We start from the raw sequence: 288,358 nt of genomic DNA on the forward strand, positions 1-288,358 counted from the left end.
CTGGCCTAAAGTCAAGGTGTCAGCAGGGCTGCATTCCTTCTGGCAGCTCTAGGGGAGAATCCTATCCTTGCCTTTTCCAGCCTCTAGTGGCCGCCTGCTTTCCCGGAGTCGTGGCCGCTTCCTCTGTGTCTAAAGCCAGCAGCACAGCACCTTCAAATCTCTCAACTCTGACTCTTCCGCCTCCCTTGTTGACATTTAAAGGACCCTAGCGGACTCCCCTGGCGGTCCAGTGGTTATGACTCCACGCTTCCACTGCAGGGAGCACAGGTTTGATCCCTGGTCGGGGAAATAAGATTCCCCGCGTGGCCAAAAAAAGAAAAAGGAAAAAAGGACCTTGGTGATTATATTGGGCCCCTCTGGATAACCTAGGCTGCTCTCCCCACCTCAGAGTCAGAGAATCAGCAACCTTAATGCCCCCTTGGTGTGTAAGGTAACACAGAACAGGTTCCAGGCATTAGGATGTGGACATCTGGGGAGGCTATGATGCTGCTACCACACCTCAGTCCGTGTTGGCAGATGATGGTGGGCCTGCAAGCTGAGAGGTCAGACGCACTCTCCTGTTACCAGCTATAAAGTGACTCACAATTAGTGAAACAACTAGCTCAATTCATTTTGTTACATCTCAGGCGATATTTAGACTTAGAGTTGCCTCTGACTTTATTCCCTATTTCTATCCTCGCATCTATCTAAAGCCAGACCATGTACTTTCAACCCCCTTGGTCCCTGAATGGAAGAAAGGGAGATATTTATTGGGGGCATATGTGCCAAACTCTGTACTATTTATCCTCCCCACAACCTTATAAAATTGATAGGCTTGGTTTTTTAGGGTTTTTTTTGTTTATTTTGGGTTTTTTTGGGGGGGGGGTCGTTTTATAGATGAGACTAAGAACCAGAAGTGTTTTTTTTAGACAATATTTTCGATAGTATTTTTTTAGACAGTATTTATCAACAACTACTGTCTACTATGACCCAGACCTGTGTCAGCTGATCTTTGTTGGGAAACAAAACTGAATAAAACAGTGGCCTCCTTTGAGTGTCTGGCCTAGTAGGAAGACAGTTCAGTTAACTGGTAATTCCCATGCAGGGTGCACCCTGCTCTAATAGAGGCAGATTGGGGGGCTTTGGGGCCAAGATAGGGGGTCAAGGAGGAACTTCTTGGGAATGCAGTCAGAACTGAGTTTTCTTAGTTAAATAGGAGTTCGGTGATATCAGGGGAATGTACATTCGAACCACAGTGGGATACCACCCCACACCAACATATTGGCAAACCTTTTAAAAGTCTGGCAGGGCTTCCCTGGTGGTGCAGTGGTTAAGAATCCGCCTGCCAATGCAGGGTACATGGGTTCGAGCCCTGGTCCAGGAAGATCCCACCTGTCACAGAGCAACTAAGCCCATGCGCCACAACTACTGAGACTGTGTGCCTAGAGCCCTATGCTCCGCAACAAGAGAAGCCACCGCAATGAAGAGTAGACCTGGCTCACCGCAACTAGAGAAAGCCCACGCGCAGTAACGAAGACCCAACGCAGACCAAAAAAAAAAAAAAAGGCACTAATCCCATCATTTCAGGGCCCTAGCCTTATGACCTTATGACCTAATCACCTCCCAAAGGCCTCATCTCCAAATACCTCAATACCAATTTGAGGGTTAGGGCTTCAATATAAATGGTGGAGGTGGGGGGAGAGACACAAACATTCAGTCTATAATAGTGGGTTAAACATTTGATTTAGTAATTTGGAAAACCAGAAGCCTGCAAGAGGTGGGTTTCCAGTGTATTTGGAGATCTTCCCTTCCTTCCTCCCAGCTCTCCTCACCCTGTCACCCTTTCACCCCAGGCTCATCCCCTCGTGGGTGTTAGGATGGCTGCTGGGGTTTCAGGCATCACATGCTCACAGTTCAGTTGGAAGTTATTAAGCTGGGAGGGCAGGATGGGTTTGGGATGGGAACTAGTAACTCCTTGTCTACAGACAGGTCTGCCTTTTATCAGGATGGGAAGTATTCCCTTTATATTTCACTGGCCAGACTTGGGTCATAGGTCATACCCAGGGCAATCACAGGCAAAGGGGCTTAGCCATGATTCCCATCCCCGTCCCCAACTAAATCAGGGGTGGGTTGAGAGGGGATGAGCCCGTTGGATATGCAAACCCTAACAAAATGAGCAGGAAAATAAATATTGAACAGGAATCAAATGTCCTAAATGCCTTTATCATCAGCTACTGCCTTGATTTTCACAAGCGGTGATTTAGCTGACAGAAGTTAAATGTTACTGTTAATATAAAGCAAGGGCGGAAGTTCCGAGGGCGGTATCAGAACACTTGGTTGCCCTACAGACGGCTGGGTAAGAACGGAGTGAGGAGGGGTTGCTAAAATGTGTGGGATTGCTCGGGGTTGGAGACGTCAAGACCAGGGAGGCCCAGGGGGCCTGGGCTTCTCCCACCGCCAAACTTTTCTGGGAAGGAAAACTGAGGGAAAACAAATCACGCTGAGTAGTTGAATTTCCCTAAACTTTTTTTTTTTTTTTTTTTACCCTGCATCTCTAATGTCAGTATGGTAGTTTCCTGAGCAGAGCACGTTCTTTCTGCATAATCCATTGGTGGATTTCGACCCCAAGTGGCTGGGGACGTGCCCGGTCGCCCTGGCCCTACCTCGCCGGCTGGCGGCCCGGGAGCCCAGGTGGGGTTCGGGCGGGGCGGGGGGGAGGACCCGGCTCCTGGCCGCGCGCCGCCCTCCCCGCCCCCCACCCCACGCGCGAGGCCTTGTGGGTAACGCGGGGCGCCAGGTGACAGCTAATGGCGGCGGCCGCCTGAGCCGGGCGGGCGGCAGACCGGTGCCGCCAGAGGCGCGCGGCTGGACCTTCCGGGGCGCCGCTCCCCTCCCGACGGCGGCTTCCCCGTGGCGGCGGGCTCGGCGCGCCATGGACAGGCCGGCGGCGTCGGCGGCGGCGGCGGGGGGCGGCGAGGGCGGCGGGGGCCTGGGCCCGGGGCCGGCGGGCGGCAGGAGGCCCCCTCGGGTCGCGGGGGCCCCCGCCGCCGGCTCCCGGCAGCCCAGCGTGGAGACCCTGGACAGGTAAGCGGGGCCCGGCCGCCGCGGCCTCCCGGTCCCCGATTCCCGAGGGCCCCGCGCGAGGCCCGGCTGCCCCTTCCTCGCGCGCCGGGCCGAGGCCAAGCTGGGGCGTCCCCCTCCCGCGTCCCCTCTGGAGCCCCGGGAACCCCCGCCTGGTCCCTGGGGCCCGCACCTGGCTCACTTCCGCCTCGCGCCGGAGCTCCCCGCACCCTGAGGGGCTTCACAGGTGTCAAACCGCGTCCCAGGCCGCCTCCTACTGCACCTTGGAGCCACCTCGGCAGCCCTTGCCCCGGCCACGAATCGTTTGGGAGGAAATTTCACCCCGGCTCCCCTTTTTTAGCGTGACCTTGCCTCGTGTGGTCTGAAGACCCAAATCCCGCCGCCGCTGCTTGGGGTCTTTGATGCTGGGGTTGGTAGGGGGCAGTTGGGGGACAGAACCCCGTGGGTGTCGGGCTGGCGCAGATAGAGGCAAAGATACCCTCATTTGAAAAGCTGGGATGGAAAACTTCCAAACTGCTCCTGATTCGAGAACACATCATCGTTTACTTTCAGTTCTTCACACTTTGAAGGAACCGGTTCATTGTTTTCACAAACACGTAAGGCTACTGCTTCTTAGGCAGTCTGAGAACTAAGATGAATCAGTTAGAAGCACAAACCGACCAGATCCAACTGGGAGGGCCACCCTGACACTCTGGACAAGGGGTGGGTGATCCCATAGCCTGGAACATGCAGCTTTTCCACATCTTGGCCATTTCGCTGACGCTAAAGTGCAATTAGGCGAGACATACTGTTGTAACGCCACTGGGTCAGTTTCAGATGCTGGTTCCTGCCTGTCAGAGTCACACCCCTGAGCTGAACTTTTGGGAGTTTCCAAAGGCAGAGGAACAACAAGAAACATTCCCTTTGTTTCTACCTCAGTGTAATTACAATGTATTTTAATAAAGTAATTACCCAAGTGGTCAGCTTCACTGAAAACTAATCACAGTCAAGACAGTACGTGGAATGGTCAGGGTTTCACTCATCTGCAGATACTCTGCAATGTATGAGGGCTTGGAGAGTCAGAGAATAATGCCCGACGGCTTTTGCTCTCTGGCTTACCATCTAGTGGAGAATACAAACAAACCAGCCATTGAAATCAAGTGTGATAAGTGCCAGGGTGGAGGTACGCTTGGAAGTGCTCTGGATGTGGTGTGCGTGGGAATCATCTGAGAAGCTTTTTAAGAACTCCAGGTGGCCAGACCCCAGTCCTGAGGCTTCTGATTTAGGAGGTTTGGGTGTGAGGCCCAGGTGTTAGAATTTCTCAATCGTGATCCGCTGCCTCAGTTGTGATCCACTGCACTGTGGTACACGGAGGTGGGATATTCGCTTCAGTTTTTAGTGGCAGGACGGGGGCAGGGGACGCTTTTTGGCCACAGGAGTGGAACGTGCAGCCATGTGGGCTGGATGCTGGATGTGGGGAACTGATAATAGAGAAGACTTGTGGGAAGGCAGGAGCTAGATCCTGAAGGGGCCTGTGTTCCTTCCAAGGAATTGTGCCTTTGTCTTCTGGGCCGATGCTTCTCTGCTCAGTTCTGTATAACCTGAGTCAGGATCACCTCCAGTGCTTGATTGAAACGCAGACTCTTGGATCCCACCCTAAATCTAATCCACCATCTCCTGGGTAGAGCCTGAAATTCTGCATTTTTAATAACCACCTTAGCTACAAGTAGGGTGGACTTTGTGGTCTCTTTGGCACCAGATGGTACAGGGTACTGGTCGAGCCAGTGTAATTATCAGTAGCATCCTTCTGCAACTCACAATAGTGTCTTGGTTCGGATGAGAAATTATATGGTCACCCTAGTTATGGGGGGCACAAAAGGATTTCCATCAGGGGAGCTACAGGATGGGGTAGGCATTTGAGAACAATTGCTGTGCAGTAGTGTTGTGAATGGACTGCAGGTGGGCCGTCTCACTGAGTTGGGTTAAGTTGGTTCTGGAAATGCTAATCTCTCAGTCATTTATTCTGCAAATATGAGTGCCTGCTCTGTGGCCGGCACTGTGTTAGGCCTGAGGATACAGCAGGGAGCACACACGCACAAATCCCCGCCCTCGTGGAGCATCTTTTTAGTGTGAGAGAGAGAGACAAAAGAACACGTCACACGTGTTCTATGTTAGGTGCTGGGGGAGAAAAGTCAGCTGGGAGCGGGTAGGAAGTGGTGGGGCTGAGCACTCTGGGCAGTGGTTGGAATTTTGTGCCGGGTGGTCAGGAAGAGCGTAGTTGAGAAAGGTGGCCTTTGAGTCACACCCCAGAAGAGGTGAGGGGCCTAGTCATGCACATATCCAGGTGGCAGCACAGGCCTGCGCTCCCTGAGGCGGGAGGGTGAGCCAAGGGTTCAGGGGTCAGCCAGGAGACCAGTGTCACCAGCAGGGAGGGAGCTAGGGAGACAGCAGTAGAGGACAAGCTCAGAGAGGTCACAGGGGCAGATGCTGTGGATTTCAGGACGCTCTCCACGGCTGCTGTGTGGACAACGCACCGGAAGGGGAAGGAGTAGAGTCAGAGTCTAGCAGGTGGGAGGCTGTCGCAGTTATCAAGGCGAGAGAGGATGGTGGCTGCGACCGGAGCCGTGGGCTGGAGGAGGGGAGAAGTGATCCAATTCAACATATCAGTTGAAGAAAATCTGCAGGGTAGAGCCAGTAGGGTTTGCAAAGATTGGTTGTCGGGTAGGAGAGAAGAAAAATCAAGGACAATCCCAATGTCTTCGGCTTGCGGAAAACAATGTTGCTGAGATGGAGAAGCTTCCACGTGGAGTGGGGTTAGGAAGTTAGCAGGCTCTCAGCCCTGGATTTAACAGTAATGAGATGTCAGTTGGATTTCCCAGAGCACATGTCAGAGAGGCAGTTGGTTTATTTAAGCCTGGAGTTCAGGGCTGGTGTCTGGGCTGGAGTCACCAGCATAGAGGTGGGGCTTAAATTCACAAGGCGGGAGAACACCAACAGATGATGGGCGTGTGGAAAAGCTAATTGGGATAGGGATGGGCAAGGTGCGTTCTTATGATACTTAGCAGATAAGAGTGACGAGACTCGGCGAGCATTCAGATGTGAGAGCGAAGTGGGGCCTGGGCTCCAAGGTAAACCCCAGCTTTGGGGCCTGGGGCCCCTGGATGAGGCTGTGCCTTGCCCTGACTTAGGAAACGTGAGGGCTGGAGGAGCAGTTTGCAGGCTGGGCGGCTGATGCTGGTCTAGACACGTGGAGCCGGCAGGGTCTCTGGGACCGACTAGTGGAGCTGTCTCATGGGTTCCTCGGCGTCCAGATCGGGGAGTCCAGGCTGCAGAAACAAAGCTGGGAGCTCCCAGACTGCAAGTGACTGTTGCCACCAGGAGTGTGGAGGGAGACTGCACTGACCAAAGAGCAGAGAGGGGAGAGGAGACGTGGCCTTCCTCCTCAGTCCCGTCGTTGTGACCGGCTCTGGTTCACGTTCTTCTTTTAAGAGACCCCCAGAGTAGACCTTGGCTCTGCAGCTGTGGCTCAGCCGTGGACCGTGGTCCCTCCCCTCTCTTCTGAATACCGTACTTCTCTTAATGCTGACGGAGCTGTGGGCCTGCGAGAGGATGTGGCTCGCTCAAGGTCACGGAGCTAGCTGGTGCCAGAAATAGGACCCGGAGCCAGGCCTCCTGTCTACCAGCCCACCATGCCACACTGTTTATAACTCTGTTGACCAGGATGCTTCTGGTTGCAGGTACCAAAAACACAAATCATTCTAGCTGCAGCCAAAAAGGAAGTGTGTTGGCTCCCATCACTGCTGCAGCCAGGGCGAAAGATGGTCGCAGGCACATTCAGAGCCAGAGTTGCAAACTGTGGATGAGGCTTCCCATCTCTGTTTTCTTCATGTCTTACTCTCTATCTCTGTGGGTGCCTCGAGGTGGTGGACGTGGGGAGTGGCCTCCGCCAGTGCTGGGGGCAGGTCTACACAGCTCCAGGTCCAAGAGGAAAGCTTGGGGTTACTCCCCTCCAAGTGGAGCAGAATCCTATGAAATGCAGAGGGGCAGCTCCCTACCGTGGAGAGAAGGGTCCTCATTAGAAGGAAGGGGAACGGAAGCTAGAGGATAACAGCAGCCCCCTCCAACCCACCCCGTCTGCGGTGGGTGAACAGGTGGGTTCCTGCTGTTAGATTTGCGCTGAGGCCCAGGTGCTGGCAGAGGAAAAGGCAGCTTGGCAAGAAAAGTATGGGAGAACCGGACAATAAAGGTGCCTTAGCCTTTAAGAGGAAACTGATATCCCTCCCTTTCCCCTCCTTCTTCCTCTTAGTTATTAATTGTGGTAAATAGAGTCTTGGTGTATGACGGGAATGTCTGCCCATTTAGCGAATGTTTTGACTTATATTTTCGGCCCCACAGATAACTACTAGGCTGCCCTGGTCAGAGAATGCAATTTAGATCGCTCGTAGAGCACATGAAATGTCTTTATTTCACTAGTTACGTTATTTTACACACTGCCTGGGGATTCCAGGTTTTTTTATCCTTCCAATACACGAGTGTGGATTTAATTAGTGATGAGATTTTCAAAGGTCTGGAACACTGTTTACAGTGAAAGCTACCTGCAAGGTAGACTTTCATAAGTATCTTTTGCCCTTTTACTTGATTTCTTCAGTGCTTTCATGAGTTGAGAGAGGAGCCTGGCCTCTGGAGGCAATTTTTAATTCCCTCAGTGCTTACTTTGCTTACGTGGTCCTTTAAGTCAGGTGAGCACAGCCCGACCACTTACCAGCTGTGTGACCTTAGTCAAACGCTAGGGCCTTAGTTTTCTCCTCTGTAAGGTGGGTCACCGTGAGGCTCGGGTGAGGCTGTGTGCAGAAATGTGTTGAACATTTGAGAGCAGCACACAAGCGCGAGATGCCATTTTCTCTGCGTCCTTGTGTTCTCGTTTAAGGCAGTGGCGAGCGTCTGTGGCGCTGGCCTCTGTTTCGCCCTGTGGTTCGGTGAGTTGGTCACCGTTGGTGGTACCATATCCTGGAAGGACAGCCCCACCACTTTCTGACGGGCCATGTCACCACTGCACCTCAATTTTCTCATCCCAGAAACCTGTTGGCTCGTCCCCGTTCTGCCTTCTTATCACATGTGGTTGTCAGGCTCTGATATCATAATGGACTGGAAGAGCCTTTTGTAAGTTGTCAGAGCACGTACAGAAATGTAAGGTCTCATTATTACTACACACAGGACATAACTTTTCTAGTCTGTTCTTTTTAAAATCATACAATCAGCTTTGCTCCATTAAGAGTCACTTTGATTCACTTGAAATTACATCGTTTTCTAGATTTAAAACCACCAGCATGAAAGTGATTGCATTTTTGAAAAGCATATGCTGTAAGATAAATATTTCACTTTAGAATTTATTTTCTACTTACATTAAGAATATTCACTCTATATAATTGTAATTGAGTGATATTTTATTAAATGCTAGAAAATAACATGCTTAACTGTCTGAGGCCTAGAATCTTAACCTTAAAATAAATTGGTTGATTCATTTCAAGTCAACCTGGAACCTAATCTTACTTCCTAGTGGTCAGTCGATATTTCAGTTCTTATATTAAATGTAAAGGTAACCAAATAGTCTAATTAAAGTTCATTCTCTAAAAAAAGAAATGTACATATATCCCTAGTCAGTGCTCATTTTTCTCACTCAGAGGCTATGTCTTAAAATATTTTAATTGCACTATTTCTTTTAGTCCTACAGGATCACATGTTGAATGGTGTAAACAGCTTATAGCTGCTACAATTTCTAGTCAGATTTCAGGTTCAGTGACATCAGAAAATGTATCCAGAGATTACAAGGTAAGCAGAATTGAGTCCTTAATTCATTTTCAATATGCTAAGTAGCCAAGAAGCATTGCAGTTTTAATTCGAGTGAGACTTTGGCCCCTTGATGCTCACCGGCCATTTCCTTGGGAACAAGGGTGAAAGGTTCTCTGTTGTTAGAGATCTGAACTTTAGAAGAGACATTTTTACCAGTATCTAGTATATGTGATCATAGTTTTATAATTGAGAGGAAAAGCTGACTTTAGATTATGATCATTCTTTTAAAAATCCAGATCCATTTTATTATTTTATTATATATTGTATTTTTAGATTTGATTATAATAAATGCCTATATTTTCTTTATTAGTATTCTGAATTTCAGAAAATGTCTGATAGATAGTATTTCCCTAACTTCACAATTTGTTTCTGTATTTATGTACTACCTATGGGTTTTCAGCATTAATATGTGATACTAGAATGCAAAAAACTTGCAAAATCTCAGGAATGTTGTATGGGCAGCCTCATTTTTTAGTCCTTATTGAATTGAGAAATCTCTTCTTGTTTATTTTAAAAGTTGGATTCCCTGCTTATTCTAAAGTTAAGAGTGATAAGCTCCTTGTCAGCAGAGACTGGGGCTCTTTTTGTCACCACTGCTCCCCCAGCACGATCCTGGAACATAACAGGTGCTCAATAAATTCTTGTTGAATCAATTAACAAATAAAACGCTTGCGTGCTCCATCTTTGTTAAGGCTAAAGACTAACTTTGTTTTAATGTCAAGAAACTATTAACAGGTACATTAAGTGAAACCATGTTTACATTTCAGTAGTACAGTTTGCTTGAATTGAGGATTCAGTTTATTATAGTCATTTTTGCCCACTAGTAAGAGAGAATAGATTTTCACAAGTATGTATGAATTACATTTTAGTATCCTGTCCTACCCTAGGTCAACGGCTCTCAAAATCAGTCCTTGCCAGGCATCAAATCTTACAAAGAGTTCAAGAGCTACGATAACGATCTTAAGTCATTCTTAATAGCTGTCCGTGTTGAAGGGCTCTAGCCTCACTTTCTCTTTAGCCCGTCCTGTAACAAGTGCAGAAACTGACTCCAGGGGCTGTGTAATTGAGATTTGGCTATGGTGCTGGACTTGCTTCGTCCAAACCATTGGATGCTGTTGCTTATGCCTCCCAGAGGAAAGCATGGCTGGAGATGAACAGAAATTGGATAATATGGCCAGCCAGAAGAGTGGCAGTATAGTTCTTGATAGGTTTCTCCGCTATCTGGTTTCCATATTTGCCCACGTAGGAGGAGCTGGGGCTCCTGTTCCTCAGAACCTGACTGGGCAAAACGTGACTGCTGTTTCCAGGTGGGAGAAGCATTTGCTGCATCACCTATGCCTCAGTGGCTGGTCACTGGGCAGCTGCTGACCCCACTGGTCCCAGGCGCCCTCTTGCCCCACGTTAGCGGAGAAACTGCCCTACTGAGTGGAGAGGCTCAAGGACCCATATTGGCAGAGAATAGCTCTTAGACCTCGGATTGATTTTCTTTATGGACAATTATGTGTTAACTGTAAGGTTTTCATTATGGTTGAATAGTTGTTAGTGCTGTGTGGGTTCTAGAAAAGGGTGGTGACTGTGTGCATAGCTGTCTAACCTCTACATTAATAGATAAGACTGAATCTATACTTTAACATGAAGCAACTAAGGTTTTAAAAAAAATTTTTTAGTTTATTTACGAATTTTGTATAGCAGAATTAGCTCGTGTTGGAATGGTTTAACAGATGGTATTCAGAGAAAAAGAAGGCTTTTCTATATTTTGTAAATTGAATTTTAAGTACCTACATCAGATCATTGCTAAAGCTTTAGATGAATTATTGTAAGAGAGCATTTTTTAATCATTGTCTTTGTTAGATTCGCCCTGTAACCAAGTCTGCAAATTGGGTGTTAAATTTATAATTCAGGAGTTGTTATGTTTTCTTCAAGGAGAGAGTTCTTTTAAATAATAAAAGCATAAAATATTTCTAAACCACAGATAATTTTACATGCTATGTGTAAAGTAGTTCTTAGAATGAGGGTAAGCAGCGTGGGCCTTTGGGACACCTCTGGCATGGGAGCCACGCATGGGGTTGGCCCTGAAGAAGGTCCAGATACAATTCCTTGAGGATTTAATGTGCAGTCATCCGTTGATAATATTTGAAATTATATATTGTGCAAATATCTTATTTGAAATACGCACTCAACTTGGGGGTTAATTTATTATAGGTTAAACTCAGTGTCAGTAATGAAATGGGAGCAGATGTTTCTGTGGAGCAGAGCCCTTGCACCTCGATTTGGAGCGCTGACTGTGTTCTCAGTTGTAGGCTGCAGCAGCAGCCTCATCAGCCCTCTAGCACGTGCAGCACTCTATGGTTTTGTAATACTCTTTTGACATATCATCCATTTACTTCTTAAAACAACCCAGTGAGATGGCTTTTATTATAATCATCATTTAACAGATGAGGAAAGCAAGGCTCAGAGAGGTTAAGTGACTTGCTTAGTATCATGCAGTTAGACTTGGGGTTTGAACCCAAGTCATCCTATTGAAAAGCTAGAGTGATTTTTAAAATTTTGTACTGCCTTCCTGTTCACTGTTTTTCAAAATGTGGCCCTTGGGTGTTCCCGCACCAGCACTCCCTGGGGTGCCTGCAGAAATGCAGCTTCCATGGTCCCCGTCCCCTCAGTGAATCAGAATCTCTGAAGGTGGGAAACAGTGTGTCTCATGCATTTCTTTCTTTCTTTTTTTTTTTGATGGTGTATTGTTACTTATTTTTACAAGATTGGGATTATATCCTACACATTATTGTTAAATTTGCTTTTTTAAAATTGGAGTGTAATTGTTTTACAATGTTATGTTGGTTTCTGCTGTACAATGAAGTGAATCAGCTATGTGTATACATATATTCCCTCCCTCTTGGACCTCCCTTCCACCCCCCACCCCATCCTGCCTATCTAGGTCATCACAGAGCACAGAGCTGAGCTCCCTGTGCTATACCACAGATTTCCACTAGCTACCTATTTTACACGTGACAGTGTATTTATGTTAAACCTAATCTCCCAATTTATCCCCTTCCACCCCTGTGTCCACACGTCCGTTCTCTACATCTGCGTCTCTATTCCTGCCCTGGAAATAGGTTAATCTGTACCTTTTTTCTAGATTCCACATATATGCGTTAATATACGATATTTGTTTTTCTCTTTCTGACTTACTTCACTCTGTATGACAGACTCTAGGTCCATCCACCTCACTAGAAATAACTCAATTTCGTTTCTTTTTATGGCTGAGTAATATTCCATTGTACATATGTGCCACATCTTCTTTATCCATTCATCTGTTGATGGACACTTAGGTTGCTTCCATCTCTGGGCTATTGTAAATAGAGCTGCAATGAACATTTTGGTACATGACTCTTTTTGAATTATGGTTTTCTCAGGGTATATGCCCAGTAGTGGGATTGCTGGTCGTATGGTAGTTCTATTTTTAGTTTTTTAAGGAACCTCCATACTGTTCTCCACAGTGGCTGTATCACTTTACATTCCGACCAACAGTGTAAGAGGGTTCCCTTTTTTCCACACCTTCTCCAGCATTTATTGTTTGTAGATTTTTTTTTAATTTTTTTTATTTATTTACTTATGACTGTGTTGGGTCATCGTTTCTGTGTGAGGGCTTTCTCTAGTTGTGGCAAGTGGGGGCCACTCCTCATCGCAGTGCACGGGCCTCTCACTATCGCGGCCTCTCTTGTTGCGGAGCACAGGCTCCAGACGCACAGGCTCAGTAATTGTGGCTCCGGGGCCAGCTGCTCCGTGGCATGTGGGATCTTCCCAGACCAGGGCTCGAACCCGTGTGTCCTGCATTGGCAGGCGGACTCTCAACCACTGCGCCACCAGGGAAGCCCCTGTTTGTAGATTTTTTGATGATGGCCATTCTGACTGGTGTGAGGTAGATACCTCATTGTAGTTTTGATTTGCATTTCTCTAATAATTAGTGATGTTGAGCATCCTTTCATGTGCTTCTTGGCCATCTGTATGTCTTCTTTGGAGAAATGTCTCTTTAGGTCTTCCATCCTCATGTATTTCATCATTCATTCATTCATTTATTTAATTTAATTTTATTTCATTTTTGGCTGTGTCGGGTCTTAGTTGCAGCCCGCAGGATCTTTGTTGCAGCATGTGGGATCCTCCGCTGTGGTGCGTGGCTCCTCATTGCAGCGTGCGGGTTCCAGAGCCCATGGGCTCTGTAGTTGTGGTATGCGGACTCTCTAGTTGTGGCCTGCATGCTCAGTTGTTGCGGCGGGTGGGCTTAGTTGCCCCGCAGCATGTGGGATCTTAGTTCCCCGACCAGGGATCAAACCTGCGTCCCCTGCATTGGAAGGCAGACTCTTAACCACTGGACCACCAGGGAAGTCCCTATTTATTTCGTACAATAAATTGTAAAAAGTTCAGCTTCCCTAGGTTTATATCTGTTGAAATTGGTGATGAGACCATACATTTCCGGTACATTCCCACAAACCTGAATAATTAGCAACTCATGTTAGATTTTAGAGTACAATTGTTTTATTATTTACCCATGTCATAAATTGACAGTTAGCTTAGGGTCAGATCACCCAAGGTGTGGTAAGAATATCACTGGAATCACATGAGATGAGTTTAGATGATATCCCCATGGACATGTTTTAACAGTTATGTAATTATTTTAATGTGTAGTAGGAAACCTGGCACATCAGACTTGTGATTTAATGGATATTATTGCTTAAAGCCAGGCGAAATATGAAAAAAGAGTGGATTTAAAGTCAACATAAAGGGTTTCCCTGGTGGCGCAGTGGTTGAAAATCTGCCTGCCAGTGCAGGGGACACGGGTTTCGAGCCCTGGTCCGGGAAGATCCCACATGCCACGGAGCAACTAAGACCACACACCACAAAGAAGAGTAGCACCCACTCGCCGCAACCAGAGAAAAGCCTGCGCGCAGCAACAAAGACCCAACGCAGCCAAAAATAAATTTTAAATAAATAAATAAATAAAGTCAACATAAAGATAAATACTAATATTACTACAGGTGATATGCATATAGCAAACCAGACTTGTAGAGGTGTTATATAAGATGACAGAAGTTTGGAAAACATTGTCCCTGTTGAAAGAGTAGATAGCTATTATGTGGATTATGGATTAACTAAATTAATAAATGTATGCCTTAATGCCAAGTCATCCTGAAGATTTACCTGATAATTAAGACTACTAGAAGAAATGTAATAAAATGTTTTGTTTGCCCACCCCCTTACTACTAACTCAGTTGCTTCCATTTTTAACAGGCTAAGAGAGTACAGATCTCTCTCTTGAATTTGTCAAAACATTTAAGAACAAGATCTGAATGTAATGTTCCAAAGATTAGATGAAAAAATACAGTTATAACTTGTAATGAAATATTTTTAGGAACTATTAGCAGAAGTGATACAGTTGATCAGCTTCCATTGTTTGCAAAGCAGAACTAGGCCAAGAAGAGCGAACATGGTGGAGTAGTACAGACGGTACTGGTTAGCTTTGTGACCTTGTATAACCTCTGAGTGCCTGTTTCCTTTTGTGTAAGGTTAAGAGAATTTGGTTTAGATTTGAAGTCTCTAAATTCCTTTCTTTCTAGAACATTCTTCAATTCTGTTTTGTCCAAAAGGATTTGATTCTGGCCAGCCTTCAGGAAATTAGGACACTATAGTTTTAATGTGATCATACTCTTTCCTCTGGCTCCAACATCATCGTCATCAATCATCATCATCACCACCACCACCACCCCTCTGTCCCTCTCCTCCTGTTTCTCCTACTGTCATCCCTGCACACACATTAGCTAGATCTCTTCCATAAACATTCTGAAGAAAAAGGAGAAAATGGAGAGAGTCCTATACTAAATTTAATCATTTAATAGGTTAGTACAGTGATTAAACTCTGGATCCTAAACAAAAGTTTCCAGAAGGGCTTTGGAGGGAAGTGGGATGCAATGTGTGGGAAAGCCTTCATTATGCTTGAGCTCGGTCTTAGTTAATGCTTCTTTTTTTTTTTTTTTTTTTTTTTTTTTGCGGTACGCGGGCCTCTCACTGTTGTGGCCTCTCCCATTGTGGAGCACAGGCTCCGGACGCGCAGGCCCAGCGGCCATGGCTCATGGGCCCAGCCGCTCTGCGGCATCTGGGATCTTCCTGGACCGGGGCACGAACCCGTGTCCCCTGCATCGGCAGGCGGACTCTCAACCACTGTGCCACCAGGGAAGCCCAATACTTCTTAAATTTAGTACTAGTCTAGAAGGAGGGAAGCTTGAGCACGATCTTTTCAAATCCATGACCATAGTCCACTGTTAATAGCTTGGCCTCGTGATCTGTTTATTAAATCAGAGTTTGCAAACACAGATGTCTACAGGGTATAGCTAACAAGCTAAACAGACATGGCTGTGGAGAACTGGAGACTGCAGCATGTCCCCCTAAAAACAATTAAATTACAAAAACAACCCTGCTACTGCCTGTTGGAGCAATAGGCCTCCAGTTTGTAACCACTGTAATGTCAAAGTACTATCCTATCTCTCAGGATTACTTGTGGAGTAGAATTATTTCTTAAAAATATCAAGATTTGGGCTTCTGCTTCTGGAAAGATGGAGCAGATGTACTTTTTTCTTATTTTTCACTCTCAGTACAAATAAAAACCCTGGACATTATCTATAAAATAGACGTAAGAATGCCTTGAAAGGTAGAGAGAAGAAGGCAGACTAGTTAGGGACCTCAGGACCTAAGGAACGACAGGGTGGTGCTATCCCTGGGTTATGTTTTTGCCATATATAACCCAGACTTGTTGCTGAAGAAGCCAGCAACCCAGAAATGCCAACGGGTACAGACAAGAAAAGCCTAGTCTCTCTAGCCAAAGGACAGGAAGGGGGCACCCGAGTAGAAAGAAAACTTTTAGACACTAACCACTGTACTCTGGCCCCACACCCACCCCGCCAGCAAGGCCAAGCGGGGAGCCTAGATTCCACTGTTGCCAGGCTGTGGCAAGGCACAGTGACCCCTGCAGCTGTGGTGTCAGAGGCCTGGTGGAGAGTCAGGACTTTCACTGCCGCCCACTGGCAAGGAGGCCACACCTCCACTGTGGTTACAGTGGTATCAGTCATGAGTGCTCCTGCCACTGCCAGCTGGGCAGGTATGGGCAGAAGCCTAACTGGGAGCTAGAGCTCTCACCCCGACCCAGAAGTAACTAGGAGACCTCTGTTCTTGGATGGCAGCGTTGGCCAAGAGGGGAACCTGGACTTGTACCCACACCTGGCTGTAATGAGGCAGTGCTCACTGCCCCTCTTCTCCTGGAGCAGCGGCAGAGAAAGCAGCTACAACAGAAGGGTTACATAGGACCCACACTCTTATAGTATTCAAAATGACCAGATTTCCACTGAAAATCACTCATCATACCAAGAGCCAGAAAGATCTCAAACTGAATGAAAAAAGAGAATCAGTAGATGCCAAAACCGAGATGACAGATGTTAGAATTACGTGAAAAAGATTTTAAAGAAGCCATCATAAAACTGCTTCAATAAACAATTACAGATCTGCTTGAAACAATGAAGACATAGAAAGTGAGAGACAAGAAACAGGAAAGTTTCAGCAAGAAAATATGAGATAAGAACCAAATGGAAATTTAAAAACTGAAAAATATGATAAAGAAACAAAAAACGAAACCAAACAAACCACCAAACCCTCAGTGGATGGGTTCAACAGCAGAATAGAGAGGACAGAGAAAAGAATTGGCTAAATCTTAAGGGAATTACACTGAGTAGAAAATGCCACTCCCAAGGGATCACATACTGTATGATTTCATTTGTGTAACAGTCTTCAAATGACAAAATTAGAGAAATAGAGAACAGATTAGTGATTGCCAGGGGCTAAGAAGGGGAGGGGCTGGGAGGGAAGTGGATGTGGCTATAAAAGGGCAACATTAGGTGGTGAGGAAATTGTTCTGCATCTTGGCTGTGTCAGTGTCAGGGTCCTTGTTCTGATATTGTTCTATAGTTTTATAATATGCCACCATCGGGGAAATTTGGTGACATGGTACACTGTACATGGAATCTCTTATTCCCACAACCACTTGTGAATCAACAGTTATCTCAAAATTAGAAATTTAATTTTTAAAAAGTCAAGATTTTTACAGACTGCTCAACGACTCTATATTGCATGTAGAATAAATTTTGATTAATATTTCTAACAACTCATGATATATCAGAAGTATTATTTAAATGGAGCATATAGTTATGTGAATAAAGATGTTAGAATCTGGTTACTGAAAAGGGTATCAGCAATTATCCTGTACTAGTTCAATTGCAAGTATGCTCATCCCTTTTGTACATGGCAGTTAGGGCCAGCATGCTTCATTGGACGGCTCATTGGTCACATTTCCTGGAGGGCTTTAGAGAGGGGAGAATGATTGTTTCAGGCTAGGGTTTGACAAAAGAGTCAGGCCAGGTTCAGGTGTGGCTTTTTTCCGAAAGACCAGGGTTGTATTTGGATGACTGGTTGAGATTTGTATTGGCCTGTCCTTGGCCTCTGGCTGCAGCCGGTGGTGAGGAATAAGTTGCGCAGACTCCTCCTTACTGAGGCTCCTGCAGCAAGCGGAGCGATCTCCTGACCCAACAGGTCAAACCCTTTAACTCATTTTGTAGTGGTCTGATTGCTAAAGCAGAATTACTTTATAGACTTTATGCCTAAAACAGAGAACAGTGGTGTTTTTACTCCACTATTACAATCTTTTCATGAAATGAAGCCTCTTAGAGGCGTAAGCCCAAAGATAACTCATTTATAAAAAAAAAAAAAACTGATATTTATTTCACTTAGAATCATATGGTTTATCAAAAAGATCATAAAATTTGGAGTCGGGGCACTTTGCCTTGAGTCCAGCCCTGTACCTGACTGACTAGCTGCCCAACAAGTTACTTTACCTTGCTGAGCCTCAAGTGTCCTCATCTGTATAGTGGGTGTTACAGCAGAGGCTTAATGTATTAAAAAGGGCAGCATATGTATGAAATGCATACAGTGCTCATTTACTGTATGCTATTACTCTATGAAAATGTATATGATATGTAAAAATGACTACAATAGGAGTGTATTGTAATTGCTGAATGCCGGTCCACTTCCATAAATGTGATGTGAGCACCTAACGTGCAGGAGCGGGGCTGGGTTGGGCTGCGTGGAATTCATAGAAAAGAGACTCCAAAAAATACAGTACAGGGCATTCTGGGCATTAAGCCTTGAGGGCATTTGTCAGCCTCCTCAGAAAGGGGACAGGTTTAGGTGGGGCTGTATGGAGATTAAGAGCGTGGGCACTAAAACCAAGTCAGCTTGGGTTTGAATCCCCACCCTCTTAGAGCACTTGTGACACCACATGTGTGAGTTTTCCCCCACACTGATGAATTCTCCACAACCAGCTGAGTGTTCTCCAATTCAATTTGATTCTGATACTACCAGAGTTAGTGCACACCCCACAGGTTAAGGGCTCAGTCCCACAGAAGTTCTCACTTCAGATGCCAGTTTCAAGTAGTGGGTACCCAGGTTACCCACAACTTCTGCTTAGCTTGGCTACAAATCGGGGGTTCCCACAAGTCCCTCCTTGAGTCCGATCATTTGCTAGGAAAACTGACAGAACTCAGGTACACACTGAGGTTTACCAGTTCATTGTATAATAAAGAATATAAAGAATGATACAGCCTGTGCGGCTGTCTGAGTTCTCGAGGGCTGTCAGCACTGGAGGCCTATTTGCCCCCCACCGAGTTTAGGTTGGGGAGATGTTTTCTGAAGTCTTCCAATGAAGTTTAAATGACTCCTAGGGTTTGAGGGCTGGTCAGGACCTCGCAGCCATTCGTAGACTCGTTTCCTTTTGTACGTGTAGAAGCTGAGGCCAAGTGCAGGCACATGGAGGCCCCAAGTCTGCCGGTGAGAGCTGGCCCCAGGCCGCCTGACTTCAAACCACCGCTCTCTGGCTTCGAGCAGATTCAGATTCAAGAAAAAGGAAACGAACCTCTGTGCGCCGGAAATGGCTTATTTCAGGAGAGAGGAAAACCATAAAGCAGAAACACATGGGTATCAACTCAGGTGACCTCCATTGACCTTTCCGGCCTCCGACCAAGAGTAGCGAGGACTTACATACAGCAGGTGAAGAATTGTGTGGGTGGCAAAGCAGATGATCATCCTGCCCCTTTCCTTTTGATTTATTCTCCTTCCAGTAGCAAAATGCATGTTGACAGCGGTATATCTCCTACACCTAAGGCCCAATTATGCTGCTTGTGAATGCTGCTTTCTAGTTGTCAATTGTTACTATCACCTTATAGACAAAACATTCAAAATTAATTGCAATTACAGAACAAAAGTGAAAATAATACCCCGTTGGAGCAGAGGTTTGGAGGGAGCAAGGAGATGCGAGGGAAGAGGTCGTGGTGTTGCTTTCTTCGTCCACCCTTGAGGGAGTTAAGAGAAAGCAGATGAACATTTGAAGGCTTTAGTTAATGTGGCTTAATTACAGCAGTGCTAGGCTGAGGCGGTGTAGTAGACCCTCTGGGTATAAGTACTTGCTCTGAAACCTTGAACTTGGCCAGATTACTTAACTGTGCCTTGGTTTTCTCATCAAAAAATGGGGCCAATAATAATTTTTATCTCACAAGGTTGTTCTGAGAATGAAATGAGTTAGTATATACAAGGTTCTTAGAAGAGTGCCTGCCACCGAAACATTATTTCATGAGCTTTTTTAAAAATGATGCAGCTGCTGCAGAAGGACAATGATAAAAAAATAAAAATTACAATTTCAATCAGCAGAGATTGGGAAGAGGGAGGGAGTAGTTTGAGAAAGCATGTTTTCTCATGTAGCTAGGTCACTAGGTACTGTTTAAAGCTGACAAATCAAGAAGTAGTGGTGTGGGCATACTCCTGGTTACGGAGGCACAACCCTCGGAACTAAACAAAGTCTCGCTAAACGTGGTTAGCACTGACAGATGAAGCTTGGCAGGGGAGACTATTTTGACTTTATTACCACGTATGTCCCATTTTGAGTTTTGTATTAACATAAGCATGCACTTTATTTATTTTGTACTATCCTGTTGTAATTAACAAATGATAAACTTCACATATTTAAAGTGTACAGATTGATAAGTTCTGATCGGTGCCCACGTGTGAAACAAGCACCACAATTAAGATGATAAACATATGCATCACCACCACCCCCTCAAAAAAAAAGAGCTAGGTTTAAGCTTCTTAGTCTAAGTACTCTATATTAGGAACTTCTGGGCTTTAATTCCCTTTGAGCTACAGCATCCTTTAATTCAGATACCTTTTTTACTTCAAAGAGTATTTTTTTTTTCTTTTTGTGGTACGCGGGCCTCTCACTGCTGTGGCCTCTCCCGTTGCGGAGCACAGGCTCCGGACGCGCAAGCTCAGCGGCCATGGCACACGGGCCCAGCCGCTCCGCGGCATGTGGGATCTTCCCGGACCGGGACACGAGCCCGTGTCCCCTGCATCGGCAGGCGGACTCTCAACCACTGCGCCACCAGGGAAGCCCGAGTATTTTCTTTTAATGGTAACAATGATGAACTCTATATTCTCATATTCATGTGGTCTTCTTTTATGAGTAAAACCTATAAAGCTAATAAGAACCTACAGTGATTTTTTTTAAGTGATCTGTTTTCCATAGAAACTACAGTGTTTATCGTATGTAACAGTGATCAGATTTCAGACTCGAGAGTGGGGAACAGATGATTCATATCTTCCTCAGACTTTTAGCACTATTCGCTTTTCAAAAGTTCCATCCGTTCTCTGGGCTGTTTCCCCGAACGCTCAAGCTGCACGTTCAAGTAGGAGTCACAGGAATGACCTCTCTAAAATCAGTGTCCCGATTTAGTAAAGCTTGGCTTTCCTTGCACAGAGGCTGGCCTCCCCTCCCCTCCCCTCCCCTCCCCTCCCCTCCCCTCCCCTCCCCTCCCCTCCTCACCAGCTACCCTTTCCCAGCTGAGGCCACCCCTTCCCCATGCAGTGGGGCTGGGCTGGTGTAAGGGACGGGCACCTTCTCCCTGTGGGGCGGCCGCATCGGGGAGTTTAATTCTGGAGTCCCAAGTGCGAATTGGAAATAGAATTCCTATAGAAACCAGATTAAGATTTGTGCTTAACTAGGCTTTATGGTCCCATTAACGCTGTGGCTGAGCTGTGCTCTGCGCCAGCTGTGGGCGCTTTTGTGGTTTCTTGGTTCGGTTTTGTTTTGTTTCTGTGGGCTGGTTTGGGAGCAGAACCACCTTTTTATATCATTGTTTCTATGCGGAAAATGCGTTCAGTATTCCAAACAGACACACAAATGAATTTTTCACACACGGCCTGTTCACACTGTCTTGTAATAGCCCTTGACAGAAGGGGTTTGTGTTTAAAATAATGTCGTTTGTTGTAGCCTAAGGGCTATAAGTTTCTCCAAGTCATAGACTTGCCTGCAAATTATAGGACAAACGTGTTAGGATTGATTGGATATCGAATGGAACTTAGAGGGCAAATGTGTTAGGATCGATCTGCTCGGTTTTATTTGGAGTATTATGATGTTTCTTAGGGCATGGGCTGGCGAACTTAATGGCATCTTTCACAGGTCAATAGTGACGTGTCCTTGATGATGATGTTCTGTGTTTTAACTGACAGGTTTTCAGGAGGCCTGATATAAGGGTAAGGATATTTGGCTTTCGGCACATGGGCCTCCTCCTTGTGTGTTTCTGTGCTTTATCGAACACTTAGTCTATTTAGCGTTCTTTGCCTTCTCACTGATTTTATGAGTCACTCAGATCAGTTTGCTCTGCTGTGTCATAGCTTTCAGTGTTCACTAGAAATGCTTTATTTGTTACAATGTTTCTATGTGCAGAAAAAGCCAATGTGTGTGAGGGCAGGATGCTAAAATTGTTACCACTGTGCAATACTGACTTCTGTTGCGTTACATGAATTCTGACCAAATGGGTATTCATGGCACCGGGTTTATAAGGCTAGGCCTACAGAGTCTTCTTAATTTAACCTCGTTTGTCATGAAGTATTTAATAACAACAACAAGAACAACAACAAAGTGGTCAGTTGTCCTCCTTCATGAGTAGGAGATCTAAGTAAGATTTCAAGTCTTGATTACAAGATCAAGTAAGATTTCCTGTTTGCATGCTGAATCCCAAAAGCAGAAGTGCTAATCTTGAAGATAAATTTAGCAAAATCAGCCCCATTTAGTATTTCTTAAAATATAGAGGTAGCTGTTACAGCTAGTAGATTATAGTTTATAGTTTCCTCATGATTTTCCTTCCCTTTATTTCAGAATATTCATAAAGCAAGACAAAGATTGGTAATGTGCATGCATTTAAACCTGAGTATCAGATGTTGAAAATTAACCTATTTCCATTAAATGAAAACAATGTGGATTTTGACAGAATCATTTCATGACTTCAGTTTTAAAGTTTTAATCTTATTGAAGCCAATGAAGTAGTACAAAAATAAGCAGGTTAAATCAAATTCTTGTTATTCTAGTTGGTTTTTCTTTGTTTAATTTTGTTTTTATCATGTTTTCTTTTGCTCATGGGAATCATTTTTTTTCACTGATTCACATTGTTAAATATTAGTGTTTGGCTTTACACTTGCATGGACTTTGAAATGCTGTGGGGTTTTTGTTGTTGTGGTTGTTTAGTCATTCATTCTTCTGTTTTTAAAATTTTTATCAAAGAATGATTCCGTTTTCTTTGTATTTAAAAAAAGAATGTAAAATTTTAAAAACCTGGCTGCATTTAAAAATTGTCCTGCTCTGAAGGGTAGCAGTACCAACTGTGTACTAAATTCAATCTGATGATAAGGTATAAAAATATTTTAAGTAGCTATTTTATTGTATTGACAAAAATGAAAGGTGGGAAAGAGTAAATTCTTTTAAAGCTTTGCTACTTCTTCACTGATTGCCTCTTAAAGAAATGTAGTCATTAGAACCAAAGTTTCTTGAAGGAAAAATATATTGATGCTAAATTTTAATATTTTCAGCCTCAGAGACTTGATACAACTTTTAAAAGGTGTTATAATCTTGTCATCTTCAATATTCATGCTCATTATACCACCTGCTAAACTAAAAGTCCAAGTTTTTAGAGTTTCAAAAACTGATTCCATAAAGAAATTAAATTAAGAAGAGTATACATGTAAAGGGATTGGAAAAAATTTAGATAAAGATATGTGATCCTTTTCTTTGAAGCACGTTGATACTGTAATTAGAAAGATTTAATATGGTTTTGAGTCATAAATCACAATATTTAATTAGCAATAAGTAACAGAATATATGTATGTATCTGCATATGTATGACCCCAGCATGTGATATGCGCATGCACATGTGTGTGGAAATGTTGTTAATTCCAGTGGTGTTGACCCCTGGACAGCATAATAGTTCCTTTTTAAAACACATGTCTATGAACTGCCTTTGTATTTTGGCTTGATTTTGTTCTTTGCCCTCTGTGGTATGTTTTATTTTCTATGAGCATGTTACTTATGTGTCTGTTATTTTGTTTCTTGGCTGTATGCTGCAGTATTGCTTGATTTTAAAAAGACAGTACATTCTTTGAAACCCATGATGTTTGTTTGCTTTTCATTTTTCTACCCCAACACAAACACAGAATAGATACTCCATTTTAGGCTGAGGATGCTATAGATGGCCTACACATTCTTTCTTTAACTCCAAGGGGGAAAATGTTGGGATATGCAAAGCCGTGAAAGGTGTGTCGACTTTACATGCTTACTGTCTCTTTAAAAAAGAACTTGCGTCCTTTCACCTGTCTGTTTGCACGTGTTTCTCTTTCCCCTCTTTGCCTTTTCTTGTCCATGCACCTGGTGCTGTGCAGGAGATTCAGGAAGAACACAAGGGCTACCCTTCTGAAGCTGAAGCTGATCAGGTGGCAAGTTCTACGTGTTCATCTGTTTGTAGTTACAGATCGTGTATTTAGAAGCCATTTCATACTAGATCTCTAGACAATCAGCAAATGCTTTTTCCACTATAGTAGTACTCTCCTGTCCAAGTTTGGTAGATTCCATTATGACATTATTTGCAAAAATTGGTTTATCCAACATTTTGTCAACCAGAAATTTGTTCATCTCTGCTTCTTGGTTTTCCCAGGTAGATTTACTGATGAGGTTAATGAGCCTCAGTCATGACAGGATTCTGAAGTGCCTCCACAAAGACTTAGAGGGGACAGATGCATACGCCAAGGGTGCTCCTCGAGGGTGCAAACTTTGCTTTATTCAAATTTGCAAGGTCTGTACCCAGCACAGTGCCTGGCACACTGTAGGTGTTTGTGGAATGAGTCCATGTATTTTATAGAAGAAAAAAAATCATTCATCTAGGTTTCTTGAGTGCTTACTCTTTGCTCAGTACCTCTGGACTCTCAGGAGTTTTTTAAAGCAGCAGGATTTTCCCCAAAGCTTATGTATGAAACCTCTAGAAGAGCTGCTCTAGGGAAGCATGGCAAATTCCCTGTGCTCAGTTGTGCCTTTGCCCAGCCCACCCTCCTTTGGTGACCCTGGGAGCACCCTGAAGAGCCAGTTTGAAAAGCACTGCTTTCGGCAGGCGGCTGTTACAGAAACTATCCACCCAGCAGCCTTAGGTTCAGGAGGAGGAGAGAGTAGTGGAGAGGCCAGGAAGTTGATGGGCCTTCAGCTGGACCTTCCTTCCGGGTTGCCGGCACAGGGTTGGGATGAGATCATCAGAGAGAATTCCTCAACTGGGCAACACCTTGAGCAAAAGCACCAAGAGGGCTGGGTGTGTTCACGAGACACATTTTATCCATAAGGACATTCCTTCTTTGATTTGCTGTACATGGGTTGGATAAATCAAGGGTCAAATCATGTCCTGTGCAACTTGGAAGTTGCAGTTAAAGCTTAATATAGCACAAGTGTGAGTGCTATCTCCTAACACCAGCTTTATAGAGGGAATCTACTGTACTCGCAAAACAGTGAGCCTTTAATAGCCATTCTCCTCTCAAATTCCTATGCTAAAGCTGAATGTCTTTCCTGAACACAGCGAACCTTTTATGGGGATATCTGAAGCAGTAGGATCAATTGATTTGTTTTATTCTGATAGTTGCTTTTTCATCACTTAAAAAAGCATGTCCCAGATTTAATTATTAGTGAGAGGTTTGTCTCACTCTGTCTCACCAACACGTTCATGCTTCATATAATTGCACAAGTATTTCAAGCCAGATTTAACATGATTATCAGAAGAGAAGAGAAACCTTTGATCTCCAGCCTCTATCTTGAGAGCCTTGTACCTTCTCAAAATGGTCCCAATCACTGCGCCTCCTCCCATCAACGACATTTTATTAGTTAGTCCCAGGTTGAGGACTTTAAAGTGTTTGACATGACTTGCTATAAAGCTTAAAGTGAATCAGACTTCCCCTCACCTCTTCCAGATTCAGTTGATTAGAACAGCTTGCTTTAGTAAATATATTTCAAAATAACCTATTCCCATTTATTTTTAAATATCAGCTAAGGAATTTAAGTCTACATGATAATATTTACCCATTAAAATAAGCTTTAACAGTGTAACATTTGAAGTTATTTAAAACTTGAATATTGATTAAAATAGCTTTCTGACTTTGTAACTATATTATAAAAATAGTCACTAGTTTAGGCAATAAATTAAAGAAAGCAGACTTTCAAAAAAAGGCTTCTATTAAGATTGGTGATTTTTTTAGTGTTTCTAAAACTGGACATTTAAAAGTATAAATATTGGTTTATGCTTTATTGTGTCAAAGATGTATTTCCAAATCAGGTGTGAGTATGAATGCATCCACAAACACTTCTCCGTGTCCCCTTTAACAGTTCTCTGTGTCCCTAAAAATGTTGATTGAGAAGTGTCTTAAAAACCAATCTGAACACTAACACACCATTGTAAAGCAACTATACTCTAATAAAGATGTTAAAAAAAATTGAAAAATAAAAACCAATCTGGGCTAAAAATTTAAAATGAATAAAATTGCTTAGGGGAACCATGAACACTAATCTGTATGATTTTAACCATGTATCTTGAGGAGGAGGGTGGACTGTGTCATTTTGTGCCCTCCCCGAATGGACATACCTTGACCAACATTTAGCATTGAGTTTGCTCTTTATATTTTGACATTTTCCCTTCTTTATTTTATAAAATTGGATGAGCCTACTATATATAGTGTTTTTAAATGGACCTTTAAGTCCCTTTATAAAATATATTGAAATATGCTTATAACTGAAAAATAATTATTTTGAATTTTCAATAATTTTGATTAGAATTATAAAAGATATCAATTTTTAATATTTTGCTTCACAAAATTATGCTGAAAACTTAGTATTGTCTAATCTGTTTTCCGCTGAACACTAGAGACCTCCTGATGTTAACAGGTATTTTTTGGAGAAAGCCCCTGATGGACTAGGTAGGGGAAATGCAGCATACTCCAGCGCCCTCTGGCCAATTTGGCATGCATTAACATGCTAAAGCCTTGCCTCACCAAAAAAAAAGCAAAAAAAACCTAGCTAAACTTGTTTCCTTTAACCCAGCATTTCCCAAACTTTTCCCCAAAAGTCCTGTTCACATCTCTTGGGAATTTAATGCTCTATGAAACACAGCTTGGGAATTGCTGGGGTTTTGAACATCTTATTCTTATTCGTGACACGTTATGTCAGAGATGCCCAGGAGAAAGTGACCAGTTTCCTTGGCAGCATCTCACAGGGTGGCAGTACCTTGGAATAGGCACCGAGTTCAGGCTCTGGTCCCCAGCATTGTAGTTCAAGAACACCATTTTCTCAGCTCCCCTGAGTTATCTGGTACTATCCAACCAAGCTTGCAAGAGACTAGCTACTGGGCCGCAGTGCAGATCTGGACATTTAGAAATGTGGGCATGTATCTTTCCAGCCATCCAAGACATCCTTCTCCTAGTGGCATTGTAGCAGGAACGCTGATACCTCATTAGCAATTTGCTTGGTGAGCGTGGAATCAGCACAGAGTGAACTGACTTCGGAGAAGCCTGATGAACACACCCTGCTCCACAGGAGTGGGTGAAATACTCTTGTCTGCCAGATGAGGGCGCATTCTTTTGGCCTGAATGGGATACACACTGACAGGCCCACTCGCCCGTCCCACCTGTACGCTTTGTGCAGAAGCAGGTAGCTGGGCTGCAGTGCAGAAGCCTAGGGCTTTCCTTAGTAAGAGACCCCTCCCTGGTTTCTTGTTAATTAGACGCAGTCTCATAGCTGGGCCATTTCTACAGCTAACTAAGCATCTGCATCTAATGTTGATTTTATTGTATTAGTTTCACGCTCAGAAGGTAACCTTTTTTGACCTTATTTCCAAATTCTGGAGGCACCTTGTAATAGCTGTCTGTGTCATGATCACAGTATCTATCTGTCACGTCAAGCCATTTCTGTATTAATGCTTTCTAACTGTGAACTTTAAATATGTGTAACAATTTGCTAGACTATGCAGCATGGTGTCCTGTGATGCTGAGCTTTGAAACTGTCTTGTACGGGGAGGGGGGCATACATCTTGCACGCTTCTATAGCCTCGTAGCAAGAGCGCAGAACAGTACCATTCTTCCCAGGTCTACAGTTGGAAAGTGAGATTTACTCCTGTTTGGTTTCTTGCCAGGCTCTAAGGGATGGAAATAAGCTGGCACAGATGGAAGAGGCGCCCCTTTTCCCAGGAGAATCAATCAAGGCCATTGGTAAGTTTCACAAGTACACTTTGCTTATAGAGATCCATAAAATGAAATGGCACTTTACTCGCAAGCACAGATGATATATGTGCTGGAGATCAGCCAGACCAATTTAATTAGGGGACAGATGGACTAGACCTAGTCATTCTTATTAATGTCATCATGGCCTTAAGAGATAAGGGACTGTAGAGGATCCGTTTAAGCTCCGAGCAAGTCTTAGGTGGCAGTACCAACAGAAGAGGGGTCCAGCTTTTCCCCATGAACTGAAGGCTGATGAGACTCTCACAGTAATGTCAGTTTGCTGCTTTGTTGGAAGGCTTCACTATAAGGAAAACGTATTGACAGGCGATCCATATCATACTTTTAATGACAGTTTTGAGAACTTGGCAAAGACATTTTGGTGGCTTATAAGAGTCCAGAAAGTACAATTTTAGTGCAGGAAAAGGGCATGTGTCACCACCCTGGATTGTAAGGGCAACGGCCTGAGGCGGACTGCCGGGGCTGGAGGGGTGGGCAGCCGGCTATGGCCTCTTCACCTCACGATCACCAGGGTTAGGTTGGACGGCCTGGTTTGTGAGGCCGAGTGTCGCCTTCTTCCCTCATGGCTCTCTCCCAAAGGCACGTGCCAGGTCTCAGAACATGGTCATCTTGTGTTGGAGAAGCTGGGCTCTCCTATCAGGACCTCCAAACAACTACTCCTGCTGGACTCTGTTCAGCCCGACCTGAATTTTGAAACTGTTTTTCTCTTTGGCTTCTGGAACTTCATTCTGGTGCTCCTCTGGCCTCTCTGGGCTTTCCTCCTCTGCGAGCATTTCTAGCCCTGCCTCCGTGCTGCTCTGGGAACAATGTGACTACAATGCAGAGCTAATTATGTCATGCCTCTTCTTCTCCAGACAACAGACTGCACAGATTTAAAGTGAACGTGAATAGTTTTGACACATTTATACACCTGGGAAATGATCATCACAGTCAAGATAATGAACATACCCATCAGCCCCCAGAAGTTTCCTTAGGCCCCTTTATATCCCTCTCTCCCGTGCCTTCTCCCCCTTCCCCAGGCACTGTAGGCTAGTTGATATTTTCTAGAGTTTTATAGAAATGGAATCATTGAGTATGTTCTTCTGTCTACTTATCCCATTCTGCATAATTATTGTGATAGTCTTCCATATTGTCAGTGCCATGGGTCAGCAGTCATGCCTTTTCATCGCTGCGTAGTACTCCACTGTGTGGATACACCACAGTGTGCTTATCCATTCATCTATTGATGGACTCTTACGTTGTTTCTGCTGTTTGGCTATTACAAATAAAACTGCTATGAACACTCATGAACAAGTCTTCTCTGGCTTCGTGTTCCATCATCCTCGTGCACCCTTTGACCCAGCCACACTAACCTCTGGCAACTCACTGATCTCTCCTCCCTTCCCCTCCCCCGCTTCCCTGCTGAGTTAAGTCATTCCTTTTCTGAGCTCTTATCACATTGAGTCCACATGGTTCTGATAGCATTTATTAGGCTATATGGTAATTTTCTGTGTAGTGTCTCTCACAGGTCACCTGGTGGGCAGGAACCTTGTCCAGTTATACCCAGAACCCCAACAATAGGAGCTGCTCGGTATATAATGAGTTACAGAAAAGTTTATGCAAGCATTTTGAGAATTTGGCTGAATGACATCTTTAGTACCATTATTCATCCCATCGGACTCATCTGTAGCTGTGTCCATTCCTGCCATTTCAATGGAACAGCACTTTGGGAAGATTGGGAAGATGTGGTATCTTTGTGATAGGCGTGAGCTTCTTAACATTCATAGGAGTCATATATGTTGTTGATTTTGATGTGAAAGATATTGCTATTAACATTAAGAAAATAAAATTGATATGGAAGCTGATGAAGAATTTGAAGCAGTCTTTTCCCACTTCATTGATGTGGTTTTGTTTCTTGTCATCTGTAAAGCAGTTTCTTTGGAGGTGCATCAGGGAACAGTGTTTAGCTTTAGTTAGTTTTCATTAGCAGTGATTTATGAAATGGTAGCCCAGGTTCTTCAGAGTTTAATTAATGTGTTTTTGAATGTGATTAATTTATCACTCACGGAAAATGTGAACCACTTGGAAAAAAATTACAAAATGTAACTTATTATGAGGCCTTTTACTTAAAACCTCAAGTAGCAAATCAAAATTTTGTTTTAAAAAATGGAATTTTATTAAAAGACTATCCATCTATGCCTTTATTTAAAGTAATGAAAGAATTTAAATTCCTAGAAAACTGGAATCAAAAATTTATATATTTGGAAACTCATGTTAAGATTTATTGACACAAGTCAACGGCAGTAGATGATATTTTGGGGTTTTTCTTTCAGTGAAAGATGTCATGTATATCTGCCCATTTGTGGGAGCAGTGAGTGGCACCCTGACAGTGACAGACTTTAAGATGTACTTCAAGAATGTAGAGAGAGTGAGTATTTAAAAGTGTGTTTTATTTTTTTAAAAAAACTGCAGAAGAAAGTAAACAATAAAGAAGACAGTAAATAGTATCCTGAAATCCCATCACCCTGAGAGAAACAGAGGGTCAGTTTTAAGATGTGCGCATTTGCAAGCAGATTTTGTATCTTAAAAAAAAAAAGGCTGTTAAAGTAGCACTTTCACCTGCACTGGGGGTGAGGGGGTTGTTTAACTGTAGTCTCAACGTCTACTTCACAAAGCAGGTTATAAATCAGACTTCGGTGTCTTAGCCAGGACCAAGAGGAAATGTGAAGTAAGCAAAGGTGTTTTAAGCCAGCGAAGACTTAAAATGGGAAAGCTGTGTTAGCCGACACTGATTGGCATTCATGTTCATTTGTGAACCCAGGACCCGCATTTCGTCCTCGATGTCCCCCTGGGAGTGATCAGCAGAGTTGAGAAGATTGGAGCGCAGAGCCATGGAGACAACTCTTGTGGCATAGAGATCATGTGCAAGGTACGGTCCAGACACGAGGGAAACAGAGGGGGCGGCTAGCTTGGAACTTCTTCACAGCCTTTGAGTAAGAGTAAGAGTAATTCGGACATTAGTGACTCAGATGTTTTCAGGACCCAGACCTCTTCAACCTTTCATCAGCCAATTCAGACCATTATATAAGCCGTTGAAGTAAACCGCTTCTTTTCCATTGAAGTGTTCTAATTAACATGGACCTGTAACCTAGGCGGTGATGATATTTGTTACATTTCAGAGAAGTCAAGTGGAAAGCAGAGATCAATATTTTTTCCAGTTTGTAGTGATAAGACTAGTCTTCAGTCAGAGACTTCCTAAAGGGACAACAATATTCATAAATTCTGTGATTAAAAACACAGTTAAGTTTCTTGGCTATGTTGGAATTTGCACCTGAGCCATGCTTATTTTTGGTTTTTGCCCCTTCCTCCAAGGGGTTAAGTAAAATTTGTGTGACAGCTTTGATGAGGACTAGTAGTTTAAGAAACACCTTAACTGATGTTTTATTCCCAATGACTTTGCCTCATGGAATACAGTGTATTAACAAACCCACCTGAAATACCAGGCAAGAGATCCTGCCTACAGCATCATCAAGGTCCCTTCCCAACTTGGGGTTTGGATTAGATTCCTGCCAGTCTGTTTGCTTTGATCAAATCTCTGAGGAGACCTTCCTCTGGTTGGCCCTAGACTGCAGTTGAATCCACTTTTTCAAATAACCCTTTACTGTGCCAGGTCGGGAATCTGCTGGCTGACTAGGCTCACCTTGGTCACCACACGGCAGTCCTCCCCTAGGACCAATCACTGCTGTCCTGATTCTTAGTCCAGGGTGCCGCACGCAGAGCAGTGCGAAGCTGTTGCAGAACTGAAGCCAGAGGGGGGGTTTGATCAATTCTGCAATTCTGGAACAGGTCATTTCCCTACCTAGCTGCCCATTACCCTCGTGCTGGAGGAAAAACTTACGGAGACCCCGCAGCGTGAGCCGGACTTCCTTCCCTCGGCAGCTCCCTCCCCTTGTTCTTGCAATCCACGTTCCTAGAGTTGTGCACACTTGCCTTGTACCCCCCAATCTCCACCCCACACAAACTTCTGGGGTTTCACACATGCTGTTTCCTTTGCTTGTAATGCCTTTCCCTCTGAGCAATCCTAAATAGCAAGTCAGCTCAGTCAGTGAGCTGGCACGTGTGTAGCCACAGTAGCTTGGAGGGAGGGCACAGCAGGAACTTAATGTTACTTAGGCAGATGTCCTGTGGCTGTTTCCCTATGGTATTTCTTGTGGCTGGGGTGAGTTTTTGCTAATAGCTGCTTTAAAATGTTTTCCGGCCTAGAATTACCAGGGCCATGCTTAAACAGGTGATACGCAATTCAAAAAGTACAAAAACTGTGTGTAGTAAAAAGTAAGTTTCCCTCCACCCAACACCCAGCCACCCTGATCTGCTTCTTGCAGGCACCCACCGTTACAAGTTTCCACAGATGGTCTATGCACACAAGTATGTATTTGAAAATGTGAATGGTTGTATATTATATACACTGTCCTGCCCCCTTTTTCCCCCACTTAACCATGTATCTTGTGTCCCCTTAAGAGCAGTATATAACGAGCTGCTTCTTGTTTTTAACAGCTCTGTAGTATTCCATTAGTGGTACTACATAGTACATTTAGTCAGACCCTGTTTATTTATTTATTTATTTGTTTATTTATTTTAACATCTTTACTGGAGTATAATTGCTTTACAATGGTGGGTTAGTTTCCGCTTTATAACAAAATGAATCAGTTATACATATACATATATCCCTATATCTCTTCCCTCTTGCGTCTCCCTCCCTCCAACCCTCCCTATCCCACCCCTCTAGGTGGTCACAAAGCACCGAGCTGATCTCCCTGTGCTATGCGGCTGCTTCCCACTAGCTATCTATTTTACGTGTGGTAGTGTATATATATCCATACCACTCTCTCACTTTGTCCCAGCCTACCCTTCCCCCTCCCCGTATCCTCAAGTCCATTCTCTATTAGGTCTGTGTCTTTATTTCCATCTTGCCCCTAGGTTCTTCATGACCATTTTTTTTTTCAGATTCTATATATATGTGTTAGCATACGGTATTTGTTTTTCTCTTTCTGACTTACTTCACTCTGTATGACAGACTCTAGGTCCATCCACCTCACTACAAATAACTCAGTTTCGTTTCTCTTTATGGCTGAGTAATATTCCATTGTATATACGTGCCACACCTTCTTTATCCATTCATCTGTTGACGGACACTTCGGTTGCTTCCATGTCCTGGCTGTTGTAAATAGAGCTGCAGTGAACATTGTGGTACATGACTCTTTTTGAATTCTGGTTTTCTCAGGGTATATACCCAGTAGTGGGATTGCTGGGTCATATGGTAGTTCTATTTTTAGTTTTTTAAGGAACCTCCATACTGTTCTACATAGTGGCTGTATCAATTTACATTCCCAACAACAGTGCAAGAGGGTCCCCTTTTCTCCACACCCTCTCCAGCATTTATTGTTTGTAGATTTTTTGATGATGGCCATTCTGACTGGTGTGAGATGATATCTCATTGTAGTTTTGATTTGCATTTCTCTAATGATTAATGATATTGAGCATTCTTTCATGTGTTTGTTGGCAATCTGTGTATCTTCTTTGGAGAAATGTCTGTTTACGTCGTCTGCCCATTTTTGGATTGGGTTGTTTGTTTTTTTGATATTGAGCTGCATGAGCTGCTTGTAAAGTTTGGAGATTAATCCTTTGTCAGTTGCTTCATTTGCAAATATATTCTCCCATTCTGAGGGTTGTCTTTTGGTCTTGTTTATGGTTTCCTTTGCTGTGCAAAAGCTTTGAAGTTTCATTAGGTCCCATTTGTTTATTTTTGTTTTTATTTCCATTTCTCTAGGAGGTGGGTCAAAAAGGATCTTGCTGTGATTTATGTCATAGAGTGTTCTGCCTGTGTTTTCCCCTAAGAGTTTGATGGTGTCTGGCCTTACATTTAGGTCTTTAATCCATCTTGAGTTTATTTTTGTGTATGGGGTTAGGGAGTGTTCTAATTTCATTCTTTTACATGTAACTGTCCAGTTTTCCCAGCACCACTTATGGAAGAGGCTGTCTTTTCTCCACTGTATATTCTTGCCTCCTTTATCAAAGATAAGGTGACCATATGTGTGTGGGTTTATCTCTGGGCTGTCTATCGTGTTCCATTGATCTATATTTCTGTTTTTGTGCCAGTACCATACTGTCTTGATTACTGTAGCTTTGTAGTATAGTCTGAAGTCAGGGAGCCTCATTCCTCCAGCTACGTTTTTCGTTCTCAAGATTGCTTTGGCTATTCGGGGTCTTTTGTGTTTCCATACAAATTGTGAAATTTTTCGTTCTAGTTCTGTGAAAAATGCCAGTGGTAGTTTGATAGGGATTGCATTGAATCTGTAGATTGCTTTGGGTAGTATAGTCATTTTCACAATGTTGATTCTTCCGATCCAAGAACATGGTATATCTCTCCATCTATTTGTATCATCTTTAATTTCTTTCATCAGTGTCTTATAATTTTCTGCATACAGGTCTTTTGTCTCCTTAGGTAGGTTTATTGCTAGATACTTTATTCTTTTTGTTGCAGTGGGAAATGGGAGTGTTTTCTTAATTTCTCTTTCAGATTTTTCATCATTAGTGTATAGGAATGCCAGAGATTTCTGTGCATTAATTTTGTATCCTGCTACTTTACCAAATTCATTGATGAGCTCTAGTAGTTTTCTGGTAGCATCTTTAGGATTCTCTGTGTATAGTATCATGTCATCTGCAAACAGTGACAGCTTTACTTCTTCTTTTCTGATTTTGATTCCATTTATTTCTTTTTCTTCTCTGATTGCTGTGGCTAAAACTTCCAAAACTATGTTGAATAATAGTGGTGAGAGAGGGCAACCTTGTCTTGTTCCTGATCTTAGTGGAAATGGTTTCAGTTTTTCACCACTGAGGATGATGTTGGATGTGGGTTTGTCATATATGGCCTTTATTATGTTGAGGTAAGTTTCTTCTGTGTCTACTTTCTGGAGAATTTTTATCATACATGGGTGTTGAATTTTGTTGAAAGCTTTCTCTGCACCTATTGAGATGATCATATGGTTTTTCTCCTTCAATTTGTTAATATGGTGTATCACATTGATTGATTTGTGTATATTGAAGAATCCTTGCATTCCTGGAATAAACCCCACTTGATCATGGCATATGATCCTTTTAATGTGCTGTTGGATTCTGTTTGCTGGTATTTTGTTGAGGATTTTTGCATCTATGTTTATCAGTGATATTGGCCTGTAGTTTTCTTTCTTTATGACGTCTTTGTCTGGTTTTGGTATCAGGGTGATGGTGGCCTCATAGAATGAGTTTGGGAGCGTTCCTCCCTCTGCTATATTTGGAAGAGCTTGAGAAGGATAGGTGTTAGCTCTTCTCTAAATGTTTGATAGAATTCGCCTGGGAAGCCCCCTGGTCCTGGGCTTCTGTTTGTTGGAAGAGTTTTAATCACGGTTTCAATTTCAGTGCTTCTGATTGGTCTGTTAATATTTTCTATTTCTTCCTGGTTCAGTCTCAGAAGGTTGTACATTTCTAAGAATTTGTCCATTTCTTCCAGGTTGTCCATTTTATTGGCATAGAGTTGCTTGTAGTAATCTCTAGCCAGATCCTGTTTATTGATTGGACATTTAGGTTAGTATTTCCATTCTTTCACTGTTAGAAATAATATCACAACAATAACTTCCTCACTTCCCCAGTTGCTCTTGGTTTAATTTGTTTGTGGTCATATTTATTTTCAAATTTGATGTAAGGTTAAATAAGAATGAGATTTTTGTGTTTAGCTAACAACGTAGGTTTAGAAAGGTCAGGGGGTAGTGCTCAGATCAGTCCCAGGAAGAAACTGCACTGTCAGAGCCACCTTGTTGGCATTGCTCCTGACAACTTCCACTTGAGCTTTGGGCTGGCAGCTCGCATGGCAGGGTGCTTTCAGAAACTGATCTTGAGAAACAGCATTATACTTTCTGTAAGGAAGTCACTGAGGGTCATACATGACACACAGTCCTTGCTTTGAGTTCAGAGGAGAAACCTCTGTCGCATTTCTATTTGATGGATGGTGTGAATTCCGTAATTGACTCTTTTAGCAGCTTAAAGCCCACAACTGATTGATTTTATGGCACGCCTTTAGCAAGTAAGTGCACAGGACTTGATGGCATGTCTTTTATGTACTAACCTTATTCTTGGTTCCATCTGATGAGGTTTTTCCCCCAACACATCCCCTTTGTTCCAATTTCCTCACTTAATCTTTTATTATCTTGTTGGAGGTGCTTTGCGAATTGCCTCGGTATCCACTGGTGATTGGTTACAGGACACCCCCCTCCCCCCAGCAAATACCAAAATCTTGGGCGCTTAAGTCCCCTTATATAAAATGGCGTTAGTATTTGTATAGAGCCTACGCACATCCTCCTGTGTACTTTAAATTATCTCTAGATTATTTATAATACCTAATACAATGTCAGTGCTGTGTAGGTAGTTGTTGGCAGTCTGCTAATTCATGTTTTGTGTTTTGGAACTTTCTGGAACATTTTCCCCCTGTGTTTTCGATCTGTGCTTGGTTGAATCTGTGGATGTGGAGCCTGCAGATAAGGAGGGCCGACTATATTTCATGAGAAATGAATAAAAATATTTTATTTATCTCTTCATAGCATGGTGTCTACTTCATAGGTACTCAATACATGTTGAATAAACGAGTTTTTCAATTAAACTAATTGTTTAACAGGATATGAGGAACTTGCGACTTGCTTATAAACAAGAAGAACAGAGTAAACTAGGGATATTTGAAAACCTCAACAAACATGCATTTCCTCTTTCCAATGGGCAGGTAAGTACACCAAAATAAATCATTTTATGTGTGGGTCTGAATGCCTTTGTGGAGGTCTAAAAATTTCATGTTTAGCTATTCTTTCTTCCAGAGGTTTCCTTTATCTCTTTTCTCTCTTTGGTAACTAATATTAGAATATTTAAAATATGTAAGTTCTGTGTAGGATGAAGAAAACTGCCAATTTGTTGCTTCAAAATTTACAGATTAAAGTAGGAATCTTAATACATTCATCTCATAACTGAATGAAAAGCTTTAATAGTGGGCATATGACATAGCAAAGAAATGCTGACATATATATTTTGTGGTTTTGTATCCAGACACTCTTTGCATTCAACTATAAAGAAAAATTTCCAGTGAATGGATGGAAAGTTTATGATCCAGTATCTGAATATAAAAGACAGGTAAAGTGTGTTGCTTATCAATCGGAAAATAACAGGTTGAGCATCTTTTTCCTAAAAGGGTAGAAATGTAGTGGAGAAAAAAACCTTTTGAAACAAGTTGTCCATGGGTGTAACTCACCTAGCTTGTGGGTTCTTCAGCTCTGGATGTCCGTTCTCCCCATACCAAACCTTTGGTTATGGCACTGTTTGTTCTTCCTTTTTCCAGAGTACAAGTGGAGTACAGGGACGGGGGTTGACAAACCAAACCAGCCAGATGGTTTTTATTAGATATTCTGGTAGCAAATTGATGAGTAAGGATCAAAACCAATGGTTTAAGTTAGATTTTAAGTATATGGCATGGCTACATCAGTCTGATGAGGTATTCCTATACCTAGAAGCTCTTTAGTGCATTGTTAGTTTGAAGATATTCCAATAAGACATTATTTTCGTGACATTTACTCTTTGCCTGCACCTTATATTTGGTATGGTTATTTTATATTCCTTATTTTAGACATTTTTAAGAACTTTCTGCTTCTCTAAATGACTTCCATGGGTATTTTTAAGAACAGCACTATGCTCATTTGTTATAGAAAACGTGACAAGAATTGCATACAACTGGGATTCAAGTATACAATTTTCATGTTTTAGTATGTTTGGAAATTATGCTTCATTAGGTTTTTTTTTAATGAGTTAGGTAGGAAATGGGTTATATTAAATAAATGTATATTTAAACTTTTAAGTAGCAATGAACAATGAATTACAAATGGATTTTAGTAGAAAATAAGAAATGGGGACTTCCCTAGCGGTCAAGTGGTTAAGACTCCGCGCTTCCACTGCAGGGGGCTCGGGTTTGATCCCTGGTCGGGGAACTAAGATCCCACATGCCATGGCCAAAAAAATTAATAAATAAGTAAATTTTTGAAAAAAAAAAGAAAAGAAAAGAAGAAATGGATGTGGTTCATGCTTAGTACTTTTTGAAAGTGTAAAAGTGTGCTCCTCTCCACCCCCTGACTTTCCTCTGACACCCTGCAGGGCTTGCCAAATGAGAGTTGGAAAATATCCAAAGTAAACAGTAATTATGAGCTCTGTGACACCTACCCCACCATCATTGTCGTGCCAACTAGTGTAAAAGATGACGACCTTTCAAAAGTGGCAGCGTTTCGAGCAAAAGGCAGAATCCCGGTAAGTAATAAACATTGTCATTTAGATATAAATGTATACTGTATTCGATCTAATATGGAAAAAAGCAAGACAGAAAAAAATTAGTGAATCATCCTCGAGAAAATGCATTCTTTCTTAGATACTGAGTGCAAGGCTCTACCTATACTGGAAGGGGCACCATTGCAAAAGTAGACAGCAGCCAGCAGGGGGTGAAGTTTTTTAAACAGCTTTGTTGATATATAAAAAAAACTCTATGTGTTTAATGGATACAATCTGATGAGTTTGGATATATGTGTACACCCAGGATTCTATCACCACAGTGAAGCAGGGAGCGAACGTTTTTGAGACCCGAGTTTGTGTTCTGGTATAACCCTGAGTCACTTGGCTGCTGGAGGAAAATGGGAGGTTTGGGGGCTTAGCTTTAGATTTCATTAAGAGACTGTATATTTACTTTGTACTCATATGGCCACGTATGCCACTGTTGAGATCCAAAGGTGTTTTTAAATTAGGAAACAAAACTAGTCAATCAAATAGAAATGGGGCTTGATGTCAGTCATAGTTTGACTTAGTCTCTGGTTTTCTTAGAATCATAGAATTTTAAAGGTAGACAGGGATTCTTAGAGCTCATTTAGTCAGACTTCTTTCAGCCTGACCCAAACATTGAGTCCCAGGGCCACTATCACGCTGTCCTCAGGCTGACTCCTCCCCTTTGAGGAAAATATGCAGCAGCAGCTGTGCTTGAGAAGAGAACTTGTTTTCACTACCTGGTTATTAGAGCATGTATTATTTTAGGACCATACTAATATTTATGGCTTTCGAACACTAGGTGTTGTCTTGGATTCATCCAGAAAGTCAGGCAACAATTACCCGTTGCAGCCAGCCACTTGTGGGTCCCAATGATAAACGCTGCAAGGAAGATGAGAAGTACTTGCAAACGATAATGGATGCTAATGCGCAGGCTCACAAACTCATCATCTTTGATGCCCGGCAAAACAAGGTCGCCAGCACCAACAAGGTACATTATCGATACTGCTGCAGAAGTTTTTCTTCTGTACTGTTTGTAAATCATCATGCCATTCAAATAGCCCAGTGAAGGCGAACTCTTGCGGTGTAGCCCACAGCTGGGCCTCCTGGGTCCCTAGCCCTCGGGAATCCTGTCGTCTCATTGCCCCTCCACAATCCTGTCTGCTGAACTAATTAAGTAAAGACCCAGAAAGAGAATGATCGCCTAGAGAATCTAGTAAGTATTTTAATGAAAGGATCATGAGGCCCTTGGAAGTCCCTTTAACCTGTGAACTATGGTGATTACTTGATTAATTCATACCTGCCTGAAGTTCTGTTAGATTGGAGTCAGCTATGTGAAACAAGGCAGATACACAAAGTTGCCATCTGCACCCAGCTCCCATCTGATCCCCACCAGCTGAAGAGGCCCAGACTGTGTGGTCAAGCCTCCAGTACCCTCTTTCCAATGGGAAGGGCTCTGAACGGTGTCATTTCTGTTTCCCACAAATGACTTGCTGAGAGTGTGGTCCTGCAGGCAGGCCTCTGGCAGTCAGAGTCCTGACCCCTCCACAAGGAATTTCAGGTATGAGGATGGTGGGGACAGCCCTTACCATCTCATGCCTACCTGACGCTCAGGTAATAAACATGCAGTGAGCATGTACTAGGGACAAGGTGCTGGGGGAAACACCAGGACAGACAAGGCTACACGTAGGAGGTGTCAGCTCAGTGTTCCAGGGGAGCTCGTGCCGCTGGGCGAGGCTTCACAGAAGAGGTGACATTTGAGCTGGCCCTGGATGATCAGCGGGAAGAGACGGGCACGTCATTCTAGACAGCACGGGACCCCTTCAGCGGTGTGCCAGAGCATGTCATGCACGAGAATGGCAAGAGGGGGGGTGTCTGAGGGTTCCCCCGCAGTGTCCCCCTAAGCAGTGCTTGGGGGTCTTTGTTTCTCTTGGCTGCTTGTGCCCCTTCTTTGCTCACTGATGATTCCATCGTTGACCACAACCTCCAGAGAGCCAACGTCTTGCGTCCCCCGTTCCACTCTCGGGAGGATCCCTTCCCTCCTACTTCAAAGAGCAAACAAGCCGTCAGTTGCGCCCATGGCCCTTGAGGCACGTGCCTGCCATGGGCCAGGTGCACAAACTGCCAAGCAGCCCCCACCGTGAGGCGGAGGGGCGGGGGGCGTCCAGCGTGCTCTGCAGGAGCGTAGGGGCAGCGTGGTTGTTTGTACCTGACCGTGGGCAGTTACTGTATCTCTCTAGACCACGATCGCCTCATCTGAACTGGGAGTGGCAGCACACCTCCTTCCTGGTGTGGATGTGAAGGTTGCGTGGGTGCCTGTCCCAGAGAAAGCTTTCGGGTCAAGTTTGCCATCTCTGCTACTGACCCAGAGTGGACGGCCCCATTCTCTTGACTCTCATGACATCTCTGCCCTGGACCACTCCCTCTCTGCACCCTGGCTGGCTCAGCCTCCTTCACTGCTTCCTCTCCCTCTTCCCAACTGGCAGATGGCAGCACGCCTGGAACCCAGTCTGGGGTCCTCTTTTCTCCTTTGCCCAATCTCGCTGGGCTATCTCCTCCAGTGCCCTGATTCTCAACACTCCATATGTGTTCAGTTTGCCACCCAAGTTTCTATCCCGCTCTGATCCCTCCTGAGATCTAGATGGGATTTCCATCCCGTCGCCTGGTTGGCATCCCCTCTTGGCTGTCTCCCAGGTAACAAAACCTCAGTGTATCCAGACCAGCCTAAGAGACAGGGTAGTGAGAACCCTCAGCTTTGTGTTCAGTTACATGTGGGGTTTCTTCCCTGCTCTGCCACTTAGTGCTCGATAGAACTCTGAGCAAGTTACTTAACCTCTCCAGAAGCCTCTTCTGTAACGGGAGGTGACAGTCTCTCATGTAGAGGGCTGCGTAAGGATTGAAATTGGGTGAGGAGAATGCACAGTGCCGGGTGTATCACTATAGGATGCTGAGAGGCTAGCCCCACCCTGCTCCGGGGTCTGGCCTGGCAGTGAGTGGTGGTGTCAGCTACTGGGTCGGGGAAGCTGGGAGAGGACCAGGGTGGGGAGAAAGATGGGCAGCGCGTGAGCTTCCTGAGTTGCTGAACCAATGACCACAAACTTGGCGGCTTAAAACAGCACACATTTATTCTCGCACAGTTCGGGGATCTGGCAGCACTGTGCTCCTTCTCAAGGCTTCCGGGGAGATCCATTCCCTGTGTTTTGGGGCTTCTGGTGGCTCCTCTGTGCACATGGCAACCGCCCTCCAGTCCCTGCCCCTGTCTTCCCACGGCCGCCCCCTCATTGTATCTCTGGCTCTTCTCCTCCTCTCTCTTCCAGAGGCAATTGGGATGGCATTTAGGGCCACCCAAGGTAACCGCGTATTCTCACTTCATCTCAAGAACCTTCATCACATCTGCAAAGTCCTATTTTTTTTCCAAAAAAAGTCACATTCACAGTTGCCGGGGATTTGGTGTGGATATCTTTGTGGGGAGGGGGGAAGGCGGCATTTGTCAGCCTACCATGGGGAGTCACCCTTAATTAGCTCCCCTTGCTCCCCATGCCTGGCGGATCAGTGACCCCTGTCAGTCTTTCTCCATCTCTGCGTACTTCCTGTCACCACTGTAGTACTGTCCCCAGGAAATAAAAAAAGAAAAAAAATGAGAAAAGCTACATTCACAGAGGCAATCTCTAAACATCCAATAGAGCAAGGGCAGTGCATTATATTTTATCCCATGCAGAGGAGACAGGAGCAGGACACCAAACTGCACGTCTAGAATGATGTTAACTATAGTGGTGTATGTGTCTAGGAACCAGACAAGGATAGTTATCTGTCCAAGTTCCCATTAGCTCTTCTATATGTATCATGTCATCTGCAAGTAGAGAGAGTTTTGCTTCTTACTTTCCAGTCTGCATGTGTTTTATTTCTTCTTCTTGCCTAATGCCCTGGCAAGAACCTCAAGTACCATGTTTTGCTTTTTTTTTTTTTGAAGATCTAATTGGCTTTATTAGGCAATTCATGAATCTGGAAGAATCCCATCTAGCACCCAGCAGGGTACTTACTCTCTAGGACCATGTTGAATAGAAGTGGTGAAAGCAGGAATCCTTGTTTTGTTCCTAATCTTAAGGGGAAAGCTTTCAGTCTTTCACCACTGGGTATATTAGCTGAGGGTTTTTCATACATGCTCTTATCAGGTTAAGAAAATTCCCCTCCATTAGTTTGTTGAATGGTTTTATCATGAAAGTGTATTGGATTTTCAGAGGCCTTTTCTGTATCAATTGAGATGATCATGTGTTTTTTCCCCCCTTCATTCTGGTAATGTGGTGTATTACATTGGCTGATTTTTGTATGTAGACTACTGTAATGGAATGAATAGCATCTCCCCCAAATTCATGAACATCTGGGACCTCAGAATGTGACCTTATTTGCAAATTGGTTCTTTGCAGATGTAATTAGTTAAGATGAGGTCAGACTGGATTAGGGTAGACCCTAAATCCAATGATTCGTGTCCTAATAAGAAGGTGATGTAGAGACAGAGACAGAGGGAAAGTGGCCATGTGATGATGAAGGCCAAGATTGGAGTGATGCAGCTACATGCTAAGCAGCCCCCAGGATTGCCAGCAGCCACCAGAAACCAGAGCCTCTGGAAGGAACTAACCCTGCCAATAACTTGATCTTGGACTTCCAGCCTCCAGAGCTGTGAGGGAATCAATCTCTGTCGTTTTAAGTCACCTGCTTTGTGGTACTTTGTTACTGCAGGCCTCGGAAACTCATATAACCGCCTTACGTTTCTGGGATAAATCCCACTTGGTCATGATGTATAATTTCCTTAATATGCTGCTGGATTCAGTTTGCTGGTACTTTGTAGAGGTTCCCTTCAATCCTGTCTCCACATCATGGCCAGAGTGATTTTCTGAAGGTCCAGCTCTGTGTGCACCCTTAGTGCTTTGAGGCAGTGACATCCCATTCCTGAACAGGGCCTCTGAAGCCCTCCAAGCAGCGGGCTCTTTCCTTTTGGCCTCGCCACACCTCCCAGGCCCACCTCCCAGCTATGATAGGTGTCTTTCAGCTCCTTAAGCATATCCCAGTCCACGTAGCTAACCACTACCCCGTCCTTCGGATGGCACTTCGAATGGCACTTCCCCAGGGCGGTCTCTCCAGATGAGAGGAAGTCTCCCGTGCCGTGGCACTCTGCTCTTTCCTTTCCGTGGCCCTCAGCACATGGCGGATTCCTCATTCAGTGTGCGTCTTGCCCCTCGACCATAGGCCACATGATAGCAGGGACTGGAGGATCTTGAGCACAGCTGGATCCCCAGAACTGGGCCCTCACACAGTAGCTGCTCCCCGACTGGAACAAAGAGCTGCTGGCTGGTGGGCGGGGTCATCTCTCAATGGAGGACCTGAGGGTGAGTGGCATTGTATGTTAATTCAAAAGTCCAGACTCCATTATGGAGGGTTTCAAGTCAGCTTTCTTCTTGAGAAAGTGAACATGCAGGCAAGGAATTTCATTTTAACCTGTTGTAGTTGAGGAGCCTGTGTGGGGACGATAAAGCTCTGGAGCTCAGAAAAAGGTCAGTTGGAGGTCGAGTGGAGGTTGCAGCCTTGGAGGGGAGGGGATGAAGTTACCTAAGGAGCCTAGGTCATGTGAGCAGGGCCAGGCACCAGACCGCCGGAAATGCTGTCTGTGGAGGGTGAGAGAGGAACTCAGTGAAGGAAAGGGTGCTCCAGGTGGTCGGGAGGAGACCGCAGAGAGGAAGGGAGAGGTCCCAGATGCCAGGAGAGGAGGAATGTCCAGGAGAGAACTAGGGGGAGGGGTGTCTTAGCTTGGACAGCTGTAACTAAGTATCATAGGCTGGGTTGCTTATAAACAGCAATATTTATTTCTCAAAGCTCTGGAAGCTGGAAGTCTAAGATCAAGGCACCAGCAGATTCAGTGCATGGTGAGAGCCCACTTCCTGGCTGTAGTTCTTGCTGTGTCCTCACACTGCCAGAGCAGAAAAGGGCAAGCTCTGTGCCGTCTCTTCCAAGAAGGGCACTAATCCCATCGTGAGGCCTCCTCCTTCATCACCTAATCTTTCCCAGAGGCCACACATTCTAACACCATCCCATCAGGAATTCAGGATTCAACATGGGAATTTCTGGGGATTCAAACGCTCAGTCTGCAACGGGGGGAGGTGTGTGGACTTCCGAGTCTGAGGGCATGGGAAACCTGTCCTGACACTTGCTGCCTTTGGCCTTTGAGAGTTGCCAGCCCTCTCTGAGGCTTTGCTTTTCTCACCTGGGAATCCTCCCTGCTGCGTAGGATCAGCATCCCGGTGGGCCTTCACCAGGCGCTGAGCAGCTGGCTTGAAATCACAACCCCTGAGTCCATCCTTCAGCTGCCTCCATCCCAAGGGGTGTTAGGCTTTCTTCTCCCTGAGGGTCGAGGATGGCCCTGCCGCCACTGCTGCTATGAGCTGATCCTTGGGGACTTGGGGGCCAGTGGGGAACAGTGTCCAAACATCGCTGGCTTCCCTCTGGAACCCTGCTTTGCCCCCATAGAGAGAGGTGTGGCCAGAAGGTTCGAGTCTTTCAGAACTTTCTGAGCCCCCTCCCCCTGTTCCTGCTGGGGTATAGGTGGGGCCCCTTCTCACTGTCCTTCCCCCTCTTCTGTGTCCAGACCTCCGGGTGCCTGCTCTCTGTCCTAGCATGGAGTAGGCACTCATGCTCTTTTTCTCCCATGACCCCATTTTATGATTGTCATTTGTCTTGTTTGGAGCTTTAGTAATCAGTTTCCAGGCAACAAAGTGGCTTTAACTACATTCTCCTGGTTAACACCAGCCCTGAGCACGCCCGCCCTCCATGCTGCCCCAGCCTCAGGTCTCCCTCAGGGGTCCCTGCCCAGCTCGGGGCTTTTCGAGGTAGGTGCTGGGGGAGGTCATAATACATCAGTGCCCGAGTATGGGAGGCGCGCACCGAGCCTTGCACGGATTAGCGTTCATTAGGATCGTTTATTTAGTTAGTATTTAATCCCCACGGTGAGCCCCTGGAGGCTTTCCGGTGAGAAAGCTGGGCGCAGAGAGATGGAGAGGACCCATAGCTACTTGAGTGGCAGACCTGGGATGACGAACCCACGCTCCGTGCCACCAAAGCCTGTGCCTTTAACCCCTCGGCCAGCACTGTCTTCAGTGGGCACCGAGGATATCCTTTATGGAAACATCATCCTGCCACGCAGGCAGGACCAAGCTCTAGGCTGCTTTGGCCACAGTTTGTGTTCAGAGTGTTCTGTTGAGTGAGAGCGCCTCACGTCATCCTGTACCGGCCAGAGGACAGGCGCTTCCAGACCCGACGACGACATCTTCTTTCCCCGCCAGTCGTGTTTGCGGCTCCTGAGCTCGAGCAGGTCCTCGGCCCCTGCTCCGCCCCCGGTGGCTGGGCTCCGGTCCCCCAGCATGGCTGTGGCACGAGCTTGGGGCACACTCCCCTGTCCCCGCCTCCCTGCCTGGCCGCCCCAGGCCCACACCCAGGCCGCCGAGCAGGACCCCAGGCTCAGGCCCCAGGCCCTGGGCTCCTGCTGGGCTCCCTGCCTCCCCTGGGCCCTCCAGGGGCTGGGTCAGCCCTTTACAACTCTTTCTCTCCTGGATGGCCCTGCCCCACGCCCTTCGTCCTCGACCCTTCTGCACAGAACACACCCAGCCTCAGACGGGAACTGCCCCCCCACCCCGTCCCTACCTCCACGCCCCGGAAACTAGGGTGGCCTCCCTGCTGCGTCCTTCCCAAACCCCCTGCCGGCTCAGCCCGCCCTGGTCCTGTGCCCACTCCTTCCCGTGAAGTCTGTCCCAGCTGTGCAGATAAGCCCTCCCCGGAGTCACTGTCCCCGTCCCTTCACAGCTGGCTCCACCATTCCCCTACCCCGGTGCCCGTCTTGACCTGGACTCTTCCCGGTAAGGCCACCGAGGACCTTCTTGTCACGACCTCACGAGCTTTTGACACAGTGGGTACCCTCTCCTTTTTGAAAGACTCTCTTCCCTTTTCTCTTGATCCTCCAGTCTTTGGCTGCTCTCCTCAGTCTCTTTTGCTCTGCATTCCCTAAATGTCGGCCTTCCGCAGGCTCTGGACGTGACTGCTCTCCTCACCACACACGCTGTCCCTGAGCCCTGGACGCCGTCCCCAGAGCTGCCGCCCTGCCCCTCTTCTGTGCTCCAGAGCTGTGCATCCTGCTCCCGAGATAGCTCCACCCCTCAAAGCCCAGTGCCCTGTTCCTCCTCCGGAAACCAGTCCACAGTTTACAGTTCAGTGCCTTCTAGTCTATTCACAACCTTGTGAGACAGTCACCACTGTCTCATTCCAGAACGCTTCCATAGCCCCAGATGGAAACCCTGTGCCCACTGGCAGTCGCCGCCCATCCTCCACTCTCCTCAACCCCTGTCCCCAACACCTGTCAACCACTAATTTACTTTCCATGTAGATTTCCTTCTTCTGGACACTTCACACGAATAGAATCATACACTGTGTGGTTCTGTGTGCCTGGCTGCTTTCACTTGGCCTGACGTTTTTACGGTTCCTCCATGTTGTAGCATGTATCAGTACTCCATGCCTTTGTGTGGCTGAAAAACAGTCCATTGTATGGACACAGCACAGTTTATCTCCTCATTCATTGATGGACATTTGGGTTGCTGCCACCTGATACCCATTGTGGATATTCCTGCTATGATTTGTTGTGTACAAGTTTTCATGTGAATACCTGGTTTTAGTTGTGTGGGAATTGGAATTTCTGGACCAGATGGTAGTTCCGTGTTTAACTTTTTGAGGAACCATCAGACTTTTTTCCACAGAGACTGTACAATTTAAATTTCTACCAGCAATGTATTAGGGTTTCAATTTCTCTATATTCTCATAACAGATGTGTTTTGGATGTTGACCTCTGCAAAATATAAGCTAATTGTAGACCAGATTTTGTTATGAGATTACCAAGGGGTGAGCCGTATCCCCCTTTTTTGTTACATTTGCACTTTATTTTACTTAAATTACTTAAATAAATCTCACTGGGATTTACAAATTGTTTTATATAGAAGTTTTGTGGTAGTACAACTTTATTTTTTTAATATTTATTTATTTATTTATATTTTCGGCTGCGTTGGGTCTTCGTTGCAGCACACGGGCTTTCTCTAGTTGCGGTGAGCAGGGGCTACTCTTTGTTGCAGTGCGCGGGCTTCTCATTGCGGTGGCTGATCTTGTTGCAGAGCACGGGCTCTAAGTAGTTGTGTGCTTCAGTAGTTGTGGTGCCTGGGTTTCAGTATCTGTGGCACATGGCTCAGTAGTTGTGGCTCATGGACTCTAGAGCGCAGGCTCAGTAGTTGTGGCGAACAGGCTTACTTGCTCCGCGGCATGTGGGATCCTCCTGGACCAGGGCTCGAACCCGTGTCCCCTGCATTGGCAGGCGGATTCTTAACCACTGCATCAGCAGGGAAGTCCACAGTACAACTTTTTTATTCAGATAGATGGTAGAACATTTTAAAACCCAATTCGCCTTGTGTAAGATCCAGTTGTTAATCGTTTTTAAAACTGATGATGGGTAATGGAAGATTGTTGTGGGTTGAACTGTGTTTCCATGAAAAAAAGATGTGTTGAAGTCCTAACTCCTGGCACCTGTGACTGTGGCCCTGATTTGAAATAGGGTCTTTGCAAATGTAATCAAGTTAAGACGATCGTATGGAATTAGGATGGGTCCTAATCCAGTCTGACTGGTGTCCTTATAAGAAGAGATACAGACACAAGGAGAAGGCCATGTGAAGATGGGGCAGAGATTAACGTATCTATAAACCAGAAACACCTGGGGCCACCAGAAGCTGGAAGAGGCAAAGAAGGATCCTCCCCAAGAGGCTTGTGAGGGAACACGGCCCTGCCAGTACCTTGATTTTGGACTTCCAGCCTCTAGAACTGAGAGAGGAGAAATTTCTGTCACTTTAAGCCACTCAGATTGTGGTACTCCGTTCCAACAGCCATGGGAAACTCATACAAGGATGTAGGAGGCTTATTATAAACAGATGAGTTTGTCGCTTCGTTAATGGTCTCTATCTGGTTAACACTAGAAAGAACAGAAAAGTTAACTCAGATGAACTGACATGTATCTTTTGTTTTCACAGGCAAAGGGTGGGGGCTATGAAAGTGAAAGTGCATACCCAAACGCAGAACTCGTCTTCCTGGAGATCCACAACATTCACGTGATGAGAGAGTCGCTGCGAAAACTGAAGGAGATCGCGTACCCGGCCATCGACGAGGCGCGGTGGCTGTCCAACGTGGACGGGACACACTGGCTGGAGTACATTCGGGTACGGAGAGGGCCCGTCCTTTACGTGCTTTCTGCTTAAGATTTCTCTGCAGCTGGGCCATAAAGCTATCTGTCTGTGTCTATCTGGGTGGTTTCTTAGCATTGCAAGTGAGTGCATCTTTGCTGCGTACTTGGGCTTTCATAGTTTCCATGGGCAGCATCCAAACTGTGGTCTTTGCTGGGGGGGCTTTTGTGACATAACAGACAGAAATAATGCTTGCCTCAGATCAGGTTTTTAAAGTACTTTATGGCCCTTTGATAAAGGACCCTATTTACTACTGTAGTTTTTTCTTAGTGTAAGTTTCTCTTTTTTCCCTCCAGATACTAACGTTTCCTAGTGATTCTTAAATTGATTGCATTCTTGTTTGGTTCATTGACCTGAACTTCCAGTGTTCTCCACAGAATTCTTTTTGCTCTAATAGAAATTAAATGTAGCCTGGTTTAATGTGCCTTCTTTTCTGAAGATGCTTCTTGCTGGGGCAGTAAGAATTGCTGATAAAATAGAATCTGGGAAAACCTCAGTGGTGGTGCACTGCAGCGACGGTTGGGACCGAACATCCCAGCTGACGTCTCTGGCCATGCTGATGTTGGACAGTTATTACCGCACCATTAAAGGATTCGAGGCTCTCATAGAAAAGGAGTGGATAAGCTTTGGACATAGGTTTGCACTGGTAAGTTGAGACAGTGAGGTGCACACTTCATTATTTTGCTATATCATATGCATATTCGTATCACACATTACACATACACTCACACACACACACACACACACACACACATACACATACACACACAGGAGATGGCTTCGTGCTCTGTGTGAGACCTGAATTGCCATAAGAGAATGCCATGGACCTCAGCATTGTATGTTCCTGGCAGGGCAATCTTTTTTTTTTTCCTATGTAGGTATCCCTTTATTTTTGTAAAGAATTAAGGTAAAATTCATATAACATAGAATTAACCATCTTAAAGTATATAGTTCCATGGCATTTAGTGCATTCAGTGTTGTGCAACCACCATCTCTGTCTAGTTCCAAAACATTTCATCACTCCCAAAAGGACACCTTGTACACATTAAGTAATCATGCCTCATTTCCCTCTTCCCACCAGCCCCTGACAACCACTAATGTGCTTTCCATTTCCCTGAACTTGCTTACTCTAGATAACTGACATAAGTGGACTCATACAATATTTGTCTTGCTGTGACAGGCTTATTTCACTAAGCACAATGTTTTCAAGGTTTATGCATGTTATAGAACCTATCAGATTTTATCAGTAATTCCTTTTCATGGCTGAGTGGTATTCCATTGTGTGGATATACTGCATTTTGTTTATCCGTTCACTTGTTGGTGGACACTTGGGTTATTTCCATCTGTTGGTGATTGTGAATAATGCTGCTGTGAACATTGGTGTACCAGATTTTGCCATACAAAGTACCATAAGACTGGGTGGCTTAAACAGAAATTTATTGTCTCATCATTCTGGAGGCTGGAAGTCCAAGATCAAGGTTCTGGCAGGGTTGGTTTCTCCTGATGGCTCTCTCCTTGGCTTACAGGCAGCTGCCTTCTTGTTGTGTCCTCACGTGGCCTTTCCTCTGTGCACACACATCCCTGGTGTCTCTCTGTGTCCAGACTTCCTCTTCTTATAAGAACATGAGTCAGACTGGAACAGCCTCATTTCAACTTAGGGCCTTTAAGGATGTGATTCTCTCCCAGTGCAGTCACATTCTGAGGTACTGAGGGTTAGGACTTCAACAGTGCTGGACACACAGTGGTGCTCAGTTACGTGTATCCTCCAGTTTCAATCTTCTAGTGATCTTGTGAGGCAGCTGCTACCATGGATAGATGGGGAAACTGAGTATGAGCTATCTGCCAAGGTCACCCAGCTATTGAGGGTACAGCCAACCTTCAGGCAGGGGTTTCAAGCCTGTGGTCACTCACCCGCTCGGTCTGTCTACTGTTCCTTCCCTCGAGTTTCTGTGGATGAGCTCCTATCTGAAGCCAATTTCTGTCCTTGCCCACCTGTCCCGTGATCCGGCTCGTGGATGGTTCCTGCCTCCATCTCCCCTCTCCCCTTGATTGTTTCCATTGATAGAAACGTGCTGTTACTTATCCCACCCTAAAACCCAACCCTCTTGACTGTACTTCCCCCTCCAGGTGTCACCCTGAACATCTGCTCCCCACTACAACAAATCTGCACAAAACTAGTCTGTTCTGGCTCTCACTGTTTCTCTCCTTCTGGTCTCTCTTGAACCCGCTTCAGCCAGGCTTCCTCCTCACTCCCCCACACCTTCGCCCTGCCACTGCTCTTGTCACAGTCACCAATGGCTGCCAATCTGCTTCTCCTGTTTGGCCTGAGCATTTGATACTGGTCATTGCTCCCTTCTTCCGCAAACACTTTCTTCCCTTGGCTTCTAGGTGGCTACAACCTTCTGAATTTCCTTCTACCTTCTGGTCCTCCCTCTCTCCCCAACTTCTTTTTTTTTTTAACACCTTTATGGGAGTATAATTGCTTTACAATGGTGTGTTAGTTTCTGCTGTATAACAAAGTGAATCAGCTATACATATACATATGTTCCCATATCTCTTCCCTCTTGCGTCTCCCTCCCTCTCACCCTGCCTATCCCACCAAAGCACCGAGATGCTCTCCCTGTGCTATGCAGCTGCTTCCCACTAGCTATCTATTTTACATTTGGTAGTGTATATATGTCAATGCCACCCTCTCACTTCATCCCAGCTTACCCTTCCCCCTCCCCGTGTCCTCAAGTCCATTCTCTACATCTGCGTCTTTATTCCTGTTCTGTCCTGAGGTTCTTCAGAAGCATTATCATTATTACTATTTTTAGATTCCATATATATGTGTTAGCATACAGTATTTGTTTTTCTGACTTACTTCACTCTGTACAACAGACTCTATGTCCATCCACCTCACTATAAATAACTCAGTTTCACTTCCTTTTATGGCTGAGTAATATTCCATTGAATATATGTGCCACATCTTCTTTATCCATTCATCTGTCGATGGACACTTAGGTTGCTTCCATGTCCTGGCTATTGTAAATAGAGCTGCAATGAACATTGTGGTACATGACTCTTTTTGAATTATGGTTTTCTCAGAGTATATGCCCAGTAGTGGGATTGCTGGATTGTATGGTAGTTCTATTTTTAGTTTCTTAATGACCTCCATAATGTTCTCCATAGTGACTGTAACAATTTACATTCCCACCAACAGTGCCAGAGGGTTCCCTTTTCTCCACACCCTCTCCAGCATTTTTTTTTCTAGATTTTTTGATGATGACCATTCTGACTGGTGTGAGATGATGTCTCATTGTAATTTTGATTTGCATTTCTCTAATGATTAATGATGTTGAGCATTCTTTCATGTGTTTGTTGGCAATCTGTATATCTTCTTTGGAGAAATGTCTGTTTAGGTCTTCTGCCCATTTTTGGATTGGGTTGTTTGTTTTTTTGATATTGAGCTGCATGAGCTGCTTGTAAAGTTTGGAGATTAATCCTTTGTCAGTTGCTTCATTTGCAAATATATTCTCCCATTCTGAGGGTTGTCTTTTGGTCTTGTTTATGGTTTCCTTTGCTGCGCAAAAGCTTTGAAGTTTCATTAGGTCCCATTTGTTTATTTTTGTTTTTATTTCCATTTCTCTAGGAGGTGGGTCAAAAAGGATCTTCCTGTGATTTATGTCATAGAGTGTTCTGCCTGTGTTTTCCCCTAAGAGTTTGATGGTGTCTGGCCTTACATTTAGGTCTTTAATCCATCTTGAGTTTATTTTTGTGTATGGGGTTAGGGAGTGTTCTAATTTCATTCTTTTGCATGTAGCTGTCTAGTTTTCCCAGCACCATTTATGGAAGAGGCTGTCTTTTCTCCACTGTATATTCTTGCTTCCTTTATCAAAGATAAGGTGACCATATGTGTGTGGGTTTATCTCTGGGCTTTCTATCCTGTTCCACTGATCTATATTTCTGTTTTTGTGCCAGTACCATACTGTCTTGATTACTGTAGCTTTGTAGTATAGTCTGAAGTCAGGGAGCCTGATTTCTCCAGCTCCATTTTTCTTTCTCAAGATTGCTTTGGCTATTCAGGGTCTTTTGTGTTTCCATAGAGATTGTGAAATTTTTTGTTCTAGTTCTGTGAAAAATGCCGTTGGTAGGTTTTTTTTAAAAAAAACAAATTTATTTTATTTTATTTGGCTGCATTTGGTCTTCATTGCTGCTCACAGGCTTTCTCTAGTTGCGGTGAGTGGGGGTACTGTTCATTTTGGTTCGTAGGCTTCTCATTGCGGTGACTTCTCTTGTTGCAGAGCATGGGCTCTAGATGCACGGGCTTCAGTAGGTCTGGCTCACGGGCTCTAGAACGCAGGCTCAGTAGTTGTGGTGCACAGGGTTAGTTGCTCCGTGGCATGTGGAATCTTCCCAGACCAGGGCTCAAACCCGTGTCCCCTGCATTGGCAGGCATATTCTTAAGGACTGTACCACCAGGGAAGCCCACCATTGGTAGTTTGATAGGGAGTGCATTGAACCTCAATCAAAGTAGATTGCTTTGGGGAGTATAGTCATTTTCACAGTGTTGATTCTTCCAATCCAAGAACATGGAATATCTCTCCATCTGTTTGTATCGTCTTTAATTTCTTTCATCAGTGTCTTATAGTTTTCTGCATACAGGTCTTTTGTCTCCTTAGGTAGGTTTATTCCTAGGTATTTTATTCTTTTTGTTGCAGTAGTAAATGGGAGTGTTTCCTTAATTTCTCTTTCAGATTTTCATCATTAGTGTATAGGAATGCAAGAGATTTCTGTGCATTAATTTTGTATCCTGCTACTTTACCAAATTCATTGATTAGCTTTAGTAGTTTTCTGGTAGCATCTTTAGGATTCTCTATGTATAGTATCATGTCATCTGCAAACAGTGACAGTTTTACTTTTCTTTTCTGATTTTGATTCCATTTATTTCTTTTTCTTCTCTGATTGCTGTGGCTAAAACTTCCAAAACTATGTTGAATAATAGTGCTGAGAGTGGGCAACCTTGTCTTGTTCCTGATCTTAGTGGAAATGGTTTCAGTTTTTCACCACTGAGGATGATGTTGGCTGTGGGTTTGTCATATATGGCCTTTATTATGTTGAGGTAAGTTTCTTCTGTGTCTACTTTCTGGAGAATTTTTATCATACGTGGGTGTTGAATTTTGTTGAAAGCTTTTTCTGCATGTATTGAGATGATCATATGGTTTTTCTCCTTCAATTTGTTAATATAGTGTTTCATATTGATTTTGTGTATATTGAAGAATCCTTGAATTCCTGGGATAAACCCCAGTTGATCATGGTGTATGATCCTTTTAATGTGCTGTTGGATTTTGTTTGCTAGTATTTTGTTGAGGATTTTTGCATCTATGTTCATCAGTGATATTGGCCTGTAGTCTTCTTTTTTGTGATATCTTTGTCTGGTTTTGGTATCAAGGTGATGGTGGCCTCGTAGAATGAGTTTGGAAGTTTTCCTCCCTCTGCTATATTTTGGAAGAGTTTGAGAAGGATAAGTATTAGCTCCTCTCTAAATGTTTCATAGAATTCACCTGTGAAGCCATCTGGTCCTAGGCTTTTGTTTGTTGGAATATTTTTAATCACAGTTTCAATTTCAGTGCTTGTGATTGGTCTGTTTATATTTTCTATTTCTTCCTGGTTCAGTCTCAAAAGGTTGTGCTTTTCTAAGAATTTGTCCATTTCTTCCTGGTTGTCCATTTTATTGGCATATAGTTGCTTGTAGTGATGTCTCATGATCTTTTGTATTTCTGCAGTGTCAGGTGTTACTTCTCCTTTTTCATTTCTAATTCTATTGATTTGAGTCTTCTCCCTTTTTTTCTTGATGAGGCTGGCTAATGGTTTATCAATTTGGTTTATCTTCTCAAAGAACCAGCTTTTAGTTTTATTGATCTTTGCTATCATTTCCTTCATTTCTTTTTCATTTATTTCTGATCTGATCTTTATGACTTCTTTCCTTCTGCTAACTTTGGGGGTTTTTTGTTCTTCTTTCTCTAATTGCTTTAGGTGTAAGGTTAGGTTGTTTATTTGAGATGTTTCCTGTTTCTTGAGGTAGGATTGTATAGCTATAAACTTCCCTCTTAGAACTGCTTTTGCTGCATCCCATAGGTTTTCGGTTGTCGTGTTTTCTTTGTCATTTGTTTCTAGGTATTTTTTGATTTCCTCTTTGATTTCTTCAGTGATCTCTTGGTTATTTAGTAGCGTATTGTTTAGTCTCCATGTGTTTGTATTTTTTACAGTTTTTTCCTGTAATTGATATCTAGTCTCATAGCATTGTGGTTGGAAAAGATACTTGATACAATTTCAGTTTTCTTAAATTTACCAAGGCTTGATTTGTGTACCAAGATATGATCTATCCTGGAGAATGTTCTATGAGCACTTGAGAAGAAAGTGTATTCTGTTGTTTTTTGGATGGAATGTCCTATAAATATCAATTAAGTTCATTTTGTTTAATGTGTCATTTAAAGCTTGTGTTTCCTTATTTGTTTTCATTTTGGATGTTCTGTCCATTGGTCAAAGTGGGGTGTTAAAGCCCCCTACTATTATTGTGTTACTGTTGATTTCCCCTTTTGTGGCTGTTAGCATTTGCCTTATGCATTGAGGTACCCCTACGTTGGGTGCGTAAATATTTACAATTGTAATATCTTCTTCTTGGATCGATCCCTTGATCATTATGTAGTATCCTTCTTTGTCTCTTTTAATAGTCTTTATTTTAAAGTCTATTTTGTCTGATATGGGAATTGCTACACCAGCTTTCTTTTGATTTCCATTTGCATGGAATATCTTTTTCCATTCCCTCACTTTCAGTCTGTATGTGTCCCTAGGTCTGAAGTGGGTCTTTTGTAGACAGCATATATATGGGTCTTGTTTCTGTATCCATTCAGCCAGTCTATGTCTTTTGGTGGGAACATTTAATCCATTTACATTTAAGGTAATTATCAATATGTATGTTCCTGTTACCATTTCCTTAATTGTTTTGGGTTTGTTATTGTAGGTCTTTTCCTTCTCTTGTGTTTCCTGCCTAGAGAAATTCCTTTGGCATTCATTGTAAAGCTGGTTTGGTGGTGCTGAATTCTCTTAGCTTTTGCTTGTCTGTAAAGGTTTTAATTTCTCCATCAAATCTGAATGAGATCCTTGCTGGGTAGAGTAATCTTGGTTGCAGGTTTTTCCCTTTCATCACTTTAAATATGTCCTGCCACTCCCTTCTGGTTTGTAGAGTTTCTGCTGAAAGATCAGCTCTTAACCTTATGGGGATTCCCTTGAATGTTATTTGTTGCCTTTCCCTTGCTGCTTTTAATAATTTTTCTTTGTATTTAATTTTTGATAGTTTGATTAATATGTGTCTTGGAGTGTTTCTCCTTCGATTTATCCTGTTTGGGACTCTCTGCACTTCCTGGACTTGACTGACTATTTCCTTGCCCATGTTAGGGAAGTTTTCAACTATAATCTCTTCAAATATTTTTTCAGACCCTTTCTTTTTCTCTTCTTCTTCTGGGACCCCTATATTTCGAATGTTGGTACATTAAATATTGTCCTAGAGGTGTCTGAGACTGTCCTCAAGTTTTTTCATTCTTTTTTCTTTATTCTGCTCTGCAGTAGTGATTTCCACTATTTTATCTTCCAGGTCACTTATCTGTTCTTCTGCCTCATTTATTCTGCTATTGATTCCTTCTAGAGGATTTTTAATTTCATTTATTGTGTTGTTCATCATTGTTTCTTTGCTCTTTAGTTCTTTTAGGTCCTTGTTAAACATTTCTTGTATTTTCTCCATTCTATTTCCAAGATTTGGGATCATCTTTACTATCATTACTCTGAATTCTTTTTCAGGTAGGCTGCCTATTTCCTCTCCATTTGTTTGGTCTGGTGGGCTTTTACCTTGCTCCTTCATCTGCTGTGTACTTCTCTGTCTTCTCATTTTGTTTAACTTACTGTGTTTGGGGTCTCCTTTTTGCAGGCTACAGGTTTGTAGTTCCCGTTGTTTTTGGTGTCTGCCCCCAGTGGCTAAGGTTGCTACAGGGGCTTGTGTAGGCTTCCTGGTGGAGGGGACTGTGCCTGTGTTCTGGTGGCTGGGGCTGGATCTTGTCTTTCTGGTGGGCAGGGCCATATCCTGTAGTGTGTTTTGGGGCGTCTGTGAAGTTAGTGTGATTTTAGGCTGCCTCTCTGCTAATGGGTGGGGTTGTGTTCCTGTCTTGCTAGTTGTTTGACATAGAGTGTCCAGCACTGGAGCTTGCTGGCCATTGAGTGGAGCTGGGTCTTAGCATTGAGACGGAGATCTCTGGGAGACCTCTCGCCGATTGATATTACGTGGGGCCAGGAGGTCTCTGGTGGTCCAGTGTCCTGAACTCAGCTCTCCCACCTCAGAGGCCCAGTCCTGACAGCCGGCCAGAGCACCAAGACCCTGTCAGCCACACAGCTCAGAATAAAAGGGAGAAAAAAAAGAAAGAAAAAAAATTTTTTTTAATAAATTAAATTAAATTAAAAATTTTAAGTAATAAAAAAAGAAGAGAGCAGCCAAACCAATAAACAAATCCACCAATGATACCGTGCTAAAAACTATACTAAGATAAACATAAAAATCAGGAAAAAGTCAGTTGCATACAGTAAACCCCAAGTCTACAGTTGCTCCCAAAGTCCACCGCCTCAATTTTGGGATGATTCGTCGTCTATTCAGGTATTCCACAGATGCAGGGTACATTAAGTTGACTGTGGGGATTTAATCCACTGCTCCTGAGGCTTCACTCTCCCTAGCTTCTTAATGTTGGGGTGCCCTAGATCTCAGTCCTCACATCCTTTCTTTTCTTTCTGTATGCTTCATCCCTCACTGATCTCAGCCAGTCCCATGATTTTAAATGCATGTATTTCAAATCTGTCATCTCCTCCCCATTGCCACTCCATCCCCCTTAGTTCAGGCCTGGCTAGCACCCTCAGGACTATTATGGCAGTCTCCCTGTCTCCTTCCAACCCACTGTCCCCACTGTAGCAGATGGGGCATTACGTAAAGCAGATCTGGTGCCGACTCTCCCCAGCACAAACCCCTCCGAGTCTGCCCATGGCCTACTGGGTTGTGGGCAAACTCCTCAGCGCCACATTTGGGGCCCTTGGTGATCTGGCCCTGGCCCACCTTTCCAGCCTCGTCTCACCTCTCTCGCCTTGCCTCAACCATGCCCTGCTACTTGTGGCACCCCCGGTGGCCGCCACCAACCCCCCCACCCCCTGAGCCTCCCCACTGCTTCTCATAGAATCTATCCCTGACCAGCCAGAAGCAAGTTCCTCCTGGTCCTTCAAGTTCTATCTCAAGTAAGACCTCCTCCATGACTGTGACTCATGACTTTCCCGCCTAGCTTCCTCCTCTAGACCATCCCGGGATGGCTGCTTGTTCCTTTGCAGCCCCACCATACGCGTCTCAGACTAGGAAGCCCCGGCGCACTTTATCGCCTCTGTTATTTACAGGTCTTCTCCTGCGACTAAACCACAAGTGAATTATTCATTGAGCACAGATCCTGGGTCTCATGTGTCTTCGTACCCCAGGTTCCTAGCCAGGGGCCTGGCCTCCACTGGACCCCATGAAACCACCTGAAATCCTGAGGGCTGGGTGGGGGGTGCCTTGCACGCACCGTAAGAGTTCAATGCGTGTCTATTAAAAGAAAGAATGAATCTTAAGTTGTAAACTGTCAGTGCAAAACTTCCCCTGGTGCCTTAAATACTGAGGAGTAGGTTACACAAATTATTTTATAAAGGAGTACAGAAATAATGCAGTGCACGCAGCCACTCTGGAAAACAGTATGGCAGTGCCTCAAAAAATTAAAAATAGAACTACCATATGATCCAGCAATTCTGCTTCTGAGTATATACCCCAAAGAAGTGAAAACAGAGACTCAAACACTTATTTGCACACCCATGTTCATAGCAGCATGATTCACAGTAGCCCAAAGGTGGAAGTATCCCAGTGTCCATCAACAGATGAATGGTTAAATAGACTGTGGTCTATCCATACAGTGGAACGGTATTCAGCTTTCAAAGGGAAGAAAATTCTGACACCTGCTACAACACGGATGAATTAAGAGGACATTATGCTAAATGAAAGAAGCCAGTTGCAAAAGGACAAATAAACTGCATGATTCCACGTGTATGCAGTATCTAGAGCAGTCAAATCTGTAGAGACAAAGGAGGATGAGGGGATCCAGGGGCTGGGGGAGGGGAATAGGGAGTTACTCTTTCAGATTGGGAGGTTCTAGAGACGGATGCTGGTGATGGTTGTACAACAGTGTGAATGTACTTAATGCCACTGAACTATACACTTAAAATGGTTATGATGGTAAATTTGATATGTATATTTCACTACAATTAAAAGGTTTTTTTAAAAAGAAGGCAGTATACTGTTCCTTTGAGGTGTTTATGTTGACTTGGTCATTTCTTTCTTTTTCTGTCTTTCTTGGTGACGATTTCGTAGGCCCAGTATTTCTCGATCTTCCTGTGTGGTGATCGCCTTGTATATTCATAACTTTCTTTTTCGTCCTTTTGCTTAGTCATCAAATTACTCGAAGTTTTTGTTAGAATGCTCACTCCTGAGCTGTTTTTAACTTGACATTTTCAGTGTTTTTGTCAGTGCTGTTTATGTGTTTGAAATTATCTTTTACCTTTTAATGTGAATCTATTAACATCTTGTAAAATATCAAAAGGTATGATATACAATACTGGATATCAGTTATGTCTTAAAACTGGAAAAAAACCTGGAGATACAATCCTGGACTGCCTTGAAGACTCCCCATTACCATTTCAACAGTGAGGCTTTGAGGTTCTCTGAGTCATGCAGAATTGGCTAAAACTTGTAGACTGTTAATTGTTGTTTTGATTCTCAGACTTCCTGACATTTCTGAAAAATGGGGGAAAAAAACACACTTGTGGAGAAGACAGGCAGTCGTCATGTGCTTTGTGAGCTGCTAATTGCTGGTCCCACATTGACACCGAGCACTCGGTGTGGTGGCTGGGGTGGACTGAAAGGTCGGCTGGCCTTTTGCTTATGACTTCTCCATCTCCACTACACTAAAGGGTACTTATAAAGCAATCAACGTGTAAAAACAGGACGCTGAAATTTTGTTTCCTAAGTAATGGCAGTCGGTTCAAAGCAATGAATGCTTTGAGTGCCTTTTATGTGCCGGGAATTCTGTTAGGCCTCGGGACATATAAATGAGGCATGCTTCTTGCCACCAGGCAATTTAAAGTGACTTTTGAGAGGACCATGGCATACATTAAAATGTTTAACCTCTTGATTGTTTTCAGCGAGTGGGCCATGGCAATGACAACCATGCAGATGCTGACCGATCCCCTATATTTCTTCAGTTTATTGACTGTGTTTGGCAAATGACAAGACAGGTGAGAGATTTCAAGTCTATTTCTGACCTTTATAGTCTGATCCAAGCATATCTTAAAGTTGAAGACAAACTTTAATTTCAGGTTCATTTAAAGTGAAGATGTGTGTGTGTTAAATATGACCCCTTCTGTTATTTAACTTAGTTTGATTCTAATTACTTAGAAATATAAGCAGAAAATTGGAAACCAACTTCACACCAAAAGGTGCTTTTCTCCTGCAAGTGGTGTTTGTCCATCATGCTGTCCAGCAGCTGTGCAAACCCTGCCCCTCAGTCCTTCTCTTTCTTTCACTTGCCCTCTCTCTGTCAGGGTAAGCAAGCACAGCCTGCTGCTGGGCAGGTACTGGAAGATTCCCAGGTGTTAGAAATGGGGATGTGACTGAACAAAGGGGGTGGAGGCCAGGGAATCCAGGACCCTCTATGCCCCACCCCAGGACACAGACCCTCCCACCCCAAGGTGAGGAGGAAAAGGACTGTCCCAGGACCAGTGGCAGATAGGAAGCTGCTGAGCATCTTGTCATTTCTTACCCGGCAGTGCGTGGGGTCCTGTTAAGCCAGGTGGCCACGCAGGGGTCTCCCTTCCCTAAGCCAGTCGGCCCAATGGTCAGCAGGCCAGAAGGCATGTGCTGTTTCTTCCCTCATCTCCAGCGTCGAAACCCAGTTTGGGGTCTTACCCTCATGATAGGACACTGTGCCATACAAATGGACCTAGAATCAGAGCCAGAGAACAACCCAGAGTGCTGGAGAGAGCCAGAGGGCCAGAGACAGGAGGGAAACCAAAATAGAGGCAGAGATACAGTGAGAGGGACAGAGGCGAGGGAGGGGCAGAAAGAGCTAGCAAAATACAGAGCCCTTTCCAAAGTAGCTGCTTGGGTGGGATTATGGGGAAGAGAGGACAGAAAAGCATGGCCTGGGCTCTCTCCTTCCTGTTGACCTGGAGGTCTGGCCTTGACTGCTTCAGGCACATGAAGGGGACCATATCATATTAAAGATGCGCCTGCTTGGGCCCTGCCCCTGGATACCCTTCTTCCTGTGGGCCTGGGGAGAGGCCCAGGTGTGTGTAGTTCTTAAAAGCTCCCCAGGTGGTTCTGATATGAAAATGAGTTACAGGACAAGTGATCCAGACAAGTGGTTCCCAGTGCAGTCCTGGGGCCAGTAGCCTCAGCCTCCCCGGAACTAGAGATGCAGATTCTCAGGCCCTGCCCCAGACCTGCTGACCCTGGATGGGGGGCAGCACTCTGTTTCACAAGCCCTCCAGGGATTCTGCTCTACTAGGGTGCTGCTTAAACTTCACAGTGCACACAAATACCTTGGGGATCTTGTCAAAATGCAGTTCTGATTCATGGGTCTGGGGCAGAGCCTGAGAGTCTGCATTTCTAACAAGCTCCCAGGCTGTGCTACTGGTCTACAGATCACACTGCAGTAGCAAGAATCATGAGAGAATAGATAGATACACCTTCAGAAATTAGAAAAAAATTGGGGTTGCGTGGGGTTCTAAGCAGCCAAAGTAGATTTCACAGAGTCCTCAGGCCCTCCCTTAGAACTTCCTCGTACTTGTAGACCTAGCTTCCCCAAGCTGATTGGGCTCCTGCATCATCTGAGTGCTAGTTCATGGCTGATTCAAAGCAGCCAGTTAAGTAGAGGGGTGGGGGGTAGAGGAGGGGTGGTCTCAGCCGCAGGCACCCGATGGTATGAGTAACAGGGAACAGCAAACACATACTCAAAAGGCATGGACACTAGCCTGAAGCCTTACTGTTTTGTAGTGCCATGTACTCGCAATTTGTATTGATTCCAAGCCAGTAACAAAATTAAATGATGGTTACATTCAGGTTAAGACAAGAAGGTATGAAATACATTTCAGAAAAATTACATAAAAAGGCTGAACACAGAAAATAATCCTGATGCTTCTGAAGGGATAAGCACCATTTTTGTGGATGTGAAGTAGCTTATTCCTCCCAAATGCCTAAAGTGTGTGTGTGCGTGTGTGTGCGTGTGTGTGTGTGAACATCTTCAAACTGACTTCCATTCTTCATATTGCTTAGTGTCTATTTTCATGTCTGATTTATATAATTTTTTAATGTTTACTTGATTTTTAAGAAAGAAAGACAATGAGGGGTTTGGGTTAGAAGGTTTCAGATGCCTCTTACAAGCTTTAAGATTCTGTCCATGAAATGTGTATAATTAATTTCTTTTAAAATACCATTGTTATTGCATTAGAAGGAGACACACCAGTAATCAGTCTAACTATGAACTAAGTTACAAGTGAATGAGATATGTAGCTTGTCAGAAAAGATGCATTAATGTGACAAGATTAACTTATTTTTAGGTTTCCTACTGCTAAATCAAATAAGCTAAGTCAGTGTAACGTTGTTAGACATCTCAATGAAATGAACTAGTCTGTGTGCACAAATTGATATCAAAGGAACTGAGGGAAAAAGTCATTGAAGGACTCCAGAGAAGAGTCTCAAAGACATTCTGCAATAACCCCAGTTTAACAGACTTTTTACCCTTTTGGATCGGTTTAATAGTTGATGTTTTGTCCATCAAGAGGTGCAGAATTTCATTGTGGATTTCTATGGGGTTTTTGAGACCACACTTTTTAAAGTATATGGTATAGTTTCTAGGAGAAAAGGATAAAAGAAACTGTGAATCACAGAAGCTTAATCTTTTATTTGTATCTAGCGGTTGCTACTTCCTCTGATGAAATGTTTCCTGAACTGAGTTTAACACCACAATGCCCTTCGGATGCGAATAGCAGTCCTGACGTAACATGAATAGATGTAGCCTTTGTGTCCCTGTGTTTCGGGTGCCAACCGGCTTGGGCTGAGCCCCGCCCACCCTGACCTCCCATACCTGCTACCCCATTTGGCCGGAGTAAGGCTTGTAGTCAGTGGCGATGCCCCCCTCCACGGCCCGCCTAACCAAGCTCCCGGATCCAGAATGCGGGCTCAGGGTTAGGACTAAAGACTTATATGACTTCAAAAATATGTCAATAGAAGCTTTGCTGTCCTGTTGATAAATGTATATTTTTAAACGTTTGAAAATGAAATACAGACCTTCCATTTCTATCCTTGATTTAATTGCTTCAGTATATATGTAACTGTTATATTTTTGCTTAAAATTCATAAATTTCTTGGTGCCAATAACATAAATAGAGCATGACTAAGCTGCATAGAAAAATACTAGAAAAAATTGACATAATGTACTTGGCCAGATTTAGTTGATTTAGTTCATCATTGATTTGGTTCATCATTGATTTAGTTCATCTAAGAACAAGATTTTTTTTAAAAAGTTATGTGTTTCTCTGAGAGCAGTCCTTAAGGTAGAGACAGGCAAATCTTAATCTAGGGCAGCTGAGCAGAATTCCTTAGGCTGGCTAATGCCATAGCCTGGTGAGGAAAATAACAATTTCAGATGGAGTTTGGACAGTCCTGCATTGACCATTGTTTTGAATTGAGAAACTTGTCTCTGGTCTAGTAAAGTAATAAAGATAAGCTTAAAAAATAAGCTTTCCATCAGTGACTCTGGCTGTCACTCTAGCAATGACAGAATTAGTTGTGACAGTGTGCAAACGCCTCTGATTAGGGAATAGATCTTTAAAGTACGCTGATGCACAAAAATATGCTGGGTAGTTCTATTTGGTTTTGTTCTAATTGCCTTTGCTTCATTGAGTAGGTGATGAATATTTCAGTATGTTTTTACGTTAGAATTCTGGTACATGTAGGCTCCCAGTACATGCCTGCTGCTAGGATCATTATCATCGTCTCCAGATCGTCTCTATCATGGCTACTAAATGTCAGCTACTGGCTAGAACCTCACGGCAATGGTAATTCTTTGCTGGAATTCTGCCAGCCCCATTAAGAATTACCTGAAACAGCAATTGAGAGGATCATGTGGTTTTCCTCCTTATTCTGTTAATATAGCAAATTACAATAATAGTTTTTTGTTTGTTTGTTTTTGGTAACCTTGATCTTCAAATCTTAAACCAGCCTTGCATTCCTGAGACAAACCCCACTTGGTCATGTGGTGTTACCCTTTTTACATTATATATTGCCAGGTTCAGTGTGCTTACATATTGGTAAGAATCTGGGGATGTATGTCCATGGAGTTGTCTCTGTGGGAAGGTTTTTAATTTCGAGTTGTTTGTTTAATAGAAAAGGACTTTCTGTTTCTTCTTCAGTCACTTACCTGGGAATCCCCCTCCCTTCTCCGTGACTCAGAATGTGCTTCCACAAGGGAAGCTGGGACAATAGTAGGACTTGTCTCATTGGTTTCCATTCTGAGCTGGGGCGGGGTGTGGTTATCATAGTCCTGTGCTCCTGGCTGTTGCCAGTGTCTACAAACAGCTGGGTCATATATTTTGTCCAGCTCTCTAGTTGTTTCTGGCAGAAGGATGAATGCAGGCTGTTCTGCCACCGTGGCAAGAAGTGGAAGCTCCATAAGCTTTCTTAGGCACTGAAAAGTACAACAGTTTTTGTTGCTTTAGGTTGTTTCTCAGCCAGATCTATAAGCTTGGCCCGGAAACTAGAGACAATTAAGTTCTACATGGCCTCAGTTTTCCTTTTAATCTTTGACTATATTCCAAGTTGTAGCTTAGCTGTCTTTCACGAAAAAATTAGTACCAGTTTGTTTAGAAATTGAACTTAAATCTAAACCTTATTTCTCTCTCCATTTAAGTTTCCTTCAGCATTCGAGTTTAATGAACTATTCTTGATTACAATTTTGGATCACCTTTATAGCTGTCTCTTTGGGACTTTCTTGTGCAACTGTGAACAGCAGCGACTGAAAGAGGTAAGTGTATTATATCCTCTGGCTTTCCTGATTGCTCAAGTGCCTTTCCCATTAAGTGCCACTGCAGAAGGGGGACTGAATGGAGAGGGGACTTGGGTCTCGCCCTGCTGCTGTCTGTAAATGGAGGGGTTGCACGAAATGCCCTCCCAGGGTTCACCAGCCCCAGCGCATGTGCCTAATCTTCCAGCTGAGTTGACGAAAGCCCCTTCCTTTAAGGGTGCTGGGGCCCAGGGAGCCCACAGCTACCTGAGGTCTCTAGGGTCAGGACTAGACTCTGTACCCCCTAATCTCCAAAATGCCATGATCCTGCTCATCTTCCTCTGTGCTCTTGGGCAGAAGGGTACTGGGAGACCGTGGACAAGGAAGTCTGTAGATGAGCCCAAACCTCTCCCGAGGTAGCAAGCTCAAGTTTGTTTCCATCAGGCTGATAAAGGAGCAGTTACCAAGCTTCTCTGTTAGATTTACCTCTTCCTTTTCTCCTCACTTTGGGATAAAAGACAGAAATGATCAAAAGTGAGGAAGCATTGGGAGAAGGCAGCTTAAAGAGTGTCCTCTGGTTCATAGAAAAGGACTTCTGCCAGCGGGTTTAGTGTGCTAGAACATTCGAGAACTTAGGAGAAAATGGCAGGCCCCCAGAGCCCGCCTCCGTCTCTCTCAGCGCACAGCTGACCACTCCCTCACCCCATGCCCTCTCTGGTTCTCCCCCACCTCGCTGGCCTTCCCTGCTCAGTCTCTTTCCTTTTAACCCATCTCTAAACTTGGAGTCGCCCAGGCCCGGGTCCTCTTCTTGTTCTCTCTCCAGGTAACTTCATCTGTCTTGGGGATCCAAATGCTGTTTTCCTCTTCCTCCCCCACCCTTTTGCATCCCACTCAGTGGCACCTCTGCCCGTCTAGATGCTAAGGTCACATACATAGGGGCCATTTTCAATCCCTCCCTCGCCCTCACCTCAGCTGCCACGTTCAGTCCCTCAATGAGTACTGCCAGCCCTGTCCCCAGGATGGATTTGTAATCTGGCCACCCCTCACTACTCCGCCACGACAAGCCTAGTTGAAGCCTACCCAGCCCGCAGTCTTGCATCTGGAACTAAGGCAGCTGCCCAGAAACGAGCATTTCTGACCTCCAGTGAATCCAAGCATAGCGACCAGGGCAGCGCTCCCAAACTTCAGACTGGTCACATGCCTCTCCACTGTTTGAAACCTCCCTGTGGCTTCCCACTGTGATCAGGGTCAAGTCCACATTCCTGAGGGCCCAGTGTGATGGGGCCCTGTTAACCTCCTAATGAAGAAAAAGAATTTAAATGAGTGAATTTTATGGTGTGTGACTTATCTCAATAAAGCTGTTTTTAAAGAAAATGTCAACAGAACAATATGGTTCATATGTAGAATTTAAATCCTTATGGTTTATCTTTTTTTTTTTAAATCAAAATGTACTCTAAAAAATCAGCTCTCTTGAGATATAATTTACATACCATACAATTAACCCTTTTAAAGTGGACCGTTCAGTGGTTTTTAGTATATTCAGGGTGCAACCATCCCCACCATCTAATTTCATAAAATTCTCATCACCCCAAAAAGAAATCCCATACCCGTTAGCAGTCACTCCCGATTCCTCCCTCCGCCCAGCTCCCGGCAACCACTAATCTACTTTCTGTCTCTTATGAATTCACCTCTTCTGGACATTTTGTATAAATAGAATCATACAGTATTTGTCCTCCTGTGTCTGGCTTATTTCACTAAGCATACTGTTTTCAAGGCTCATCCATGTTTAGGATATACCAGTGTGTCATTCCTTTTTCATGACTGAATAATATTCCATTGTATGGACAGACCACAATTTGTTTATCCAGTCATCAGCAGATGGACATTTGGGTTGTTTCTACTTTGGGCTCTTATGAATACTGCTGCTATGAACATTCATGTTCAAGGTTTTGTGAGGACATATGCTTTCACTTCTCTTGGGGAGACACCTAGGAGTCGAATTGCTGGGTTCATATGGTAGCTCCCTGTTTAATCCTTTGAGGAACCACCAGACTGTTTTCCAAAGCAGCTGCAACATTTAACATTTTTACCAGCAATGTCTTAGGGTCCCATTTTCTTCACGTCTTTGTAGACACTTGTTATTGTTTATCTTTTTGATTCTAGCCATCCAAGTTGGGTGTGAAGTGGTATTTCATTGTGATTTTCGTGTGCATTTCTCTGATGATTAATGATGCTGAGCATCTCTTCAGGTGCTTATTGGCCAACTGTATATGTCTGTGGACAAATGTTCATTCAGATCCTTTGCCCATTTTTATTTGGGTTATCTTGTTATTATTGAGTGAAAGAGTTCCTTATGTATTCTTTACATATATAAGTCCCTTATCAGATACGATTTGCAAATATTTTCTTCCATTCTGTGCACTGTGTTTTCACTTCTTTGATGGTGTCATTTGAAACACATGTCTTTAATTTTGATGAAGTCCAACTTATCTGGGGTTTTTATGTTGTTATTATTGCTTGTGCTTTTGTTGTCATATCTAAGAAACCATTGCCTAACTCAAGGTCATGAAAGTTTAAGGCTATGTTTTCTTCTAAGAGCTTAGCTCTTATGTTTAGGCCTATTGTCCATTTCGAGTTACTTTTTGTTTTCATATCTAAGAAACCATTGCCTAACTCAAGGTCATGAAAGTTTAAGGCTATGTTTTCTTCTAAGAGCGTAGCTCTTATGTTTAGGCCTATTGTCCATTTCGAGTTACTTTTTGTATGTGGTGTGAGGTAACGGTTCAACTTCGTTTTTTTGCACGTGATTATCTAGTTGTCTCAGCACTGTTTGTTGAAAACATTGTCTTTCTCCCATTGAATTTTCTTGGCATCCTTGTTGAAAATCAGTTGACCATAAATGTGAAGGTTCATTTCTGTACTCTCTATTCTATTTCACTGATGTATATGTCTATGTCTGTCCATCCTATGCCAGTACCACCTGTATTGATTACTGCAACTTTGTAGTAAGTCTTGAAATTGGGAAGTGTGAGCCTTCCAAATTTGTTCTTTTTTCCTAAGATTGTTTTGGCTATTTGGTGTCCCTTGAATTATTGCTGGTGTTTCTCTTGTAAATATGAAATATAAAATATGAAGAGATCCTAATCTTCTAGATATAGATAACTTGGGGAGAAGTCAGCTGGCTTGGGAGCAGCAGAATGGTGGAAAACACTCCTGGCCTCACCGTTTTCTCACTTTGGCTTTGTACTTGATCCATGTTTCATGTCTATCTGCCCCATCATGCCTGTGGGTTTGGGTGCCTGCATTCCGATGAGCAATGCAAAGTTACAGTGTACTGTAAAATTGGGAGGTGGGGATCTATAATTTAATGATATATTCTCTATATAAGGCTTCTTCAGCCTGCCACCCCACAGGTTTTCCCCCAGATAGCCATGATTTTCCAGTGAAAGGAATCTTATCTGTGAATTCTACCTATGGTCCTTAATATTAAGGGTCACACAAGCAAGGTGCAAAAAAGAATAAAAAATGTATTTCTTAAATATGGGCCCCATCATCCTGGGATTGTTAGAAAGTTCTCATTCTGCCTTCAAACAGACACAGTCGCCAGATGTCATCTAACTCAGCAATACGTTTTTCTAGGACAGTAACTAGTTTGTTTTTGGGTCATGCATGCAGAGGGATGGGGTGGGACTTAGTAAATGTTCCTGATTTTTATCAGTTGAACCCACTTCATTATTCAAGTCCTTTTCTCCACGTGGTACAAATTCTTGAGGTTATGAAGGAAAGTTGAATTTATTTCAATGTATTCCTTTTTTGTTTTTCAGGATGTATATACAAAGACTATATCTTTATGGTCTTATATCAATAGCCAGCTGGATGAATTTTCTAACCCCTTCTTTGTGAATTATGAAAACCACGTCCTATATCCTGTTACTAGTCTGAGTCATTTGGAATTATGGGTAAACTATTACGTGCGATGGAATCCACGAATGAGGCCTCAGGTATCTTTTTATTTTTCTTTTCAAAAAAAGCATATCTTTCTGCCCAAGGAAGGATGGTGGTATAGAATTAAGTGAAGGTACACAGCTGATGAAGTGTTGTAAATTACTGCATTTGTCAGTCCTTCAGATGACTCGCTCGGTCACAGCTTATAGACTCTGGTAGCACAACAGAAAGAGGGCACGTGCCGAGTCACAGAGCACGCACCCCCTTGAGGAAGGTGTCGTTTCCCCCTCCCTTTTCACTGTAACATCTCCTGAGATTGAAAAAATATTACAGAACAGTGCACAGCAGGGCCGGGCAGCCGAGCTATGGTCGCCCTTGGTGTTCAGTGGCTGAGCTCTTCCAGGTGGGTGGCCGGGACATGGTGGGTGTGGTTGAGGAGAACAAGGCAGCCAGCCCTCACCTCCATGGGCAGATGGCTTTCTACTGAGGGTTCTGGGCTTTTTTCTTTTCTTTTTTTTTTAAGTTGAATTATCTTTGGGTTTACTGGCCGTGCGCCAGGAGCATGTCTCCAGGGCCCAGTTTGACCTCATCACTTCTGTCGGCCCCAGATGTGCAGATATGCCTTTCCTCTCTGCCCTCCTCCTGCTTGATCCCTCCCTCTTGCTCTATGCCTTCAGAGTCTCTCCAGGCATGTTTCATCTGTCTCCTTCTGCTTGGGCAGCCGTGACAAAGTCCCACAGACTGGGTGGGTCAAACAACAGAAATGTATTGTCCCCCAGTTCTGGAGGCCGGAAGTCCAAAATCAAGGTGTCTCAGGGTTGGTTCCTTCTGGGGGCCGTGAGGGCAGGATCCGTTCCAGGCCTCTTTCCTTGGCTTGTAGACGGCCATCTGCTCCCTGTGCCTTTTCGCATCATCTTCCCTCTATGTGTATCTGTGTCCAGATTTCCTCTTTTCATAGGGACACCAGTCATACTGGATTAGAGCCACCCTACTGACCTCATTTTAACTTTATTACCTCTGTAAAGGCTCTCTCTGCAAATAAGGTCACATTCTTTGGTACTGAGGGTTTGAATTTCATCTTATAAATTCAGGGGGGGGACACGTGTAATAGTCCCCAAGCCCCACTAACCATGGGGAGGACTGAACTGTTCATGTCCCTCTCAGTTGCGTGGCATGTGAACGTTGACAAGGCTGTCACTTCACTGACCTTCCCTACATGCTAGAAATTCGCTTGCTGTAGCCTTGGCTTTGGGCTCCGTCCTGAAAGGGCAGCCTGCCGCCTGGGGCACCAGTTCCTGCTTGTGCGCGGCTCACCGCTCACCTCTCCTCGCCTTGCCACTCGCCTCCTCTTTCCCTTACTCTGCTTCCTTGCTCCGTGCACCAGTTCTGCGAAGCTTCAGCTTTGGAAGCCCTTTTGTCCTCTAACCCTCTGAGTTGGCTGTGCTGCCCTGGAGACCTGAGGACTGTTCTCCAGAATGCCACCATCAGGGCCTGTTCAGCACAGTACTTGTCCTTCTCCCGCAGCAGCCCCTGAACCAGGCCTCCCGTCGCCCCCAACCTATGCCCGTCTCCTGGCCTGCGATGGATGCCGCATCCCGCCAGGGGCCCCTCAAACCCTCTGACCGCAGAATGCCTTCCCTGCCCTCGGTCTCACACCATGCCAACAGGGGATGCTCAGAGAACCTTTTCTTGGGAAACCTTCCCTGACCTGACCCGCCCCTGCACTTACTCTGAGGGCCCAGCTTCTGTCACCGCATACGAGGCAAATACCTAACGCGGGCATGGGGCCACTAGCTGCTTCCCACGTTGAAGTGGCCAGGGCAGTGGGCATGGCCAGACCAGTGCGGACTTGCTGGGCGCCAGCAGGGCCAGAGCACGTTTCTACCTACCGAACACCAGGGTTCTAGATGTAATGTGTGTTTTCAGTCGCAAAAATGCCGACTTTTAGGAGTTGTAAAATGTTCCCTTTATTGAACAACATCTGAAGTTGAGGCACAGTCTCAGCTCTTTTCCCATGAAACCAAACGGTATACAGTCAGGCCACTTGTTTGGTCAAAATACAGGTTTTCAGTTTCGTGGTCAGTAAGCCATCAGCCACTAACTTCAGGCATCCTGTGCTCACGGCTGTACCGACAAGCACCCCTCCTGTTAGTTCCATGGCACCTGGACAGTTAACAATCGGCTGTAGCCTTCAAAAGGCCGCCTCACAAGCATGGTACCCAAACCTGTCCCCTTCCCTCTTGTGAGTAACCCACGTGTCTTGTCTTGTGATTCTGGAGTTGTGCAGCCAAAGTCAGTCCCGCGACGGCCCCTTTGGCGCCTGGCAGCCTCCTGTCACCCGCCCCGCCCCCCCCCCCCCCCAGGCCTCTGGGTCTGTCATCTCAGCTCCCGGATTCCCTTCTCCACGCCACAGGGACAAGGTGGTGTTCATCGCCATTTCCCTCTCCTCTTAGATTTGGCATTCTGCAAGGCTGGCCCCTGACACAAGTGCTGTTATGAGATTGAATCACCCCCAGGCGAGCTCCCGGAGTGGCGCTCCGCCCTGACCCGGTGCCCTGAGCCGGCTCGTGGTCTTAGGCTGCCAAATTCAGGACCCCTGGAGCTCTGCTTTCCAGTCTTGAGAGTCACTTAGGCACCCAAGCCTTCTGGCAGCTTCTTCGTACGTGTTGTGTTGTTAGAAATACACCAGGGCTGAGGTCTCCTACCGCCCCGCCCCCCTCAGCCACCTGGCTCCCTCTGCTGGCGCTACCAGCCTGGCCCTGGTCACGAACTTGGTGAGGACAGGGCCCAACTCCTTCTTCAAGCGTGCATGCTGCACGCTCCTCTGTTCTTGAAAGCACTCGAATTCATACTCGTCTGAGCACACTCAGCTCAGGACAATCATGAGAAGCTCAGGCATTGCTGCTCCGGGATGAGGCTGTCGGGGGCGCCAGGGCCAGACCCCGACTCTGGAGGTGAGTCAGTGCCCGCTGCAGGGAAGGTCCCCAGCCTCCTGAGACCTCGCAGAGGTGCGAGTGGCAAGAGGATCCCTACAGAGCCCGGCACAGTGCTTGGAGGGCGGTCAGGGTGTGGTGTAGCTTTGTGCGTCCCCCCTGCATCTTCAGGTGACGCCTTGATCTCAGGGTCTGTGGGCCACCGCAGCTTTGCAGGAAGCTCACGGTAGCAGCGCAGCACAGGCACAGAGAGGGCAGCAGCGGGGCCTGGTCAGGGGATCAGCATGAAGGCTGGTGTCCAATGATGGGGCAGGGAGCCGGGCTGGGCAGAGCAGAGGTGGGGGGCAGAAAAGAAAGGCAGGGGCACAAGGTGGCTGGCCTCTTTGAGGAGGAGGGGCTAGGATAGCTGCCTGGAGGGGGCCGCCTGGGCCTCCATCAGAGGATGGCTGTGTGGGGACTCTTGTGGCGTTCTGTGTCACACATGCTAGCGCTGGGCAACTGGCCCCGAGATGAGCATTTTCTCAAACAAGCATGCCTTTGGTCTATTGTAAATGAAGATAAAGTGTGAGAAAAGATAACGAAGGCTGCGTGGAGACTAAGATGAGAGTCTCAGGCCTGGGCAGGTGTGAAGTCGTGTGTTACCCACGTGGCTCACCTCTCTCTGACCACAGGGCCTGGCTGTTAGTAATGGTAGCTTGATCGCCAAGTGACTGGAATCAAGTCCCACAAAACAAGAAAATACCCAGTAGATCCAAGGCTAAGAGGGGAGCTGTTCTCCACCTCCCAGCGGCCTCTGGAATCAGCAACAAACAAGGCAGCTTTCCTTGTTTTGGGGCCTTTGCCATCGGACTCCCACACTGCCCCCCCCTCCTTCCTGGGGCCAAAGTCAGGAGTGTGTTGGGAGCCACTTCTGTGTGGGTACCGAGCACCTCGTGTGTTGCAGACACCTGGCTGCCTCCCCCCGCCGCCCCTGCCTTGTCTGACTCTGTCGTCCCTGTCCCTCTGTCCCTCATCCCTCGCATGTGCTAACCTCTCTGGTCACTCACACTCGGGTCTCGGGTCTCTCTCACCTGTCTCCTACCTTCCCTCTTCGTCCACTGGGGTGACCACCACGGGCACCCCTGATGGGACGGCTCCCAGACTTCGTGGGGAGGTCATGATGAAACACGCAGGCATGGCAGGAGTGCAGAGTCTCCAAAAGGCCCCCGCCCAGAGCAAGTGCCCTTCCAGCCAGTCCCTGTAGGATGAAGCCCAGCCTGTGAATGAAAAGGGTCGGGGGATAGTGCCCCAGGCAGAAGGGACAGCACGCATGTGGCATCTTCCAAAACCTGGAAGGTTCGGGAATGCAGGAAGGGAGAAGAGACAGGACTTGGTGAGGGGTTAGACCACACAGGGCCTTGAAGCCAAGGTCAGGATCTTACCTTCAGGCTGGCGGGAAAAGGCCACTGGGGGCTGTTCAGTGGCGTCCAGGAGCCTGGCTGGGGCTCAGAACCCAGGCTGGTGGCTGCTGTGCAGAAGCTGGACGGGGGCCAAGGGGAAGCAGGGGGAGCTCCCCAGACCCCACCCCATACCCCCTTCACCCCTCAGGTGGCGAATTCCCTCCCCCGTCTGCTTTGCTCCACGAGGGCAATGCCAGGTGTGGGCTGTCTGGGCTGCGGCAGGTGCCCAGGGCAGCTTGTGAGCTGAGCGTGGGAGGGAGTGGGCGCTGTGGCCAGAAGAGTCAGGCTGGGAGGCCCCACGGCCCGGGAGCACCCTCCTCATCTTTCTGCTCTGCGCATCAACGGGTGCAGGAATCGGCTGAGGTGGGGGGCGGCGCTGGCGTGGCCAGCAGAGGCTTTGGGAACAGGGACAGGAGCCAGTGGCCCGGGCCCCTCCCCCGGCACTGCCCCCTCCAGGGCCTTCTGCCCGCGCCCGTCCTGGCTGATGAAGACACGTGGCTGCGAGGTGCTGGAAGTGCCGGTTTAACAGAAGGGTTTTCAGTCAGCAGCGCGATGTATGGAGATGCAGAAACAGAGGTGCAGGGGGTGTGCGGGGCCACAGACATCAATGCTGCTGGGTGGTGGCCTCAGCCGAGGTGCGCGTTAGGAGCACCCGCTGGGGAGGACGGCCAGGCCACGGCTCGCAGGGAGGGGCCCCTGTGCCCGTGGCGGTGAGGGCGAGGGCGAGGGGTGGGAGGCAGGGACCGGGCTGGGGAGCAGCGGCGGTGCTGACCCGCATCTCTGCCCGCAGACGCCCATCCATCAGAACCTCAAGGAGCTGCTGGCCGTCCGCGCGGAGCTGCAGAAGCGGGTGGAGGACCTGCAGCGGGAGGTGGCCGCGCGAGCCTCGGCCTCGTCTGAGCGGGGCTCCTCGCCATCACACTCAGTCACGCCCGTGCACACCTCGGTCTGACGCCGCTGTCCCTGCGGCCCGGGCGGGGTGCCTGCGACTTGTCCGGTTAAGGCCCGTGTGCCCGCCGTGTCTTGACGGCGCTTTCCACCAGTGACCGACCGTGTGCTAGGGGATGGCGTAAGTGCTGTTGTGTCGTCAACACCCTTTTCCCTCCTGCCAGTGCTTTCCCAGGGCCGAGTGGGGGACACTCAAGCGAGCGGAACGCAGGGCTCAGGCTCAAGGTGGGGAATCATCGTGACAAGCCACCCCGCTCCCCTAGAGGCCGTGGCCAGCCCCGTGGCTCCTTCCTGCCCTCTGCTGCCCTCCAGGGTTTCTCAGTTAACTCTGTGCCAGGGAAGACAGGCTGTTCCCGTCTTCCCCAGGGTCTCCTCACGCCAGGGGTCCTCCGGTACCACTTCCTGTTGTGTACATATAAGGTATTTTTAAAACAGAGAAACATGCCTTTATTTTCCTACGTCCTTTTTTTATGTTTAGACTAGTCACCCAAGGAGGCATCTGCTTGACGGGACTGGGTGAGGAATTTTTAAACCAAGCTCATGCTAACTTTTACGTGGTACATTTGAAGCACAATTTGAATGTGGCCACTTAAGGCCACGTGTTCTGTCCTCACCCGACTCTGGGACCTGCCACTTCCCCCTGCTGACAGCTGTCCGTCACGGCGGCTCTGCTCCCCCTGTTATCTGCTGTGTCTGAAACAATGGTCCTCGTTTTATCGAGATCCCTTCAACTCAGTTTCTTCCCGTCACTGCATGTCGGTATTTTAAAGCAACCACTGCGCTGTGACTTCAGATGCCGAAAGCAGAGCGCTCGCCTCCCTCCGTTTCCTCCTTGCAGAGCCCCTCGGGCCTCTCGTCCCCATCTCACACCTTCACTCACCGGCTGGGCTCTGGGACTCCATCAGTCTGGGCAGGAATTAATTGACCGTCAGCTGGTCCACCCACTAGAGCTAGAGCTCTGAGCTGCTCCGCGTGGCGCGTCACACAGAATCTTGCACATTTGCCCCCCGCCCTCCTCCTCGTGGTGCCCAGGGCCGTGCCCATTCCTGCCAGCCCTGCCCGGGACCCCAGCGCTGCAGGAATTAAGCTTGCCTTTGAGTGCGGGGAGCTCATTGGATCAGACCTGCATGCAACTGCCTTGAAGTATCTGGTTGGTTTCAAATTCCTGGATGCTACCCAAAGCCCTACACAGCGACCTGATTTTTGAAAACATCATTCTTAAAGGTTTTTTACACTCAAATACTTAGAAGAGTAGATGTTTTTTCAACTTGGAACCTTCTGATTCTTATAGAAAATTATCTGGTATCTATAAGGTATCAAATATTTATTCGAGGTAATTTGATAACCTAAAATCAATTCTCCATTTTTATCATCTAGGGAATTTGCTTCTAAACTGTGTTTTAATTGACGTAACTTTTGATTCATGCTTCCCATATAGCTGAAACCTTATTTATGAAGGGATAAACTGGATTATACATTGATATACTGATTTTTTTTAAATGGGGACCCATTTTTTCCCCCAGAAATATCACATAATCCCCAGCTGCACTAAGACTGCCAGCCTTGGTGTGGACTGGAGGATGCTTTTGACAGAGCCAGAGAAGCTAAGTGGGTCATTCTTGCCAATGTCAACGTCCTGGGTCCTAGGAGGACCCCTAGAAGCTCCCATTCCGTTTGAAAGCAGCACAACAGATCATTTTCCTTTGTGTGTTCTTAGCACAGAACTGTTTCTAAAACAACTTGAAGTACAGTTTTGTTACCTAGGCACTTCTTTTTTCGGTTTTATTTAAGTGTACTAGAATGTAAAACCTTTACAGTTCAGATTTTTAAAGACTGGTGCAGTATTCGTTCAGATTTTTAAAGACTGGTGCAGTATTGTATTTGCGTCATCTGATGCACTGTATTTCAATCTGTAATTAAAATAATGTTTGCTCCGTGGTCTCATTTTTTGTTGTCCTTTTAAGTTTTTTTTGGTGATTTTTCCCTTGTGGAAAATTAGTAAACATTCAATACACGTCATTTTATTACATGCCAAGCACAGTTAGTACATGTAAGGTACCCTTACATAATTTAATTCATTTACTAAGTTGTAAGTGCAATTTATCATAAGAGTTGAGTGTTTTGGCTGAAATGGATAACTATTCTGATTTTAAAATCTGAAACGCCCCTGCACCTTAACCTTGAGAAAATGCTGAAGATGTGAGGAAAGGACTGGACCCCCTGAGAGGCAGGTATGGCCCCGAGAAAGCAGGGCCAGCTTTCCAGCCCATGAGTCCTAGATCTTAAGTGGGACAGACTTCTGAGAAGCCCTGGGGTCCCCCTCCGCCAGCCCCAGAGTCTCCGGAGGGAATGCTGGCCTTTACGGGGCTATAAGAGGCCTGGACGAAACCATGGCAGCCCCTGGGGACCACCCTTCTTCTAAGGCCTGGTGTCCCTTTCCTTCTCCACGCAGCAGTCACTGCAGTCGTGGGCCCCGGCAGCGACGCCTGAGCGGCAAGGCCGGGAGGGCCACAACTTCTGCACGGCAGAGTCACGTGGGGGGCTGGGTTTGAGGACTCAGTTCTACTTTACTACAAGGCTGCTATGGCAGGAAGGCGCCACCCACCGCAGTGTGAAGCCCTGCCAGCGGCCCCCGCATCTTCCTCACGTTCCCTTCTCAGTTTGCAAGGCGCACCGTGTGACAAGCGCACGCCTTGTCCGCAGCAGAGCACGCTGCATGCGCGGCCCCGGCCCCGCTCCGCTTTCTCGGGCTCAAACAGCCACACGTCACCTGAGTCGACCCTGGCTACTGGCTTTCTTTGAAGAAGGCAGAGCAGTGGGCTTAGGAGTCGCGAGTTGGGGGCCTGCCTCTGCCCCTCCCCACCCCCATGACATGGGGCACGACCTTAGCTCCCTGTGCCACGCAGGGGACCGCCCCCAGGAAGCCCGACATGAAGCCGCACAGCAAGAGGGGAAGTGCAAGAGCCCTAACCCTCTTGAGAAAGGCCCTTGGCTGGCGGGGAGGGGAAGGAGGTCACCTCCATATAATTAATTAGGTAAAAACAGCATTGCTTAACAAAGGGGGTGCCTTGACACTATCAGAAGACACTATCAGAATACAGGCAGGGATCTGTTAGGTTCCGTTTTGTTTAATGCGAACACGGGAGAGCTTACAATTCACAATTAAACACGAGCACAGAGGAAGTACCAGGGATCCTGAGGTCAGTGCCCACCTCTTCTTCCTCAGAGAACTGGTACTGACCCCCACCCCAAGCAGCCGAGGCGGTGGGCCTGGTGCTGCTCTGTGGGTGCCACGGGGGGAGGGTGCCCAAGACGGCTAGGCTGCCCTGCCTCCTTCCCCCAGGGGTTCGGAGTTGCTATTGTAAACACTGAGCCCCCTCTCCGTGCCCCCAGTTAAGCTGACAGTGATCAGATACTGTCAGCTGGCCTTTCTAGCTCACTCGCTGTCTCCACTACCACCTGGGATGGGCCCAAGCCGGTGGATGCAGCCTCCAGGTAGACACAGCTACAAGAGCCCCCGGGCATCAGCCAGCGTTGGTCACCCACACCCCGTCCACAGGATGTGAGCCCTGCAAACGGGTGGGTGAGTGACTTTCAAGGCCTCTCCGGCCACTGGCTCAGGGCTGGGTGCTAGGCTCTGGGCTTGCCACAGAGGGCACCGAGATAGACAAGAAGAGCGTGATGGGTCTCTCTTAACCAAAGTCAGTGCTACTGCGAAAATGCATTTGCAGAGGGCGTTGACTTCACATCACAGATAGGATTTCAGGGTCTTCACCATCAGATGAGCCTCGCCACAGAGCTAAGGTGGCCCACCGGGGGCGCCGTGCCTGGCCATGCCCAGAATCACATGGGCCATGTCACTTCCTAGTCACTGCCGTGACTGTGACTTCTCTATAAATAATGTCCACACTTCCCAGTGGCTGGGAGAGAAGCATCTTGCCACACACAAGTGCTGCCTCGTCTCCTTCTTTAAAATGCCCGGGAACGTTGGTGAGCAGCCCTCCTAACGCGATGGGCTTCTGAGCACTGCCCTGATCCTCCCCAACTCCTGTTACTCAGGACATGGGCCCTCCCTGGGCCCTCAGGTCACCCTGTTTTGCATTCATAGCTTGCTGTCACCTAAAGTCCGTCAGAGCCGCCTCCAGCCCAGCAGCAGGGGGGTGGGGACATCAGCCCTGGCCAGCCTGGAGGGGACGAGCCTGGCAAAGCTGACAACAGCCTGTCCCACGAGGGCAGGGCGGGGAGGTCCTGGAGACAGGCAGACCCCACCAGCCACCCCTCGGCTGCTCACTTCCCGGAGCTCAGGGGCCGCACACGATCCAGCGTGCCTGGCGTGAGCCTGCAGGCGTGGGCGTCGGGGGGCCCATGGCATGCCCTGTATAACACGAACACACAAGGCCATCTACGCTGCGGGGTCTGTTCAGATGTCAACTGTCTCCCTAAGAAGTCGGAGTTGCCTCATCCCAACCTAGCGGACGTGAAGGGGCTGACACAGCAGTCCTGCAGCACATGAAGCTGGATTAATAGGCCCCCGCCTTCCTGCTGACTCACACGATGCTTCCAGAAGTGCTCTCTGACACCGCAAACTCATTATGCATAGACGGTGGGTCTAGACTCTAGCTCAGCCCGACAGCAGCGCTCCCAGGATCAGGACCACACGTGGGCCTGACAAATGTTCCAGGAAGGCAGCTCTGCTCCAGCCAAACATGACGGCGGCCACCGGTCCGGGTGCCCGCGGGCCCCCACGCGCAGTCCGTCAGAGGATGGGCAGGATGACTAGAGACTCACCGAGGCAGGTGAGCTCCCACACCAAGCCAACGTCCCTTTGCCCTCCCCTCCCCACTACGTACATCTTTAGGCAACCAACTGGCATGCTTCAGGCTCTGATGCTCATTCTTGACATCTGTAGCTTTTGCTACCAAAATAAGCACACACGCGCCCCCAGCCCCAGTAGAAAACTCACTGCCACAGCACAAATGATCACTCAAACTAATCGTGTCAGCCTGGAGACCACGTCCAGTCCCACGGCATCATACGGGAATTAGGCCTGAGAGCCACAGCCTCCTGCACATCCAGAAGATTCCTGAACTCTCAAGGCAGGGATACTGTGACATGCATGTTTTCACTTAAATGAAAAGCCACCACTTGTGCCAGCTCTTGGGAAGCCCAGTGGCGTAAGGGCTGGAGCTGGAAAGGACAGAAATAAAAACACCCCTGGGTTTGGCACGTGAGCCGTGTCACCCGGCGCTCACCGATGTGCTCCTTGTGGCTGAAAGCCACCCAGCGAGGCAGTGCAGCGTGGAGGGGATGGCAGGGCCCCGGGCTCAGACTCTTGCCCTGCAGCACGCGTGTCCTCTGGCCGCCCTCCACTCAGTCTCCCCCTCCCCAGCTCACTAAGGATTTCCGCTGCAAGGCTCTCCAGAGGCCCTGCGGCAGGGCAGGCACACGAGGCAAACTCACGAACACCCAGAGCTCGTCCGGAAAACTGAGAATGACAAGAAGCCAATGACATCAAAGGAGCAGCGTGGCAGCCATAGGTCCAAACGAAACAAGGAGCTGGGTCCCAAGCAGTGGCCCTGTGTGCCCACAGCCTGCCTGGCGGGGCAGGGCCTCACGTCCTCAGCCCCTTAGATCCGGGGCGGCTCTGGCGGCAGCGGCTCCGCGGACTGCGTCTGCAGAGCTGAGTATTTCACTAGGGACAAGAGAAACCCGTCAGGAAGGAGTCATGTCCACCACACACGAAGACACAGAGACACGATCATGTCCTTCCCTGGGCACAGAAATCCGGTTCCCCGTGTGACTGTCCCAGACAACTGGCCCCTGGTGCCCGCTGTAGCCCTGGAGACGAGCTTGGCCTCCACTTCCGCATCTGTAAAGTGGGAATGGTCCCGGCACAGTGGCTGGGAGTTTTTTCGATTTTTTTCTTTTTTTTGGCCACGCCGCGTGGCTTGTGGGATCTCCGTTTCCCGACCAGGGATTGAACCCGGGCCCTGGCAGTGAAAGCACCGAATCCTAAACAGTGGACCACCAGGGAATTCCCAAGGGAGGTGTACTTTAAATAAAGCACGTAACACAGCACCTGGCCCATGGTAGGTACCAACACCATGGTGGCCAAGAGTTGAAAACATGAGTACAGTGACTGCAGCTGTACAGTCCCTTTTCCCACGTTTGAAATCCAGGGCTAGCGAATCCACCCGGCATCGTATCCTAAGCGACCCGATGCCCCGCACCCCCCCCCAAGGCCCGTGCCCATCGCAGCCCCGGGCGGTCCCTCCGGCCGCAGCCTCAGCGCCCAGCCCAGCAAAGGCACGCCTGGGCTCCTGTCTCTCCCGCCCACCCCGGCCTGGAAGCCCTTCCCCGGCCTTGGCTGATGACAAGCAGCCTGCTCCCCTTCTCCATGAAGCCTTTCCTGGTCGCCTCGTTGGCATTCTGGGGCCACAGGCTGCATCTGCCTTGAGAGGTTGGCCACTCCAGGCTGGCAGCCTGAGGTCACACAGCCTGTAATCGCTGGCGGCTCACCGCAGCCGGCAAGTGCCTGACGACCACAGGACGGTGGGGGTGGGCCTCCCTCTTGCCTGTGGCAGTTTTCAGATGGAAAGGGCCCGGGTCTAGGTCTAAAGGATCCCCACAGCTTCCGTTGGCATCTGGCCGGCGCTGTGCTCCCCGTGTCCCTGGCATCAGCCCATCGTTCTGGCTGGAAGTTCTACAAATGGCCACCTCTGAGTGTCCCTGCTTTCCTAGTCCAGTTCTGCTCGGTGCCGGGCCCGGCCGCTAGGGGGCCTTCAGCGAGACAGTGACCTGGAGGTCCTCACCTTGGGGGTCCTCACACACAACGGCCTCCGGGTTCTCCCCCTTCACGTAGTCCGCACTGAGACCCTCTGCAAAAGGCAAAGGGCGGAGTTGGTGACTGACGCGGAAGCAAAGGGTCCCCGGCCATGAGGCAGAACGCCTGACCAGGCCCTCCGTTATGGTGAGAAAGCCCAACCCCCTTCACGAACTCAGACCCCTGCAGCCTGGGCCACCCAAACGTCTCTGTCCCCGCATCTGGGCGGAGAGCGGCCGGGGAATGTGTTACCCTGCCCTGGACTTCTCATCCTCCTCCTCAGATGTGACGTGCGGCAAAGGCCCTGACACCCTTCCCCGTTGGCAGGTGCCACCATGTTGTGAGACTGTGGGCCACACAGCAGCTCCACCCAGCAGAGGGGCACCCGATGGCAGGGCTCAGCGCCACCCCTGGGTCCATGTGCTGGCCCAGGAGCCAGGGAGGCAAAGAGGGAGCCCGGCACTGCATGAGTGACTGATGGAGAGGGGGCGGGGCAGGTGGCTGGATGGCCTCCGCAGGGCAGCAGGAAGAAGTCTGTCCCGGCCCCAGAGTGGAGGGTCCAGGACCCACGGACGGCTGCTCTGGTCTTGTGAGTTATTTGGGCTTCCTCCCCACCTGCGTCCAAGAGGGACCTGGGGACTCTACAAAGCATCCTCTGCAGGCCAGCACTCAGGCCACTGAGTGGACTCCACCCCAGCCGCTGCTTGGGGAGACTCAAGAGGCCATGTCTTATCCCTGGATAAGCCAGGGAGTGGAAGCCTCATCAGAGCCCTGGGCCTGTGGGAAACGCGGGCCACAGTTCTAACCAACCGACTGAGCAGGCACCAGCATAAGTCACTCCGCCATCCCGGGCTGCATTCAGGCTCCTCATGTAGAAGGGACGCCTGCCCGCCCTGGTGCTCGCTGGGCTCAAGGCGGGCACCGGATGGGCCCAGGAAAAACGCGGGTGTTGCTTGGCGGAAGGTGTGGGGCGGGATGGGTGACAGAGCCAGTGGAAGCTGTTCCCAGCGGATGGGCCAGGGCCAGGAGGTGCGCCCTGAGCCTCCCGATCTCTGTGCAGCTGCCAAGCTGGCATGCGCCAGACTGTCTTCTGCCCGTGGGCAGGCCTCTGGTTGCTTCGCAGGGATGACCGCCAGTGGGCATCTGAGTCCTGAACAGGACCTCCACGCCCGCCCCAGCACCCCGAAATGCACGTGGAAAACTAAAGATGGTCGTGGTTTCAGCCAAGTCGGTGAGCACCAGGGAAGGGGACGGGTGCGGGGTGGAGCATGGCGACAAGGAACGAGAGCAGTGGGGTGGGGTGGGGTGGGGTAGGGAGGGGAGGGGAGGGGTGGGGTAGACGATGAAGTGTAGAGGCCAAAGCAGAAGAGGAAGATGAGTAAGTCAATGCACGTCGTTACCTTGACCTTCTGCTGCATCTGAAGGCAAGACACAAAGCTTAGGACCCTGGAGCAAGAACTCAGCCCCCGGCAACAAGCCACGTGGGCTTTCCACGCGACACGCCGACCCTTGGCACTGAGGGCAGAGAGATGGGGAGCAGAAGGTCTCCAGGGCCGGGACCCCTTTGGTGGCAGTCGATACCGCAAGCCCCTGAGCACCACTGCGGGGTCAGGCCCTCCTAGCAGTCACATGCCATCCCCCAGGGCGTCCCCGTGCACCGGGTGCAGAGCAGCTTCTGCTCTGCCTTCCCTGACTTACTTCCCCGAGGAGATGGCTGAGGCGACTCTGGGCAGACGCTTAACAGAAAGCGTGGGCATGGGAGGTCCTGTCCCCCAGCTTCTCAGGGGATTAACCACCCAACGGACATCCATGGGGCTCCTCCTGATGGCAGCCCAGCCTAGGTGCCAGGGACACATCAGTGGCTGAAACACACACAGTCCCCCACGGAGAGCGATGGGCTGGGGGGTGGGGCAGCAGCCGCGGACACAAGCCCACAAGCCCCGTCCCACCCCGGCGGGGCAGCAGGGGGCGCTGTGGCGGCGTGCACGGCAGACATCTCCGCTGGCCCACAGGCTGGGAGGGCGGGAAGGCCGCCTGGGAGGATGTCCCAGGCCTGAAGGAAGAGGGCTGCTAGAGGAGTAAACGGGACGCCGGGCGGGATGCTGGAGCAAGCGGCGACCACTCGGGGAAGTCAGTGCGGCTGTGGAGAGGCTTCTGGGGACGGGGCCACGGGTGGGGAAGAGAAGGGATGCGGTTGGAGCCAAACCATGAAAGGCTGTGAATGTGAAGCCCAGGGGCTGGGCCGGGAGGAAGTGTGCATTTGAAATGGATCCCGCCGGCTGCTCAGAGCAGGGAGAAGGGTGGGGGAGACCGGGGCAGGCGGGGGGCTGATGGAACCATCCAGATGGAGGACCAGGGCGGTGGCGGTGGAGAGGTGCGGCCCCAGAGCAGAGCTGCGCACGAGCCCCAGGAACGGGGACCCCACTGATGTCACATCAGGGGATGGAGGACCCAGGAGGGCTGGTGGGATTCATAAGGGGAGGCGCGGGAGCGGATACAACTTACACACTTGGAAGAAAATGTCAGTAGCACAGCGGGCGGACACAGAAGCAACGGGGGGCTTTTTCAAATGTGGGGATACGCTGCACTCAGTTCCCTTCTAAGGAAACTGGGCGTGATGGTGGTACTCGCACAAGTGTCCAGCTGAGGGGCTCAGGACAGTGTGGGTTTAGCGATGACAAGGACATCACCGACAGACTAAGGGGAAAGGACCGGGGGGAGGGCCACCGACCCTCAGATGGAACGGGGGGCCGGGAGAGGCCCGCAGTTTCCGTGAGCTTCCTGGGAGCCCGTGGGAGCCCCTGTTAGCTCTGCAAGCACGCCGGGACCCCTGGCCTGGGCCCCCCGGCGCCCAGCCCAGCAACATAACACCCTCACCTCCAGGCCAGCCCCCAGAGAGAGAGGTCACATCCACGTCCTCCAGCCTTGCTGCCACAGGGCTTTTCACTGTCAGCTACGCCCCTTCGTTTTGGTTTGTTCTCTCCCAAACAACACACCAATCGCTCAACTCTATGTACCAAGGCCTTCATGTTCTCACATTTTATTGGGTTTTGCCCGCTAATCCAGTTTGCAAAACCTCACATCTGTTTGTTTCAGGAAACAAGTGTGAAAATAATGTACTTTCGCCTGAGTGCCCCCACCGGGACAGACGTCTGTTATCGGCTTTGGACATCAACCTCTTTCTCACTCCTTGTTCCTATCTACTGGCACCCGTTCCCTTCTAGATTCACCGCTTCCCGTCTTGAGTTCCTTCCTTCAACAATCCCCTCAGCCTCTGTCTCCTCAGCTATAAAATGAGGGTGCCCGGCACAGCTGCCCCATCGGGCTGTGGGAGTGCTCAGGGTGGTGACTCACACTCAGTGCCGGGCAGTGTCAGTCGCTGGCGAGCGTGGAGCGCCTGGGAAGCCATGCTTACTGTAAGTTTAGGCCCAGCTTTTAGTTTCTCGTTTACCCAACACGCATTTTAAAGTCTCAAAAGCCATCCCATGGCACACGAGCCACCTGGCCCAGCTCTGCAGTAGGCAGGTATTTGACAGCCGTGGATTGCACTCATCTCACTGTTAGGGTTACAATGCTGAACTGGGGTGAATGGTGGCCCCTAAAGGCTATGTTCATGTCCTCACCAACCTGTGGATATGACCTTATTTGGAAAAAGGGTCTTTGCAGATGTGACAAAGTTAAGGATCTCAAGATGGGATCATCCTGGATTTAGGGTGGGGCCCACACCTAAATGACAAGTGCCCTTTAAGAGACAGAAGATGACACAAACACAGAGGAAAAGGCCACCTGAAGACAGACGCAGAGACTGGAGTGATGCAGCCATAAGCCAAGGGATGCTCGGGGCCACCAAAAGCTGGAAGAGGAAAGAAGGATCATCCCCTAGAGCCTCCAGAAGGAACCAGCACTGCTGCCACCTTGATCTTGGATTTCTGGCCTCCAGAACCATGAGACAATAGATCCGTTGTTTTAAGTCTTCTGAGCTGGGACAAGTGATAGCTCTAAGGCCAACCCAGCCTCCAGCTCTGCACTCCCTCTCACTCTTCCTGTTCACACCACTCTACAGCCAAGCTATTGGCACGATAGCAAGTGGGTGGGAACTCAAGCAGGGCAGCCATGAACAGCTGTGCAGGTTGTGCACTGAGATGTGAACCCTGTCCCTGGAGCACTGCTATGCACAGCCTGTGGAGCACCAAACACAATGGAGACGGCAGCAATATCCGCACACAAAGCATTCTGGGACCCAAGTCATTTCCTGGGAAGCTCAGGTCCAGGCTAGAATTAAGCGCAGAGGCCCAGAGCAAGGGAAGGGGAAGCCTCACAGGGGATGGTCCTGAGCTGCAGGAAAGAGGAAAACTATGGCTGAGTCAGGGCCTCTCACTTGAACTAAAAATCGCCTGTCTTCAACCAGAGACACTCTCGGCAAACAGCGACACATCGACACTGTGAATATGAAACCATGACAATGGCATCCCCACGGGGCTCCCCCCCACACGGGGCTCCCCCGACATGGGGCTCCCCCTGACACGGGGCTCCCCCCAACACAGGGCTCCCCCGACACAGGGCTCCTGTGGGTGGGCTTCTCAGACACATTCCATCTCTAACTATTCAGTTCACACACCTTGGATAGAGTCACAGCTACAGCCTAAAATGAAAGCCACCTATGTTACGAAGCTGGTGTGTAAGGGAGGAACCACACTCTCCTCTTTGTTTTAAACAGTTCATGATTCTCTGGCTCACAGGGAGGAGCGGGGGCACCCAGGCAGCGGGCAGCGGCTCCTTGGGATCTGAGAGGGAGGGGAGGGCTGCCAGGACCTCCGAGGTCCTGGGGACGCCTGCCTTCTGCCTCCAAAGGGCCCACGTCCCCTTGGGTGAGGTCCGAAGCCACGTGGATATCCAGGGGCTCTCCTGTTCTACGAGAAACCCAGGGCTCACCCTTGGAAGATCAAGGTCATTGGGCCCAGCCCAGTCCTCTCTTCCACGCCGCTTTACACTTCAGTTTGGCCGAGGTCTGTCCCCAAGAGTTTTAAAAAGTGCAGCACCACCTCCACCTCAGCCTGGGGAGATCTGCTGAGGAGGTGTTTTGGGCAGGCTGTGGAAGGTTCCTGAATCTTAACTTGCTCGGGGTTCTGCCCCTTCCCCTCCAAAGCCCTGGCCCCTCTGTTCACGTCGAGCAGCGGAAGGGTGCAGCCACAGGCGGCCGCAGGGCAGGTCCACTTACGCTGAATGCTGAAGCAGAACTTCTTCTGCTGGTAGGAGATATAGCTGGAGACAGCGCCGATCAGGGCCATGGCCAGAGCACTGGCCACGCCAGCAATGGTGCCGGTCTCTGCCGACATGCCTGGGGAATGGAGAGAGGCGGGGTCAAGCCCACGACACCACAGGGATCGGCTCAGGCACCTGGCTCTCCTCTAGCCAGCGAGCTAAGCTTGTTCTAGGGCCCGTGACCCCCAAGCCAATGTGTGGGGCTGTGCCACTTATACCGAAGGGCGGGAAATGACACAGTGTGCCCACGGGTCTACCAAGTACTGCCCGTTTTCTGTAAGGATTTCCATTTTGAGCAGCTTGAAAGGTGGCTGTGGAGGCACTGCAGCCTCCACCCCGCCAGCTGAGGCCCAGATAGGCCAGCGGGCTGCCCCTGGAGCCACTTCCCCGGGATCCAGAGCTTCACGCTTAATTCCTTTAAATGGCTGCACTCCTGTGCTGGTGGCCTCACGGATGGGTCTCTACCAGGAACTGTCACGGGAGGGTCAGGAAGCCCAGCTCTGAGACAAAAGCGGGCCAGTTTGTGGTTTCCAGCAGAAACCTCGGGACTCAAACTCACCGGATCCTGAGTCGTCCCCGCTGCCATACTGGCCATCACCTGCAGAAAGGACAAAAGCCGTCAGTGTCCTCCGTGACCACCAGCTCGGGGTCGGGAGGGACAGCCCCTTCCCGACTGGCTGAGCCTTCCGGGTCCACCTCTGCCCCAGGCCCCGCCAGCACAGCCCCTGTGGGCTCTGCCCTGACTGTAGCAAGACCTGCTTCCTTATGCCTGTCACCTGCCAAAGCCCAGGTGGGACGCTTTATTTTTGAAGTGACAGCGACTGTTCACTGACAACGTGTTACATCCTGGCTCTTCACACGCAGTCCGCTGGGGCAGGTGCGCCCAGCAACCATCCCCAACGATAGCGCAGGGAGCAGAGGTGCGCAGGTGGGGGACTTGCCGGCAGGGGGCGGAGCTGAGCCCACACCAGGCGAGCCTGCCTCTGAAGGACAACATGGCGTGGGTCCCATGCATCTAGTGTCCCCTGTAAAAATATATTTATCGTTTACCTAATTATAGAAACACGGTTATGTAAAACTTTGTTTTAAACAAGGACGAAAGACTAGCATAAAAATATTTCATCATCCTACTACCCAAAGAGATTTATAGTTAATATTTCAATTTCTTTTCCTCCTGTCCTTTGCCCTTTACCTGGTTTTCTTCAAATCCAGATGCTTCTGCTCATGTAACTTAGGTGCACGTACGGTGCCCTTATGATATGCTATAGGATTAAGTGGTAATCAGGAGCTTTTTAAGGGCCATCCACTTCTGGCTTGGCCTAGAGTTTGAGTTGTTCTTGGAACATAAACCAATGCAGGCTGACAATCGCCTATCTAGGATTTTGAAATTCAAAAGGCTCTGAAATATTACAGAGATGGGGAACAGATTAGTGGTTGACAGGGGTTAGAGAGGGTGAAGACGGAGGGAGGTGGCTGTGATGAAAAGAGGAAAACGGGAAGGATCCTTGTGGTGACAGAAGTGTTCTTTTCTTGACTGCAGTGGTGGTCACACAAACCTACATGTGATAACATTTCATAGAACGAAACAGACACTCTCTCTCTCTCTCTCTCTCACTCACACACACACACACACACACACACACGCTGCCCAGACAGCAGCTCCCTAACAAGCAACCAGTGCCATTTAGGACATTAATTAGCCTTGAGCACTCCCTTCACGGTCCCTCTTCTTCTCAGGACATGATGCTCATTAATGGAGGGAGGCCATGTTCCCAGAGCCCAGGGTTCTTGGGGGAAACTGCTCTAGTACGCTGGGGGGATGCACGTGCATGAATTGTAACCAATGTCCCCCCTCCGGTGGGGCATGCTGCTCATGGGTAGGCTGGGGGCGCAGGGAACTCTCCGTACAATGTGCTCAATTTTGCTGTGGACCTAAAATTGCTCTTAAAAATAAAGTCTTTTTTAAAAATAAGAGTCTTGGGGGAGAAAATGAGGTTTGCTATGTTCCCACCTGGGACTGAATCCTTGAGTTAAATGCATTTTACAGACATCCCTGATTGGAAATGAATGGTTATTTACAAAACAAGGAGCACTGGCATTTTCAAAAACACAATCACTGCTGTTGGAGGAAGCAGAGCAGAGAGGAGGACATGAGTCACCCTGTGCGTTAATGTGTGAGCAGCGAGGTCACCTGTGAGGACTTGGAGTCCGGCTGCACTGGCCCATCACTGGTCCCTTCTGCTGCGCCGGAGGCGGCTGTCGCAAGGGTAGCGGCCACCCCTCACAGGCGTCCTCTGCTGACGTGTTCATGTCACTAGATTTCCAGATAGGAATGAGCAACTCAACCCACTCTTGGGTTCACCTTGAGCTGGAATGAAGCTGAGTGTTCCCAAGTCTCCCTTTCCTGATTAATTCTTGATCATGAGGATTCACAACAACTTGAACCTCACCATCTGTATGGCCAGGAGCTATGAGGGTGTTACATGAAATGTAAACAGGAAGGCCCCCTGATCTCCAGGGGCATCTGGAGAGCTCTGGCTGCCCCTGGTTGTCAAAAATATTCAAATGCTTAATTCTTCAGTCTCTAGGAATCCCTGACTATCTGACCATCTGTGATTGGACACAAGCGTTTTTCTAAGAAGATGACAAATAAATGTTACTCCCTCCTCAAAAAGAAATGTGATCCCATCCTGTGGGTCACTCACTGCTCAGATGGGCACGTGGGCTGAGATACTAAGAGGTTAAGGAAAGAACAATTGGAAAGTAAGACCCCAGTCATTCTAGATCCTTCCATCCCTTCTAGTGGCATGAACCTGAAGTAAAGTCGGCCACCAAGGCTTGCCATTGGAGTTAGCCAAGCCAATGTCATGGTTTTGATCCCTATTTGGCTACTGAGCTCCATTCACTTCCTCTGAGCACGGGCTGAACCCAGTTCCTTTACGAAATGCATGCCATGCAAAAGGTGGTACAGGGACAACTGGTGGCCCAGTGGCATAACAAATTTATCCAAACCAACACCACCAAGGAAGTAAGTTTCCAATAAATATAAAATGGATGAAGCCATAAAAGCACTACGAGAAAATGTAGGACAACATTTATATTGTCTTGGGGTAACGAATGACTTCCTAAACCTGGCCCTCAAGCCAGGAGCCTGAAATGGAAAAGATTATATCAAAAGTCAAAACTTCCATACTAAAAGCACAAGAAACGAAAGGGAAAACTGGATAAATTGGACTCTGTCAAAATTAAAAACCTTTGTGCTTCATAGGACATCATCAAGGAAGTGGAAAGACAGCCCACAGAATGGAAGAAAACATTGGCAAATTCTATATCTGACAAGGGATGAGTATTGAGAATAAAGAACTTCTACTACTCAATAAAAAGGCAAATAATTCAATTTTAAAATGGACAAAGGATAGGAAGACATTTCTCCAGAGAGATATACAAATGGCCAATAAGCACACGAAAAGAGCTCAGCATCATTAGTCACCAGGGAAATGCAAATCAAACCCACGATGAGATACCACTTCACATGCATTAGGATGGCTACAATCCAAAAAAGGTAAATAGGTGTTGGTGAGGATGTGAAGAAATTGGATCTTTCAGACAATGCTGATGAGAATGTAAAATGCTACAGCTGCTGTGGAAAACAGGTTGGTGGTTACTCCCAAAGGTAAACACACAGAGTTACCACAAGACTGAACAATTCCACTTCTAGATATATATACCCAAGAGAATTGAAAACGCCTGACCACACAAAAACTGGTACACTGATTTCATTGCAGCATTAGTCGTAAAAGCCAAAATGTGGAAACCACCTAAAGGTTCATCAATTGATGAAGGGTAAATAAAATGTCTTTGGAAGGTATGAAAAGAGATTAATAATCCCTAATGTAAAAGGAGCCCTTACACATAAATGAGTAGAAAATGGGACAATGGGCATGAATAGGCAATTCACACAATATATTAAGAGTGTCTAATAAGACAGAGGTGAAAAGTGTTTCACTTCTTGGATGCAGAGAAATGGGAAATTTAAACAGGATGGCATTTTGTACTGATCAAATCTGCGAAGATTACAAAACTAAAATACCCAGTGAAAGTGAGTATATGAGCAAACAGGCAGCTGTTTCCTTCCTAGTGGTGGAAACGGCAGCTGGTACAATTGTAATGGAATGCCATGTGGCAGTACACTCGAAGAGCTGCGTCTTTATTACACCTCCTGTGACTCAGCAGTTCAAGTTCTAGGAATTTGTCTGACAGACAATTAAGGTTTTATACATTTGGCGATGAGGAAGTTCATCCCAGCACTGTGTACAGTAGTAAAAAGCTGGAGGAAAAACCCTCTCTGTACAAATATAGGCCCTGGTTAAAGAAGTCACAGTGAAACATAATATTATGCAGTGGTTGACATGATTTTTTAAAGGACTCCCTAATACAGAAAAAGATATTCAGGGTGTTATTGAATTTAAAAAACTGGTTTTAAAAAGGTAACATGATCCCATTTTTGTAAAAATATTTCCAAATATATACTTTATGCTGTGAGCATACACTCCCAATTATTACTAGTGATTCTCCCTAGATGGTAAAACAATAAACAACTATTTTTCATAGAATTTTTCAAAGAATGTTTAAAATATGCAAGCCTCACGCAAATCTATCTACATCTACTTTCCCAGAACTGGAGAAATAGTTCAAAGAGGTTATTTCACAGGTCACTGGCAGGACCTTCATTTTCATGGACAATATGTTTTGTATCCTCACCTGCCTTCTGAGTTCACAATTATACAACACAACTACATACCAAAGAGTCTAGAGTCGCCTTCTATTGTACTAGAAATTCCCTGGTACAGCATATCTCAGATTACAATTTGCTTTGAGTATAGACACCTATACATGTAGATAGTTATGGAATGCCAGAGCTCTAGGGACCACTGTTATAGCGATAGTGACTGCCATAGCTGTAGGGACTGCCACCATAGCTCAAGAGACCCCATAGCTATAGTGCCCACCATAACTATAAGGGCTCCTATAGCTATAGTGACCACTTTAGCTACAGAGAACACGAGGCATTACCCTGTTGTCAACAGAAATGTTACCTCAGCATCTTCCAACATAAAAGACAACAATGCACACACATTGATACATACAGACATATCAATCTTGAGTCACAACAGCCGCATGCCTGTCAGACAGGGATGCAATGCACCGACGTGTCCCTCACTGACAACAGTGCAATTCCAGGCTCACTGCCAGTGCCTGACACGTCTGATTTGCCACGGGCATGCAGAGCCACGTGACAGTGGTAGATAACAGCTAGAACGGCCGGGGGGGGGGCGTTCAAGTGGTTCAGGACCTCTGTAAGTGTGCTAGAGTTCTAGCAGCCACAGCTAGGAGTTTTAGATTTTTTTAAAAATTATCTTCATTATTAAAAAAAGTGGCAGCAGAAATGCAAAGTAAAATTTAAAAAAACTGAAAAATGAATAAACAAAGAGGGACAAACACTTGCTTCAAATGACCCATGGTTACAAAGTCAAATCGAACTGAAAAGAGTCAGCCAGAACCTGGCTCCCTAGGCTAACCGCTGGGGATGCCATTCCTCACTGTTCCAGAAAGTCTCCAAGGCCCAGATCTCCTCCATCCCCCACCTCAGGGAAGAGAACGGTCACCCTACCCTCTAGATAACGTGACAGGTGCCCCAACCCAGCACTGAGCTGTACAACCCATCTACCTATGGCAAGCTCGCAAGACACCAGAAGTCATCTCAGAGAAAAGCCCTGTGTTCATGCTGCCCTCGTGTGTGCATGTGTGCGTGCGTGTGTGTACGCGCATGTGTGTTGGGGGCAGGGGCTCTGAGGGAGCATGTGGGTTTTTTCACATTCTAGAACACTAGAACCAGAGAGCTGTTCTTCACATCTGAAACATCCTATTTCTTCATGTTATGAAAGCTGAAAAAAACCAGAAATGGGTCCATAGAGAGACATGGAAAGGGCTGTGTGGCGGCAAGTCCTTAACTTTTTTCAGCTCCCAATAGAAGGCAATGTTTCTGGGGTAAAAGCCCTTCCACTTAAGCTCTTTTTCCATGATTATGTTCCCATCGAGACCCAATGCCCTGTTGCATGAGATCAACTTAACGGCTTGGAAGGGACCATGACAGCGCCCATATATTTCGAGATGGTGACTGTAAATACAGTAAAAATGGAAGAGGAACGATTTCTTTAAACTCAGGAGGGAAAGTAGATAAACACAACGTGGTATATCTATACAAGGGAATATTATTCAGCCGTAAGAGGAAATGAAGTACTGAGCCACGCTATAATGTGGATGAACCTTGAACACATGCCAAGTAAAAGAAGCCAGACACAAAAGGGCAAATGCTATACGATTCCACTTAAATGAGGTACCTAAAGTAGTGAAATTCACAGAGGCAGAAGGTAGACTAGTGGCTATTAGGGGCTGCGGGGAGGGGAGAATGGGGCGTAACTGCTTAATAGGTACAGTTTCCCTTTGGGAAGGTTCTGGAGATGGATGGTGGTGATGGTTGTACACTTTCAATGATTAAAATGGTAAATGTTATGTATATCTTACTACAATAAAAAAATTTAACTCAGTAAGGAACCCTGGGGGCCTGGAAGGCTCTAGAAGACTGGAGGTTCCAGGTGGGGAGCTGAGAAGAGAAACAAATGGAATGAAAATTCAAAGGCAGGAAGCAGTCTGCTGAGTCTGTCCAGGCACCTGCGAGACAAGAGGGGAGAGCAGAGGAAGCTGTCTGTGTAAAGCCCTGGAAGGCACTCTAAGACCGAGGCTCCTGGGCACCAGAAGGCTGCAGCTGCAGGGAAAGAGCACTGGAACTACAGTCAATTCACTGACCGCAGCCAGACACAGCTCCTCATTGAACCCTGGGAAGTAAAGGCGATGGGTTCCCGCTTCACACGTGGGGACACCTTCACACACCTGGAGGGGAACGTCTACATCTCTTTAGAGGTACGGGTTTTGACTCTTGCCTCTGGTTTTAAGAACTACATGCTTTGGCCTTAGAAACTACCATCTGGGAGTGAAAAGAGTGCTCAACCTGGTTCTAACATGAAATTTTCTTTTTTGGCTAAAAACAATGATGCAGTATTTTCTGCTAATGACATCCCTGCTCCCCTCCACGCTCTTTCCCAACTGAGGACAGACACCAGGAGCCAGAGGAAGATCAGGTAAGGCGTTTGCTTCATGAACGGGGCTTCTGAGTACTTCTCTGCTACCCCCCCTCCCCGCCCCTCACAAAACCACCTGGGGGAGAGCTGGGTTCACAGATCAGATTTATAGAGTTCACCGCCCGTAAGAGTGCACATTTACCCACCAGTTACATGAGGGGCACAGCCTCCCTCATCGCCCCCTTTGGGGTCCAAAAGAAAGCATTTCATGCCACGATGCCATCACTCGAGTGGCCCACAGGGTCGTCAGCCTAGCCAATCAAATGTGTCACTCTTCATGGGAAAGCGTGGGCGGGAGGGGAGAGAGCAAAGCCAGGTGTTTGGTCCATCCTGGTCCCCTTGATTTCAGGAAACTTTTATTGGGGGTGCCAGGGATACACAAGGAAAAAGGTGCCTGCCTTCAGGAAGCCCAATATAGCAGGAGTGAAAAAGCTACACGTGACTCGGTGTGACTCAGTAATGCCAGGGGCTATGCTGTACCAGCAGGATGACAGAAGTTCTATGAGAACCAAAGGCACGAGATGGGCGCAGTGCCACAGGGCCACAGAGGGGAGGGGCCTCCAGAGAGGAGGGGATCTTTGAGGTGTCCCTTAAGGGATCAGTGGCTGAGCATTTGCTGGACATGAGTGGGAATTCATCTGGTGGAAGAAAGGCATTTAAACAGAGGAACAGCATGTGAAGGCACAAAGATAGGCATGGACCAGCTCATTCACATGTCTGGAGTCGAAATGAAGTTGACGGTCTAGGGCAGAAAGATATGTCAGCAGGATAAGGGGCTTGAACTTATCTTATAGGCATTAGGGAGCCATTAAAGAGACTTTGTTGTTGTTGTTTTGGCTTAAAAATTTTTTCCCAACAATTAAGAAAACGTTCAAAAAAGTTGAAAACACTGTACAGTGAACACTCATACACCCACCATCTGGATTCTATAATTAACAGTTTACATTATTCACTTTATCATATGTCCATCCATCCCTCTATCCATCCAATCTTATTTTTGTGATGCATTTCAAAGTAAGTCTCAGACATCTGTACGCTTCACCCGTACACATATTATAACCTAGATTTCCATGTTTGCTTGTGATTCCTTTTTTAAGGTAAAATTTACATATAATAAAATACTAATCTTACATGTACCATTTCGTAAGTTTTCACAGATGCATACACCTGTGAAACCCATACCCCCACTGAGATACAGAATTAACATCAGTCCAGAAAGTTCTCTCACGTCCCTGTCCAATTAATCCCCGTTCTCACTCCAATCCACAGCAGCTGTGGATCTCATTTGTAACATTAGAAATTAGTTTTACAAATATTAGAACTTCACGTGACTGGGCTCATATAGCATGTACTGTTTTTTTCACTGGCTTCTTTCACTCAGCATAATATTTTTGACATTTATTCATGTTATTCTGTGTTTCAGTAAGTCATTCCATTGTATGAATATATATCACAATTTGTCTATCCATTCTCCTATTGATAATTAGGCTGTTTACAGTTTCTTTTGTTGTTGTTTTGCTATTATAAATAAAGTCGCTTTTAGAATTCTGTTATAAGTCTTTTTTGGACATAAGCTCTCATTTTTCTTAAAAATAAGTGAAATTGCTGGGTTATTGGGGAGGTCTATGTTCAGTTTTATAAGAAACTTTACATTCACACCAACAACGTACGAGTGTTCCAGTTGCTCCACTTACATACTAACATTCGGTATCTGTCAGTCTTTCTGATTTTAGCCATTCTGGTGGCTGTGTTGTGATAACTCATCATGGTTTTCATTCGCATTTCCCCAATAAAGATTTTGAGCATCTTCATATAACTTCTTTTATGAAGTGTCTCTTAGGCTCATTTTTTAATTGGGCTGTTTGTCTTTTCATTATTACACAATACTTTTAAACAGAGGACTGACAAGATCATGTTCCTGGTGATTCTCTCTGGCAGCTGCATGGAGGACAGGCTGGAGCCAGGAGACCAGTTAAGAGATTAAGGTAATGACCCAAGGGTAGGTGATATGGGCCTGGGCTTGAGGGGAGGCAAAGAGAAAGAATATTCCAAATTCAAAAGATACTAGCGGAGAGGATGTCTGGCATGAGGGGTTGAGGAGGTCAACAAATCCTCTTCTCAAAAAGCAACTATAACCCTGGACAATCAAAGACAGCCATTTCAGGAAACAGATTTAGTTCCTGTGAGAACACCTGGAATCTGAGGCCTTTTCCCCCAGGGTTGCTCTCATTTCCCCTTCTCCCAGGTCTTTCAGCAGCTAGTTTAACTGGGGAGAGGTGGACAGGCCATGGAAATCAGCAACTGCACTACCGCTGCCAAACGGGACCCACATGACTTGGAGAGCCAGCAGCTCCTTTAGCCTGAGCAAGCTAACCAGTCAACTAGCCAGGGATTTAACAGAGACGTGAGACAACCATAGGGGGCTTGATACACTCTCCACATAGCCTTGGTTGCCCTGAAGCTGAGGACATGCCCAGCAGAGACAGTATTGGTATTGGCTGAAGGCCAGCTACAGACAACAATGGAGCAGAATTGAGAGTCCAGAAACAAACTCTTACATCTATGGTCAATTGATTTTCCATAGGAGCCAAGACAGTTTAGTAGGGAAAGGAAAATCTTGTCAACAAGTGGTGCCAGGACAATTGGATATCCACATGCAAAAGAATAAAGTTGGACTCCTATTTCACACCATATACAGATGAACTAAAAGATGGAACAAAGGCATAAATGTAAAAGCAAAAACAATAAAACTCTTAGAAGATGACATAAGAAAAAACCTTCATGAACTTAGTTGTTCTTAAAACACCAAAGCATGATCCGTAAAAGAAAAAAAAAATTGATAAATCGAACTTTATAAAAAAATAAATTTTATTATTTGATAAACAACACTATGAAGAAAAGGAAGAGACAAGCCACAGACTGGGAAAAAAATATTTTTAAAATCATATACCTGGAAAAGGATTTGTATCCAGGTTAAAAATAGAACTAATAAAAGCAAACTGAATTTTTCACATGGGCAAAAAATCTGAACAGACTTCAAAGAACAGTATAAAATAAGAATATAAAAGGATGCTCAACATCAGTTCCCATTAGGAAAATACAATGAAAAAACAATTAGATACCCCTACACAAGTATTAGAATGCCTAAAATGAAAACAAAACAAAACAAAACAAAAAACATACCCTGACAGAACCCTCTTACACTGCTGATGGGAATGTAAATTGGTGCAGCCGTTATGGAAAACAGTATGGAGGTTCCTCAGAAAACTAAAAATAGAGATACATGATCCAGCAATCCCGCTCCTGGGCATATATCCAGACAAAACTACAATTCAAAAATATACATGCACCCCAATGGTCACTGCAGCACTATTTACAAAAGCCAAGACTTGGAAGCAACCTAAGTGTTCACTGGAAGATGAATGGATAAAGAAGTTGTGGTACATATATACAATGGAGTATTACTCAGCCATAAAAAAAAGAATGAAATAATGCCATCTGCAGCTACATGGATGGACCTAGAGACTATCATACTAAGCAAAGTAAGTCAGACAGAGAAAGAAAAATACCATATATGATAACACTTACATGTGGAATCTAAAATATGACACAAATGAACATATCTACGAAACAGACTCACAGACACAGAGAATAGACTTGTGGTTGCCAAGGGGGAGGGGGTGAGGGAAGGAAGGATTGGGAGTTGGATATTAGCAGATGCAAACTAGTATATATAGGATGGATAAACAACAAGGTCCTACTGTTGTAACATGGGGAACTATATTCAATATCCTGAGATAAACCATAATGGAAAAGTACATATATATATTTATGTAGAACTGAGTTACTTTGCTATACAGCAGAAATTAATACAACATTGTAAATCAAATATACTTCAAAAAAATTTTTTTTAAACCCTGACAATATCAATTGCTGATAAGGATGTAGAGCAACTGGAACTCTCATTCATTGCTCATGGAAAAGGTATTGGGCTGGCCAAAAAGTTCGTTCGGCTATTCCCATAAGATGTAAGAGGTCGGGTTTTCTCAAACGAACTTTTTGGCCAACCCAATATAATGGTACAGCCACTTCAGAAGACAGCTGGGAAGTTTACTGTAAAGCTAAACATAGATTTACCATATGACCCAGAAATTATATACCTAGGTATTTACCCATGTGGACTGAAAACTTATGTCTGTACAAAAACCTGTATGTAAATATTTATAGCAGCTTTATTTATAATCACCAAAAGCTAAATGCAACCAAGATGTCCTTCAATAGGTGAATGGACAAACTGTGGTACATCTAGACAATGAAATAATATTATAAAGAAATGACTTACCAAGCCATGAAAAAACATATAGGAACCTTTAATGCACATTGCTAAATGAAAGAAGCCAGTCTGGAAAGGCTCCATACTGTATGATTCTAACCATATGACATTCTGCAAAAGGCAAAAGCTATGGAGATGATAAACAGATCAGTGGTTGCACCAAGAGAAAATGGATTATGGTTGAGGAAAGAGAGAGTGGCTGAGTACCAAAGGGGTATACAGAAGAACTTCTATGGTGACACTGTTCTGTATGGTACTTGGGTGCTGGACACATGACTATATGCATTTGTAAAAACCCATACAAATGTATATCACAAGGAGTGACCTTTAATGTATGCAAGCAAAACATCAACCAGGTTGGTGGGGGATCCCAGGATGGAATGTAGACTGTGACAAATGAATGTATCTGCATTATAAATGTATGTCAGAACTGCACTGGATGGAGGGGTAATAAAAGAGCTATGCAAGTAACTTTAAAAAAAAATGGTATTTTGACTGAAACTGTAAGGTAAAGACAAAAGAAGAAAAACAAACACTGGACTGTAGTTGGTAAAGCTGCGTCTCATAGGGGTATGGGTTAACAATTATGATTGCGCTATACACATATAATACCAGAATTGAGCAAGTAAGCAAACAGTTGATGGATGGTGGGTTTCTCATTGTCAGAGAGAGAAGTTAAAGATCAGCAAGAAAGGAATACTAAAATATGTCTCCAACTGTAATCTACTGCTAGAAGGCTTAAGTATGAACTCATGTTTAGGTTAATACAGATGCTGATGAATAGATACAGAAATAATTATAGATACATATATATACACAGTTTATTAATAAAATACATCCATGTACTTCCTGTTTCCTAGTTCTGCCCACTTAAAGGGTTTAGAAGTAGCAACATCCCACTAATGGATACACTCAACACCCAGACCTTGGTTTCTAATACCCTTCCCTTTCAGTGGGCAAGAGAATGACATACCACTGGACGCTCAAGGAAGGAGACCCACCAGGCAACAGTGTTTAGGAAGAAGAAGTGAATGAGAACAAGAAAGTGGGAGAGTGCCAGGTAGGGCCCAGGAGGAAAGAATGTGAAGGAGGAGGTGGTCATCAAAGTGAAATGCTGCAGAGGTCACATGGGACAGAGGGTTGTGACCACCAAGAAATGACTGGGGACCAAAGAGCAACTCCAGGGGAATGGGAGGAGAGGCTTGCATACACTAAGGTGTAGACCACAGAGGGGACAATGAGGAGATGAAACTCATTAGCTCAAGCTTCTCAGTCAGTGAAAATGCTAGGGAATGGAGGAGGCTGATGGGACCTGTTGATGAGAGACAGTCACTACTACCTACAGACAAAATACGGGGCACTTACAGGGCCATGAGAAATGTTTTCTTGAGAAAACATATACAACAGATAACACACTATCTCAGAAATACACTCCGAAACTATAGTTGAGTCTGTGTGCCTAAAACCCAGTTAGAAAATGCATTAATTAGGACTGTTTTTATGCTGAAGATCATCATTTATTTAAATGTGGTGCTTTATCTTCATACATGGCATTAGCACGTTTGCATAGAGAAGACTGTCTGAGAACTTCATGGTGTACTTATCATAACCTAAGTTTCAGTTTCACACTCGTATTTTTTGCCGGGACTCCCTACTTTCTTTTACTGACACCTATAATGACAGAGAGTATATCTTACGCTAATAATTGATTATTCTTTACAACAGAAATTCAAATATGAGCCTAATTAAAGAATTTCCTAACACTTCTTCCTTGTTAAAACATGTACTTTTAATAAGGAAACCCCTCTCTTCTCACCATCTGGAAATACCATTTGTCACCCGGGAGTAATTGGCTAATTTGCTGGGTTTGCCCTTTAAATGTTCCATGTTCTCCTGACACCTGTGAGTTTCATTTAGAGGTTTTCAGAGTTTTTACTCAAAATGACACTGTTTGGAAAGGTGGTTTGAAGGACAGATTTGACTACAGTATCCTTTAATCAGAAGACAACACTGTTCCCATACGAAAGGCACACAATTCCTACAAGAAAGAAGCAGATGCTAGTGCCACAGCCTAGATTGTGGGGAGTAGAGCAGGCTGACACTGGATACAATCACAACATGTTACACTCAGAACTTGTTGTTACACTCAGAACCACAAATCACAACCACAACAGGGAATGACCAAAAAATGCTGTACCCACAACTTAGCATCACAACAGGTTACCATCACAATAGTTACAATCATAAAAACTTACCACCAGAAGTACAAGTTACAATCACAACATACCATCAGAACAGGTTACAAGCACAAGTACCAACCGCAAATTACAACCCTAACTCATTTTGCCACATCAAGTCTGGCTAACATTGTCTCCATACTAGGATCAGATCTTGCCAATGTATTAAGATAAAAGGTTTAAATCTTTGTGTGATTTGCGGGGGGAACTAAAACTACCTGCCTTGGGGGAGGGTGTGACTCTGAAGGGCTGACACATCAGATACAATTTCATCGACCCAGACCCACAAGTGCATGTGTCCATGTGTACACACACACACACACACACACACAAAGTGCATGCAAAATCTGATGAAATCTGAATAAGGTCTGTATGTGACTTAATAACAATATTGTACCAGTGTCAGCTTCCTGGTTTTGACAATGTAACTATAGTTTTATTAAGGTATCAGGGGAAGCTGGGTGAAGGGTACATAGGAATTTTCCTGAACAATTTGTTTATTTTTACAACTTCTTGTGACTCAAACTACTGCAAAATAAAAAGATATTTTAAAAGATATCTGACTTGCTATGGGTGTCTTAAAAAAGTTTTTGTCCTGATGAGTTTTGCTCCCCCCATCCCAAGAGTGACAGGCTCCCCAGGTTGGGAAGGCTGTTCCCAATGAGTCCTCTGACCTTGAGTCACTGTAACTGGTGCTGCCTTGGCAAACAGCTTCTGCTAGTATGGACACATTAACCCATGCGGCACCTTGGCTTTCCGGAACATCAGGGAAAATGTGTGGCTTTTCCAAACTGCCTCATAAATCCCCCCCTTGAGCTGCACAGTCTCTGTATCATTCCAAGTCAACCCCAAACTGCAAGCAGGGATGTCTAGGAACTAACAACCTTTGATTTCCCAGAGTCTGAGTAAGAACAGCTCCAATCAACCTGGTTGCTGTATAATCCTGTCTTTAACGAGAATAAGGCATTTGGACAAATCAGTGCTCCTACCTTTACCCTTGTCAGGTTTGTATTCACCACCTCCTAATATGTCTTCAAGATCCTTGTCTGAAAAACCTAGAGAAAACAAAACACACATCTCAATGCCAAAAACAGTTCTCAGAGACAAGAAATTTGTTACTTAATGTTGCCCAACATCCCCAGAAAGTGATTGCCACTTAAGAGGATCCTTGATGAATGCGTAGGCAAAACTCTAAAGGGGCCCCCCAAGATTCCCTCCCACCAGTGTACACACCCCAGTATCCCATGACTGGGTGCAAGCAGAACCATGCATAGGATGGCTATCAACCCGTGATTAGGTTATATTACATGCCGAGGTGAACGGACTTTGCAGATGTAATTAAGTTACCACATCAGTTTGACTTGGCATTAATCAAAAGGCAGATTTTCCTGGGTGAGCCTGAACTTAATCAAGTGAGCCCTTTAAAACAGGGTTGAGGGCCTCCTGAGCTCAAACACTAGAAGCAACAGACTTAGCCTTCCTCTCCCCCTCCCTGCTCTTCTCTACTCCCCCCTCCCCCTCCCCCCTTCTCTCCCCTTCTGTCTAGTCTCTGGTTTTTCTCCTGGTGGTCTTAAAGAAGCAAGCAGCCACTTGTCCTAGAACTGCAAGGAAACGGTTCTCTGCCAACGAGCACATGAGCTTGGAAGACAACCCAACCTCAGCTGAGACCCCAGACCTGGAGGACACTGTGACTGAAGGTGTATGAGGTTCTGAAGAGAAAAACTCAGCTGAGCTGTTCCTGAACTCCTCACCAAAAGAAACAGCTTGTGATCATTTGTTATGGTGGCAACAGAAAACTAATACAAGGAAACCAAAAAATTAATTTTATTATAGCTCAACCATTGAGTACACATCTTTTAATATTCTGTGATGAAACGGGAAGCATGCTTACGGCATGTCTGTTCCACTCCAAAGTCCTATAGTTGACTCAAAAAAGCACATGTGTGACTGTTTCAATTCTGCTTTGTATTAGCTGCTTTCTGTCATGAAAGACTACTTTTACTAGAAAGAAAGAATGATGGGCTAACTATGGTTATGGCAGCTTGAGTATTTGGCAGGTGTTTTCTTGAAAATGAATGAAATGGGGCTGTTACTTTAAAGAAAACCACTGGCAGTTCTTGTTGCCAGTGATAATATTTCAAACAAAAAAGAGAATTTTGAAAAATCTATATCTACCACTGTGAGCTTAACAACCTTCCAGTACTTAAAGACTTTTTCTAATGAGATGGTGGTGATATTAACCAATGTGAATTTGGGGCACTGCATAATGAAATATGGCATTATTTGGTAGGTCAAAAGACTTAAGAACATCAATATTTTCCAAATGACCAATGCGTAATGCACAAAACCATGAATGGGTAAAAGTTCCACTAAAAAGTACATGAGAATCCATGGGGAGTTTAATGAAATCAACTATGGAAAATTCGTTGATATGGTTTCACATTCTACACTGCACTTAACCTATAAGAAACAACCAGTGGTCGAGTTTGGGTGTCTTACCAAAGAAAAATGATGTGGATCAATGATCTGAAAAGTCTATTAAAATATTATTCCCCTTTCCAATGGCATATCTCTTATAAGGCCAGATCTCCTTCATATACATCAACTGTAACAACATATCAACTTGAGCCCAGAAGGGGATGGAGATGTGAGAGTCTAGCTCTTCTTTTTTTGGCCACACCACAGCGTGAGGGATCTTAGTTCCCCAACCAGGAAGTGCAGAGTCTTAACCACTGGACCGCCAGGGAAGTCCCCTAGCTTTCCTACTAAGATAGACATTATAGAAAAATGTACAACGATACCACTTTTCTCACTAAATTGTCTTTATCTTGCCATAGTTACTTCTCATAAAATATGCTATTTATGTTACTATGTGTGTTTACTGTCGTTCATTTTAATTTTTTTCCAATTTTAGATTCAAAGATGATAAATATCAACAGATGTGACCCACATCTCAATAGAGATTCTCAATAATTTGGGGAGTCCTGAGACCAAAACATTTGAGAACCACTGTTGTAGGGTTCTCCTAGGCCTTGAAGTGCCCCCAGCTCTGCCAGGCCAGGAGTGGCTCTGTGGGCTGTTGTAGTTAATGAGCTACACCCTGACCAGGGAGCTATAGCACTGGCCTGTGCCTTCAACCAGCTGTGACTTACCTCCTCCTCCTGCACTTGGCTTCCTGTGGCCATGATCTTGATCATTTCGATCATCCAAGGCATCGGCCAAGTCAAATTCTTTTTCTCCAGGGGGCCCTAAAACATAAAAGACAAAGTCAGTTGGTTAAATTACAGGTATAGCTCATTTGGACACATGGCCCCAGAGAGCTCCACGGGGTCCCTCTTTAGTGCCCTCCTCAGAACAGTCGTGTTACCTGCAGGCTTTGCTGGAGCTCTGGTCGCTCCCGGTCTCCTGGTTGTGGTGGTGACATGGTCCCATCTCTCTAAAAGGGGGACGGGGGACAGCAAGGGGAGCACAATTAGTAACAACACACAGCAGCCACTGCACGGCTCAGGGAAGTCACAGCATGAGCACAGCACTCCTGTCCTGGTCCTTGAGGTCCCTCTAATGCCTCTGAAGAATCACTCTGAGGATGACAAAGAGATGTAAGAAGGTTTACACGAGACGAGTTCTGCTTGCTTTTCTTCACAGGATGGGTGGTGAGGTGGACATGATCCCACATTTGATCTGGTGGTTAGTGGAGCTGGGACTTGAGCCCAGATCTCCAGGAGATGACCACATGCTTCAGGGGGTCCTAGAGCTTGAGCACAACCCCTGGGAGCTCCAAGCCTTGGTTGTCACCACTCTCGACCTGGCACCGTAATCACACATAATACTGCCCAGGGATGAAGTGACGTTATATTCCCAGTAGAGTATGGGAGTGTCTCATCAACTGAAAGTGGTTACAACACCAACAAAATATTTTATATAAGTGTGGTTACTGCTGTTAATACTAGGTCTTTCAGCTCAACCATATTCCTTTAAAATTGTGGACTTCTTGCACATCAATTACGTAGCATGCCACACATGAGTTTTCCAATAGTTTTTCTTGAACTTCAAGACTCCCATAACTGTTCCTATAATTGGAGGTAGCAGAGGGACAGGAAATTTAAGGGAAGGGAAAGGCATAGAAAGTGCTGTATACAGTAAGCACTTAGAATAGAAACATCAATGTTTGCGGGGAAAAAAAACCTCAATGACTTTTACAGATCAATAACGTAATCCTCAAACTGCCCAGGTAATTTACAACTCGTTACCTATCTTTTTTGGATAGAGCCTTGGGGTTGTCTATGGATCAAAGAATTATAAGTCTGAATCTTCTGGAAAGAGTGTTAAAAACACAGTAAGACATGACCTGCCAGTTCTCATTAGCAATAAAGGGGGATGTCACATAATGATAAAGGATCAATCCACCAAGAACACATAACAATCGTAAATGTGTATGCACCAAACAACAGAGTCTCAAAACACATGAAGCTAAAACTCACAGAGCTGAGAAAAGAAATAAACAAATCCACAAGTATAGTTGGGGACATCAATACTCTACTCTCAGCAACTGACAGAACTACTAGAATGAAAACCAGCAAGGATATAGAAGAACTAAACAACACAATCAACTAACAGGATGTAACTGGCATAATGGACACTACCCAATCACAGCAGAGTAAGTAACTGTTTAAGCACCCATGGAATATTCACCAACAGATCACACCCTGAACCAGAAAGCAAACCTCAACAAATTTAAAAGTATTGAAGTGATAGAGAGTGGTATCTCTGACTATAATAGAATCAAACTAGAAACAACCAAACCAAAAACAAATAAGAGAAAACAAGAAAATCTCTAAACACTTGGAAATAAACAAGACACTTCTAAATAAAACAAGGGTCAATGAGAAAGTCTCAAAATGAAATTTTAAGAATAAATAGCCCTAATGAAAATGAAAATACAGCATATCAAAATATATGGGAGATGTAGCTAAAGTAATGCTGAGAGAGAAGTTTATAGCACTAAATGCTTAAATTAGAAACAAAGAAAGGTCTCAAATCAATAATCCAAGTTCCTAACCCAAGATACTAGAAAATGAAGAGCTAGATACTAGAAAAACAAACCCAAAGCAAGAAGACAGAAGGAAAAAATATAAGAGCAGAAATCAATGAAATTGAAAATAGAAAAGTAAAATAGATCAACCAAACGGCTTGTTCTTTGAAAAAGTCAGTAAAATTGATATACCTCTAACCTTACTAACAAATATAATTGAAGAAAAAAAGCCCAAAATACTAATATAAGGAATGAAACAGCAGATATCATTATAGATTCTGCACTATTAAAAGGATAATAAGAAAATGCTATGAACAACTTTATGTATTTGACAACTTAGAAGAAATGGACCAATTCCTCGAAATCCACAAACTATCACAACTCAACTCAATCCCGTGTTCACGTACTGTAAGACTAATATTGTTAAGATGACAATACTACCCAAAGTGATCTACAGATTCAGTGCAATCTCTACCAAAATCCAAAACAGTTTTTTGGGCAGACTTAGAAAACCCCATCCTAAAATTCATATGGAGTCTCAAGAGACCCCAAATAGGGCTTCCCTGGTGGCGCAGTGGTTGAGAATCTGCCTGCCAATGCAGGGGACATGGGTTTGAGCCCTGGTCTGGGAAGATCCCACATGCCGCGGAGCAACTGGGCCTGTGAGCCACAATTACTGAGCCTGTGCATCTGGAGCCTGTGCTCCGCAACAAGAGAGGCCACGATAGTGAGAGGCCCGTGCACTGCAATGAAGAGTGGCCCCCGCTTGCCACAACTAGAGAAAGCCCTCGCATGGAAACGAAGACCCAACACAGCCATAAATAAATAAATAAATAAATAAATAAATAAATAAATAAATAAAGCAAACTGTCAACAAGTAAAAATAAACACTGTAAAAAAAAAGAGAGAGACCCCAAATAGACAAAAGAATCTTGAAAAAGAAGAACTCACTTTCCTGATTTCAAAACTTACTACAAAGCTACAGTAATCAAAACAGTGTGGTACTGGCATACGAACAGACATATAGACTAACGGAACAGAACAGTAAGCCCAGACATAACTCTATGGTCAATAGGTTCTTGACAAGGGTACCAAGAAACTGAATATCCACATGCCAAAGAATGAAGTTGGGCCCTTACCTTACACCATATATAAAAATTAATTCAAAATGGATCAAAGTCCTAAACATTAAGAGCTAAAACTATAAAACTCTTAGGAAAAAACGTAGGGGAAAATCTTCATGATATTCGATTTGGTAATCACTTCTTGGATATGACACCAAAAGCATAGGCAACAAAAGGAATAATAGATAAAGTGGCCCTCATCAAAAGTAAAGCCTTTTGTGCAAAGGACACTATCAAGAGAATAAAAAAACAATCCCAGAATAAGAGAATATATTTATAAATCATATATCCAGTAAGAGATTAAAATCCAGACTATATAAAGGACTCCTACAACAATTAGAAAAATGAGATTTAAAGATGGGCAAAGAACTTGAATAGACATATCTTCAAAGAAGATATAGAAATGGTCAATAAGCACATGAAAAATGCTCAAAGTCATTGGTCATTAGGGAAATACAAATCAAATCCATGAGGAGATACCACTTCACACTCATTAGGATGGCTATTATCAAAAGAAAAATGAAAAATAACAAATGTTGGTGAGGATGTGGAGAAATTGGAACCCTGGTATGTTGCTGGTGGGAATGTATAAAATGGTGCAGCTGCTGTGGAAAACACTTTGGTGATTACTCAAAAATTTAAACGTAGAATTACTATATGATCCTTCGATTCCACCTCTAGGTATAAGCCCAAAAGGACTGAAGGCAGGGACTCAAACAGATACCTGCACAATGTTCAATACAGCACTATTCACAACAGACAAAAGGTACAAACAACTCAAACGTCTGCCAATTTATAAACAGATAAAATATGGTATATACACACAATGGAATATTACTCAGCCTTATAAAGGAATGAAATTCTGATACATGCAACAACATGGATAAACTTTGAAAACATTATGCTAAGTGAAATAAGCCAGACATAAAAGGACATATCTTGTATGATTCCACTTATTTCAGGTACCTAGAATGGGAAAATTCTTAGAGACAGAAAGTAGAACAGAGGTTAGCAGGGGTTCAGGGTAGAGGAAAATGAGGAGTTACTATTTACTGGGTACAGAGTTTCTGTTTGGGATGAGGAGAAAGTTCTGGAAATGGATAGTGGTGATGGTTGTACAACATTGGGAATGTACTTAATGCCAATGAACTGTACATTTAAAATGGTTAAAATGGTAAATTCTATGTTAGTACGTTTACCACAATAAAAAAATAATTCAACCTAGATGAAAACACAATCTGAATATTTCTATAACCATTAATGAAACAGAATTTTTAATTTAAAAGCTCCTAAAAAAGAAATTTCCAAGCTTTTTGATGGTTTCACTGGTAAATTTTACCAAGCATTTAAAGAGGAATTAACACCAATTTTATAAAACCTCTTCCAGAAAATAAAGAGGAGGGATATTTCCCAACTTATTTTATGAGACCAGCATTAACCTGATAATAAACACAGAAAAAGACTGTACTAAGAAAAGAACTACAGCCCAGTCTCTCTCATGAACTAATATATAAAATCCTCAACAAAATATTAGCAAACTAAACAGAATGTATAGAAAGAATTATACATCATGAACAAATGGGACTTGTTCTAGTTATGCAAGGCTGGATCAACATTTGAAAAACAATGTGCCCTACAGTATCAGCAGCCTAAAGAAGAAAAAAATCATATACAGGCATACCTCGGAGATATTGTGGGGATGGTTCCAGACCACTGCAATAAAGCGAATATTAATAAAGCAAGTCACATGATTTTTTTTTGGTTTCCCAGTGCACATAAAATTATGTTTACACTATACTGTAGTCTATTAAAGTGCAACAGCATTATGTCCCAAAAAAATGTATGTACCTTAATTAAAAAATATTTTATTACTAAAAAATGCTATCCATAATCTGAGCCTTCAGGGTTCAAGCCCTGGTCCGGGAAGATCCCACATGCCACGGAGCAACTAAGCCCGTGCGCCATAACTACTGAAGCCCGCGTGACTAGAGCCTGTGCTCTGCAACAAGAGAAGCCTGTGCGCAGCAACGAAGAACCAATGCAGCCAAAATAAATAAATTAATTAATTAAAAAATATATTTTACTACTAAAAAATGCTATCCATAATCTGAGCTTTCAGGGAGCAGTAATCTTTTTGCAACAGGAACATCAAAGATCACTTATCACAGACCACACCAAATATAATAATAATGAAAAAGTTTCGAGGACCCTGGGAAGATGGCGGAAGAGTAAGACGCGGAGATCACCTTCCTCCCCACAGATACATCAGAAATTCATCTACACGTGGAACAACTCCTACAGAACACCTACTGAAACGCTGACAGAAGACCTCAGACCCCCCAAAAGGCAAGAAACTCCCCACATACCTGGATAGGGCAAAAGAAAAAAGAATAAACAGAGACAAAAGGATAGGGACGGGACCTGCACCAGTGTGAGGGAGCCGTGAAGGAGGAAAGGTTTCCACACACTACAAGCCCCTTCGCGGGCGGAGACTGCAGGTGGCGGAGGGGGAAAGCTTCGGAGTAGCGGAGGAGAGCACAGCAACAGGGGTGTGGAGGGCAAAGCGGAGAGATTCCGGCACAGAGGATCGGTGCCCTCAGGCACACACCAGCCCGAGAGGCTTGTCTGCTCGGCCGCAGGGGCGGGCGGGGATGGGAGCTGAGGCTCGGGTATCAGCTTTCAGTCGGAGCGCAGGAAGAGAGCCTGAGGGGGTTAGTGCACCACGGCTAGCCCGGAGGGAGTCCGGGGAAAAGGTCTGGAGCTGCCGAAGAGGCAAGAGGCTTTTTCTTCCCTTTTGTTTCCTGGTGCGCGAGGAGAGGGCATTAAGAGGGCTGCTTTGGGAAGCGCTGGAGACGGGCGCGAGCCGCGGCTAAAGGCGCGGACCCTGGAGACGGGCGTGGGACGCTGGGGCTGCTGCTGCTGCTGCCGCCGCCGCGGGGCCTATGTGCGAGCATGGGTCACTGTCCGCCCCGCCTTCCGGGGGGCCTGTGCACCCCGCCACTGCCGGGGTCCCGGAACCCGGGGACGGCTTTCCCAGGAAAGCGTACGGAGCGCCTCGGTCTGGTGCAACGTCACGCTGGCCTCTGCCGCCGCAGGCCCGCCCCACTCTGCGCGCCCCTCCCTCCCCTCTGACTGAGTGAGCCAGAGCCCCCACATCAGCGGCTCCTTTAAACCCGTCCTATCTGAGCGAAGGACGGACGCCCTCCGGCTACCTACGCGCAGAGGCGGGGCCGGTCCAAGGCTGAGACCCGGGAGCTGTGAGAGCAGAGAAGAGACAGGGAAATCTCTCTGTGCAGCCTCGGAGGCAGCGGATTAAAGCTCCACGGTCCACTTGATGTGCCCTGCGTCTGTGGAGTGCATGAATGGACAGCGAATCATCCCAAATTGAGGAAGTGGACTTTGAGGACAAGATTTAAGACTTTCCCCCCTTTTCCTCTTTTTACAACGAATTATCCCAAATTAAGGAGGTGGACTTAGCAAGATTTCAGACTTCTCGCCCTTTTCCTCTTTTTACAACGAAGTAACCCAAATTGAGGAGGTGGACTTGGAGAGCAAGATTTTTGATTTTTCCCCCTGCTCTCTTTTTGTGAATGTGTATGTGTATTCTTCTGTGTAAGATACTCTCTGTATAGCTTTGCTTCCACCATATGTCCCAGGGTTCTATCGGTCCGTTTTTTTTTCAATAATTACTTTTAAATTTTAATAACGCTACTATATTTCATACTTTATTCTATTTTACTTTACCTGCTCTTTCTTTTTTTCCTACCTTCCCTTCCTCCCTCCCTCCCTCCCTCCGCCCCTCCTTTCCTTCTTTCTCTCTTTCTTTCCTTCCTCCCTCCCTCCTTCCTGTCTTTCTTTCCTTCCTCCCTCCCTCCCACCCCTCTTCCTTTCACTTTCTTTTTCTTTCCTTCCTCCGTCCCTCCCTGCTTCCTTTCACTTTTTCTTTCTCTTTCTTTCCTCCCTCCCTCCCTCCCTCCTGTCTTTCTTTCCTTCCTCCCTCCCTCCCACCCCTCTTCCTTTCACTTTCTTTTTCTTTCCTTCCTCCCTCCCTCCCTTCTTCCATTCACTCTTCCTTTTTCTTTCATTCCTCCCTCTCTCCCTCCTTTCTTCCTTTCTTCCTTCCTTCCTTCCTTTCTTTCCTTCTTCCTTTCTTTCTCTCTCTCTTTCTTTCTTCTACTAATTCTTTCTTTCTACTTTTTCTCCCTTTTATTCTGAGCCGGGTAGATGAAAGGCTCTTGGTGCTGCAGCCAGGAGTCAGTGCTGTGCCTCTGAAGTGGGAGAGCCAACTTCAGGACACGGGTCCACAAGAGACCTCCCAGCTCCACATAATATCAAGAAGCAAAAATCTCCCAGAGATCTCCATCTCAACACCAGCACCCAGCTTCAGTCAACGACCAGCAAACTACAGTGCTGGTCACCCTATGCCAAGCAACTAGCAAGGCAGGAACATAACCCCACCCATTAACAGAGAGGCTGCCCCAAAACATAATAAGGCCACAGGCACCCCAAAACACACCACCAGACGTGGACCTGTCCACCAGAAAGACAAGATCGAGCCTCAACCACCAGAACACAGGCTCTAGTCTCCCCCACCAGGAAGCCTACACAACCTACTGAAACAACATTGGCCACTGGGGACAGACACCAAAAACAACAGGAACTACGAATCTGCAGCCTGCAAAAAGGAGACCCCAAACACAGTAACATAAGCAAAATGAGAAGACAGAAAAACACACAGCAGGTGAAGGAGCAAGATAAAAACCTACCAGACCTAACAAATGAAGAGGTAATAGGCAGTCTGCCTGAAAAAGAATTCAGAATAATGATAGTAAAGATGATCCAAGATTCTATTTCCAAGATCCAAAATCTTGGAAATAGAAGAGACAAAATGCAAGAAACAGTTAACAAGGACCTAGAAGAACTAAAGATGAATCAAGCATCGATTAAAAACACAATAAATGAAATGAAAAATACTCTAGATGGGATCAATAGCAGAATAACTGAGGCAGAAGAACGGATAAGTGAGGTGGAAGATAAAATAGTGGAAATAACTGCTGCAGAGCAAAATAAAGAAAAGAGAATGAAAAGAACAGAGGACAGTCTCAGAGACCTCTGGGACAACATTAAACGCACCAACATTCGAATTATAGGGGTTCCAGAAGAAGAAGAGAAAAAGAAAGGGACTGAGAAAATATTTGAAGAGATTATAGTTGAAAACTTCCCTAATATGGGAAAGGAAATAGTTAATCAAGTCCAGGAGGCACAGAGAGTCCCATACAGAATAAATCCAAGGAGAAATACGCCAAGACACATATTAATCAAACTGTCAAAAATTAAACACAAAGAAATCATATTAAAAGCAGCAAGGGAAAAAAAACAAATAACACACAAGGGAATCCCCATCAGGATAACAGCTGATCTCTCAACAGAAACTCTACAAGCCAGAAGGGAGTGGCAGGACATAATTAAAGTGATGAAGGAGAGAAACCTGCAACCAAGATTACTCTACCCAGCAAGGATCTCATTCAGATTTGATGGAGAAATTAAAACATTTACAGACAAGCAAAAGCTGAGAGAGTTCAGCACCACCAAACCAGCTTTACAACAAATGCTAAAGGAACTTCTCTAGGCAAGAAACACAACAGAAGGAATATACCTACAATAATGAACCCAAAGCAATTAAGGAAATGGGAATAGGAACATACATATCAATAATTACCTTAAATGTAAATGGACTAAATGCTCCCACCAAAAGACACAGATTGGCTGAATGGATACAAAAACAAGACCCATATATATGCTGTCTACAAAAGACCCACTTCAGACCTAGAGACACATACAGATTGAAAGTAAGGGGATGGAAAAAGATATTCCATGCAAATGGAAATCAAAAGAAAGCTGGAGTAGCAATTCTTGTATCAGACAAAATAGACTTTAAAATAAAGACTATTACAAGAGACAAAGAAGGACACTACATAATGATAAAGGGATCGATCCAAGAAGAAGATATAACAATTGTAAATATTTATGCACCCAACATAGGAGCACCTCAATACATAAGGCAAATACTAACAGCCATAAAAGGAGAAATCGACAGTAACACAATCATAGTAGGGGACTTTAACACCCCACTTTCACCAATGGACAGATCATCCAAAATGAAAATAAATAAGGAAACACAAGCTTTAAATGATACATTAAACAAGATGGACTTAATTGATATTTATAGGACATTCCATCCAAAAACAACAGAATACACATTTTTCTCAATTGCTCATGGAACATTCTCCAGGATAGATCATATCTTGGGTCACAAATCAAGCCTTGGTAAATTTAAGAAAATTGAAATTGTATCAAGTATCTTTTCTGACCACAATGCTATGAGACTAGACATCAATTACAGGAAAAGATCTGTAAAAAATACAAACACATGGAGGCTAAACAATACACGACTCAATAACGAAGTGATCACTGAAGAAAACAAAGAGGAAATTAAAAAATACCTAGAAACAAATGACAATGGAGACACGAGGACCCAAAACCTATGGGACACAGCAAAAGCAGTTCTAAGGGGGAAGTTTATAGCAATACAATCCCACCTTAAGAAACAGGAAACATCTCGAGCAAACAACCTGACCCTGCACCTAAAGCAATTAGAGAAAGAAGAACAAAAAACCCCTAAAGCTAGCAGAAGGAAAGAAAACACAAAGATCAGATCAGAAATAAATGAAAAAGAAATGAAGAAAACGATAGCAAAGATCAATAAAACTAAAAGCTGGTTCTTTGAGAAGATAAACAAAATAGACAAACCATTAGCCAGACTCATCAAGAAAAAAAGGGAGAAGACTCAAATCAATAGAATTAGAAATGAAAAAGGAGAAGTAACAACTGACACTGCAGAAATACAAAAGATCATGAGAGATTACTACAAGCAACTCTATGCCAATAAAATGGACAACCTGGAAGAAATGGACAAATTCTTAGAAATGCATAACCTGCCAAGACTGAATCAGGAAGAAATAGAAAATATGAATAGACCAATCACAAGCACTGAAATTGAAACTGTGATTAAAAATCTTCCAACAAACAAAAGCCCAGGACCAGATGGCTTCACAGGCGAATTCTATCAAACATTTAGAGAAGAGCTAACACCCATCCTTCTCAAACTCTTCCAAACAATTTCAGAGGAAGGAACACTCCCAAACTCATTCTATGAGGCCACCATCACCTTGATACCAAAACCAGGCAAGGATGTCACAAAGAAAGAAAACTACAGGCCAATATCACTGATGAACATAGATGCAAAAATCCTCAACAAAATACTAGCAAACAGAATCCAACAGCACATTAAAAGGATCATACACCATGATCAAGTGGGGTTTATTCCAGGAATGCAAGGATTCTTCAATATATGCAAATCAATCAATGTGATACACCATATTAACAAGTTGAAGGAGAAAAACCATATGATCATCTCAATAGATGCAGAGAAAGCTTTCGACAAAATTCAACACCCATTTATGATAAAAACCCTGCAGAAAGTAGGCATAGAGGGAACTTTCCTCAACATAATAAAGGCCATATATGACAAACCCACAGCCAACATTGTCCTCAATGGTGAAAAACTGGAACCATTTCCACTAAGATCAGGAACAAGACAAGGCTGCCCACTCTCACCACTCTTATTCAACTTAGTTTTGGAAGTTTTAGCCACAGCAATCAGAGAAGAAAAGGAAATAAAAGGAATCCAAATTGGAAAAGAAGAAGTAAAGCTGTCACTGTTTGCAGATGACATGATACTATACATAGAGAATCCTAAAGATGCTACCAGAAAACTACTAGAGCTAATCAATGAATTTGGTAAAGTAGCAGGATACAAAATTAATACACAGAAATCTCTGGCATTCCTGTACACTAATGATGAAAAATCTGAAAATGAAATCAAGAAAACACTCCCATTTACCATTGCGACAAAAAGAATAAAATATCTAGGAATAAACCTACCTAAGGAGACAAAAGACCTGTATGCAGAAAATTATAAGACACTGATGAAAGAAATTAAAGATGATACAAATAGATGGATAGATATACCATGCTCCTGGATTGGAAGAATCAATATTGTGAAAATGACTCTACTACCCAAAGCAATCTACAGATTCAATGCAATCCCTATCAAACTACCACTGGCATTTTTCACAGAACTAGAACAAAAAATTTCAAAATTTGTTTGGAGAAACAAAAGACCCTGAATAGCCAAAGCAATCTTGAGAACGAAAAACGGAGCTGGAGGAATCAGGCTCCCTGACTTCAGACTATACTACAAAGCTACAGTAATCAAGACAGTGTGGTACTGGCACAAAAACAGAAAGATAGATCAATGGAACAGGATAGAAAGCCCAGAGATAAACCCACGCACATATGGTCAACTTAACTTTGATAAAGGAGGCAGGAATGTACAGTGGAGAAAGGACAGCCTCTTCAATAAGTGGTGCTGGGAAAACTGGACAGGGACATGTAAAAGTATGAGATTAGATCATTCCCTAACACCATACACAAAAATAAGCTCAAAATGGATTAAAGACCTAAATGTAAGGCCAGAAACTATCAAACTCTTAGAGGAAAACATAGGCAGAACACTCTATGACATAAATCACAGCAAGATCCTTTTGGACCCACCTCCCAGAGAAATGGAAATAAAAACAAAGATAAACAAATGGGACCTAATGAAACTTAAAAGCTTTTGCACAGCAAAGGAAACCATAAAGAAGACCAAAAGAGAACCCTCAGAATGGGAAAAAATATTTGCAAATGAAGCAACTGACAAAGGATTAATCTCCAAAATTTATAAACAGCTCATGCAGCTCAGTAGCAAAAAATCAAACAACCCAATCCAAAAATGGGCAGAAGACTTAAATAGGCATTTCTCCAAAGAAGATATACAGACTGCCAACAAACACATGAAAGAATGCTCAACATCTTTAATCATTAGAGAAATGCAAATCAAAACTACAATGAGATACCATCTCACACCAGTCAGAATGGCCATCATCAAGAAATCTAGAAACAATAAATGCTGGAGAGGGTGTGGAGAAAAGGGAACACTCTTGCACTGCTGGTGGGAATGTGAATTGGTACAGCCACTGTGGAGAACAGTATGGAGGTTCCTTAAAAAACTAAAAATAGAACTACCATATGATCCAGCAATCCGACTACTGGGCATATACCCTGAGAAAACCATAATTCAAAAAGAGACATGTACCACAATGTTCATTGCAGCTCTATTCACAATAGCCTGGAGCTGGAAACAACCTAAGTGTCCATCATCGGATGAATGGATAAAGAAGATGTGGCACATATATACAATGGAATATTACTCAGCCATAAAAAGAAACGAAATTGAGCTATTTGTAATGAGGTGGATAGACCTAGAGTCTGTCATACAGAGTGAAGTAAGTCAGAAAGAGAAAGACAAATACCGTATGCTAACACATATATATGGAATTTAAAAAAAAATGTCATGAAGAACCTAGGGGTAAAACGGGAATAAAGACACAGACCTACTTGAGAATGCACCTGAGGATATGGGGAGGGGGAAGGGTAAGCTGTGACAAAGCAAGAGAGAGGCATGGACATATATAGACTACCAAACGTAAGGTAGATAGATAGTGGGAAGCAGCCGCAGAGCACAGGGAGATCAGCTTGGTGCTTTGTGACCGCCTGGAGGGGTGGGATGGGGAGGGTGGGAGGGAGGGAGATGCATGAGGGAAGGGATGTGGGAACAGATGTATATGTATGACTGATTCACTTTGTTATAAAGCAGAAACTAATTAAAAAAAAACACCTTATCAAAGGAGCAGAGAAAAAAAAAGTTTCAAATAGTTTTGAATTACCAACATGTGACACAGAGACACGAAGTAAGCAAATGCTGTTGGAAAAATGGCACCGATAGACTGGCTCAACGCAGGGTCACCACAAAACTTCAATTTGTAAAAACACAATATCTGCAAAGTGCAATAAAGTGAAGCGCAATAAAACGAGGTCTGCCTGTAATCTTATCAACATGGAAAATCCAATACCCATTTATGAAAAAAATTCAGCAAATTAGGAATAGAGGGAAGTACCTCAACTTCATAGAGAGCATCTAGAAAACACCCATAACTCTTGTCAGACTTAATGGTGAAAGACTGAACACTCTCTCCTAAAGATCAGGAACAGGCCAAGGACATTGTTCTCACCACTCTTATTTAACATAGCATGGGAGGTTCAACATTGCAACGAGAAATAAAAGACATACAGATTGGGAAGGAAGAAATAAACCTATCCCTATTTGCCGATGACATGATCATCTACATTGAAAATTCCAAGAAACCTACAAAAAACGATTCCTAGAATCAGAAAGTGACTTCAGCAAGGTCTCATGATATAGGAGCAACAAATATCAAAATCAATCATATAATAGCAATGAACATACGGAATCTAAAATTAAAACACATAACCATTTTAAATTGTTCCAAAGAAAATGAAATACTTAGCTGTACACTTGAAAAACATGTACAGGACCTGCAGGCTGAAAATTACAATATGCTTATGAGCGAAATCAAAGAAGACATAAATAAATGGAGAGACATACTGTGTTCATGGATTTGAAGACTCCCTTAAAGACATCAACTCTCCCCAAATTCATCTACATATTTAACACAAGTCCTATCAAAATCCCAGCCAGCTTTCTCTAGACATAAATAAACTTATTCTAAAACTTGTATAGAAAAGCACAGGCCCTAGAATAGCTAAAACAACCTTGAGAAAGAAGAATAAAGTGGGGGGAAATCAGCCTACCCAGTATTAAGGCTTACTTCATGGTTACAGTAATCAAGACAGTGGCAGAAGGGTAGACACACAGAGCAGTACAACAGAATGAACTACCTAGAAAGACCTGCCCAAATATGCTCAAGAGACTTCTGTTAAAGGTGCAAAAGCCACTCAATGGAGGAAGGACAGCCTTTCCAACAAAAGGTGCTGGAGCAACCAGGCATCTATAGGCAAAAATAATGAACCTTGATCTAATTCTCACACACCTCATACAAACCCTAACTCAAAATTGATGACTTTTTTGGGTCTTAAATGTAAATCTATAGAACTTTCAGAAGGAATGATATGAGAAAAATCTTCAGGACTAAGGGCTTGGTGAAGAGTTCATAGACTTGACCATAAAACCATGATCCACAAAAGAAAAAAAATGAATAAATCAGACGTCATCAAAATTAAAAATTTCCTTTTGTGAAAGACTCTATTAAGAAGATGAAAAGACAAGCTATAGAGTAAAAGAAAATATTTGCAAAACACATACCCATCTAAGGACTAGTGTCTAGAATATATGAAGAGCTCTCAAAATTGAACAGTAAAATCAAACAATCTGATTAAAATGGGCAAAAGACATGAAGAGACATTTCACTGAAGGGTTTACACGAATGGCCAATAAGCACATGCAATCAGGGAAATGCAAACTAAAACCACAATGAGGTATCACTACACACCAATCAGAATGACTAAAAAAAAATAGTGATAACACTAAGTGCTGACAAGGATGCAGAGAAAGTGGATCACTCATTTATTGCTGGTGGGAATATAAAATGGTACAGCTAGTCTGGGACACAGGTTGGCAATATTCTTAAAAAACTAACCCTACGACTACCATAGAACCCAGCAGTTACCAACCTGGGCATTTATCCCAGAGAAATGAAAACTCATGCTCATACAAAAACCTAGAGCCCAAAACTGGAAACAACCCAGATGACCTTCATAAATAAACTATAGTACATCTACATCATGGAATACTATTCAGCAAGGAAAAGCAACCAACTATTGATACATGCAATGCCTTGGATGGACCTCAAGGGAATTATGCTGAGTGAAAAAAAAGCCAATCCCCAAACATTACATACTACATGATTTCATTTACATAACATTTTCTAAATTGCCAAATGCTATAGATGGAGAAAAGATTAGTGCTTAGGGACAGGAAATGGGGGTGGGCACAGCAGAAGGGAGATAGTTGTTTTTATAAAGCACAGCAAGAGGGTCTTTGTGATCATGGAATTGTTCTCTGTCTGGACTATCATGGTGGATATATGAACCTACACAGGTGATAAAACTGCATAGACGTGAAGACAGACACGAGTACAAGTAAACGGAACATCTGAATAAGATCACTAGATTATATCAACGTCAATATCCTGGTTGTGACATTGTACTATAATTTTTCAGGTGTTACCATTGGGAACTGGTATAGTGCGATGGGATCTCTCTGGAGTATTTCTTACACCTTCATGTGAATTTTACAGTTAGCTCTGAAGAAAATGTCAATCAAAAAATAGTTAAAGATTGATTTGAGCATCACAGTCATTTCTGATAGGGAAGAAAAAAAAGGTCTGACACGTAAATGGCTGGTCTTCAGGGGTGCACAAATGTCTATTATCGACCTTAAAAACTAACGAGCAAATCGTGTAGACCTCACCTTAGGCGAAAAGAGCAGTAGGGAAGAACATCTAGAAGGGAGGCGGTACGTACAAGGACGTTTTCCAGACAAATGAAGCCGATTCCTTCCTGATCCCAATGGTTCATACAACACTGAAAATCTTCCAGAGAGAATATCTTTACAGAGCAAACAGCACAGCTGTTTTTCTCTTTGAAATGAAGATACAATGTACACACTTCCTAGAGGGAACGGGTCACTGCTTTTCTGTTATCACACTGTGCCTACCTCTTAAAGACCAGTCCCCTTTTCAGCTTTCTAGATCACTGGAGCGAATCTTCCATGGACTAGGAAACTGCCCAGCAGACCAGCATGCACAACAAGCTGAAGCTTGGACTTCTGGTTCTCAGGAACCGTGACAGGCCTCAGGGGCAGGCCGACCTGCGGATGAGGAGGCCTGTGCCAGCGCCTCTACAGCCAGGTGCACGAACTGACCCTACACTCACCTTCAGGTCATCACCACCTTCCTGGGCAAACACTTCTAAGAGCCACACACACAGAGGAAGAGGCCCTTGGGGTGAAGCCAGAATGCCTGGGCCTGGGCCAGCTACACTGCTGGCTTATTATAAACATTAATATATGCTCAGTAGAAAAACAAATCCAATGGTGTAGAATCCTAAGAAAGAAAATATAAAAGGCAGCCAAATCTATCCCCACAGGTAGCTATTCTCAATCTTTTCAGATCTGCATGTGTCTGTCTCGCTCTCTCTGCATGTCTCTGTGTGTGTGTGCCCCTCTCTCTGTGTCTCTCTCTCTTCCATGTCTCTCTCCGTGTCTGTCTGTGTCTCCCTGTCTTTCTCTCCCTGTGTCTCTCTCCCCGTCTGTGTGTGTGTGTGTCCGTGTCTCTGTTCGCATCTCTCTCTGTGTGTCTCTCTCTGCATGTCTCTCTTTCTGTGTCTCTCTCTGCCCATATGTCTCTCTGCATGTCCGTGTCTTTCTGCATGCATGTCTGTGTGTCTGTGTTCACATACACTTAAATTTGATAGAAATCAATTCATACTATATATATCCTGTTCTGTAACTTGCTTTTCTCATGCCAGTTCCAGAGATCTACCTTATTCTTTGAAATGGCTGCAGACTATGAATGGTTTAGAATTTATGTATTCAACTGTGTTATTTAAGAGTGTTTTAATTTTTGGCTGATACAAAACACAAGAAAGCTGCAAACACCATTTCAAATGTACCTCTGCACGCATGCATAACTGTACCCAGACGGAAAATGCTTTGAAGTAGAACTGCTCAAAGATTTTATCAAATTGCCCTCTCAAAAGGTTGAACTAATTTATACAACTGTCTAGAGAAGTGAAACTGTAAAGGTATGGCTCAATACAACAGAAGACATATAAAACGATCTTCCTGCTCGCCCCAACTCCACAAATACATGTTCACTGCACATTAACATTGACGAGATCATGGATTCGAACGAAAACACACTGATGCCACATAAATATGTAAGGGCATCTTCTCAGTCAGTAGTTCACAAAGAGTGTTCCATGGACCCCAGGGGTCTGTCAGGTCATAACTATTTTCATAATCATCCTCAAATGTCCTTTGCCCTTTTTACAGGGTTGACATTTGCACTGTGATACAAATGGCAATGGTGAATAAACCTCCCGGCCCTTTGCCTGAACCAAGGAAGTAAGGAGCACCAAACGCTATGAGAAGTCGTTAGATCCTTCGCTACTTGAAAATAGCTGTCGAGACTCCGCCCCCTGGTGTACACACCATGTATAATCCCAGCCTGCTGAGTGCGGGAGGGACTGAGTTACTTCCATGACCAGGTTATGACATGGCAGAGGTGAAGGGATTTTGCAGATACAATTAAGATGCCCAATCCGTATGACTGAATTACTCAAAAGGCAGAATATTCTGGGTGATTTGGACATAATCAAGTGAGCCCTTGAAAAGAGGGCTGTAGGCCTTCCCTGAGCTAACATTAGAGGTAGCAGACTCATTCTTTTGCTGACCTTGAAGAAGCAAGTGGCCATGAGTTCTACAGCTGCACAGAATGGAATTCTGCCAACAATCCCAACCTGTGGATATGTCACCTTATGTGGGAAAAGGGACTTGGCAGATGTGAGTAAGCTAAGCACCTTGAGATGGGGAGACTGTTCTGGATCATCTAGGCAGGCCCAATGTGATCACAGGAATACTAGTAAGAGAACGAAACCAGCAGGAGAGTCAAGGAAGGAGATGTGATGATGGAAGCAGGGGTGAGAGTGAGAGAGAAATCTGAGGTTGCTATTCTGTTGGCTTTGAAGATGGAGGAGGTATCCAACAAGGCAAAACTGCAGGCAAAGGCAAGGAAAACAGGCTAGAGCTTCCAAAAGGAAGACAGCCCTGCCCGTACCTTCACTGTAGCCCAGTGAAACCCAAATCATATTTCTCACCTCTGGAACTATAAGATAATCAATTTGTGCTGTTTTAAGCCAGCACATTCTTGTAATTTATTACAACAGCAATAGTAAATACCTAAATAAATACCTAAAACTGTGGAAGCAACTTTGGAATCGAGTAATAGACAAAAAGCTGGAAGAATTTTGAGAAGCATGATCAAAAAAGCCTGACTGCCTTGAGCCAACTTAGTAAAAATACAGAGTTAACAACTAGTAACAGCTAGTGAGGATTCAGAAGGAGGTCAGGAACATGGTAGAGGAAACCTATATCATACTAGGGAACACCTAAATCATCATGCACAGACTGTTGACTGAAATGTGGATGCTAAAGGCTTTGCCAGTGAGGTCTCAGATGGGACCAAAGAAAATGTTATTGGATGCTAGAGGAAAGAAGATCCTTACCATGTAGTGGCAGAAAACTTGGCTGAATTGTGCATCCTGTAGTTACGTGGAAAGCAGAACTTCTAAACAATGAACTTGGCTGTTTTAGCTGAGGAGATTTTCAAGTAAAGTGTTAGGGGTATGGCCTATTTTCTTTTTGCTGCTCATAGTAAAATGCAAGAGGAAAGGAAGAGATTGAAGGAAAAACTCTTGAGCAAAAAGGAACCAGGACTTGATGATTTGGAAAATTTTCAACCTATCCCAATTGCCAAAAAATGCTAAAATGAGGGGACTCACTGTCAAGAAAGCATGCTCTGGGGAGAAAGTCAATGGTGTGGCTGGAAAACATTATACGAGTACCTTGGAAGGGTCAAAAGGTCAGATTAAACATAAGATTATTCATGGATCCCCTTTGCCATCTCAGCAGAAGCCAGAAATATAGATGGCATTATCCAAGAAAGATCTGTGGAGGAGCCTCTTTCCCAGTGGGGTGATCACCACTATATACATGGGAAACCCACAGAGTTCTTGAGAATTTTAGAAGAGCAGGAACACTGCCAGCCTGGAATTAAAAGGGACAGAAAGAGAAAAAAAATGTAAGAAGGATGTTAGACTCCCCAAATTCTACAGGCAGAAAATAGGCTGATATAACTACTCAGCTGCAAACATGTGCTATTCTTCCTGAAAAAGGAAGGCTGATTCTGAGGGCAGAGCTGCAAACTCAGAATATAGAGCTGTGAAAGAGAGTGCATCATCCCTAGGCCTGGAACCTAAAGGACTTGGATTTGGGAATTTCTTGAGACTGGTGATGTCTTTTTTTTTCTTTTTTTTTTTCACTTAAAGCTTGAAATCTTTTTGCCTGATGTTTTCTCACTTTTGTAAATGGAATGCCTATAACCGTTATTTTATGCCTGTCCATTGTATTTTGGGGAGCAGATAACTTGTTTCTTGACTTTCATAGGTTTGTAGATGGAGAAGTGTTATAGCCAAAGCTTCACCCATGCCTGACATATAATTTAGATGATGAGATTTGGGACGTTTCTGCTTATGAAATTATGATGAAATTTTGCAATTTGAGTTGACGATGTAATGGGATGAAACTTTTAAAGAAGTTGGAATGGACAATGTATTTTGCCAGTGGAAGGGACATGAAGATTTGTGAGCCAGACGACAGATGTGTTAGCATTAAAATGTCGCCCCCAAGATGTCAATGTCCTAATTCCCAGAACCTGTGAATATGTTACCTTATATGGCAAAAGGTTTTGCAGGTGTTTTTAAATCAAGGACACTGAGATGGGGAGACTATCCTGGATTATCTGGGTGGGTCTGGTGTAATCACAACAGTCCTTAAAAGAGAAATAGAGAAGCAGGAGGGTCACAGTCAAAGTAAAGATGTGATGACAAAAGTAGGGGTGAGAGAGAGAAAGATCTGAAGATGCTACCCTACACTGCTGGCTCTGAAGATGGGGAGACAGGGCCATGAGCCAAAGAATACAGGCATCCTGAAGAAGCTGGAAAAGGCAAGGAAACAAGAGACTCTACAGACTCTACTAATTCTGTAGAGTCTCCAGAAAAAGAAACAGCCCTGCTGACACATGGATTTTAGCTCACTGTGATCCATTTTGGATTTCTGACCTCAATAATTATAAGATAATAAATGTGTGTTTTTTAAGCCACCAAGTTGCCGGTAACTCGTTAGAGCAGCAACAGGAAACTAACACAACCTCAAACCTCAGATGAGACTCTAGCCTCAGATGACACCTGCATGGCAGCCTCGTAGGAGATACAGAGCAGAGGACCCAGCTAAATAGAACCCAAACTCCTGACCCAGGGAAATAAGAGAACGAATGGAAATTGTGTTAGCTCAATAATTTATGGTAACTGATTATGAGGCAATATAAAATTAATAGGAGGAAGGAGCAAAAATATTACATTAGTGCTCAACCTCGAGTATATCAACTTTTTAACATTCTGTGTTATGAATTGGGAAGGATTGTTAAAGCATTTTTGGTGCACACCAAAGCATCACAGGTGACTTGAGGAAGGTCACCTGTGTGATTGTTTCAGTTTTCAGCTGAATTAGCTGCTTTTCTCATGGGAGAACAAATTTATTTCAAAGAGTAAATTATAGCAAACTGTGTCTATTCATATTTGAACATTTGCCAAAAATTTCTTTTGAAAATGAATTAAATGAGCCTGTCAATTCAAGGAAATCAACCGACAGTATTAGCTGACAATAAGAAAATTTAGCTTTCAAAAAATATACACAACTTTGGAAAACGTGTAACTGGCACCATGAGCCTGTCAGCTTCCCAATAAAGACTTTTCCTATCAGATCACTGGTGATACTAACAAATATGACTTCTGAATACTGCATAAGGAAAGGTGTCATCATTTAAAAGCTCAACATAACTCAGGACACTAAAGTTTTCCAGATAACTTATGTAGGACATTACAAAAGCATGAATGGGCAAAACATTCATTCAAAGGGTAAGAAAGTCCAATGAGGTTCAATGAAAACAAATAAGGAAAGTTCACTGATATGACACTTAGCCTTAAGAAACCACAGCTTCTCCAGTCCTGGTGTCTAAATGTGCATGTGAACGCTGATTTAAAAAAAACAACAACAACAACACCCATTTAGGATAAAAAACCTGCAGAAAGTAGGCATAGAGGGAACTTTTCTCAACGTAATAAAGGCCATATATGACAAACCCATGGCCAACATCGTCCTCAATGGTGGAAAACTGAAACCATTTCCAGTAAGATCAGGAAAAAGACAAGGTTGCCCACTCTCACCACTCTTATTCAACATAGTTTTGGAAGTTTTAGCCACAGCAATCAGAGAAGAAAAGGAAATAAAAGGAATCCAAATCGGAATAGAAGAAGTAAAGCTGTCACTGTTTGCAGATGACATGATACTATACATAGAGAATCCTAAAGATGCTACCAGAAAACTACTAGAGCTAAGCAATGAATTTGGTAAAGTTGCAGGATACAAAATTAATGCACAGAAATCTCTGGCATTCCTGTACACTAATGATGAAAAATCTGAAAGTGAAATCAAGGAAACACTCCCATTTACCATTGCAACAAAAAGAATAAAATATCTAGGAATAAACCTACCTAGGGAGACAAAAGACCTGTATGCAGAAAACTATAAGACACTGATGAAAGAAATTAAAGATGACAGAAACAGATGGAGAGATGTACCATGTTCTTGGATTGGAAGAATCAACATTGTGGAAATGATTTTACTACCCAAAGCAATCTACAGATTCAGTGCAATCCCTATCAAACTATCACTAGCATTTTTCACAGAACTAGAACGAAAAATTTCACAATTTGTATGGAAACACAAAAGACCCTGAATAGCCAAAGCAATCTTGAGAACGAAAAACGGAGCTGGAGGAATCAGGCTCCCTGACTTCAGACTATACTACAAAGCTACAGTAATCAAGACAGTATGGTACTGGCACAAAAACAGAAATATAGATAAATGGAACAGGATAGAAAGCCCAGAGATAAACCCACGCACATATGGTCAACTTATCTTTGATAAAGGAGGCAGGAATGTACAGTGGAAAAAGGACAGCCTCTTCAACAAGTGGTGCTGGGAAAACTGGACAGGTACATGTAAAACTATGAGATTAGATCACTCCCTAACACCATACACAAAAATAAGCTCAAAAAAAAATAATAAGCTCAAAATGGATTAAAGACCTAAATGTAAGGCCAGAAACTATCAAACTCTTAGAGGAAAACATAGGCAGAACACTCTATGACATAAATCACAGCAAGATCCTTTTTGGCCCACCTCTTAGAGAAATGGAAATAAAAACAAAAATAAACAAATGGGATCTGATGAAACTTCAAAGCTTTTGCACAGCAAAGGAAACCGTACACAAGACCATAAGACAACCCTCAGAATGGGAGAAAATATTTGCAAATGAAGCAACTGACAAAGGATTAATCTACAAAATTTACAAGCAGCTCATGCAGCTCAACAGCAAAAAAACAAACAACCCAATCCAAAAATGGGCAGAAGACCTAAATAGACATTTATCCAAAGATATACAGACTGCCAACAAACACATGAAAGAATGCTCAACATCATTAATCATTAGAGAAATGCAAATCAAAACAACAATGATATATCATCTCACACCAGTCAGAATGGCCATCATCAAAAAATCTAGAAACAATAAATGCTGGAGACGGTGTGGATAAAAGGGAACACTCTTGCACTGCTGGTGGGAATGTGAATTGGTACAGCCACTACGGAGAACAGTATGGAGGTTCCTGAAAAAACTACAAATAAAACTACCATGTGACCCAGCAATCCGACTAGTGGGCATATACCCTGAGAAAACCATAATTCAAAAAGAGTCATGTACCAAAATGTTCATTGCAGCTCTATTTACAATAGCCCAGAGATGGAAACAACCTAAGTGTCCATCATCCGATGAATGGATAAAGAAGACGTGGCACATATATACAATGGAATATTACTCAGCCATAAAAAGAAACGAAATTGAGCTATTTGTAATGAGGTGGATAGACCTAGAGTCTGTCATACAGAGTGAAGTAAGTCAGAAAGAGAAAGACAAGTACCATATGCTAACACATATATATGGAATCTAAGAAAAAAAAAAAAGGTCATGAAGAACCTAGGGGTAAGACAGGAATGGAGACACAGACCTGCTAGAGAATGGACTTGAGGATATGGGGAGGGGGAAGGGTAAGCTGCGACAAAGCGACACTTACACTACCAAACGTAAGGTAGATAGCTAGTGGGAAGCAGCCGCATAGCACAGGGAGATCAGCTCGGTGCTTTGTGACCACCTAGAGGGGAGGGATAGGGAGGGTGGGAGGGAGGGAGATGCAAGAGGGAAGAGATATGGGAAAATGTGTATATGTATAACTGAATCACTTTGTTATATAGCAGAAACTAACACACCATTGTAAAGCAATTATACTCCAATAAAGATGTTAAAAAAATAAGATAAAATAAAGTAGAGCAGATAAAACTAAAAAAAAAAAAAGAATAAGCAGGAGTGGCTATATTAATAGTGGATAAGGGATACTTCAGAGCAAGGAAAGTGCTAGAGAAGAAAAAAGGGACATAACGATAAGAGGATAGATCTATCAGGAAGACATCATGATCCTAAATTTGGATGCACCAAAAAATCAGACTCAAAATACATGAGGCGGAAACAGAGAGCTAAGAGGAGATACAAATCCACAACTACAGTTGGGGAATTCAACACCCTACTCACAGCAACTGACAGAACTACTAGACAAAAAATCATCAAGGATGTTGAAGAACCAGTAAACACAACCAACCATCAAGATCTAAGTGACATATAGAGAACAGTTCACCCAACAACAATAGCTATAATGATGGAACTGTTCTGTGCCTGCCTATCATGGCAAATACACAAAACTGCACATGTGATAAAACTGCAAAAAACTAAGCACACACGCACACAGAAGTGAGTACAAGTAAAAACTGGGAAATGTGAATAAAATGGTTGTGACAAACAAAAACAAACACACAGATACAAAGAACAGAATAGTCATTACCAGAGTGGGGGCGGGGTATGAAATGGGTAAAGGGGATCAACTATATGGTGATGGAGGAAACTAAATTTTTGGTGGTGAGCACCCTGTAGTGTATACAGAAGTAGAAATATAAGGTTGTACACATGAAACTTATATAATGTTATAAGCCAATGCTGCCTCAATAAAAACCAAATTTTAAAAAATACGAGTTTTTTTAAAAAACAAAAAAAAAAGTTTGTGATATTATAGTACAATTTGCAACATGTTACCACTGGGGAAAACTAGGTGAAGGGAATAACGGCTCTTTCTGTAGTGTTTCCTACAACTACATGTAAATCTGTAATTATCTAAAAATAAATTTGTTAAAAGTAGGCAAAGGGGACGTCCCTGGTGGCGCAGTGGTTAAGAATCCACCTGCCAATGCAGGGGACATGGGTTTGAGCCCTGGTCTAGGAAGATCTCACATGCTGCAGAGCAACTAAGCCCGTGTGCCACAAGTACTGAGCCTGCGCTCTAGAGCCCGCGAGCCACAACTACTGAGCCCACGTGCCACAACTACTGAAGCCCGTGTGCCTAGAGCCTGTGCTCCGCAACAAGAGAAGCCACCGCAGTGAGAAGCCCACGCACTGCCATGAAGAGTAGCCCCCGCTCACCACAACTAGAGAAAGCCCACGCGCAGCAACGAAGACCCAACACATCCAAAAATAAATAAATAAAAATAAATAAAGTACAAAAAATAAAAGTAGGCAAAGGGAAAGTTGAGAATCAAGGTTATTTTGTCAAAAAAGGTTTGACAGTTAAACATCTGGACATCAGCAGCACAGAGAAACTTAGAAAATATAGAGTTGGACTCTTCCACTGTTGGTGGGAATGTAAACTGATACAGCCACTATGGAGAACAGTACGGAGGGGTTCCTTAAAAAACAGAAAATAGAACTACCATATGACCCAGCAATCCCACTACTGGGCATATACCCTGAGAAAACCATAATTCAAAAAGAGACGTGTATCCCAATGTTCATTGCAGCACTATTTACAATAGCTAGGACACAGAACCAACCTAAGTGTCCATCGACAATGAATGGATAAAGAAGATGTGGCACATATATACAATGGAATATTACTCAGCCATAAAAAGAAACGAAATTGAGTTATTTGTAGTGAGGTGGATGGACCTAGAGTCTGTCATACAGAGTGCATTAAGTCAGAAAGGGAGAAACAAATACAGTATGCTAACACATATATACGGGATCTAAAAAAAAAAAAGGTTCTGAAGAACCTAGGGGCAGGACAGGAATAAAGATACAGATGTAGAGATTGGACTTGAGGACAAGGGGAGGGGGAAGGATAAGCTGGGACAAAGTGAGAGAGTGGCATGGACTTATAAATACTACCAAACGTAAAATAGATAGCTAGTGGGAAGCAGCTGCATAGCACAGGGAGATCAGCTCGGTGCTTTGTGTCCACCTAGAGGGGTGGGATAGGGAGGGTGGAAGGGAGACGCAACAGGGAGGGGATATGGGGATATATGTATACATATACCTAATTCACTTTGTTATAAAGCAGAAACTAACACAACACTGTAAAGCAATTATACTCCAATAAAGATGCTAAAAGAAAAAGAAAATATAGGATCGGCAAAAAACGAAACAAAACAAAAAAAAGCAAAAACCCCGAACGAACTTTTTGGCCAACCCAATAATTGAAAATTGTTTTAAACCAGCAAGTTTGTGGTAATATGTTAGGCAGCACTGGAAAACGAATATGAGCAGAAAAATTACTACATTTATGAAAGTGTGCCCTTTTAATATTCTGATAAAACAGCAAGTATGTTTAAAGCATTTCTGTGGCACCTCAAAATACAGAGGTTAACACAGGAAAAGCATTTGCGTGACTGTATCAGTTCTAAGCAGTGCTAGCCACTTATCTCATACAAGATTCTTCCTTCAAGGATTCAGTAGTACGACTACAGTTATACTGACTTGAATATCTGACAGACATTTTCTTGAAAATGAATGAAGTGAGCCCATCACTTCAAGGGAAACAACTAACAGTATTTTTTGCCAATGGTAAAATTTAAGATTTCAAGCAACGTTAAGAATTTTGAAAAACTACTACTGTGAGCTTGACAGCTTCCCGACACTTAAAGACTTTTTCCAATGAGATGGGTGGTGGTAGTAACACATGTGATGTTCCGATATAGAATGAAATGCGTCAACACAGGGAAGGTCTGCATAAGGCAGGGCACCGACATTTTCCCAGGGACCAGTGCACGATGCTCCCAAACCACGACCAGTAAAAGATCCATTCAAAGGATAAGAGAGGGGGTTCACTGGGGTCAAGGATGGAAGATTCATCAATACAGTTTCATACTCCACACTGCACTTAACCTGTAAGAAACAACCAATGGCTGAATTTTTGTCTCGTATCAAAGAAGAACGTCCATAATTACATTAATAGTCAATTGAAATATTCCTCCTTTTTCCAGCTGCATATTTATAGGAAGCCAGATTTCCTTCATATACTTCAACCATAACAATATATCACAACAATTGAATCTAGAAGCAGATGTGAGAGTCCAGCTCTTCCACTAGGATAGAGGTCACAGAAATTTTCAAAAATATGCAAAAAAATCTTCCCACTAAATTCTGTTTTTGTCTTGCAAAGCATAGTCATTTACCATAAAAATATGCTATTTATCTGAACAGATATGGCTGTATTATTGTTCATTTAAAATTAATAAAAGTATTAACAATTTTTTTTCAGTTTTAAGTTCAAAGATGATAAATATTGATAGACGTGACCAACACCTCAATAGAGATCTTCCATAATTTGAGGAGTCCTGAGACCAAAACGTTTGAGAACCACTGCTGTAGGGTTCTCCTGGGCCTTGAAGTGCCCCCAGCTCTGCCAGGCCAGGAGTAGCTCTGTGGGCTGTTGTAGTTAATGAGCTACACCCTGACCAGGGAGCTATAGCACTGGCCTGTGCCTTCAACCAGCTATGACTTACCTCCTCCTCCTGCACTCGGCTTCCTGTGGCCATGATCTTGATCATCCAAAGCATCAGCCAAGTCAAACTGACTACCTTCAGTGAGCCCCAAAACATAAAAGAAAAAACAGCCAACTGATTAACAACTGGGTACAAGATTCCAAAAAAACAAGTCAACATTCATGGGATCTGCTGATCAGCGAAATCAATGAGTTAAGACAAAGAAACTTAAATTGGGGTCTGACTCCCTCTACAGACACTGATAATGAAAATACCAACAGGATGGAGCAAGTTACTGCTTTCTGCCTTTGCAATATATTACCAATTTTCCACTACTTTATATTCGCACACATGCTTTGCTTAGGCCAGCAGTCAGACCATTTTAACAGTAAACTCACTGATTATAGGTATTAACCCAAGATTCAAAACCAGCTGCATAGAGTCAGAAACTGGACAATCAAGAGGGAGGCTACGTGGTCACAATGCACCTCTTTGAGGGTGCAGATGTGAAGACGTGAGGGCAAACTGTAAAGCAGCACTCACTCTTTTGGGTCATGACTGTCTCTTCAGAAGAAAGGTAGCTATCCACTTCAAGGAGCACGGTGGCACGCTCCTTAAGTACTAGTAACAAGTTGCCAGATGGGAGCAATGACTGCGCTCCCCACCCAAGAGCTCCAAGGCTACGTTTCTCTTTATATCAGTGAAGATATCTGAATAGTAAAATGGCCCATCTGGAGAAAAGTTAAAACAGCTCCAGGAAAGAGTCACAAAGAAGCAACAAGTTCCAAAATCCTTCAGTGAAAGATGACACTGTAAAGCAAATGCCATTTCAAAATGCTCCATCTGCCTAAAGAAAATGTTTGATGGGCTTCATAAAACCTAAACAATTATATCTTCCCTGATTTTAGAGTGTAAAATGGTTGAAAAGGGGAGGAAGTCCAAATGCATTTTTCTCTTGAAATTCTCCCAAGCAGGACTTTTCATAAAACACACAGAAATCATAGTGACTGGTCATACTCTATTAAGTTAAACCCAGTGTTCAGATGAAGGTCTTGGTTGGCATTGCACACATAGGACTTAAAACTACGGGTAGTTCAAGTGGATACTATCCCAGAGGGAGCTCCATGGGGGCCCTCCTTAGTGCCCTCCTCAGAACGGCCGTGTTACCTGCAGGCTTTGCTGGAGCTCTGGTCGCTCCCGGTCTCCTGGTTGTGGTGGTGACATGGTCCCATCTCTCTAAAAGGGGGACGGGGGACAGCAAGGGGAGCACAATTAGTAACAACACACAGCAGCCACTGCACGGCTCAGGGAAGTCACAGCATGAGCACAGCACTCCTGTCCTGGTCTTTGAGGTCCCTCTAATGCCTCTGAAGAATCACTCTGAGGATGACAAAAGAGATGTAAGAAGGTTTACACGAGACGAGTTCTGCTTGCTTTTCTTCACAGGATGGGTGGTGAGGTGGAAATGATCCCACATTTGATCTGGTGATTAGTGGAGTTGTGACTTGAGCCCAGATCTCCAGGAGATGACCACATGCTTCAGGGGGTCCTAGAGCTTGAGCACAACCCCTGAGAGCTCCAAGCCTTGGCTGTCACCACTCTCAACATGGCACCGTAATCACACATAATACTGCCCAGGGATGAAGTGACGTTATGTTCCCAGTAGAGTACGGGAGTGTCTCATCAACTGAAAATGGTTATAACACCAACAAAATATTTTATATAAGTGTGGTTACTGCTGTTAATACTAGGTCTTTCAGCTCAACCATATTCCTTTAAAACTGTGGACTTCTTGCACATCAATTACGTAGCATGCCATGAGTTTTCCAATAGATTCTTTCCTTAAACATCAAGACTATGTTGTTAAAAAAATAAAAATAAAAATAATGAAGCCCCCCAAAAAAGACTATGTTGTAACTGTTCCTACAATTAGAGGTAGAAGAGGGAAATGAAATTTAAGTAATGGGAGAGGCAGAGATGAAACAGTTTTGACTTTATGCACAGCAACCATTCAATAATTAATCAGCTACTCAGAAAAAAACAGCAAAAATAGAAATTGGTTGAAAGTAAAAGGATGGATAAAGGTATAGTATGCAAATAGCAACCATAAGAGAGCTGGGGGAGCTACACTATTATCAGATAAAATAGTCTTTAAGACAAAAATTGTCATAGGAGTCAAAGAGTGGCATTTTATAATGATAAAAGGATAAACCCAGCAGTAAGATATAAAATTTTAAACATGTGCACCTAACAATAGAACCCCCAAAATATATGAAGCAAAATGTAACAAAACTGAAGGGAAGGACAGACAATTCAACAATAGTTGGATATCTCAATACAATCCTTTCAATCATAAATAGAACAAAAGGGAAATACAAGATTTGAACGACACTATAAACCAACTAGATCTACCAGACATCTATAGAACACATGCCCTCAAAACAGGAAACACATTCTACTCAATTACACATGGAACATTCTCCAAGATAGACCACATGCTAGGCTACAAAACATATCTCAATATATTTTAAAAGTCTGAAATCATACAAATTGTGTTCTTCAACCACCAAGGAATGAAAATAGAAATCATTAACAGAAGGGCATTTGAAAAATTTCCAGCTATATGGCAATTAACACAACACACTCCTAATAACCAATGGTTCAAGGAAGAAATCACAAGGGAAATCATAAAATACACTTGAGATGAATGAAAAGAAGAACACAACATATTAAAACTTCTGTCACAGCACAGGAAACCACTGACAAAACGAAAAGACAACCTACTGAATGGGAGAAAATATTTGCAAATGATTGATCGATAAGGCATTAATATCCAACACATACAAACAGCTCATACAACTCAACATCAAGAAAACCAAACAACCCGATTAAAAAATGGGAAGAGGGCTCCCCTGGTGGTGCAGTGGTTGAGAGTCTGCCTACCGATGCAGGGGACGCGGGTTTGTGCCCCGGTCCGGAAGGATCCCGCATGCCACGGAGCGGCTGGGCCCGTGAGCCATGGCCACTGGGCCTGTGCGTCCGGAGCCTGTGCTCCACAACGGGAGAGGCCACAACAGTGAGAGGCCCGCGTACCGCAAAAAAAAAAAAAAAAAAAAAAAAAAGGGAAGAAGTAAATAGACTTTTTCCAAAGAGGAAATGCAGGTGGCCAACAGACACATGAAAAGAGGCTCAACATCACTTATCATCAGGGAAACGCCAATTAAAACCACAATGAGATATTACCTCACACCTGTCAGAATGGTTATCATCAAAAAGACCACACAAAAAAAATGTTGGCAACAATGTGGAGAAAAGGGAACCCTCCTACACTGTTGGTAGGGATGTAAATTGGTGCAGCCACTGTGGAAAACAGTATGGAGGTTTCTTAAAAAACTAAAAATGGAACTTCCATATGGCCCAACAATTGCACTCCTGGTATATATCCAAAAAAAACCCCAAAACACTAATTCAAAAAGATACATGCACCACAATGTTTGCAGCAGCATTATTTACAATTGCCAAGATATGGAAGCAATATAAGTGTCCATCAACAGATGAATGGAAAACGAAGTGATGTGTATACACACACACACACACACACACACACACACACACACACACACAACGGAATACTACTCAGCCATAAAAAAGAATGAAGTTTTGCCACCTGCAACAACATGGAAAGACTTGGAGGGTATTATGCTAACTGAATGACAAATACTGTATCATAGCACTTATATGTGGAATCTAAAAAATACAACAAACTAGTGAATACTTAAAAAAGAAACAGACTCACAGATATAGAAAATAAACTAGTAGTTACCAGTGGGGAGAAGGAAGGGGGGAGGGGCAAGATAGGGTTAGGTGACTAAGAGGTGCAAACTATTATATATAAAATGTGCTACAAGGGTATATTGTACAATACAGGGAGTACAGCCACTATTCTATAATAACTATAAATGGAGTATAACCTTTAAAATTTTTGAAGCACTAAACTGTACACCTGTAACTTACATAATATTGTACATCAACTACTATACTTCAATTTTTTAAAATGGGCAAAGGACTTAGACATTTCTCCAAAGAAAACATACAAATGGCCATCAGGTACATGAAAAGATGCTCAACATCACTAATCATCAGGGATATGCAAATCAAAACCACAATGAGACATCATCTCATACCTGTTGGGATGACTACTATCAAAAAAACAAAAGATAGGGCTTCCCTGGTGGCGCAGTGGTTGAGAGTCCACCTGCAGATGCAGGGGACATGGGTTTGTGCCCTGGTCCGGGAAGATCCCACATGCCGCAGAGCGGCTGGGCCCGTGAGCCATGGCCGCTGAGCCTGCGCGTCCAGAGCCTGTACTTCACAATGGGAGAGGCCGCAACAGTGAGAGGCCCGCGTACCGAAAAAAAAAAAAAAAAAAAAGATAATGTGTTGATGAGGTTGTGGAGAAAAAGGAGCCCCTCCTACACTGTCGGTGGGAATGTAAAATGGTACACCCACGATGGAAGACAGTATGGAGGTTCCTCAAAAAAATGAAAACCAGAACTATCACTTGGGGACTTCCCTGGTGGTGCAGTAGTTAAGAATCTGCCTGCCAATGCAGGGGACATGGGTTCGAGCCCTAGTCTGGGAAGATCCCACATGCCGCGGAGCAACTAAGCCCGTGCGCCACAACTACTGAGCCTATGCTCTAGAGCCCATGAGCCACAACTACTGGAGCCCACGAACCACAACTACTGGAGCCCGTGAGCCACAACTACTGAAGCACACGTGCCTAGAGCCCGTGCTCTGCAAGAGAAGCCACAGCAATGAGAAGCCTGCACACCACAACGAAGAGTAGCCCCTGCTCTCTGCAACTAGAGAAAACTCGCGCAGCAATGAAGACCCAATGCAGCCAAAAATAAATAAATAAAAAATAAGTAACTTTATTTTTTAAAAAAAACCTGTCATTTGATCCAGCAATCCTACTTTTGGGTATATATCCAAAAGAAATGAAATAAGGATCTCAAAGAGGTATCAACATGTCCAAGTTCACTGGAGCATTAATCTCAATAGCCACAATATGGAAACAACTCAAGTGTCCATTGATGGATGACTGGATAATGAAACATGGAATATACATGCAATGGAATATTATCCATCCTTAAAAAATAAGAAAATCCTGCCCTTTGGGACAACATGCATGGACTTGGAGGACATCATGCTAAAAGAAGTAAGTCAGACACAAAAGAACAAATACTACATGACTCTACTTTTATGAGGAATCTAAAGTAGTCAAATTCATAGAGAGTAGAATGGTGGTCACCAGAGGCTTGGGGGAGAGGGAAATGGAGGAGGTGTCAGTCAAAGGGTACAAAAGTCTGGGGGGAAAAAGGAAAATAAGCTGGTGAGGATGTGGAAAAATTGGAATCCTCATACACTGCTGGTAGGAATGTAAAATGGTACAGCGACTGTGGAAAAAATTTGGCAATTCCTCCAAAAGTTAAACACAGAATGACCATATGACCTTGTGATTCTACTCCCAGGGTATATACCCTAAAGAATTAAAAGCAGGTATTCAAACAAGAACACGTACATGCAAACAAAAACATGTACGTGCATGTTCATAGCAGCATTCTTCATAATAGCCAAAAGATGGAAACAGTCAAACGTCCATCAGCTGATGAATAGATAAAACTGTGGTCTATCCATACAATGGAATATTACTCAGACATAAAAAGGAATGAAACACTGATACATGCTATAAGGTGGATGAACCTCCAAAACATTATGCTATGTGAGAGAAGCCAAAGACAAAAGGTCCCACATTATATGATACTATTTATATGAAATATCTTGGAGAGATCAGTCAAGTGATACAGAAAGTAGACTGATGATTGTCTGGGGCTAGGGGGAGGGAGAAATGAGAAGAAACTGCTTAATGGGTAAGGGTTCTTACTCTGGAGTAACGGAAATGTTTTAGGACTGGATGGGGTGGTGGTTGCACCACGGTGAATGTCTTAAAATGCTACTGAATTGTTTACTTTAAAATGGCTAATTTTATGTTACGTGAATTTTACTTCAATAGATTATTTACAAAGAGGGAAGGGTGGGAAAGGAGAGTATCATCCCAACTGCATGTGCATTCTACCACAATTCAGTTTTAGTAAAAGTATATAGGGAAGTTGAGAATATGGAAAGTCTTCCTCTTAAAATGATCATACTTCCTTCACTCTTTGCGAAGGCTTTGGGTACACGAATGCGTACTTCAATGTAGAGGCCGCACCAGTGGATGGATTTTTACTGGTAAGGGAACCACAAGTGATAATCTATTGTCATTATGTATTTTTTAAATCTAGATCATCAGTTTAGAGATAGTTTTATATCTATAATTTCCATTTGACTTTGCACCTATAATACGAAGAAGTACAGCTTACCTGTCTAAATGAGGCTCCTTATGTATACCTTATATTATGGTGATATGTATAGTTAGGAAAGAGAAATGACATTACTGAAACCATTATTTGTGCAACTTTCAGAAAAGCAATTGCCACTTATATAATATTACCTTAAAATCCGTATGTTTCATGCAGTGCTTGTGTAAAAATATTTCTTTTTCCAGCTTAAAAAAAAAAAATCAACTGAACGTAGATGTGAAGGGTTTACTTGGGGGACTCTGATTTCTGTTCTATCCTTACGCTGTGCCACACTGTCTTGACCACGATAGCTTTGTGGAGCTCTGCCCTACTACTCACAGTTTCTGAGGAGCCTGGTTTCTCGGAAGATCTGCAGGTGCCAGTTCAAGAGAATGCGCTCCTTACATGTCTAGGGAACCCGATGTTCTGCCACAGCCTGAGCCTGCAGTGATACAGAGCATGACCTTGGACTTGTGTACTTTTAAGATACCATTAACTACAGATTTTCTTGTTGTGAGCCTTTAAATGGGATTTATTATCATCCATAATTGAGATGAGCCAAGTCTAGCTACTTATCAAGGAATGAGAATAGTAGGTCACCGTCATCAAAGCAAAGAGCTCCTAAAATAAAGACATCTGTTCCTGTGAAGCCTTGCTCAAAATGACAAACTTAGAAAGGATTCTCTGATGCTCAGCAAATGCTGCCAGCAACACTGCACTCCTGCCTGGAGCACCTCTTTGTAAGGTGTGCCGCAGCCCTGGGTGTGGCTTAACGACAGTGCCATGGCATTCGGAGAAAATTGGGGCACTCATAAGAAGCTTGATTCGGTGAAAGCAGAAGTGGGTTCCCCTGTGAGATGATTGCACACAGAGAGGAAAAGGGAGAGATGCGGGGAGAGATGGAGGGAAGTGGGGAGTGAAGGCAGGGGAGAGGGAGGGGCAAAATTCTGAAAGCAACATGGTGAACCTTGAAAGTGTTATGCTAAGTGAAAGCAGCCCAAAGTAAGTCCACATATTATACGACTGCACTGAAATGTCCCAGAACAGGGAAATCCAGCGAGACAGAAAGGAGATCAGTGGTTGCCAGGGTCTGGAGGGGGAGGTGAAGAATCAGGGGATCAGAGGGTAATAAGTGAAGGGTACAATGTTTTTTTTAAGGTGATAGAAATGTTCTAAAATTGGCTATAGTGATGGTTGCACAACCGTGTGAATATACTAAAAGCCACTGAATTGTACATTTTAAATAGGTGAGTTGTATGGTATGGGAATTATCTCTAAATAAAGCTTTTAAAAAAATATTGCAGGAGCTTCCCCCTTGTACTTAGAATATGCCCAATAACACCCTATATGATCCAGACCCTGCCAACTTCTCCTTTTCTCCAACATTCTCCACACTCTGGCCACACAGGCCACCTTCCAGTTCTTTTCTGCCTCAGGGCTCTTACACTTGATCCCTTGGCCTTGAAGGCTTTTCCCCTGCTCTTGCATGTCACCTTTCCTCAGAGAGGTCTCTACTGCTTGATCTAAAGTAGCCAACCCTTTTTGGGGCCCTCCCTGCCCCATCACCCTAATGTATCTGCTCCAGAGTACTCTATAATATCTGAAATTATTTTATGTACTGTCTGTGTCCTTCTGGAGAGAATAGCTCCATGAGGGCAATGACCTACTCCACATGGTATGCCCAGCAACTGGAGAAGTGCCTGGCAACAAGCAAGCACTCAATAAACACTGTTGAATGGATGAATGAATGTCATGTACAAATACCCTGACCAAGGTGTCAGGGACGTTTCCAACAAGAAATGTACAATGTACAAAGTAGAATGTTCTCCAACCAGAAAAACAACTGAGCCAAGGAGAGATGGACAGGCCTATCTCTTTGAAACCTCAGTTGCATGAAATGCAAGCCAAGATAGAAAAAAAGGATGGCAGAGTGATGTGGTCTTGAAGGATGTCATTCAACAGAAGACACCATGTGCTGGTGGTCCTACAGGTCCCAGACACACTGGCTGATGGGTGCTGATGAAGATCAGAGGAGCCGGCGCACAACTGACAAAGGGATATAAGTATTAAAAAGTCCTCCATCAGGAAATTAACAAATTTACTAGTTAGGGGTCTGTTTATACTTACTGTGTTTGTTTTGTTGTCTGGTCATGTTTGGTTTTGGAAATGTTAAACAATTTCATTAAAACCATCACTGCTAATAAATTAAGTATATTTATTTTCCTGGGAATCTAAAAGGCCACATGCATGTATAGGACTGTGGACATGTTCAGGAAACACCTGAGAATGCTCAAGGCTCTCACCTCACACCACACACAAAACTATAAAGCTCTTAGAAGTTCATTTTTAGGTATATGATCCATTTTGAGTTAATTTTTGTGTAATGTATAAGGCAGGGATCCAAATTCATTTTTTGCATGTGGATATCCAATTGTCTCAGCACCATTTATTGAAGACACCATTCTTTCCCCATTGAATAGTCTTGGCATCTTGGTCAAAAGTCAACTGGCCATAGATGCAATGGTTCATTTCTAGACTCTCAATTTTGTTCCATTGAGCTCTATGTCTATCTTTATGATAAGTACCACACTATCTTGATTACTGCACGTTTGTAGTAAGTTCTGAAATTTAGAAGTGTGAGTCCTCCAATTTTTTCTTCTCTTTCAAGATTGTTTTGACTATTCTGGGTTCCATGAATTTCCATATGTATTTTAGGATCAGCTTGTCTGCAAAAATTCTATCTGGAAGTTTGACGGGAATTATGTTGAATTTGTTGAGCAATTTAAGCAGGTGAGCATTCCTCATGTATGCCTGACTCTTACACCAGAGACCCAGCCGCAGTAAGTCCTTCCAATGGAATCAGTTAAAGAACAATAATAATGGCTGACACTGAGCACTCACCTTGTACCGAGTCCTCTGCTGAACACTTCGTAGGGGCCATCTTATCTAACCCTTACAATTATTATTAATTTATTATTATTAAGCTCATGCAACAGATGAGGAAACTGAGGTGCAAAGAAGTCAGATAACTCACCCAAGGTAACAGTTAATAAGTGGCAAAGGCAGGGTTCAGACACAGGCAGTCTAACTCCAGAGCCCGTGCCTTTCTCAGTCCTGAATATACAAAGAGACCTCTCAAACTCATTAAAAAAAAAAAGACAAGCAACCTGGCAGAAAAATGGGAAAAGGATATGAACAGACAATTCACCAAGAGGAAAATGCAAATGGCAAAAAAATATATGATTTTTTTTGTCCATCATACTGGTAAAATGTTTTTGATTGGTAAAATCTGGCGATGGTATGGGTCTGGGGGAAAAACATACTCTTGTAACAGCATCAGTGGGAGTACACGATGGCACATGCATTTTGGAAACAATGTGTCAAAATCTATTAAAATATAAAATACATATACCCTTTGGCCTGATAGTTTCATTATACTTGGACACAAAGGAAATAGACAAGAATGTTCACTGAAGTCCCATTTGTAATTGTGCAAAACAGAAACAAACCACGTGCCTGCCAGTAAAAAGTGGCATCACTGGCCATGGCCAAAGCCACACCACTGGAATGCCAGCTCCATGAAGCATACGTTTGTGAATGAGATCTAGGTATAAAAATATAGATATATAGATAATATAGTGTGTTGGATCGTGGCCCCCAAAATATATAGCCAAGTCCTGAGCTCCAGAACTTATGAATGTGACCTTATTTGGAAAAAGGGTGTTTGCAGATGTAATTAAGTAAAGATCTTGAGATGAGGTCATTCAAGATTATCCAGATGGGCTCTAAAACCAACAAAAAGTGTCCTTATAAGAGACTGAAGAGGAGAAGACACACACACAAGGAGAAGGCCAAGTGAAGACGGAGGCAGAGACTGGAGCCATGCAGCTGCAAGCCGAGGACCACCTGGAGCCGCCAGAAGCTAGGCTAGGCAAGGAAGCATTCTTCCCCTAGAGCTTCCAAGCAGGCGTATGGTCCTACCGACACCTTGATTTTGGACTTCTGGCCTCAAGCACTGTGAGTGAATAAATTTCTGTGGTTTTAGGCCACCCAGTCTGTGGTACTTTGTTACAGCTGCCTGTAAGAAAGGAAACTAACATAGAGAGCTATATTCACTCAGGTCTTCAATACATATTCAGTTTTTTTAAAAGTTGTGAAATACATATAACTGAAATGAAAAAAAGCCCTACACATGTTATGTAAAACAAAATCACTGAATAATCTATGAGTGCAGATGTTCACAACAGCAGAGAAAACTAGTTGGGACCAGCATATCTCAAACTGACTTAGGCAGCTAGCTCCCTCTTGGGATGGGAGTGGCTGTTGTAGGATGGGGAGCGATCAATGGAAATATCAACTTTACTTTCTAAGCATTCATGCATTTTTTTAAAAGAATGGTTTAAATTTTTTTCTCCAAAAAATGTAAAGAGAAACTGATGACAAAGCTCAGCATTTGAGAGATTACCTGTAGATACGGTTCTAAGAATACCTGTTATAAAAAGATCTAAAAGGAGAAACAAATCCTTTATTCATTTCCAAGTATCTTTTTCTGAGCTAGAAAAAGATAGTCCTTGGAGGCCACTGCTGAGGTGTCACACCAGTAAAGGCTAGGACTTCAGCCAGAGAAAATCCTGTATCAGTTATTGCACATTTTTGATATTCTCCACAAAGGAAACAAAGGATTTTAAATATTCAGATTTTCTTTAAATAATGCAATTTATGATAAACATGTTATATCGGATCAAGTGAAATATAGGCCACCTATTGTTTTCCCTGAATGTGTGTTCTGAATGTGTAGTGCATATTAAGCATTATTATTTGCTTTTAATAGTTTGATTTACTACTCACGCTTCACTGAGGAAGTTTCTTCCAATGCATCCTCCAGACTGAAACCAACGTCCCCAGATCCTAAAAATTTAAAAAAACAAAAAAGATTTTTGAATGTAACTATCTTTGCAAGACACAGAATAATACTGAAATACTCCTGTAATGGTCACTTCCCTTTAGACAGTGTCATGAAGATAATGGCACAAAAGGAAATCAGTTGAAACCACCCAAAGATATATTGAATTGTTATCCTTCGACAAGCAACCTATTGCTACCAAAAAACAACAAAACAAACAGTCTTCAGTCTACCTGAAGGCTGAAGGCTCAACTGTATGAAACATGAAGTACAATCTTATTTTAAAAAACTTGATAGTATGACTTTTGCAACAGGGAGTATCAGAGCCCAAAAACTCCATTGATAATGGGCAAGTTCTTTCACCCCATCCCGGCTCTCACACAAACGCTGCTCTGCATTTTGGCAACCCAGGGCACCGTCCCACCCCGATCCCAGCAACTACACCTAGACTAGTATCTCTGACTAATTACACGTAACTAAAAAGGCACTGGGGAAGAGTTTTTCACAAGAGAATTTGTCCTCAGAAGTGGACCCATCTGCCCAACCCTGACTGCTATTGAACTTGACAGCTTTCATTCCCTCTAGATGGGCATGTAGTTAATGTATATACATTAACTCTCAAGCAAACCACTATGCATGTATACTGAAGTTGAACAAATAAGTAAATGGACAGTGGATTATAGAAACCAGGTTTCTCACTGTTGGAGAGGGAGGTTACAGATAAGAAGAGAAGGCTAGAGTGATCCATGTGATAGTGGATCAGAGTTGGAGACCTCAGTATGAACCACATTTAGCTTATATATATACAGATGGTTACATATAGAAATATTCATAAACATGTATATATACATGGGTTAGTATGCAGATATATATTCCCTTGCTCTGTCAGGTGAAAAGACCTAGAAGTATCAACACCCCAGTAGCAATGAACACACCGAGCACCCAGATCTTGGTTTCTAAATACCATTCTCCAATAAATGGAACCAGAGCTCCTTGGAGAAATGGCTGATTCTAGAATTGGGGCAGGAAATATCTAGATGAGTTTGGAGCATATTACAGTGCTAGGAAGTACTTTAAAATATATTGATATTGGTTGGTATATGTCAAAGGACCACAGGACTGACTGAAAGAGTTCTCAATGGCTAAAGGTGGAACAATTTTAAGCAGCAAAATAAAGTGGTATTGGATTATGACCCTAAGTATAAAATAAATTTCCATGAGTCCAGGCTGATATAAATAATTGAACAAAAACATAAAAAGGAGAGAACAGAAGAATTCAAATTAATTTATGTAGATATTTATCCTCTCCATAAATGTTGACTTCCTTCCAAGATTACAGTATGAGAAGGTGGGGGGAAGAGATAGTAACTTTACAGTGGAGAAACCTGACAAACACTACATCAGCCAGGCGATCAAGGTTAACTTTAACAGTGATGAGTCATATTGATACTATATTCCCTTGATATGATGTGATGAGAAGGGCACTATACCTGTGTGGTCTTCCTCTCAAGGAAGTGTAACTCTGTAACCCCAGTATACTCATAAGGAAAACATCAGAGAAATTCCAGTTGAGGGGCATCCTACAAAATACCTAATACTCCTCAAAACTGTCAAGGTTGTCAAAAACAAAGTTTGAGAAACTGGCATAGCCTGAAGAGCCTAAGGAGATGTAATGATGGAAAGTCATGTGGTACCCTTGATTGGATCCTAGAACAAAAAAAACGACTTTAAGTAAAAACTAAGGAAGTATGAATAGAGTATGGACTTTAGTTAATAATAGTGTATCAATGTTGGTTCATTAATTGTGACAAACGTACCATGCTAATATAAAATGTTAATAATGAGGGAAACTGGGTGTAGAGCACATTAGAACTCTTTGCACAAGTTTTGCATTGTAAATCTAAAACTGTTCTTAAAAAGTTTATTTTTAAAAATACATTTTATATAGCAAAAAAAAGGTAATCACTAAAAGAAGAGTTATAGGATATATAACCTCTAACTTATTCAAGAAAAAAAAAGAAAGGTCAACACCAACAACTAAAATTCAATCCAACAAAAGTCACCAAACGGAAAAAAGAAACAAAAACATGTTAAATAGAAAACATGGACTTTAACATAAGAATATGTACAATCATATCAGTAAAAAGTGAGTGTAAATAGAATAAATCTCCTATCAAAAGATAAATGGGGACTTCCCTGGTGGCACAGCGGTTAAGAATCTGCCTGCCAATGCAGGGGACACGGTTCAAGCCCTGGTCCAGGAAGATCCCACATGCCGCGGAGCAATTAAGCCCGTGTGCCACAACTACTGAGCCCGTGTGCCACAACTACTGAAGCCTGCGCGCCTAGAGCCCATGTTCTGCAACAAGAGAAGCCCCGCAATGAGAAGCCCGTGCACCGCAATGAAGAGTAGCCTGCACACCACAATGACGAGTAGCCCCTGCTCGCCACAACTAGAGAAAGCCTGCACGGGGCAAAGAAGAACCAACGCGGCCAAATAAATTTTTTAAAAAAAGATAAATGGGATAAAAAATTACTATATGCTGTTGACAAAATATACACCTAAAACAAAACACATATATATAAACAAACATATATATAAACATATATAAACATATATATAAACATATATATAAACATATAAACATATATAAACATATATGTGTATATAAAATAGAGAAATATATCAGGCAAATAATAACAGGAAGGAAATAATATTAATATAAGACAAAGATAAAATTTAAGACCTAAACCTCTAAACAGGAAAAGAGCAATATTTTATGGGAATAAAGCATATAATCCACCAATAAAATAAAAGTCTTATACTTAATAACCTAGCTTCTAAAATTCTAAAGTAGACTTTTGCTTCTTGCTATGATGAAATAATTGATATCAGATTAGCTTTCCCATCATAAATGACAATAAAATAGACAAAACACAAAGCAACAGCTTTCAGCATTGAATAAGCACTGAGAGACCGCAGTCCCTGAGATCAGGGAAATCATGACAGCTAAATCTAACAGGTGTTCCTGGATTGGATCCTGAATCTATAAAGATCATCATTGGGACAATCAGTGAAATCTGAATGAGGTCTGTGGACTAGATGGTAATACTGGATCACTGTCAACTTCCTGATCTTGATGGACGTACCCTGGTTGTGGAGGAGGGTGTCCTTGTTTTTAAGAAATGCACACTGAAGTATCAAGAGGTAATGGGCATCATGTTTGGGACTGATTCTGAGATTATTCAGAAGAAAAGTATTTGGAGATACATATACACACCAGAGCAAATGTGGTAAAACTGGGAAATCTAGGTGAATAGTAAATGGGAATTCCTTGTATTAGATATTACTGGAACAACTGGTGAAACTTGAATGAAGTCTTAGGATTAGGTAGTATTAACGGATCAGTGTTAATTTCCTGATTCAGATGGTTACATTGATGATATACAAAAGGATGTTTGTAGGAAATGGACTCTGAAGTATGCTGTGGGAGAAGGGATGACAGGGCATGGTAACATATTCTTAAATTATTGGGGGGAAAAAAGTTCCGTGTACTGTACTTGCAAGTTTCCTGCAGGTCTGTAACTGTTTAAACGTTTAAAGAATTAAAATAATTTAAATACACATATATCTTATTCCAACAATTGTACTTCCAGGTACGTGTTACAGAAAAATACTTATACGTGTGCCCAAAGAGTTATGTACAGGATGTTCATAGCAGTACTGCTTACAACAGCAAAAAGAAATGGAAACAGACCAAGTGTTCAAAGAATAGTTGAATTAAATATGGTAAATATGGTTCTTCAATACAATAAAATGTTCTGTAGCTGTTTAAAAGAATGGGATACTCTCAGTAAACTAGGACTAGAAGGCAATTTCCTCAACTTGATAATGAGTATCTACAAAAAACCTACAGCTAACATGATATTTAAGGGTGAGAAACCAAAGCTTTAGAAGATCGGGATCAAGGCAATGATGTCCCTTCTCACAACTGCTTTTCAACATCATACTGGCAGTCCCAGCTACTTCAATAAGAAAAGGAAAAAAAGGTATAAAGATTGGGAAGGAAGAAATAAAACTGTCTTTGTTTGCAGAGGACATGATCATACAAAATAACCCAACCCCCCCCAAAAAAAACCCAAAACAAAAAACTCCTGGAACTAGTAAGTAACTACAGCAAGGGTGCAGGATATGAGGTTAATACAAAAGTCAATCAATTTCCTATGTACCAGCAATGAACAAATGGAATTTGAAATAAAAACACACCATTTACATTAGCGGTCCCCCCCAAATAAACGCCTGATATAAATCTAACAAAATTTGCACAAGATCTATATAAAGAAAACTACAGAACTCTGATGAAAGAAATCAGAAGAGAACTAAATAAATGGAGAGATATTCCATGGATAGGAAGACTCAATACTGTCAAGATTTCAGTTCTTCCTAATTTGATTTATAGATTCAGTGCAATCACAATCAAAATGTCAGCAAATGATCTTGTGATTGACAAACTAATCAAGTTTATATGGAGAGGAAAAAAACCAGAATAGCCAATACAATACTGAATGAAAAGAACAAAGTTGGAGGACTGACAGCTACACAACCTCAAGACTTACTCTAAAGTTATAGTAATCAAGATAGTGTGGTATTAGCAACAGACAGATCAATAGAACAGAATACAGAGCCCAGAAATAGACCGACATAAATACAGTCAACTGATTTTTGACAAAGGAGCAAAGGCAATACAATGGAGAAAAGATAGTCTTTTCAACAAATGGTGCTAGAACAACTGGACAACCACATGGGAAAAAAAATCTAGACACAGACCTTACACCCTTCACAAACATTAACTCAAAATGGATCATAGTACATTGTCTTTTTGTTTTGTTGATAAAAGCTTTTGCACAGCAAAGGGAACTAAGTTGAATTAGGTTCCATTTATTTTTGCTTTTATTTCCTTTACTTTAGTAGACAGATCCAAAAAAATATTCCTGCGATTTATGAGAAGGAGTGTTCTGCCTATGTTTTCCTCTAGGAGTTTTACAGTATATGGTCTTCCATTTAAGTCTTTAATCCATTTTGAGTTTATTTTTGTATTTGGCATTAGACAATGTTCTATTTTCATTCTTTTACATGCAGATGTCCAGTTTTCCCAGCACCACTTATTGAAGAGAATGTCTTTTCTTCATCATATATTCATGTTTCCTTTGCCATAGATTAATTGACCATAAGTGTATGGGTTTATTTCTGGACTCTATTCTCTTCCATTGATCTATGTGTCTGCTTTTCTACCAGCACCATACTGTTTTGATTACTGTAGCTTTGTAGTATAGTCTGAGGTCAGGAAGCATGATTCCTCCAGCTCTGTTCTTCTTTCTCAAGATTGCTTTGGCTATTTGGGGTCTTTTGTGTTTCCATACAAATTTTTAAATTATTTGTTCTAGTTCTGTGAAAAATGCCATTGGTATTTTGATAGGGACTGCACTGAATTGGTAGACTGTCTTGGGTAGTATCATCATTTTAATAATACTGTTAAACAGAATACTGATACCCAGAACACGGTGTATCTTTCCATCTCTTTGTGTAGTCTTCTATTTCTTGCATCAGTGTCAAAATGGATCACAGACCTAAATATAAAACACAAAGTGATAAAACTCCTAGAAGATTAACACAGCAGAAAATATAGATGACTTGGGTTTGGTGATGACTTGTTAGATACAACCAAAGGCACGATCCATGAAAGAAAAAATTGATAAGCTGGATTTCATTTAAATTAAAAAATTCTGCTCTGCAAAAGATACTGCCAAAAAATGAAAAGACAAGCCACAGACTGGGAGAAAATATTTACCAAAGGCACATCTAATAAAGGACTGTTATCCAAAATATACAAAGAACATTTAAAACTTAACAATAAGAAAACAAAGAACCCCATTAAAAATGTGCCACATCCCAAGGGTCCCTGGTGACTAGTCTTCTCCTGCAGACCTGGGATCCAGGCCCAGGTATATGAAAAGATGTTTTCCAAAGAAGATATACAAGTGGCCAACAGGTATATGAAAAGATGCTCAACAACACTAATCATCGGGGAAATGCATATTGAAACCACAATGTGTTATCACCTCACACCTGTCAGAATGGCTAGATTGAACAAAACAAGAGCTAAGTGTTGGTGAGGATGTGGAGAAAAAGGAATCCTTACACACCGCTGGTGGGAGGTAAATTGGTTCAGCCACTATGGAAAACAGTGGGTCTTCAAAAAATGAAAAAGAGAATTATGATCCAGCAAATCCCACTTCTGGGTATATAGCCAAAGGAAATGAAATCACTATCTCAAAGAGATATCTGCACCCCCCGACACACACCATGCTCATTGCAGCATTATTTGCAATAGCCAAGACATGGAAACTACCATTGACAGATGAATGGATAAAGAAAATGTGGTATATACACACCATAGAATCTTATTTGCCATTAAAAAGAAGGAGATTCTGCCTTTTCAACAACATGGATATATCTAAGAAGGTATTATGCTAAGTGAAATAAGTCAGACAGAGAAAGACAAATACTGTATGATCTCACCTTCATGTGGAGTCTAAAAAAGCCAAACTCATAGAAACAGAGTAGAATGGTGGTTGCCAGGGGCTGCAGGGGTGGGGGAAATGGGGAGATGTTGGTCATAGGGTATAAACTTCCAGTTATAAGATGAATCAGTTCTAGGGATCTAATATAGTATTATTAGACAGTAATATAGGTGACAATAATTAGCAATTTTCAGGTATATAATACACTATTGCTAAGAGGGTAGATCTTAAATGTTCTCACCAGACACACACACACAAAATGGTAATTAGGTGAGGAGCTGTTAACTAATGGTACCATGGTAATCATTTCACAATATATACATGTACCAAATCATCACATTGTCAATTATATGGCAAAATGCTGAGATAAAGAAAAAATAAAGATACCAACCATGTGAGTCAGGGTTGGTGTATGCCTTGTTGGAATGTTTCTCTAAAACTATACACATAAACAAAAGCTGACCAAGAAAAAAACAACAACGGGCCAAAGACCTTAACATACACATCACCAAAGAAGATAGACAGCTGGCAAATAAGCATATGAAAATATGTTACACATTCTATCATTCGGGAAAATCAAATTAAAACATCCAAATGGCCAAAAATCCAGAACGCAGACAACAGCAAGCACTGACAAGGATGTGGAGCAAAAGGAAATCACATTACTGCTAGGAATGCAAAATGGTACAGTCACTTTGGAAGACAGTTTGGTGGTTTCTAACAAAACATACATACCATATGATCCAGCAATTCTGCTCCTTCGTGTTTACCCAAAGGAGTTAAAACCTTATGTCCAAACAAAAACTTACACAAGGATGTTTATAATTTCTTCATTCATAACTGCCAAAGCTTGGAAGCAACCAAGATGTCCTCCAGTAAGTGAGTGGATAAATAAACTGTGTTACATCCAAGACAATAGAATATTATTCAGTGTTAAAAATAAATAAGCAATCAAGCCATGAAAAGACACAGAGGAACCTTCAATGCCCATACTCAGTGAAAGAAGCCAATTGTAAAAGTAGCACAGTGTATGATTCCAACTATCTGACATTCTAGAAAGACAAACATTAAGACAGTAAAAGGATCAGTGGTTGCCATGGGCTGTATGGGGTGGAATGACTAGGTGGAGCACAGAGGATTTTTAGGGCAGTGAATCTACTCTGTATGATACTCTGATGGTGGATGCATGTCATTATACATTTGTCTAAACCCACAGAACGTACACCACCAAAAGTGAACCGTAATGTAAACTATGGACTTTGGGTGATAATAATATTGTCAATATAGGTTAATCAATTGTAACAAAGGTAGCATTCTCGTGGGGGGGGTGTTGGTAATGAGGGAGGCTGTGCATGTGTGGGGGCAGGAGGTATATGAGAAAACTCTATACCTTCTGCTCTATATTGCTGTGAACCTAAAACCAATATTAAAAAATTAAGTCTATTTTGAAAAAAAGAATGGCATAAGCCTATATACTGACATGGGAGAAAGCTCCAAGATGCAGTATTAAATAAAGAAAGCAAAGTGCAGAGAAGTATTTTTCCATGAGTGTGTATCTACATCTATAGCTGTAAAAATCTTCTGGAAGGTAGCTTACACACAGTAATTGGTAACAATGATTATGCTTAGGGAATGAGAAAAGTGGTCAGGGATGTGCATTGTACTATTAATTAAAACACTTCTTTTTGTTTTTAATCATGTATAAGTACTTATATTATTATAAATAATTTTTAAAGTTCTGTATCAAGCCCTCCAAAATCATAAGCCAATCATCCTACAAAACTCTATCCCTACTTTTTCACCCAAGAAGTGAGAGAGTAGGTTCTTCCAAATAACACCTTGTACAAGTAATAACGTTTTTAGCCTCAGCCATTCCCCTACTGTTTGCTGATATATCCTGCCACATGTCACTAAGAGTTAAGAGCAATACAACACACATTTTTCCAAAGAAGACACGCAGATAGCCGGTGGGCACATAAAAAGACACTCAACATCGTTAATCACAGGAAAATGCAAATTAAATCCACGATGAGATCACCTCACACCTGTCAGAATGACTACCACCAACAAGAACACAAATAACAAACATTGGCGAGGATGTGGAGAAAAGGGAACCCTCCTACACTGTTGGTGGGAATGTAAATTGATCCAGCCACTGTGGAAAACAGAATGGAGGTTTCTTAAAAAACTAAAAATAGAGCTACCATATGACCCAGCAATTCCACTCCTGGGTACATATCCCCCAAAAATGAAAACACTAACTCAAAAAGATACAGGCACCCCCCAATGTTCAGAGCAGCATTATTTACAGTTGCCAAGATATGGAAGCAACCTAAGCATCCATCAACAGATGAATGGATAAAGAAGATAGAAGATGTGGGGTACACACACACGCACACACACACAATGGAATACTACTCAACCATAAAAAAGAACGACATTTTGCCATTTGCAACAACATGGAAGGACTTGGAGGGTATTATGCTTACTGAAATAAGTCAGACAGAGAAAGACAAATACCGTATGATACCACTTATATGTAGAATCTAAAAAATACAACAAACTAGTGAATATAACAAAAAAGAAATAGACTCGTTGATATAGAGAACAAAATCCTCGTTACCAGTGGGGGAAAAAGGAAAAAGGGGAGGGGCCAGATAGGGGTAGGGGATTGAGAGGTATGAACTAGTATGCATAAAATAAATAGGCTACAAGGATATATTGTACAACGCCAAGAATATAGCCAATATTTTGTAGTACCTATAAAAAGAATATAACATTTAAAAATTGTGAATTACTATGTTGCACACCTGAAACTTATAATGTTGTACATCAACTATACCTGAATTTTAAAAAAAGAGCAATAACACAATTTTGCAGTATTTACTAATCCCTCATTGACCTTGGATTCAATGGACCCAAACTATCTGTGGACAAAACCACTCAAAATCTCAATTACATCCTGAGCTATTAAGACTTCAGAGTCTATAACCAAGCACAGCTGCTAAAATCAAGATGGGAACAAATATTCTCATGAGAGATACCACACCTCAAATGGTCTAAAATAGGGTTGCATTGTGGTGATCATTTTGTAAAGTACAGAAATATCAAATTGCTGTGTTGTGCACCTGGAACTAACAGAGTTGTAGGTCAGTTATACTTCAATAAAAAATAAAACTGTACCAGGGAGATAGCTCCATATCAGAAAAAAATAAATAAAAAAGCGTTGTATCCCACAGCTCTTCTATGTAACCTATAACTCAACGACTCAGTTTGGGTACAGGCGGACAGGAATCCTGTGCATTAGGGACACTGATTCACCCTCTGGCACAAGGTACACCCTAGAAAGCAGCTGACTCATCGTAGGCTCAATTTACAAGGCCCAAATCACTGTACCTGGGAGGCCAGTGTTCCGGCACCCAGCAGAAAAGTTATTTCGTTCCACTGCGGAGGGCTACAAATTTCTTTTAATGGAAAAAGCATGTAGTGAGCTGGTTACACCTACCTGAAAACATACGGCAGAACTTTGGAAATCGTACCCATGGGCTTGTGTGTGTCCTTGAGAAGATACATCTAATAAGGAAAGTGCCGGTTCTATCCACAGATGCCCCAGCAGCCTGAGTCCGTCCTGAAGTGGACTGTGTCCCTTTGGGAGGGAACACAAACTTGACCTTATATTGCAACCTGACCCACCGTGCCTGGGTGACTGGTGTCTGAAGCTGAGGGCACATTTAATGAGGGCTATAAAACCAGGCACAGCAGGCCCTTGTTAGAGGTTTCTGCCATGAAGTGGCTGAGATCCAGCACCTGCCCAAGCCTTGACTGAAACATCTGATCCATGAGAGACCCCATCTGATGTGCCCCTTAAGTACCTTTCATGTGGATTTGATCACTCCCTCCCTCCCTCCCTCCCCTGTCGTCCTCCCACCCTTCTACTGAGCTTATCCTGAAAGCACACCCACCCCTGTCAGGTGTTATGTTCATCCTCTCTAGACCTGCTCCGTCCAACATGGTAGCTCCTAGCCACATGCTGCTATTTAAATTAGTTAAAATTCAATAAAAATTTTAAAAATTGAGTTCCTTAGTCACACTAGCCACCTTCAAGTGCTCAACAGCCACGAGTGGCTGCTGGCGACTGTGTTGGACAGGCCGACAGAGAACCACCCATCAGCGCCACTCTAGACGGTGAGCTGCTGGAAGCAGGGATGAGGCCTGGCAGTGAGAAGGCCCTCCCTCAAGGTGTGTTCACCGTGATCATCCAAACTCTGTCCCCGGGCTGTGACAGTGCTACCAGTAGATCGTACCTGATATTACTTTGTAACAGATCCATTTGGGTTTCATGCCAAGAGCAAACTCATCTCTGCAGAGGGAGAGTCTGCTCCCTGCTACTGGATTCAGAACTGCAGGGGCAGCCAGAATCTCTGCTTACTGAAGATTTCAGAGGCAAAGTCGCAACCCAGCCAGGGAGATGGGTGCCTCTCAAGTGCCCAGTCACATCCATCACCCTGCTCTCTAAGGATGGTTTCTTTTCCACCTTTTTCTTTTGTACGTATAAGTGCTTAGTTTTCAATTTTTGGGGAATGGGTCCGGTACAAATCCTAAATGAATAAATATTCACCCAAACTACTTTGGTTCTCAAATTTTCAAATCTTGTCCCTTTTCTGTGACTGAATAAGAAGCCAAGGGAGAGAGTGACATGGACATATAGACACTACTAAAGTGGGAAGCAGCCGCATAGCACAGGGAGATCAGCTCGGTGCCTTGTGACCACCTAGAGGGGTGGGATAGGGAGGGTGGGAGGGAGGGAGATGCAAGAGGGAAGAGATATGGGGATATATGTATAACTGATTCACTTTGTTATAAAGCACAAACTAACACACCATTGTAAAGCAATTATACTCCAATAAAGATGTTTAAAAAAAAAAAAAAGAACCCAAGGGACATCTGAGACTAGTAAATTGTAGATGCCTCATCTTAGGATTTCCCATTTGTCTGTCCGAGTGAAGCTTCCATAAATACTGAAACTACATTTAAGTTTGTCCGAGAAAGCCAGGACAACACCCACCTGCCTGGCATCGGGGGTAGTGCCTGCATCTATGCCACAACTGCAAAGGAATGGAGTTATTTATCCAAGAGGTAACTGACTCGGTCAACAGCAAGGCTGTAAACAAGTACAGAGAAGATCCACACCAGAAGATGGGCCAAAATGAAATTCACGCTGGAGGGGTCAAATCATAACCCAGTAAATATAACTGTGGCACAAGCCCCTTGATCATCTGAGTTCGGGGAATAAGACTAAAATCAGCCCCAGAAGACTGAACCTACTGACTTAGGGGTGGGGGACAGCTTGATTGAACCTGAAATGAACCATGGAATAAGGATGTTCTACTTTAATATGATAAAGACCTCAGCTGACACGGCTGCTTGTAAAACCATGCATTTCCCCAGCCCTCTGGCCGGGGACCACTGGGCCGCGAGTAATAAAAAGCAAACCTGCAGGTCAGAAAAACAACTTCCCACCCCTCTGCTGCAGGGGCTCCCTGCCGACCACGGAGATGCTCCTGAAAAGTGCCTGTGGGGAACCTCCACAACAAAGTCATCGGCACGCATGGTCAATTTTATAAGCGTCTCTTTGAACACACTTTCTCTGTCTCCCGCCTCGTGCTAGAGAGGGTGGGAGCAAACTGAAAACGCTGTTAGGCTCATCCCTGATTTCCCCAAATTTCTGCACCGTTTTAACTCTTGTAGCCTCAACCTAGATTCAAACGCATGCGTCTTGATAAATTTATGCTTTTACACCTCCAAGCATGCTGAGTAATTAATATCCTCTGGGTTAGCTAGACGCTGCAGCCTTGCAAGGGAACATGGAAATGGCTTTCCTCTGATTCCGATTACTAAACGGATTTAGCTACTGCCACCTGAGCTCCCACCAGTTTCATGAATAAATTTAAAGCACTCCCAGAGAGGGCAATAACAACGCAAAGGCAGCAGTGCACCAGAAGGCAGGGATCAGCATTTCAGTCCCAAACAGCCACCACCATCAACACATCTGCAGTGTCCAACCCAGGCAGCTGGCTGCCCATATTCACAGGGCACACCTCTCACCAGGCACCTGCTATGTAAAGGGGAACTTGGTAATGCAGAAAAGGATGTAGATGCGGGCGACATGGCTAAAAGTCTTTTTACATATTTCCAGGAAGCATCTAAGTGTCCTCCATACATGGCAGGTAGCTTGATTTTCAATGTCGGGGGAGGATTTTTGTTTGTTTGTTTTACAAATTGCATAAGTCACTTTGCTGACTGAAAGGACGGTTTCAAAAAAAATAATTAAGAAAAAAGAAAGGACAGTTTCTTCCTTTCCACAAAGAAAGGTACATGCCTATGATGGCTGCTCAGAGGAAATTCCAAAGGTTCTTGGAAAGCCTGCAAGGATAACCTTTTCCACAGAAGTCGGAGCTCACAGCTAGGGGACTCCTCAGCTAAAGGAAACTGCAATGGATACCAGGGGCTGGGGGAAAGAGGACTGACTGCTAATAAGTATAGGGTTTCTTTCTGGGGTGATGGGAATATTCTAGAGGTAGATAGTAGTGATGGTTGCACAACCTAGTGAATATACTACAAACCACTGAACTGTAGACTTTCAGTTGGTGAATTTTGTTATGCAAATTATATCTCAATTTAAAAATGCAGTAGCTGTCACCAGGTATCGTCCCCAGCATTCAGCTCTGCAAGGGGGTACCCTGGGACCTTAGAGATCAGGGTGGGGAGCTGAGGACCACAGCAGTTAATCATTCGGCAGCAGAAACACAAATGGTCCTGGAGCCAGCAGATACGATGTCTCGTCACAGCTCTGCCACTCACCGACTAGGGGTCCTGCAGTGTTCACTTGACCTCGTAGAAGGGACCTGCTTCCCGTATGTAAACTGAAGCTACTACATCTGGTTGCTCAACCCCCAAAGCAATACTGTGGATGGCATGATGGAAACAAAGCCACCACGGACAAATAAATAAAGTGCCAAGATGATGTACCAGGAGGCTAGGGGTCTCAGGATAGCCCTACGACAAGAAGCGCACTGCTCGAGGTCACAGTTTCTGAGAAGCAATGCGAGATACTAAGTGCCTTGCCAAAAGCAACCCTGCTGGTGTCACATCAAAAACTGGAGCCTAAGGCTTCCCGACTCTGGTCCAAGGCCATTTCAAGACAACACATGAGGATATCAGCGCTGATGACCAGCTTTGGCGTTAAAGAGCCTGGGGTCAGGTCCCCTTCTGCCACTCACCAGCAGAGACACCTTGGACAAGAGCCTCGACAGCTCTGTGCCTCAGTTTCCTCATCTGTAAAATGGAGATAACAAGAGATTCTACTGCAGTGGGTTGAGGCGAGGAATAAATTGGTCATTATATATAAAGTGATTAGCCCACTATCTGACACATAGGAATCTCTCAATTATCAGCTACTATTATTATATTTGGTACTAAGTAAAGTAGAATCGCCTGGTAGATCTACAAGTAGAAGGCCCTCAAAAAATATGTATGAGTAAATAGCTTACAGGAGAGTATTAAAATGTTCAAAAGCTTAATAGATGCAGACAGAACAAAGTCACATTCTGATCTGAACTTACCCAGTGTCTGATGAACCTCTAGATCCTACTGATGTGATATAAGCCTGGGAAATTGAGGCACAAGAACGTCACAAGGCCATCCCAAAACACTTCTGAGCCACAGGCTCTTGACTAATAATCATTAATGCGCAAGGCATTTCCTTCCCCTTTAGCCAACGTAAACATAAGCGGATATTGGTGTAATTAAATTTTTTTTAATCCTGTGTAATTCCTTAAGTGAGGAAGCTGTCTCTGGTTGACGTTGCATAGATGGAAATTTCCCAATCAGAGCCAGGCAGCGCTGAACAAGACCTCGGGGATCGTCTAGTCCAGCCCACTTATTTCTGAGATAAACAGAATCCATTAAAAGGTTGATAGACTTGAGGGGGTGGGTTGTTTCAAGCTGGTTAAACAAAAACAGGAGAATCTCATTATAATACAGTTCATTATGCAGTACACATATGTTCTGATGAAGCCCGGGTTGCATCATGGGCCCTCAAAGAGCCCGCCTGGACCGAGAGCCTGATCTACCCAGTCAACTTCAAGGGCAAAGCCAAGCAATCATGTCATGAGGTACAGCACTGAGGTACAGCACTAAGCTAGGGGCTTCCCGTCCATGTTCATGAGTAGGATCGGTGGTAGAATCTGAGTCTACGCTTAAGAGGCCCATCAAGATTTCGGCCTTACCACCTGGCCAGGCCAGCGCAAAGGGAGAGAGGCGCTGCCAGCCCAAGGCAGCTCCTGTACATCCACAGCCCAGGTCTTTCTCCCGAAATCCAATCCTGCAGGTCACGCCACCCAGGGGAGATTTCCACAGCTCCAAAGAAACGTTCCCAAACTGGCCTCTGTCTTCCCTTGTCTTCCCAGCCTGGCTTCCCCCTTTTGCACAGAAGAGCTCAAGTGAACGCATCACCACCTACCTAGGCACCAAGTCAGAAGCATGGTCATTATTCTTTTTTTTTTTTTTAGAATTTTATTTATTTTTTTATACAGCAGGTTCTTATTAGTTATCCATTTTATACATATTAGTGTATATATATTCTTGGCTCTTCCTTCCTCATTTATGATTCATCCAAGACCAAATTTTATCTATTTTACCACCAAATATTTCTCATACCCATTCCGTCACCTCCACTTTTGTGGTCACTCCCTTAACTTCTCACCTCAATTATCACAACAGACCTCTAAGTGCCCTCCTTAGCTTGAGCCTTCTATTCTGCTGCCAGAAAAATACGCTATATCAAAAGATCTAGTTGGGTAACCCTTGTTACTCAAAAATTACCAATTTCTCTCCATTCTTGCCTAAAGAACAAGTCCAAACTCCTTGCGTATCATTCAAAACCCAACCATCCTCTGTACCTTTCTACCTCCCTGCCCACTGCTCTCTTTTCCCAAACCCCATTCTCTTCCTATAGATGCCATCAGCATCCTCAGAGGTGCCCGTTCCATGGAGCCCATTGATGCCCGCCCCCTTTGCCAAGTAAAACTTGTCACATGGGTCATCCATCTTTTACTCTAACTGTATCAGATACATCTGGGCCTGTCACCCTCACATTTGACTGTAAACTCTTTGAAGACAGGAGAATAGCACAAGGACTTGTCCTATAATATCACTCAGTTCACTGCCCCAAATCAACTCCTACTCTTCTAGCAGATGCTTAGATGGGAAACCCAAGACCATCTACGTTCAGGGAACCAACACTTACAACTTATTCTTTAAATTAGTGAACAGACAGATCTTCTGCCAAGGAAATCCATAGTTTCTCCTGTAAGCACTGAAGTTTTGATAAATAACTTTATAACAAGCTGGTGTCTGCAACTTAGGAAGACAATGAACGTATAGGCCTCAAACTTCAATCTTTTTTGGGGGGGTGTTTCTTTAAACGTTATCTACCCCTTCTTGGTTGCTGAAAACATTCTTTATTATTAAAGTTCAACAATTTAAAACATTTATTCAGATTTCTTATTTTAAATGAAAATATTTGACAGGATCCTGGGAACACTTTTGAACTTCAGGCTTGGCTTATCTTTTGTCAAACCTCAATTCTGAAATGCTTCCTTACTAATCCATCTGTTTCTGATAATAAGTCTTTGAATCAAATGGCAACCTTTTGGATCAGTCAGAAAACAGAAGTCACTTTCAGGGAAAATACTCCCGATTAGTGGCCTAAAAGATGTGAAAACTTCTCTTACCAAAGAGTCCTCTATGCCATAGGGCTAGTGAGAAGAAAAGAGAAAAAGGTCCATGAAGAGAAATGTGTAGATTATTTGCTCATTTTTCAATCGTGTTGTATTTTCTTGTTGAGTTGTAAGAGTTCTTTTATATAAATCTGGATACAAGTCTCTTACCAAATACGTGATTTGCAAAAGTTATCTCCCATTGTGTGGTTTGTCTTTTCACTTTTTGGATGGTTTCTGGTGAAGCACAAACGTTTTTTATTTTGAAGTCCAATTAATCTTTTTTCTTTTATCACATGTGCTTTTGTGCCATATCTAAAAAGGCCTTGCCTAACCAAGGTAATGAAGATTTACTCTTATATTTTCTTCTAAGAGTTTTATAGTTTTAGTTGTTACATTTAGACCTATGATCCATTTTGAGTTAATTTTGTGTATGGTATGAGGTAGAGGTCTAACTTCACTTTTTTTTTTTTTTTGGCATATGGAAATCCAGTTGTCCCTGAATCATTTACTGAAACGATTCTTTCTCCCACTGAATTGTTTTGGCACGTTTGTCAAAGTTCTACTGATTGTAAATTTGAGGGTTTATATTCCAACTCTCAATTCTATTCCATTGATCTATATGGTTATTCTTGGGCCAGTACCATCCAGTCTTGAATTCTGCTGTGTTGTAATAAGTTTCAAAATCAATAAGTGTGAATCCACCAACTTCATTCCTGCTTTTCAAGACCGTCTAGCTATTCTGGGCCCCTTGAATTTCCATACGAATTTTACTATCTATTTGTCATTTTCTGCAAAAGAGGCAGCTGGGATTTTGACTGGGATTGCCTTGAATCTGTAAATCAACTTGGGAAGTATTATCCCATCTATTTTTAAACATGCTCAAATCTCTCTTTTGACTGTACATCCCTAGCCCGATACTGCCTTCTCTCTCCTCCTGTTCATAACCAAACTTATAAAATGGCTGTTTATACTCGATGCTTCCAACCCCCTCTCCTTTCGATCACTCCTCAATGTCTCACAGCCACCTCACACTCAGCAGGTGCAAAACCAAACGCCTGCCCTTGCCCCTCCAACCTAGACCCTTTTCTGGGTTCACCTGTTTCACTGAATGGTACAGCTACACGCTCCACTGTCCCTGCCAGAAACCTGCACATCATCCTGGACAGCTTCCTTCTCATGTTCCACAGCCACACCATGAAGCACAGTCAATTCTACCGCATGCCCTCGGCCATCTGCATCCACTTCTCCACATCTCCACTGCAGTCATCATCTCTTACCTAGACAATCACAAGAGGCACCTACCTGGTCCTCCCAGGTCTGCTCCCCATCCCAACCCATTCTCCGCACAGCAGCCAGGGAGACCACCTTTTTTGTTTTTTTAAACAAATATCACAGCACATCATTTCCTTGCTCAAAACTCTCCAAGACCTCCTCACTCCAAGGAGGATACACTCCACATGCCTGATTACAGCCTGCGAGGCCCAGCCCGATGTGGCCCCTGCCTAACTCTCTCTGTAAGCCTCTCCTGTACTATGCCTCTCACTGTTATGTAATTTTTGTTACTTGTTTTCAAGTAAGGTATGCCCATTGTGCAAACATTAGAAAATGTAGAAAAGAAATAAAATACAAGCAAGTGATTATAACACAGATGAATCTTGAGGACATTATGCTAAGTGAAAGAAGCCAATCACAAAAGGACAGATACTGTAGGATTCCACTTACACGAGGTACTTTAGAGTAGTCAGATTCATACAGACAGAAAGTAAACTGATGGTTGCCAGGGGCTGGGGTGGGGGAGGGGGAGTTGTTGTTTAATGGGAACAACATTAGTGTTAGTTTTACAAGATGAAAAACGTGAACGTGCTTAACACCGCTGAGCTGTACCCTCAGAAGTGATTACAATGGGAACTTCAGGTTATATGGGGTTTTTTACCCCGCTTAAAAATAAACAACAGCAAGTGATGGCTTCTTAAAAAGAAACTTCACAAAGACAAAGACAACCACCTCGGGCATATTAACTTTGGGCAGAATCTGTAATGTCGTCTAATCAACTGTCCCTTAAAATGCAGCAAATTCATCTCCCTGTGTAACTCCGAGGTTCTCAGCCAGGAGGGACAGGCTGACTAAGTTTATGAACCTCTTCCCTCCCAGAATCGCCTGTGTTAGCGGACCAGGCAGGTGCTTTTGAAGGTCATTCATTGGAAGAGTCAGGTTGTTGGAAACTTCTTTTTTGTGTTCACCCCAAAACTGGCTCTGATCCCCTGGCATTATAAAGAATGAGCCCACGCCCTGTTGCCCAGGACAGTCCTTCAGACATCTGAATCCTGCTATACTCCTCACTTCTTCCTCAACACCTTCCCCCTTTGACTTGTACGACTTTTCTCCATGAACCTGTCCACGTGCATCATATTTGCAGGAAACGCCTTGCTCTAATTCTTTCCCTGATATACCCAACGGCAGACTGCTGCTTCTATCAACAGCCCTTGGCACTTGTGTGTGGTGCTCTGTAAAAACTGACTAAGCAATCCGAGGAGCAGTGTCAAAACACAGAGCGAGTCAGCCTGTGGGTATAAATACATCCCGCTCCGTAACCTCCTGTGGGGTGAGCTCACCACTGGAGCAGGCAATCAATCTGGCTCACCCTTCAACACAAATCCTCAGAAGGAGTGAGGGCCCCCACCCCCACGGCTGCCATTTTTCACATCTGTGGAAACAGAGAGATTGCTGTCCTGGGTTACGCAGCAACTCCAAAGAACTTATCCAAGCCTGTGTTTGCTTGATTTGGCCAACCAAATCCCTAAACCAGCCAGTTCTATGGGGGAGTATAAATCAAATAAGTGGATTAATACTATGCAAAATAAAATCACAGCTGTTCAGCTGACCTTTCCCGTTTTTACCACTCTGTGCTTGTGCCTCTGCACACAAGCTGGTGGCGGGCGCTAGGAATATAGATGTGCACCATGGAGCAGAATCCAACTTATCCACTTTCTAAGCTTCTTTCCAGCTCAAGTGCGTCCCTTGAAACATGAACCACGCAGGCTCAGCAACAGGCATGCTCACCTTTAAGAACCTCAGCAACTTAGACTATGTTTACTCACCAGCTGCACCTGACATGGATCCGCCCACAGTTAGAAACGTACTTTGCATCCCCAACCAGTACAGGCAAGCAACCAGCATACATCAGACATCTATGTAGCAACCAATGTTGCAACACAGTGCTACTGCTTGAACTGTCTTGGTAGCTTTGTCAAACAAAGGAACAGATTCAGCAAGTTGAATTCTAACTTTGTTCACGGCCATGTTCCCCACAGAAAGGGGGTCTGGAAGGTCTGAGGCGAGGCTGGGCGTGGCACAGGTCCACTGGGTACTCAGCACATTTTTTATATGAGGTCACCTAGCCTGTATATATATTATATATATATATATAATATATATATATACTATATATTTATAATATAAATATTATATATATATATATATTTTTTTAGTAACACCAAACCTTCAAAAAGGAGACTTGCCTCATTTGAGGGAGGAAAAGGAATGAATGATATACACACCAACATGGATAAATTTCAAGATAATTATGCTAAGTGACAGAAGCCAGACCAAAAAGAAAGAGTAAGTGCTGTATGACTCCATTTCTATAAAATGCTAGGAAATGGAAACCTGTGGTGACAGCAAGCAATACTTGGGGATGGGGATAAGGGCAGAGAAGGAAACTTCTGGAGCTGATGCACACAGTCATGATCTCGACTGTACTGATGGTTTCACAGGTGTATACATATGCCAGAACTGATCAAACTGTACACTTTAAATGTTAAAAACAATGAGATATACGTCCCTTGTGAGGAAAAACGTATATGCCTAAGTCCTCGCAATAGGCCTCTGTTATGAACCTCTTCTTCTAGGTTCTTTCATTTCTTGTTTTCATAAAGTCTGGAATAATATATACCAAAATGTTAACTGTAGTTATCCACAGGTGATGCCTATTTTCTGAGAATCTATTAATTCTACATTCAAAAACAAAACTATTTTTTTAAAAGCAATGTAACATAATGCAAAGTTAATGTTATAACAACCAATACCCTTTGTGGCAGGCAGGTCCCCTCAAGGATGTCCACATCCTAAGCCCTGGAACATGTATATGTCACCTTATGTGGCAAAAGGGATGAAGGATACTGAGATGAGGAGATTATCCTGGAGTATCTGGGTTGGCCCAAGGTAATCACATAGGCCCCTATAAGTAAGAAGAGGGATGAGGGAGGGTCAAAGTCAATGTGATGGGGGGAAGGAGGCCATGAGAGAAGGAATGCAAGTGACCTCCCGATGCGGGAAAAGCCAAAGAACCAGATTCTCCCCTAGAGCTTCCAGAAAGGACACAGCCCTGTCGATACATTCATTTTAGCCCAGCAAGATCCAAGTCAGCCTTCCAACCACCAGAATGTAAGAGAATATATTTGTGCTGCTTTAAGCCTCCAAGTTGGTGGTAAGCTGTTCCAGCAGCTACAGGAGACTAACAGTCCCTTCCTTTCTTCTAAATACAGGTTTATCTCTTCTGCCAACACACCTTTGCTGAGCTTCTACTTGGTGTCAGATATCATCCTAGGCCTGGGGAATAGCAAGAACAGTACATTACCTGCCCAGAGAAGTCACCAGAACAGCCGGCATCTGTTCAAAAGAAGCCAAGTGTCCACCTTTGTTCGTAACCATCATGCAGTATTCACTTGGAAATCTTTCCAGATCCTATTCTGCTAACCCTGTAATGTCGTTATTTCAACAGGCAATTATTCTTTAAAAAAAAAGTCCTACTTACAATTATGTATATTCTAATTGGGTAATATGACTGACAAAGGCCTTAATTATGGTCCATAATTCACACTTAGTATATTATTAGACCTTTGCTACAAGTTGGCATTTGTGAGCATTACACCATTGTTCTGTCATTTGTGCAGCTTTCTCCAATTATTGTACTTGCAGGGCATTAGTGCAATTCAAGGTGAAAAACAATGGACAGTGGTCCAACTACCAGAGCCTTTCATTTACCTGAGAAAAACATCTTTTGGTGACTCTAACCCAAAACATACAGGCTTTCAGTGGGGATCCACTATCCACAAGGAACTTGATTTGCTAATCTTGTGAATTATCACAATACTCATGTAAAGGCAGGCTGACTATATTCCTATTTTCAGGTGAGAAGGCCAAAGCACAAACCAGTCAAAGGCAGCAAGTTAAGAAATGAGAATTCAATGGGTACCTGTCACATTTCCATGTAGATCTTGCAGTATGGGCTCAAGATGAGCAGCCACATGGACTTCCTTTCCATCAGGACATGAACAGTCTTCTTTTGGTGGTTTTCGTATACAGTTGACCCTTGAACAACACTGGTTTGAGCTCTGTGGGTCCATTTATACGTGAATATTTTCCAGTAGTAAATAGTAAAGGACTACATGATCCACAGGTGTGGAGGAACCACGGATACCGAGGGCTGACTCTAAGTTATACTTTGATATTCAACTGCGAGGGAGGTCGGTGTCCCTAACCCCCATGTTGTTCAAGGGTCAACTGTACTTCTATTTGCTGTAATGAAATCTACCTATAACACTGTACTGGGTTGAATAGTGTCCCTTCAAAATTCACGTGAATGTGACCTTGTTTGGAAACAGGGTCTTTACAGATGTAATCAAGTTAAAATGACGTCATACTAGATTAGAGTGGCCCTTAATCCAATGACTGGTATTCTTATAAGAAGAGAGAAATTTGGACACAGACACGGGGAAGAACTCTGTATGAATATGGAGGGAGAGACTGGAGTGGTGCAGCTGCAAGCCAAGGAATGCCAAGGATTGCCAGCCACCAAAAGAAGCTAGGAAGAGACATGATTCTACCCAGAGTCTGAGGTGGAGCAAAGGAGCACAGTCTTGCCAACACCTTGATTCAGACCTCCAGAATTCTGAGAAAATAAACCGTTGGTGTTTTAAGTCATCCAGTTTGTGGTACTTTGTTAGAGCAGCCTTAGGAAAGCCATATAAGCACACATTACCTAAGCATTCTAGAATAATTCAGAGTCAGGAGTAGAAAAGGTAGGGTTAATCTGGTAAGACTTCCTGGAAGCTGTAACCTTAAGAGAAGCTTCTAACAGTAGGAAGAACATAGCTTGGGAAGCAGAAGCACAGGGGACAAAGGACATTCAACCAGAATACAGAATCCCTCCCCAGCCAGGAGATAACAAGACATCTGCATGGGCGTGCATGAAGCACTATGGGTAGCACCACAGAGGTGAAATCTTTATCAGACATGCTCAGCACGACGAGATACCACTTTATACCTATGGTGAAAGCAAGAGGGAGAAAGACGGATAAAGCTGAGATCTGGAAAGAATGTGGGAACACGGGAACCTCTGGGTCCTGCTGGTAGGGGTATGAACCAGCATAGCCATCGTAGAAACAAGCTGGCAGCACTTGGGTGAAGCCACATGTGTGCACCCCATGACCCACAGCCCTACTCCTGGGCATGAATCCCAGGGAGGGTCTTGTGCACAGGGCCCACAGACACAGAGGAGGATGCTCGCTGCAGTGCTGAGTGCAAGGTGGGAAACTGGGTACAACTTGGGTGGGGGTCCATGACTGGGAGAGCACGGAGGTACAACATGGTGATGCTTACAAAAAAAAATCCATACCCTAGGGCAGCTGGAAGCAACAAACCCAATGTAGCAACATGAAGAGGTCTTGAGAACACCACACTGAATGCAAACAGGAAACAGAAGGGCAGGGTACAATTTATGCAAATCCCACACTCTCTCTACATATGACAAAGGGATATGTGCATATTTAATGACACACATCAAGAACAAGTGCTTAATGAGGGGAGGAGAAAGAAAATGGGGATGGGAGATGAAGGGGAATAGAAACTATGAACTGAAAGAGGGGCCTCGCAAGGCCACCATGGTAACAGGGGGTCAGGACCCTGGAGTGAGATGAACTCCATTCTCCTCACTAGAGAGCCGAGGGAGAAAGACTAACGAGGCAAAGATGACCTTGACCCATCTCAGTGACTGGTGCACAGGAGGCCTCCGGAAATGGCAACTCTCCCCCCCCCCCCCCCCCCCCCCCCCCCGTCTCCAGCAGTAATGCACTTTTCCACATGCATACTTGGAAGCAGAATCACTGAGTAACCTTGAACTCCATCAACTGTAACAGCAACAAGAAAAAGAAGATGAAACCTACATTGAAGTTTGGGGAGTAGTGTTTTTAAAAACCCAATTTTGGAAAGCTTCAACCATTCAGACTGTGGAGGACCCAAAGACATTGGGAACTCCAATCTTGGAATTCTTGACTATTTGGCCCAGTAATTCTCAGAGGTAAAATGCCAGGTAGGGGATTAGATCCTGGAACAAAAAAGAGACATAAGGGAAAAACTAAGGAAATCTGAATAAAAGCTTGGACTTTAATAATAATGTATCAATATTGACTCATTAATGATGACCAATGTACCATACTAATGTAAGATGTCAATAATAGGGGAAACTGGGTGTGGGGCATATGGGAACTCTCCATGCTATCTTTGAAGTTTTTCTGTAAATCTAAAACTGGTCTAAAAAGTATTAAAAAAAAAAAAAAGTCCAGGCAGGGACCTAGACTTACTTCATCCCACTTCTCACCCCAACTTTAAAAGAGGACAGAAGCTCAAGGACGTAGGTGGCCTCCTATGGAGACTTCATTCCTTTGAATAGAGCCCATGGAAGCATATTTGCAAAGGTCTCATTACAGAAGATAATTAAAACCGAATCAGTAAGTGGTTGGACTTCTATGATTTCTTTTGTAGTCTGCTGGCTTTTCCGTTCTTCTATAGGCTCTCTCACAGTCAAGACAAATGAATGGGACTTTCCTGGATGATCAGTTGAAAGGTTCTGGGAATGAGCTTGTCCTGATGTGGGTCCTGATGGCCCCTGTGCTTCTCCTTGGGTCCTCGAGGAGGCTGTCACAAGCAGGAATGCCTGGAGGCCTTGAATTGGGTTCCGTGTCCAGCCTAAGAAACCTTGAAATGTTCTTTTGTTTGTCTCAGGCACGGTCTAAGCTCTTGCAGATATTTTAGACTCTGCCTCCTGCCTCCACTACACAGACAATTCACCCAGACTCATTGCCAGCCTCAGTTGTGGTGATCAGCGGCTCTGATTTCGCTCAGAGAGGGCTGCCCTGCCCTCAGAAGTCAGGTCAAAACAGGAAAAACATACAGGAAAAAAAATCCTAACTAAGAGCAGTTACCGAAAACATCAACTCCAGGGGAGACACTGTCTTTGCAGTACTTGGCAAATCTCAAACCCAAATCCTTCTCAGCATCCACTCTGCAAAAGTGCACAGGGAGGTTTCTACAGGGAAGCCTGCTGCAGCACCGCTACACAGAAGCGCTGGCAACAGCCCAGCTGAGTATCAACGGAGAAGTACCTCCATCTAATCAGGTACAGCAATAGTGTGGATATGAGCCAGCAGTTTATATGAATGACAAAGATCTACATGGAAAGATCCTCAAGACATACAACTGAGTGGAGCAGTGATGCACAGAGTATAATGGCATTAATATAAAATCAACTATACTCCAATAAACAATTTTTAAAAACCCATCCATCAACAGATGATGGATAAAAAAAAAGTGGTACATCCCTACAACAGAGTATTATTCTACCATACAAAGGGATGATGTACTGATTCATGCTACAAAGTGGATGGCCCTTGGAAACATGATGCTAAATTAAAGAAGCCAAACCCCAAAGTTCACATCTCGTATGATTCCATTGATGTGAGATGTCTAGAATGGGCAAGTCCATAGAGACAGAAGTCAGATTAGTGGGTAACAGGGGCTGGGAGGAAGAGGGGAGAAATGCGGAGTGACTGCTTAATGGGTACAGGTTTCAGGTTGGGGTGATGAAAATGTTGTGCAATTAGCAGTGGCGATGATTACACAATTGTGAACGTACTAAAAAAAGATCCACGGAACTGTATACTTTAAAGGGTCAACTGTACGGTATGTGAATTATAACTCAAAGAAAAACAAAAGATGCATGGGCGAACTTGAGCAATGAAACTGGGAAGGTTATTTGGGGACAAGGATGAGAGAGTGAAGGGGCAGGGTGACAGGAGAGGATGTGGAAGTTTCTAGCTCACTTACAGAGCTCCCCTGTAATACATTTCCCTGGACCCCTGGGGATCTGAGTAGCATCTGGGTTTCTCTGTGTACATCAGGTCATTACCAGTAGGCCTGACATGAATCTAGTAGCTAGCTTTAGGGGCTTTGGTTGGGGTGACCAGCAGAAGAGGCACAGGGACCTGCTAGGCTCAGGACCCATTTTTGGAGCTGAACTGTCTTTGACACACAGTCCCCACCCCCAACAGTGATCACCCAGTCCCAGAGCCCAGCCCTGTGGTTCCCTCATCTTTGTAACTAACACGAACGAACGAACGACAGAGGGATAACTAATCCCACAGCTACCACACCCACTCCATCGGGAAGGGGGAGGCAGCCCAACCAAGGGGATGGGGAGTGTGTCCAAATATCACACTTCCCCTGTGCAGGAAACAGAGACTGGGGGCCCTGTCCAAGTGCCTGCTGGCAGCCTGGTCAAAGGCGAAAGTGCTAGGCCAAGTGCATTCAAAGCCAGCTCTGTCACTCACTAGCTACGTGACTTTGGGCGGGTTTCATGCGTCTCCCAGAACCTCCGTTTCCGGACTTTGAGGCTCATCACTGTAGTTCCCTGAGGCTACTGGGAAGACAAAATGAGATCGTGGACAGGGATGTGAGTGTGCCTGGCATGCAGGGGCACCCCGTCCGGTGATGTTACCCTCCCCCAACCTCCAGCTCCACCAGCTCCTTCTCTGCAGCCCCTCCTGCCCCTTGGCTGCTACCCTCTCCATCCTGCCCCTCACAGGCGGGAGGAGTAGGGACTCTGGGCCTCCTTCCCTAGGGTGGCCTCACTCCATCACCCCCTGCAGGCTGGCTTTGCCCACCGCTCCTGGAAACCGTTCTCAGGAACGTGAGCTGGAACTGGGACATGGCTTCTTTTTCTTCTGATTTTCTTTCCGCCTCTGTGGCCATCCCTTCCCTGGTTCGTGACTGGCAACTCTTCCTCAGCTTTAACCTGTGCCATCCCCCTCTCCATCCACCCTTCCTTCTTTCTCCACTCACTCCCTGGGTGATGTGGTCCAGGCCCATGACTTGGTTTCCACCTCATGTTGAGACCTCCAGACTCCTGTTTCCAGCCCTAGCCCAGGCCACCATCACCTCTCCCACATGCAGTCATTCCTGAGACTTGGTCTCCTCCTCAATACCCTGGCAACGGTAACCCCAGAGCTGCTGTTGTGCCTGGCACACAGCAGGCGCTGACTCCAAAGCTCTGACCTAATGTGCCGTGTGACCCTCTGCAGGCTCTCAACCTCTTTCTCCCTCAAGTTCGCCACGTCTCAAGGACATGGTACTCAGGACAGTAGCCCTAGGTGCAAAACTCAGACAGCATGTGCTAAAATACTTAGGAAGTAAAAGGGCTCTGAAACACAAAGCATCTTGAGGTTATCAGTCTGTCAGTATTGGCAAATCGTTCCACTGGGCTAACACTTTCTGGGCTTCCTTGCCAACTCCAACTCTAAACCTCTCTGCCGATGGGGAAGACGGGCTGTCTTTCCTCTGAGGGTTGTTACTGCAGACATAAGGCTCTGGAAGAGGCTTCTCATTGGTGTTTGAGGGCCTCCTCCATACCAGGCACCGTGCGAGGTGCTCTACATCATCCATAATGTCCCAAAATGCTCTCGTGACTACCCCTGCCAAGTGGGTCTTAGTCCAGTCCTTACTTGGGAGTGACAAGGCTAAGAGAGGCACAGTCATAGCCCTGGGATGAAAGCGCACAGCCTGGCATGACTCCAGAGTCTCTCGCTGGTTCTCCCAGCTGCCTCTGTGTGGGGCTAAAAGCAGACATTCTCTTTTCCTTCCCCAGACCAGGCTCCCCAGATGACCACCAACTGAGTAACCGGAACCACCAGTTACTGCTGCCCAAGCCGGAAATGTGAGCGTTATTTTGCCCTTGACCCCTCCCCCTCCCACCCATCAGTGAGTTCAGTCAATTCACCTGAAAAAAAATCTCTCTGGAATCTAGCCATTTCTTCCATGCCCACCGTCACCACCATGCTCTAGAGTTAAGTTGCATTTTGTGTCTGTCTCATCTGTGAGTCTAATGCCTTGTCCATACGTGGGGTCAGGCTTCTTGCACATCTTCCCGAGATGCTCAATGACCCAACAGAAGACACTCTTTAGACGGTCTGAATCTCTGCCAGGTCACACAGAGCCCACCATAAGATGGCATGTGCTCTTGTCACTGTCACCAGCTGAGACCTCTGCTCGGGCCCTCTCCTTGCCTCCCTCAATAAAGAGCTATTTTATAACCTTTGCAGTAAGGACAGAGGCAAATAATCAGACCCCCTCTTTGAGGGACTGTCTTTAAAAATGACTATCCGTGTAAGCAACTTGGTTTAAAAGAGAAAAACCTTTCAGATACGTTTGCATCTCTGGTCTCTGGAAAAACGGGTGGAAAGGAAGAGAAGGCCCCGGCGGACTGAGAAGGGTGTTCTCTTCCCCACCGCTGGCGAGGCATTTGATTTCACTGGTATTAATCAAAATCACTCTTGATTATAGCAAAAACAACCTTTGCTATAATTTTAATGCAATTAACTGGAATATATGGTAATTCTGAGCAATCCTGCTCTTGAGATTAAAGAACAGCCTGCCAGGAAACATATGAATAAAGCTTTAAGATCAAAATTTGCATAATTAGGTTTCTTCCCTGCTCTCCACCCCCATCCACAGCCTCTGAGGCTGTGAGAGTTTCTATGGAAGGGAAGTGTATGGACTGGGCTGGCACCCTGCGCTTCCCTCCCGGGCTGGAATACTCCTTTCCAAGAGCATGTTCATGTTTCTCCAACACATCCCTGATGGACTAATAGACAGCCAAAGACAGGCGGACAAATGACAGAGGGCAGAGATTTTGAGCCACCCTTGCAGAGGTGGAGGCAAAAAAAGTAGCAACACCTCCAACTTATGGACCTGCTGCTTCCTGGCAGTTTAGCCCCGTGCAAACTTGTTCATCCCGCTCTGAAGACGCAGCATACTCTATTCTGCTTCTTTTTTTTTTTTAACATCTTTATTGGAGTATAATTGCTTTACAATGGTGTGTTAGTTTCTGCTGTATAACAAAGTGAATCAGCTATACGTATGCATATATCCCCATATCCCCTCCCTCTTGCGTCTCCCTCCCACCCTCCCTATCCCACCCCTCTAGGTGGACGCAAAGCACTGAGCTGATCTCCCTGTGCTATGCGGCTGCTTCCCACTAGCTAGCTATTTTACATTTGGTAGTGTGTATATGTCCATCATACTCTATTCTTGAAACCATAACAACCTCAGCAATACCTCAAACCCCAAACTTAGAGTTTTGTTGATGACACGTCTTAATGTCTGGTCACAGGCTCCTGCCAGCCCAGGCCCAGACATTGCTACCACAAGGCCCCACCTCCTACCACTGTTTTACAGGGGCTGTGACAGCCAGAGCCACTGCCTCACTCCACTGCATCCCCTCCCTACCAGCCCTAGAGTCCCTAACCCTCTGGGGAGAGCTTGCATTACCCGGGGAGGGAAGGAAGAGCATCAGTTACTTTTCTGAAGACATTACAAGCAGGACCATGCGCACTTCTACTCCTAAGAAGGGGGAGAAAAGCCAGGAGATGGTACCAGTCACCCATGCGACAAGCAGGCTGGGGGCTGAGTATTCCCAGAACCTAGCAAAACAATTCCTACCCCTTGCGTTCGACCTCCGTCTCATACAGAGATTTTCCATTCAATCCTACCCACGAAAAGATCTTTAACATTTAAAATCACGTAAAATGTCAACAGTCCCATTTCCTCTTAAATAAGTTATTCTTGGACCTGCAGTAAAGTTTAAGCTGAAAGGTTAATACTCCTTTATCAGAAGGCTTGGAGGAAACAGACATCATCACTTTTGTTCTTTGCTGCTTTGAAAACAAATGTGGAAAAGAGGAAGAATACAAAACGGGAGAACAGTTGGTCCTTTCTCACAGAGACCTTCAAGATAGAATGCCACACTAGAGACTGCTCAGATAACGAAAAATCTGCCCAGATTTTCCGTTCCGGATGGTGGACACCAAGCACATTTATACCCCGTCTCTCAAAACCACTGGGGAATATCAGGAAAGGAGCACACAAGTGAGTACATTCAGACAAGCACTGGGAACAAGGGGATGGGGAGAAAATGGGCAATCCAAAGACGACGAACTTCCAGAAGAGCAAAGGTGGATGACATCAGAGCAACAGATAAATCAAAGTCAGAGGAGCTGAAGAGCACCAAATGTTGGAGAAGATGTGGAAAAGGAACAGCTGACGCATATTATAACATGGATGAACCTTGAAAATATTATATTGCATGAGAAAAGCCTGACACAAAAGGGTAAATATGATATGGTTTATTTCTATGAAATTCTAGAAGAGACAAAACTAACCTACAACGTAAAAATCAGCTCAGTGGTTGCTTGGGTGAGGGATGCTGGGAAGTGATATGAAGGAACTTTCTGGGATGATGAAATAGTTCTGTCTTGACATGCATTCGTCAAAACTGATTGAACTTAAGGATCTTAATACCTTAGCATTTAACTATATGTAAATCATACCTCAATAAAAAATACTTAAGAACCTTACTAGAACCAAGTGCACACAAATTTTTAAAATGCTACTGAAGAACATTCCTGAAAATCTTAACATCTGAGGTATGTAAATTACACCTCAATTTAAAAAGATACTTAAGAAGTATACTAGAACTAAGTGAAGGAAAAAAATGAAACCAGTATAGCTGACCCTCAAACAATGCAGGGGTTAATTCGCATACAACTTATGGTCAGCCCTGTGCATCCGCGGATTCAATCAGCCACAGACTGTCTGGTACTGTAGCATTTACTGTTGAAAAATATCCATATAGAACTGGACCTGTGCAGTTCAAACCCGTATCGTTCAAGGGTCAACTGTACTGAAAAACACAAAAGACTTGAACAAATGAAAAGACTAGGTTGTGGATAGGAAGATGCGATATCATACAGGTGTTAATTCTCCCAAATTTCTAACTGTGACATGTTTCCAATGAAAATGGTAATGACAACAAATGTGGGAAGGAGCCAAGCTCAGGAGCACATCCCCTGTCCAGAAGGAGATGTGGAAGCTGGGGGGAAGACCCCCTCCCTCTCCCCCTCCTCAAGTCAGTGTCGGGGAGGAAGACAGCGGGAGAGGGGAGGGGCGGGGAGGAGCCTATAGGGAACCATGTCCAGACCTGCTGCTGCCCTCGGCCTCCTGTGCAGCCCACTCACGACAAGAGGAGCTGGACATCTTCCCTCCAAAGAAACTGAGCAAGCTGGCGAGGAGGAGCCGGCAGCCCAAATGGGCCTGGGACCTGGAAGAGGGTCCTGTTCAGTCTAGCCCCAGGCTGCTCACTGGTCCCTTCCCTACCCACAGTCTTCCCCTCTCCACACCGTGAGCTCCCATCCACCGGGCTGCAGCCCACCTCCGAGGCCCGGGCAAGGAGATCCCGGCTGCGTCCCCACTGACAAATACAAGCAGACCCCCAGAATCACTAAACAGGAAGCTCCATTCACTCATCCAACAAATAGTTCCTGATGGGCAGGACTGGTGCTCAGCTCTGATCCCGGCCCTGGGAAATGTCCACGAAAAAGGCAGCTACAAACGGTGGCCTCACAGCACAGAATTCTACTGGGAGTGGTCTATCCGTGCCATGACATTATTTGGTGATAAAAAGGAAAAGAAGGACTGAGCCAGGCTACAACCTGCATGAGCCTTGAAAACCTTATACGAAGTGAAAGAAGCCAGACACAAAAGGCCACATAGTGCATGATTCCACTTATATGAAACATCCAGAATAGGTAAATCCACAGAGACAGAAAGCTGATGAGTGGTTGCCAGGGGCTGCGGGAGGGGAGAATGTAGACTGACTGCTTAATGGGTATGAGGTTTCCTCCTTGGGTGATGAAAACGTCTTGGAGCTAGACAGAGGTGACGGTCATACAACTTTGTGAATGTCCTACATGCCACTGAGTTGTACGCTTTAAAGGGGTGAATTTTATGTTATATGAATTATATATCAATTTCTTAAGCCATTGAAAAAAAAAGGAAACCTGCATTTCAGGATGACATTCACAGGGAAGCCAGTGGAAAGATGACTTCAGTCAGAGACTACAGGGAACCAGGCGGAGACAGCCCACAGGAGGGGGAGTGGGAGGACGGGCGTGAGGAGGAGGAGGGGCAGACGTCCTGCCCTCTATAAATACACCTGGCCTCTAACCAGGCTCAGAGCCTGACTGCCCAAACATGAAACAGGGCGTACTTCCAGGGGCTGCTAGGGTTTGCTCAGACATAACACAAGTCTGATTCAGATTTCTGCAAATCCAAATCATATTGTCAATGACCTAAGGAGTTTTCCTTTGAAGGCAATCCTTCAGTGAATGCTTCTCATAGGATTATAGAACCAAAAAGTTACCGCAGGACTATTCAGTCACCAAACACCAGGGACCAGGGACTGGGAGAGAGAGAAAGATGAGAAAAGCAGAGTTCTTGACCTCAGTCCAGGGGTGGAGATATTTAAACAAACGGGGTTATGACAGCTGCGTGTGCCAGGTGCCCTACAATCACAGCAGCCGTCACCAGCTCTGCCTGGCAGGCTTCAGGGAATGGGCGGCAGCTGAGTTCAGATTGGAAAGGGGAGCAGAGGGAGAGGGCCTTGGGGCATAGGCCACTTCCCGAGTCAAGCCTCAGGGGTGCAGGAGTCGGCCATTTGCAGACAGCAGGGGGAAGTCAGGAGGGCTGGAACCAAATATGCGGCAGGGAGTGGTCAGAGAAGGCAGCAACAGATGAGGAAGGTCAGGTTGGGGAAGGGCAGTGGGGAGACTTAAGGAGGGGTTTCGGGGGTGAGAGGAGTGCAAGGATGACCTACATGTATCCCTTGGCATATGGACTAGAATGGCGACACCATCCACCCAGCTGGGGAGCACAGGGGGAGAGGTCAGCCTGGGGGAGAAACACCATGGCCAGGTTGACATGTGGTGGACTTCAGGGCTCGGCCTGACCCTCCACCAACTCTGACACCACTGAGCGACCTTCCTTGAAATCTGGGTCCCGAAACTGCACGGCATGCTCCTCCTCCAGCTCTTGTCCTCTCTTGTTGCTCATTCTCCTCCGCTGGTCCTACCCTGTCCACCTCTTCAATTCTGGGGCTCCCCAGATAGCTACCACTCACGTTCACCCAGTCTCCCAACCAGATCCCACCTCCTCCTGTGACTGCAGCTCTTAATGCCCACCACACCAAATAGAAATCCCCATGGGCAAAGTGGCTCTGAGCCCAGGGTTTCCTGCCAGACACTTCTCTCTCCCTGTGTGTCCCCTTTTCAGAATCATTATTTTGAATCACCTCTTGCTTAGCTATTTTGTATTATTAAGTAGATGTCTCCAGGAGGGTTGCTGAGTAACATATAGCTTCCAAAGCATTCCATTTTTTTAACTGAAATTTTTATTGAGATAATTATAGATTCCCATACAATTATCAGAAATAATACAGGGGGAGGGATAAATTAGGAGTTTGCGATTAACATATATACACTACTATATATAATATAGATAACCAACAAGGACCTACTATATAGCACAGGAAACTCTACTCAATATCCCGTAATAACCTATAAGGGAAAAAAAAATCGGAAAAAGAATCTATGTATGTATGTATGTATAACTGATTCACTTTGCTGTACACCTGAAACAAACATAACATTGTAAATCAATTATATTTCAATTAAAAAATTAATTTAAATAGTCAAAAGAATAAAAATACTGTTATCCACACCTATTAACCTAATTCTATGTTAGTATTACATTAATAAATACTGTATATTTAACTACAAAAAATAAAATGTTAAAAAAGAGAAATAATATAAAGAGATCCCTTGTATCCCTCGTATACTTTGCCTAGTTTCCCCAAAAGTCGTATTATGCAAAATAGTATACTATCACAATCAGGATACTGACATCGATACAACCCACACATCTTATTCAAATTTCCCCCGTTTTACTTGCACTCATTTGTGCATTTATTAAGTACCATACAGTTTTATCACATGTGTAGATTAATGTGACCACCACAGTCAAGATAAAGAATAGTTCCATTGGCACAAGTATCCCTTATGCTGCCTTTTTATAAGCATACCCACTTCTCTCCCACCTTTCCTCTTCCCCTCCCCTACCTGTGACCACCACTAATCTGTTCTCCATCTCTATATTGATGTTACTTCAAGAATGTCATAGAAATGGAAAAATGCAGTATGTATTCTTTTGAGACTGGCTTCTTTCACACAGCATACTACATCTGAGATTCATCCAGGTTGTTGTGTGTATCAACAGTTTGTTCCTTTTTCATTGCTGAGTAGTATTCCACAGGGTAGGTGTACCACAAGTTTATCCATTCACCCATCAAAGGGCATTTGGGCTGATTCCAGTATTTGGTAATTACAAATAAAGCTATCAACACTGGGGTATAGGAAGCCTTACATTTTTCAGAATGCCTTTGTATTGCCTCTCCATGAGAATGACAACTTGATCCAAACTTTTACCCTCAAAACTGTGTAGAGGTATTAACCCGACGTCTTCCAGCATCAATAGTGTCACAAAGCAGGGTGAAGTGAACCAGACTTATTTTTTTTCCTCTAATAGGCAACTTGCTCCTTCTGCCTAGGTTTCATTAAAAAATCATCACCAAAAGTGCCAAATCACTCACCAAACTAACCATGAAAAAAAAAGAACTGATACCCAAATTAGGAGAAAAAGTACAAAGGAAATCAAAATAATAATATAAATATCTATAAATACCTACTATGTGCCCTGCCTTGTTCTAGGTCCTAAGGATACACCAGTGAACAGACAAAAGAATCCTGCCTTTATGGGGCTTATATTCAACTAGATTAAATGGATATTATTCTAGAACTTCATAAATTTTCAAAAATTAGTCAAGAAGAAAGAAAACCTAACAAATAGACAGAATAAATATATATAATAGAGAAAACCTAAATAGAGCACCATGAGGAAAAAACTGTGAAAGCTGTGTATGAATACTGCTCTAGAAGAATCAACCAGGCTCAATCCACATGAGAATTATTTCAATCCTCAAAAGACAGATGATTTCTCTACTGTTCAATTTTCTAGAGCAGAGAAATGAGAAAAACTTCCCATCTTTTAGTGACACCGGGAAAAGGTAGCATAGAAAAAGCACACTATAGACCAATCTCAATTTTTTTTTTTTTTTTTTTTTTTTGCGGTACACGGGCCTCTCACCGTTGTGGCTTCTCCCATTGCGGAGCACAGGGTCCGGATGAGCAGGCTCAGCAGCCATGGCTCACGGGCCCAGCCGTTCCGCGGCATGTGGGATCTTCCTGGACTGGGGCACGAACCCGTGTCCCCTGCATCAGCAGGCGGACGCTCAACCACTGCGCCACCAGGGAAGCCCCAATCTCACTTTTGAATATTGATATAAAAATAAAGTGTGCATTGGGACTTCCCTGGTGGCAGAGTGGTTAAAAATCCGCCTGCCAATGCAGGGGACACAGGTTCGAGCCCTGGTCCGGGAGGATTACACATGCTGCAGAGCAACTAAGCCCGTGACAACTACTGAGCTCACGTGCTGCAACTACTGAAGCCCACATGCCTAGAGCCCCAAACTCATTCTACAAGGCCACCATCACCCTGATACCAAAACCAGACAAAGATGTCACAAAGAAAGAAAACTAAAGGCCAATATCGCTGATGAACATAGATGCAAAACTTCTCAACAAAATACTAGCAAACACAATCCAACAGCACATTAAAAGGATCATACACCATGATCAAGTGGGGTTTATTCCAGGAATGCAAGGATTCTCCAATATACTCAAATCAATCAACGTGATAAACCATATTAACAAATTGAAGAAGAAAAACCATATGATCATCTCAATAGATGCAGAGAAAACTTTCGACAAAATTCAACACCCATTTATGATAAAAAACCTGCAGAAAGTAGGCATAGAGGGAAGTTTCCTCAACATAATAAAGGCCATATATGACAAACCCACAGCCAACATCATCCTCAATGGTGAAAAACTGAAACCATTTCCACTAAGATCAGGAACGAGACAAGGTTGCCCACTCTCACCACTATTATTCAACATAGTTTTGGAAGTTTTAGTCACAGCAATCAGAGAAGAAAAAGAAATAAAAGGAATCCAAAACGGAAAGGAAGAAGTAAAGCTGTCACTGTTTGCAGATGACATGATACTATACATAGAGAATCCTAAAGATGCTACCAGAAAACTACTAGAGCTAATCAAGGAATTTGGTAAAGTAGCAGGATACAAAATTAATGCACAGAAATCTCTAGCATTCCTATACACTAATGATGAGAAATCTGAAAGTGAAATTAAGAAAACACTCCCATTTACCACTGCAACAAAAAGAATAAAATATCTAGGAATAAACCTACCTAAGGAGACAAAAGACCTGTACGCAGAAAATTATAACACACTGATGAAAGAAATTAAAGATGATACAAACAGATGGAGAGATATACCATGTTCTTGGATTGGAAGAATCAACATTGTGAAAATGACTCTACTACCCAAAGCAATCTACAGATTCAGTTCAATCCCTATCAAACTACCACTGGCATTTTTCACAGAACTAGAACAAAAACTTTCACAATTTGTATGGAAACACAAAAGACCCCGAATAGCCAAAGCAATCTTGAGAACGAAAAGTGGAGCTGGAGAAATCAGGCTCCCTGACTTCAGACTATACTACAAAGCTACAGTAATCAAAACAGTATGGTACTGGCACAAAAACAGAAATATAGATCAATGGAACAGGATAGAAAGCCCAGAGATAAACCCACGCACATATGGTCACCTTATCTTTGATAAAGGAGGCAAGAGTATACAGTGGAGTAAAGACAGCCTCTTCAATAAGTGGTGCTAGGAAAACTGGACAGCTACACGTAAAAGAATGAAACTAGAACACTCCCTAACACCATACACAAAAATAAACTCAAAATGGATTGAAGGCCTAAATGTAAGGCCAGACACTATCAAACTCTTAGAGGAAAACATAGGCAGAACACTCTATGACATAAATCACAGCAAGATCCTTTTGGACCCACCTCTTAGAGAAATGGAAATAAAAACAAAAATAAACAAATGGGACCTAATGAAAGTTAAAAGCTTTTGCACAGCAAAGGAAACCATACACAAGACCAAAAGACAACCCTCAGAATGGGAAAAAATATTTGCAAATGAAGGAACTGACAAAGAATTAATCTCTAAAATTTATAAGCAGCTCATGCACTCAATAACAAAAAAACAAACAACCCAATCCAAAAATGGGCAGAAGACCTAAACAGACATTTCTCCAAAGAAGATATACAGGTTGCCAACAAACACATAAAAAGATGCTCAACATCACTAATCATTAGAGAAATGCAAATCAAAACTACAATGAGATATCATCTCACACCGGTCAGAATGTCCATCATCAAAAAATCTAGAAACAATAAATGCTGGAGAGGGTGTGGAGAAAAGTGAACCCTCTTGTACTGTTGGTGGGAATGTAAATTGATACAGCCACTATGGAGAACAGTATGGAGGTTCCTTAAAAAACTCAAAATAGAACTACCATATGACCCAGCAATCCCACTACTGGGCCTATACCCTGAGAAAACCATAATTCAAAATGAGTCACGTACCACAATGTTCATTGCAGCTCTATTTACAATAGCCAGGACATGGGAGAAACCTAAGGGTCCATCATCAGATGAATGGATAAAGAAGATGTGGCATGTATATACAATGGAATATTACTCAGCCATAAAAAGAAACGAAATTGAGTTATTTGTAGTGAGGTGGATGGACCTAGAGTCTGTCATACAGAGTGAAGTAAGTCAGAAAGAGAAAGACAAATACCGTATGCTAACTCATATATATGGAATCTAAAAAAAGAAAATGGTCATGAAGAACCTAGGGGCAAGACGGGAATAAAGACACAGACCTACTAGAGAATGGACTTGAGGATACGGGGAGGGGGAAGGGTAAGCTGGGACAAAGTGAGAGAGTGGCATGGACATATATACACTACCAAACGTAAAATAGATAGCTAGTGGGAAGCAGCTGCATAGCACAGGGAGATCAGCTTGGTGCTCTGTGACCACCTAGAGGGGTGGGATAGGGAGGGTGGGAGGGAGACGCAAGAGGGAGGGGATATGGGAACATATGTATATGTATAACTGATTCACTTTGTTATAAAGCAGAAACTAACTCACCATTGTAAAGCAGTTATACTCCAATAAAGATGTTAAAAAAAGAAAAGACTGTCTTATCAGATTCTAAAATTTCTGCTATTTGTTTCATCAGAGTAACATCTAAATACATTTTTAACTCCAGTACATGAATGACCCAACTGCATCACTGATTGTGTTTACAGACAACACTTGACCCCAATGTTAGTTCAAAGGCCTCAGGGGCCCACTTTTTGAATATCACTAGTCTAGACATTTCCTGCCACCAGTTCTATGCACTCCTACTTCCCCTGCCTGCTCTCTACTAAACTAATTCAAGAAGCTCCCTGTATGCATCTTCCTAAATAACCCTACAGTAACAAGGGAGAATCACCCCATTCCTTCCAGTTCCACACCCCAGTGAGGTCACCAGTATCAATGATCTGGGACCTGTTACTTCAATATCTACTTAAAAAATACATTTGCCCTGATGGCCTCAGTGAAACCTCTGAGTAGACCAGTGGGGCAGATGACAGAAGCCGCACTCCAGTTTGATTGAGAAAATAAAGGGAGATGAAGAGGAACGGCAGGGACTGGAGATCTGGAGGAGGAGGGGATAGGGTATTAGCTTAAAAGGGAGGCAAGGAAAGGAGAGATTTTGCAGGATGAAGGAAAACTTAAGCATATTCTTAGGTGAGTGAAAAGAACCAAGGAAAGGGAGAGGGTGCTGACTGAAACACAGGCAGTAACTGATGGATTTGATTAACAAGGTCCCTGCTCTCAAGAAGGCATGGGGATGGTACGATATATTTATAATGGGAACAATATACCATAAAGGACCTGTGAATCAATCAATCTAACAAGCAATGTTAGAAGCGCCCACTGTGAAACAGAGCACAGCTAGAGTTAGCTCCAGGCCTCCTGGTTCCCACTTTAGTGCCCTCGGCATTGGAGAGACATTCACTCAAGAACATAACCCAATAAGCACGGGAAAGGACGCTCAACTTCATTAGCAAATCCACAATGAGATACTACAACAACAGAAAATAAGCATTGGTGAGAATGTGGAGAAACTAGAACCCTCATCCGCTGCTGGTGGGATTGTAAAATGATGCAGCAGCTTTGTAAACCCGCCTGACAGTTCCTAAAGAAGTAAAACACAGCATTACCATATGACCTAGCAATTCTACCCAAGATAATTGAAAACTTACATCCACACAAAAGTCTGTACATGAATGTTTACAGCAGTATTCATAGTAGGCAAAGAGTAGAAACAACCCAAGTGCCCATCATCTGATGAATGGGTAAATAAAATGTGTTGTACCCATACAATGGAATACTACTGAGCCATAAAAAGGCATCAAGTACTGACACGTGCTACAATAGGGATGAACCTTGTCAACATTATGCTGATTGAAAGAAACCAGATACAAAAGGCTACACATTGTACGATTCCACTCCTGTGAAGTCTCTAAAATAGGCAAATACACAGAAACAAAGCAGACTAGTGGCTGCCAGGGAGGAAGGGGGGTGGATTGGGCGAGGGGCTGCTGAAGGGCATGGGGCTTCTTTTTGGGCTGACAGAAATGTTCCAGAATGCAATGTGATGGTTGCCCCGCTCTGAATATACTAAAACCCACCGAATTGTACACTTTCAGTCGGTGAATTGTATGGTATGTGAAAATGGAACTATTTCAACTTGTGGGAGAAGAAGGGAAATCAACCTGCTACACAAAGGCTTCTGCACTTCAGAGGCAGTGGTTATAAAGGTTACCATCTGTGACCTTGGGCAAGTACCTTTACGATATTTTGCCTGTTTCCTCCTCTCTAGGGAAGATCAAGCCCTCCAAGAAACCCACCCTCGCCCTCAGTCAGCCCTCCCTCCTCTTTTGAGACTGCAGCTACCTAGCTGCTGCCCCTTTCCTTAAGGCCATCCTCTCCTGACTTCCAGCATATTCCCTCCGAGTCATGGAGCAAGTGGAGCCGCCCGGCAGTGGCTGGGTTCTCTCTCTAGCCCAAGTCAACCTAGTATGCTAACTGCGGCCTGGGTATCCTCCAGATCCTGCCCTTGGCCCCTTCACCACCTTCTGCATCTCCAAAACCCTTCACCTACCTCACTCTGCTAAAGGCAACTGCATCCCCACTCTGCACAAGAAACTGCACCACCTTGGAAATCCCACTCTCTGGTCTTGGCCCCATCTTCCCAATCCTGGCCGAACCTCCTGCCCCAGCTGACCTGCAGAGCCTGCCAGGCAGCCCCCTTTGGCGGCCCCTCCTGCTCCCCTTGGGGTACAGCCACAGCGTGGTCACGGCAGAGACCCGAGCATCAGCAATCCCTGTCACAACGTTCTGCTCTCACCCTACAAATCCCCAACCTTGAGAGGAGAACCCACTCTCTAGCCCCATGACACTGGGACCTTCTGGAAGCAAGGCCAGTGCCCGAGTCACCTCCGTTGGCCCAGCACCGAGCAGGGTGCCTGGAGGCACTTAATCAACACCTCCTGGACGGGACCGACCATATGCCCAGCAACCACCAGCCTGGCCATGCTGTGGGGCGGTGCCTCCCTGCAGTAGCAGGTCTCACATCCCTGTGCTGACTGGCATTGGCACAGCTGCCAGTTCAGGGCTTGTGACTCGAGCCAGGCCCTCGGGGTACCTTGGCAATCCACGTTCCTTAATCAGCTCCTTTTGTCACCTGACATTACTCCTCCAACCTTTAACTGTCTAGCTGGCTCCCCACACGCTCGGCACGAGACTGTCTCCTTGTCCGCAGGCCCCCTTGGCCACCTCATGTGTGTATGTGATAAGAAAAGGAACAACAGTTGACGTGAATGGAGCACTAAGGTTCACACCCTCTCTCTCCGCCCTCTCCCAGCCACCCTGTCATTAGGTACCATTATCCTCAGCCAAATATTATGTACAAATGTTTACTGAAATGTAATTTATAATAGCAAAGACCTGGAGTCCACCTTAATATCCATCAGAAAGCATGTATTGAAAACAATTTTAATTACACAAGAAAATGTAAGGTTACATAAACAGGATAAAGATATATCAATTTGTGTTTCTAGTAATGGCAGGATAGATTATTTGGAGGAACCTTCCAATTAAGAACAACTAAAATGGGTGATTTTTAAAAACATACCCTTAAAAACACTGAAGAACTGAAAAATGGTAAAAAAAACAACAACAAACATGCAAAACCTAAGAGACAGCAGGAAATCCAGAGATGCGGGAACCCATGCACACCCAGCTGGACCAACTTTGCCTTTGATTTTGGCAACTTTCCAAGACAGGCAAAGGGGACTGTAGTTTGGGACCATGACCACCTAAATTGAGGAATCTATTTAATAGAAAAATTCCTCCCACATTAAACTGGGACACCAGAGGACTATACCCTTGGGGTAAGGGTGACTCAGAAACAAACTTGCCCCATCCCAATTCAGCCTCCAGAGGACTGCAAGGAAGGCTGCCTTGGCGCTGTGGAAACAAAGGGAAAAAATCAGGCACTTGTTTTAAGTAGTCCCAGGCTAATAATGTCCTAAGGGCACCTGACAAAGTCAAATACAAATCTTCTCTGGAAGAAGGTACATTTATCCTAGACTTCAAAGCATCCCCACATATATATTTCAAGGGCAATGAGTAGTACACAGCCAAAAATAACCAAGCACATGAGGAAATAAAGCATCATGTGTGAGAACCATAGAAAAAGAATAGATCAATGAGCCAAGACTTGACCAGGCAATTCATAAAGAAATCAAATTGGACAATAAACATATGGAAAGATACCCAACTTCATTAGTAACCAGAGAGATGCAAACGAAACCATAAAAATATAAAATTACACACCCACTACTAGCTAAAATTATACTGAAGTCTGAGAGTGCCAAGTGTTGGCACAACCACTTTGGAAGACAGTGTGGCATCACCTGCTAAGACTGAAGTTACCAATACTACATAACCCAGAAACTCCACTCCTAGGTAGAATCCAAGGACAGCCAATGTTCAAACTTTTTAGTCTTACACACTCAAAACTTGAGAATCTCAAAAAGCTTTTGTTTATGTGGGTTATATCCATTGACATTTATCATATTAGAAATTAAAACTGAGAAAAATGTAAAACACAAGAAGACGCAAGCCCACATTCCATTGGCCATCAGAGTAATGATGTTACACATCACATCAACTCTGGAAACACCGTACACTCATGAGAAAATAATGCAAAATGCATTTAATATCTTAGTGTTATTATGAAAATAGCCTGACCTTGTGGACTCCTGAAAACACTTTGGGGGCCCTCCAAGGGTCCCCAGACCACAGTTTAAGAACCAGCACCCTAGATACATATATACAATGGAACTCTACTCAGCCATAAAAAAGAATGAAATGCCACTTGCAGCAACATGGATGAACCTAGAGATTATCATAGGTGAAATAAGTCAGAGAAAGACAAATATCATATCACTTATATGTGGAATTTAAAATATGACACAAATAAACTTACCTACAAAATAGAAACAGACTCACAAACATAGAGAAAAGACATGTGATTGCCAAGGGGGAAGGGGGTGGGGGAGGGCTGGATTGGGAGTTTGAGATTAACAGATGCAAACTGTTATATACAGAACGGATAAACAACAAGGTCCTACTGTAGGGCACAGGGAATTCTATTCAGTATCCTGTGATAAACCATAATGGAAAAGAATATGAAAAAGAATGTATATATATGTATAACTGAATTACTTTGCTGTACAGCAAAAATTAACAACATTCTAAACCAAGTATACTTCAATAAGTTAAAAACAAAAAAGAACCAGTACCCTAGAGAAACTTGTACATATCTACATAAGAATGGTTATGACTGAACTGCTTGAAACATTCAAAAACTGGAAACAACCCAAACATCCATCAGTAAGAGAACAAGGGACTTCCCTGGTGGCACAGTGGTTAATAATCCTCCTGCCAATGCAGGGGACATGGGTTCGAGCCCTGGTCTGGGAAGATCCCACATGCCACGGGGCAACTAAGCCTGTGCGCCACAACTACTGAGCCTACGTGCCACAACTACTGAAGCCTGTGCTCCACAACAAGAGAAGACACGGCAATGAGAAGCACAAAAGCCTACATAGAGTGTAATTCCATTTCTACAAAGCTACAGGACAGGCCAAACTAAACTATTTAGGGCCGCATGCGTAGGTGGTAGAAGTATCAAGCAAAAAAAATGACTGCACAAAAGGCAGGCTAGTGTCACCTCTGGGGGGAGGGTGGGTCTGTGATCAGGAGAGGCACACAGAGGTCCACCTGGGTGCTGTCAACATTCTATTTCTTGGCCTGATTGGTGATGACACAGATCTTCACTTTATACTTACTTGTTAAAGGCCTTGCACACTTTTCTATATCTATGTCATATTTCACAATAAGGGAAAAAGCTATATACACAGGTCAATACTAATAATGTGAAATATATATTTCTACAGAGAAAAAAACTACTACTGAAATATGGTATTCCAGGGAATTCCCTGGCGGTCCAGTGGTTAGGACTCAGCGCTGTCACTGCCAGGACCCGGGTTCAATCCCTGGTAGGGGAACTAAGATCCTGCAAGCCATGCAGTGTGGCAAAAAAAAAAAAAAGTTAAAAAAAAAGAAATACTGTATTCCAACATGTTAACAGTAGTTAACCCTGGGTTATGGGGTTTGCATTTTCTCAACACCTTTCTACGTTTTCAAAGTTTACTACAAAGAGCACATATTACTCATGTAACCATGTAAACACCTGGTATTATCAGACTTCATTATAGTTTTTAGCTTACTGGAGGGTATGTAATTTTATCTTATTACAGGTTAATTTGCATCTCTCCAATTACTAATGAGGTTGAGCATCTTTTTATATGTTTGTTGCCCAATTTGATTTCTTCTTTTACGAATTGCCTGGTCAAGTCTTTGGCTCATTTTTCTGTTTATTCTTTTTCACCGGTTCTCAGAAAACTGAGAAACATATTTAAAAAGACAAGGTTGTCAGCTAAAACTGAAGCTAATAAGGATCAACACAAACTAGATGGGACAAGCCATCTGTGGGAATCTATGCAGAAAATAACTACCTAAGGAGATTGGTGATGCGTCTGATCTAACTAGGATGAGCTCAAAGCTCACCAAGGAGCCTACGGTGTTTTCCTGGTTGGCTGTGATCTGATTTACTCTCACATGTGTATCCTGAGGCAATGTGACAATGACAGAAAACTCCAGTGGCTCATGAGGAACTGAAAATGGAGAGTGGAATCACAAAGAATACGTCTGTCTGTACAGCAGCGGGTCTCAACCTGGGCGCTTCTGCTCCCAGGGGCCATTGAGCAATGTCTGCACTCATTTGGGGTTGGCTGACTTAGGAGGGGGTACTACTGGCATCTAGAGGGGAGAAGCCAAGAATGCTGCTAAATATCTTATGATGCACAGGACAGCCCTCCTGATGAATTCTCCCACCCCAAATGTCAACAGTGCCATTGTTGAGAAACCCTGCTCAATAGCCTCTATCTGGGGTAAAACCGCTCCACCTTTTGTGACCCTTCTCCAAGTAGCAACAGTCAAATCCCCAAGCTGTCCCACCTCGATGGGGGTACTCCAAAGCCCTTGAGACCCACCATGCAACTGCCTGGGGAGGAACTTCTAGCCAGAGGAGAGGGCAAACAAGAAGATGCCAAGGCGATGGACTGCTTAGCATACTGGAGGAGCAGCAAGCCAGCCCCGGGCAGGGGTGGGAGCCAAGGTCAGAGCATGCGTAGGCCCCATTCTGTTGGAACTTGTAGGCCACAGAGGGGTTTAGATTTTATTTTCATTACAACTGGAAGCCACTGGAGGGTTCTGGGCAGAGGGATGCAATGCGATTTAGGTCTCTAAAGATGGTCTGGCTGCTGTGTAGAGACTGGACTGTAGGGGGCAGAAGTGAACTCTGAGACACCTGTTGGGAGGTCTCTGTCAGGGCTCCAATGAGAGGGGACAGTGGCCCAGCCAAGGGAGGTAGCCAGAGAGGAGGTGAAACAGGTGGGAGTCTGGATGATTCCGGGGGTGGTCACAGGCATGGTCTGCTGACAGATCAGATGGGGGCCATGAAGGAAAGAAAGCCATGGAGGAGTGGCCAGAGCCCCTAGCAGAATGGGGCTTCCAGTTACTCAGGTGGGGGGAGCAGGTTTGGAGGCAGCCAGCAGCAGCTCAGGTTTGCACTGGGTCTTCTGTGACACGTATGAGCAAGGGTAATAATCAAAAGAACTTAACATGGCTGCGCAGGGCATGGACCCTTTGGTTGCTGGATTATGGGGAGGTCCAGGAATCCTGAGGGAAGGGCGAGGACTCAGTTGGTGGGAGGGGAAAACAGATGAACCTGAAGAATTTCAGTAACACCAGCAAGACATCAGACAAGCACACGGGGATGTTGAATGCAGGAGCCTGGAGGTCAAGAGAGATCAGAGCTGGGGACAGAAACTGAAGAGTCAAAAGCTTGCAGATGGGATTTCACTTAACGCCATGAGGCTGGTGAAAGCACCTGGGAAGCGAGTGCAAGTAAAGCAGGTGGACTAGGCCCAAGGCATCCCCACAAGCCCTAAGGTCAGAGGTGAGGAAGAATGGCAAGGAACGACCAGTGTGGCTTCCCAGAAGCCAAGGGAACAAAGTGCTTCCAGGGGAGGGTGTCAGATGACCCTTGGACCTAGTCACACTGAAGTCATCACTAACTTTGGCCACAAGCAGCTGCGAGGGAGGGGTGGGAAGCCACGTGTTGGGAGGAAATTAATGGGAGCCCCAAACTACCACAAGTCCACATGGTATGTTGTATTTTATGAACGAAAGATTAAAATATAGTTCTTGTTTGTTTCTCTTTAGGCACTACTTTGGATTTTTGCTTTTTTTTTTTTTAAGCTGGACGACAGAGCCAAATGAATGAATGGTGAGAAAGTAAAAGGGATTGCTCCTGAAAGATAGCCCAGAAATCTGCAGGAGGCCAACGGGCTATGAAGAGCAACTACATTAGAATTGCTCCTGGGACGGTTCTTCCTCTGAGCTCATTGGGACCCTGAGCCCAGCTCAGTAATTCCCTGGGCACTTTGGTTCTGGTCAATAAAGGCTTTTGTAAACGAAAGCCCCTGAATGCTCATTAGAACCAATGCAAGCAAGCAAGGAAGGCAGCCCTTAGGCAGGTGGCCTCTTTCCCATTCTCCTCCCCTCTGGGGAGCCTAGCTTGGCTAATATCTTGACAACACAGCCTATTTGCACTAGCAGTTAATTGGCTACTCCAACAATTCTGTGAGGCCAACAAAGCAGAGGTCAGCAGCCTCTTGGTGCAGATAAGGCAACTGTGGCCAGCAAATGGTGCGGCCACACTGGAATGCAGGCCCGTGTTAATTCCATCATCCCAGGCTAGCTGAAGCAGCAATAAAAATAAAGAGAAGGTCAAAATGACCCGAGTGCCTTGGCACTATTTTGGGGGTAATGAATTCCGCACTGCAACAATGTTTCTTGGTACCGCCTCTAGGTTGGAAAACAGGCCCAAACAACCACCTTGCAATGCCAGCCAGAGGCTGCCTGGCCGCTCCTTTAAACAGATGTTCACTGAGCTGTGGCACTCCTCTCTGTGGGATTCCAGACAGTTTTCAAAGTGTTTTTGTTTTAAAGTTGCAGAACCCTCTGACATCTGATGAGCAGCCCCATGTAGAAAACAAACAAAAACAGAGCTCAAAACCACTTGAGGGCTTACTTGGTGACACAGCGGTTAAGAATCCGCCTGCCAATGCAGGGGACACGGGTTCGAGCCCTGGTCCGGGAAGATCCCACCTGCCGCGGAGAAGCAAAGCCCGTGCACCACAACTACTGAGCCCGTGTGCTGCAGCTACTAAGCCCACGCACCTAGAAGCCCATGCTCCGCAACGAGAGAAGCCACCGCAGTGAGAAGCCCATGCACCGCAACGAAGAGTAAGCCCCTGCTCGCCGCAACTAGAGAAAGCCCGCATGCAGCAACAAAGACCCAACGCAGCCAAAAATAAATAAAATAAATTTATTTTAAAAAAAAATTAGTTGAAGGTGGAGTGGCGGTCTAGGCCCACCCATTTCTGCTTGGTCCTTTCCCCCAAGCCACCTGGGGACAAAAGTGAGCCGGCAGACCACTCCTCCTCCTCAGCAAAGGGGCAGGTACAGCCCAGACAAAGAAGAAAGCCTGTCTGCTGTACCCAGGCTGCACCTGCTTCAAACTCAGCCATCAGGACTGGGGTGGGGGGGGCGGGACGGAGGAAAGGCCTTTTGGGACACAGCCGGGGGCCCCCGATACAGGTGGCCCACTGCACAGGGCGCACTCTGCAATCTCCTTGAGGAGTCGTTTAAAATCAAACACAGGCCAAAGAAATCCAGCTGCCTTCCAGGGCCCTCAGAGGTGCTTCAAAGCATTCATTGCCGCACCAAGGCCACCACCATAATCCAATTTTCTGCACATTTTTTTAAAAATCCTGAACTGAGAGCAGATTGGGGATTGATTTAAAATGGCAAAACTGAAACGATGTAAAGAAACACCACAAGCTAGTTTTTTCAAAGAATGAAGAGGACGCTAATATCCACCCCTTAGCTTCTCTTAGCTTCCTCTTGCTGCTGTAATAAATGATGGCCAACGTACTGCCCTACAACTCACACTTTTATCTTACAGTTTGGGAGGTCAGAAGTCCAACGCGGTCTCACTGGGCTGAAATCAAGGTATCGCCAGGGCTGCATTACCTCTGGAAGCTCTAGGGCAGAATCTGTGTATTCCTTGGCTCCTGGCCCCTTCCATCTTCAGAGCCAGCAAAGGCGGTGGAATCTTTCTCAGGTGGCATCACTCTGATCCTCACTCCGCTACCTTCCTCTTCAATATTTAAAGGAATCTCATCCTTTAATTAGCCAGCATAACCCAGGAGAATCTTATTTTCAGGCCAGCTAATTGGCAACCTAATTCCATCTGCTACCTTAATTTCCCTCTACTGTTGAGGAAGGAGATAGATAGACCCTGGGTTAACCTGCTGCAACTGGTTTCAACTGGTTTCATGCTGACCCTTTGAGATAAACTACCAATAAGAATTAAGCACCGTGATTGGCTGAAAGACAAAGCAGCCCACCACAGCTTCCTCATTTTTGTGGTCAAGATTGCCCAGCCCGACACATGTGCAGAAGGGGTCCCAGGTCATCCTCTAGTAATCTTGGCCACACTGTAATATCACTAGCATTGCGGTTTTGACCCTTCCCCCTCTCCCCCTGGGTTTTGCTTAGGTGCTCACGAGAAAGAGTCAAAATAGTGCTTGAGGGGCTTCCCTGGTGGCGCAGTGGTTGAGAATCCGCCTGCCAATGCAAGGGACACGGGTTCGAGCCCTGGTCCGGGAAGATCCCACGTGCTGCAGAGCAACTAAGCCCGTGTGCCACAGCTACTGACCCAGCGCTCCAGAGCCCACGAGCCACAACTACTGAGCCCACGTGACACAACCACTGAAGCCCACATGCCTGGAGCCCGTGCTCCGCAACAAGAGAAGCCACCGTAATGAGAAGCCCTCACACCGCAACGAAGAGTAGCCCCCGCTTGCCGCAACTAGAGAAAGCCCGCACGCAGCAACGAAGACCCAACGCGGCTAAAAATACATAAATTTATTAAAGAAAAAAATAGTGCTTGGTGGAAGCCTAAATAAGGAATTGCAGATGACATGATCATAGGGGAGAAAAAAGGAGGGTCACCCTCATCTAAACCCCAGAAGACTAACCCCATATTAACTACCTAAGCTACCCCAGAGCGCAAGGCATTGCTACCCCTACTCCGTGAGTTTGCCTGTGTGCTCTCCCACATGTACTGTGCTTCTAATAAAGTCTGTACCTGCTTTGCAGTCTTAGTCTCTTTGCTGAATTCTCTCCTCAAAGAAGACAAAGACTGAGGTCCTCTTCCCGGCCGAAATCACTATGTAACCTCCCATAGTCACAGGTTCCAGAGATTAGGGCATGGACATCTTTGGGGGCCATTTGCAACACTGACCTGCATGAAAGATTTCTCCCGTTTCTATTACACGTTTAGGATGACTTTAGGCTTTTACATGCAAACCAAGATTGGCCAGTGAGTGGACCTGTGAGCCAGCCTCAGGCAGGGCCCAGCCTGGGTTGGGGAACAGGAACCTCCAGAGCCGGGCCTCCCCACACACACCAAGAGCAGCAGAGGAATACATAGCAAGTGCAAAGGGGAGGAGTGGACACACAGCAGGGAAAGCACCAGCACCAGGCGGGGGAAGAACCCAGAACGGGAAAGTCAGTGCACCTGGAAAGGATCTTTCCTGAACTCACAGAAACCAAAATCAGCTGCTCCCCACGCTCCCCTGCGAGCTGCCAAACAGCCTCATCACCCTCATCATCATCACCTCTGCTGGAGGCCCCTCCCCAGTGCCTGCTGACACTGACTCTTGGGTGATTTCTCTGTGTGTGCGCGTGTTTAAGAAACACACACATTCTTGTTATCTGGTATCCAAAATGATGGAGGGGATGGGATGTGACCTTTGACAGTGAGGAAGGGGCTGCAAACCAGTCAAAACAGGTGAGACTAAAAGGCAAACAGTCCCTAGACCCTGTCCGTCCACTGCAATGACGGGTGCATAAGGGCAACCCTGAGCCATGCAGGACAGGGAAGGTCCCCCCTGCCCAGGATGCACCTTTGCAGGGGCCACTGCTGCACTCAGGCAAGCAGGGTTAAGTAGCTCTGGACCAATCCTGCAGGGGCCCCAGGGGTCTGTCTGGCTCAAACCCAATAGCCCAAGTCAGCCCACAGGGCTTCTGCCTGGATCCCAGCGCCACCAGCACTCGGGACCCCCTCTGCTCTTGCTCTCCCTGGCCCGACCAAACTCAGGGGCCCTGAAGACCACCCCCAACCCAGGGGTCACATGCTGCCACCTCCCTCTTTTGTTCTGCTTGGACCGTAGTGAATTTATTTTAAACGGAGATAGAATCCACATACCATACAACTCACCCTTTCAAAGCGTACAATTTAGTGGTTCTTGGTACATTTACAAGGTTGTACAACTGCCACCTCTATCCAGTTCCAGAACATTTCCATCACCCTAAAAGGAAACCTGGTACCTATTAGGCAGTCATTCTTCATTCCCCTTAGACCCTGGCAACCACTAATCTACTTTTTGTCTCTATGGATTTGCCAACTCTGGACATTACATATAAACGGAATCATGCAATATGTGGGCTTTTGTGTCTGGCTTCCTTCACTTAGCATCATATTTTCAAGGTTTGCACTGTGTATTTTTTAAATGTGGCTTGGAATAATAGTTACTAGCACAGAGCTCACTCGGAGCCAGATGTTGTGCTAAGTACTTTATCCATTTGCACTCATTTAATCCTAGTAACACCACCATGAGGCGGATGGTGGTATTATCCCCATTTTCCAGATGAGGAAACTGAGGCACCAAGCAGTTAAGTGACTTGCCCTGCACCGTGGTAGCACTGGGCAGGCTTGCTCCGCAGCTGGTACTCTCCCTCTCTTGGCCGGGCTCCCTCTCTTTTAAAGGAGCAGGCACTTGGAGATCTGCCAACAGGCTCATCACACATTCTTGGCCACGGCTCACATTTCTGTCACCTGCCCCATCCCTGGATATATCTACATTTATGACCCCTCCTTTGGTTACTCAGATAAACCTGGGTTCAAGTCCAAAACCTCACTGGACCACGTTTTTCATCTGAGTTATGGGTTACCACTCAGTTACTTTTCAAGGCTGTATGCAAACAGCCATTATGAACATCAGGAGACAAGGTGGGTCACAGTGCCAAGCTTTCAGGGTAGTTAGGAGGTGTAAGTGTGTGCGAGGCACTGAGGGCCTGGCGCGTGGAATACACTGGGGAAGTGCAGCCCTCGTATGACTGTTACCCACCCGTACCACTGAGATTCTTCTCCCCGGAAGTCAAAAGCACAGCTTTCCATTTCTGTAGGCGCAGACAGGTGACATACCTGTCCTCAGACGATTTTTCAGAACTAGTAAAATACACAGTGAGCTAAAAGCCCATCTGTAATTAGAACAGGAATGACTTGTTCACCACCTTTTAAACTCCTGGGAGCCTAAAATCTGTCTCAACTTGCCCGAGTCCGTGTGGATTTCACAATCGTGCTTCGAGGTTCTGAGTGTCTCCTGAGGCCTGCCAGGCTTTCTAGGTCACACCTCATTACTGAGGACCAGGACCAAGAAGAAAGTGGCTCTTGGGCAGACCCACCTGATCCACCACCTGGGGGCTCCCGGAAAGCCAGTGGGTACCTGAGACCTGCTTTGTGTTTGTTCATTTTGACACAGTGGCTCTGAAAACTGTAACTGCCCGGATCCCCAGAGGGGACCAATGCAAAATGCGTATTTGTCATGTTGTTCTGCACAAAAGATCCAGGAAACTGGGGCCCTACCTTGAAGCAAAAGCTTCTTCTGGTTCAGCGTTAATTAAAATTTAAAAAGATCACTGGCTAGCAATCTTAAATGGGTGGGATCCTGGCTCTATCCTTCCAAGTTATGTGACCAAGGGCCCCTCATCTGGAAGGCGGGGATTATACCTAACAAGCCAAACTCCTGGGGCAATTAAAAATATATATATGTGAAGTGGTACACAGTAAGAACTCAGGAGATGGTAGCTGGTGGCAGGGCTGCAAATCTGAGGGTGACACACGCCTGGTTCCCTCGAGATACCTTTATGAGTTGTTAGGCATTACACAGATGAGCAAACCGAACCAAGTTCAGAGCACTTTCCCAAGGCCACTTGGCCAGTAAGGCATAGGAAGAGGGCAGCCTCCAGGTGTAAAGGCATTATGCCTAGTACTTAAAAGCAAGGATAGTGGAATCAGACAAGCCTGGAATCAAATCTTAGCTTTGCCACCTGAGGCAAGTTACTTCGCCTCTGTGTGCCTCCGTTTTCTCATCTGTAAAACGGCTGCACCCATTTGCAGTTTCCCCCACCACTTTGTAAATCACCTAGTGTAACCCGTGATGATGAAAACCTGACACCTCATCATTTAAATTCCTCACCTTCTCAATGTGCCTACTATGTTGAAGACTCGCAGAAGACAGCCTCGAAGGGAGCATCATTTTTCGAACTTTTTTGCACTTCCACTTTCAAACGTCCCATATCATTAGATGCAAGTTAATCAAGTGATCATACTTTTCCCCACAAATGCATCATAAACAAAATAAAAATCTTAACCCCAAAGGGAAAAATGAAACAAAATTCAACAACCCTGTAACTTGCTTTATTATTCTTTACTGCACTAATAGTATATAGACTGTGATGTTTGCACTTATTTTCTCCCACATCAGGATGTCAGCTCCACGAGGAGAGAGCCTGAATTTTGTTCACTGCTGCAGCATCAGTGTCTAGAACAGAGCCTGACACCTTTGTAGAATGCTGAATGGCTCTTCTTGTACAGACTCCAGGAGGGCTGCCCGCATGAGAAACATTTCTACATCTTTTGCAAAACTGCCTTGGACTGTCTACTGTTTTCCAGTGTTCCTTATAAGTAACATAACCCTCACTAGAACGCACTTATAGGACACGGTTTTGTTTTTGCTGAGCTCATGTGTTTTTAACTAGCTGAATCTGCCTTTGTGTCAGGAAGCTCAGAGCACAATTCTGGGCTCAACTGCAGTGTTTTCCTCAACCTCTTTTTCTGATGTGGAGATGAGGTAAGTTGAATGTAAGAAGATTCTGCTGGGACTCCTTGGTGACCCTATTTTTAACCACAGACTGCATTTATTCTAAGAAGATGCTTCTCAAACTTAAAATGTGCCTGCGAATTACCCGGGGATCTAGTTAATGCAGAAACTGACTCAGTAGGTCAGGGGCGGGGCCTGAGATGCTGCTTTCCTAACAAGTCCCAAGAGATGTCGTGGCGGGCCTTGGACCACACTTTGAGTAGCGAGGGTCTAAGAAACTTGCTTCCTTGATTTGGTAGAATTTCTCTCTCCTCCTCCTTGGCAAAATATCACCAATGGCTCGAAAACTGGGGCGGGTACCAGAAGCTCCTGGGGAGCTGGTTAGACTTACACACCGCCGTTCCCCATCTACCCCCCATCCCCGCCGAGATGCTGACAAAGCAAGAGTGAACACAGGAAGCTCGCCAGGTGCTTCTGCTGCAGGTGGCCTGGAAACACATTTTGAGAAGCCCTGCTCAGGGAATGAGTGCTCTCTTCAAGGTTTTTCCAACGGCAATCTCGCGGGGACAGGTGTTGTCACCGGCGGAGACACCTTGTTCAGGATTTTAAGGGGGGAGTATCCCGCTGTTTCTAGCCCAGCACCAGGAGGGGTCCCGGTCCCTCCCCACCGGCCACATGGGCTGCGGCAGGGTCAGCCCCCGCGAGCTCGGGGCTAGCACCCCCGCCCCATCTTCCCACACGGCCCCACCTGCCCGCCGGCAGCCTCCGCAGCAGGCCCTCGGGCGGGGGCCGAGCCGCTCATGCGCACCACCGGGCCCACGGGGCGCAGGGTCCCCGCCCCACGGGCCCAGAGGGCGGGGTCCCCGCGTGCCCCCCGCCCGCCTTACCTCTCTGGACCAGAGTGGCCAAGGAGAAAGCGAGGTAGATGAGGAACGCCGAGTGCCAGGCCACCATGGCTGGGAGCGGGCAGACGGGGCCCAGAGGCGCACAGTTAGCGCGAGAGCACCCGAGGGGGTGGTCGGGGAGGAGCCGGGAAGGAGGAGGAGGAGCAGAAGAGGGAGGAACCCTGCCGCTACTGCAGGGCCTCGCCCAGGACCGGCGCGCGCGCGGCGCGGCCCCGAGAGGGAGGAGGAGGGGCGCGTGCGAGCTCTGACGTCGGGGCGTGCCTGACGGAGACGAGGTGAGGTGGGGTGGGACTGCGACTGTGGTGCGAGGGGCGGGGCGAGCCTGCAGTCTAGGGGGCGGGGCCTATGCACGAGGGGTGGGCCGGCAGCCTGCGAGCGGGGCTGGAGCTTGAGGGGCGGAGCCGGACACCCAGCAGGTTAGGCTGTCTGGGTCCCGGCCAGCGCCGGCCCGCGGCTCGCGGGCCCCTTCACACCCCTCTCTCGAAAGGGAAGTCTCAGAGGTGGGCCCTGCGGGCCCGGAGCCGTGAGTCAACAGTGGTTGGGGAGCCGGAGGCGCCGGCAGCAAGGGTATGCGGTGATTTCTACCCGGCGCGCCAGACTCCTCTAGGGCCCGGAGCAGGACCCGAGGCGGCGCACAAGCCTGGTGCGTTCCGCCAGCCGGGTGACCTTGGACAGGGCTCTTCCCCTTCTGGCCTTGGTGTCCTCCCGGTAAAGGGCTGTTCCCTAGGGGTCCCTCTAGCTGCGGCTCCAGGACCCGGCACCCGCGCTCCGGCCCCCGTCGCCTTGGCGGAACTTGTTTGTCGGAACCGCCGGCTGCCCTCCCACTTAGCTGATCCTGCAATGGAGCCCTGCCCAGAGATGAAAGAAAAGGGCCATTTTCGTGGCTGGCCGCGGTTGGCAAACAGCGGCACGTCTGAAGGAAACGAGCCTGAGGCCGGGGGCGCGGGGGGCAGGCGAGAGGGAAGTTGCGGGGTGACCTGGAGCCGAGCGCCGTGGGCCCGGGGGAGGAAGGAGGAGGGACAGGGTCAGCTCCCCCGAGGCTTTGATGAATGCGCTGAAAGCGCGAGTTCACATCTGCAGAGTCGATCTGTAAACGTGCTCAGTGATTGACACACGCGCTGCAGCCCCTTCCCATGAACCCCTCCAACCGAGTCCATCTCCGGGACTGGGTGAAATCAGATTCCGACACTGACTGTAACAGCAAAATGCCCGCTGCAGCCTTTGACGTGAACGCTCTCAAGAAGGGCTCCGGCTGCAGCCGGCTTTCAAAGACAAAGAGAAGGCACCGCTGCTCCCCTAAGTCGTCGAGCCTGTCCCTGCCATTATTCGACACAGGCTGCCCTGGGCCACATCCTCCTTGAGGGTGGCTACTACCATCTCCCCCACAGTGTCCCTTCGGTAGGCTGCCTGTGTCTCCCACAGGGCCGCACCTCCATACCCCCCCAGAGGCTTCCGCCACCCTCCGAACCATAGTAGGGGGCTGGGGTCTCCCTGAGATGGAGCCAAAATCGTTCCCTCTGTGACTTCTTTCCATTGCTCTGAATCTTAGGGCTGCAAAAACAAAACATACAAGGAGTGAGTTGATATTCTGATTTTCAGGGCAGTGCTTATTCTATGACACTAGCAGGAGAATTAACAGAAATAGCTAGTGGTTATTGAACACACACGATATACATGGCATATTTCAGGCATTTTATTCTTATTTTTTATGCCCACAACAACTTCATGTATCACCTCAACAATTAATGAGGGAAAAGGAGCAAAATGGAGATTCCTTGAGGTTGTGGAGTTAACCAGGTCCAGTCCCATAGTGTCAAAGGGGTCAGGGGGATCACCAAGAACCCCAGCAGGTGAATGGCTAAGAACATGTGCTTCCGAGCCAGACAGAGTGGTGATCCTGGCTGGACGCAATAAGTTCATCCTAAGGATTAAATGAGATAACTGGAAAGCAAGTGGCCTCGGACACGGTGAGCGGAGATGCATTACTTGTTACTCTTATAACAGCTAAAGAAATACTGGCTACTGTGAGGTTGGGCAGTTGCTGTGTATTCCAGGATGCGAATATGCCCGCAATTTTCCCACTAACTCCGGGTGCCCTGGGGCTTCAGGAGTCCCACCTGTAAGGAGGGCACTAGACATCATGCTCTTTTAAAGCCCTTCAGGCTCTGATGGGTGAACCTCAGCACCTACACACTCAGCTACACTGAGGAGGCTTGAGGAGGTGAGGAAAATGCAGCCTCTAAGTGAGGCATCTCAGTCACTCGCAGCTGGGGCTCTAACTGGTCAATGTGTAGCAGAGATACCTCAATCCCAGCAGCAAGACACTGGCCACGGTGTAACATGCAGGAAGACTGTTTTCTAGCTCAGGGGTGGTTGGCACACCGGCCTGCAGGTCAAATACAGCCCACCCACCCGTTTGTATGACCTGCAAACTAGGAATGGTATTTGTACCTTTAAATGGTTGAAAAAATCAAAAGAAGGTTATTTTGTGACAGGGAACGTTTAGACGAAATTCACGTGTCAGGATCCATGAAACTGGTGGGAACACAGCCACGTGCATTCGTTTCTGTATTGTCTATGGCTGTTTTTCTGCTACCACAGCAGAATTGAGTAGTTGCAACAGAGACCATGGAGCCCACACAGCCTAAAATATCTACTACCTAGCTCTTTACAGGAAAAGTGTGTTGGCCTCCATTCTAGCAAATTGAACTATGGCAAGGATGAATAGTGACAGGCGATGGTGCGGGGCCTAAAGAGTAGAACGGGATGAGCACAGGAGCTGGCACGGGAACAAGAAGCAACAGGAAAGGATCGTGTTTATCGTGTGCCAAAAGACACCCACTCAAAAAAACCCAAAGAACAAAAAAACAGGCCTTTGGGCTTCCCTGGTGGCGCAGTGGTTGAGAGTCCGCCTGCCGATGCAGGGGACACGGGTTCATGCCCCGGTCCGGGAAGATCCCACATGCCGCGGAGCGGCTGGGTCCGTGAGCCATGGCCGCTGAGCCTGCGCGTCTGGAGCCTGTGCTCCGCAACGGGAGGGGCTGCAACGGTGAGAAGCCTGCGTACCGCAAAAAAAAAAAAAAAAAACAGGCCTTTAGTCAAAATATTGCGAATGTCCGAGGTCAGTTATCCTGCCAGATAACTCTCCCTATGTAAAATGACTCATCTGAGACCTGGTTTGTCTCTCAGTCTCTTATAAGTCCGGTTAATGTAAGTCTGAGGGAATCGATGACATCAGGCCCTGAGCCTATCAGGCTAAGGACCTCCCTGGAACTTGGTGAGCCTCTCAAGCAGCTGCTACCCTGCTGAGCTGCAATTGATCGTGGAGCTGATTTACATACAGGAAATTCTACACTTAGAAACCATGATTCTGTGCCCCCTGAATACACACACTCCCCACTGCCACTGCATGTGGGTGCTCGGACTGACTCCTGGCCAAGCCTGCCTTTTCTCCACACCACCCTCCTTGTGCTCACCCTCTTGCTACTCCTCAGCCCTTCCTGAACTTCTCATATCCTGCAGATGTTCACCACCTGGAAAACCATTTGGCCTGATGAGCTTCTCTCCTAAAACACCCACCTTTCCTCAGCACTGACCTAGGCAGAGAAGTGTGACATGGACAGATGGCCCCCAGGGTAGTCTGGGAGTACAGGAGAGGCACAGATGGTGCTGGGAGGGCTTACACTACTCTGAGTTACGTAGGCTTCTGAGGGAAAGCCTGGTCTTCCGTCACACCCCACCATATCCTTAGGAAGATGTGTTCTAAATTCCAAAACACCCGTTCTCTCACTATTAGCACAGAGTTCCTGTTCTTGCTCCCAAGTGCCACAAATCACTCCTTGCAAAGTCCCCCAAGGGGGCCACCCTCACCTGTGGCCAAAATTAGACCCACCTGGTAGCATCTGCCCACCAGGGCTCTGGAATGGCCTTGCCATCAGCCCCATCACTGTTGAAGGTGCCCATCTGGAGAGCACCACTGTCCATGTCAGCAGTGCCAATTCCTGGTCCTTGGGGCACCAGAGTGGAGAGGGAGTCCACATCAGAGCAGGGGCGAGGACAAAGGACTTGCCCCGACTCAGGGTCACCCTTTGGCCCCGGGACCCAAGGCAGCTCAGCTTGTGCTCAGGGCTTAAGCAGTCCTTCTGTCTGCTTCCTCTCCTCCCAAAGCCTTGGGTCCTAATCCCTTTAACCAAAGTAGTTTGAGGGGCCGGGATGGGCTCCAGAGTAGGTGGGAAAGGGACCAGCACTCTCCCCACCCACCCAGCTCCCCACCACGCGGGCCAATTAAGAGACATAGCCTCCCTGCAAAGCACTGGAATGCAGAAAGCCAGCTGTGGGAGCCGGTGCACCAGGGGCTACAACAGTTCCCCAAATGCCTGATAGCAGGGGCGAGTCTTTGCCAGTCTCAGGCAAAACAAGAAAGTGATACTCTTGCCGTAATCCCCCCCCCCCTTAAAGCGCGAGTGCTGACCTTTATCCTGAAATCGTGGACTTTTCTGGGTACACAGAAGTCCTTTATTTCACGAAAAGATAACATTGTTTTGTTCAATGTGCCTGCTTTGCAAAATAAAAAGTTGGCAACCCTGCCTGTCCCCAAATTTAAAATAAAGAAATCTACTCACCAGTGAAATTCACAAGTCTGCGAAGCCCTGGCTATGCCAGCAATATTTAGCCCATCCAGGGCCCTGATACATGGGGATTTTTTGGAACACACCCTATATGTAAACAGAAGCCTTGAAAATGGATTCTAAAACAATGTTCCCTCTCATATTTTTTGAGTTGTAAGCAAATTATCCCTCAGTCGCCTCCTCCTCTCCACAATGTTCGTATTCACTCCTCTCTTGGATTTTCTAGTAAGGCAAGGTCAGGCAGAGCCTTGAATGCCATGTTAATGAGCAGAGCTTTGATCCTGAGAACAGAGGGAAGCCACTGAAGGGTTGTAAGCATTAAGCAGCAGAAAGACAGGGAAAGTGAGGGGCAGGGAAAGTGGGGTCCACAGGAGTGGCTACTGGCATCATCTCGGTGGAGAAGCTGGGAGCCTGGGGCTGAAGAGAAGTGTCTGGATTCAGGCTATGTATGTGGCAGAGGCAACAGTGGCCATAGAAAGGAGAGGATGGCTGTGTCCATCTGGCCCTGTTCTCAGGGAACAAAGGATGTCCAGGGTACCCTGTGGGGAGGAAACAGACAACAAGCAGTCAGGTGATAGAGGCAGTTAGAGAGGGGAGCACAGGGCACTGTGGGAGCGTCGAAGAGCTGACTTAAAGGAAAAGGAATAGTTCACCGTGCAGATGGCAGGGCGTGTGGGTTCCAAGAGAACCGCTGAAGCAAAAGCTGAGAAATGAGCCTTTGAATTTGAACTACCTGGAGCCAGGTCATGCAGGGTTCCTAGAGCAGGTGAAGTTTGGACTCTTATCCAAACGCAACTGGGAACCCCAAAGAGTTTTAAGTGGGGCTGGGGTGAGGCTGCAGGGTGACGAGATCAGATTGGTGTTTCATGGTTCCATTTCTTCAGGAGACTCAGGACTCTGCTGTACAGAACCCAGCGTCTGCCTTGGGGTGGGCTGGGATTCCGCTCTCCAGCTCTGTCGCCTGGAGACAAGGCAGTTTGGCCGGTCAGGAGCTTCAGGTGCACAGACAGCAGGCAGATTTGCATCCCATGTTTCCACAGAACCCCCCTCCCTCATTCATTCCTATGGCTACTGCATGCGACAGTTGCTCACCCCTGGAAGGGACCCTTTGACCGGAGCATTTTGTAATCCAGTACAACAACTTCCCAGGAGACACAAATCATCTCATCCTTTTTGACCCCTGTTAGAATTCCCATTGCGTGTTTGAAGTGTCTTCTTAACACATCAAGGACCATACTACAGTGATGATCATGTCAATGATGGTCACGGTGACAAGAATCCAGAAGGAAAAGAAGACAGGTGCAAAATGCCAGTGGGTCACCACCTAGTTTCAAGGCTCATTACCATGAGAAGGAGTCCTCTGCTCTGGAACTCTAAATGCAGAACACCAACCCGTCTTCTGGAAGCCTGCGTGCCAAGTCAAGCAGGGCAAAGCCTTATACCTGCATATTTTCCTAATTCAAGAGACTTCTGTAAATTTCTTTCTAGTGCTCAGTCGAGTTAATATGGAATTTGCATAAGCCCTTGGCAAAAAATAACATATCTCTCTGTAATATTTGTGAGGCAGCATTTCCCACTCTGAACCCTGACCTCTGAAGGACTAGGACTTAACGTTTGCCTTCCAAACGTGGACCTTATTTAACACATCCGGTGAAGTCTCCCTGAAGCACTTGGGAGACTCAAACCACAGAAACCAGCGTTTGGCCTCTTTATGTCTTTGCATGTCATCGAAGCAGCTGAAGAAACCTCCCGGAAAAAGTTACAGAACGCAAGTGTGGAAACAGCCTCCGATTAATAGTAATAACATTGTGTTAAAAATACCTCTTGTCGGACTTCCCTGGTGGCGCAGTGGTTAAGAATCCTCCTGCCAGTGCCGGGGACACGGGTTCGAGCCCTGGTCCGGGAAGATCCCATATGCCGCAGAGCAACTAGGTCCATGTGCCACAACTACTGAGCCTGCGCTCTGGAGCCTGTGCAACACAACTACTGAGCCCGTGAGCCACAACTACTGAAGCCCGCGCGCCTAGAGCCCGTGCTCCACAACAAGAGAAGCCACGGCAATGAGAAGCCCGCGCACCGCAACGAAGAGTAGCCCCCGCTCTCCACAACTAGAGAAAGCCCACGCGCAGCAACGAAGACCCAACGCAGCCAAAAATAAATAAATAAATAAAATGAATTTTTAGAAAAACAAAATAAAAAGTTAAAAATTACCTCTTGTCGGTTTTCAATAGGCATCACCTCCCGTTTGGGGCACCAATACATCAAACACCTCCCTACACACACATACACAGACACACAAGTGCACACACATGGAGCACTAGTGTATGTGAATTCAGATATTATGGGAGCCCAATCCCAGTCCATCCAACAAGTTAATGATTCCCTAACTCCTATGTAAACATCAAAGCTCTGTTTGAGTGCAGACTTTTCTCACCTGGCCTGGGTAAACTAAGGCAAGGAAAAATGAGGGCAGTGTGGATCTACCTCTCACAGACCATGTGAATTTGAAGGAAAAAAATGATGAACATGTATCCACTGAGGTCTTCAAGACTTCTCAGAGCTCCCCTTTCTCTCCATCCCCACTAAGGACACCTGTGGAAACAGGGCATCTTAACTGGGGTCCTTCCTTCTCCTTTCCCTGCTCTCCCCCACTCAAGCCCCACAGTGCCTTCGTCCCATTGTTCTTGGGATGAGTCTGAGCTCCTGAGCTCGGCATTCAAGGCTCTGCAGGCCCTGGCCCCAGATGACCTCTCCAAATGGTCTCCCTCCCACCACTCCTGGCCCCAGGTTCCAGCCTTATCAGAACATTCCCTGTTCCCCAAAGCTCGGTGTTCCTTCCTGCCTCTGTGCTTTTGCTCACACTGCCCCTTCTACCAGGCCCTGTCTTCCTCTCGCTCTATCCCCGCTCCCTGGGCCATCTCATCCACACCTACGGGCAGATCACACCCACCTGCTCCTCCTGTGAACCCAGATATGTCTATTCAAAGGCCTGTTTTGCATTGTCTAATGGCTTTTCAGGGGGCACTGCAATGTCCAAAACAGGACTGTTCAGCCTTGTCCCCGAAATCATCCTGCCACTCCCTCGAGTGCTTCCCATCTCAGGAAATGGCACCACTGATCTCCCAGATGCTGGGGCCCCAAAGCTAGGAAGCAGCTTCAACCCCTCTCCTAGTCTCACCCACTCCATGACTAAGGCCTGCAAACTCTGCCCCCTAACCAGCCTTGGACGTGCGCACCTGTATCTGTCGGGAATAACTGCAGCCCGTTCTCCACCCAGCAGCCAGAGGGAGCCTCTTAGAAGGTAAATCTAATCATGTTTTTCCTTTGCTTCAAATCCGTCAATCTCATGTTAAGGGCTCTCCACCTCAATCAGAGCAAATCGAAGCTCCTGTCCACGGCCCACAAAGCCCTACATGAGCTGGCCTGAGCCTGCTGTACTGCTCCGTGCCTCCAGATTTTCCTACATGTTGCCACTGTCGGCAGTGACCTTCCTGCCGTTCTGGCTGGCTCCACTTTACCCCTCAGGCCTTAGTACAATGTACTGCTGCTCCCAGCCCAGGAAGGGTTAAGGGCCCATTCTTTCTACTCCCAAGGCCTCTGCGCTGGACTCTACCTCACTTCCGGCTTACTGCTTTGAAATGTGCTGTCTCCTTCCACTGGTCCCCTGGTTCTCAACCCTAGTGACATGATAGGATCATCAGGGAAGCCTTCTTTCTTTTTAAATTGAGGTAAATTTCACCCTTTTTGAGTATACAATTCAGTGGCATTTAGTACATTCACAGTACTGCATGACAATCACCTCTATTTACAATACTTCCAGAATATTTCCATCATCCCCAAAGGAAACCCCAAACCCATTTGCACTCACTCCCTAGCTCCCCTCCCCCAGCCCCTGGCAACCATGAATCTCCTTTCTGTCTCTATGGACTTGCCTATTCTGGACAATTCATACAAATAAATCACATAATATGTGACATTTTGCGTCTGGCTCCTTTCACTCAGCATAATGTTTTCTCAGCTTATCCGTGCTGCAGCGTGTATTAGAATCTCGTTCCTTTTTATGGATGAATAATATTCCATTGTATGGATGCACCACATTTTTTTGAGTTTAAATGCATTTTATTTTTAGACAACCTACATGACTTTTTTTTTTTTCTCAAAAACAATGCCTCCGCTCCAAACAAATCAACATCAAAATGAAGAGTTCAAGATGACATCAGTCCCATTTGTCTAAGTCCTGGTGTTGTGTGGATGAAAAGCAGCAGCCAGCCAGTTATGACGAGCAGGTGATAGATCCAAAGTAACAGCCAAATTTGTTAACATTTTTCCATTTCTAAACCATCCTTAAAGAAAATCATATATGGGGTCACACCATCCTCACTATAGTCCAGCAGAGCAGCCATGCCATCTGGATTCATGTTTTCACCAATAAAGAACTGATAGTTTTTGAAATTAGCAAGGATGTGCTTGATTTGTTCTGCAGTCCCTGTCATAAAAGGTTTTACTCCCTCTGGTCTCTATTCTTAGCGCTTCCCTTTGATTGATTTCATGTAACCTTTGATGTACTTCTTGTAGGCTTCTTTTGTGAAGCTCCTTTCCTGAAAGTCATGGTTCATGACAATATCCACACCGGTGATTACTGTGCTTTCGTTACCTTCTCCCTCGGGGCCTTCAGCGGAGGCGTTTCCACCAATGAACGAGTCAATGTTACCCTCTGACCTACTGACCATCTTCCCCTCCACCCCCAGACACAGGCCGTTCTCGACCTCCTGGATCTGCTCAGAGCGAGCGTGGTGCAGCCGGAGCGGTGCTGGGGGGAGCGGGGAGAGGGCGGAAAAAGGGATGCACCACATTTTGTTTATCCAGTCATCAGTAGATGGATATTGGGTTATTTCCAGTTTGGGGCTATTATGAGTGATGCTGCCGTGAACGTGTATGTAAAAGTTTTTGTGTGGGTGTATGTTTTCATTTCTCTTGGGTCTCTACTGAATTGCTAGGTATCAGGGAAGCTTTTAAAATTATCATCTCCAGGCACCACTCTGAGACTTTGATGTGCTTGGCCAGGGTGGGGTAAGGCACTAGTGTTTTTCTAAAGTCTCCCCTGTTGATTCTAATACACGGCAAAGGCTGAGAATCACTGAGACCATGACTGGCCAAACTAGGGCCCCAGGGCCAAGGGTTGCCTACTGCCTGTGTTCACATGGGCTGCCAGCTAAGAATGATTGAGAAAAATAAAAAAGAAGAATATTTTGTGACACGTGCAATGATGCAACATTCAACTTTCCATGTCTATAAGTTGTTTTTTTGTTTGTTTTTTTGCGGTACGCGGGCCTCTCACTGTTGTGGCCTCTCCCGTTGTGGAGCACAGGCTCTGAACGCGCAGGCCCAGCGGCCATGGCCCACGGGCCCAGCCGCTCTGCGGCATGTGGGATCTTCCCGGACCGGGGCACGAACCCGCGTCCCCTGCATCGGCAGGTGGACTCTCAACCACTGCGCCACCAGGGAAGCCCCTATAAGTAAAGTTTTATCGGCACATAGTCACACCCATTCATTTACCTATTGTCTGTAACTGCTTTTGTTATAGACAAGGGCAGAGTTAAGTAGTTGTGACAGAGACCGTATGGCCCACCAAGCTGAAAATATTTACTATCTGGTCTTTTACAGAAAAAGTTTGCTTTCATCCATTCACAGTCCTCTCATACTTGGTCTTTCAGCAGCGGTCGGCACCGTTGATCACCCTACTGCTTGAGACACTTTCTTCACTTGACAGCTAGAAACCTGCTCTCTCCTGGAGCTGCCTCTCTGGAGCTTGGGGAAGCCCCATGGGGGTGGATCCGGGTGCCCAGTGTTGGGAGCTGGGCCACTTCCACCCCTCATATGGGCGCTGGTGGGGGTGTGTGTGAGGGTGAGGGGAAGGTGTTAGGAGATCACTCAGAGGCTTTGGGCAGCTCACTCTCCTTCTGGGTTGGACAAGACTGTCTCTGAGGTCCCTTGAAGTTCTGAGTTCTCTGGTGGCCAAGCACTGTCACCTGCATCACGAGTTCTCCCAGCAACCCAGTGAGGAGGGCGCCATTTCTATCATTATCACAATTTTACAGAAGACACAACAAATCTTCAGAGAGGAAAAGTGACTTTGGCCAGGTTGCCCAGCAAGTCTGTGGCCTTCAAACTCAAGTCCAGCCCACCTCACCCTGTCTAGCAGGATGGATGTACCAAGTGCCTATTGTTTAAGCTGATGAGATCTCAGAGAACTTGGGGTTTCTGGGGAGGGCACACTGGCAGGTGGTGGTTGGGTCGGCTCTATGTTGTGGATGTGGGCAGCTGTGAGTGGGACCCAAGGTGAGAAGAATAAATTCTTTAGAGACCTTGGGCAATGTGCCCAACGCCGTGATATGTACTTGACTAAGATCATATTTACTAATTTAAATACTCCGTGAGGGAGAATTAGTTTTTCTGTGGCTGCTGTAATGAATTACCACAAAGTCTGGTGATTTGGTAAAACAACACAAATTTCTTCTCTCCCAGTTCTGGCGGTGAGAAGTTCAAAGTCAAGGGGTAGACTCCTTCCTTGCCTCTTCCAGCTTCTGGATGCTGTCAGGAAATCTTTGCTGTTTCTTCGCTTGTAGGTGCATCACTCCAATCTCTGCCCCTGTCTTTGCACAGCCTTCTTACAAAGACACTGGTCCTTGCATTTAGGGCTCACACTAAATCCAGTATGAGTGCATCTGGAGATCCTTAGCTAAATTACATTTGCAAAGACCATGTTTCCAAATAAGATTGCATTCTGAGGTTCCTGGTGGATATGAATTTGGGGGGATACAATTCAACTCACTACAGGGGGAAATATTATTCTCAGTCTACAGATGAGAAAGCTGAAGCCCACTCTCATGACATGAGAGCAGTTACCCCCTTAGCTAGCTCCTTAGTAACTTAGGAACCAATGCCCAGTCCTGTATTATTTTAATGCCTCAGTTCTCATAGGCAGGAAAAAAAAGATATACAAAAAACCCAAATCACCTTTACCTTACATTGTATACAAATAATACCTCAAATTAGATCAAAGACCTAGACTTGAGAACTAAAAACTATAAAACTCTTAGAAGAAAACATTGATCAAATTCTTCATGATGTTGGATTTAGAAGTGACTTCATGACTCTGACACCAAAAGCACAGGTAACAGAAGAATAAAGATAAGTTGGACTTCATCAAAATTAAAAACTTTTGTGTGTCAAAGGACACTATCAACAGAGTGAAAAGGCAACGACCTACAGAATGGAGAAAATATTTGCAAATTGTATATCTGACAAGTGATTAATATAAAGAACTCCTGCAGCTCAACAACATAAAAAACAAGCAACCCAATTTAAAAATGGGCAAAGGCCTTGGAAAGACAGTTCTCCAAAGAAGATATACAAAGCCAATTAGTACATGAAAAGATGCTCAACACTACTGTTATTAGGGAAATGCAAGTCCAAACCACAATGAGATACCACTTCACACCTACTAGGATGACTATAATTTTTTTTAAAAACTGAAAATAATAAATGTAGACAAAGGTATGGAACACTAGTACATTGCTGGTGGGAATGCAAAATGGTGTAGCCATTATGGAAAACAGTCTGGCAGTTCCTCCAAAAAATCAAACATAGAATTACCATATGATCCAGCAATTCCATACAGATACATATATAGATAGATGTAGATATAGATATATCCTGAAGAATTGAAAGCGAAGACTCAGTTACTTGTGTACCCATGATTATAGTAGCATTATTCACAATAGCCAAGAGGTGGAAAAAAACCCAAGTGTCCATTGACTGATGAATGGATAAACAAAATGTGACCTATACTCACAATGGAGTACTACTCAGCCAAAAAAGGAACAAAGTTCCTACACCTGAAACTAACACAACATTGTAAATCAACTACACTTCGATAAAAATAAAAAGGAACAAAATTTTGATAGATGTTACAACATGGATGGACCTTGGAGAGTTATGATTAGTGAAATAAACCAGGTACAGAAGGACAAATATTGTACGATTCCACTTACAGGAAGTATCTAGCTGGAATAGACTAATTTATAGAGACAGAACATAGAATAGAGGTTACCATGAGTTGGGGGTTGGGGGAAAGGGAAGTTATTATTTAATGGGTAGAGTTTATGTTGGAAATGATGAAAAGTTTTGGGTATAAATAGTGGTGATGGTTACACAACATTGTGAATGTAATTAATGTCACTGAATTGTGCATTTACAGATGGTTAAAATGATAAATATTATGTACTATATTTTACCACAATTTTTTTTCAAAGAAAGATGGTTTAAAAAGAAAACAAAACATATGAGCTTCAAGGAAAGCATTTTGGAAGAGAAAACACAAAGCTCCCCGAATGCATGACAGCCAGCTGGGCACAGTTCCTGCCACCTCGCCTTGCCTCCTGTGAATGTTCCCCGAAGCTGGTTCTTTCCCTGGGGTTTCACCCTTTTTTTTCTGCTTAGGCAGAGTCCTAGGAGAAAGAGGTTTTCATGTACCTGTATCTCCTTCTTTTATTCTCATCACTATTTATCGTCCTCTACATCCCGCCCACTTGTGATCACAGATCCCCACTTCCTGTCACTTCTCTTTGGCCCCTGCCCCGGTCTGACAGAGCTCTGAGAGTGACGTTTGCCATCTTGCTGCTCCATGCGCTCTGGCTTCTGGTGAGTGGTGGCTTGTCTTTGAGAGCGTCCACCACCCCAATCATCTCCTCCTTTGGATGTAACGTTCCCCCTGCTTCCCCGTTGCTTATGTGATCAGGCTGCATGCCTTGACCTGGCATTCAATTCCCAGCCTTAGTGCATTCAATGCCCCGCCTTAGTGCATCTGGCTCAACAGGTGACCTCACCGTCTCCTGAACTGGCTTCAAGCCTCCCTGCCTCCTTGCCTTTTCTTATGAGATTTCTGTTGCCCATCATGCCTTCCCTTAGCCCCTCTATCTTGATATCCAAACGCTAATGTCCCCTAAGCCCAAGGTCAACATAAACCTCTTTCTCGAAGCCTTGGGAGGTCAAATATTATCTATTTAACAAGGAATCATTTGTTACTGCCTTGGGTGGGCATTTCCATCTTTTGTTATTGTCAAGTATACCCTGATGTTGATTTTACCTATGGAGAAAGCTTGTGGAAGCCAAGGACACATCTTATTTCCTGTTTCTCTCTGGGAGCCCTGCATTTCATTGACATGAAATGAACATTGTTTCCATGCAGGCTTGGTGAAGAGGAGGGTACCTCTAAGTATTTGGTGTTCCTGACATTTCAGTCCTTCCTTCCTGTGCCAGCTTCACACTTTCCATCAGACTCCAGCAGGGGGTTGGGACCTGGGCTCAGAACATAGGGAGGTCAGTAGTCCTCCCTCTGTCATCGGTGGGAATTTTCCTTTAGAAACTCTGACCTTTGCATTTTTCCAAGACTATCTTTCTGTGGCGAAAAACAGTGAAAGAACTGAGTGAAAGTACCCCACTCAGACGCCTTACTGTGTCTCCTGGGACTGCTTCCTCCTCACTGCCACTGCTGTCTCTGCCATGGTTCCAGCTGTCACCATCTTGCATCAGAATTGTTGGACCAGCTGCACCCTGGTCCCTCTGACTCCAGTGCTGCCCCCATGAACCGATGCTCCACATCGGTTCGGACCGGTTTAGGACCGATGCTCTGGTCCTAAAACAGATTTCTTCCTTTTACTCCCCAGCTGACAAATGGCAGTTTTTCTCCGAGAAAATACCAAGATCCTGAGACTGGGGTTCCAGGCACTCTGACCATCTGACCCCCAAGATGCAGCCCCTGTCATAACTCCTATGATTCTGATACTTCACTTATGTCACAATTTGTTTATTTCTAAAATGAAATGGACATATCAATGCCTCTGGTGCTCAGTCGAGGCAAGTCTCCCCTCCTGGAATGTCTGACCATCTGAGACAAATTCTGAAAGGTTCACCTCCTCTCTAAGCTCTATTTCCGCAGCTCTCCTCCCACCTTGGGGCTTTGCTACAGTACGAAGCCAATAGATAGTCTCTGAAGAAAGCAATTAGGCCACAATGAGGTCCCACTTCATACCCACTAGGGAGACTATAATGAAAAGGCAGATAATGACAAGCGTCGTTGAGGGTATGAAGAAATTGGAAACATCCTACGTTGCAGCTGGGAACATTGTCTTAGTTCAGGCTGCTATAACAGAATATCATAGACTGGGTGGCTTATAAAAACATTTATTTTTCACAGTTCTGAAGGCTGGGAAGTCCAAGATCAAGGCACCAGCAGATTTGATGTCTGGTGAGAGCCTGTTTTATAAAGGGCTGTCTTCTCACTGTGCCTTCACATGGCAGAAGGGACAAGGGATCTCTCTGGGGTCTCTTTTATAAGGACACTAATTCCATTCATGAGGGTTCTGCCCTCATGACTTTATCACCTCTAAAGGCCCCACTTCCAAATACGGTCCCATTGAGGGTTAGGATTTCAACATGTGAATTTGGTGGGGGACACATTCAGTCTACAACATATGTAAAATGTTGCTGACGCTATGGATAACTATTTGGGAGATCCCTGTCAGGTTAAACGTAGACTTACTATAGGACCCAGCAATTCTACTCCTAGGTATATACCCAAGAAAAATTAAAACGTATGTCCAGGCAAAACTTGTACATGAGTCTTCATAGCAGCATTATGCATAATAGCCAAAGTGGAAACAGCTCAAATGTCCATCAGTTGATGAATAAACAAACAAAATGTAGTGTAGTCCTGCAATAGAATACCGTTAAGCAATATAAAGGAATGAAGTAAGGGTACATGCTACAACATGGATGAGCCTTCAAAATATTATGCTAAGTGAAAAAAGCCAGACAAAAAAGACCACATATTATACGATTCCATATACATGAAAGGTCCAGAATAGGCAAATCGGTAGAGACAAAAAGATGAGTGGTTGTCAGAGGCTGGGGGTGGGGCAGAGGTGGGAGGTGACGGCACCGAGTGGCAGGGTTTCCTTTGGGTGTGATGAAAATGTTGTGGAATTAGACAGTGCTGATGGTTGCACAACTTTGTGCATATACTAAAACCCACTGAATGGTACACTTTAAAGGAGGAAATTATACAGTGTGTGCATTATATCTCAATAAAGCTGTTAAAAAAAATAAAGAAACAACTTGGCAAGTGTATATTGAACAGTTACTCCATGCCCAACACTGAGCAAGTATTTTCCAGGCATTAAGTCCCTAATTCTCGTCAAAATCCTATGAGATAGGGGCTTCGCTGGTGGTGCAGTGGTTAAGAATCCGCCTCCCAATGCAGGGGACAGGGGTTTGAGCCCTGGTCTGGGAAGATCCCACATGCCACAGAGCAACTAAGCCCATGCACCACAACTACTGAGCCTGCACTCTAGGGCCCACGTGCCACAACTACTGAAGCCCACACACCTAGAGCCCATGCTCTGCAACAAGAGAAGCCACCACAATAAGAGGCCTGTGCACGGCAATGAAGACCCCAGGCAGCCAAAATATAAATAAATTCTTTAAAAAAAGAAAATCCTATGAGATAGTGTCATAGAGTGAATGAATCACTGCTAACTTCATATGTTGAAACCCTAACCCCCAATGTCATGGTATTAGGACTTGGGACCTTTTGGGGGTAATTAGATTTAAAGGGGGTATAAGGGTGGAGCCCCATGATGCGATTAGTTCCCTTTTAAGAAGAGACACTGCAGCTCTCTCTCTGTCTTCCATGTGAGGGCACAGCAATAAGCCAGCCATCTGCAAACCAGGAAGAGAGCTCTCACCAGAAAATGAACATTGCCAGAAGCTTGATCTTGGACTTTCCTGCCTCCAGAACTGTGAGAAATAAATATGTGTTGTTTAAGCCACAAAGTCTATGGTATTTTGTTATAGCAGCTCAAGCTAAAGACAGGTAGGTACTATGTTTATAGCCATTTTACTGCTGAAGAAACTGAGGCACAGTAAAGTAGCTTGCCCAGGGTCACTCAGCCCATAAGGGGCAGCACCAGGATGTGAACCCAGGCAGCCTGCCTTTCAGACTGCTGCACTTGACTGCCTCTCAGGTAGACAAATATGTGCTACAGGGGTTCATGGCCAGAAAAGGAAGAATTGGTTCCTCCTTTGCACTCCAGAAGAGGGATTCAAGGGGTTCCCAACCCTTAAAAGTTGCTTGTCCCAGGGGGTTCTGGCAGAATAAGCCCCAGATCCTGTTTACAAAGAGATATGCTTCTGCTGCCCTCCATCCATCCTCAGCCTTGAAATTTGAGCCAGAAGATCAAGCCAAGCCAGCAGGGGTGCTTGTCATCCCAGGGGACAGGTTCTGGAGGGCCAGGAGAGAGCCAGGGTGAGTATCACTGGCCTTTGGCTTTCCTGATGTCAAGGGCTGGGCCTCGGCCTCTGTATGTGCTGGACCTTGCATCATGGACCAGAGGCATAAGGAAAGGGGGTCCTGAAGCTGATATTGGGGCCTGGCACAGCTTGTTGCTAGTGGGAGATGAAAGGCACGGGGTCACTCAGTGTATAGAGGATGGCATTCAGCCGGAGGGGTAAAGGTAGAAAGCGTGGACCCTGCAGCCAGCCAACTCTGGCTTCCAACTGTGGTTCTCCACTTACTAGCACTTACTGTGTGACCTGGGGGCAAGTCACCTTGCCTTTTTGGACCTCAGTGTCAGGATATATGAAATAGAGAGGAAACACATTCACACGCATGGAAAGTGCACAGAACAGTGCCGGGCACATCGTACGCTCCCAACAGTAGTAGCTTTTTGTTTCGTCTTGTTTTAACTAGTATTATTTTGGCTAATCAGATGGGAAGGGAAGGAGACACAGTAAGAGAAACATCTGGGTTATAGATGCTTCCTGAATCACAACAGAAATAGTTTGACATCTTTTTTCCATATATCCTCTTGACGGGCCTCATTCTAGTCTAGAGGGAGGCAGGTGACAGTCTGATGGTCTCCTGGTCAGCTCACAGTGCCTGGCTGCCTGCCCTGTTCTGGCTCCCAGTAACGTCGCTGAGAGATGTTAGCAAGCTGGGTTTACCTCAGGAACCAGTGATCAGGATGTCAAAGGGAACTCAGGATGCTCATCCAAGGAATCATCTTGGGGAGTGCTTAAGCAAGAGAAAAAGATGACTTTAAGGGATGAACAGGAGAAGAGTGATGAGGGAGAACCCTGGGGGGGGGGTTCATGAGGGATTTGATCTGTTCTGTGTGGCCTCTACTTTTGGAAACAAGGATAAAGGGGACAAGCTATGGGATGATGGATTCTGGAACCTTCTAAGAGGCAGAGCAACCTCAAGATGGAAGAGCTGGCTGACCTCTTGGGGATGCTTAGGTCTGGTTCTCTGGTCCCCCTTGGATGCCTCTTCTAACCTGGAGACCCTGTGAATCACTCCCCTCCCCCACCAGGTTTGGGCCAGGACAAAAGTGAAGGGCTGGTTTCCAGAACCGCTAGAGCAAAGCAAAGAGAGGGTTTGGCAGGTCCTTTGTTTAGTCTAAGCCCGAATTTGAGACACACCTTTGAGACTCTGCCACGTGCCGCCTGTGGCCAAGCTGAACATACACTGCTTTTCCTGCCACCCATCCCCCCGCCGCCTTTCTGCTCTTGCCCTGTGGGCCCAAGCTGAGGGAGCGAGGCTGGGAGGGAGCTTCTGCCAGGAGCTTTTACTTGTCATCTTGTCTTTAGATACAGGATGAGTGAGTGAAGGGGAGAGCATATGTACGGAAATAATTCCTGGGATCCTATCTAGATCAAGGCCAGTGTCTAGCTGCTAGCCCAGTCCATCCTTTCCAGAGAACTCCACTCTAAAGTGCATTTCTCAGTGCACCCCTTCATCTCTTGAAAATGAAATCCTGGCGTTTAAATGTGATCCATGTCTTTTACAAAGTTCTTCATTCAGACTGGTGTTGAAAGGTACATGGGATGCTTTCCAAACGCAGCCCAATAGTGCAGAAGGGGCCTTCCTTCAGTGGCATCTAGTTCAGGAGCTCCTCATTTACAGATGAAGACACAGAGGCCTAGAGAGGGGAAGCGACTTGTCCACGGTCACACGGTGAGGCATCGGCAATGTAAACCAGGCCTCCTGCCTTCATGTGGAGTTGTGGGTGGCGTGGCTTCCTGTGCTGTGGCTTGTGGCGGCTCAGCAGCACCCTGGGGGCCACACCAGCCTCCCCGATCTCCCAGCTCTAAGGCCTTTCATTTGTACCAGCTCCTTCTGCCAAGTTTAGCTCAAGCAGAATCATTTCTAACCAGCAGCAGGGTTTTCACTTGTAAATAAACCACAGAAGAGACTAGCTACTGACCCGACAGAGGAACAACTGGACTCTCTCGAGTGGGGCCCAGCGTTTGAAGGGGTGATCATCGTTGATTTAAATGTTAGTAAGTTAACACTTGTAATTTACAAGTGATGCTGTTTCTCTTAGTGCTGTTTCTTGTGGACAGTTTGGAAGTGCAAACGATACTACCCTTTATCAGAGGATTTCTGCCTATTTTGGGTTTGGCTTGCCCATCTGCTCAGAGAGAGAGAGAAATGTGGAGAGTGTGCAGAGTCTAATTCTGCTGTGCCCTATGATGAGCCCATGTGCAGCGTTCTACTTGCACTCCATGAATCAAGTGCTATTCATGGGCACTGAACAGAATGAACCAAGCCAAACCATTTAGCTTGCTAGCCATCCGTTAAGTCCCACTCCCCACTTTCAACGCACAAGCCCAAGGTCTGTTTCAAAGGATAAATTTTGTAAACACGAAGAAATTGTCACAGGTTGTACTTGGAAAGAGTTCAGCTGATGTTGAACTACCCTGACCTGTAGGTAGTATGTCGTCAGGGAGATTCACTTGAATGGATTTAGGTTGAGGAACAGTCAATAACAAAAGAGTTATTCCTGCATTCAACGTGGACACATTCTCACCACATAGGGAGTCTGTGGGGCAGCCCTTTCACAGGTTGATCTTAGATTATGGTCTAGGAGGTCTGCAGGTAAAGTTTTTCTAGTCTAAAGCAATGATTTAAAAAGATAATAGGGGCTTCCCTGGTGGCGCAGTGGTTGAGAGTCTGCCTGTTAATGCAGGGGACACGGGTTCGAGCCCTGGTCTGGGAGGATCCCACATGCCGCGGAGCAACTAGGCCCATGAGCCACAACTGCTGAGCCTGTGCATCTGGAGCCTGTGCTCCGCAACGAGAGAGGCCGCGATAGTGAGAGGCCCGCACACCGCGATGAAGAGGGGCCCCCGCTTGCCACAACTAGAGAAAGCCCTGGCACACAAACGAAGACCCAACACAGCAAAAATAAATAAATAAATTACTAAAACACTCCTACCCCCAACATCTTCTTAAAAAAAAAAGAACTAGGTTCACAAAAGGGAACGAGCCTCAGTGTTCCAGGTAGTTGGAGCTGACTCTTCAAAAAAAAATAAAAATAAAAAGATAATAGTCAACTCCAGATTTACCAGTTGATGCCCCTCCCCTGTCCTCCCCCACACCTGAAATCTGATTTGGGGGTCATTTGATGGCTCAGGAAGGAAGCTAAAATGCAAACTAGGCAATTTTGTAATGCAATAACAGCCCCCCTAGCAGGTTGCCAAGGGGAGGGAAAGGAAGTAGGAGCTAAAAAACGAAAGTCTTGCAATTACCTTTGTTTTTCTGTTTTCTAGGCTGTCTATATCTTCCATCAGCACAGAGATCCAGAGTCGAGGCACTGGATTCTACTGCAAGGTGCATCTTGATAAACCTAGAGTTACCATCTGACCCAGAAATTCCATTCCTGCGTAAAAATGCAAGAGGAATGAAAACATCTGTCCACACAAAGACTTGTACACGGTTGTTCACAGCAGCATTATTCATAATAGCCAAAGTAGAAACAAATCAAATGTCAATTGATGAATAGATAAACGAAATGTGGTCTATCCAGAGAATGTAATATTATTCAGCCATAAAAAAGAATGAAGTACTGATACATGCTGCAACATGGATGAACCTTGAAAACATTATGCCAAGAGAAATAAGCCAATCACAGAAGGTCACATATTGCATGAAACTGTTTCTATGAAGTGTCCAAAATGGGCAAACCCATAGAGACAAAAAGTAGAGGGAAGGGGAGGGATGAACAAGGACTGCATAATAAGGGTGGGATTTCTTTTTGGAGTGATGAAAATGTTCTAAAATTGATTATGATGGTGGTTTCACAACTCTGCAAATGTACTGAAAACCAATGATAGAGTACACTCTAAAATGGCTAAAGTGGTGATTTTGTCTTTAAACTTTTGTTTTATTGAGGCAAAATACACATAACATAAAATGTAGACGCAAGAGGGAAGGGATATGGGAACAGATGTATATGTATAACTGATTCACTTTGTTATAAAGCAGAAACTAATTTTAAAAATGTAGCCTTTTAAGTGTACAATTCAATGGTGTTAATACATTCACCACTAGTCACCTCCGGAACTTCTTTGACATTGAAACCCCATACCCATCAAATAATAACTCCCTATGACCTCCTCCCTCCAGCCCCTGGTCATCTCCACTCTACTTTCTGTCTCTATGGGTTTCAATGTTTTAGGTCCCTCAGAGAAATGAAATCACAGACTATTTTTCCTTTTGTGTCTGGCTTCTTTCAATGAGCATAATGTTTTCAGGGTTCATCCATGTCATGGATGAGTACATCCATGTTGTAGCGTGTGTCAAAACTTCTAAACTGGTAATTTTTTTTTTTTTTTTTTTTGCCGTATGCGGGCCTCTCACTGTTGTGGCCTCTCCCGTTGCGGAGCACAGGCTCCGGACGTGCAGGCTCAGTGGCCGTGGCTCACGGGTCCAGCCGCTCCACGGCATGCGGGATCTTCCCGGACCAAGGCACAAACCAGGATCCCCTGCATCGGCAGGCGGACTCTCAACCACTGTGCCACCAGGGAAGCCCTAAACTGCTAAATTTTATCTTATGTGAATTTTATCTCAGTAAAAAACATTGAGTCCTGATGGGAGACAAAAGTAGTCCAGGGAGGCAGGTGTAAAGGCTGCAGGTAGTAAAGGGAGGTGTTAGTAGACACGGGGCTGACCCATTTGCAGGGCTTGATCATGGAATGCCTTGAAGCCAAGTGGGGATGTCGATTTTGGTCTCACAGTCAGAAATGGGGAGCCGCTGAAGGACTTATCAGGTGTGATGTGGGGAGACATGGGCATGAGCAAGTTCACGCTGGGGCAGTGAGGGGACAGGGTGTTCATCAGAGAGACCGGTTGGCAGGCTGGCATGCCATTATGCCCTTGCAAGAAGTTTAGGTGTTGAGAGTAGGACTTTTCTCGGGGGAATAGATGTGCCCAGCTCTGCTGTGTCTGTAACGGCTCAGTTACATATATGAAGGCTGGAAAGCGCAATGATACATCGACAAGAAAAGCAGGTGGCCTTCTTACGAGAAGCACCAGCTTACAAACAATAATCAGGGGACGTGGGGCTGGCTCACTGTTCGGGGATCCACAGGGCCTGGGACTGGTGGTCACTGTTGGCCCCAGGAGTGGAGCAGAACTACAGTCAACTCGAGGCCCACCAGGTGGCTGCCCCCTCTCCACATGGGAGTTACAACTGGTGTCACTGTAACTAAGACCAGCAGAACGGGAGCCTCCTGAGGGATCCTGGAGTCTCTACCATTGCTACTTAGCGGAGAAGGTTTGGGTTGGTCAATGTAGATTCTAAACCCACAGGCAGACGTTTTCACCTCCATTTCTGTGGGAGGCTGAATAATGGCCCACAAAAATATCTGAATCCTAATCCTGAGAACCTGTGAACATTACCTTACATGGCAAAAGAAACTTTGTAGACTGTGATTTAACTAAGGGCCCTGGGGTGGGGAGATTATCCTGGATTATCCAGCTGGGCTCTGAACATAATCACAAGCGTCCTCGTAAGAGAGGCAGGGGGACATTGCCCACAGAGGCGATATCACCACTGAAGCAAGATGCTCCACTGCTGGCTTTGAAGGTGCAGCTCCAGATGCCGGAAGGAGCAAGCAAACAGATTCTCCCCGAAAACCTCCTGAGGGAGGGTGGTCCAGCCGACACATTGGCTTTGGCCCAGTGAAACTGATTCTGGACTTCTGACTTATGGAAATGTACAAGAATAAATGTATGTTGTTTGAAGCCACTGAGGTGGTGGTAATTTGTTACAGCAGCTGAAGGAAATGAATACAACTCCCATGATGTGATATGCTTCAAGAAGGTGCTGTGATCACAGAAGTTTGGGCTCAGGAGTAGGGCATTCAGTGTCCATTTGCTCCTTGCCAAAGACAGTCTACACTGGCCTGCCTGTGTTCCTTTATGTACAATGCCCTGGCTGCTCTGGAACTTGCTGGAATATTCCATGGAATAATGGGAGGCATAGTAAAGGACCATACTCTTCAGTCCTAGCAGACCAGCTTCCCAGTGTACAGAATGCTGCTCCCTTAGCCTGGGGTTGTGGGTAGAGCCCATCCTGCCCAGCTCTGCCATCTGCCCTGCCTGTCAGGGCAGAATATGGTCAAAAAGAGTATTATCCTTTCATTGTCTTAACAAATCTACTCTGCCGGGTAGAGAAATGAACTCCTGATCCAGTGGCTTTTTCCTAAGTATCTCTTGGCTTGTCTAGTAACCATCAGGCTTTTATGAGTTTCTACACTGTGCCCTCAACTGTGCTTGGGTTACAGTCTGAACTTTGTTTATTCATTCACCAAGGGCCACGCTCCCTCTAAAGGCTCCAGGTAAGGGTCTGTTGCAGGCCCCTCTCTTAAGTTCTGGTGCCTGCCATCAATCCTTGGTGTTCCTTGGCTTATAGTTGCATCACTCCAATCTCTGTTTCTGTCTTCATATGGCCTTCGTTATTTTTTGGCCATGCCACACCACGCCACATGTGCAATCTTAGTTCCCCAACCAGGGATCGAACCCAGGCCCCCTGCCTTGGAAGGGCTGAGTCTTAACCACTGGACCATCAAGGAAGTCCCTTCATATGCCCTTCTTACAAGGACACCAGTCACTGGCTTTAGGGCCCACCCTAATCCAGTATGAACTCATCTTAATTTTATAACATCTGCAAAGATCCTATTTCCAAATAAGGTCACATTGACAGGCACCAGGGATTAGGACACCAACCTATCTTTTGGGGGGATATGATTCAACTCACGATACCTTCTAAACAGTCTTGGCAATGTCTTGCTGCTTTGAGGCAGAGCTGACTGTTCCTCCCATTCAGTATCTGCTGTGTTTCTCTTCTTCCTGCTAGCTACAATACTGGGATAGGAAGCAGCCCTCTCTAGGGTCTGGATATTCAAGACTGGCCAGTGGGCTCAATGGACCTTCAAGACTGGCTGACAGGGCTTCCCTGGTGGCGCAGTGGTTGAGAGTCCACCTGCTGATGCAGGGGACACGGGTTCATGCCCCGGTCCGGGAGGATCCCGCATGCCGCGGAGCGGCTGGGCCCGTGAGCCATGGCTGCTGAGCCTGCGCGTCTGGGGCCTGTGCTCCGCAACGGGAGAAGCCACAACAGTGGGAGGCCCGTGTACCACAAAAAAAAAAAAAAAAAGACTGGCTGACAACACATGAAGAAATGTGTATAGCTCCAGACACCATGGAATAATCAATCTCCTGGCTGGCTTCAATCAAGCAGGCCTAGCTAGGAGGGGCTGTCAGCAGTGGTGCGTATTCCCCTGCCCCAAATTTAGATCAGGTGAAACCTGTATACTGATATTCACAGCAGCACAATTCATAATAGCCAAAGGGTAGAAGCAACCCAAATACCCATGAACAGATGACTGGATAAAGAAACTATGGTCTCTCCATACAATGGAATGTTATTCAGCCATCAAAAGGAATGAAGTACTAATACGTGCTACAACATGAATGAACGTTGAAAATTTCATGCTAAGGGAAAGAAGCCAGACACAGAAGACCACATACATATTGTATGATTCCATTCACAGGAAAGTCCAGAACTGGAAATCTATAGGGACAGAAAGTAGAGTAGTAGGTGCTTAGGGTTGGGTGGGGGGATGGGCTGGAAGTAAAAGACAGTGATAGCTGAAGGGTACAGGGTTTCTTTTTTAAGGTGATGAAAATGCTGTAAAATCAAGGAATTCCTTGGCGGTCCAGTGGTTAGGACTCGGCACTTTTACTGCCGAGGTCCTGGGTTCAATCCCTGGTCAGGCAGCTAAGATCCCACAAGCCACTGGGCGTGGCCAAAAAAAAAAAAAAAAGAAAAAGCTCGAAAATTGACTGTGGTGTTTGTTGCACAACTCTGTGAATATAGTAAAAACCATTGAATTGAACACTTTAAGTAGGTGGATTGTATGATATGTGAATTATATCTCAATAAAGCTGCTTTAAAACATACATTACAAATTCTTGCTATCTGTACATAGTATGTACTATATATATATTACATTGTTCCCATTCAGTTATGCTTACATGAAGGTCTCAGACTCAACTTTCTTGTCATTACATGGTTGTTTTCTTTAATTAACTTGGGTTTATTTAAAAATTATCACTTGGATTCAGTCGACATGCAACAAAGAAATCTAATTTTACTAAATCACCTGCACTTAGTTTTTTAAGATAATTGGTATTTACCTGCATTATGTTCTGTTCTATAGTATTAAGGCTGGCCTTTAGCTTAGTGAATGCTTTAGTTTCTTATTGCTGCTGTAGCAAATTCCCACAAACATAGTGACTTCAAAGGACACAAATTTATTATCTTGGCGTTCCGGATATCAGAAGTCTTAAAATCAAGGTGTCAACAAGGCTGCATTCCTTCTGAAAGCTCTCGGGGAGAATCCGTTCCCTGGCCTTTTCCAGCATTTAGAGGCCAGCTGCATTCCTTGGCTCATGGTCCCTTCCTCTACCTTCAGAGCTAGAAACATAGCATCTTCCAATCTGTCTCTCTCTAACTCTGACCCTCCTGCCTCCTTTTTACAAGAACTCTTATGATTACATTGGGCCCACCTGAATAATCCAAAATAATCTCCACACCCCAAGGGCCATGACTTAATCACATCTGCAAAGTCCCTTTTGCCATATAATAAGATAGTTACAGATTCTGGGGCTTGGGAATGGACATCTTGTGAGGCCACTATTCAGCTGACCACAGTGAAGTCCTTCTGCGTCTTCTGTAGATGCCTCTCCCATTTGGAAATGCCCTGAGGTAAATCTACTTTCCTGTGTGCAGGCTCGCCACCAACTGAAGGATTGCTGCCTTCAGTCCTGACCACACCGCTTTGCACACACTAGGTACTTGGTAACCACTGGCTCAAGGCTGACTGCGTCCCGGTTGATGGGCTGTTTCAAGGTTATCACTAAGGAATCTTCAGTTAACAACTCCCCTCATGGAAGCTCTTCGCTGGAGCTATTTTAAATCTCTCCTACCACGATGGAAGCCAGTTTGCTTTGCTCTTGTGTAGTTCTTAGGGCAAGTGTACGATCGCTGCCGAACAGAGCGTGCACAGGCTGGCGAAGCACCACTAATTTACTTAGGCCATTTGAGCAGGTGAAATCATTTCAGCTCCTTTCTGCTTTCTGTGCAGGACCTTCTTTCTTAGGAATTACGCACACTGCAAAAAAACTTTACTCCAGTTTTCCTAGAAGACCCAGAAGTTCTCCTATGTCCAATCTCTCACTGCTAACAGACACCCACTGAGTGGTCTGCTGTGAACTCCCCTTCCTTCCATCTCTCCCTACTGGGTTTCTGTCCCCTGCAGGTTCCTATTTGTTTCACTGAAGGCAGGCATCACAGCAGAATAGAAATAACGTGGGATTTGGAGTCAGAAAACATGAATTGGAGTTTAGCTGTGAACCTGTTGGCTGTGACCTTCAGCCAGCCACCTCCCCTCCAGAGCCCTACCTCTTCATTTGAAAGGGGGCTGGGGCTGGGAGTGGGAGGTGGATGAAGATTCCAGGGCTCAGCCCCTCCCTCCAAAAGGGTGAGAGGCTCCTTCGGCCCTGTTGACGAGTCTTGCTTTGTTCCCCAAGCCTCCTGATCAACTTCTAGCAGAACTTAGCACTGGTTGAACATCACCTTTAGAAACTCAAAATGAAACAACAGCCTTAGCGAGTAAGACTTTGAGCCAGACAGAATGTAAATCAAGCCAGCCATCCTTGCCATCAACTCAAAATGGACTGAGGCTTAAATATGAGAGCTACAGCTATAAAAGTGTAAAATTCTTAAAAGAAAACACAGAGGCAACTTGTCACGACCTTGGCATTGGTTTCCTAGATACAACACCAAAAGCACAAGCTACCAAAAAAAAACAAATAGATAGATTGGACTTCTTGAAAATTAAAATCTTTTCTGTTTCAAGGATACATCCTGGCAAGGATATATCCTGGCGAGGGTACTTCTTTGCCATTATATTGTTTCGATAGCCCTGAATTAAAAATTGCATAGGTATGATACTGGCATAAGAATGGACATAGAGATTAATGGAATAGAATTGAGAGTCCAAAAATAAACTCTCACATTTATGGCCAGTTGATTTTCTACAAGTGTGCCACAAAAATTCAATGGGGGAAGGAATAGTTTTTTCAACAAATGGTGCAGGGAAAACTGGATATTCACATGCAAAAGAGTGAATTTGGATCCCCTACTTGTCACCATATATGAAAATTAACTCAAAAGGGATCAAAGACCCAAATATAAGAGCTAAAACTATAAAACTCTTAGAAGAAAACATAGGTGCCAATCTGTATGACCTTGGATTAGGTGGGCAGTGGTTTCTTAGATATGACACCCAAAGCACAAGTGACCAGAGAAAAAGTAGTTAAATTGGACTTCATCAAAATTTAAAACTTTTGTGCTTCAAAGGACACTATCTAGAAATTGAAAGATTGGAACCCTCCTCTATTGCTGGTGGAATTGTAAAATGGTTCAGCCATGGTGGAAAACAGGTTAGCAGTTCCTTATAAAAATAGACATAGAACGTATGACTCAGCAATTCTACTTCTAAGTATATATCTAAGAGAATTGCAAACCAGTGGTCAAACAAGTACTTTGTAAACAAATGTTCATTACAGCACTATTCACAAGAGTCAAAAGGTGGAAACAACATAAGTATCCACCTCTAGATGAATGGATAAACAAATTGTGGTGTAACCATTCAGTGGAATATTATTCAGCCATGAAAAGGACATCATGCTAAGTGAAAGAAGCCAGACCCAAAAGGCCACAGATTGTATGATTCCATGCATACACAATGTCCAAAATAGGCAAATCCATAAGAGACAGCAATAGATTAGTGGTTGCCAGCACCTGGGGGAGGGAAGAACGGGGAGTGACTGCTTAACGGGTATGAGGGTTCATTTGGGGGTGATGAAAATGTTCTGGAATTACATAGCAGTAATGGTTGCGCAACCCTGTAAATCCACTTAAAACCACTTTAAAAGGGTGAATGTCATGGTATGTGAATTCTAGCTCAATAAAAATAAGCTGCACGGGCCGCACTGAGGGCGTGTGGTGGATACATGGGTCAAGAGCATGGGCTTCAGAGTCAGAGGGACACGGATTCAAATCTCAACTCCCTCCCTTCCCAGCCAGTGCCCTTGAGCTGCTTGCTGAAAGGTCTGCTTTCAGTCTCTGCTCCCTAAGACCTGACCAGTAAAACGAGGAACTATTCATTGAAAGATGTTGGGGAGAATTTTCTACAGGGATTTACCCAGGAGGCAATGGGCTGCCTTGAGAGGTAGTGAGGAGCGGGTCGCTGGAGGTGTGCAAGCAGAGCCTGGATGGGTCCTGGGCCGGTCTGAGCCAGACATCCTTGGGCAGCTCAATGTTAGGGATTCTGCAGTGAGTCAGGGGATGGTGCTGTCTAGTGAACTGGAGGAGAATGACAGTAAATAATGCAATGACAGGCCCCGATCAGGAAACAGACTCTGTAAGGAGGTGGCTGCCTGCATGCGTGCGTGTGTGTGGCCCTCCTCCTGGGGTACAAAGAAAACCCTGCTCGCTCCAGCCTCCTCCTGAGAATTAAACAGGTAGCCCTCCTTCTCCTCTTCTCTTGGGAGGCAGCTCCAGGGAAGGCCAGCCTGGGGGGTGCCGGGTGAAGACTCAGGGAAGGGTAGGTCTCTGCGGGGATAGGCCCCTCCCCCGGGGGAGAGGCTGGGGCGGAGTGGGGCTGGTCCACGCCGCCGAGTGAAGGTGGGTCGCCTTCACGCCTTACCTTTGAATGCACCTCCAATGATGGAGTTATGTTCTCGCCTCAGTACCAAGGAACCCAGCCCCATTCCCCAAATCCTGCACCTCAATCCTTGGGCAATTTTCCTTTTGAAAAGTTGACTATTAAAGTTCACACATTAGTTGCTTCATTAACAAATATTTTCTCCCATTCTGAGGGTTGTCTTTTCATCTTGTTCATGGTTTCCTTTGCTGTGCAAAAGCTTTTAAGTTTCATTAGGTCCTGTTTGTTCATTTTTTATTTTTTATTTTTATTTTTATTTTTTTTTTTTTTTTGCGGTACGCGGGCCTCTCACTGCTGCGGCCTCTCCCGTTGCGGAGCACAGGCTCTGGATGAGCAGGCTCAGCGGCCATGGCTCACGGGCCCAGCCGCTCCGCGGCATGTGGGATCCTCCCTGACTGGGGCACGAACCCACGTCCCCTGCATCGGCAGGCGGACTCTCAACCACTGCGCCACCAGGGAAGCCCTCATTTTTTATTTTATTTCCATTACTCTAGGAGGTGGGTCACAAAAGATGTTGCTGTGATTTGTGTCATAGAGTGTTCTGCCTATACAAGCAGCTCATGCAGCTCAATATCAAAAAAACAATTTTATTTTTCTCCAACCCTTTCAATAAATGTGACCACCAAGATGCAGAAAAACAAAGACAAAAACAACCCAATCCAATAATGGGCAGAAGACCTAAACAGACATTTCTCCAAAGAAGATATACAGGTTGCCAACAAACACATGAAAAGATGCTCAACATCACTAATCATTAGAGAAGTGCAAGTCAAAACTACAATGAGGTATCAGCTCACATGGTCAGAATGGCCATCATCAAAAAATCTACAAACAATAAATGCTGGAGAGGGTGTGGAGAAAAGGGAACCCTCTTGCACTGTTGGTGGGAATGTAAATTGATACAGCCACTATGGAGAACAGTATGGAGGTTCCTTAAAAACCTAAGGAATAGAACTACCATATGACGCAGCAATCCCACTACTGGGCATATAACCTGAGAAAACCATAATTCAAAAAGAGTCATGTACCACAATGTTCATTGCAGCTCCAATTACAATAGCCAGGACATGGAAGCAACCTAAGTGTCCAACGACAGACAAATGGATAAAGATGTGGCACATATGTACAATAGAATATTACTCAGCCATAAAAAGGAACAAAATTGGGTCATTTGTAGAGATGTGGATGGACCTAGAGTCTGTCATACAGAGTGAAGTAAGTCAGAAAGAGAAAAACAAATACTGTATGCTACCACATATATATGGAATCTAAAAGAAAATAAAATGGTTCTGATGAACCTAGGGGTAGGACAGGGATATAGACACAGACATAGAGAATGGACTTGAGGATATGGGGAGGGGGAAGGGTAAGCTGTGACAAAGTGGCATGGACGTATATACCCTACCAAACGTAAAATAGATAGCTAGTGGGAAGCAGCCGCATTGCACAGGGAGATCAGCTCGGTGCTTTGTGACCACCTAGAGGGGTGGGATAGGGAGGGTGGGAGGGAGACGCAAGAGGGTGGGGATATGGGGATATATGTATATGTATAGCTGGTTCACTTTGTTATACAGCAGCAACTAACACCATTGTAAAGCAATTATACTCCAATAAAGATGTTAAAAAATATAAAGTTCACATATTAGATTCATAGGAAAGTCCAGACTAGGGGAGTCTGTAGAGACAGAAAGTGGATGAGTGGCTGCCAGGGGCTGGCAGGATGAAGAGGGTATGAGGTACCTTTAGGGGTTAGAGGAATGTTCCAAAATTGACTCTGGTGATGGTTACACATATCTGTGAATTTACTAAAAATCATTGAATTGTCCACCTCGAATGGGTGAATTGTATGGTATGTGGCATATGTCAGTAAAGCTGGGGTGTTTCTTTTAAAGAAAGCCTTTTTTAAAGTCAGTCCTTTGTTAGCTGACTTACCTCTCTTGAAATTTCCAAGAACTGTCAGAGGAATGCATGCCGTGGTTCTGTATGTCTGTGCCTGGCCTGCATGGGCATCGTTCTTGGGCCTGTTGTCGCTGGCGCTAGGGGCTGCACCACGGCGCCGGGGGGCTGCACTCTGATTGCAGATGGCTGGCCAAGTGCACTGTGTGCAGGCAGGGGTGAGAACTCTCTGGAAGGCATTTAATATAGTTACTCACAGGGTCATGCTTGGAAAATGAATTCAAATTGGCTTGGCAACGGGCCAAGGAAAACTGTCTGAAGAGGTTGTAAACAGAAGGTAATGGATTGAGCTGAAGGAGGGCTAGCAGGAAGGCAGCGTGGGAGGCCCTGAAACACAGCCCCCAAGGCAGCTAGGTGGGGGCTGGGGGGTGGGGCGCTGATGTGGTGACTGGCACGCTCCGTGCTAGACTGGGGACTGGGGACTGGGGCCTAAGTCCCGGACGTCTGGCTCCCCGCACTCCCACTCTGGAGGCCCTGGCACCTGGTCCCTTCCCCCAGGCCACACTGATCCCTGTCGCCCCGGCTCTCCCTGGCATTCCTGATGCTGCTGTTTGCACCTTATCTCCCTGCCCACCGTGAGCTCCTGGAGGGCAGAGAGGGGCAGCTGCAGACAGATGATCACTTGTGTCTTTCCCAGAGAGGACCTGGAGGGCTGCCGAGGGGCCCAATTTTTTTAAGCCCACCCCACACTAGACAAAAGTACTAACACAAGCCTTAACTTCCAGTCGTCTGTGCTGGGAAAATAATAGGTTTCTTTATAGGTTTTCCAAAAAGGTGTTATAATGTCTTTGTTTTTTTCCCCAGATTCATTGAGGTTTAATATAGATAATGTAAATTGAGGTGCACAATTCAGTGATTTTTTAGGAAGTTTGTATAGTTGTGCAACCATCACTACAATCACTTTTTAGAACATTTCCATCACTGAATATATCTTTTAAAGTCCACGTTGCCCCCGTATTCTGATAAACCCAGAGGTGCAAAATGTCCCCTTTCTTCCCCTTCTCAGCTCTTGGAAGTGAATGCTCGGTGACCTGGGGCCCAGCCCCCCGGGTCTTCCCCACAGCTCTGCTACTGAGTGGTTGTGTGACCATGGAGAAGCCATTCCCCTTTCCGGCCAGTTTTCCCTCCTGGAAAGTGGCAAAGATGGCACTGGGGAGGGGACGTGGCTGTTTCTCGGAGGGCCTTCCAGCTCCGGCACCATGTGAGGATCTCTGCCCTGGCATGAGGGAGCTGAAGAACCCTGCAGGTCTAGAGCCTATCACCTGGGCCCAGCTGGCACCTGCACAGGTCAGAACGGCGGCATGGAAGGCTCCAGAGGCTTCCTGGGCACAGTGCTTGGGTGTGGAACTCCTTCCCCAGGCAGTAAAATGATCCCCCCCAACCGCAGGCACACTTACCGTCCCTGCAGCTGGAGGTGTGGCCCATCTTGGGCAAGCAGAGCAGAATGTAAGCATCTTTAGGAACCCTGATTCCTTCAGAGGATCCCCTGGGCGGCCTCACACATTTGTCCTGCCCCTGTGGCCCTCACTGCCTCCCCTGGCTGAGTGAATTCAAATAAATGTTTCCTGAACATCTACTAAGGGTCAGGGCTCAGGTAGGGAGGCCCCGCAAGGGATGTGGACGTGAGCAAGACATTTCAGGCCTTGGAGAGCCCCACGTTCTGCACAGCAAAGGAAGCGGGGTATTTAAGATTCCTATTGCTGCTGTAACCAACTGTCACAATTTAGTGGCTTAAGACAACACAGATTTACAACCTTACAGTTCTGGAGGTCAAAAATCCGAAATGGGTCTCCCTGGAGTAAAGGCAAGGTGTTGGCAGGGCTATGCTCCTTCTTTCCAGAAGAGAGAGTCCTTCTCTCTAGGGGAGAGTCAAATTCCTTGCCTTTTCCGGCTTCTAGAGGCTGCTCCCATTTTTTGTCTTGGGACCACATTGCTCGACCTCCATTTCTGCGTCACATCTCCTTCTCTGACTCTGAGCCTCCTGCCTCCCTCTTATAAGGACATTGGGCTCACGCAAATAATTCAGGATATCGCGAGATCCTTATCATCTCTGCTAAGTTTCTTTTGCTGGGTAAGGTATGATATCCAAACGTTCCCAGAGTTAGTATGTGGACATCTTTGAGAGTCATTATTCTGTCCACCCTACAAGGCTTCAATTGAGCAGCCCCTTTGGGTGCCACCCAAGTAGGCCAGGTGAGAACCCTCCAGACAGGGAGACCCAGCCTGACAGCACATGTTCTCACACACACACACACACACACACACACACACATGCTCGTTGTCATTTTTTCCCAAACCATTGGAAAGTAAGTTGCTGATGTGATGCTCCATTACCCCTAAACACTTCCATGTGTATTCTCTAAAACCCAGGACACTCTCCTATATAATCACAGTATACACATCCGAAGTGGGTAATTAACATTTAACACTACTACCTGATCCATAGACCCCATTGAAATTTCTCTGATTGTCCAGTCATCAATGTTTTTTGTAGCAAAAGAACAAACGAACAAATAAAAACCTACTTGGGTCCTGGCTTCCCGGGCGCATTCCGCCGCGGCGGTCCACCCTTCCAGCCCCGAGTTCCATCCACCGCCTCCACCTTCTGCCCCGCGCCGGTTGTCAGCACGACTGTCGCCACCTTCCATCGTCGCGCGGGCCTTGCGGCGGCGCCTGAGCCCGCACGGGTCCCCCCGGGGACCTGGGCATGCTGGTGGAGGCGAGGCGGGCACAGAAGGCTAGGACGACGGCTTGGGGAAAGCAGGAGACGCTGCCATCAACTCCATGTTGGACCTGATCAACTCTTGTCTGGACAACCTAGAGGAGAAGGACGAGCACCTCCACGCCCGCCTCCAGGAGCTGCTTGAATCCAACAGGCAGACGCACCTTCAGTTCCAGCAGCAGCTTGGGGAGGGCCCCCGCGATGCAAGCCCCTCGGCCCTGGGAGACCGCAGCCAAGCCCCAACCCTGCCTCGCTGGGCCAGGCTCTGGCCTGAGTGCTCATCACCTGGCTTAGATACCTTCTCAGGGGCTGGCCTACAGATCTCCTGGGGGGTCTGCCTGCCTAGGCCACCCTTCTGCTACTTCCCTTGGCGTGCCTGGGCCCACCCCTCCTCCGGGCATCCTCTCCTGGGGCCAGGTGTAGGCCAGCGACCCACCCACCTTGCCTGCCCGCCCAACTCCTGGACACTCCCCACGCTGCCCAGGCCTTGAATGTCCACATTAAATGGGTCTTCCAACAACAACAACAACAAAAACCCACCTTGGCCACCAACAATAACAACCCCCGACAAAAAACCCTTTCGTTTTTCCCCTTTCCTTTCTGGTCTAAGATCCAATCCTCAACCATATGTTGTATTTAGTTGACATTTCTCTTTAGTCTCCTTCAATCTGGAATACTTTCTCAGTCTTTCCTTGTTTTTCATGACCTTGACCACTTTTGAAGAGCACAGACGAGTTAGTTTGTAGATTGCCTGTCCATTTGGGTTTGGCTGATGTCTCCTCAGGAACATCTGAGGAATGATGTGTCGTCAGGACATCATATCAGGAGGTATAGGATCTTGGTTTGTAACATAACTGAAAAAATTAACTTTGATCACTTGATGAACGTGTTGTTTGCCAGGTTTTTCCCCTGTAAGCTGAATTAGCAAGGATTTTCTATTTATTAATTTATAAGTAATTAATAAGTATTGGGGGAAATACTTTGAGGTTATTAGATATCTTTTCCTCATTAAACTTTCACCCACTGGTTTTAGCATCCATTCATAATTCTTGCCTGAAGAATCAATTATTACTTTCATGGTTGCCAAGCGAGGTTTTCCCAATCCCATCATTCTTTCTCCATTTACTAATTGGCATTCTACTCCTGGCTTTCCCTCCTCTCCCACTTGTTTGTTTGTTTGTTTATGTCAGTATGGGCTCGGGAATTCCTATTTTATTCAACAGGTAGTATATCATGTATTACTATCATTTTGACACTCATATTGTCCCAGACTTGGTCCATGGGAGCCCCTTCAAACTGGCTTCTGCATCCTTTTAACCTGTCCCCATCATTCTTTGAGTCCATCCTTACACTCTTGGCAATACAAGATGTTCTAGGCTCATCTGGCAACTTTACTGCCACCAGGGAGTCAACAATTTCTCTAACTCTGGTTCATTTAAAATTATTTAGAAGCCAAGATCTAGGGGCTAGGTGTGCTCGTTGTTACTGGGATGTCATGGTGTCTAGGCCCTGTCAACGGACAGAGCAAGGAATTTATATTTATATGTGTCTATAATTGCACACGTGTACGCACACACACACATCTACACCCATATCTCTGTATCTCAAACCGGGAATACACACCAATTCCTGCCTTTCGAATCCAACAACCCAGAGTTTATTCTTGCCCTCCACTTTTCCATATTTGCATTTCCCTTTTCCAATAATGAAAAAGCTCGTTCTTATTATTCTCAGCATATTACCTTGTTCACTCAGTTCCCCCATATGACACTAATCTCCTGGTCACAAAGGCCGTCTCAGCTGTGGTCCACTGGGCCTGCCAGCTGGACCTGCTGAGGCCCTGCCCTGGCCCTGCCCAATGCCGCTAGACCTGACACCAACGTGCTGTGGAATCTTAGCCCCCTCTCTTCGCTCTCTTCCTCTCACCCAGGCAACAGGTGTGGCAGGTAGAAATCTGTGCCTCTTCCAAGCAATGTGTGGGGCTAGAACTTAGGGAAAGGCTGGGGCATGAGAGATGTGAGTTAGCGCTTCTCAAAGTGGGCCTCACAGAGTCCCCAGGGCGGCTGCTGACTGCGAGGGAGGGCTGGACAGCTCTGGAGGAGTAAGGAAAAGTGTGCGCTGGAGGGAGGAGGTCAAATGTGTATTTTCTTTGGAGGCTCTGGCAGTCCTGGGAAAGCATGAGGGGAAGGGGCAAGCGGATGGGAGAGAGGGATAAGACAGAAGGCAGAGAGACGGGTTAGAAGTTTGCTGCAAGAGGCCAGGGAGAGGGCATGGAAATAGAAACTAAGGTAGTGGCATGGCAGAAGAGGAGCAAACAAGAGGGATGGCCAAGTTCAGGGAAACCCTTTCCTTTCTGTGGCTCTTAGAGGCCAACCTGAACGGTGAGGCCTCAGTCAGAGACTGGGACTGGGAGGGAGCGCTGTGGGGAGGGGAAGGGCAGAGGGAGGGAAAAGGAAGGATTCTTTTGATTTGGAGACAACAGCAGGACTTCAGAGTAAAGCCTCTGCACCAGGCAGATGAGGATACAGAACGCAGAAGAGGCACTCTACCGGGGACAGCTCATCAAGGCTATGGGAAGGGGTGAGCTCTTTGAGGGCCAGGTAGTGTGAGGCCCAAGGTCAACGCCTGCACTTTGGGGTGGTTGGAGCATGGGGTAGACATGAAAAGAAGAGCCCGGGGAGGGAAGGAGGGGGGACAGGAGAGAGTGTGACACGCCCTGAACAGCAGCTCGCCCAGGCTGAGCTCCCCATTTGGAGCCTTGACCCACCATCCCCGAGAGAGGAGGCTGTCTCAGCCATCCTGGGCCTCTAGAGTGGCCCTTGTCCTTTAAGTCCAGTGAACATTCCAATCCCCCCCTCCCCTCCGGGAGATCATCCAGCAGGAAGATCCCAACCCTCTCCCACCTGAAGGAAGGCTCATCCATATGGGCCCCATTCAACCCCATGGATTCTGCAGTCTTTAAGCGCCCTCTCCTCCCTGCAGGTGACCATGATTTGCAGGAGGCTCTGAGGATTCAGAGGATCTTGAAGAGTCACATGTAAATCCAGTCTCAAACCTTGTATTCCCCGTGGTCAGTTTCAGAGGGGTCATCCTGCTTCGGCATCACTTGCTCGGCCCCAGGGCTGCTCAGCGCCTTCGCTTTCTGTCTATCTCCTGTCCCTTTGTTGAGCAGAAAGTGGCACCAAGACTTCTCTTCTCACCCACTCCTTGTCCTGTGTAAAGCCACCAGCCCACCTCTAACTCCTCTGCTGCTTCCACCCTCCTGGGAAGGTCCAAAACTCTCTAAGAGGTCACGTTCCCAGGGGATCATGACAGCAGGGGCTGGAGCCAGAGTGGAGGGCAAGGCCCCCAGGGCCCGGTTCTCCCTCTGCTGCCTGCGCAGAGCTGCTCCCCATCCTTTCCAGGAGCACCAAGCCCGTGCTGCCACAAGCAGGTGCCACCCCCCCAGCCCGCGGCGAGGGACCCACCTCCACAGAGCTCACAGGCCGGCTTGCAGGTGGCTTCCTGTAAGCCACAAGCCACCTTAGGCCGTGTTGGAGGCATCCAGCTTCTCACAAGCGTGTGCTTTATAGACTGTCATCTGTCAGTGATTATTTGTTGCTGACTTCCAAAGCCATGTCATATCTCACTTAGCGACTTGGGGAGGTCGATTCATTGATGGGCAGGCACGGAGCTCAGGGCGATCGCAGGCCAGGGGAGAGGAACAGGGAAGGGCCCGGCGGGCGGCCAGGCCGGCTCACGGAGCCTGCCCCGAAGCCGGTGGTAATTAACATCCCTTCAATTCCAGCCACGGTTCCGCCGCTCCCCCTGGTGACAGACCCAGGGCAGGTGCTACGGGAATCCAAGGTGAGGTGGCAGCTCCGGTGCTGACCTGCTCAGCACTGCTGGGGCCGGGGCCAAAGCCCCCAAAAGCCCGCAGGCCCTGCTGGGACTGGGGCGCTCTGCTGGGGGCTGGGGGCTTCATACCTCCGGCGCCTCCCTCCCTCCCCCTACCCTTTCCCGCACTCACACCCAGACACTCTCACACCACACGTGGCCAACACCAGCCCTCCCAGAGCCATGCTCACACCTTCTCACTCACACACAGATGCCCTCACGTACACACACACTCACACGCTCATACACATATACCCTGTCACACACCCCGGATCTGCCACACACACGCTCACACAGGCTCATGCAAACTCTCACTCACATACATGTCTGCACTTACACACATACACATCCATGTCCCTTCACACAGCCACACCCTCAGGCTCACACACTGTCACACAAGCACACACCCATCCACCTTCCCACTCCCTCCTTCCAGGTCTCAGTCTCTGCACTGTCATTTGTGGCAGTTGACAATGCAGAGCATGATAGACAATACAGTACACAGTGCAGAAACACAGTGCTTTGACCAAGCCTCGAGAGCCCCCTGCCAGGTGACAGGAAACACAGGGGCTAGACACACGTGTCTACTGAGAACCCAGATGTCAAGAATACGTGCAACCTTGAAGAAGAAGACACAGTCCCAGGCTGGCAGAGCTCACGGTCTAGTGGAAAGGCATACATCCACATTCCACTATCTGGTGGAAAGTGGATGGCAGTGTGGCCCAAGGGCTGCTCTGTGGGCACATCAAGGAAAGGGCCCTCCCTGACCAGGGTGACTGCATAACAGAAGTCCCTGCTTGCTCTGTGCTTGGGGGATGGGGGAGGCATACATGCAAATAAACGAGCTCTGTGGTCGGCAAACTGGGGGGCACATCAGCATCCCCTGGAGGGCTTGTTACAACACAGATTCCTGGGCCCCAGCCTAGAGTTTCAGAGTCTGTAGGTCTGGGGTGGGGCCTGAGCACGTGCATTTCTTACACGTTCCCCGGTGATGCTGATGCCACTGGTCTGGGGATCACACTGGAGAACAACTGCACCAGCTCAGGCCCTGCCGTGGCCGTCTGTGTGGGGAGGAGCAGGAGCACATCTAGCTCAGGGGAGCAATGGGCTCCGCCAGGAAAGGCTCATCGTTATACAAAGACAACTATATTTGTTTCCTAGTGCTACTGGAACAGATCACGACAAACTGAGTGGCTTTAAATAATACAGATATATTGCCTTATCATTCTGGATGTTGGAAGCCTGACAAGGGTCTCACTGGGCTAAGATCAAGGTGTCAGTAGAGCCATGTTCCTTCTGGAGGCTCTAGGGGGGAATCCATTCCTCCCCCTTTCCAGCTTGTAGAGGCCACCTGAGTTCCTTGGGTCATGACCGTATCACCCCAACCTTTGCTTGGATCATCACATCTTCTCTCTGACCCTCCTGCCTCCCTATTCCCTATATAGGACTCTTGTGATTAGATTGGGCACACCTGGATAATCCAGGACACTCTCCCCATTTCAGCATCCTTATTTGAATCACATCAGCAAAGTCCCTTTTGCCTTGTATGATGACATATTCATAGGTATTAGGGCATGAATGTATCAGGGGCGGGGGCACTATTCAGTCGACTACAGCAATGGAGGTTAGAACCAAAGAGTAATGGCAGCTAATCCTAAGAGAGCACCTACTACAGGACAGGCGCTGCCCTAATGGTTTCACACCCGCCATCTTGAATTTTCACTGCAGCCCCATAAAGTAGATCCAATGGGACCCCCGTTTTATGGCTGAGGAACTAAACTTAGAGAGGTGAAGTGATCTTGAAACCCACGTGGTTGGTGTGGGGGGAGGGCCAGGAAGCTGTTACAGGAAATCCAGATCTCAACCTGGGACCCAGCAAGGGGAAATGGTCAGCTTTAGGTTTATTATGTGTTAAAAGTGGATGGTGGCCTCCCAGAAGCCCCCTAGTCCCAGGACAGCATCCTAAGATCATGGGAGAGGTATCTGCATCTGGGTACTTATCCCTGTCTTGCAGAATTTATCAGTTTAACCCTACAGGTGTGCCTCCAGGGCAGAGCTTGAACCTTGTTCTTGTAGCTGTCATAAGAAATTATCACAAAGTTAGTGGCTTAAAATTACAGAAATGGAGTCTCTCTCAGTTTTGGAGGCTAGAAGTCCAAAATGGGTCTCACTGAGCCGAAATCAAGTTGTTGCAGAGTCACAGTTCCTCTGGAGGTTCTATGGGAGAATCTGTTCCTTGCCCTCCTGCAGCTTCTGGTAGCTGCCAGAATTCCTTGGCTTGTGGCCACATCACTCCAGTGCCTGCCTTCATCTTCACACGGCCTCCTCTTCTTCTGCATGTGTGTCATAAAATCTCCCTCTTATAAAGCTACATGGGATGGCATTTAGAGCCCACCTGAATAACACAGGCCAAGCTCCCCATCTCCAGATCCTTCACCTAATCACATATGCAAAATCCCACTTGCTATATAAAGTAGCATTAACAGGTTCCAGGGATTAGGACCTGGATATCTTTGGGGGCATTATTTACTCTCCCACAGCCCGCAAGTCCCTAGCCTGGAGCCCGGCTCACAGGAGGTGTTCAGAAAGATGTTTGCGGGCTGGCTGAATGAATTGTAGTTTGAACTCTAAACTCTAAACCCAGTGGCTTCGATGTGGATTCTGGGCCCCCAAGCAAAGGTTTATTTTGGAGTTAATTGTTTACTTGGCCCTGTACTGGGGGAAGAAGCTGTTATAGTTAGTTGTGGGCTGTAGGGAATAGAGACAGAGGAGTCCAAGCTGATCACCCTCTCTGAGTCTTGGTTTCTGCAGTGGTAAAATCAGATTTGCAGTTCTTGTCCTGTCTTACACTAATGCTTCCAGGCATTAGCGCAATGGCTATGTGAAGTAGGAATGTTGTGTGTTATATGAATTTCAAGCTTGTTAGAAATATTGTTATAGAGTTTAAAAGGGGGTAGAGGGAAGAGGGCAACATTCCACTCAAAGGATTGCATCTCTAATGGTGGAATTTAGGTCTGTGGGAGGCCTGTAGGAGCATTCCAAACCCTGTGGCCTCCTCTAGCTACCATTAAAGTGGTCCCAGTTGTTCAGCTACAGCCTTTTCACGCTATTCTGCTGCCCTGGGTACAGGGCTGGAGTGGAAGGCTGCCCTGAGGGCTGATCTGTTGCTAGCCTTCCCTCTGCTTCCCCCAGTGTATGAGCTGAAGCTCAGAAAGCCACGCCACCCCTTGTGGCCCAGAGATGGGGAAGGGCTGCCCCAGGAGCCCAGGAACCCAGCTCCCAGGCCAGGGCGCTTTCCTTGGGGACTGAGGACACCTGAGTGGACTGGGCCCTGGAGAAGAAGAAACACAGCAGTGAAGTTAAGTCAGATAGTTTCACTCCTGAGGCTTCTCTGTGAGCCCCAACACGTGGGCCCCTTCTGCAAACCGGGGCAGAAGCACGCCGGAGAAGCAACTGAGTCATTAAGAGCCACCCTCAGTCTTCCTGTCCCACCTGTACACAGCGGGTTTTTCATCCAGGAAGCGCTGACTCAGGCGTGGCTTGGCTATTGTGCTGCCAGGGGCCATTTATCAGTGGCCTTTGGGTCCTGCAGTGAGTGAGAGGGAGGGCTCGTCACCTCTGGCGCCAACTCCAGAGCCTCAGGGCTGCAAAGACCCCAGAGGCCATCTAATTCAAGCCCCCAGGAGCAGCCACGGATGAGAAACAGGAACCAGTGAGGGCAGGTGGGCCAGAAAAGACGCTAAGAAGTGGGAAGGGAGGGTCTAGGACAGAAGAGGCACCCACCTCAGGGGCTGGAGCCAAGGTTTGTGGTCTCCACTCGGTCACTGACGGGCCCTGGGACCTTGGGCAAATCACTTCCCCTCGCTGGTCCTCAGTTTCCCCATCTGTCAACGAGGGGGTGGGACTGGATTCAGTGGCTTATTGACTGGTTGGCCAGATATGCCTTGAGCACCTCTTGTATTCCGGGCTTATTCTAGGCTCTTGGAGCAGAGGATGCTGGGGGAGCAGAGAGGAAAGAGAATTTTATCGTTGGACAGGTGGATGGGGAGGCAAGTTTGCACAGCGTCCCAAGGATCCAGCACCTGAGCTGAATGCTGCAGGCAGAGTAAGGGTGTGGAGTGAGAGAAAAGGGCCAAGGACAGAAGGAGCTGGATGTCGACATGTTTCTTCAGTGGCAAAATACACAAAACATACAACGTACAATTTTAAAGTGTACAATTCGGCAATATTTCATTCATTCACAGTGTCATGTAAACACTACCGCTATCAAATTCCAAAACTTTTTCATCATATGCCAAAAAGAAACCCATTCCTCCCTACCCCCAGCCCCTGGTGAACACTCCTCTGCTTTCTGTCTCTGTGGATTCGCCTACTCTGGACACTTTTTTTTTTTTTTGGACACTTTTTATAAATGGAATCATACAATATGTGGGCTTTTGTGTCTGGCTCCTTTCACTCAGCGTAATGTTTTCGGGGTTCATCCATGTTGCAGCTGTGTCAGTACTTTGTGCCTTTGTATGGCTGAAAAATATTCCATTGTATAGAGAGACCACAGTTTGTTTATCATTCATCATTGCTGGACATTTGAGTTATTTCCACTTTGGGGCTACGATGAATAATGCTGCTATGAATGTTCATGTATAATCCCTGTTTGGGTGGACAATCCTGGTCCCTGTTTGAGATCTTTGGGGTCTATACCTAGGAGTGGAATTGCTGGGTCATATAGGAGCTCTCTGTTTCACTTACTGAGGAACTAACAGGCTGTTTCCAAAGTGGTTGCACTAGTTTATTGATACATTCCCACCAGCAGTGAATGAGGGGTCCGATTTCTCCACATCTTCACCAACACTTGTCATCGAGACGCTGAATTGTAAGGGACAGGTGAAGGAGGAGGAATCTGAATGAGCCCGGAGGAGCAGCTGGGAAGGGAGGAAGATAAAGCTGGGGCAGGGGCTTGAGGTCTGGCAGGAGATGAGGAAGAGGAGAGAGTGTGTGTGTGTAAACGTGCATGGTCAACATGGTGCGGAGAGTGGGGTGGGGAGTGCAGAGGAGGAATGGGGTTCACGGGAGCGCTTTGGTCAGGGCCGTGGGACTTGCACAGTATCTTTTGATCTGGCTCCCCAGCTGGAGCAAGTGCTGAAGCCGAGGCCCGGCTGGCTTGACAGTTTGTTGGAAGAGAGACTGTCAGGACCCAGCAGCCAGGAAATCTGGCCGAAGCGGTACTAGGGGAGCCAGGGAAGACAGGATCTGGGGAAAGTCCGGAAAGTTGGGGCCCTGCTGGAACCATCCCCACCATTGAAACGACAGGTCCCTCTCTCCGAGGGGAGAAAGCCCCAGGGCCTGGCTCAGGGCCTGGGAAATGGTGGAACTCGATCATGTGTTTGGGTGAATGAGGAGAGAGACAGAGAGAGAGAGAGAGAGAGAGAGAGAGAGGGAGAGAGAGAGAGAGGAGAGAGTCTTCCCAGGAGTCCATTTGCATGAGATCCTGTGAGGTTCCTGGGGTGACCCGCAGGGCTCAGGGGGCAGGCGGTGGTGGCAGCTGCTGCAGCTGGGGGCAGCTGGGGGCTCAGGAGACAAGAGGCTGGCAGGCCAAGCAGCCTAAGGGTCATTCCAGGCCACGTCCCCCTGCTCTCTTTTCCTTGGCCTGCTCCCCACCACCTGATGTAAGGGCACCCAGTCCTGAGCCCAGTTGGCAGGGCCTGCGCCTGACCTCATTCCGCGGCGCCTGGTGCAGGCGGGGGCCCAGTGAGTGGTGGAGGCTTGGACTGGCCTGGTGGGGGAATCCCAGGGCCCTGGACTCTCTGAATGGCCTGCCCATCTCCCCAGGCTGGTCAGCTTTTTTACTGGAACCTGGGAAGGCTGGACTTTTAGAACTGAAAGTAAGACCTGGAATGCAAGATGGGGAGAGCTGGCAAGGACTGGCGGGGGAGGGCCAGCAAGGGGGTGGGGACCATCCTGGTGTGCTGCTTGTTTTCCAGACCGCATGTCACCCTTTCCAAAGCCTTCCCCCTACTCCGGAGGCTAGGCCAGCCTCCTAGCGCCCATTCTGGCTGGGACACCAGGGGCCTTTCCGCCCATCCAGCGGCCTCCCTGCAGACGCCTCGCCAAGGCTGTTCCCTTTTCCTGTCCCTTCATCCTCCTCCTTTCCCTTTCCTCGCCCCCCTCCCCATTTTCCCTCCCCTTTCCCCTCCCACCTCTGTACTCCTCCCTCCCTGTCTGTTTCCCTCCTAACCTCCCCCCTTCTCCTTCTCTTTTGTTCTCCTTTCCCACCTTTCCTCTCCCTCCTCGAGTTCCCTTTCTTCCCCTCCCCCTCTCCCCCAGTGCCTTCCCCCCATCCAGCACTCTCTCCCCCGCCTTCCCCAATCTTTGCCCCCAGCTCAGGGAACATACCAGGCGGAGCAGGAGGCTGGACCCAGTCTCCATGCCTTCTCCAGGGGCAGGGGGGACAGGAGACGAAGGATGGGGGGAGGTAGGGCAGGGACGAGCCTGGTGCGGGCTGTGGGGTGGGAGAGGTGAGTCCTATCTACACCTCCCCGTCCACCAAGCAGTGCTCTCCTCCCGCACACAGCCGGTGGCCCCGGTCGGAAAGGAACTGATGACTGAAGGCAGGGCTGCTGTGTCCCCTGGATGCTTTCCGGGCACCTCTTGGCTTCTTTCCGCTGGACCAGCCGTGATGACAGCGGTGCTAGTGGAACACACTACAGGGTGGCTGCCGGGAGGCCCTTTGACCATTCGCCAGCAAGTCCCCACGCCGTGGAGGGGCACGCGTGTGTCCTAAAAGAGAGCACTGAGCAGGCCGTCTGGACTTGGCCACCAGTGTGACCGTGGGCAAGTCACTGACCTTTTGGGGACTCTCCCGAGCGGCTCTCCAAGTGTGGTCCCTGGGCCAGCAGCAGTGTCCCCTGGAAGCTGATCAGAGAGGCAAAACCACAGGCCCTCCTCCAGACTCATTGACTCAGCAACTCTGGGGGTGGGCCCAGGAATCTGGGTTTTAGCAAGCCCTCTGGGTGATTCTAATGTACACCCAAGTCCGAGAAGCATGGTGCCAGACAGTTAGTCTCAGCAGAAAGAGCACGGGAGCAGTTCATCGCAAACAGTGGGTGAGGCACTGAGCCCTGGGGGTTGACATGCAGTTGGAGATGCTTGCTCATGCATGGCCCATGTTGTACATGTATGTGTGTGCACGTGTGCACACATGCACGCACACACATGCACTTACTTTGTTTGCACAACAGTCCCTGCCAAGCTCTGCCCCCCACTCTGTTGACAGGTTTGCTTTAGATAGATTTGATTACAGCAAATTTCAGGATTTCTTTCCATGAAGGACAGCACAGGTCGTTAACAGACAGGCAACAGATGGGGAGAAGATATTTGCTGTTTAGAGCTGACAAGGGATTAATGGGTAAAACATACATGAAAATTCTGCAAACTAACAAGAAAAAGACCCAACAGGAAAATGAGCAAAGCATATGAATAGGCAATTCCCAGAAAAAGAGACCCAAAAGGCTAGAAAGTAAGTCTGTGAAGAGATGCTTGGATTCATTAGTAATCAGAGAAATGCAAATTAAAACAATGAGATAGGATACACACATGTCGGATTGGCAAAAAGCAGCTATACGATGCCAAGCGTTGGCTAGGATAAGGAGAAAGGGGAACCACTGTGTGCTCCTAGTGGGAGTCCAGCTAGATTGGTGCAGCTGCTTTGGAAAGCCACCTGGTGGCACCTACTCAGGTCAAGTGGACATGTCCACACTGACCCAGCAATCCGCCTTCTGGGTACAACCCCAAGAAATTCTCCTGCGGGCCCACAAAGGGGCTATTAGTTCCCCATGGTTGCTGCAACAAATTATCATAAACTTAGTGTCTTGAAACAATAGAAACGTATAGTTCTGAAGGCCAGAACTCCAAAGTCGGTATCACTGGGCTGAAATCAAGCTGTCAGCAGGATCACACTCCCTCGAAACACTCTAGGACAGGATGCTTCCTTGCCTCTTCCGGTTTCTGGTGCCTGCAGGCATTCGTTGGCTTGTGGCCACATCACTTCAGTCTTCAAGGCCAGCATCTTCACATCTGTCTCTGTTCCGTCTTCACATCGCCTCCTCCTCTGTGTGTGTGTGTGTGTGTGTGTGTGTGGTATCTACCTGCCCTCCCTTTTATAAGAATACATGTGTACCAGTCGAATAGTGTCTCCCCAAAATTCATGTTCCCCCAGAACCTCAGAAAGTGACCTTAGGAAATCAGGTCTTTACAGATGTAATTAGTTAAGGTGAGGTCATCCTGGATCAGGACGGACCCTTCATCCAATGACTGGTGCCCTTATAAAAGGAGGAAAAGACACATGGAGACGTAAGGAAGGCCCTGTGAAGACGGAGACAGATACAGAAGGGATGCTGCCACAAGCCCAGCAACGAAGGCCTGGGGCCACCAGAAGCTGGAAGAAGCAGGAAGGATCCTGCCCTAGAGCCTTTAGAGGCCGTTTGTCCTGCTGAGAGCTTGATTTTGGACTTCTAGCCTCCGGAACCATGGAAGAGTAAATGTCTGTTGTTTTAAGCCCCCTGGTTTCTGCAATTGCCCTTCAGGCCCACCCTGGTAGGTGGAACACCTCTACAGCCCCCGAGTCTTGATTTAATCACATCTGCATAGTCCCTTTTTCTATCTAAGGTCACATCACAGGTTCCAGGGATGAGGACCTGATATCTTCGGAGGCCATTACGCAGTGTGCAGTCTCCACGGACCCACACAAGGAAGGAGATCATCATGCATTGCTGTGCTAACAGAGGGTCAGAGGCAACCTAGGTGTTTGCCACTGGGGGAAAGGAGAAGTAAACGAGCAGTTACAAGCAATAGACTGAAACACGCAGTAACGTGGAGTGGTAACATACACAGGGCTGAGTGGAAAAGGGCCCCAGGAAGGCACTGAACAAGTTCTCCAGGACACGCTCACTTGTGTTTATTGAAAACACATGGACACACTACCCTACACATTTGCCAGAGCACACACTCAAGTGTTCGCCGCTGAGGGGAGGGAAATTGGGGTGGCAAACAGGAATTACAGGGACCAGATGGGTGGATGGATTGATCCAGCCAGAGTGGGACCTCACACACCAGTGATGGTGATGCCACGAATTGAGGACCGTCATTACCTGAAGGCCAAAATAAACCGAGGAAAGTCCCAGATGAGTCATTTCATGAAGGCTGCCCCACTCTGGAAGCGCCTTGGCTTGTTTTGCATAAAGGTATCTTTATGCCAGTGAGCTTTACCTTTCCTTTCCTTTTGGGAAGGGAGGAACCACGTGGCCTCCAGAGTGGAGGGAGGACCGCCCCCAGCAACTCCAAGGAACAAAGAAAGCCACACGAGTGCCATGTGCCGTTGCCCGACATCGTCGTTGGCTCACCCACTGGTCTCGGTTCAGCCCTCCCATGGTTTTGTTCGTTCTTGGAACACGCAGAACACACCCTGCCTCCCTTTTTCCAGATACAATACTTCTCCCAATGCCATTTGATCAAGAAGCAGGAGTGCAAAATAGAACGAGGCCAGTGGCCCTGGAAACAGTCATATACATCACCATGGATTCCGAATCAGTTTGGTACTTGGTCTGCCGTTTTAACCTGTGGGGATGGGGTGGTGGATCGTGTTTGCTTCATTCCCATTGGGTTTCTCTTAGTTCCCTGTAAAGTTCCCTTTGAAAACGCCATCCTTCTTGGCTATGCTTGGGAAGAAAAGAGAATGTTTTATCTGTTAGTACCAAGGCCAGCGGGAAAGGGGGGTGGGTTACATTTTACTGTAATCTTTACTTTATCCCCTACAAAGGCCTTTTAGCAGAACTGACCTTCAGTGTTTCTGAATGTAGCAACAAGAATAATCTCATTGTGACATTCAGCAGCGTTCTTGTCTGGGCTGTCTTTGATCCAGTTAAGGATTCATATTTTCGGATACACTAACAGCTGCTTAATTTTGCTATTCATTCCTGTCCACCTCCTGTTACATGCCTCCTGTTACAGGCATACCCGGAAGACTAAATTTCCAAACACAGGTGAGGAATCAAGCAGTGGTTTTTCACCTCTGAAGATGCCTTAACAGCCTGCTCAAGGTCTGTGCTCTCCGTGAACGAATATTTCATTTGAGCCTTGCCACGTTTCACACAGTTGGCAGTCCTTGTTCAAAACAGAAACTCATCTAGAGACGCCAATGTATCCTTAGCTATTTGCCTGGGAGACACGGTTTTAGTCCAACAGGAAAGGGAAGACAAAGAGCAGACAGAGGCCTTCAGCCAATCACCCAGCCCCCCAGAACCTCAGGCTCCCATCTGTAAATGAGGTGCTTGGAACTAGGTATGCGTTTTTACAGTCTGTTGGTGGAAAGTTCTGGGAGGTGCTTCAGGAGCCACCATGGAGGAAGGAGACCTGGCAGGTAGGGATCTTGCCCCCTTTGTCAACCACTGCCCCTGTACTTTCATCTGTTATCTCAAAAGCCTGCGGCATATGATTTCATTCCAAAAGTCCTTGATTTTGCTGCTGAAAAGGTATGGAAACCACTGGACTAGATAAACTCTAAGGGCCCTGTACTTGTCTCCTGTGGACGCCATAACAAATGATCATAAATTGAGTGGTTTGAAAAAACAGAAATTTACTCTGTTCTGGTTCTGAAGGCCAGAAGTCCAAAATCAGTATCATGGGACTGAAGTCAAGGTGCCTCAGGGAGAATTCATTCCTCATCTCTTCCAGCCTCTGGTGGCTGCTGGCATTCCTTGTCTTGTGGCTGAATCTATCCAATCATCAAGACCTGTGTCTTCAAATCTCTCTCTTCTCTGTCTTTACATCTCCTTCTCCTCTGTAGGTCTAGTCTCCCTCTGCCTCTTCTTATAAGGCAACATGTGATTGCATTAGGGCCCATCCAGGTAATCCAAGATAATCTCCCCATCTCAGTATCCTCAACTTCACATCTGCATCTCCATAAGCTTTTTTTCCCCCCCATATAAGTTAACATTCAGAGGTTCTGACGGTTAGGGCAAGGATATCTATTGGGGGGCCATTTTGCAGCTGACCACAGACCTTTCCAACAATAAGACTCTAAGAATCATCTCCTCTCCCCCAAATTCCCATTTTAGTAGACTTCTCTATATTCCCATGCCTTAAAGAACCTAAAAATACAGCATTATTTTTTCATTCAGCTCAGAAGTAGGGAACTCAAACTTCATTCTTTCATCATGAATGCATGTAGATTTGAGTGCCCCACCCAACCTGGGTGCTTTTATTTCTATGAAAGTCTCATGGGAATTATGAGCTGGTTTTCCATTGGTAGGCCTGGTTGCCGGAAGATGCTGTGCTCCACGCATGGCCACCGGGCAGCATAAAGGGAAGCACCGGTGCTAGTCCCAGGGCTCGAGACCACAGTCCCGGCACCTGTCTCCCAGCTTGGCCTCTTTCCTCTGCCCTGCGACCCGGCAGCGTCTGTCTGCCCTCTGACAATAGGGAGAACACCTGCAAGGCCTTGCAGCGGTACCTTCTAGAATCTGTTTGAAAAAAAAAAAATTTTGCAAGGATAGTTTTCTCCCCCTTCTATTTTTTTTCTCGTCATAAAGTAATCCCTGCTTAGGGTCAAAAAGTATAAAGAAACAGCATAAAACATGGCCCAGAATTTCACCTTTCCAAGACAACCACATGTACTGAATGCTTCTTATCTGCCCAGACACAGGCTAAGCGAACTCCATCCTTTATCCTCTGCCATCCTCACAACTACCCCGTGAGGTGGGTCTTATCAGACCCATTTTACCTATGAGGAAACTGAGGCACAGGGAGATTCAACAACCAGCCCAAGGGCATGAGCAAGGGATGGAGGTGAGACTTGAACCCAGGTACTCCTGATTCCAAAGCCTGTGTTCTTGGGACTTCCCTGGTGGGAAGTGTGAGCAGTGCTGAGGATGATCGCAGGACCTCCACGTGTGATTGGGGCTAGGGCGGCAGGAACCTGGCTGGAAGCAGATCTTGAGGGAGTCTTTCTGTGACTTTATCTCAAGGTTCCAGGGACTCACGAAAGGATTTTAAACTAAGCAGTAACAAGACAAATGTACATTTATAAAACATCCCTTGGGTCACTGGCGTGGAGACCGAATCATATGTGAGGCTGAGCAGGAAGACCAGTTAGGGGTCCGTCGTGGCGGCCCAAGGGAGAGATGATCACGGCTCAGTAGTGGGATGCGGAGAAGCTGCTGGATTTGGGAGATATTTCGAAGAGTGAATTGCCAGGGTTTGGGCACAGCATGCATGCAGAAGATGAAGCAGTGATGGGAGCCAGGCAGGACGGGGTTGGGGGAAGGGCTGAGACTGGGGAGCTTGGTTTGGGACACACTGGACTGAGGTCCTGGGAGGTCACTCATCTGATGACTCTGCAACAATTGCCCTCAGTTCCTTTGACTTTTGCTGCCCTTCTCTCTGGGGCTGTAGGCAGGCAGAAGTCTCCTGGGTGGTCATTGTTTGCCCACGGGAAACATTCCAACATTGAAGCCTGTTAAAAAGACAGGGAGGTGGGAGACAGTGATTGACACCTGATTCTTCTCCTGATGGCCTGGTGCCCTTGGCAAAACACTTGCTTTCAATCGTTTCAATTGTTTTTCAAAATATGCCTACATATCTCACAGGAACTTTGTGGGGTGCAGTTAGATAGTAGATATGCAAGCACTTTGTAAACTCTTAAGAGACAAAATACAAGGTAGCATTAGACCATCATCATTATCATGTTCTCTGATCTGACTTGGGCCATTTGTAGTTTATGTTTACAGTTCCTTACCCTTATCATTTTACCTGGTTGTCCTTTTCTCTGATAACCAGTGAATGTGCAGGTCAGGTACGAGCATATCAAAAAGTAAGTGGAAAGTTAAGATGATAATCTACATATATGGTGTTAAAAAAGAAGGCTTTTACTTGAAACGTCTCAAGGCAGGCTGATCTGAGAGTCACATCATACTGAAAAATATGTCTAGAATCATTTGCAAAGATTACCAAGCAAAGGAGATCCGTTTATGAATATAAACATACTTTTGTATGAAGATAAACATCCACCTCACCGCAAGACCATGGAATCCGAGCATCTCCACCCATTTATTCATTCGACCAATATTCACTGGGCATTTACAGCGTGCTTTCTTCTAGGCATTTGAGAAAGCGGGTGGGAGGATGGCTGCCCATGAGGAGTTTACGCTCCAGCGCCCTGGAGATCATCTAGTATCTAGTGCAATTCCCTGACTGTCTAGAAGGGGAGACTGAGCACCAGTGAGGGTCAGGGGTTTGTCTAGGGATTTTCCAAGGCCTCTTGAAGCTGTGGAGGAGCAGAGGGCAGAGCCCCTGCCTGTGATCCTAGGTTGATAGTCCTTCTAAGATACCTCTGTGCGTTTGGATTTGGAAATGCAGAGCTATTTGCCCAGTACTTCATCAAGCGATATTCCTTGTCACCTCGGAATGCAACAGTGAGGTTGGCCCTTGTCAAATACTCAGAATGTCCGTTTCACAAATGCACATTAGTTCTACCTTGGACAAAACACCCCCTCACAGCAAACACTGGCGGGCTGAGCCTAGACTCTGTTGCAGGCCGTGGAGGCGGTGCCATTGGGAGATGAAGAGCTCAGTCCTTGCTCTGAACCTGACGATGACAGTACCATGTCCTACCTGCTCCCTTGCTAGGGTTCTGGCCCCTCCCCACTTCCTGCTCAGGTGCCAGGAACTCAGGACCAGGAACCCACTAGGTATTTAGAGGACAAATGTCGTTGTGTAGGACTGGTGTGGGCGTGAGGGCGTGCATTCAGATGCACCGGTCCAGCTTGTCTTGATCCTATAGTTCAGGTCGCAGACAGAACAGAGAGAGTTGATTTGCTAAGGAAGATGCAATTCCCAGCATAGACAACTGTTTCTTGGCTGTGGACAAATATGGTTCAGGCTTGTGCCGCCTATGTTTGGGTTGTCCTCTGACTGCTACTCCTCTGCATTGTCTGAAGAGCTCAGAGTGAGAGCCAAGGTGACCATTAGAACCGTGGACACTTCTCGAGTGAGACATTGCACTGAGTGTTTCATAGGATCCCACAACAACTTATGATGTGGGTACTATTACTACTCTCAATTTTGCAAATGGAGACACTGAGGGCCGGAGAGCCGAGGTTGCTGGCCCGAGCTGCACGGCTGGCATGTGGCCCCTGCTCTTTCCTGCACACCTGACCTAAATGCTCCGCGGTGCTATTGGGACTTGGGAGCTCCCTTTGTGAGCCAGAGCCCTAGTGAATGCTGCAAATCCACCGCAGGACTCCAGGGCTGAGAAACAAAGAATGGGAGTCCTCACCCTCCCTGCGGTCCCACAGCACTGCCCTGGGTACCAGGCAGCCAAAGGGGCCTGCCTTGCGCTGTCTTCTATGAGAGGGGTAGATACATGCAACTCCCCTGCTTGGCTGAGTGAAGTCCTTTGTGGAATTGGCACTGGTCCTCTAGTTTTCTCATCACCTGTCCCCCCAGTCAGAGAGGGCCGCCACCTCCTTCTGAGAGGGTGTGCCCTCCACACCAGCATCAGATAACGCGGGCATGCCTTTGCTTTCTCAGGCCTTTGCTCATTCATCTAGTATTTCTCTGAGTGTCTCCTGGGTCCCCAGCCATGTGCTCGTTGGGCAGAAGCCCAATTGAGACAGACATTCAACAAGCAATCGCCTAAAGAGTGGCCAAATGACATTTGTGAGGCATGCCACAAAGGAGACCAGAGGGAAGCAAGGAAAGTGTGGGCAGGGGATGTCCCCTCACTGGCTGGGGACTGGGCTGAGGTCTCAAGGCTGGCAGCACTTGCTTAGGAGCAGGAGGCGGAGTGGGTCCAAGGCAGCAGGAACAGCAAGGAAGCACACACTCCCGGGGATGGGAGAGAGGATGGCCTGTGCAGGGAACTGGCATTAAGAGTGAAGGCGGCCTTCCCCGGTGGTCCAGTGGTTAAGAATCCACCTTCCAGTGCAGGGGACGCAGGTCCAATTCCTGGTCGGGGAACTAAGATCCCGCGGCCCGTGTGCTCCAGAGCCTGCGCAGTAGAGAGCCTGCGGGCCGCAATGGAGATCCTGCAGCCAAATCAATAAATATTTTTTTTAAAGAGTGAAGGGGAGTTGGGGTTAGGGGGCAGAGGGTGGGGAAGAGGTTGCAGAAGCACGCAGGGTGTGCTCTGGTCTGCAGAAGTGGGGAGGAGAGGCCATGGAGGGCTGACGTGACAGCCAGATTTACAATTTGAAAGAAGATCACGCTGGCTCTGGCTGGGAGGTGGGCAGGTCACAAATCCAGCTACTTTCCCCACCCTCACTGCCAAGGTCTCAAATCCAGGCCCACACCAGCCTCTGGCCTCCTCTGGCCCATCCCCCCACAGCTTTCTCAGATGGAGCTCTGATTGGGTCACCACCTGCTCAGAATTCTGCCATGGCTGCCCATTTTCCGGAGCCTCTGAAAACCTACTGTGTCTGCCAGGACAACCTCTGTGTCTCCAGAGCAGCTCTTACTGCCCCGTTCCCTGGCCACTGTAGCTTTCGAGTGCTCACGCCAGTTCAGGGCACACTTTCACACCTCCGTTCACGGGTCTTGCTTTCCCCATGGCCTGCGGTAATTTGCTTCTTCTCAGCCCGTGGAACCCTCACTAACCGTGGATGCCAGGCTCAGAGTGACCTCCTGTACTCAGAAAGCCTTCCCAGACCCGCTCCACCTTCCTCTGGCCTTTGCTTGTTCTATTTTGCTGGCATTTATTTCATCCTCGACCCGTTTACTGCTGTTGGTGTGTCTGCTCTCTGGAGACTACAAGTTGCCTGAGAGTGGGGACTCTGCCTTGAGAATGTAAGTGCTCAAGGTCGGTGGAAAACTCATTGTTAACAAATCTGAATGGAGTCCCTGCTCTGTGCTACGCGCTGGGGAGATGGCAGAGAACAGAGCGGACAGAAGTCTCTGCTCTCATGGGGCTCACTGTCCAGTGGGGAGACTGACAATCAGCGAGACAAATGTAAAGGTATAGTGAGTGAGCTCATGAGCTCGTGTTAAGTGTATGTGGATAAATAAAGCAGGGGGAAGGAAGGCAGGGGATGCAGAATTGCGGCTTTCAGTTTTCAATAGGGTAGTCAGGGAAGGTGACATTGGAGCAAAGATCTAAAGGAGGTGAGGGCAAGAGCCTCGCAGATATAGGGGGGAAGATCATCCCAGGTGGGGGAAAGAGCATGTGCCAAGGGCCTGGGGTGGCTATTCCCGAGTGAGGTGGGGGCAGGGTGAGGAGAGACTTGAGAGATAGAATCAGAGGTGAGTGCGGTGAGGGGCAGTGACTTGGGCTGTACCCTGAGGGGACAGGGTAAAGGTCTGAGGATCCTGAACAGCGGAAGGACAGGGTCTGACTTAGCAAGTTGCCTCCGGCCGCTGTGCAGAGACAAACTGAAGCTGCTGGGGCAGATGACATGTATGCTGATGACAAGTGTCATCCTTGGCAGAGTCAGGTTCTATCACTGGCCACTGGGCCTGTTTCTAAAGCCCTTTTCCCAGAGGACTGGGCACGTGGAAGGCCTTTGCAAGGCCACATTTCAGGTTCGTTTTGGTTTTGGGGGAGGGGCAGGGTGGGTGAAGATAGGAGAATCATTCTCTTTGTGAAGCCCCATCAGCCATCCTAAGAACGATGATGCCCAAAGAGATGCCAGGGACCAGCCGCTGCCCCTCCTCCTCATGACAGGAAACTTAGGCCCAGAAGAGGGCTCGGGGAGCATTTTAAAAGCAGCAACTCCTATCCCGTTTTCGAAAGTGGCAATCTTCAGCTCTCCCCCTCCCCACCGCAGGAATCCCTTTGTTTCAAGTGAGGAGAAACAGGTTGCACCGTTTCCCAGATAGGGGGATGCTGGCCCATTGGCTGCTCAGTGAGTCAGAGCCGGGCCTTTGCATCACTTGGGTGGTCACAGAAAGGCCTGCAGTATCAGGTGGTCAGAAACCCAGGGCCGCTCTGAGAATCTGGCGCTGCGCTCTAGGTGGGAGGGGGTCTGGGGTGAGGCGGTCTAGACCCAGGCACCCAGCAGTGGGTAAAGTTTTCAAGGCCTGACAGGGCAGGGCTGTTCCCGGAAAGGTCTGGGTCAGCAGAGGTGACCCCACTGAGTGTCTCCTCCCCTCCCCACCCTTCCCCCATCACAGCTCTCCCAGGACTGGGTGCCTGGGAGAGCAGGGACCCTTCATTTCATCTTCATCTTCCCCAGGAACTCTGGCCTGCCTGGCACGTCCTTGACTCCGGACGGGCTTGCATGGATGAGGACTGTGTGCCCCCAGGGCAGCAGTGTGGGCGGTATCGTGGAGGAAATCCTTTGGTCGTTGCCCCACTGCTCACCTTCTGTCAATGCGAGTGGGGGGCCGGCCGGCCTGGAGGCGCTGGTGTGGCAGCATCATGTTTATGAGCACTGGCTCCGCACTCCTTTCCCGGTGGCCTCACCCATGGCCTTGGGAGCAGGCGAGGTGGCGCAGGCCGGCCCCGCCCTCCCATCTGTTCCCCACCTGGAACCTCTTCCTCTCGAGGGCGCTGGCTGCCCCTGCCACCTCGCCAATGGCTATTGCATCCACAGTGGAGCTGAGCTATTAAGAGTAAGACAAGCGTGGGACTTCCCTGGTGGTCCAGTGGTTAGGATTCCACGCTCCCACTGCCAAGGGCCCAGGTTCAATCTCTGCTCCCTGATCGGGGAACTGAGATCCCACAAGCCCCATGGCGTGGCCAAAAAAAAAGAGTAACACAAGCGTGACACTAAGGGTCAAGAGACCAGTCTTGCAGCCCCTGCTCAGCCACTGACTCCTGGGGGGCCCTCTGTGGCAGGAGGAGGCTGGGCTGGTGGGCTTCCGAGGTGCCAGTGCCTCCACTGCTCTACAGTCCTATTAGAAGAGAGCCGGAGAGCCTCGCTAGGAAAACACTTTCCTCTCTTTGGGAAAAGAGTCCAGTTGGAATGTAACTCCCCCCCAAGAGCAGAGGGAAGGTGAGGTGGAGGCGCCAGGGGAGGCCCCAGATCCCCTGGGAGTGAGCGGAGTGGGGCAAGGGCCCTGGGAAGGCCTAGAAGCCAGCAGTTAAAGACTCCCTACCTGTGAAGACTGGAATTTACAAAGGATCCCAGATCGCTAGTGAAAGGCTGTGCTCATTGTGGAATCTTCACAGCAAGTGCCCTTGACATATTTTAAGTGATTCAACAATCTGACCCCACCTCTGCCCCCGAAATCCACCCTGGCACATTTCCGTTGATTCTTCAAAGGAGGCTGGCCTGGTTGGGCCTTGGGGATGTCACCTTTAAGCCCTGGGTGCTCAGATGGAGAACTCGGGTGGAGTTGGGGGAGGGTGAGGTCTAAGGAACCAGGGTTTCATTTCTGTTGAATGATGAAGATTCCCCTTAGTTTTGGGGGAAGGGGGTCTTGAACTGACAGGCACCGAAAACCTCTTTACCACACTCTGTCATATTTCCTATTGCCTTTGAATATTTTCCTAACGTCTCCAGGCAGCGAAGTGGCTTACAGGATTCTGGTTTGAGATTCCCCTGCGTGGATGGGCCTGACCTCAAAGGGGACTGATGTGGCTAAAGCGCTTTCCAGCGCCTTGACCAGCTGGAGCGACCCCAAGCCACTGGGCACCGAACTTTGCTGCAGACAGAAGAGGCAACTTGCCTTGGAAGCCCTGAGTCCAGGCCATGCCTGGGCATCCCTGACTTTCTGTCACTTTTTTCACCTTCCAGGCTGTTTCTTAGCCGTGCCCTGGGTGGCCTTTTACAGGTGACAATCAGATCACTTTCACACACACCCTCACAAGCAGACTGGACAGTGGCTGGGGTGGATAAGGCAGGTCGAATCACCTTTGACACATGACACTGAGGCTGGCAGAGCTGAGGTGACATGGCAGAAGGCCCACCATGAAGTCAGTGACAGAGTCCAAAGCCACTGCCTCGCCCCTGCCCTCCAGTCCCACCCCCGCTTCACCCCATCTCCCTTCTGTTATTTATTTATTAGTAGACGTTCAAGACGTGTACCTGGGATTGAATTATGACAGAGTTTCTGCTGAGGCAGGGACCTGCCGGGCACCGCCTGTGCTCCAGCTGCTGCCACAGACAGTCCGTGCAGAGGAGAAACCTAGGCTGCGAGGGGCCTCCCAACTGAGGCTCATGTGGAATAGACGGAGGAACTGGGGAGACTGGGCCTGAAGGAGACATGGAGACTTGGGGTGATATGTGTGTTTGTTGGGGGCAGGTCAGGGAACCATGGCAACAGCCTTCAGATCTCTGGCACGGGTCAGCGGTGTCATTGACACTTTCTGTGAAGTTCTGATGTCGGTGACCACAGGTCGAAGCTTCAGGCCAAGTGCTTCAACTTGATAAGAGGAGCGGCTTTCTCCCGAGCAGATGTGAAAATTCTTCCTTTGAAGAATGGGAGGAAGCCTTTCGTCATTCAAAGTACATACACAGAAATCATCGGAGGCGGCGGGTAGGGAAGAGGGGGTCTTGACGTTGATGTCTGGACACCACTTACTGTAAGCTCTCTTCTGGCTGGGAGAGGCTCTTATTTCTCTGGCTTGGCTTTCAAACTCCTGCCCCTGGGAATGCCCTGGGTGTGAGTGTGTACACACGTGCTGCTTGTGACTTCCCTGTGCTTGTAAGTGTGACCCTCACCAACCACTCGAGGGCTTGCCAAGTAGTGCCCGTGGGCTCTGAGGCTGACCACTCCGGTTCCCCCAGCTTGGTGCTTGCCAACTTCTAAGGGCAGCTTCCCACTGTGGCCAGGACACCGGGCGGTGGCTGGACCAGAAGGAGGCCCCTGTCCTGCCTGAGACCCTGACTCCCACCTCTGGCCTAGAAAGGCCTGACAACATTGAGAGGCTAGGGCACTCTGTAGACTGGTTAGACCATAAGTGGAGGCCCTGCTCCCCTCTGGGAAGGGTAGAAACAGAAGAGGGGGCAGTGGCTTGGGCAGATCAGACCCTGAGAACCTGATCGTGGAAGAAGCTGGAGCTGTCCGCCTGGAGGAGACTTGGCCTGCTGTGAAATCTCTGAAGGTTAAGGGATTGGACTGTGTGTAGGATGGTGACCCCAGAAGGGAGGTGGTAAGCTCACCGTGAATGGAGGTATGCAAGCAGAAGGTAGGTAACCACTCAGCTAGCTCTAACAGGGCAGGGGATTAGATGAGGGAGCCTTAATATGTCTGCATTCCTGAGAGTCTGTAAATTGGAGACCTAGGAAACTGACTTGCTACCTGTGGCTCTTGTCAAAAGAGCACTGTCTTTGCCTTTTGGTCTCAATTGGATCCCTAATGTTGGAAGCCCAGCAGTGCCAGCTTCAGGGGCTCAGGCTTGCCCAGGACATTCAGAGGAGTTGGCAAGAGCTGGGTGGGGGTGGGGAGGTAGGTGTCTTGTGAGGTCAGCTCCCACGCATACCTCAAACTCAGCTACAGTTTCTGGAAAGAGCATTTGGAAAACTCATCTTCTGGTGGGTCTCATCTCTAACTATGGGAATTATAAATAGCTGGCTATCTTGGCCTTCCAAAGTGCTTTAGAAAGGGAACTTCGATAGAAACTCATGATGCCTCTTCTACTATTTTCTCTAAATTTCAACCTTTGAAATGTGCTCCTTTTCCTCCCCCTTCCTTTTTTCTTCCATTCTTTCCAGGATGCTCATGGTATCTCCAAGAGGGAAGGGGGCTCTCAGATATTTTTTCAACAGGGCTGATACTAGCATCTGGAAACGGACATTTCTTCCTCCTGTGTGACTCTCCTGCACAAGGCAGGACATTTGGCATCCCTGGCCATCCCGTCCTCATATTAAATTTCAGCAGCAAATCCCAGTCATGGAGCATTTCCCAACATCCCTTAGAGGTGACACTGTCCCCCCAACAACACACGCATTTTGAAAACCATTGCCTGAATCCCCCCAAAACAATTGACTGGCTCAAGGCCATACCACTCAGTGACAAAACCAACACCAAGTCAAATCTCATTCATTTATTCCAAGAACTTTTATTCTTCAACAGGGTGTGTGTCAGAAGAGCAAAGGGAACGCGGGCCTAACTGAGGCAGTGAAGAGGGGACTCCCCGCCCACAAAACTACTACTTCCCACGATTTCTCTCCTTTTGCCAAACTCCGGTTTCCTCCTCTAGCCCACCTAGCTCGCCGTTTCCGCAATTGCAGCACAAATTGACTTTCTGGCAATTAGCGGAAAGAGTCTAGTCGAGCGCGATCCGCGGGAGGAGAATCGGGTGCTTTTCAGGCGGGGCAGGGGAGTGCGAGTGCCGAAACCCAGAGGTCTCCGGAGCGAGCAGCCGCCTTCCGCCGGGTATTCGAGAGTGAGCTGCCGCCAGGCCCCTGCGGCAGAGTCATGCCGGAACTCGGTGGAGGTGGAGGACCGTCGACCCTAGCGGTTGATCCCTGGAGGTGTCCCGGGGCGTGGGGGGCGGGCTGTCTGGGGGCCAGGGGTCGGGGCTGGGGGCTCACAGGCCGCGGCACAGAGGGAGAAGAGAGCAGCGCAGCAGGGCTCGACCTCGCCCTCCAGACACCAGAGGCCGAGGCCGCTGGGAATGGCGGGGCCACCTCTCCAAAGTCCTTTGAGATCCCAACTCTGTTCGAAGATGGGGGTGCGGGGGGGGGGTGGGAAAGCGAGATTATTATTATTCCTCTGTTTTGCCTCCGCAGATAGCGCCGGCGGGTTGTTCTGTTTGAATGAATGATCCCAGCAGCCGCGCCCAATGGGCGCCCGCGCCTGTTTAATATTCATGAGGCCCGCAGCCAATGGCCGGGCGAGGAGGCTGTTTTAAACGGCGGAGCCCGCTGGCCAATCAGGCAGCTCTCGTGGAGGCAGCTAGCGCGAGGTTGTGGAGAGCTGAGCCGCGCGTCGTGCCCTGCGCTGCCCAGACTAGCGAACAATACAGGTACGTTTTGCACCGCCCGACGCTGCTGCCGCCGTCGCTGTCGCCGCTGCCGCCGCCGCTGCCGCCGCCGCTGCCGCCGCTGCCGCCGCAGAAGCAGCGCCCGCACAACTTTCCGGCCCGCGCCGCGAGCGCTCTCCGTCGCCGTCCCCTGCCTCTCCTCCCTGCGCCCTTCCCTCCCCCTTCGCCTCCTTTCTTGGTAGGTGCGGGGAGGAAGGAGCAATTCAGGTGTTTCAACTTTTCAGTGCTTCAAGCTGAGCTCCCCGCTGTCGGGGCTGGGCTCCCTCCGCGGAGTCACCCTCGGCCGACGCCCCCGGGGCAGCGGCCCAAGGACCGAGGCCCCCTGAAGCCAGATGTTCGGGCAGCTGCGGCGGCGCGAGCCGAGGGGCGGCTGCGGGTTCGGGCGGCGCGCGTCCCGGCGCGGGGCGGCGGCCCGGGGAAGGGGGCCGGTGCTCCCCGGCCCGGGACGGACTCCGCGGGGGGCGGGCGACCGCTGCCCGCCGGGGGCTATGGCGCAGGCAAACTTCACTCCCGGGCTCGGCGGGCGCCGCGCAGACCCGCGGGCTGCACTGCTGCTTCTGCATTAACATGGCCGTCGTGGGAGCGCCCGGCGGCCCATGGTGGGGGGGCGCGGGCCAGCCGCCCCCCGCTCCTCTCCTGCCCGCCGGGCACCGCCGCCGCCGCGAACATGGCTGGCACGGCGCTGGGCTCGGGCGAGCGGAGGACCGGCGGGCGGGTGGGCGGGGTGGGCGGCGGCGGCTCCCGGGCGGGCTCCGGGCTCGGCCGCGGTGCTCGCGGCCTGCGGCCGGAGGCGTGGAGAGCCGGGGTCGCCGCCGCGGGCCCCGGCGCGGCCGAGCGTCATGGCCGCACGGGCGCCTTTGTTATCCGGAGCAGTGCGCCCCGCGCCGGCGGGGGGCGGGGGGCTCCGGCCCGCGGCCCCCTCAGCCCCGGGCGGGGCGGGGCGCGGTGGGGGCTGGCGAGCAGGCGGCGGCGGCGGCGGCGGCGGGGCCCGGACCGCTTTGTTCGCCGCCGCCTGCGCCGGCCGCGCGCGGATCAGCCATTTTAGCGAACGGGGCTCGGAGGCACGGCTGGCGCCACCGTCGCCGCCGCCGTTGCTCGCCCGGCTCCGCGCCCCCGGCGCGCTGCCGCCGCCGCCGCCCCCGGCCCCGTGCGCACCCCGGGGCTGGCAGCGGCGGATTTCAGGGGCAGTTTCTTTCATCAGGAAGCTTTTGACAAAATGGAAGGTGAATTATGTGTGTCCCGGTGACCCAGCGCGGGGCCGAGCCCGGCTGCCCGTGGCCGGCCCGGGGCTCCCCCGCGACCCATCCCGCCGCACCCATGCCGCCGCCGCGGGGCCCTAATTCAGCCCTTCGGTCTGTCCCTGCGAAGGGGAGCGCTTCAGTTTTGCGTGATGACCTTGGGTGTGGGAAAAGGAAAAGATGGCGGGAAGCAGGGGGGGTGGGACAGGGACGATGACACGCCACAGCTGCATTTTTATTTGGAAACTTTGGAGAAAGTGTTCCTGGCTGGACATGCGTTCCGCTTTACCGACGAGCAACACTAGCCCTTTTGGTCTCCCCTCCCCCTTTAGGTAACGATGAAGTGACAGATTTGAACTAGTAGTACAAGGGATATCTGCTCACTTGCCAGCTCACCCTTCTCGTAAAAGCCATTTTTATAAGCCAGAACGCTTCAAAAATAGTGAAATTTCAAATGTTCCCTGTTTGCAGTTCTCCTGCTTGGATCTTGTGTTTGGCAGTGGTGACAGTATTTTCATCTCCAACATAGTAAAACAGATGACCAGCTAGCCTTAAGTCGTTGGTTTCAAGCTTCAGCCATCCACCTGCGCCCTCTACAAATGTGTCCTCCCCAGTGTCCTTCCCATTATGTGATTGTAGTTTTCAAAACGTAGTAGTTCTGAGTCAGAAAATACCTTTGAGCCACCCCACTTGGGTTGGTTCTCTGAGCCACCCCACTTGGATTGGTTCCATTTGGAGAACTTGATCTCTCTCAGAGAAGTAACTCGCAAACCAGCGCACTTCATGCTGGTCAAAAGTTAAATGACATGTGACAGTGAAACTGATTTCCTCCCCCACTCTGCCTTCAGCTGCTAGTGGCAGCTGGGGGGAGGAGGGTTCTTCCTAAATGGCCACCTTTGGTATATCTTGTATATATTCATTGTATTTGTTTTTCTTTGTCTCTCTTCCTTTCATCAGTCAAGATGGCTAAAGGTGATCCCAAGAAACCAAAGGGCAAGATGTCTGCTTATGCCTTCTTTGTGCAGACGTGCAGAGAGGAACATAAGAAGAAAAACCCCGAGGTCCCTGTCAATTTTGCAGAATTTTCCAAGAAATGCTCTGAGAGGTGGAAGGTATTTCTCTTTTGTGTCTTTCAAGCCAGTCCTAGTTGGATTTCACACTTTGTGCTTACTTGTACCTTCAGTGTAGCCCCAGGTGGCTGTTTTCTTCCTCTTAGACTCATCTTGCCTGTCTTTAGAACTTTGCATGTGTGCTTTTATTTTCGAAGACTCTACCAGGGTTTAAGTCCCCTTTTGCAAGTAATTATAGCAGCTGCCACTTTAATTACAGGACAGCTGAACAGGTATGTGCTCACTGCATTGAGGAATTTAACAGGTCCTATTCTTTGCAGACAATGTCTGGGAAAGAGAAGTCTAAATTTGATGAAATGGCAAAGGCAGATAAAGTGCGCTATGATCGGGAAATGAAGGATTACGGACCAGCTAAGGGAGGCAAGAAGAAGAAGGACCCGAATGCCCCCAAGAGGCCACCGTAAGTGACGATAGGATTCAGGATAATAGTTAAGAGCTTTCCTTCTGCTTGAAAGATTTTTTTAAAAGATAACTTTACCTAAAAAAATGTTGAGATACTTCTGCAAAGCATTCTGTACTTTGAGCTTTAAAATGCAGGGCCAGCGAAGTCTGGAGTTACGGCTGTGCTTGTGAGCTGTGCGCCTGGTTGGCTGTCGGCCTTTCCACTGGGAAGGAGGCAGACAGCCCAGTTCTGGGTGTCAGGGTCCGTAGGCGTGTTCTCTCCCCTCTTCCCAGGAACTGAGGAAGCACCATATATTTCTAAAGCGTCTTAAGCATTCTGGTGCCTACAACTTTGTAACATTGTGCATGGCATCACACATTTCTTCACGTGGCAGGAGTCATAGTGGTAGGAATTTGTGTATCAGGAACACGGGGTTTCGACTTCAGCTCCCGTTTTGGTGGGTTCTCATCTAATGTATACCATTGTCTCCTCCAAGGTCTGGATTTTTCCTGTTCTGTTCTGAATTCCGCCCCAAGATCAAATCTACAAACCCTGGCATCTCTATTGGAGATGTGGCAAAGAAGCTGGGCGAGATGTGGAATAACCTGAGTGACAGCGAGAAGCAGCCATACATCAACAAGGCAGCAAAGCTGAAGGAGAAATACGAGAAGGTGACGGGGATCAGAGTGTGCCTTGCACGGGCTGGGGCCCCTGGGAGCCTGGATGGGTGAGCAGTCAGCTGCCCTGGCTGTGGCTGGGCTGGGGGTGGAAGGCTGCAGGACCCGTCTCCACTCCAGATCAGCCTGGTGTGCTGGTGGTCTGGCTTCTGACAGATGTTTGTATCTGGGGCAACTTTTCAGGCAGGCTTCGAACTTGGATCATGTGGGGTGCCCCAGGCAGAGGGTCTGATAGTGCTATTCACGGGCCTTTGAGAGCACTTGAACACCCATTCACTCTGCATTTGGAATGGCTGAGAACCCAACTTGAATCTGGAAACAAATACTTGAAAGAGCAGCCCTGTCTTCCTCCCTTGTTTTCTTATTCTGGGGCGGGGATGGCTTGCTTCTACCCTTGGTTCATTTGGAATGTGTCCCTGTTCCTTCCAGGATGTCGCAGAGTATAAGTCTAAAGGGAAGTTTGATGGCGCCAAGGGTCCTGCTAAAGTTGCCGGGAAAAAGGTGGAAGAGGAAGAGGAAGACGATGAGGACGAAGAAGAGGAGGAGGAGGAGGAGGATGAATAAAGAAAACCTGTTGATGTGTCTCCTTGTGAATACCTTAGAGTAGGGAGGCACCGTGATTGACACACGTCTCACACGGGACGTGTCTGTTGCCCTTGTTAGGTTTAATTACCCAGTTGGATCATGATCATATTGTAGTCTCTCAAAGTGCTCTAGCAATTAATTGTCAGTGGTTTACATAGAGTGGCCATGGGTGTCTGGAGCACCCGGAAGCTGTATCAAAGTTGTACATATTTCCAAACATTTTTAAAATGAAAAGGCTCTCGTGTTCTCCTCACTCTGTGCACTTTGCTGTTGGTGTGACAAAGCATTTAAAGATGTTTCTGGCTTTTCTTTCTTTTTTTAATTTGTGAGGTGGTGTGTTAACTCTATGGTCATTGGCTAGGAATCCCGAGTTCTCAGCTGTACATATCTATAGTTTGTAAAAAGAACAAAGCAACCGAGACACACTCTTGACGCTCCTTGCTTGGTGTGGAGGCTGTAGGGAGCAATGCCTTCCAGAGGGGCCGTAGCTCAGGGCGTGCACTGTGGGGCTGGACCTGTGGACACTGCAGTGGGCATCCATTTAGCTTCAGGTTGTCTTGTTTCTGTATATAGAGACATAGCATCCCGCTGCCATTCTTAGCTGTGGAAAAGGGGGGGGTCAGCTGGCATGAGAAGTGTTTTGGACCCTTTTTAGTTGAAGTGGTAGTTTTAAACTGTTTTTTAAACAAACCATAGGAGTCTTCATTGTCAGCAAAGCCAAGAGCCACTGTATTGATAAAAGTTCAAGAACCTTCTGTACTAAACACGATCTGCAATGTTCTGTTATTTTTTTTGTATGTTTAAAACGTTGAAATGTTTTTGAAGTTAAATAAACAGTATTACATTTGTAAAATCGTGCTCTGTGATAGTCTAAATGTCTGACTCACAGCAGTCTTAGCAGGAGGACAAACTACTCCATGGTATCTGGTGACTAGCCTCCTGGTGAATCTGGTAAATGACTGACTTGCTGTGGCCAGCCTCCTGAGGACAGAGATGGAAGAGGGCTACTTGAAGCTGCTGCATGATTTTGTGTGTGTCTGAGAGGCATTAAGATGAAGTCTGGGGCTTCCCTGGTGGCGCAGTGGTTGAGAGTCCGCCTGCCGATGCAGGGGACACGGGTTCGTGCCCCGGTCCGAGAAGAAGATCCCACATGCCGCGGAGCGGCTGGGCCCGTGAGCCATGGCCGCTGAGCCTGCGCGTCTGGAGCCTGTGCTCCGCGACGGGAGAGGCCACAACAGTGAGAGGCCCACATACCGCAAAAAAAAAAAAAAAACAACACAAAACAAAACTTAGTAACAAACTGAACAAAATAAGTGTAAAATGTATATGGGGAGAACTACAAAACATTACTGAAAGACCTTAAGTACCTAAAGAAATGGAAAGACATGCCATGTTCATGGGTAGGCAGAAAAGATTGTTAAGATGGCAATACTCCTGAAATTGATCTATAGATTCAATGAAATCCCTATCAGAATCCCAGCTGGCTCCTTTGTAGAAATTGACGAGGTGATCCTGAATCTCATATGGAAATTCAAGGGACCCAGGATAGCCAGAAGAATCTTGAAAAAGAACAAAGTTGGAGGACTCGGACTTCCCAATTTCAAGACTTACTACAAAGCTGCAGTAATCAAGACAGTGTGGTAATGGCATAAGGACAGACATATATACCAATAGATTAAAATTGAGAGTCCAGAAATATACCCAATAGAAATATAAAGCCAATAGACTTTCAACGAGGGTACCAATACAATTTTATGGGGAAGAGGATAGTCTTTTTTTTTTTTTTTTTTTGCGGTACACGGGCCTCTCACTGTTGTGGCCTCTCCCGTTGCGGAGCACAGGCTCCGGACGCGCAGGCCCAGTGGCCATGGCCCAAGGGCCCAGCTGCTCTGCGGCACGTGGGATCCTCCCGGACCAGGGCACAAACCAGCGTCCCCTGCATCTGCAGGCGGACCCTCAACCACTGCACCACCAGGGAAGCCCCGAGGGTAGTCTTTTAAGCAAATGGTGTTGGGCCAACTGGGTATTCACATGCAAAGAAATAAATTTCGACCCATAACTCAACGCCACATACAAAAAATTAAAAATGGATCAAAGATCTAAATGTAAGAGCTAAACTATAAAACTCTTCCTAGGAGACATAGGTGTAAATCTTTGGCAATCTTTGGTTTCCTAGGACACTGAAAGCACAAAGCAACTAAAGAAAACAGATAGATTGAACATCAAAAAAAAAAAAACTTTCATGCTTCAAACAATATCATCAGGAAAGTGAAAAAACAATCTACAGAATAGGAGAAAATATTTACAAATCATATATCTGATAAGAATCTAGTATCCAAAACATATAAAGGACCATTATAACTCAATAATAAAAGGACAACCAAATTAAAATGTGGGCAAAAGATCTTGAATAGACATTTCTGCAAATCAGATGTACAAATGACAATATGCCCATGAAAAGCTGCTCAGCATCATTAGCCAACAGGAAAATGCAAATCAGAACCATGATGAGATCCCACTTCACTCTTACTAGCATGCATTTAATAATAATATAAAAAAGAAAATAACTAGAATTGGTGAGGATGTGGAGAAATTGGAACCCTTGTACATTGCTGGTGGGAATGCAAAATGGTGCAGTCACTGTGGAAAATAGTTTGGTCCCTGAATCAGAGTTATACATAGAATATGAACATAGACTTTGACCCAGCAATTCCATTCCTAGGTATACACCCAACGAATTGAAACCAGATCGTCAAACAAATACTTGTACGTGAATATTTGTAGCAGCATCATTCATAATAGTTAAAAAATGGAAGCAATCCAAATGTCCATCAAGTAATGAATGGATAAACAAAATGTGGTCTAACCATACAATGCAATATCATTGAGCCATAAAAAGGAAGGAAGTACTGACACAGAGGCCACATAGATGGACCTTGGAAACACTGTGCAAAGGGAAAGAAACCAGTCACAAAAGGCCACATATTGTATGATTCCATTTATATGAAATGCCCAGAATAAGGCAAATGCATAGAGTTGGAAAGTAGATTAGTGGTTGCCAGGGGCTCTGGGTTTCTGGTGGGAAATGAGGACTGACTGCTAATAGGTAGGGGGATTCTTTTTGGGAAAATGAAAATGTTCTAAAATTAGATATCAGTGATAGTTGTACAACTGTGCATATAGTAAAAAGTGTATACTCTAAATGGGCGATGCAGCGGCAGAAAGGTGTTTTCTGCACTTGACAGTGTGGGGAACTGGGTGGTCCTTAAGGACAGAGTGGAGACAGTGGGGGGTGTGGGGTGGGGAGCAGAACCAGGGTAGGTGGTTTTGTTTGTTGCTGTTCTTATTTTTGAGATAAGATAGACCTGAGAGGTTGTGATCCATGATGACACTACCTGTATATTGCCAGGCAAAGCCTCTCCCCCGAGCTCCAGACCTCTAGATCAAATCGTCTCTTTGACAAGCCACTTGGATGACCCACAGGCACCTTGAACTCCACATGTTCAAACTTAAGCTCCTCATCTTCTCCCAAATCTGTTCTTCATCTCAGCCTGCAATCTGGAACTCCATCCCAGCTTATATTTACAAATAACTCTTCACTTAAAGAGAAATTTCAATTAATAATCACAATGGGAACTTAGTTATTTAATGCAACCACTAATTTAATGTCACCAATAAAATCTAAGCAGTTATCCTGGGCTCCTTTTCTCACCCCTCCTCTCATTCATGCTGTCAGTGTAGGTAAATCTCTTGTCTCCAAATTCTCTCATACCCTCGTAGAGCTAGCCTAGAACTTAAATTTTTCAGGCTTTTGCTCACCAGTTTCCCACCAGGGAAATCTCCAACTCTGATGCCCTGGTTGTATCTGTCTGGTATGGTACCGTCAGAGCCGGAGACAAGCTGTAGCTCGGGCCCTTACTATCTTTTGTCTGGATGAATGTAACAGCTTCCCAAATGATTTCCGTGCATCCCCTCTTACCCCTCCTACATCCCCAGACCTAGTAGAGCCACTGATGCATACTTGGTGCTAAATATGTATTCATTGCCTAAATAAATGAATGAAGAGGGACAGATAAGGGGAAAATTCAGCAGAGCTGGACCTCATAGGCCATCTTAAAAATCTGAGCTTTCCTAAGGTCAAGGGTGAGCGTTGAAGAATTTTCATCTGTTGGTGTTTGGGGAGTGGTGGATGATGACATGATCAGATAGGTATTGTAGTTAAATTACGATGGCATCTGTGAGGAGGATGGATTAGAAGACACAGGGAAGGGCAAGAGTGAAAGCAACCCTCAACTCTTAGTGACTTAACACAACAGAAGAGTTACATCTCACTGACATTACAGTCCAGTCAAATATTTGGTGGGTAGCCCTCCATACTGTGATTTAGGGATCACATCTCCTTCCATTTGGTGGTGGGACCATCTTCAATCCACGGCCTCTGTGTCACTGCAGAACACCTTTCCCCTTTGGTAACCATAGGTTTGTTTTCTATGTCTGTGAGTCTGTTTCTGTTTTGTAGATCATTTGTGTCACTTTTTAGATTTCACATATAAGTGGTATCATATGATATTTGTCTTTCTCTGTCTGACTTAACTTCACTTAGTATGATAATCTCTAGGTCCATCCATGTTGCTGCAAATGGTATTATTTCATTCTTTTTTATGGCTGAGTAATATTCATTGTAGATATATACCACATCTTCTTTATCCGTTCGTCTGTTGATGGACATTTAGGTTGCTTCCATGTCTTGGCTATTGTAAATAGTGCTGCAATGAACATTGGGGTGCACGTATCTTTTCGAATTTGAGGTTTTTTCTGGATATACGCCCGGGAGTGGGATTGCTGGCTCATATGGCAACTCTATTTTTAGTTTTTTGAGGACCCTCCATACTGTTCTCCACAGTGGGTACACCAATTTACATTCCCACCAACAGTGTAAGAGGGTTCCCTTTTCTCCGCACCCTCTCCAGCATTTATTGTTTGTAGACTTTTTGATGATGGCCATTCTGACCGGTGTGAGGTGATACCTCATTGTAGTTTTGATTTGCATTTCTCCAATAATTAGTGATGTTGAGCATCTTTTCATGTGCCTGTTGGCCATCTGTATGTCATCTTTGGAGAAATGTCTATTTAGATCTTCTGCCCATTTTCTGATTGGATTGTTTGGGTTTTTTTGATATTGATCTGCGTGAACTGTTTGTATATTTTGGAGATTAATCCCTTGTCGGTTGCTTCTTTTGCAAATATTTTATCCCATTCTCTGGGTTGTCTTTTCACTTTGTTCATGGTTTCCTTTGCTGTGCAAAAGCTTTTAAGTTTCATTAGGTCCCATTTGTTTAATTTTGTTTTTATTTTCATTTTCATTACTCTAGGAGGTGGACAGAATAGGCTTTAGAATGAGTCCCGGAAGTGACATTATTTAACTTTCACCCACATTCCAGGGCTCCCAAATGAACTGCAAGGGCAGCTGGGAGATGTGGTCACTCTGTGTGCCCACGGAGAATATGAAATGGATTCGTGAACATATAGCATTTTCCATTCTATTCAGGGAGATGGAGTAGGGGTGGTTGTGGGAGACTATCTAGGTGAGGGATGCTGGGGGCTTGTACAGAGTGGTGCTGATGGGGGTAGAAAAGAGTAGTTGGATTCAAGAGATACTTAGGATCCCTAGGACTTGGTGGGGGGTTGGATGTGGGGGATGAGGAAGAAGGAGGTATTGAGGGTGAGCCTCTGGAGGGGTGGCAGAGTCTTTCAGCAAGATAGAGTCCCTGAGGAGAAGCAGGTTTGAGAGTGAATCATCTCCAGGATTAGCAGTGTTCAAAAAGGGTAACAGGTCCAAGCTCATGTTTCCAGACTAGGGAGAATTTGGAACTTAGAATCACAGACCATTCATGCTGTCAGCCTCACTCTTTCCCTCTTAGGACTAGTCTGGAAGTTGCATTTTTCAGGCTTTTTTTCATAAGTTTCCCTCTAGGGAGATCTCTAGCTCCAACCCCTGGTAGGATCTGTCTGCTCTGGTAGGATCTTACCAGAGTGTCAGAGCTGGAAATGTCCCTGGAGGGAAACAAAATCCCTTGGGCTAGAAGAGGGCTTCCCCCTTTCCATACTCACACTTCTCAATCTGTTTCTACACTGGGAGTATTTGAGGAAAAGCTCACAGAATCTTCCTGCTGTTAGCCTCAGGCCACAGTTGGTTTTTTTCAATCTGCATAGGAAATATGAGATGCACACTTTCCTAGGCTGTGTATTTTGTTCCGGGTTTGTGGTGGCTTTTTGCATGCATGTCAGCTCTGATACTGTGGCAATGTTGTTTGCGACATTTGACAGTTCCCATTGCAAGATGTGTAGAACATATGATGCTTCTGTCCTCTGTCCAAACCCTCAGTCATTTACATGAAAAAGGGCTCCTATTTCTGTGATGAAACATTCACAGAAGGCTGAAATATGTCACTTAAAAATATTGGGTTAGCCGTGATTTTTTTTTTTAATCCTCTTGTGCTGGAGCTGCTTTTAACTCCTCTATCAAGAAACACTCTTCTGCATATATGTAATTGATCAAATGAAAGCAGCTGATTGAGCAGCATAATCCCCAAAATTTCTACCTTGACTTAGACAGGGAAGATCATCCTAAGACTAAGAGGCCACACGGGATTGTAGGGGGAACATCAAATACCTAGCTCGGTGTCTGGATGCAGGAAGAGTACAAATATGAATTTCCCTCCCTGATGCTGCTCACTCCCATCCCCACTCCAGGAAGGAGGAGGTCTGGGTTCTAGAGAGTCTAAGTGACTCACCTTAGGTTACACAGATAGTGGGTGGTGGAGCCAGGATTCAAATTGATGTCCATGGACTTCAAAGTCTGTGCTATTACCCACCCTGCCTATAGAGAACACATACTCTGTGCCAAGTATCCCACTAAAAGCTGGGAATATGGACATCGTGGCACTAGAGCATGATCCTGGTCCTCGAGTTGCTCATAGACGGTTGCAGAGTTAAGTAAACTGGTAATTAAAATACAGTAACTGTGCTAATAGAAGTCAGCAGGGGGTTCCTAGGGAATAAGGAGGAGGAGCCATTTATATGGTGCTCAATTAGGGAGGTCTTCCTGGAGGAAGAGATGCTTGGGCTATTTGTTAAAGGCAGAGGAGTTAGCTAAATGAAGAGGGATGGGCCGAGGGGATAGCACACACAAAATCATAGGGGGAGAAGCAGCCTGGTGAGTCCTGGGAATTTGCAAGCAGTTTCCTTTAGTGAGAACTGTCTTAGTTATTTGTGGCTGCAGAACAAATCACCCCAAACTCTAGTGGCTTAAAATATAACAAAATTTATTAGCTCACAGCTCTTTGGGTCAGAAATCCAGACCACTTAGCTGGATCCTGTGGTTCAAGGTCTTGGCCAGGGTTACAGACATCTCCAGTCTTGTCTGGAGGAGGATTGCTTCCAAGCTCACTCACATGGTACTAGGGAGTGTTTAGTTTCTCATTGCCTGGTGGTTAGAAGCTGACCTCAGTCCCTTGTCACTTGGGCCTCCCCATAGGGCAGCTCACAACGTGGCAGCTTGATTCATTCAGGGAAAGCAAGTGAGAAGAGTCAGACAGAGTGCAGGAGCAAGACGGAAGTCCGTTTCTTTGGAACCTAATCTCAGAAGGGAAATCCCATCACCTTTGCCATATTCTATCTATTAGAAACAAGTGACTAGACCTAGTCCCCACTCAAGGGGAGCAAATTACATGAGGGCATGGATACCAGGTGGTGGGGATCATTGGAAACCAAATCAGAAAATTTCAGTTGTATTTAACTTTACAAAAAGGTACCATTCTATATGCACTCTTTTAAGGCTTGTTTTTCACATAAAATTACAACAAGGATTCTTGCATATTGTTTTGTTGCTTTAGTTCATTCATTTCGATGGCTGTATTCCACTGTATGTATATATATACATATATACATGTATTCCATTGTATATCTATATATATGTATTCCACTGTGTGTATGTGTGTGTGTGTGTGTGTGTGTGTGTGTGTGTGTGTGTGTGTATATATATATATATATATATATATATATATATATAAAATAGATTATTCGTTTTCTCCCATGATGGGCATTTGAGTTGCCTGGGGCTGAGGAAGGCGAGTTGGGGGAAAATGGGGAGTTACTGCTAAGGGTTTTTTTTGGGGGAAGGGTAATTAAAATGTTCTACAATTACATGGCAGTAATGGTTGCACAACTTTGCATGCTAAAACCCATCAAATTGTGCACTTTAAATGGGTGAATTGCATGGCATGTGCATTATATCTCAGTAAAGCTGTTGTTAAAACTCTATGGCCATGAATTTGAAAATGTAGAGGAAAAAAACTGATGATTTCCTAGCAGAATATAAAATACCAACATTGACCCAAGAAAAACTGGAAAAATTAAAGATATAAATAATCATCCACAAACTGAAAGGAAATTAAAGGTCTACCATAAAAAAATCAGAGTGGCCAACCAGCACATGAAAAGATGCTCATCACCTAATAGGGAAATGCAAGCTAGAACTACAATGAGAAATCTAAAATATGACACAAATGAACTTGTCTACAAAACAGAAACAGACTCACAGACACAGAGAACAGCCTTGTGGTCGCCAAGGGGGAGGGGAGGTGGGGGAGGGCTGGATTGGGAGTCTGCGATGAGCAGATGCAAACTAGTATATATAAGATGGATAAGCAACAAGGTCCTACTGTGTAGCCTGGGGAACTCTATTCAATATCCTGTGGTAAACCATAATGGAAAAGAAAAAAAACCCTACAATGAAGTATTACTGCACACCCACCAGAGTGGCTAAAAAAAAAAAAAAAGATACGACCAGGTGTTGGTGAGGATGTAGAGCAACTGACCTTCTTATACAAAAATCGTATACACATGTGCATATCTTACAAAGCAGAAATTCCATTTCTAGGTGTGTATACCAATAGAAATGGCTCCATATCATAAGCCATGAGCAAGATGTTCGTTAGGGCACTATGTGTAGTAGGTGAAACCGGAAACAACACAAATGCTCAGCAACAGTAGAAAGGAAAAATCAACTGTGGAATACTCATGCAGTGGAATACTGTGCAATAATGCAAGGTAATGAAATATATGTACATACAACAACATGAGTGAATCTTGCAGACATAATGATGAATGAAAAAACGAGTACTTATTGAGTGATTCCAGTTATATGAAGCTCAGAACAAGCAAAAGTAATGGTTAGTGGCAGTGGATATTCCTGGGAGCAGGGTACTCACTGGGAAAGGGAAAGAAGAAACCTTTTGGGGTGCTAGAAACACTCTGTGTCTTGATCTGAATGATAGATATATGGGTGTGTGTGTGTGTGTATATATATATATATATATATATATATATATATAAATGCGTCTGGATGTACAGTTAAGATTAGTAGACTTTATACACTTTACTGTATATTCATTATCCCTTAATAAAAAAGTTACACATATTTTTTAAAGGAAAAACGATGTACATATTCTGGATTTTCATTTCTGATCATGGAAGACGAGGTAATGTGAACCAACCCTCCTGCTGAAAAAACTGGACAAAATCTTTGAAAACATCACTTTAAAAGCATCAGTGAGCTAACTACAGAGTGTAAAAAATGACTGAGCCAAGATCCAGGAGACCAGGGACTGGAGAGAGGTGAGTCTGGCACTTAGAACTGTTTTTACCCTGAGATGTTTGGGGTTTGCTGACCTAGAAGAAGCAGCTGGGGGCTTAGGACAAAGAGTCACAGTCCAGACTCCACCAAGAGCATACATGGATACTTGACCTGTGACAAATGTGTCACTGTGCTAGGGCAAATGTGAAACAGTGCTAAGACAATGAGATATCCATACGAAAAGATGAAATTAAAGCCCTGCCTGGCACCACACACAAAAGCAAATCCTGGGTGGGTTGTAGACCTACGTCTAAAAGGTGAAACAATAACAATTTTAGAAGGTAACGTTGGGAGAACGTCTTCATAAAATAAGGTAGGGAAAGACATTGTAATCAACACTCACAAAACAAACATTAACCATAGAAGACTGATCAGTTGCACTACAATAAAATCCAGAACTTCTTTTTTTGTGTGTGTGTGTGTCCTAATAAAACTTTATTGATGGGCATTAAAATTTGAATTTAATGTAATTTTCATGTGTCCCAGAACTTCTGTTCATCAAAAGACATCAGCATCAAAAGGCATGAATAGGCAAGCCACAGAGGGGGAGAGGATATTTGCAGTACATATAACTGCAAAAGGCTTGCCTCCAGAATATACGAAGAACACTTACAAGTTTATACGGAAAAGTCAGACAACCCTGTAGAAAAATGGGCAAAAGATTTGAACAGTTACTTCACAAAAGGAGCTATTTATCGGCCAACAAGCATATGAAAAGGTGCTCAATCTTGTTAGTAATAACGAAAATGAAATGTTTAGATCACAATGAGGTACCTTCAGATACTCATCAGATTGGCTAAAATGGACAAGTCTTACAATTCTAAGTATTGAGGAAGATGTGGAGCAAGGGGAACTCTTGCACTGCTCATGGGACTTTATGTTGGTACCACCACTTTGAAGCATGGTTTAGCTTCATTTAGCAAATTAGGTGTGCACTTGACAGAAGGGCAGGCCTGCGAGGGCTGGGAGATGCATTCACAGCAGCACAGTCTGTAACGTGCACGAAGTGGAAACAACCCTAATGTCCATCTACAGCAGGTTGGATCAATAATCCGTGGTATATTCCCACAATGGAAATGAATGAACTTCAGATACCCTCAGCAACGTGGATGAATCTCACAGGCATTGTGCCTGAGGAAAAGAAGCCAGATGATTCCACTTATACAAAATTCATATTGTATTCATATTCATAGCAGGCAAAATTCATATTGTATTCAAAATTCATATTCATATTCATAGCAGGCAAAACGAAACCCTGTTGTTTAGAGACGTACACAGAGATGGCTCAATTATAAAGAAAAGCAAGTAGTGGATAATCTAAAAGTCATAATGGTGTTTACCCCTGGTGGGGGATGAAGACGACTGTTACCAAGAGGGGTGTCAGGGGCCGAGTTGTGTCCCCCAAGTTCACATGTTGAAGTCCTTAGCCCCAGGACCTCAGAATGTGACCATAGTTGGAGCTAGGGTCTTTAGGAGGTGATTAAGTTAAAGTGAGGTCCTTAGGATGAGCTCTAACCCAATGTGACTGGTGTCCTTATGAGAAGAGGAGATTAGGACACAGACATGTAGATGGAAGACCATATGAGGACACAGGGAGAAGATGGCCATCTCCAAGCCAAGGAGAGAGTTCTCAGAAGAAATCAACCCCACTTGATCTTTGAATTCCGGCCTCCAGAACTGGGAGGGATCAATTTCTATTGTTTAAGCCGCTCCGTCTGTAGTACTTTGTTATGGCAGCCTGAGCAGACTAATACAAGGGGACATCTGGGAGGACTTCTGGATACTTCCAAATTTCTATTTCTGGACTAGGGTGATAATTGCACAGGCATTTGCTTGACCATAGATTGTTAGGTTGTATATTTAAGCTTTATTTGCTTCTTTGTACATGTGTTATATTTCGCATAGATTGTTAGGTTGTATATTTAAGCTTTATTTGCTTCTTTGTACATGTGTTATATTTCGCAATAAAAGAGTAAACCAAAAAAGAATGGCTTGGCCTGGACAGGGAAAAAAGATCTCATTGAATCTTCACACCAATCCTATCAGAAAGACTTGGAAAAGACTCTATTTAGTAAAGAGCTTTATTGAGATATAATTCACATACTACACAATTCATTTATTTAAATTTAATAATTCAGTGGTTTTTAGTATACGTACAGTGTTAGCAGCCATCACCATAGTCAATTTTGGAATATCTACATCATCTCAAAAATAAGCCCTGGACCTTTTAGCTATCATTCCCCATCCATACCAGCCCCTGACAACCACTAATCAACTTTCTGTCTCTACAGGCCTATTCTGGACATTTCATACAAATTGAATCGTGTAGTATGTGGTCTTTCTGTCTGGCTTCTTTCACTTAGTTTTCAGGGTTCATCCACGTTGTAATGAGTATCAGCACTTCATTCCTTTTTATGACTGTATAGATAGACCACATCATGTTTATCCACTCATCAGTTGGTGGATATTTGGGCTGTTTCCACTTTTTGGCTATTATCAATAACGCTACTATGAATATTTGTATACAAGTTTTTGTGCAGATATATGTTTTCAATTCTCTTGGGTATATACCTAGGAGTGAATTGCTGAGTCCTATGGTGATTCTATGTTTAACTTGCTGAGGAACCACCAAACTGTTTCCCCAGACGCTGCACCATTTTACGTCCCCATCAGCAGTGTATGAGAGTTCCAATTCATCCTAGTAGGTGGGAAGTGGCATCACTTTGTGGTTTTATAAACAATTTTTTTTTTTGGCCACGCCACTCCGCATGTGGGATCTTAAGTTCCCCCACCAGGGATGGAACCTGTGCCCCCTGCCTTTGGAAGCGCGGAGTCTTAACCACTGGACCACCAGGGAAGTCCCTCTTTGTGGTTTTGTTTTGCATTTCCCTAATGACTAATGATATTGAACTTCTTTTCATGTACTTACTGGCAGGGACTGTTAACTCCATCTTCCCTGATGAGGAAATCGAGACCCAGAGCGGTTAAGTGAATCATCCCACATCATGCAGTCCAAGGCTCCTTTTTCCTTCCAGTACACCCCTGCCATGTCCATGGAAGGCAGAGTTCTCTCAGCAGGTCAGCCCCACGCTGGGACCTTTGGTTTGTCTGGGTCAGTTTCTGCTGCTGCCACCAACCCCCTGAAATCTTACTGGGTCCCCTTGTTGCCCAGGACTTTCCTACAGAGGGAATGGTGGCTTTGCCAGAATCAGGTACTCAAGCATCCCAGCTTAGCAAACAGAGAGTTCCAGGAAGCCAGGGCTGGCAGGACCCTGCGAGGGCATCAAGTTCAAACCGTTATCATTCAGAGGGGGAGACCGAGGTGCTGAGAAGGTGGGGAACTGTCTGAGGTCTCACAGAATGCTGGTGGTGGAGCTGTGGACAGGGCAGAACTCTTTCTGATGTGCACATGATGGAAGAATTAGAAGAACATTCTTCCCTTTACCCTCTTCTCCAGCAAGGGAGCACGCAGCAGGGCTGTCTGGAGGGGGAAGGGCAAGCGCCTGCTGGTTGCCTCTCAGCCTAGAAACGAAGCCAGAGCTTCGTGTTGATGGACAAACGGGGCAGCCGCCGAAAGCTGGATTTGACCTGCACTAGTGGGTGCCCTGGTCTGGTAGAGCAAGGTCTTCTGTCCTGGTGACAGGTTAACCACAGTCACTTGAGAAAAGTAAAGATAAATGGATTTCTCCTCCAAACCCTCTGACCTCTGCAAACCAGGTGCAAAGTATGCTTAGCCAGGGGGAGGGAGGGAATAATAGGTCTTTTCTTTTTCAGTTTTACAAGTTTTGACCTTTAGCCAGTTCACTTGTTTCCTCAAACCTGCAGTCTCACTGTGGCCACTGGGAGTGGAAAGCCTTGTGTCTGTTGGGACACGAGTCCCCACTCCGCCAGTGGTGTCGTTCACGGTCTCCTTAGAGGAGTGGGCTACTGGGGCTAAGATTCAAGCTTCAGGTCAAAGTCCCATGGAGGTCATCTTTCCTTCTGGAATGTCAGTGCTGAAGAACCCCAGGGTCTTGAGAAAGTGCCCTGGCCTGGGAGACAGAAGCCCGGATTCCACCCTCAGCCACTCCAGGAGCTCACTGTGTCACAACAGGCACACACTTTTCTGAGCCTCAGTTTCCTCATCTATACAATGGAGTTAAGAACCACCCTATCATACCTTCCTTGCAGGAGCCTTATGAAGATAAAATCAGACCATGCATGTTGACATACTTTTTAAGTCCTGAATGAACAGATAACCAGTTAATACCCTTTATCTAAAAAGAGCCACTAATAGCCAGAGATAAAAGACAAATCCCACATTTGAAACTGGAAAAAAGTTATGAAAAGAATTTAGCAACATGTATAACATATTTGAAAAGTGCACATGCTTTACTCTTGGGGTACCCTAAGAACAACTCAGATACATCAAAAACGTAAGTACATACCATCATATTATTCTTTTAAAATTTTTTGAATAATTCAAATTTTTATTGAAAGCAAACTTCTAGAGTGCTTTAAAAATATAGCCCATTCAAAAATATATATATAGCCCATTCACAAGCATATTTGTATTAAGGTAAAAAACATTTTCATTCTAATTTCTCTTCCAACTACTTATCTAAGTTAAAAATTTCAGAAAACGGACAGATTTTTCCATTTGTATTCCTTTATTGTAGAATCCCCAAATTCCCAAATTACATATTAAATATATTTAAGTGGCAGAAACTGACACCCCATTTGGAAGTGGACTCATGTGCCCGATGTCCTACAGATGTAAAACCTACGATTGCAAAGGAGAAGTCTACACAGGTTTAAGACTACACATTCTTAAACCTGGTACCCCTACTGCTTTTTATGTTATTTTCATACTTATCGTATGTATGGAATACTTCACAGTACATTTAAAAAAAGAAAACGCATCATCAACGAAAAATTATCGAATAAGGTTGATTGCCATGGCCTTGCTTATAATGGTAAAAAATGTAGAAGAATTTTTACTTAGTATGTGGTTATAATAATGCCCTCTGTGAACTACACCTCCCCGTGTCCATCCTCCTTTGCAATGTAACCCCACTACTCCTTCCATCAAGAGGAAGAGTGGATTTTCCCACCCATTTGGCTCTGGGCTAGACTTGTGACTTGCTCCGGACAATACAGTACACCAGAAGTGGTACTGCGTGACTTCCAAGGCTAGGTCTTAAGAAGCCTTGCAGTTTCCATTTTCACCCTTGGAATCCTCAGACCACCGTGGTAGCCTCCAGTACCGGAAGATTAGAGTTGTGCAGTAAAGGGGGAACCCAGTAGGCTCGGGATGCTCCAAAGCTGCATACTCCAAAGAAAGGGCTAGCCCTCTCATGGTTCCTGGGAGAGAGCTCTGAGCCCCTGGCCTATCCTGCCTGAGGGCGTTTATGTATGCCTGAGGCTTTGGACTCTGCTGTATGAATCTGACCTCTGGGGAGCTAGGGTCTGAGTAGCCAAGGTCAGTCACATGGGTGCTGCAATAAAGACCCAGAACACTAAGGTTTGGTGAGCTTTCCTGGTTGGCAATACTTCGCATGTGTTGTCACACATCACTGCTGGGGGAATTCAGCATGTCCCCAGGAGACTGCACTGACAGGAGATACTTGGAAGCTTGTGACTTGTTTCTGTTGGACTTTGTCCCGTGTGCCTTTTGCCTTTGCTGATTTTGATCAGCATCCTTTCACCATAATAAACCATAACCATAACCATAACAGCTTTCCTGAGTCCTGTGAGTCTTTCTAGTGAGTCAGCAAGTCTGAGAACATCTGGGGCCTCCGAGCCCCAGTCAAGGTGTTGGGGGTCTGTAGCTGCATGAGTGAGCCCAGGAGAGCCCAGCAGAAGGATCGCCAGCCTCCCAGCAAAGTCACAAGAAATAACACATTACTGTTATTTTAAGGCATTGATGTTTGTGGTGATTCATTAGTACCCGTAGGTAGCTGAAATGGTAAATGACTGAAAATAGGCAAACAGTTAAAGAACTTATCATATATCTATACATTGAAATACTAAGATGTCCTTAAACATGCTGATATACACTGCGTACTAACGTGGAACTGTGTTCACTGTATATTTCAAGTAATGAAATGTTATAAAAAATAAGTATGTATTTATAATATAATCCCATTTTGAAAAATATATATGTATTTATAGCTAAATGTATACTTAGGATAAGCCACATGCAATTGTTAATATTCAACCATTTTTTTGTGTGTGTGTGTGGTATGCGGGCCTCTCACTGTTGTGGCCTCTCCCGCTGTGGAGCACAGGCTCCAGATGCACAGGCTCAGCGGCCATGGCTCACGGGCCCAGCTGCTCCGCAGCATGTGGGATCTTCCCGAACCGGGGCACGAACCCGTGTCCCCTGCATTGGCAGGCGGACTCTCAACCACTGCACCACCAGGGAAGCCCCAACCATTTCTGACCTACCAAAACAACACTTTCCTGTGATCAACTAATACATATTGATAGAATCAAGGCTGCAAGGCCCTGTTGCCTATGGCCGTGTTTGGGTGGTGGGTAATGGGCACTGTTTTCTTTTTGCTCATCTGCATTTTCTCAGTCTTGTACATCGCACATGTAATTCTTATGGTAATATTAAGAAAAAAACATTAAACACGTGAACAGTGATGACTGGACGAGGAAAGCAAGCTGAGAAGGGGGATGGGCGTAGCTGGGGCCTGGAGCCAGGTCGCCCACCAGCCTGGGAATCGGTCTTTCGCCCTGTGACTGAGAGCAAGTTCACACAGGCTCTGGGTAAGGTGAAAGGAGGCTGAGGCCAAGGGCGGAGGCTTCTCTGTTGGGTGGCTGGCTGGAGCTGGGCTCGCACTTTGCGTCCGCTTACCTGGAGCCTCGTTAATTGTTGCCTTTTGTTCTCCACAGCACCGTGGGCCTCAGTCCTCCACAGGGGCTCTTACCCATGACGGAGCCTACCACCAGGTGGCTGCCTCTCCCTTTGAACTGGAGCATCTCCAGGGGCGGTGGCCGGGGCGGGTGGGGCGGTGGTGACTTAGCTCTGGAGGGAGCCTTGGAGATCATCTGGTGCCATCCCAGCAGGATGCGGGACCCTCCCCAGCAGGAGCTCCCTCCATGCCTCGCAAAGGTCAACATCCTCTGCCTGTGCGACCACAGCCTTACACTACGCCCAGAAGCACGCATCCTATGTGGCAATGACCAACAGAAAATCCATCTTAACTGGTGATACATGGAACACTGCCTGCTATATCGGTAAACAAAGGATGTCAGCAATTGCAGCCCTCCAGCGTGAGCCCTGAGAGAACTCAGGAAGGAAAGAATACCTGCCATCAAGCAGCCATCAGGCTGCAGCCACTCCCCACGGTGAGCTTTGAGGAGATGAAAACACAGGATACTGGCCCCAGATAGCTGAGGTACATATCAAAGGAACGATTTCAATGAGCCCAGACTCCTGCATCTTCCCATACGAAGAAAAGTGCTAAATTCATTCACTTGAGATGTCTGGTTTCTTTCATTAACAATAAAGTTTCGATGTTCTGACTACCTGCCCATTGTTGCAAAACTCCTACATATCCTGGTTCTCCCCCTCACCTCCTCGGGACAGTCCTCTCAGGGTTACTTGAGATGCTGCCTCCGGGGGCTGAAGTCCTAAAAATTCGCGCTGAATAAAACATATAACTCTCAACTTTTAGGTTGTGAATATTTTTTTTGTCGACACTGGGAATCCCAAATCGGCTCAAACTTTTCCCTGTGGGAATCCTCTCTCTTTACTTTGGGCAGCAGTAGTTTCCTCCAAGTGAAATACCCATCTCTAAGAAAGTACAAATCCTTATTGACCGGATGGTACATTCCAGGCATGGAGCTTGGTGTTGTGATGTATATATGCTATTTCCTTTCATTATCCAAACAACCCTGTGACTGAGATATTACCATCTACATTTTACAGATGGAGAAACTGAGACCTAGCAGGGGAACATGAACACCCAAAGTGTCATACTGGGGAGTGGCAAAGCTGGGGTTTGACCCTGGTCTGTCTGTTTGAACCACTATATTATACAGCTGCCTCCGTGTCATTGATTGACACCCGACTTCATTCGACAATGAATTTGAGATAGCTTAGAATATGCACAATTTAATAAAATAGAAATAGAGAAGCAAGCCTAGGGAAAACAGAAAGCAGTAGAAAATCAAAACGAAGTGAAGAAATGTATGAATATGCAGAACATCTGGGCTACAGCTGACAGGGTTATCAGAGGCTGTCAGGCTGCCCAGCTGAAAAGGGAAAGACAATTATCTTTATAATTCTCATTACCAGTAAGAAGTTCTTTAGAGAAAACGTAGCAAGCAAAGAATTCTAGGGCTTCCCTGGTGGCGCAGTGGTTGAGAGTCCGCCTGCCGATGTAGGGGACGCGGGTTCGTGCCCTGGTCCGGGAGGATCCCACATGCCGCGGAGCGGCTGGGCCCGTGAGCCATGGCCGCTGGGCCTGCACGTCCGGAGCCTGTGCTCCGCAACGGGAGAGGCCACAGCAGTGAGAGGCCCGCGTACCGCAAAAAAAAAATAATAATAATAATTCTAAAAACCATCACCTTGGGTCCTGATATCAATGATGGGGCAGAAGTATATCTATACTTTATCTGTGTCTCTATCTGTACCTGCATCTATTTCACTATCTGGATCTGTGCCTTTACCTGTCCCTGTATCTTTATCTGTATCTCTGTTTATACCTTTATCTGTGTGGCTATAAGTATGTGTATCTGTGTTTCTATTTGTACCTGCATTTGTATCTCTAGAAATTCTTATTTCTGTGTCTCAGGCTATACTAGTAACTGTGTCTCTCTCTGTGCCTGTATCTTTTTCTTTATTTATACCTATATCTGTTTCACTATCTGTACCTTTATCTGAGTTTCTATAAGAACTTGTATCTGTGTCTCTATTTGTATTTCTTTGTGAGTCTCTCTATATATAACTGTCAGCGTTTCTATCTGCATCTGTATCTCTGTCTCTATATATCCCTGTATCTGTGTCTGGGTTTCTATATGAAATTGAATCTGTGTCTCTATCTGCACCTCAAACTGTGTCTCTGTCTTTAACTAGTACTTGGTCTCTATCTGTACATGAATCGATGTCTTTACCTGTGCCTGGATCTGGGTTTCTACCTTGTAGATCCATCTGTGTCTCTATCTGTATGTATATCTGTTTGTATATCATACCTGTATCTGGTTCTCTGGTTGTACCTGTATCAGGGCTTCTACCTGTAACTGTATCTGTATATGTGTCTCTAACTGTACTTGTGTCTGTGTCTCTGTAACTACCTATATCTGTACCTGTATTTTTGTCACTGTAAGTACCTGTATGTGTCTCTCTATCTCTACCAGTAATCGTGTCTCTATCTGTACTTGCATCTGCGTCTGTAATTGTATCTGTAACTATGTCTCTATCTGTCCCTGTATCTATGTTTCTATCTGTTCCTGTATCTGGGTCTCTGTAGGTACCTATATATCAGTGTCTTTACCTGGATCTGTATATGGGTCTATCTCTTTACCTGGATCTGTATATGGGCCTATCTCTTTACCTGTGTCTGTGTCTCTATCAGCTTGTACCAGTATCTTCATCTGTCCCTCTATCTGTAAATGTATCTTTGTCTGTACTGTACCCTATAATGCTTTCTTGGTATGTATCTCTACCTGTACCTGGGTTTCTGTATGTATCTATACCTTTGGCTGTCTCTGAACCTTTATCTGGTTTGCTATCAGTATTTCTACATGTGTCTCGATATCTACCTGTATCCGTGTCTCTATCTGTATCTATTTCTTTATCTTTACCTCTATTAGTTCCTGTGTTTGTGCTGCTTTTGCACTTCTTTTGTGTGTCTCTACCTCTATCCTATCTATATCTGCATTTATATCTGTACCCATGTCTGTCTCTCTGTGTGTTCCTGTATCTGGATGTCTATCTGTACCTGTATCTCTCTCTCTCTCTCTGTGTACCTGTATCTACGTTTCTATACGTACCCGAATCTGTTTGTCTACCTATACCTGTATCCGTGTCTTTATCTGTCCCTGTATCTAGGTCTGTATCATACCTGTATATGTGTCAAGGGAGCTTGGAGATGCTCTGAGACTTGCAGGAAGGGTTACAAAATTTGCCTGTTAGCTCTGTTGCTAGTTCCAACATTGCTTCTCATTATGCTAGTTTCCTGAGACCACTGTAGGGAATTACCACAAACTGGACAGCTTAAACAAGTGAAATTTATTGTCCTAATGTTCTGATGACTAAAAATCTAAGGTCAGTGTTTTGGCAGGGATAGTTCCTTCTGAGGGCTGTAATGGAGAATCTGTTCCATGCCTCTCTCCTAGCTTCTGGTTGTTTGTTGGAAAGCTTTGTCATTTCTTTGCCTGTAGAATCATCACTGACGTCTGCCTTCATCTTCACATGGCGTTCTCCCTGTGTGGGTGCCTCTCTGTCCAAATTTCCCCTCTTTATAAGGACATCAGTCACATTAAATTAGGGTCCACCCTAATGAACTTATCTTTTTTTAAAAATTAATTAATTTATTTTTGGCTGCATTGGGTCTTCATTGCTGGGCCTGGGCTTTCTCTAGTTGCGGCGAGTGGGGGCTACTCTTCGTTGCGGTGCACGGGCTTCTCATTGTGGTGGCTTCTCTTGTTGAGGAGCACGGGCTCTAGGCGCATGGGCTTCAGTAGTTGTGGCTCGCGGGCTACAGTAGTTGTGGCTCACGGGCTTAGTTGCTCCACAGCATGTGGGATCTTCCCGGACCAGGGCTCGAACCCGTGTCCCCTGCACTGGCAGGCAAATTCTTAACCACTGCACCACCAGGGAAGTCCTCTAGTGACCTCATTTTAACTAATGACATCTATTGATACATTGACTCTATTTCGAAATAAGGTCACACTTTTGTGGTTAGGACTTCCTATGAATTTTAGGGGATACAATTCAACACATAACACTCATCTTAGTCCTTCATTCCACTGCCAAGCTCTTACCTTGACAAGCTTCTGACTCCATCCTTCAGACTGGCTTTGCTCTGGGTTCTCATTTGGGCCTGGGACAGCTAGTTGAGAAGGCCACTACCATTATTTGGGGAAGGTAGCTCCAGGGCAACCCAGGGCCCAGGCCTGTAAGGCAGAGGTCTGGGGGAAGGGTGGCTCCTCAGATCTAGAACTGGAACTTGGGAGGAGAGTCAGTCAGGTTGAGTTAGGTGATGCTGAACTAACAAATAACCCCAAGATCTCAGTGCTTAACTCAACAAAGAATTATTTCTCACTATGCAATCTGTTGATCATGGGTCAGTTGGAGTGTTTAGCTCCATACCCTCCTCACTCAGAGCCCAGGCTGAGGAAGGTTCTATCCTCATGGTTTCACTATCCCCAAGGCAGGAAGAAGGAAGCATGGCCTATTGTATACTGGCTGTTGATGTTTCTGCCCAGAAGTGAGATGCCACACTTGTATTTATACGCCATTGGCCAAAGCAGGTCACATGTTCACACCTAATCTCAAGGCATCAGGGAAACAATTTTACCACGTGCCTGGAAAATGAACTGGAAATATTTGGAGAACAACAGGCCTTAGGAAGCCTGGGAGGGCTTCTGCTTCTTTCTCTCCCTTGTGTCTCTCTTTGGGAGGGTTAACATATGTCCTGGTTGGCCAAGGCAATTTACACATGCTGCCCAGCCTAAATAGTAATAGTGCTTTCTTTCAGTCTTAAAAGAGTCCCTCTTTGGATACAGATTCTATGTTTCTTAACTTCTTCTTACCATTCAGCCCTCAGGTGAGCCTTCTTTAGATACCTAACCTTGTCTCAGTTGTGTCCTAGGGCTGAGGAACATGACATGCATTCAGAGAACAGAAAAAGAGTGGTGTCCTTCAGAGGCTGGCATGGGGGTGGCAATGATGATAAGCAAGGGGCATCCATGGGAAGGAAAATGATCAGGGTGAGTGTCTGGGCCTATGTTGCCCTCTCTTACCCCTAGAAGTCTTCTAGTGATGACCAGGAGTTTTGGGGGTTTCTTTTTTAAGGAAGATGGCACTTTCTCAAAGATATCTCCACAGAAACACCCATTCCTCCTCCATTTCATCTTTCCAGACTAGCCAGGAAGCCACTTCCATCCCAGTGCTGGCATCCTAGTACAGAGAGGCAGGGCTGGCAGGGAGCCCCTTACCATCTTGTGCCGGGATAGACAATGGGGACTCCTCTTGCCTATGGAAGGGCAGGAGTGCCAGCACAACCTCCTGGTTGCTGGGGGGGGATGGGTGTCATCCTTTTTCTCCTCACACCTTCCTGCCTCAGGGCCTTTGTACCTACTTTTCCTTCTGAGTGAAATGTCCTTCCCCTCCTCTCTTCATGTCTAGCTTCTCATCCTTAGAGACGTAGCCTGTTAGTGTCCTCTCTCCCTAGATTACCCTTTCCTTCCATCCTCTGTCATGGCACCCCATTCATTTCCTTCATGACAATTGCCATGGGTTTTGAATAACTATTTCCTTGTTAATTTTTGGTTTCCCCTCTAGACTATAAGCTCCATAAGGGTGGAAACTCTACCTGTTTTGTCCATCATTGTGTCCCACAGCCTAGCACAGTGCTTGTCACGTAGCAGGTCCTCAGCACCTGTTTGCTGAATGAACGAAAGAATGGTTAAACAGATGAATGAGTGTATGCACTTGAACTCAGTTTCTGAGGATTTGCTGGCCCTGTACAACAACATGGGAAAGTGAGGGACACCCTGGAAAACCGAAATTGAATTCAAGTTCAAAATGGCTACTCCTAGCAGGTCAGACACAGAAAACTGAGAATCATCTAGATGTCAGAGTAGAACTGAATACATATACAGAAGCATCACACTGGAATTTATCAAAGGACAGTGTCTGTCTGAGAAGAGCAGCTGGCCCTTTGGAGTACTGATTGATTTTATCAGTAATACCCATTCCCCCTTGCGGGCAAGTTCTGTGGCCCTGAAGATGGTGCCAACACAGGGGTGAGATGTGTGAGGTTGACCAGAGATGGCGCTATATAGAAGGAAGGGTACCTGTCGGTACCCTTGTATGTGATAGCTCAGTGGAGACACAGTGCTGAGAATCAGTCTCAGCTGGATAGAAGTGCAGTCTGTGTGACTCCATTTGGTGTGCGCACGTGCATGCTCACATCCTCGCACACAGAGATGAGGTTGTTTTCAGGTGGCTCTGTGGCAAATAGCCACCCTTCCTGCATGTAGAAAATATTCAGAGACAGCTTTCTGCTTCTGCAAGTTCCTCTTGATGCCTCATCTCTGCCCTATTCAGAAGGTTCTGGAAAGAACATGGGGACATGGGTTCGAGCCCTGGTCCGGGAAGATCCCACATGCCACGGAGCAACTAAGCCCGTGCACCACAACTACTGAGCCTGCGCTCTAGAGCCCACGAGCCACAGCTACTGAGCCCACGTGCCACAACTACTGAAGCCCGCGTGCCTAGAGCCCGTGCTCCGCAACAAGAGTAGCCACCGCAATGAGAAGCCCACGCACCGCAGCAAAGAGTAGCCCCCGCTCACCGCAACTAGAGAAAGCCTGCGCTCAGCAACGAAGACCCAACGCAGCCAAAAATAAATAAATTAAAAAATTTAAATACATTTTTAATAAATTTAAAAATATTTAAAAATATTTAAAAAAGAGAAAATATTCAGAGACACTCAGTGCGGGGATTATTAGCCCCATTTTACAGAATAGGAGACTGTGGCTCACAGATGTTAAGCTTGTCTAAGGTCCTCCCGTGAGTGTGTAGACAGCAGGCAGGCTGATCTCTGTCACTCTCCTGCCCAGTGCTGGACTCTGAGTCAGTGATGGGTGGAGACTGAAGCTCAGAACTTGTGCCTGATTGGCACTAGCGTTAGTGATGCAGATATAAATGTGCTTTGTGATCCACCATGCAAGGGTCTGAATCTCTGGCTGTGGTGAGTGAGGGTATTCACATTGAAAAATGTCACCAGATCATTTGGAGACCCTCCTCCTCGCAAGAGGGCTTCTCCCAACCCCCTCACCCTTTGAGAACTACCTCACTGGAAGGTATGTGGGCAACAAGTTCTTAAGGAACTTACTTTCATTTAATGAGTTCGTTATAAAGGCCACGGAACACGTTCCCAACTAGAGGTCAGTTACACCCACATTCCTCAGACTCACAAGATCTCTGACAATTAACGAGCCTCAAGGTGCCTGTGAGGCTTGCAAGAGGCTTGTACTAGCCAGAACATATCATCCTGTCTCCCAGGCTACTGCAAAGATTTTACTGAAAATATATTCAGTGGGTTTCCTAAACGTTTCTCACATGGGGACAACTCAGATAGGAAGGACACTACGCTTGAATTCTACCCATCACACGAAGGCCTTGTGTGCCTTGAAAAATGTTCAAGGCAAAGATTTCTGTTGACTGTAAAACCTGTTTAGAGAGTGCCTTTTCCGTGTATGTGTGGGCCCCCGCCTCCACCCACATTCCCCAAGTGCTCACACTTGTGAAAAAATGAAAAAAATGTTTTTTCTGTGGGGCTGTAAAAGAAATTAAATGAAAAAACCTTCTAGCCTTAAACTACTCAAAAGTCTAAGATGGAAAACTCACAAGTCAAATGCCTGGAGACACTTCAGGGAAAAGAACCCCTAAGGTCACACTCAGCTTAGCTGGCACTTCCTTCAGGAAATCTTTCAGGGCCCCTACCCCTGTTTGCCCTCATTCCCCTATGGGTTAATTAATCCTTCATCCATCCTTTCATTCAGTAAGTATTTACTGAGAACTCTATATGCCAGGTACAGATCAAGGTGCTGGGTAAACAGACAAGAGAGACAAAAACAGACAACATTCCCTGACTTCGTGGAGTTGATGTTCTAGCTGGGACATACTGACAATATACAAGATGAAGAATTGTATTTCATAGTGCATTTGAAGGTGGTAAGTGCTATGGATAAAAATCAAGCATGGGAAAGGCCAGCAGGTGCCAAGTGGTAGAGGTGATGCCGTAATTTTGAACGTGAAGGAGGAGAGGCAGGGTGCCACGTGGATGAGAGAAGTGCATCCCAGGCACGGGGCAACAGCATGTGCAAAGGCCCTGAGGAGAGGCATGCTCGGTGTGTATGAGGAACACAAGGAGGCCTGTGGGCCTGGAGTGGAGTGAGTGAGGTGGAGCTACAGGGAATGAGATCACAGAGGGGTTCCCCCCATTGCACCATGGGAATGCTCCTCTTGCAGTGCAACCGTAAGGGTCGTTATTGTCACTCTTGTTAGTTGGGTTCCCTGGGACACAGGCTTTGGGGTGGAGCCTAGTGTGCCCTCAGGATCGATATTTGGGCAAGGGAAGGGCAGGAAGCAGCACTGGGAAGAGAGAACAAGGACACTCAGCCAACCTGATGGGGAACTTTGGAGCTGGGATGACCCTTTAGCATCATCCTGCATTATGGAGAGGGGACTGGGCTGTTGTTCCCCTCCCCCGTACATCCACCAGTCACTGGATGGGGCTGCCCTTCAGAGGGGATGTGACCTGGGGCCAGGCTGCTCTCATCAGGTGTGGGCCATTCCCACAGAAGCTGACACTCAGGGAAACTGACACTCGAGAATCCACATGCCCAGCAGCTGGGGAAATAAGTGCTTTAGCCCTGAAGGGAGATTTGGGGGATGCACCACAGCATCCACTGCATTGTCTAGCACGGAGGACTCACGTTAAGCCAGGCACTCTGCTAAGCACTTTGTAATGGTCTCATTTAGTCGTCACACAAAACCTGTGAGTTAAGTATTACAATTAATTTCACTTTATAGAAGAGACCCAGAGATTGAGTAGCCTGTCCAAGGTCCATGCTACTAGGCGGCTAAATGGGGGTTCCAGTGCAGATGTATCTGACTCTGAAGAGTGAGCTCCTAACCACTGGATTCACCTCCCTTGTTCCGAATGTCTTGCCTCTGTTGATACAGCCCAAGGGCAAGGCCACCACTTCACTACGCTGACTCATATCGGACAGTTGAGTACTTCTCCTATCTTCCTGGCCCACCTCTCTGTCCTGCCCTGGTGCTGTGGAATTTATGGGCCCTGATACACGGTCCTTAATCCTTCCTGCCCAGATGCTCTCCTAAGAGTCAGCCTCTACTCCAGCATACAAGGGTCCCTTGGAAATTTGCCCAGCCATAGACCTCTGATGAGAGGGTTTATGACATTGAGGATACCAGGGTTGAACAGATCCTTAGAGACCTTGGCCAACTGTCTTCATAGGGGGCAATGTTGAGGTCTGGGAGCTGCCTGAGGCTGACAGCCAGGAGTTGCAGGATGGAATCAGACTGAGTTGTATCCCTCAAACATCATACATTGAAGTCTTAACACCTAGTACCTCAAAATGTGACTGTATTTGGAGATAAGGTCTTGAAAGAAGCAATTAAGGTAAAACGAGGCTGTTAGAGTGGGCTTTCATCAAATCTGACTGGTGTCCTTTTAAGAAGAGGAGATTAGGGCTTCCCTGGTGGCACAGTGTTTGAGAGTCCACCTGCCAATGCAGGGGACACGGGTTCGTGCCCCGGTCCGGGAAGATCCCACGTGCTGCGGAGTGGCTGGGTCCGTGAGCCATGGCCACTGAGCCTGAACGTCCGGAGCCTGTGTTCCACAACGGGAGAGGCCACAACAGTGAGAGGCCCATGTACCAAAAAAAAAAAAAAAAAGAAGAGGAGATTAGGACATAGATGTGTACAAAGGGAAGACCATGTGACCTTGGTGTTGAACCTAGGTCTAGCCCAACAGACCTAGACACCAGGCCTGTGCTCCTCCCTCAGCCCCAGTCACTGTGGCTTGGCATCACTCTGTGGAACTTAGCTTGGTGTAGGGCCAAGAGCACTAGTCTTGGAGTCAGAAAATCTGAAGACTTTCTTTTCATCTGTCTATCTGTGTGAACTTGGATAAGTCACTTAACCTCCCTGAGCTTCTATGTCCCCATCTGGGAATTGGAAGGAATGAAGGAACATTTCCTTCCTAAGGGCCCATTCGACGTGCTGGCAGTTTCAAGGGCCTGGTGGGAATGTTGGAGGACCCAGGGACAGACAGCTTTTTGTCATCATAATCCCAAACACTTGACCAGAGCATTACGTTATGAAAAGAGCCTGGCCTGTAATGGATGGTACCACATGCCTAATCCACCTCCAGGGAAAACAGGAAATCACACATGAGTGGTCCATCAGGGCCTGAATTACTGCCCTGGGGAACTGGCAGCTGTTCGAAGGCCACACCCTGCAGGTGGGAGGGTGCAGAAGGAGGGCGAAGGGGAGAAGGAGGGGGATGGGGAGAAGGAGGACGAGAGGTAAGCAAGCTCTCTCCAACTCTGTGCCTCTGAAGGCGACGGGCACAGCTTTGTAGTACCGACCCTGGGGCTCAATAGGAGTGGGGATCATTAACCCCTCAGCACAACATGGAATGAGCCGTATAATAATCATGATACCAATAATAACATTAGCAGTTATTACGGGGGAGGTCATCCATCACTCAAACCCATGACTTCTTTCCTTTAAATTTGCGGAACCAAAATATTTCTCTTGTCAGTTCACTCTGAAGTTGGAAGTTCACAGTGGGAGTGAGGAGAGACAGTAACTCACTGTACCTAAATCCTCAAGTGATCGGTGGTTCATCCCTCTGTGGAAGAGAGCTATACAGTGATGGGAGCCTGCTGGTCAGGGGATTTCTGTCTCACTCTCAGGGCACTTGGAAAATCAAGTTAGTCAGTGCAGATTTCTCAGGAACCAAGGGGGTTGGTTGATCTTGAAGTAACTTTTATACAGGATTTTTTAATCATAAAATAACTTTTATACAGGATTTTTTTTTTTGGCTGTGGTATACGGGATCTTAGTTCCCAGACCAGGGATGGAACCTGTGCCCCCTGCATTGGGAGTGTGGAGTCTTAACCACTGGACTGCCAGGGAAGTCCCAAAGATTTTTTTTTGTGGGTATTTTTAAAATTTATTTTTATTTTTGGCCACACCGTGTGGCATGCAGGATCTTAGTTCCTTGACCAGGGACTGAGCCCGTGCATTGGGAGTGTGGAGTCTTAACCAATGGACCACCAGGGAAGTCCCTTGGAGGCAAATCTTGATAAATTGTCCCAGTTCCATAGCAGAGTTCTGAAACTTTATCTTGCTAGGAGTCAGAACCCTGGGTCCTCTTCCTCACAGCTACAGCAGAATTTGCATTAACACAGTTTTACTAACCATAGTGAATACATGCTTGCTGGGCCAACAGCACCTCCTCTTCAGTCTACCACCTGTTAGATGTATAGCCTTGGGCAAGTTACTTAACCACTCTGTGCTTCAGTTTCTCCATCTTTAAAGTGAGGCTAGTAACAGTACCTCCCTCATAGCATTTCCATGAGAAATAATACATTATTCAAATAATACAACACACTCACTTAATATATTAAGTGCTTGCAAGAGCGCTTGAAGCATACTAAGCATTCAATAGGCATTACTACTATTATGAGTATCACAATTGTTATATAGTATCCCTATCTATTCTACTTGGTTCAGAGTGATGAATGGTCCCCAAGCGCTTCAGCCTTAGGAGTGATATTGCATGACTCAGTCCTGGTCAGTAAGAGTACTCTATCTCAGGCAAAGGTGAAGTCAAAGTAAAAGAGAGCTGAGATCACAATCTTGTTCTCAGAGAAGGTTGAATCAAGAAACAAAGGAAGGGATATTATCCACAATGATCTAATAGTCCAGAAAAACTGTGAACCAAATAATAGAGGATCAAAGTTCATGCAGAGGGCTTCCCTGGTGGTGCAGTGGTTAAGAATCCACTTAACGCCAATGCAGGGGACATGCGTTCGATCCCTGGTCCGGGAAGATCCCACATGCCGCGGAGCCACTAAGCCCGTGGGCCACAACCACTGAGCCTGCGCTCTAGAGCCCACGAGCCATAACTACTGAGCCAGCATGCCACAACTACTGAAGCCTACACACCTAGAGCCTGTGTTCCGCAACAAGAGTAGCCACTGCAATGAGAAGCCTGCACACTGCAATGAAGAGTAGCCCCTGCTCGCTGCATCTAGAGAAAGCCCGCATGCAGCAACGAAGACCCAACACAGCCAAAATAAAATAAATAAATAAATTTATTTTTAAAAAAGTTCATGCAGAAAAAAGTACAGAAAGTGCAAGGAGAAATAGAAACACATTTGTAGTAAGGAAATCTATCTCTCTCAGCACATAGGAGAGCAAGTGGACAAAAGATAAGCAAATATATAGAAGACCTAAAGAATATGATAAAGTCTATCTATATGTATCTTCTTTTATTAGGTTATGCTGTGGTATAACAGCAACTTCCAAGGTTCAGTGGTTTGCAACAGCAAATGTTTATTTCGTGATCACATCACATGTTGGTTAGTGTCACCTTTGGCTCTCATCCATTGGTTTTCTTTATTCTGAGATCCAAACTGAAAGAGGAGCCCCTCTCCAGGATATATCAGCATTGTGGCAGAGGGAAAAGAGCAATGGCATAGCCAGTGATGGCTCAAAGCTTCTGCTTCTTGTGGCTCAGATCACTTCTATTCATATTCTTCTGGCCAAAGTAAGTCACATGGCCAAGCCTTATGTCATTGAGATGAGGAGTTATACTCCATCCACAGGATGACACTGCAAGTCATGTGGCAGCGGGCAGGAATTGTGTAGTCTTTTTACATGGGTGGCAGCAAATGGTTGGGAACAATAATACAATCACAGTATCTTATTGATATATATCATATTCTGTACTATGTAATGCAGCTTGTAAGTACCACTGCACATTCACAAAAATTGAACATATGTTGGCCCACAAATAAAATGTCAATATATTCTAAAATGTAGAAATAAAATTTTGCCTTCAGAGACAGCAAACTCGGTTGTTTCAATTCAATTCTCCAGCTGAGAACAACTAGAAAAGCTAGAAAAGTATTAAGATAATCAGAGAGCTAAAGGCAGGGAGAATTTACACGGCCAAGATCTGAAAAAGAAGGGAAGCCCAGAGAGCTGAGCCTGGCATTTGGCTCTGATTTTTCCCTGGAGGGGAAAGTGCCAATTCTGAAAGCCATAGCTGAGAGGGTGAGATGTTGTGTAGATTCAGGACCCACTAAAGAGGAGCCTTGGTGACACCTTCTTAACCCCCAAGTTTTGAGTTGGGATCCTGAAGGGCTACATCCTAAGAGTAAGGGCTAACCAAAACTAGATTAACCCTAAAAAGGACAGAATTTCAGTTTAAAATCATCTCAGTCCTGAACTGGATTAAGCTAATCTGCTCCTAGCCTAGTTGTCTGCCAGAAACAAAACTATAGTGGAATACATCATTAACCAGAGCTTCACAATATCATGGTATCTTAAATTTTCTTAATAAACAATATTTTTCACTTAGTAAAAAATAACTAGTGATAAAAGAAGACAAGATATGATCCAAATACTTAAAGGAAAAAGTGAAGAATTGAAACAGATCCTTTAGTCCTAGTTAGCTGAGTTCTTTTTTTAAATCATGAATGGATATTGGATTTCATCAAATGCTTTTTCTACATTAAGTTATATGATTGTATGATTTCTGTTCTTTAGCTTGTTAATATGGTGGATTACACTAGTTGATTTTGAATGTTGAATCAGCCTTGCATACCTGGAATAAATCCTGCTTGGTTATGGTGTATAATTTTTTCATACTTTGTTGTATTTGATTTGCTAATATTCCATTGAGGATTTTTGCATTAATGTTCATGAGAGACATTGTTCTGTAATTTGCCTTTCTTGTAATGCCTTAGTCTGGTTTTGGTATTGGTGTAATGCTGGCCTCATAGAATGAGTTAGGCAGTGTTTGCTCTGCTTCCAGTTTCTGGAAGGGATTGTAGAGTATTGGCATAGTTTCTTCCTTAAATGTTTGGTACAATTCACCAGTTATACCATCTGGGCCTCATGTTTTCTGTTTTGGAAGATTTACAATATTCATTCAATTTTAAAATAGATATAGACCTCTTCATATTAATTATTTCCCCTTGTGTAAGTTTGGTAGCTTGTATCTTTTAAGGAATTGATCCATTTCATCTAAGTTATCAAATTTGTGAGCATAACATTGTTCATAGTATTCCTTTATTATCCTGTAGTCCATGGGATCAGTAGTGATGGCTCTTCTTTCATTTCTGATATTAGTAATTTTTTTCTTCTCTTTT

At 45.7% G+C, this 288,358-nt stretch overlaps 4 protein-coding genes across 11 annotated transcripts; 2 read left to right on the forward strand and 2 right to left on the reverse strand.

The window, feature by feature from the left end:
- Window positions 1–2,911: 2,911 nt before the first annotated feature.
- On the forward strand, window positions 2,912–74,002 carry MTMR1 (myotubularin related protein 1; the record flags this gene model as incomplete). Of its 7 annotated transcripts, none has more annotated exons than XM_079728172.1 (18): window positions 2,912–3,063; window positions 8,763–8,868; window positions 21,538–21,561; window positions 22,187–22,213; window positions 23,740–23,793; window positions 27,513–27,588; window positions 29,931–30,025; window positions 30,419–30,526; window positions 36,302–36,403; window positions 36,721–36,804; window positions 37,816–37,965; window positions 38,771–38,959; window positions 48,072–48,257; window positions 48,721–48,927; window positions 59,571–59,663; window positions 64,337–64,450; window positions 68,254–68,430; window positions 73,537–74,002. In XM_079728172.1, 18 exons carry the CDS (start codon window positions 2,912–2,914, stop codon window positions 73,696–73,698), a joined length of 2,106 nt encoding a protein of 701 aa, XP_079584298.1. In that variant the 3' UTR covers window positions 73,699–74,002. The 7 variants fall into 7 exon arrangements, with proteins under 7 accessions (XP_079584298.1, XP_079584299.1, XP_079584302.1 ...); XM_079728173.1 differs by having other exon boundaries at window positions 23,740–23,790; XM_079728176.1 differs by lacking the exon at window positions 23,740–23,793.
- Window positions 74,003–79,321: 5,319 nt separating this feature from the next.
- CD99L2 (CD99 molecule like 2) lies at window positions 79,322–194,246 on the reverse strand (the record flags this gene model as incomplete). Its single annotated transcript, XM_079728139.1, has 9 exons — window positions 79,322–79,386; window positions 79,944–80,177; window positions 80,507–80,572; window positions 85,736–85,855; window positions 86,339–86,377; window positions 129,589–129,663; window positions 130,735–130,803; window positions 140,820–140,879; window positions 194,180–194,246. 9 exons carry the CDS (start codon window positions 194,244–194,246, stop codon window positions 79,322–79,324), a joined length of 795 nt encoding a protein of 264 aa, XP_079584265.1.
- Window positions 194,247–203,141: 8,895 nt separating this feature from the next.
- LOC307068980 (translationally-controlled tumor protein-like) lies at window positions 203,142–203,576 on the reverse strand (the record flags this gene model as incomplete). The annotated part of the gene is given in 3 exon segments (XM_079727115.1): window positions 203,142–203,342; window positions 203,346–203,348; window positions 203,352–203,576. Coding segments are annotated over 3 exon segments (408 nt in total). The 5' UTR covers window positions 203,556–203,576.
- A 49,892-nt stretch (window positions 203,577–253,468) lies between these two features.
- Window positions 253,469–258,367, forward strand: HMGB3 (high mobility group box 3; the record flags this gene model as incomplete). 2 transcript variants are annotated; one of them, XM_079727055.1, is made up of 5 exons in its annotated part: window positions 253,469–253,484; window positions 255,698–255,852; window positions 256,131–256,270; window positions 256,749–256,923; window positions 257,359–258,367. In XM_079727055.1, 4 exons carry the CDS (start codon window positions 255,703–255,705, stop codon window positions 257,491–257,493), a joined length of 600 nt encoding a protein of 199 aa, XP_079583181.1. In that variant the 3' UTR covers window positions 257,494–258,367. The 2 variants fall into 2 exon arrangements, with proteins under 2 accessions (XP_079583181.1, XP_079583180.1); XM_079727054.1 differs by lacking the exon at window positions 253,469–253,484 and having other exon boundaries at window positions 255,703–255,852; window positions 257,377–258,367.
- Between the last annotated feature and the right edge of the window lie 29,991 nt (window positions 258,368–288,358).

The sequence above is a fragment of the Hyperoodon ampullatus genome (assembly GCF_949752795.1).
Source record: "Hyperoodon ampullatus genome assembly, chromosome: X".
Taxonomy (NCBI): domain Eukaryota; kingdom Metazoa; phylum Chordata; class Mammalia; order Artiodactyla; family Ziphiidae; genus Hyperoodon; species Hyperoodon ampullatus.